General features: G+C 42.0%; 3 protein-coding genes across 12 annotated transcripts; 1 reads left to right on the top strand and 2 right to left on the bottom strand.

The window, feature by feature from the left end:
- Nucleotides 1-21,971: 21,971 nt before the first annotated feature.
- Nucleotides 21,972-24,232, bottom strand: LOC311516264 (uncharacterized protein). 2 transcript variants are annotated; one of them, XM_084620139.1, is made up of 3 exons: nt 23,665-24,232; nt 23,166-23,568; nt 21,972-22,584 (listed from the first exon to the last, which is right to left on the bottom strand). In XM_084620139.1, the coding sequence occupies exons 1-3, from the start codon at nt 23,740-23,742 to the stop codon at nt 22,388-22,390; spliced, it is 678 nt and encodes a 225-aa protein (XP_084476265.1). In that variant the 5' UTR covers nt 23,743-24,232; the 3' UTR covers nt 21,972-22,387. The 2 variants fall into 2 exon arrangements, with proteins under 2 accessions (XP_084476265.1, XP_084476264.1); XM_084620138.1 differs by having other exon boundaries at nt 23,166-24,232.
- A 31,704-nt stretch (nt 24,233-55,936) lies between these two features.
- Nucleotides 55,937-110,925, bottom strand: GDAP1 (ganglioside induced differentiation associated protein 1). Of its 7 annotated transcripts, XM_084620468.1 has the most exons (7): nt 110,322-110,492; nt 74,883-75,185; nt 73,373-73,565; nt 71,847-72,020; nt 65,452-65,546; nt 64,850-64,964; nt 55,937-61,187 (listed from the first exon to the last, which is right to left on the bottom strand). In XM_084620468.1, exons 2-7 carry the CDS (start codon nt 74,991-74,993, stop codon nt 60,805-60,807), a joined length of 1,071 nt encoding a protein of 356 aa, XP_084476594.1. In that variant the 5' UTR covers nt 74,994-75,185; nt 110,322-110,492; the 3' UTR covers nt 55,937-60,804. The 7 variants fall into 7 exon arrangements, with proteins under 7 accessions (XP_084476594.1, XP_084476599.1, XP_084476597.1 ...); XM_084620473.1 differs by lacking the exons at nt 74,883-75,185; nt 110,322-110,492 and adding an exon at nt 110,868-110,925; XM_084620471.1 differs by lacking the exon at nt 74,883-75,185 and having other exon boundaries at nt 73,518-73,565; nt 110,322-110,493.
- JPH1 (junctophilin 1) lies at nt 110,578-228,281 on the top strand. Of its 3 annotated transcripts, XM_084620465.1 has the most exons (6): nt 110,578-111,066; nt 117,538-118,294; nt 182,646-182,764; nt 211,854-212,509; nt 225,751-225,846; nt 226,016-228,281. In XM_084620465.1, the coding sequence occupies exons 1-5, from the start codon at nt 110,688-110,690 to the stop codon at nt 225,829-225,831; spliced, it is 1,992 nt and encodes a 663-aa protein (XP_084476591.1). In that variant the 5' UTR covers nt 110,578-110,687; the 3' UTR covers nt 225,832-225,846; nt 226,016-228,281. The 3 variants fall into 3 exon arrangements, with proteins under 3 accessions (XP_084476591.1, XP_084476592.1, XP_084476593.1); XM_084620466.1 differs by lacking the exons at nt 211,854-212,509; nt 226,016-228,281 and having other exon boundaries at nt 225,751-225,826; XM_084620467.1 differs by lacking the exons at nt 211,854-212,509; nt 225,751-225,846; nt 226,016-228,281 and adding an exon at nt 188,662-188,773.
- The last annotated feature ends 60,077 nt before the right edge of the window (nt 228,282-288,358 follow it).

The raw sequence follows: 288,358 nt of genomic DNA on the forward strand, positions 1-288,358 counted from the left end.
TTACGGTACAGGGGAGTTTAAAATGAGTATTTTATGATTGAATTTCAAGAATCTCCAAAACATAAAGTCATTAATAACATGAGTTATAACATGGCCTATAGTAATTCCATTGTACTCAGGTGGTCATGGAATATCTGCTGAATAGCTCACTCCAACTACAATGAAGTTACAATGAGTTTGGCTTGGGATGCATAATAACTCATGCTGCAGTCAATTATCTCCCAATAGACCATTGCTTATTTTACTTAAGCTTTGTAGGTGGGATCCAAACATCTGGTCAGCACTCAGAAAGCTGACTGTCCACAAAGACAACACACAAATAATTGAAAAGTCAGACCAATACCAAAATGTTGACAGGAGTACCTGGTGGTGCAGGCTGACAGAAGGTTAATAAATTATTAACTGACACGCCAAGAAAATCATGTTTTTTTTAAAAACAGGTTTTACTATTGTTTCCTGGGAATATGAACTGAAAAACATTGCTACTTCAGATTCGTAGATGACAATTAGCTTTGGCAGAAATTATTTGGATTGGCAAGACCTTTTCAGTTATCCAACTTTCATTAATACAGGTAGCAAGCTATACTCTGAACAGATGGACATTTTTTGTGTTAACATTCTTAAGAAACAATAGTAAAACCAACACAGAAAGACTGATTTCCTTGGAATATCAGTTAGAAATGTGGTACTGAGAGAGCCTCAAGAGGTCAGCTAGTCCATACCCCCGACACTGAAGCAGGATTAAGTATATACAGACTATCTCTGACCAGTGTTTATCTAACATGTTCTTTAAAACGTTCATGGATTCCACAGCTTCCCTCAGTAACCTGTTCCAGTGTTTAACTGTCCTTATAGCTAGAAATTTTTTCCTAATATATAATTTGAATCTCCCTTACTGAAAACTTAGCCAATTATTTATTGTCCTACCCTCACTGGACACAGAGAACAATTGATGACTGCCCTTTTTTATAACAACTTTGTACACATTTAAAGACTTATGTACCTTGCTAGACTTCTCTTCTCTAGACTAAACATCCCCAGTTCTTTCAACCTTTCTTCACACATCATGATTTCCAAACTTCTTATTTTTGTTACTCTCCTCTGACGCTCTAATTTGTTCACCTCTATGTGTGGTGCCTAGGGTTGCCAACCCTCTAGCATTGTGCTGGAGTCTCCAGAAATTAAAGACTAATCTTTAATTAAAGATTATGTCATGTGATAAAATCTCCAGGAATTCATCCAACCAAAGTTGGCAACCCCTGGTGCCCCAACTGGACACAGTACTCCAGCTGAGTGCTGGGTACAGTAGAACAGTTACCATCCTATTGATCTGACTCAAGAGATACTAAAAATTTGACCAGAGAGTGTTGTGGGGTAGAAAGTGGGTAAAAATCAAAATTGTTGGATGCCAAATAATTTTATTTTAAAAGTTACTAAAAATATTTAGAGAAAGGGAGTGCAGCTCTTACTAATTTGTTTCGCTTATTGCCAATTCATGGTTGTGACTCCTACTACTTCAGTCCCAGGGGTTCTTTTACATACCCCGGGGACACCATGATTGAGACGAAGCAAAATAATCAATTATTAACCTAGGCTATATTAATTATTAATTATTATTATTATTAAAGGAAGGAAAAGAAAACATTAAACAAAATACAAGTGACAGAACACAAATGATAAACATGTTATTTGTGTTACCAGCTCTTCTACATGTCTCTCTGAAATTAGGAAAGCATACCTCAGGCTTGTTTAGAAATAAAGGCTCCTTGCTGCCATCTTTCCATTGGCTTCATGTCATTAGGGGTTGGCTTAGATGATACCATCAGCTTCCAGATATGCCCTCTGTTTAATGAATATGCAACATTTCTAATTGCATTGTTCTTTTTGGGAAAATTCTAAATAATCTTCTAAAATGAGAGTTTAAACTTCCTTTCTATTCATTTTCTGAGATATTCTTTGAATTTTCTTAGCATGCACCTGAAATAAACTTCTGTTTTTCAAGAATCCAAACACTCCTATTCTTTTATAGGAAGGGTTTTAGTTCTCAAAACAGTCTTTTTTAAATTAAATAACTCTTAGAAAGTCTTTAGTTTAAGTAATTATTATAGCAGTTGAGTCTTTAAATAGTTTTTAGAGGGATGATTCTTGTCTTTCTGACCTGGGCGAGGGAGTTGTTTTAGCACTGACAGAAATTAATTTCCCATTAATAAAAATATTCTCTATTTGAATGCTTCTTACATTAGAAATTAGTTTAGCAAGATCATCAGATTCCATCTGGGTAAATAAAGTATTTTACATTTATATATAAATGAAATTAGGAAATTATATTACGATCTTTGTATTTAGCAAGCGTATTTGCAAATATGCATTTCACCGAGGTGTTTGCCATTACAACATCTAATAAATGAAAGGTTTAACACCTTTCCATTGGCACCAGTTTTTCCCAGAGGCTTTTCTGAATAAAGTGTTTAGAGTAATTCACTTCAACAAGATGTTTCTTTGTGTGGGCTTACTTTGAAGTTTTTCTGGGGAGGTGAAAAAAGCCCACCTTAACTCTAGATTTTTTGCTCTGAGAAATCAACCCTAAAATTCCTTTTCACAGTCAGATCTTTTCCTAAAACACGAATGTTTGACATGGTTTGTTTTCTTGAGATAAGGATTACATTTGTACCAGACTGGTATCTTATACATAGTGGGATGTTCTGGTCTACCTTAAGGCACTCTTAGGGGTTGGCCCCCTGACCCAAGTTCCTTAAGTTATCATTTGTCTGTTATAGCAATTAAACTTTTATTAAGTATTTTGTACAAAGCACAGATTTCAATACCCACTATATGTTTTTAAAATAGCACAAAATAATGTAAAAGTAAAAGCAAGGTAAAGTTTAAAATGCAACTTTTCTGAGTTTGTATACCGCTTTTAGGGCTAAAAAGTATGATTTTATGGTTAAGGAGGGCTTATCTTACGGATATCTGTTAGTCCCTGGGAGACAATTTCTTTAATCAGCCTGAATATTTTATAATGTAACTCAATATACACTGATAGTAATATTTTCAAGCATCCTGGCTGTAACATACTTGCAGCTATACAAAGCTTTTAAACACATTTGTATGACCTAGTTTTTAAAAAGTTTATATTTTTATTAATATTTTGGATTAATATTGAAGTCTGTCCCCTGCATTGTGAAGTTTGCAGTTTGTCATCTTTTTACCTGGCTGTCAGTCTTATTGAATGTCAATAAGTAAGCACTCTTCCAACTCTAACTAGTCAAACTGGATAATTGGTAGGCTTTCATGAGGCTAAAAGCAGGCCACCCAGAGCTCTGTGGAGGACAAGGTCTAAGTCTGTCAGCGAAGCTAAATAATTTGGAACACATGTAGAGTGGAGATGATGGGACACAGAAATCACAGTGATGGCTAACTGCAGATCCATGGACTGCAGAACCAAGCTGCTCGGAAATATAGTGCTAAGCAAAACTGTTTGAATTCTCACAATCACAACAAGGCCATGGGGACCCCAAGTCCTGTGAACTTTATTTGAACCCCATGGCTTCTGGACATTGATATTAAACATTACCCCATTTGCACTGACAATGCTACCAACTTGGAAGCTGCTAGAGAATACAAATAGGAGAGGCAGTGCAGGTTGAAACACCCACTGAATCAGGCCCATAATCCTGGATATAAGGTACACTTAGTTAATAAATGTTCTAGAACACACTGTTATGAGTTGGGCTAACCTTGTGGTGGGATGACTTAAAACCATGCTGAAACCAACTGGTGAATGTGCTCTTTGCTCAAGAGACAGTTAAAAGGTGTGTGTCTAAAAGAAGGCCTAGTAGAGTCAGCTCAGAAACTAGCACCATGTGAGCAGAGGGTTCCACATGGTATTGTTCAGACCAAGTATGTGTCTGTCTGCAGGTGTGAAAAAAAGACAAGCTGGAGTGCAGCAAAGAAAGGGAAAGAGACTGAGGCAGAGCAAAAAAGCCAAGCAGCAGACTGAAAGCACGGTGACTCTGGGAGAACCTTAAAGAGAGACTCTGGTCTGGGGGTGCTGGCTGAAAAAAGCTTGGGACTATAAGTGAAGAAACTGCTCCTTTATTCTTGTTTCCTCCTGTGTCAGAGAAGCAGGGCTTCGCACATTTCCTGTAACTAAACAAGATTGCATCAAAGAAATGCCAGATTCTATCGTCAAATTTTACTCCAAACTGGAACATCCCCATGGCCCCAAACTTTGATTAGCAGGTCAGGTCAAGAAGTGGTAACAGTACGTTACAAACATTCTATATTTCCAGGTATTAGCCCTGCTACCTGAGGTAGAAGGTGGGAATTCACTGCCCTAATCAGGGAAATCGCAGCTGATGGAACAGATATAGTGGTTCTTTACCCAGTAATACTAAGAATCACACCTGGGCAAGAAACAGCAAACTGCCGAACCCATGAGCCTGGATCCTAGCCTCTGTTTGCCAGAAGCTGGGAATGGGCAACAGGAAATGGATCACTTGATGGTTACCTGTTCTGTTCATTCTCTCTGGGGCACCTGGCATTGGCCACTGTCAGAAGACAGGATAGTGGGCTAGATGGACCTTTGGTCTGACCCAGTATGGCCGTTCTTATGACAATGTAGGAAGTAAAGTCACACATGGCTAAGCAAAAGGGAGCTCTTCTCTGTTCTGACCCTAACAATGGAAATAACCTTGGGGAAGATTTAATGCATTTCCTTTGTGAAAAAAAGGAACTATTGCAAATAAAGCTGCAGTCAGTTGTAATCATCACAGGTTTGTGAGATATATAATTATTACCTTTTATTGTTCACTTTCAGTATCATCTTAGACCTATATGAGGTATATGGAGTGTATAGTCACCTGAGTCATCCCCACAATCTGAAAGAACAGCATTACAATTGTTCAGGGAAATGGGTGGCCCTAAATGCGGGGGTTGGAGGGCTATCTGGTACTTTTTTGCAATTATGCATTCAGTAGTATGCTAAAATACTCACATTGTCACCAAAGTTTACTCTTGTCACAGGACAACAAACACACACACAAACTTATTTCTAACTTAGCAACTTTAGATTCAAAATTTTTGTTTTTAAGTTGTTTTTTTCCATTTGAAGTAAAAAAGAAGACATGGGGAATTCCTCTATTTTCTTTATAGAACAGTTTCTTGACTTAATTGTAGAGATAATTTTAAAAAGTTAATACATTTCCATACTATTATCACATTCCAAGGTGTTAATTTTATTAAAATTTCACTTATCTATATTATATTTCAAGAGCATATGTTAGCTCATTTTATCTGAAAAGGACAGTGATGGTATGACAAACAAGATTACATTTTTACAAAAAAAACCCCTACAAATAATTTGCTTAATGGACATGCAAGTCGATGATGTGTGGGAAATTTTGAGAATTATCTGCTTTTACTACTGGATACCCTAAAATTACTCATTTCTTGTGGCTACCCCATCGCACTTTCAAGACTGGTTGCATTAGTGCATTTAGCCATTAGGGAGAGCTCTAAGATAGACTTCCCAGAAATACAGCCCTACCCAGGAAGAGAAGTGTCTCTAGGTTCGGTGTAATGTGATATCTGATGTCAAAAGGCCATGTCAATATTAACCTGCAAAATTTGACATTTCCTGTTGCATCATATAGTTTCACCACTTTACTGCTGTGGAGCTGATAATATTAACTTTGGAATAACATAAGGCTCAAGAAACAAACAAAAAAGTACAACTCTATGCTGCATCTTCTTTTGACCAAGCCAAGACAGAGCTGATACTTCACTTTCCCATTGCTGGGCAGAAGACAAATTAAAGACATTTGGCTTAGGATCAGTTCAGTCAAGGTGCAGATTATTAATATGGGCTATGTGGGGAAACAAAGTCTTTAATTATATGATCACTATAATAATACATATGCACAAAGGGGCCAAATTAAGGTTGCACAGGCAACCTTAATTCTTTGAATGTTAGACTGTGCAATAATATTGTTTAATGTTGTTTTTTGATTCCATATTATATGGTATATCCAGGGAATCTCATTTCATAGACCAAAGATTACATTAAGTGCCCAAAAGCAACACCTGTAAATAAAGAACTTTCTATAAGAGGAATGCAGTTCTAAAATGCACTGACAGCTAAAGAAGCAAGGAGTTCAAAGCACCTACATTTATACATTTATACTGCATCTGATGAAGTGGGTATTCACCCAAGAAAGCTTATGCTCCAGTACGTCTGTTAGTCTATAACAGACTCTTTGCTGCTTTTACAGATCCAGACTAACACGGCTACCCCTCTGATACATTTATACAGTGTACTGGGAATTGTTAGCCAAAAAAAAAAAAAAAAAACGATCAAAAAAACCCTGGACTTTTTCCACTGAATTCATTCTGCTGGAAAGTCCAGGGGAAACCTAAAAGCCTTCAATTCACAGAGTAAAGATCACTTATTTTGTTTGGAAATTAATTAATTTTAAATCATATTTGTGTGTGTTTTTATTGCAAATAGTACATCTAATTTGTGTTATACCTCAGTAGAGCATAGAACCTCAGAATTATGAACTGACCAGTCCACCACACACCTCATTTGGAACTGGAAGTACACAATCAGGCAGCAACAGAGACCCCAGCCAAAATAAAAAGCAAATGCAGTACACTGCTGTGTTAAATGTAAACTATGGGGGGAAAAGGGAAAGCAGAATTTTTCTTCTGAATAGTAAAGTTTCAAAGCTGTATTACATCCATGTTCAGTTGTAAAATTTTGAAAGAACAACCATAACGTTTTGTTCAGAGTTGCAAACATTTCAGAGATACAAACAACTTCCATTCCCAAGTTGTTCATAACTCTGAGATTCTACTGTAATCTATCCAGGTGCAGCAACTAGATCCCACAGTGACATGCTCTACAGAATAAAGAAAACTCACCTGCAGATGTCAATATCTGAGATGGCTACTTCCCTGAGGAACGACTGGATCAGTTGATTTTGTTTTACAGAATAGTGGCAACTAACACATCTTAAAACTAAGGGAATAGCCATTAATAGCACATAATTAAGGGACCAGATTCAGGTTCACTTCTCTAACAGCAGCATCTTACTCCACCAGTAGTCCTCCTGAAGTCCATGAGGCTATTTGCACACAAAGTGCTATTCAATATGAGTAAGGGGATCAGAATGTGACTCCAGGAGAATAGATATGATATATTTGGTAAACTCCCTTTACTGGTACCTGAACCCCATGGAAAGCATGACAGGGAGTTACAGAGCCTTTCCCCATTCCCTCTGGACAACTTCTGCTGCTCCACAGGCCTCAGGCAAGCAACTTGGGGACATAACTGCCAGACCAGGGCAGTGGTCCATTCTAGTCCAGTATCTTTTCTCAGCAGTGACCACGACCAGATACTTCAAAGGAAGATACAAAAAACCCATTGTTGGACATTAATGGAATAACCTGCCAAAGGGGAAGCTTCTTTTTAATTCCATCTGTTAATAGCTCGCTTATGCATGAGGCCTTGTAGCCTAGTATAAATTGTGTAAAAGTGGTAAAGGAACTCAACCCTGGATGGGGATATATGGTTTTGGATGAATGCACTGTAATTTTTCTATGGAGAGGAAGTACCCTCTCCCTCTGAGAAAGTGACAGGCGGGGAGGAGAAGTGACAGTTGGAGGAGAAGAGGGGAGATAATGGAGGGAAAGAGGCAGGCAGACTAAGAGAAAGAGAGAGAGAGAGGAAGAAGGAGTGAGGGCACCAGGGGCAGGGAGTGGAGAGAGACTGGGACTGAGAGAAATGAAGAGTAAGTGGAGAGACTGAGGCTGAGCAAGAGAAACAGACATGCAGAAGAGAGTTCCAGTAGTAAAAGCTAGCTGATCAAATCAACCCATCTTTGATAGTGTGTTCCTGAGCATCCTTTCCTGAGCATTGGTTCCAGTCATGCCCTAACACTGAGTTCGTGGTTCTGAAGATCTAGAACTGAAGTATCAAAGGTTCTTCAGATCCAGTGGGTCTGGTCTAATATGCACCCCCTCAAGCATGCATTACTGGAGTTGAGTCCATCTCTTCAGAAAGCCATGAACTTGAGACTCAAAGACTGACTTGGGCATTAGACAGTACCCAGTAATATATGTGAGAAGAGGGGAACCTTGAACTTAAAAAATAATAATAATAACCAATAAGATAATAGCCTTTGCATACATAGATATATTTCTTTATTTGGAGGATTATATTTAGTTAGTTACACTTAGTAAGTTAGTGTATGTATGTGCGGGGGTCTCTCTCTCATATACATATATGCATATGAATGTTTTTGGAATATATATATATATATATATATATGTGTGTGAACAGTTATATTTGATTTTATATATACATACACACACATACTTCATCTATTTAATGTTATTGTAGGTAGGTGGAATCCAGTTCCATTTATTCTGGTTTAAATAAAATCCTTATTATGTTATTTATTTGACAACTAGTTGTATTATCTTCGCTACCATTAAATAACCTTTTATCACAGTGTAGCATGCCTCTCCTCTCCACCCCCAACTCTCATCTGCCTGGTAAATTATATCACCACTCCGATGGACCTCTGCTAAATCTTGGATGGTAGTTTTGGGATGGTGTGACCTTCGGATGTATTTCAAATTATAACACAAATAACCATACTGTGAGAGATCTGTTGACAGTTGGTTGAATCCCTAGAAGAGTCCAATAGTTTGTTAGAATCCTACTTAACTCTTAGCCTTAATGACTCTGTTATAGTGAGTTCCACTGTGAGGTTATTCATGCTTTTTTTTTAAAAGTTTTTTCATTTCACCAGTTTTAAATGGGTTGTCTTTCAATTTCACTGGATGGCCCCTTGTTGTATATTAGGAAAAAAAGTAAATGCAAACGTTTGATCTACTATCTCTACAGCAATTGCTATTTCATATACTTCTATTATGCCCTTTCTTACTTCTCTCCTCTGTAAGTTGAATAGTTCCAATCTCATCACAGTGAAGTCTCTCCATGCTTCTAATAATTTTTGTTGCCCATCTCTTAGGGTAAACCACACGCCTGATTGCCTCAGAAACCACTTTACGCACAGGTGACTTTCCAACAATAAACTGTTAGTCAATGGACCTGTAGCAGTCTGGGGTAGACAGCTTCCAGAAGTTATAGCAACTCACTTTTGGAAGAGCATGGCCACCCTCATGCATGTCTTTAAGCTGGAGGGTCAGGGCAAGCTGCTTACAAAACTCCAGAAATGTAGCTTTCCTTTATGCAAAAGTTCTGGACCCATTGCTGGTCATCCCAGGTCTGCATGACAATTTGGTCCCACTGGTATGTACTCGTGGCCCTGCTCTGGAAGCACCAGTCTACATAGGGGGCATCAATGGTTATACCAAGCGTCATGAGTATCATCAGCCAGGTCGAGTCTGCTATGTTTGTGTCCTTCTCTTCCTCCTCCATTAGCTGCCAAGTGCCTTTGGTGGGTCAGAAAATGTCACTGAACTACCCACCAGCATCTATGGAAACAGGTGTACATATTTAAAAAAGTTAATTGGTAAGAGGCTAGAACCATTCAAGTTTGTAAAAGTGTTTTGAGTTTTAGTTAATATAACTGTGCACTTCTGTAGCACCTTCCACTGAAAGGGACACCCAGAGCATAATCATATTTCACTCCACTGGCTGTATGTCCCCCTGGGGAGAGGGTGAGAAAACAAACCCATGACAGATGTGCAGTCATATTACTTAATGTCCTACTGGAAGGTTATCAGATACTACTGTGATGAGCTCCACATAAGAATCTATATAGAATCGAAGAGGTTTTTAATGCAGGAAACTTTTACTGAAACAAAAATATGGGTAGGATGACTCAAGAGTAGACGCAATACCTGAAAGTAATAAACTATTTCAAGCTGACACTTCATTTAAATCTTCTAGATACCAGTGGGATTCATGTTTTATACCAAGTTCATGGAAGAAAAATCAAGGCACAAAGTAGTTAAATGATTTGTCAGACTGCAGAACTGAACAGTAAGTATAAAGGAAGATAGCCTGCAGTTAAGGCATCTAATCCTCAGCTCTGACCATTAAACCACACCATTCCTGAGATCATAGTGCTGCATGTGTTTGCTTCTGGGCAGAGACAGAGTCATTTAAAATGATATTGTTGCTTTGCACAGAAAACACTAAAATAAATACAACTGGAAAATGCTTACTTCTCATTTATCACCAACTGCTGACTATATAAAATACCTTCAAAACCCAGGGGCTCCCCAAACCTATATATTCATTATTGGCTAATAAAAGCTTAATAATGGGTTTACTGAACTAAACTCATCTGCCAGGTGCCAAATCAAATCCTAGCCAATGCAGTTTACTGCAGGATAGCCAGCTCTGCTTGACCTCTTGTTTTCCTTGGAGCCAGTGGCAGTTTCCTTCATCTGTATCTGGAATAATTACATTACAAGTAAGGAGCTACAAATCGAAGAAAGCAAAATAAATGAATTGCACAAAAATAAATCATGGTCTTCTTAATATTTAATTAGACATGCATCTTAGCTCATTTTAAGCTAAAGTATCAGAGGGGTAGCCGTGTTAGTCTGGGTCTGTAAAAGCGGCAAAGAGTCCTGTGGCACCTTATCAACAGGACTCTGCCGCTTTTAAGCTAAAGAAGATTCACAGCAATGCAGTGATCAGAGATAGCTCACTGGCAGGTAGTGAAATGTAACAGTCAGATCTTACTAACCTGCAGCCTTACTAACACTAGCATCCCTTAATGTTAACTTTTGTTTCGGAATTATCCAAAAGCCTTTAATGTCTCTCTCAAGAGGCATATAAAAGTTAAAACCAACATTTCCAGAAGTGTCTGATTTTCATAAGTACCAAGCACCTATTGCTCCCAGTAATTTCAGCTGGAGTGTGTTTTGGACAATATGCTCAGCAAGATTTACAAGGAGTGTTTGGTTTGGATTTTATTAATTTATACATTTCACCTTCTTAATTAAAGTAAAGAAGTTCCTGAGCAAGCTAAATGAGGACAAAGAGAAATAAGAGACCATAAAAAACACATGAACACACTGGTCATGTAAAGAGTGCCAATCCCTTTCACAATGAAACAGCTAAGTGATAGCTAAAGCCATCTGCCATTATCAGTACTATGCAAAGACTGAACTGCATCCTTAGGCCCACAGCCAGCCCAACAGAATTAGTGAGGCTTTGTGGAGAGGCAACCAAAGAATGTAACTGTGCCGTGGGGTGGAAAGGGGTCCTGGGGTCTCATGCTCTTCTCTCACACACTCAGTCTCTCCTTTCCAACCCATCATACACTCTGTCCCTCTTCTTTGATCTCTAATGCATGCCCTCTTTCTCCATCACCCACTCACTCTCCTTTTTCCTAAGTTCCAAATATGCTCACACCTCTCATCCCAAAAAACTCCCAGTCAGTCACTCTCTCCCTATACAATGCTCATTCTCCCTCCATTTCTATTCATCATACTATCTCTCCAACCCACAGCTTCAACTGAAATTAATGGAGGGGAACTTGTTCATTTCACTATTTCAGAGCGTGTCCTACAATAGATGGAATATCTGAAAAAGGAAAAAATGCAGCTCCTGTTCCGACTTCTGTGGACCCAGTGAAAATGGCATAGGTGCTCAGGCTCTGCAGTGCTGGGGGTTGTCAATAATAGGCATTTTTAAAATCTGGACTATCAGCAAATATTCTGTTAAAATACTAAAAGTTGATGATCAATATAACACATCACCCAAAAGCAAAGCCTGTTTTTCTAGATACATGTTTCACAAAAACACAAAGAATGTTGGAAGCATTTGAACAGTTTGTAACCGAGTTATACGTACTATAAAAATTCTGGTTACACAGACAGTGATGAAATGATGCATACAGTCTTTAATACAAGTGCTCCCCAAAGAAGCAACACTTTGCTTAGGAAGAGAAAAAGCAACAGAGCATGCCAAATTCTGATGGACTGACTAGCAAAATTCCAGCTAAAAGCAAAGGCTTCTCAAATTCAGGTTCATTCAAAGACAGCGAGGATATGCAAACTCAGAAATGGGGCTGGCTGGAAAACAAGAACTCCATTTCCCTAAAAGAGTGTTGACTCTGACATTTGTTGTTCCACATCAGAAAGAAAACTAGACCTTTCAAAATTTCTCCCAACAAACCATCCCAGAATAGCCAATAATTCAGTAGTTAGGATACTCCCCTGGGATGAGGAAGAGCCAGGTTCAAGTCCCTGCTCTTCCAAATTCAGAGGAGGGATTTGACCTGGGTCTCTTTCACCCCAGGTGAGGGCCCTACCTGTTGAGCTACTGGCTATTCAGGGACCTGGGTCAGTCTCTTTCCTCTGACCAGAAATTCCTTCCAGGACCTGAGAAGCCTTCTTGGCAAAAATGTCATTACCACAAATATATTTCCACAAAAACTTTGTTTTAATTCATTGAAAAATTCCCCATCAGCTCTACTCACAAATAGCCAAAAAGGACTCTGAGAGGCAGCTGAACTCTGCAAAGTGGAACAGTAGCATCAACATCCCACACCAACAGGCATTGAAAGAAATGTAGTGGTTCAACGGAGAAAGACACTAAATATGAAACTGACCAAGCCAAAAGACATCACTGCACTATATATATTAAGAAAGAGAAGAGGAATCATGCAATGGTATCCAACTCAGACCAAACAGTGACAGAACCATGATTCTCACCCCACAGAGTATAGATGCAGTTAGTGCCTAACAATGCTCAAACAAATCATACACTTGCCAGGCATTTGGTGATCACATATAGCCCAGTTGCTCATGTTGGTCACAAATGTCAAGTTTTAATCGAAGTAAATGTTATTTCAGAGCACACCTTTTGAAACTTCAAAATCTGAGTTCCACTGCAGTACACTAACAAGCACTGATGCACCTTTTGTATGTATGGAATTGTGCTATCCATAGAACCATTTGAGAATAAATAAGCCAATATAGGCAAGCATTTTCCAAAGGAGTTGCTATTTCCCAGGGAATGTTCCTTTTACCTTGACCCAGCAGTCACCCTACATTGCTCCTACAGTGCTCTGCCAAGGGCACTACGTATATTCCATGATTGCTACAAACAGGAATGAGATCAAAGAATCATTACTAAACACACAAGTCAACATATAATATACCCAAACCAGAACTCAGACCCTGATGGATCCTTGAGAAGCATAAAACATTCAGTTGACAATTTGCCACCCTTTAAAGGCATTACACTTAAACTCACCAGCCTGCATACAGCACTGTGACATAACGCAGTGAGGTATTGGGTGACTAAGTTCTCAGTTGTCATAACTTTCAGCAGAGATTTTGGTCCATGCAGATTTCTTCACCTGCCTTTTGTCATCATATCAGCACAACTCAAGAGCAGTATGACATATGAAGGACTTAGTGATGTTGTGACAATTCCTCAACACACACTGGTATTTGGTTATTCTAGAAGAAGTATGATGAGCCAGTCTTCTGAGGTTATGTGGAAAAGGTACAGTATGAGCGCTAAGAAGAGCCAGATCTGTGTTCCAGAATTAAGTTTTTAGATATCAATTTATTGTGTACGGGAGAAAATCAGACTCTCCTAAAAATCATTGTGAAAAAAGAGCCACATAATTATGATCCTCAATACTATATCAGCATGGTTATCTGTGCAAGTAGCCACATCTCCATACCTGAACCAAGCTTGCTGAAGTCAGTTCAGCATTCTATTAATAAAGCAAGGCAATTAACTAATTTGAGATAAAGTAATACAATATTGCTTTCCCTGAATAAAGAGGGCTTAACCATAAATTTCATCCTTTAGGTCTCTGGGTTGGATCACTTTCCAAACAGTCAATAGGAACAAGATGGAACCCTTTTTCTTTATCACAAAGGAACAAAATGTCCAATACTTCACTCTTTGATTTCTACTAGAAAGTTGACTCTACAAGCACATGTATCCAAATGCAATTTAATGCAGTAGTGCTTCAGAAAGGCTATCCACTATATCAGCATCACACCAACAAAGGAATGTTATGTACAAGTAGAAAAGGAATTATTTACAGTTGTATTTGGCTGCAAGTACTTTCATAAATATATGCACAATCACAACTTTATGGCTGAGCCTAAAACAACGGATTGCAGGTCCTGTAAAAACCACTCTTTACAGCATCATTCTACTGAATAGCCTACAGAGAATGAGTCTCTAATTCCAGAGACATGCATCATCCAAGAAAATAATTTCTGTTACTGATGATCTGTTGCTGATGGGAATCTGTCATTGCTAGCAGTGATAATGCTATTGAAGGAATGGACATGGAGGGACAAACAGTACTCCAGAATCCTCCATTAAGTGATTAAAAAGTGACAGAAATTAAGGAGGGAACTGAGAAGGGTGAACACATGGAAACTGTAAAACAAACAATACTGGATAACTGCACAGACATTAGGAAGAAATGTCCTTGACTCACCCTCTAATCATATTGAACAGCATAATCTGTCAAGGTCAGAACATCGGCTGGAGAAGCATCTAGGATACACTCACACTCTTTGACTTCACTTGTTAGAGCAGCAATCTGCTTCAATTGTAAGCTCTCTGGGCATGGACTGTGATTTTTGTTTGTCTGTAAAGCACGTAGCACACTTCTGATGCTATATTATAAAAATAAAGTAGGAGCAGAGAGATGAACTAGGGTAAGAAAGGGCAGATAGAAATAGAGGAAGACTCATGTGAACCTAAAAAAAGTTGAGAATTTGTTCAGAGTATGGGCAAAGGTTCAGGCTAGTTACCTGAAGGCATCCCAACAAGCATCCCACTTTGCTTCTAAAATTTCAATATCCAGCACAGCCAGAAACACACAGTTTCATGAAGTGTGGTGGGTTGTTCAAGGCCAGCTTGGGAAGCAGAATTGGTTTTGCCCTGCTGGGTCTTATCAGCATTGTACAGCAACCTGGCCCAATGTAGCTAAAAGTGTATACAATCAAGTCTTCTAAAAGCATGGAGTGTCTTCCAACATTCTTGCATGCAAAGGTATAACAAAAGAGTGATCGGTAACGTCCATTTACGCACTTGAAGTTAAGAATGCCATACCAGCAGCAGTTCCCTTTGCAGTTTATGAGTACAGAACACAGCTGCCCTTTTATTGGCAAATATAGTAATATTTGTGTCTTACTCTCCATACACAGGATAGAGACCAAGCTTTGCTGTAGCCCACCCTCCCATTATAGATCAGACATTACATCTTGTCACAGCTTATTCTCTACATAAAGTCCAAAGTTTACACCCTCCCTCCATTATTTCATTGAGTCAATGAACTCAATCTCATTAGAAGCTCCACTATATCAACCAAACTCATCTTCTCCATGGCTCTGTGATCACATTTTACAGACACAGTCAAGACCTTGTCCATTGCAAAATTATTGGCCACAGATGTTAGAGCACTATCTTCTCTGATACTTGGCCCAACTGTACTGCTTCATCCTGGAGGAGATACGACTATTAACAAATGCGTAGAATACACTATATTTTCATTTGTAGTGAAATATATATAACATTTCCAAAGTCATTTTGTACTTTTTCTGTACTGCTCCCTATTAAGCTCATGGTAGAAAGTGATACCAGCCAAAAGGGGCTGTGGAACCCTAATTCCATGATTTTTAAGTATCCGATGGTGTTTTCTTTTATTAACTACAAAATTTTTGGACGGTTTTCCACCTCAGGTCTAACTTAAAGATTCTGCCAAGGTACATATGACCTTTCTTTCCAAAATCTCACAGGTACTGTCCTACCCATGTTCTGCAACCCGATGTTTACCAGTTACTGCTACAGCTGAGGGGACATTGAAACTGAAAGTGAACAGCCAGCTAGCAGGAGGGAGGGGTGGGCAGTGAAAGAAAGTGGTGGGGAGGATGGGTCAGCCTCCGCACATTTGGAGTTGTTTTGAGAGCCCATGCAAAAGACCCTTCTAACCAAGAGAGAGCAGAAAACGAACATACTTCAGGACACACTATTTAAAGACATACTTGTGGCACTTTAAAGACTAACAAATTTATTTGAGCATAAGCTTTCATGAGCTACAGCTCACTTCATCGGATGCATTCAGTGGAAAATACAGTGGGGAGATTTATATACATAGAGAACATGAAACAATGGGTGTTACACATACACACTGTAACCAGAGTGATCACTTAAGGTGAGCTATTACCAGCAGGAGAAAAACTTCAAAACAGACTCCAATGAGAGACTGCTGAATTGGAATTAATTTGCAAACTGGATACAATTAACTTAGGCTTGAATAGAGACTGGGAGTCGATGGGTCATTACACAAAGTAAAACTATTTCCCCATGTTTATCCCCCCCCCCACCACCACCACTGTTTCTCCGACGTTCTTGTCAACTGCTGGAAATGGCCCACCTTGATTATCACTACAAATGTTCCCCCCGCCCCGCCCCGCTCTCCTGCTGGTAATAGCTCACCTTAAGTGATCACTCTGGTTACAGTGTGTATTGTAACATCCATTGTTTCATGTTCTCTATGTATATAAATCTCCCCACTGTATTTTCTACTGAATGCATCCGATGAAGTGAGCTGATAAAATTTTTATTTTTATTAAACTACCAGGTATATTTGCTCAGTCTTACTTGAGAGCACTTGTGTGCCGGTTTTTTGGCACACAAGACCAAATTGTCTAAAAGGCCTGCTCTTGCAAATTTTGCATGTTCAAGTGTTGCTATTACACATGCAAATAGTTGCTCATGCAAAACATTGCAGGCACAAATGTTGAGGTCTGTTTGAAAATTTGTCCCTTTCTACCCTCGGATTCTGCAGAATAGTCTTTTTGACTTGGCCTTAGTAAGTTTTTTTTTAAATTAAGATTTAAAACTTAGATTTTAAAAATCTAACATGTATAAATATGAAATTTATGGTTACTGGCTTTGTGATGTGTTTTGTGTACAATTAGTTCAGTGTTTCTACATTAAAAACCAGAACACTGAACTTTCATGGCTGCCAAGAAATACAACACAAAATGGAGAATAAAAAGGATAAGGGTTTTCCCTCCCCACCCCCATTGCCCTATTATAAAATTAGAATTACAATAATCATTTTCTACGTTATGAACATGTTTCAAGTGAAAGACAAGGCAGTGCATGTGGAGAACTAAAGTGGATTGAGTATATGAACTCCTGCTAAATAGACACTGGTCCTTCCACAAAGTGAGTGATTTTGAATGATTGACCTCTCCAGGATCATGACTTCTGAGCAGCAAGGCAATGTGTATGAGTCAGCCATTTTGTCCCACAAGCTTTTCTAGCCTCTGTCTTAAGTCACCTTTTCTCCACGGAAGTGTTCTTTACACTGTGAAACTTCTGGGCAGCGTTCCACAGTAGGTCCCACACACGCTCTTCTGCTCCCATCTGCTGTCTTCCTTCCCACTAGACCTTCCCAAAAGGCTTGAAGTCTGCCTGCTCCCAATTGCAGTCCTTGCTTCCTAGCAGACTTCCCAACGCATGTGAGGCGTTGGTGTTAAATTATAGGACAGTCACTCAAATAGTCATGCCCAGAGTTATTTCTACTTAGAGTTGGGTTTCTGGAATCCTGGTGGAAAGATCATCTTGCACCTATGCTCTTCCCAATAAAATTTCAAAGGAAAATATTAATGTCACAGAATAGTGGAATTTCGGCACAGCCCTATTAGGACAATGTGCATAGTTGCCCTACACCCTGAACTACTCCCTCACAAATTCTCCCTGAGGTATCATGGCTCCACATGAACTCCAAGATTGCAGCTTTTAGCCACTGGCCAGTCTGGTCTTTAGTAATATAAGGAAATGAGGAAAAGTCACCACTGTAGTGCATGCAGTATTATTCCAATGTGTTCTTTGTCCAAGTAACATTGAAAAGCAACAATTTCATTGTCTGAAATAAATTAAAATAAAAAAAGTTTCATTTTATTATTATTTGGGTTACAGCAATGCCTAGATATCCTCACAGAGGCTCGGGCCCCACTGTGTTAGGTATTACATAAGCACATTTCTAGAGCGCCCCTACTTTATATAGTTTGTAAGCTAAGTAGAAAATACAAAGGGAGGGCGGAGACACAGAAGTACGAAGAGATAAAAGAGTACAAAGAGACTGCCGAAAGTCAGTCACTAGAGCTGAACATAGACCCCGGGTCCAGTGCTCTGTCCACTAAGTCAGTTACTTTTACACATTTTATAGCTTAGCCTCAAAGCAAGGATGAACTAGAAAGTCACCAAGAAAAACCCTGTTTCTTTTTTCTGTTATCATTGTTTTTCTTATACTTTATGGAATTAGAAAGTTTGCCTGTCTTCAGTTGAAATGAATTTGATTAGAACTCTGGTTTGAAATTGTTTACCTGTATAACAGTCATCTTCCAATTACTCTGTTTAATCCTTACCATGTTAAGCTAACCACAGCTGTTTCTGCTGGCTGACCAGTTATTCCTTCTGAACTTGGCCCTATGGGAGGAGCTGACCCCTTTCTGGAAGGCAATCCAGAATTTTCATTTATCATCTCTCTCTCCCTCTCTCTCTCATTCTCCAAGAAAATGTAGCTGTTGATAAGTATCGGATAATCTGACTCTCTTTCGAACATCATATGTTCCTTCTCTCTGCTCTGGAATGATGTGTTGTGCTAAACTAAACAAACTTTATTTTAGCAAGAATAACTCAGATTCAAACAGCATAACCCAAATTATTATCTGACAAAGATTATACACAGTGCAAAGATATGACTGTGCTCTTCTATAGCACCGGTCATATCATATAAGGATCTCAAAGCATTTTACAAATCTTAATTAATTAAGACTTCTGAGACAGGGAGGCAGTATTTTTCCCATTTTGAAAGATACAGAAATGGAATTTACAACATTAAGGGCAAGATGATTTTTTCCAAATAGCCTCAGGTCTAATCTGCATATGAATTTATATATTTAAATGAAAATGCAGACTCAATTTATGTATTTGTACTTGGCTCTTCCTTGATAAATGAACTGAAATTTATTGTTTGAATTCACCAGCATAAAAATCTGCAGTTAAATCATATATATCCTCATCTGCAGTTGAAGAGATGGAGGTAATCAGCCATAGATTATATTGTGGGCTGCATTTGGCCCTTTACTGCTTGTTGATTTTTTTCAGACACCTTGAAAGTATTTAAGTCAACAGGTCCTGAAAGAATTCATCCTAGAATGCTAAGGAACTAAAATTATAGCATCTTTTTTTTCTCTTTTTCTTTTTAAATAAGATCTACTAAGGAAAGGTCACAGATCAGCAGAAAAGATCAAACAAAGTACAGACCCTATGCTTAAGGAAAAGTAAAAAGCAGACTAAGGGCATGTCTACACTACAAAATTAGGTCGAATTTATAGAAGTCGTTTTTTTAGAAATCGTTTTTATATCGTCGATTGTGTGCGTCCCCACAGAAAATGCTCTAAGTGCATTAAGTGCATTAACTCGGCAGAGTGCTTCCACAGTACCGAAGCTAGCGTCGACTTCCGGAGTGTTGCACTGTGGGTAGCTATCCCACAGTTCCCGCAGTCTCTGCTGCCCATTGGAATTCTGGGTTGAGATCCCAATGCCTGATGGGGCAAAAAACATTGTCGCGGGTGGTTCTGGGTACATGTTGTCAGGCCCTCCCTCCCTCCGTGAAAGCAACGGCAGACAATCGTTTTGCACCTTTTTTCCTGAGTTACGTGTGCAGACGCCATACCACAGCAACATGGAGTCCACGCAGCTCACTGTCACCATATGTCTCCTGGGTGCTGGAAGATACGGTACTGCATTGCTACACAGCAGCAGCAACCCATTGCCTTGTGGCAGCAGATGGTGCAATAGGCCTGAAAACCATTCACATCGTGTCCAAGGTGCTCCTGGCCGCCTCGGTAAGGTTGGTCAGGAGCACCTGGGAAGACATGGGCGCAGGGACTAAATTAGGAGTGACTCAACCGGGTCATTCTCTTTAGTCCTGCAGGCAGTCCTATTGTACCATCTTATGGTGAGCAGGCAGGAGATGAGTATGGCTAGCAGTCCGATTGCACCATCTTCTGCCGAGCAGCCAGGAGATGTGGATGGCTAGCAGTCCTACTGCACCGTCTGCTGCCAGCCAAAGACGTAAAAAGATAGATAGAGTGGATCAAAACAAGAAATTGACCAGATTTGTTTTGTATTCATTTGCTCCCTCCTCCCTCCGTGAAATCAACGGTCGACAATCGTTTTGGTGAAAACTTTAATGGAGATTCAGTCGTGTCTGAAATACCAGAGGGAGGGATAGCTTAGCAGGTTGAGCATTGGCCTGCTAAACCCAGGGTTTTGAGTTCAATCCTTGAGGGGGCCATTCTGTATGACAGTTGTTTTTGTTTCTCCTTGATGTAAAGCCACCCCCTTTGTTGATTTTAATTCCATGTAAGCCAACCCTGTAAGCCATGTCGTCAGTCACCCCTCCCTCCATCAGAGCAACGGCAGACAATCGTTCCGTGCCTTTTTTCTGTGCAGACGCCACACCACGGCAAGCATGGAGCCCGCTCAGATCACTTTGGCAATTAGGAGCACATTAAATACCATGCACATTATCCAGCAGTATATGCAGCACCAGAACCTGACAAAGCGAAACCAGGCGAGTAGGCAACGTCAGCGCGGTGATGAGAGTGATGAGGACATGGACACAGACTTCTCTCAAAGCACGGGCCCTGGCAATGCAGGCACTATGGTGCTAATGGGGCAGGTTCATGTGATGGAACACCGATTCTGGGCCCAGGAAACAAACACAACCTCGTGGGACCGCATAGTGTTCTATGATTCCCAGTGGCTGTGAAACTTTCTCATGCATAAGGGCACTTTCATGGAACTTTATGACTTGCTTTCCCCTGCCCTGAAGCGCATGAATACCAAGATGAGAGCAGCCCTCACAGTTGAAAAGCAAGTGGCAATAGCCCTGTGGAAGCTTGCAACACCAGACAGCTACCAGTCAGTTGGGAATCAACTTGGAGTGGGCAAATCTACTGTGGGGGCTGCTGTGATGCAAGTAACCAACACAATCAAAGATCTGCTGATATCAAGGGTAGTGACCCTGGGAAATGTGCAGGTCATAGTGGATGGCTTTGCTGCAATGGGATTCCCTAACTGTGGTGGGGCCATAGACGGAATCCATATCCCTATCTTGGCACCGGAGCACCAAGCCAGCGAGAACAAAACCACAAGGGGTACTTTTCAATGGTGCTGCAAGCACTGGTGGATCACAAGGAACGTTTCACCAACATCAACATGGGATGGCTGGGAAAGGTACGTGACACTCGCATCTTCAGGAACTCTGGTCTGTTTCAAAAGCTGCAGGAAGGGGCTTTATTCCTAGACCAGACAATAACTGTTGGGGATGTTGAAATGCCTATATGTATCCTTGGGGACCCAGCCTACCCCTTAATGCCATGGCTCATGAAGCCGTACACAGGCAGCCTGGACAATAGTCAGGAGCTGTTCAACTACAGGCTGAGCAAGTGCAGAATGGTGGTAGAATGTGCATTTGGACGTTTAAAGGCACGCTGGCGCAGTTTACTGACTCAGTTAGACCTCAGCGAAACCAATATTCCAACTGTTATTACTGCTTGCTGTGCACTCCACAATATCTGTGAGAGTAAGGGGGAGACGTTTATGATGGGGTGGGAGGTTGAGGCAAATCGCCCGGCCACTGGTTACGCGCAGCCAGACACCAGAGCGGTTAGAAGAACACAGGAGGGCGCGGTGCGCAACAGAGAAGCTTTGAAAACCAGTTTCATGACTGGCTGGCTACAGTGTGAAAGTTCTATTTGTTTCTCCTTGATGAAACCCCCCGCCCCTTGGTTCACTCTACTTCCCTGTAAGCTAATCACCCTCCCCTCCTCCCTTCGATCACTGCTTGCAGAGGCAATAAAGTCATTGTTGCTTCACATTCATGCATTCTTTATTAATTCATCACACAAATAGGGGGATAACTGCCAAGGTAGCCCAGGAGGGGTTGTGGAGGAGAGAAGCACCGGGAGCAATGGTGGAGGAGGAAGGACAAGGCCACACAGCACTTTAAAAGTTTAAAACTTTGAAACTTATTGAATGCCAGCCTTCTGTTGCTTGGGCAACCCTCTGGGGTGGAGTGGCTGGGTGGCCGGAGGCCCCCCCCACCGTGTCCTTGGGCATCTGGGTGAGGAGGCTATGGAACTTGGGGAGGAGGGCAGTTGGTTACACAGGGGCTGTAGCGGCTGCCTTTTCTGCAACTCAACCATATGCTGGAGCATATTAGTTTGATCCTCCAGCAGCCTCAGCATTGAATCCTGCCTCCTCTCATCACGCTGCCGCCACCTTTGAGCTTCAGCCCTGTCTTCAGCCTGCCACTTACTCTCTTCAGCCCCCCCCCCGGTCATTTTGTGCTTTCCTGCACTTTGACATTGTCTGCCTCCACGCATTCATCTGTGCTCTGTCAGTGTGGGAGGACAGCATGAGCTCAGAGAACATTTCATCGCGAGTGCGTTTTTTTCGCCTTCTAATCTTCACTAGCCTCTGGGAAGGAGAAGATCCTGTGATCCTTGAAACACATGCAGCTGGTGGAGAAAAAAAAAAGGACAGTGGTATTTAAGAAGACACATTTTATAGACCAATGGGTACACTCTTTCACGGTAAACCTTGCTGTTAACATTACATACATAACACATTTGCTTTCGTTCCAAGGTCGCATTTTGCCTCCCCCCACCACGTAGCTAGCCCCTGCCCCCCTCCCCATGGTTAACAGGGGGAACATTTCTGTTCAGCCACAGGCAAACAGACCTGCAGGAATGGGCACCTCTGAATGTCCCCTTCAGAAAAGCACCCTATTTCAACCAGGTGACCACGAATAATATCTCACTCTCCTGAGGATAACACAGAGAGATAAAGAACAGATGTTGTTTGAATGCCAGCAAACATACACTGCAATACTTTGTTCTACAATGATTCCCAAGTACGTGCTACCAGCCTGGAGTGGTAAAGTGTCCTACCATGGTGGATGGAATAAGGCTTCCCTCCCCAAAAACCTTTTGCAAAGGCTTTGGGAGTAAATCCAGGAGAGTCCGGAATGCCAGGGCAAATTAATTATTAAACATGATTGCTTTTAAACCATGTATACTATTTTAAAAGGTACACTCACCAGAGGTCCCTTCTCCGCCTGCTGGGTCCAGGAGGCAGCCTTGGGTGGGTTCGGGGGGTACTGGCTCCAGGTCCAGGATGAGAAACAGTTCCTGGCTGTCGGGAAAACCAGTTTCTCTGCTTGCTTGCTGTAAGCTATCTACAACATCATCATCATCTTCCTCGTCCCCAAAACCTGCTTCCGTGTTGCCTCCATCTCCATTGAAGGAGTCAAACAACATGGCTGGGGTAGTGATGGCTGAACCCCCTAAAATGGCATGCAGCTCATCATAGAAGTGGCATGTTTGGGGCTCTGACCTGGAGCGGCCGTTTGCCTCTCTGGTTTTCTGGTAGGCTTGCCTCAGCTCCTTAAGTTTCATGCGGCACTGCTTTGGGTCCCTGTTATGGCCTCTGTCCTTCATGCCCTGGGAGATTTTGACAAATGTTTTGGCATTTCGAAAACTGGAACGGAGTTCTGATAGCACGGATTCCTCTCCCCATACAGCGATCAGATCCCGTACCTCCCGTTCGGTCCATGCTGGAGCTCTTTTGCGATTCTGGGACTCCATCATGGTCACCTCTGCTGATGAGCTCTGCATGGTCACCTCTGCTGATGAGCTCTGCACTCACCTGCAGCTTGCCATGCTGGCCAAACAGGAAATTGAAATTCAAAAGTTTGCGGGCTTTTTCCTGTCTACCTGGCCAGTGCATCTGAGTTGAGAGTGCTGTCCAGAGCGGTCACAATGGAGCACTCTGAGATAGCTCCCGGAGTCCAATACCATCTAATTGCATCCACGGTACCCCAAATTCGACCCGGCAAGGCCAATTTCAGTACTAATCCCCTTGTCGGGGGTGGAGTAAGGAAATCGATTTTAAGAGCCCTTTAAGTAGAAAAAAAGGACTTCATCGTGTGGACAGGTGCAGGGTTAAATCAATTTAACCCTGCTAAATTCAACCTCAACTCCTAGTGTAGACCAAGGCTAAGGAAGTGACACACCCATAAATGTGACTTTAACATATAATCAGATTTGCTACAACAACTAATAAAGTGAGATTTTCAAAAATGCCTGAATAAGCTGTGAGCACAAATCCTTGTGTCTTTCAATGGGACTTGTTTCCCAAAGTTACTTTTGAAACTCCCACCCACAATCAGTATATATGCTCCTAGTGAAAAATAAGGTGAAGGCAACATATGCTCAAAAGAAACAAATTATGCTAAACTAATTGTACTTTTTAGTACATAAAGGAAATTACACTTGATCTAGTACATCTGCCTTAACTAAGGTATTTGATAGGTTCCATGTGACATTCTGATAAGGAAAGATAGAGAAATATGGTTTAGATAGCGCTATTATAAATTGGATGTTAAGTAGAATATGAGTCAATGTCATCACAAAAAATGAAGATGATATCAAGTTGTATTAGGATAGAAATATCACATTTAAGATAAACCAAGTAACTATTCCACTCTACTCAGCATTGGACTCAATAGGCCGCAACTATGTTCAGACACAGACAAAATGGAGAGCTCAGAGACTAGGCCTGATTCTCCAATCTGTTATACAAAGTTTTTCACTGATGTAAATCCATTGAAGTCCATAGATTTACATAATCTTAAAACTGATTAAAAGGCGTCAAGAATCAGGCCCTGTGTCTTCATATGTGTGTGGACAACACCTAGAATATTTGCCTATGCTACACACATATGGATAACCAAACAAATAATAATGCAAGTACAAATGAGAAAAGGCTTGGAAATTAATACCAAAGGGTATAATACCAAGCGGGAATATAATACCAAGGAAGGGTTAAGATAAGTAGGCATGTTCACTCTAGAGAAAGGTATTGTGAAGAGAGATGACTGGCCAAATTCTGCTGTCACCTTTGCCATGGTAAATCTGGACTAACTCCACTGAATTTTGTGAATGTACACTGGTGTAACCAAGAGCCCAATTACTGTCTTACAAATAATTAAGAGATTGTCATAAAGCAATCTATTATTCTTACTAGTCATTGATGACATGAGTCAGGGACCTAGGTTGCAGAAAGGAATTCTTAGGCTGAATATATTCTAATGTTGTTCCTAATAAGAAAAATTAAGAATTGGAACAAGTGATCATTAGAATTCAACTTCATGGGAGATATTTAAGGATAGACTTGACATTTGTCTGTAATTAATAACCCTGTGAGAGTGGATTAAATAACCCACTAGCAGCTTTCTCCAGTCAAGATGATTCTCTCAATCAAATAGTAAGTAAAAAGAAAAGGAGTATTTGTGGCACCTTAGCGACTAACAAATTTATTTGAGCATAAGCTTTCGTGAGCTACAGCTCACTTAAGTGTGACTGTTACAGAGCTATCCATACCTATCCTGGTGTGAGTGCACCCCCTCAGACATCAGGCCTCACACCTCTCCCTATCCTGGGGTGGAATTCCACAATTCTCCCACTCTCAGAGCAGACCCTGGTTTACAGTACCCTCTCTATTAATTGTGCTTACCCAGTAAATCCAACTGGGGTCAGTAGCTGCAGTTCTTCCCTTCCAGAGGCTGAGCAGGGGTGTATATAGTGATCAGACAGCCTTCTTAAAACCAAAGCATTGTTTATTCTCACAGTAGAATCAAAGCATAAGAGAAAAACAGATTTTAAAACAAGTAACCTACACACATCTATCTTACCTAAGGCTTACCATCCCCTTGTGATAACCAGTGCAGGCCTAGCTTCTTCAGACGCCCCAGCAGGTGCATTTGTCACAGCCTGGTTCCTGCCTGAACATCTCCTCAATAACTCTCTCTTCTTTAAAGAGAGAGAAAACAAACCATTCTTAACCTAGTCAGAGTCCATTTGTTCTTGTCAGCTCCTGCGCTTGTGCCCTTTTGAACCAAACCAGTCCAGGGATGTGAGCAGGAGGTCAAGTCAGAACCTTGAAGTGTATGCTAAGGGTTGGTTTATCTTGGCCTATTCTCTCCTTCCTGCTTGTTTTTCCTTTCAGCCCACTATTAAACTGTACCAATATATTCATAGTGCAAACATCCCAGTTACCAGGTCAACATGCAGCATTCATAAGTTATCACACAGCAGCTCCATACACATCACAATGACCATTATAGTGTAACTGGACATAGAGAGCCTGTCTTGAGGGACAAAAAATGTGTGGTTTTTTCCATGATATTAGTTCAGTTGCGTTAGCCTGCATCTTGGCAGGGCTTTACAAGCATGTTAATCTAACACCTTTAAAGTGAGGGGAAATGTGATGAAGTGGGAATGTTCTTAATGTTTTCTCTGAATACTGTGTGGGTGCCTCATTTTCCCCTATGTAATTCTTAAGTCATCTAGGTGGTGGGATAAGGATGTGTGATTGTGGCAGAGCCCTAGGGGGCCAGCGTGATGCACAAAGAATGGCCGACACCCTGTCTCCTGGCAACTGATGGCCTGGGCCCCTCCTCTGCAAAGGTGCCAACTGAAGGGGTTGGAGAACAAATAGATCAGGTGGCCTCCTGGCCCAGGAAAGAGATAAAGGAGAGGAGGGGCTGGAGAGTTTCAGTTGGGAGCTGGCTGGGGAAATGGAGGGAGGCCAGATGGGGCGCTCCTGCCCCCCAAGACAGACCTGACTGTGGCGTCCTGTTCTCTATACCTAAAAGCTCTGTTTTAGACCATGTTCCTGTCATCTACTAAACCTTCTGTTTTACTGGCTGGCTGAAAGTCACGTCTGACTGCAGAACTGGGGTGCAGGGCCCACTGGCTTCCCCAGGAGCCCTGCCTGTGCGGACTCCCTGTGAGAAGCGCACGATGTGAAAGTGGATACTGAATGCTCCGAGGTCAGCCCCAGGAAGGTCAAAGCTATGTAAGCTTCTTGCCCTGGAGACAGTCTGCTCACAAAGAGGAGGCTCCCCCAGAGTTCCTGACTGGCTTCGTAGAGAATAGTTCCAGAGCATCGCCCGGTGACTCCGTGACACGGGAGCCTAAGCGAAAACACAGTTACAAACATGTTGATTCAAATTAGAAATATGGTACAGATTTTTTAACAGAGAGGGTGATTAATCATTGGAACAAGCTACTAAAGGAAATGGTGGATTCTCCACCTCTTGAACGCTTCAGATCAAGACAGGTCTGTCGTTTTGGAAGATATACTTTAGTCAAATAAATTATTGGGCTCAATACAAGGGTAACTAGGTGAAATTCTACGGCCTATGCTATACAGGCAGTCAGATTACATGATCTGATAGCCCCTGCTGGTCTTAAAACTCTATCAGCCAATGAAAGACAGGGTCTCAGTGTCCAAACTCATGTTCTGATTGGTCATTTTGGCCTTTTAGTGATGCAACAATTGTGCACTGGCTCCCAATGCCACACTTCACTGAACAAATGACCAATCTATACCCATAATATATTAGATGAGTATAATGAAAAAAGGAAATAAGGGGAAAAAATTTTACTACCTTCCTCCACATTTCTATTTCAAGTGTGCTTGCCTCCTTTTGGAATCCCTTGTTACATAATCAGATGAAGGAATTTAAAAAATAGTGCGTGGTCCCTATTTTATCAACAACTCCAAATATTTTTCCTTTTAAACTGCCATAATTGTGTTTTAAATTTTTTTCCAGTGCTTTGACCTTTACTTGCCCTGCAGTGCTCTATTTGAACACAGATAGTGTTTAGTGTTTATGCAGGGTCAAGCACCAGCTGTAACCATAGTTCATCTCAGAAGCAATACATCTTAGATCTGTCTACTAAAATGTAAAGACTTATTATAGCTGTATTTTGAACAATGCATTCCTACTTTATTATCTGTCAAGTTTAATAAAATAAAAGCAAAAGCAATACTGTAGATAAAAGCTCTACCCCAGAAGGACTAATTGTTTGTTTATTTTCTTTGCATTTGATAGTTTGTGTAATTGCCATTGTCAAATACAATTGAGACAATGAGCACTGAGAGCCAAATGCTTATTTCCAGCTGCAATTCACTTCACAGGGGCAGTTTTTTCCAAAATTGACCCCCACATTTGTACATCATGATTGACAAATCTGGCTTTCTCCCTCAGCACGCAAAAAAGGACAGAGCAGAACAAGCACAGCTGTGGAGCATAGCAGAGGCAGAGTTTATTCATACCCACTGCATGCCAGAGAAAAAGCTCCACCAGAGTTCCCAAGGCCCAAACACATAGCGAAGGTTTTGGCACTTTGAGTCCAGTGGAGAAGACCCACAAACTTTGAGAAGATTTTGTGTAAGTCACTTTGTAGGAGATAAAGAGCCTTTCTTCTCTCAGTCGCCAACTTCAGGATTTGGCCCTTTCTAGCTCACTTTCTTTACCCAGCTCTTCCCTCTCCATGTTTCAAATTCAGCACAGTTTGGTGTAGTGGACAAAAGCCATACAATTTGACAGCTGCTTGGTGATCTTTGCGATGAATTACTCTCAGACCATTTCCCCATGGATAGATGGCCATACTGCAGAACCTTCTAGTACAGCTGGCTCCAGTTTACAGAGCCAGTAAAGGGTCCAAGGACTGAATGGACGTAATGCCTGAAGTATCTTCTTACCTTTCAGAAAAGGATGAGGCATCTCGCTAAACAGGAAAGTTTGTATCACTGCTAGTCATGCCATAGACTCTCTCTTTCTCCTGTGGACAAATCAAGAACTTCAGTCTCCAGGGCTGTCAGGCCAGAATCTCTCTCAAGCACTAAGTTCACTTTAAAAATAAACAAATGACTCACTTTGCTTCTGCTTGTCCCTTCTCTAGTTCTTGCACCCCCACCAGCCCTTCTTCCACTTTCCTGTGTCTACTAACATCTCCCAACTCCTCCCTCTGAGTTGCTATCTTCTAATACTGAACAAGGAATTTCATCAGCGTAAAGGAAGCAGTATTATCCATAAAACTTGTCTGCTTCCCTGGAAAGTTTCTGACTAAAACCTTCTCCAGTCCCTCCCATCTGGCTTCCTACTATGTCATGATTTAAAGAAATAGTACATACAATGTCACACTGGCTACTGCCGCAGAAGCCTAGCCCTACCTCCACCTGCTCCCCTCTCTGCTTCCACTCAGTCTGGTAACTGCCTCCATCCGCTCTGTCCTACCCAGCTTGGTTCTCAGTGGCTCAAAAAGATAGCGCTGCTCCGTTCCATGACAGGCAGCTCATGTCCTTAGCTCTGTCGGCACCTCTATACCCATGAGAGGAGAGCAGGAATGTGTGTGAAGTCAGGCAGGGGAAGCTGCTGAGCCACTGTACTGCTCATGAAAGCTTATGCTCAAATAAATTGGTTAGTCTCTAAGGTGCCACAAGTACTCCTTTTCTTTTTGCAGATACAGACGAACACGGCTGCTACTCTGAAACCTGTACTGCTCTGGGGGCTCATTATGGAAACCCAACTCCCTGCTGGGCTATTCCGTTTGTGGGGAGCTTATCAGGGTGAATGGGGTGAGCAAGTCTCCTAGTACTGCCACCATAGTGTTCGATCTGGAGAAACATAAACAGTTTGCTCATCCCAGCAGGTGGGGAGGGTGTGTCGAGAGCCTGGGACTGCTCTAACTTACAGGGAGCTAAAATTGATGCCCAAACATCCTCAGGGGAGGTGCAAAGGTCATTTAAAGTCAGCTGTGCCTTCCTTGTTGATGCACTGAGCTTGGGAAAAGAGGAACTCAGAACTGGGAAAGTCATTTAGCCCCTTCCCCCTGAATTGACCAGAAGACATGGCACCCATTTAACCATGTGACCCTCTGTATCTTACCTTCTCCATCTTAAAAATTGGGGTGATGTTTCTTACCTAATTCACATTGCTGTTGTGAGGATTCTTCACTTAATGTTTGCAAACAGCATCAGAGAGGTAAAGAGCCAACTAATGGCTGGTAATTAATTACAATATATTATCTATTAAAGTTGGATGGAAACTATTTCATGGTGTATGACATTATGTTATGAGACAGCCAACGTCACAAAAGTAATTCCAGCTTTCTGGCAAGACAGCGTAGGCTCAGAATTGACAACTGCAGAATACACATTTCTCCTTGCAAATGTTCACCACTGTTTTCTTCACAGTGAGAAATGCTCCTTACCTTTTAAACTACCAGTCTGCTGGGATGAGCAAAATGGATTCAGTTTTTTGTGGGTTTTTTTAAAGCAGCATGGGGTCAGGGTTGTTCTTTTGGAACACAATTTATGTACTCTGCAAGAGGGTTTATGGCAATCCAAATGCATTGTGACTCGCTCTTCATTTAAATTTCTGGCAGGATTTTGCTCTGTATCAACAGGAATTATGATTTCAATACCAGTACTGTTGGAACTGTCCATGTTTATATTATCATTCCAAAATAAATTCTCAATGATGGCAAATAAACAATGTCATAAAAATCACAGTTTATTTATCATTGCTAACCTAGAATTCATTTGCATTAAACTGATCTTTCAACAGTTTAATTTTATTTGCAAGCATTTTGACTTTATTGCCCTGTCACTGAAAATACTTACATTTGCTCTTACCTGCTGTGTCCTTCTGTTAATAACAGCCTTTCAATTAGCAACAATGCTTTATAAATAATGGCTTCCACAAACAGATGCTTATTGAAATCCTACCATGTGGGTAATATTGTTATAGTCCAGTATCTATCTTTTGTCAAGATAAGTGTTTAATCTGTCTCTCTCAGATGTTTTTAAAGCAATTAGTTTACTAGCCTTTAACAGCTTCCAATGCATTTTTGGCTTCTTAACAAATATGTCATGTGGGAATATTTACAACTCAGGCCCCCTTGTCAAACTTTGTCTTATATTTCTTCTCTGGATACACCATTTTAGCAATTTTACTCCCCTAACAACTTATTATAATGATCTTATTAACATTGAAAAAAGACTCACATGTTAATTTGGAAAGTTTATATTTATTTCTTATTAGTCCTGAAATCTGTAACTGGGTCCACTCACCACTAGGTGCACCCTCATGGCTAAGGTTGGCATCATAGCTGTCTCACTTGGTTGCCAACACTCCCGAATTGGCCAGGAGTCTCCCAGAATTGGAACTGATCTCCTGGTGGTTACTGAAACCAATCCGGGAGATTTTAATAGGCTGCTAAAAGTCCGGTTGGCTGCGCAGTGGGGCTAGGGCAGGCTCCCTATTTGCCCTGGCTCCGCACGGCTCCCGGGAAGCGACCAGCATGTCTGGCTAGGTGCAGGGGCGGGCAGCCGGTCTCTGCGCACTGCTCCCACCCCAGCTCCAGCTCTGCAGCTTCCATTGGCTGGGACCCATGGCCAATGGGAGCTGCGGGGGTGGTGCCTGCAGGCAGGGGTATCACACAGAGCCACCTGGCCACCCCTGAGCCATACATGCTAGTTCCTTCTGGGAGCCACCTATGAGGTAAGCACCACCTGGCTGGAACCTGTACCACTCACCTCTTCCTGCACCCCAACTCCCTACCCCAGCCCTGAGTCCCCTCCTGCACCCAAACTCCCTTCCAGAGCCCGCACCCTGAACCCCTTCCATACCCCAACCCCCTGCACCAGGCTCATCCTGGAGCCCCCTCCCACACTCCAAATGTCTCTGCCCCAACCCCGCAGCTCAGAGCCCACACCCCCTCCTGCACCCCAACCCCCTGCCCCAGCCTGGTGAAAGTGAGTGAGGGTGGGGAAGAGCGAGCGATGGAGGGGATGGGGGATGGAGAAAGCAGGGGTGGGGCCTCAGAGAAGGGGCAGGACAGAGGTGCTAGTCCTAGCCAGGCTGGGGAGAGATGGGACTTCCTCTTCCCCTGCATGGACGCTCTTGGAGGGAGTTCAGACATACCTCCAGCTGCAGGAAGGTGGCTATGAGGGTGGCAATCCTGTAACCCCTCTAAAACAGCTTCATGACTCCCCATGGTCCCCTTTTGGGTCAGGACTCCACCATGGTTACAACACTGTGAAATTTCAAATGTAAACATCTGAAAATGTGACATTGACCAAAATGGACCAGGAATTTGGTAGGGCCTACCCATTACCATTAATGGCAATGCCACCAACGAAAGGTCTGTGGATGGAACCTCCACCAGGGGCTAGATTCACAAGAGGGCTTAGTTGCCGAATTGCCACTTTAGGCACCTAAATCCCAGAATCAGGCCCCACTGGGATTCACAAAACCACCTGTTCAGCTGCCACCAAACCCCATAGGTGCTTAAACTCATTTGGTGCTGAACGTAATAGTTCCCAAGGTGCCTATGTTTTTGCCTCGGCATGCTGCAGCCCTATGCCAGGCATCTGGACACCTATAGTCCAGTATAATGCATGAACCAGAGAAAATATGCATACCTCCACCTACCTCTTCTCTGGGTCCAAGCAGGTAAGTGTGCTCAGAGCCTGCTGGATCAGGTCCCTATAGGTGAGCAAACTCAAGGCAGCTGGGGGAATCTCCCTCATAACTTTTAGCCCAGTGATTAGGATACTCACCTAGGAGAGCCCCCTCCCCCACCCCAATTTAAGTCCCCTCTATACCTAAAAGTATTTGAAAAGGGACCAGCCACCTCTCGGGTGAGTGCCCTAATGACTGATCTATGGAATATTCTGATGTGGTGTTCCCTCAATCTCTCCTGTTGAAGTTGTTCCTCCTCCTGATAAAATGGCATAGGCACTTAACACCAAGAGAAGGTTTGCAGCTGAGAATCCCAAGCTGAGAGCGGAATCAAACTTCCTGGGAGGGACAGGGTTTAGGACAGGCCCCTCTCCTTGGCATCTCCCATTGGCTAGCTTAGGTGAGGAGCTGCCTAGTGTGCTGGCTTCTCTCTCCCCAATCATAGTACAGGGAACCTAGGTGCCTAACTCAGGCATTGTGAATCCCAGTGATTTTCTAGGCACCGTAAGTTAGGCTGAGCATTGCAACACCTAAGTTTCTTTGTGAAGCTAGCCCAAAGTTAATGGATATTCTGCATGCAAAGGACTGTTGGATCCAGCTTGCTCTAAGGAGAGGAGTCCAAAACCAAATGCCCAGATTCCAGAAGGGTATGTTACTTCATCATGGTAGATCCAGCTCAACTGATGTCAGTGGGAGTTTTGCCATGGAGAAAGATCAGGCTGCTAGTCACTGGAAAACAGATTTACTCCCTTTAGAGTAAAGAGAGAAAATGTTCAGAAGGAATTCAGTTCAAACCATTATATATAAAGCATTATTCTTATTCAGAGATGTTGTCAAAAAAGACTTTCATTTAACATAGAGCCCTTCACACAATGGGTGGAAAATCACAGATCAACAGGAAATCTACATACATTTAAATGATATAGGAGACCCTAGGACAGGTTCTGTCCCCATTCTACCCTTATAGCATTATTTGGCAACACAAGGCAGAAGAATCTGCAATCCCTCATAGAAGACAAAAGGAGGCAGTCTGGCCAGAGTATGCTGCACTCTAGCTGTCCTCAGGTGGCAGGGAGTCCCTCTAGGCAATTGCCTGCTGATGCAGGTGAGGGCAGCTCTTAGGCAGGACAAAAAATTAGGGAGCTACAACCAACTCCGTGATGGGCCCTCCCTCGTCTGCTGCTCTCCAAAACTCAATGCAGCAAGGAGTCTGGCCTAGCAATGTTATTGGCAGTGGAGAAGAGGTTGTAAGAGTACTCTGTTTCCTGATAGTTTATACGTATATTGCTGATAGAAATGGGCCAGCACGAACACTACTCAACCCCAATCCCCAACTTTTGAAAAGGTGCAGATCCAGAACCAAATTTTACAACTGATTCCTCTCTCTTATTACCTATAGTTAACAAAAATATGTATCACAGAGACTAGTTTTCAAATAGAAGGAGCTTGACTGGAAGACTTGAGGTCTGTTCCCAGATGTGAAATTAACTTGCTTTATAACTTTGGGCAAGTACTTGGCCTCAGTTTCTCTGTATGTAAAAAGTTTCCACTTCTGTAAACCTTTGTAAAGTGTTTTGAGCTCTACAGGTGGAAACATAAAGTAAGTGCTGAGTGTATTAATTATTATAAAATATCCACTCCCTCATTTCAACCTTCAGATTGGCATCTACAGTATACACAAATACTTCTTTTATATGCCTAGTGTATATGCCAACTGCAGCCTCCAAATGCAGAATAATTATCTGTGGAGAGTAGGAAAATAGACTCAAACATACAACTCACACCACAGAAGGCTCAGTTGTGCCATTTGCACAGACTCTGAGGTAGAGAGCAGCGTGCAGACCTACTACTCATTGTGCCCAAGGCTGCCTATTGAGCACCCCACCATGCTGAAGAAAATACAGCTTGCTCTGGCTGATGCATGAGCCTCACTGCTGGCCTTGCGTGGATAGCAGTGTGGGCCATGGCCCTGCCTCCCAGAGAGTAAGGACTGATAGGCCCTGTTCACAGGAACTGCTGTTGTAACGGCCCCCTGGCTCACTCTCACCAGGATAGGTCGTGGTCTATCCCCGAATAGCTCCAAAGCTCTCGCTCGCATGCTCACCACTCAGACAAAGTAGTTCCTGGATCTCAGTGGGACAACTTGGGTTGTACTGCTCACCAGCAAGAGTAAGTGCTCCATAATCTGCCCCTCAGCGAGCATTAGAGTTAGAATCTGAGGCCTGCAATTGTGCACTAAGTAACATCCATGATTTCTCATCTCTTGCTGCCATGGTAACAGCTTTCCCAGCTATATTGTTTTTTGCATACATTGCACAATGTGATTGCTTTATTTTGCCTGCGCAGAGAACTGAGTAGAGCTACCTAGTGTATAGGATGGTTGGGTCTGGCTCCCAATCACATACTGTTTATCATCCCAGCACCTTATAATACTTACTCCCAGACATTCCCTTTTAGGTACACAAAGTATTAAACATCTAGTTGCTCGCCCCTTGTGTGTGCTGAAATATAAAGCAGCAGCTATTCATTTACCTGCCTTTGTTGGTCCCCTTGTTCAGAAAATGATCCAGAGAGCACAACTTCCCAGAAATTACAAGTCTCTCCATTCTCACCAGGCACACGCCACATCAATCAGTCTGGAGACGAAAGTAAAAATAATTCACTGAGAACGAATAAATAAAAAAATACAGCCATTGAGGTTCACGTTCAAACATAAGTAATACCTTTTGGACAACTAACACTGGGCCTCACTATACTATCAAGTGGTCTCTAAAAGCTACTTGCGCAGACAGTGTGGAGACACTGGCATTTGAGAAAACTATGCAAATGCTGTACCCAAACACTACTAACTTTAAGCCATCTACTTCTACTAAGCTCCTCTTGGTGCAGCACAGTGGATACACTTCATCAGCAAAAGTTAAAACGTAAGCATGTAAAACCCATAAATGTTTGGTGTGGCTTGTTTAGAAAGGAAAATTCCACCATCTGCATTCATTTGAAATCTTAGCTTTTTCCCATGTAGCACAGGAATACTAAGACAGTCAGTCACCCAAATAAAACAAGTAAGCATGTACTGGGCATTTCTCTAGCTTGATGAAAGAGGAAATTCACATTCATCAATGACTTGCTAGTTCCTTTCCCGACCTGTCCTATAGTAAGCATTTGTTTGCAAGCACCAAGCGAAGTGAAAATCATAATGCTCTGTTGTACACATAACCTCTGCACTTCTAGAGTGCCTTCCATCTGATGATCGCTAAGAAATCTACACCCATTAAAGGCCAGATTGTACAACCACTACTTCTCTTGTGGAGCACTTGCACCACCAGTCTCACTGAAGTTGGTGGGACTACTTGTGCAAGTAAATGTTCCTCAGGGTGGTAAGAGTTGTACAGTCAGGTTCTAATTAATTAATCTTTACTGACAGGTTTCAGAGTAGCAGCCGTGTTAGTCTGTATCCGCAAAAAGAAAAGGAGGACTTGTGGCACCTTAGAGACTAACAAATGTATTTGAGCATAAGCTTTCGTGAGCTACAGCTCACTTCATCAGATGCAGTGAGCTGTAGCTCACGAAAGCTTATGCTCAAACACATTTGTTAGTCTCTAAGATGCCACAAGTCCTCCTTTTCTTATAATCTTTACTATACCTCTATTCTGTTAGGGCCAGATCCTGAAATCCTTATTCATGTTGATTAGCATGTGAGTGGTCCCCACTGATTTCAGTGGGATTGTTAGTGGAGTAATGCTCTTGTTCTGTGTATCAGAACAGGCACAAAGATAGGTGAATTCTGGACCAGATTGTGTCCTCCTACAGGAAAATGGGTAAGAAATTCCTTAAAGGAATACAGAGCTGGGAATAGAATCCAAATCTAATGACTCCCCATTAGAAACCCTTAGGTGAGCTTGAGTTTCAGGTAAATCTAAGTTAATACATGGTTTTGAGACCTGACATAAGGCAGCGCCAATTGGTGTCAGCTGAGTGTTTGCCCTGAGTTGTTGGTTTCTTTGACACAAATCTAAAATTAAATACAAAGGGTGTTAACCCAAATCAGAAACCATTTCCACAAACTCTTCGGAAGTGAAATTGCCAGTGAATTTGCACAACTACACAGTCCATTAGATCGATCTTTGTGTCACCACGCACTCTCTCTGATAGCAAATACCTGTCACTTGCTGTTGTGGCAATTAGATTATAAAAATGTAAATGCTAGACAGATGTAAATTATGAGCCAAGCCCCAGAAACTGCCTTGACATGAGCTGAATTATGCACATTTACCGTGGGCTTCATTTTCAGAGGCACTGAATACCCACAATTCCTGCTGAAGTCAGTGGGAGCTGCAAGTGCTCAGCAGCTCTGAAAATCAATGTATTCTGCTAAACATTACTCTGTCTGAACATCTGGAAAATACCATTGTTTTGAGGGGGAAGCAATCGAGCTGTTAAATGGAGTCCTTTCTTTTAAAGTAGTGACTTGGTATTCTCATTTGCAGATTACTGCAAGAAACTCACATTGAGTTATATTTATAGGGGATGGAATTTGAGCTCAGACTGGTGGAAATGGATAAAATGAGAAATATGCATATATTCTCCTAATGGAAAAAAGCTAGGAAATACCAAAAGCATCTGTCACATCAATTAAAGCTAATGCCAGGCAGCTATTATTACCGAGACCCTCGCTTTAGATATGGCATAATAAATTCCTTGCTTTCTTATGTGCAAACAATTTTTCTAAACTAAGCCATTCTCTTACAGTCACATGCAGCGCATGCAACTCCAATCACCCTCACACATTACACTGTAAATGCAAATTGTGACAATAAAGATATAAATACCCAACATTCACATTGTTTAATAAAAACATTTAAAGAACAATAAAACCTTTCTAAGCTTTCACACTTGTTTTTACAATACCTAAACTTCCAGGAAATCTGGCAGAGCTCACAGCCCATCCCAGGTACCTACAGGCTCTGGTAAGACCCCTGTGATACTGAATCATTCTGTGCTCAGTTTTCTATCTGTAACATGGGGATAATAATGCCTCTCTACATTATTGTAGTGTTGTGAGAATACAATTCACTATTGTTTATAAACTGCTTTGAGCTGCTCGATATAAGGTACTATCCAAGTACAATGTTTGCTGGCATTGTTTATTGACTTGAAAATGTCACCCAGTGCACTGATAAACAGTTGTGTTTGAGATTACTATACAGCACACAACCATGCAGAGCATGTACCTTGCTGAGCCATGAAGAGGCAATAAAGTAATAAGTAACAATCCAAACAAAAACCATTGCAGTACAGTCAGAAGAAGCCCAAGATGTTTTGCAGGCCAGGCCAGAAAATGTTTTTGGTGCCTCAGCTCCCTGAGCAGCGTAGCAAAGAGAGGGGGGAAAAGCAGAGCAGTTCACTATCTCTGGAAATTGGTGCCATGGACAACTGCCCTGCTTGCTCACCCCTAGAACCAGCCCTGAGTACAGTAAAGCAAAAGTTGAAGGACCATGACATGGCAGAACAAAATAAATTCTGAGGTAAAGTCATTTTGTGGGATTAATTCCACATATAAGCAAAAATACAGCATTTGTTAATGCTCAATACCTGACAAATGATTGCTTTATGAGAGTCAGGGTTCATTAATGGAGAAAAGAACTGGGGAATAAATGATCATTACTTTGGGGAATTATTTAAAATATCACAAAATAACAACTGGAGTACAATCTACTAAGAGTGTATCATTAAACAGAACAGAATGGGTATTCAACAGAAAAATGATTGTCAGTGTGATAAAGTAATTTGCCCCCGTAAGGGTCGTGGTGCCTAGCCATCAGCCCACCCACTCAGTTGGCATAACCCTTCCAGATTTGTGGAGGTTTTGATGTATGCAAAAGCCTAGGAAATAAGAGGTATTAGTGGAGAGGAAGCAGTCCTAGAAATTAGTGTTCAGGAGAAATCTGTTACTGTTTCTTTAAGGGCCTGGGGCCAGGATACTTACAGAGGGGCAGGGCAAGGCACCCCTCTCACCCAACCAGCGGGGAATGAGGTGGAAGAAGAGGAATGCATACATTCTGCCTCTTCCCTCAAAATATAGATGAAAGTGTTAGATCTGACATTTTGGGCTAAAGTAGGGGAAACAGACAAATAAGAATACTGGACAAATATATCAAGAATGTTGGGAACTAAGTGGATGAAATGTAGCCCGACACAATAAACTCGCTCATGCTCACAGGGTTAAAATGTGAGAAAAGAGTTAAGTAAAAAAGAAAAGACTAGAAGAGATTAAAATCTATAGTCATGGAAAGGTACATTATACCTGGAAAACCATCTCTCTGGCTGTGGATTTAGAATCATATAATAAAATAAATGAGAAGAGAGAGACAGATAACATTTGAGTTTATGATAAATGGAGTCACCATTGCCAAATGCATGCCAATGGATCAAAAGATGAAAAAATAGGTAGAGTGGAAGCAGTCTTTTGCATGTCTAAAACTGGAGCTGAGAAATCTAAAAGAACATATAATTTTATAGCCATTATGAGTATGTCTACACAGCAGTGAAACAGCCCCACAAGCCCAAGTCTGCTGGCACAGGCCAATTGCGGGTGTCTAGTTGCTGTGTAGACATACCCAATGAGAGCTGATTTGGTGGGAATAATGCTAGCAACAAACTGGATATGGACATCTGGCCTACCACAGCTGTTCTCTTTTCAGGATTAATTATCAGCTATACTGACAATTCAAAGGGATACCTCAAGAAGCAAGAGTGACCTAATACATGAAATATTGTTTTAGACACCTGAGTTAGTATAGTCAGGTATGGACACAGCACTAGTATGGATTCCAGCACATGCAAGGATACCTGGCAGTGAAACGGCACATAAAGAAGCAAAAAAATGTTTAAAAAACGGCAACATTGATGTAAAGATTCCTTAAAGTAAGCAGGAAATGAAAAGTTTAGTTTAAAGAGGAATGGTGAGAATTGTGGACCAAGTAAAAAGAGAAAGAGTCTATGAAGTATGCCCCAGCGTAGATGATAACGTGCTAGTGCAAAGTTATGAAAGGATCAGTGATGTCCTCATATTTAGACTGTTAACTGGTCACTGTGGTTTGAATAATAATTTACGTTTATTGAATAGACACAAAGATGGGCTTTGTAACATGCGTAAGGTTAAGGAAACAGTTGATCACCTGATATGGGAATGCAGGGAGTGTTCCCCAGAAAGAAAGGCTCTTTATGAAGAATGTAGACAAGGGGCAGGCAAACTATGGCGCATAGGCCAGATCCAGCCTACACACCATTTTAAGCCGGCCTCCGAGCTCCCTAGAGGGAGCGGGGCTAGAGTTTGCCCCGCTCCGGCTCTCCAGCCAGGGCGCTGGATTGGGGGAGACTGCACAACCCGGCTCGGCCCCACTCTGGCACTCCAGCCGGGTCGCCGGGTTGGGGGAGGGCACCATGCAGCTCAGTCCTGCTCCAGCCAGAGTGCTGGGTGTGTGTGTGGGGGGGGACGGTGCACCACGTGGCTCAGTCCCACTCCGGCGCTCCAGCCGGGGCGCTGGGTCAGGGGGACCACACCACATGGCTTGGCCCTGCTCCGGGGCTCCAGCCGAGGTGCGGGGCGGGGGGCTGCATCATGCGGCTTCCGGAAGCTGCCGCATGGCCTCCCTCCAGCTCCTACGTGCTCAAATGGCCCCCTCCTGGGCTCCAATGGGAGCTGCAGGGGTGGTGCCTGCAGATGGAGCAGAGCGTAAAGCCACTTGGCTGTACCTCCATGTAGGAGCTGGAGAAGGGACATGCCACTGCTTCCAGGAAATGCTTGAGGTAAACGTCACTCAAAGCCTGCACTCCTGAGCCTCTCCTCACACCCTAACCCCCTGCCCCAGCCCTGATGCCTCTCCCGCTCTCCAATCCCCGCGGTCCCAGCCCACAGCACCCTCCTACACCCAAAATTTCTCATCCCCAACCCTAAGCCAGAGCCTGCACCCCAAATCCCAACCAGAGCCCTCACCCCCTCCCACACCACAACCACAATTTTGTGAGCATTCGTGGCCTGCCATACAATTTCTATTCTCCAGTGTGGCCCTCAGGCCAAAAAGTTTGCCTACCCCTGATGTAGACACTTAAAGATGATAATATGAAGGGTTTAGTGCAAGTATGGGGAAAGTGGGGTAACATTAAGAAAGCTCTGTTATGCTTTTAAGGCTGTTGAGCAGAGTGAGAGTCTAGTGGCATGAATGCACAAGGAATATAGTAGGTAGTGGTTACAGAGTCAGAGTCAGCTTCCGCATAAAGCATAAGAAGAGGATGAACTAAGACACTAGTGGGAAAAGGCTGCCTGCTGAGCCTGGGGACTAATTGGAGGCATGGAGCAGCTGAAGGGGAAGCTGGTTGATAGTCACAGCTAGCCTGAGGACCAAGCAAAACCCAACAAGACGAGTTGGCCAAGGAGGGAGAAGCTTTGCCAAGGAGGAAGAAGCTTTGGAGGATACCCCCCAGTTTCCTGAAGGACAGCTGGAAAGACCCCTGTACCTGAGGGGAGAATCTATGGGCCAGCAAGGCCAGGACTGAAATGACTGCATAAACTAACTACTTCCTTCTCTCTTGCACAACCCAGTGTAGCTGAACGGTGTCACCACGAGGCAACAGAACTTCAGTAGCTTCATGCAAGATTCTAAACACCTGCTAATGGGGTGAATGGGTGGAAAAACAGAAGAGCTCTGCTGCCCTGTTGCACATCCTCCTCCAGAGCATGCTGCCCCTTTGTTTCCCCTGTGTAATTTACATCTTCTGTTGGAGCTGGAGGAGCCAATCTCTTCTCCGTCTCAGGGTTTCTGGGATAAGGGCCATGAACCTCTGAAGTCCCGAACGTGCTTCTAGTCTCTCCTCAAGACAAACAGCCTAGTAATGAAAGGGACACTCCTACCTCATGTCAGTCCACCAGCCACCCCACCCCTTCACTTAGAGAGAGGTTACAGCTACAGGATTTGTGTATAAGTCCCCATGGATGTAGGTGACCTAAAAGTGTTCTCCTGTCTGCAATACCTCAGCTCTGACTAAGCTCTCCTATACAGTATTGCCAACTGAAACCATTCAAAATCATGATATTAGCTTTAAAGTAATGAGTTTTTAACAAAATCACAAAATTGGGGGAAGGGTTATTAGCCTTCTAGTTTGTCACCCTTTAGGGCTCACATTTTGAAGCTTTTCTCCACAACCTTGAAGGCTAAATGTGTGCCTTTTCTTTCTTTTTCTGGAAAGCCAAGATTCTCCCCTAATCCCATGCCTCCATCATCTGGGGTTTTAGGAAAAACACCAACTGCCATGAGACAGGAAATAAAATCATGAGTTGGCACACTGCCTACATAAACCTGTAGGCACCCACCTTCTAGCTGCACACTACATCCTCTGGACATCCTGAAACCTGAGACTCAACCAGACCACATCAACCACCATACTCACAATCAACACAAGAGCAAGATTTCCTATGTGAAAAAAATGCACAGTAAGAGTAGCCAGTGACTCCTCTCACTGAGTGCGTCTTTTCCGGCTTCCTCACAGTACCTTCCCCTAACTTTCAGGGTACTCCTGAGTCTATGCTGATCTCTCCAAGAGCTCGGCCTCCCTCTGTTCCTCTCTCTGAAGCACAGCCTCAGCCAGTGTGAACAGCTGGTGCCAGCACACCCAAGACTTCATCCTCCCAAGCAGACTTAATGTCAGTACTACTACATCTATTCATTCTCCTGTTGTTCAGCCAAGGAGCTGCCTACTCCATCCAGTGTCAAGCAATGTCCATATTGCTGGAGAAAGGGACTCACTGTCAAAACTGCTGTTAGTATTTTTCCTCTGAACCCTGCCCCCACCCCCAACTAATCTGTAGCCGTTTGCTCATCTAGGGCCTGGTATGACAGTTGTGCATCCCCCAATAGAAAAGGGGAACAAAAAGTCACGTGATTCCTACCACTGAGCTGTAGCATTTACCCTCACCAATGACTAGCAAATCCACTGGGACATCCTGTGATCCCAATTTGAATAGGACTGGGACTAACAGACTACCTGACCTGTTCAACCAGATTAGGGAGCTTCGGAATCAGCTGCTCCTGGAGCTGTTACTGCCAGGCTTGCTGCTCTTCATGGTGAGCTGGATTTGCAGCTCATCCCAAATTGCAGCTAAGTCTGGTGGGTTGCAGTGTGTTCTTCTCACTGTTGTTGGACTGCTGCCTATATTAGTTGCTGCCGCAGCAAGATTGCAGTCTGAGCTACTTGTTACTGCAGTTATTCTGCTAGCCATTTTGGGAAGGTTTCCATTCCCTCCCATTGGTACAAAGGGTTTCTGGGAACTTCTGGTACCAGATATGAATGGACTGACCCCTTATCCATTATATGGTTTGTATTGTCCCTAGGAACATCATCTTGAAGATAATCAAAGAAAAAAAATCACTCACATTATAAATTTGTGATGTCTAGGATCTTGTCTGATTGCTGAAATCTCCCATATTATAATGATTAGGTAACTAAGGAAAACTAAAGTAAACTGAAGCCTTTGGTACTGTCTTAAACACACAGAATATAAAATTTATGCTGCTGTTCTGGAAACAATTCTAACCCTACATGCTCAAACTTGTTTTAAAAGGATTCTTTATTCCAAAAATAACTCCATATTCTAAAAATTGGGTTCTGTACATAATGCCCATATTAAAAGCTTAAACAAACTTAATGCACTTTTGTGCTGTGCTCTCCTGTTTTAAAGGAAGTATTATGTGACTTTTAATATATTTAAAACAAATAGGCTGGTTAAAATGAAGCTTTTTAATGTAAAGTCATGAAATGTGATTTGACGACTTCAGAAATCTTATGCAAGCCTGGTGTAAATGGATGTAACTCCACTGAAGTCATTGTAGCAATGGCTCACAGCAGCTCTCAATCTGGCCCACTGGGTAAACTCAAAGTTTGATTCCTCTAATATTGCCCTGTGTCAGTGTTGTGGTTTCTGCCATTTTTTACTTGCCTCTGCCCAGGGGAATCCAGGGTCATGAGGCACCTTGTTACCACCTGCCCTTAGCATGAAGAAATCTTGTCTGTCTGCCGTGGGTCAGCTCCATCAGCCGCAGGCACTTTCCTCCCACTGTTTCTCTACTGGTTAGCAACAGGCACACCCCATCTCTCAAGTCCTATGAGCATCTCCCTGGAGTGTCCAGCCCCTGGTTCACAGGACACTTGCAGTTTTCGTAGATTCGTTGCTTCCAAAGAAGCACTAAACCCCAGCTTGATAGTTTCACTTTGGATCACCACTCTGCTTATCACACAACACTTAGATATATTTATAGTGAAATCAAGTATAAGTTTATTTAACAAAGCACAGAGATTCAAATATTACCAAGTAGAAGTACTGGGAACAAATGATTACATATAAAATCATAACACATTCTAGAGCCTAGACTGAATTAACAAGATACTCCCATGTCTTGTAGGGTACTGCTCATCCAAAATCCTAGCAGTGCTTTACAGCCAGGCTAGCTGTGATCCTCCTTTCCAAGCATGCCATTAGTTTGCCTCTTATGTAAAGGATTCAGTGTGTCCCTTTGTACTTCAACAATACCAGAATAATCGTAAAATCATAGAATCATAGAACTGGAAGGGACCTCAAGAGGTCATCTAGTCCAGTCCCCTGCACTTGTGGCAGGACTAATTATTTAGACCATTCCTGACAGGTGTTTGTCTAACCTGCTCTTAAAAATCTCCAGTGATGGAGATTCCACAACCTCCCTAGGCAATTTATTCCAGTGCTTAACCACCCTACATTTAGGAAGTTTTTTCTAATGTCCAACCAAAACCTTCCTTCTTGCAATTTAAACCCATTGCTTCTTGTCCTATCCTCAGAGGTTAAGAAAAACAATTTTTCTCCCTCCTCCTTGTAACATGTTATGTACTTGAAAACTGTTATGTCCCTCTCAGTCTTCTCTTTCCCAGACTAAACAAACCCAATTTTTTCAATCTTCCCTCATAAGTCATGTTTTCTAGACCTTTAATCATTTTTGTTGTTCTTCTCTGTACTCTCTCCAATTTGTCCACATCCTTCCCGGATGGTGCCCAGAACTAGACACAATACTCCAGTTGAGGCCTAATCAGAGTGGAGTAGAGCAGAAGAATTACTTCTTGTGTCTTATTTACAATACTCCTGCTAATACATCCCAGAATGCTGTTCGGATTTTTTTGCAACAGCATTACACTGTTGACTTACACTTAGCTTGTGGTCAATTATGACCCCCAGATCCCTTTCAACAGTACTCCTTCCTAGGCAGTCATTTCCCATTTTGTATGTGTGAAACTGATTGTTCCTTCCTAAATGGAGTACTTTGCATTTGTCCTTATTGAATTTCATCCTATTTACTTCAGACCATTTCTCCAGTTTGTCCAGATCATTTTGAATTTTAATCCTATCCTCCAAAGCACTTGCAACCCCTCCCAGCTTGGTATCGTCCTCAAACTTTATAAGTGTACTCTGTATGCCATTATCTAAATCATTGATGAAGATATTGGACAGAACTGGACCCAGAACTGATGTCTGTGGGACCCCATTCATTATGCCCTTCCAGTGTGACTGTGAATCACTGATAACTACTCTCTGGGAACGGCTTTCCAACCAGTTTTGCACGCACCTTATAGTAGCTCCATCTAGTTTGTTTATGAGACAGAATCAAAAACTTTACTAAGGTCAAGATATACCACATCTACCACTTCCCCCCATCCACAAGGATTGTTACCCTGTCAAAGAAAGCTATCAGGTTGGTTTGACACGTGTCATAAATATAAAGAGAAAGACCAGGAATGGAGTCTTAGAACTTTTAGTAAGTAATCTAGCTAGGTATGCGTTAGATTATGATTTCTTTAAATGGCTGAGAAAAGAATTGTGCTGAATAGAATAACTATTTCTGTCTGTGTATCTTTTTTGTAACTTAAGGTTTTGCCTAGAGGGGTTCTCTATGTTTTGAATCTAATTACCCTGTAAGGTATCTACTATCCTGATTTTACAGAGGGGATTTCTTTACTTCTATTTCTATTAAAAGTCTTCTTGTAAGAAAACTGAATGCTTTTTCATTGTTCTCAGATCCAAGGGTTTGGGTCTGTGGTCACCTATGCAAATTGGTGAGGCTTTTTATCCAACATTTCCCAGGAAAGGAGGGGGTACAAGTGTTGGGAGGATTGTTCATTGTTCTTAAGATCCAAGGGTCTGGGTCTGTAGTCACCTAGGCAAATTGGTGAGGCTTTTTACCAAACCTTGTCCAGGAAGTGGGGTGCAAGGTTTTGGGAAGTATTTTGGGGGGAAAGACGTTTCCAAACAGCTCTTCCCCAGTAACCAGTATTTGTTTGGTGGTGGTAGCGGCCAATCCAAGGACAAAGGGTGGAATATTTTGTACTTTGGGAAAGTTTTGACCTAAGCTGGTAAAGATAAGCTTAGAAGGTTTTTCATGCAGATCCCCACATCTGTACCCTAGCGTTCAGAGTGGGGAAGGAACCTTGACATGGTGGCATAGTGGTGGGATTAACCTGAAATCATTTTGAGATCCAGTTGAGATTTTTTGAACTAGAAATACAGATCTTAAAAAGGAATTTTTTTTCCCTTGGGAAAGGAAGTCCAGAAAGCAGCTGAAACTGAAAGCAGTTTGTTTTTTCTCTGCTTTGTGGCCAACCAGAGACAAAAGGGGATTATCTTTGTGAACTGCAGGTTTTCTTTGTCTGGAGGCAGGGTACTTAACTCCTGCAGGGAAATTCACAGTCTTCCAACCCAGAGTTTTTTTTCCCCTAAAAGTAAATAGCGGGGGGGGGGTGTTCTACCCATTTGCCTGGAGACAAAAGTGGCAGGGTTTTTTTTTAGGATTTTGATTTTTTACAAGGAGCACAAGTTTAAAAAGGAATTTTTTTTTCCTTTGGGCTGCTGGGAAGCAGGTTTCCAAGTAGTTGGAGGTTTTTTGCTTTGATTTGGGCCCAGAGCAGAGACAAGGGAATTGTCTTTTTCTGTAGGCTGACAATCACTATCAGAGAATAGGTATTCTAATCCAGCACAGCAAAATTTTACAGCCAAGTTTTGTTTGTTTATTTCTAAACCTTGGGTGTAAAGTTAGTTAAAAACAGAGAGGTTAGAATGACAAAATCCACGGCTCGACAAAAGCTGGAACTAGCCAGATTTCAGGCTGAGGAAAGACAAAGGGAACGTGAAAGACAGATAGAACTCATGCAGCTGAAGGAGGAGGAGAAGGAACAAGAGAGAGAGGCAGCGAAAGAGGCAGAACAACACCAAGCGGCTGCTCACAGGAGAGCTATGGAAGCAGGGGACAAAGAACTGGAGGAGAAGGAAAAAGAGAGGAAGTATGTGGAGGAGATAGAGAAGATAAAGACTCAGCAGAATATCCCAACAAACCCTAGCAATCCTTCTCCAAGTACCACTTCCCATCCCAGAAAGTTCCCCACCTACAAGGCAGGCGATGATACTGAGGCCTTCCTCGAAAACTTCGAAAGGGCCTGCCTTGGGCACAACATCTCTACTGACCAATACATGGTAGAGCTGAGGCCGCAGCTCAGTGGACCCTTAGCTGAGGTGGCAGCTGAAATGCCTCAAGAACACATGAACAAGTATGAACTGTTTAAATCCAAGGCGAGAGTCAGAATGGGGATAACACCCGAGCAGTCTCGTTGGAGGTTCAGAGCCCTAAGGTGGAAACCAGATGTGTCATTTACCCGACATGCCTACCACATTGTGAAACATTGGGATGCCTGGATATCAGGAGCAAGTGTTGAATCTCCAGTAAATTTGCCCTTCCTAATGCAAATGGAACAATTCTTAGAGGGGGTTCCTGAGGAAATAGAAAGATACATCCTAGATAGGAAGCCCAAAACTGTAATCGAGGCATGAGAGATTGGAGCCAGATGGGTGGAGGTGGCAGAGAAGAAGAAAACTGGTCACATTTGGAGCGGAGAGCAGAAGGGACAACCCCAGACCACACCCTATTACCGGGGGCCACCCAAGGCCCCACCTACCTACCAAAGAACCCTCCAGACACCTTATCGTCCCACCACCCCCTTCTCCAGCAACCCACCTCGCCCCAGTGACCCGTCAGCTGGACGATGTTTTAAATGTAACGAGCTGGGGCATGTAAAGGCCAACTGCCCCAAGAACCCCAACAGATTACAGTTCATTGCACCGGAATCACACCAGAGGTCCGCAGGCCCAGATACCTCCCAGATACCCTTGGAGAGGAGGGAAACTGTGAGTGTGGGCGGGAAGAAGGTCACCGCGTGGAGGGACACCGGAGCACAAGTGTCAGCTATCCATGCTTCCTTAGTGGACCCCAATTTAATGAACCCAGAGATCCAAGTGACGATTCAACCCTTCAAGTCCAACTCTTTCAATTTGCCTACAGCCAAGTTGCCTGTCCAGTACAAGGGCTGGTCAGGAAAGTGGAATTTTGCAGTCTATGATGATTATTCCATCCCCATGCTGTTGGGGGAAGACTTGGCCAATCATGTGAAGCAGGCCAAGAGGGTGGGAACGGTCACCCGCAGCCAGGCTAAACAAGCCGTGAGGCCTAGCTCTGTTCCGGAAACTTCTATCACGACCCGGTCAGAGGTGATGGACCCGGACCCCAAGCCAATGTCTGCAACAGCAGTAGTGGATCCAGTCCCAGAGACCCAGACGGAACCAGTCCCAGAACCGGAACCAGCCGAACAACCAACACCAGACCCATTGTCAGCACTGAATCCAGTACTTGCAACCTCAACACCAGAGGGCCCCACCGAACCTGAACTGGTAGCAGCCCATAAACCTACACAAGAGGCTCAGCCGGAGCCTGAATCCCAACATAGTGCACCAGCGGAGAGCGGTTCACAGTCAATGGAAATAGCCCCATCCCCTACATCACTTCCAGAGGGACCAAGCCTAGGTCCACAATCCCATGAGGAACTGATGTCTCCAACATCAAGGGAACAGTTCCAGACCGAACAGGAAGCAGATGAAAGCCTCCAGAGAGCTTGGACGGTGGCACAGAGCAACCCACCGCCTCTCAGCTCTTCTAATCGATCCAGGTTTGTTGTAGAAAGAGGACTTTTATACAAGGAAACTCTTTCTGATGGACACCAAGAAGACTGGCATCCTCAGAGACAGTTGGTAGTTCCAACTAAATATCGGGCCAAGCTCTTGAGCTTAGCCCATAATCACCCTAGTGGCCATGCTGGGGTGAACAGGACCAAAGACCGTTTGTGGGGGTCATTCCACTGGGAGGGAATGGGCAAGGATGTTTCTACCTATGTCCGGTCTTGTGAGGTGTGCCAAAGAGTGGGAAAACCTCAAGACCAGGTCAAAGCCCCTCTCCAGCCACTCCCCATCATTGAAGTTCCATTTCAGCGAGTAGCTGTGGATATTCTGGGTCCTTTTCCGAAAAAGACACCCAGAGGAAAGCAGTACATACTGACTTCCATGGATTTTGCCACCCGATGGCCGGAAGCAGTAGCTCTAAGCAACACCAGGGCTAAAAGTGTGTGCCAGGCAATAGCAGACATTTTTGCCAGGGTAGGTTGGCCCTCCGACATCCTCACGGATGCAGGGACTAATTTCCTGGCAGGAACTATGGAAAACCTTTGGGAAGCTCATGGGGTAAATCACTTGGTTGCCACTCCTTACCACCGTCAAACAAATGGCATGGTAGAGAAGTTTAATGGAACTTTGGGGGCCATGATACGTAAATTCGTAAATGAGCACTCCAATGATTGGGACCTAGTGTTGCAGCAGTTGCTCTTTGCCTACAGAGCTGTACCACACCCCAGTTTAGGGTTTTCCCCATTTAAACTTGTATATGGCCATGAGGTTAAGGGGCCATTGCAGTTGGTGAAGCAGCAATGGGACGGATTTACACCGTCTCCAGGAACTAACATTCTGGACTTTGTAACCAACCTACAAAACACCCTCCGAACCTCTTTAGCCCTTGCTAAAGAAAACTTACAGGATGCTCAAAAAGAGCAAAAAGCCTGGTATGATAAACATGTCAGAGAGCGTTCCTTCAAAGTAGGGGACCAGGTCATGGTCTTAAAGGCGCTCCAGGCCCATAAAATGGAAGCATCGTGGGAAGGGCCATTCACAGTCCAGGAGCGCCTGGGAGCTGTTAATTATCTCATAGCATTCCCCACCTCCAACCGAAAGCCTAAGGTGTACCATATTAATTCTCTAAAGCCCTTTTATTCCAGAGAATTAAAGGTTTGTCAGTTTACAGCCCAGGGAGGAGACGACGCTGAGTGGCCTGAAGGTGTCTACTATGAAGGGAAACGTGCTGGTGGTGTGGAAGAGGTGAACCTCTCCATGACCCTTGGGCGTATGCAGCGACAGCAGATCAAGGAACTGTGCACTAGCTAAGCGCCAACGTTCTCAGCCACCCCAGGACTGACTGAACGGGCATACCACTCCATTGACACAAGTAATGCTCACCCAATTAGGGTCCAACCTTACCGGGTGTCTCCTCAAGCTAAAACGGCTATTGAACGGGAGATCCAGGATATGTTACAGATGGGCGTAATCCGCCCCTCTGGAAGTGCAGGGGCATCTCCAGTGGTTCTAGTTTCCAAACCAGATGGGGAAATACGTTTTTGCGTGGACAACCGTAAGCTAAATGCTGTAACTCGCCCAGACAACTATCCAATGCCACACACAGATGAACTATTAGAGAAACTGGGACGGGCCCAGTTCATCTCTACCTTGGGGTACTGGCAGGTACCGCTAGATGAATCTGCCAAGGAAAGGTCAGCCTTCACCACACATCTCGGGCTGTATGAATTTAATGTACTCCCTTTCGGGCTGCGAAATACACCCGCCACTTTCCAAAGACTTGTACATGGTCTCCTAGCGGGATCAGGAGAATATGCAGTCGCCTACCTTGACGATGTGGCCGTATTTTCGGATTCCTGAGCAGACCACCTGGAACATCTACAAAAAGTCCTTGAGCGCATAAGGGAGGCAGGACTAACTGTTAAGGCTAAGAAGTGTCAAATAGGCCTAAACAGAGTGACTTACCTTGGACACCAGGTGGGTCAAGGAACTATCAGCCCCCTACAGGCCAAAGTGGATGCTATCCAAAAGTGGCCTGTCCCAAAGTCAAAGAAACAGGTTCAATCCTTCTTAGGCTTGGCCGGTTATTACAGACGATTTGTACTGCAATACAGCCAAATCGCCGCCCCACTGACAGACCTAATCAAACAGAAACAGCCAAATGCTGTTCAGTGGACTGAAAAGTGTCAGAAGGCCTTTAACAAGCTTAAAGCAACATTCATGTCTGACCCTGTACTAAGGGCCCCAGACTTTGACAAACCGTTCCTAGTAACCACAGATGCGTCCAATCGTGGTGTGGGAGCAGTTTTAATGCAGAAAGGACCTGATCAAGAATTCCACCCTGTAGTGTTTCTCACCAAAAAACTGTCTGAGAGGTAAAGCAACTGGTCAGTCACTGAAAAAGAATGTTACGCCATTTTCTATGCTCTGGAAAAGCTACGCCCATATGTTTGGGGACGGCGTTTCCACCTGCAAACCAACCATGCTGCACTGAAGTGGCTTCACACTGTCAAAGAAACTAACAAAAAACTTCTTCAGTGGAGTTTAGCTCTCCAAGATTTTAATTTCGACATCCAACACATCTCAGGAGCTTCTAACAAAGTGGCTAATGCACTCTCCCATGAAAGTTTCCCAGAATCAACTGGTTAAAATCGTCCTTGAGATGTAGAAAACATTGTTAGTCTTTATGTACTTGGTAGTATATTTACAGATGCATGTGTCTTATTAACTCTGTTTTTCCTAGAGCTCCAGGGAGAAATCCCAGCCAGTGTTTCACCCTAGCTGAGATTTGGGGGGCGTGTCATAAATATAAAGGGAAGGGTAAACCCCTTTGAAATCCCTCCTGGCTAGGGGAAAGCTCCTCTCACCTGTAAAGGGTTAAGAAGCTAAAGGTAACCTCACTGGCACCTGACCAAAATGACCAATGAGGAGACAAGATACTTTCAAAAGCTGGGAGGAGGGAGAGAAACAAAGGGTTTCCGTCTGTCTATATGCTGTCTTTGCCGGGGATAGACCAGGAATGGAGTCGTAGAACTTTTAGTAAGTAATCTAGCTAGGTATGCGTTAGTTTATAATTTCTTTAAATGGCTGAGAAAAGAATTGTGCTGAATAGAATAACTATTTCTGTCTGTGTATCTTTTTTGTAACTTAAGGTTTTGCCTAGAGGGGTTCTCTATGTTTTGAATCTAATTACCCTGTAAGGTATCTACTATCCTGATTTTACAGAGGGGATTTCTTTACTTCTATTTACTTCTATTTCTATTAAAAGTCTTCTTGTAAGAAAACTGAATTTTTTTTCATTGTTCTCAGATCCAAGGGTTTGGGTCTGTGGTCACCTATGCAAATTGGTGAGGCTTTTTATCCAACATTTCCCAGGAAAGGGGGGGGGTACAAGTGTTGGGAGGATTGTTCATTGTTCTTAAGATCCAAGGGTCTGGGTCTGTAGTCACCTAGGCAAATTGGTGAGGCTTTTTACCAAACCTTGTCCAGGAAGTGGGGTGCAAGGTTTTGGGAAGTATTTTGGGGGGAAAGACGTTTCCAAACAGCTCTTCCCCAGTAACCAGTATTTGTTTGGTGGTGGTAGCGGCCAATCCAAGGACAAAGGGTGGAATATTTTGTACCTTGGGGAAGTTTTGACCTAAGCTGGTAAAGATAAGCTAAGGAGGTTTTTCATGCAGATCCCCACATCTGTACCCTAGCGTCCAGAGTGGGGAAGGAACCTTGACAACATGATTTTTGACAAATCCTTAGTCTTTATTCATAACTAGGACACTGCCCTGCTATTTGTTTTTTCCTGCAGATTTCCTCTTTAGTAGACTTTGCAATCTCTTAATTAACACCTGACCCAGTATGCAAATAGGCATACAAGACAGAAGTGGCCAGACATGTAGCTGTGTGTATTACCTTAGAAACTATTCCTTTCAGGCAGGAGATACGTCACCTCCTGATGACCTGCCTTAACTCAAGACCACAAGAACATTATTTTCAGAATAGATATAGAACTCCTTAAATATTATCCATTCATACGTTTTTCAATTATTATGATCACCAGTGGCTCTTAGTAGCAATCTCGCATGCCATCCTTTGATAAAGTATTATGTATATATATGAGACCAGGGGATCCCTGTAAAACCCTGTGTATGCCGTGCCCTCTGCCAGTTGGCACCAAGAGGTCCCTGGGTCACATGCTAATTTGCAACCTGTGTCAATTTTATTGACACTTTTTTACCTACTTGTGTCTCCAATTTTGGAGCTCCCTTTAGAGAGAAGAAGGGTGCTCAGTGACAAAGGATGGTCTTGTGATTAAGATGCAGGACTAGGGCCCTGAAGATCTGGCTTCAGTTCCACCAGCCTTCCTGAGAGAGCTTAGCCAAGTCCATTTAAATAAAACTCTGTGCCTTAGTTTCCCCTTCTGTAAAAAGAGGGATAATATTCCTTCCTATATCTGCCTTGTATGTTTGGGCCCCGATTCAGCAAAGTATTTAAGCACATGCTTAACTTTAAACACATGAGCATGTGCTTAAGTGCCTTGCTCAATCAGTCTTTTAGATTGTCAACACTTGAGGGGCAAGGATTCATGCTTATTTTGGTTTTGTACAGCAGCTAATATAATGGGGCTTCGATTTCAGATAGGGATTCTAAGCACAGCCCTAATGAGAATAAATAATAATAAAGCACCAAACATGCTACTTTATTTTCCAAGTCCATACTTTTAAGATATTGTTACAGCTCATGCCCAGTTAGTGTGAATTCAGTAAATACCACCAACAGATATGTTCCTTGTAGGGAGGGACTTATAAAATGTATAGGATTCTGCAAGTTGGAGCCATTGGGAAGGCCTTTTTTCATTTGGTCAAAATTGACAAAAAACACATTTTCACAGAACTGTATTTTGTAAATACTGAGTTATGCTACTATCTTTGTAAGCATAAGTTGTGTGTTAATATACAAAATACAGATGTCTGGATATAAAGTTATTCATGGATATTTTAAGCGTTTGCAGGATCAATGCCTAAATGTAAAAATTAACACTGATGCAATGTTAAGGGAGAAAAAACAGGAACTTAGTAGATAAGACTGCTCCCACAATACTCACCTACATCTTATATATTTTATGGTACATACTAAGAACAAACAATCCATACTTTCAGACCGTTGTCACAATTCACGCTCAGTTCACGCATTGACCTGTTTCCCCATTTCTGAAACCAGCGGCACCTCTCTGCCAAGCAGTAGCAGATATCATGCTTCGCAGGTCAGTTTACCAGTGGAGAAGAAAATTAGTGATGTGAAGTTTGGCTATATTTTAAGTATAATTTGCTTTTATACAAACACACACACACAGAGAGTACTGAAATGAGATGGTCAAACAGTATACACAGTATTCTTTCTTTCAGGAATCTCTGCCCAGCACCAATGCCCAGCGAGAATCACTGCCTCTAATCAGAGCCTAAGGCAAGGAGCACACTCTTCTGTCATTCACATAGCTCCCTCTACCCAAAATCTTGCATAAGCAAAAACTATCACCACCATATACATTTCTTTCAAGACTAAAAATTTGCTCAGATGCTATGAAAAAGAACATGAAAGACTGAGTGTAATTGTTGCGTCTGGTGCTGCCTGTCATAACAGACACCATCCCCAGTCAGGATCCCATTCCCTTCCCACTATATGAACAAATAAACAAAGTATTATTGAACCTGACCCATTCTGTAAACTCATAACAATCATATACTGCACTGAAACTACAATGGGTTCATTCTTTAGAATGGGCAGTTAACATATTCCATGCAGTCACTTCTGGTAAAGCTTGCCACAGTTTGCCCCCATTCAGTTGTGAGTCCCAAATTAAAATAATATTCAATTTGCCTGCCCCACTTCTCAAATTATTATTGCGGGAAGCAATAAATACATAAATGAATAAACAAACCCCAGCCTTAACAGAGACATACTGCAGATTGTAATAGATACTCCTGAATGTGTTTAAAAATACTAATTCAGGTACCAGGTGACCTTAAGTGCAGCTTCATACTGAAGCCACTCTTCAAATATGGCATTCTGGGATTCCATTTTCACCAAGCCTTTCCCTCACACACCTTCACATGACACCATCACACCTACCTTATGTTGTCTTTGTTAAGTGCCAACATTGTACTCTATGTTGGCTCCATGTACGAAGGATTGGGGACCTGCTATTGTCTTTAGCAACTTTGGCAGATGGCAGCCTGCTACCCCTTAAAAGTCTTTGTGGCAGTGACCCTCACCCTGAAATGCTCTTTGGCAGTCCTGTGCAGCATCACCCCTTTCAGACCCAGGAGCATTCTTCCTTGAGTTCCCTTTCTGGTGAGCCCCCTCACCAGGTCCCCCTGAGACCCTTCCCTTTGGGAGCTCTGTCTGTCTGGGGGCTGTTCCTCATGCCCAGGTGCTTCCCTGCTTAAACAACTGCCTCCCAGTTACTCAGTGAGTTAATTAGTCCCAACTGAACTTGAGTTGCCGCATTTGCCCTTGTGGAGCCTGTCAGAGGTAGGGTGAGCACGGTACCCATAATCTAATCTAGGACATTAGGACAGTAAGCACCCACCACCACTGCAGTTGGGAACATCACACAGCTCTGGTCTGCTGTTGCCTCTGTCAGTGCCCTGGGGCAGAGACGTGTGCCATCAGCTCTAGTGAGCGGCTGCTAGTGTAAAACTAAGACTCAAGACCCTTAAAAAATAAGGATGAAAATCTGTAACCTTTATTTACATGAACAATCCCTAGTCCCAAATATTTCCACTGATGTCCATAGGATCTATTCATGTGATCACAAATTACTCATGTTAGAGAGACATGGTGTGAGAGGCAGGAGATATGGTTCTGTACTGACTTGCTGTGTGACCTTGGGCAAGTCATGTCACCTTTCAGTGCCTGTTTCCCTTCTTGTCTATTAGTGTATAAGCTCTCCAGGACAGGAACTCTTGTCTCACCATGTGTTTATACAATGTCTAGTGCAAAGGGGCTGTGGTTTTAGTTGGGGCCCTGTAAACACTATTGTAATGCAAATTATGATGTAAGCAAAGATTATCAGACCAGACCCTAAAAGGGAAGTTAGTAATTTTCTCATTCTCTCAGACAGCACACAAAATACAGCCTCTCCTTCTGAAGAAACATATTAAAATGGCTTCTGCTGACCCTCCTCAGTATATCAGATAGGCTCAGCCAATCAGGGAGCAATGTAATTGTAACTATGTTATTTCCACATATGTGCACAAACTCAGTGTACAACTGACTCTTGAATGACAAGTAAATTGTAAATTTATGTGGCTTAATTCCTTGAACAGCCTCAGCCTAAATAATTTAACTTTACAGGAAAACCTTGTGCTTCTCAAACATGCTCAGTTTTGTTAAACCAAAGGAAATGCATTACTCTAGAACATCATTTCACGTCCCATATTTATTTTTCTGAGCCCACATACAAGCATATGATACAAAAAAAATACTAGCATACTGCTGTACATCAGCTGTGTGACATATGGAGAGAAAACGGTATATGAAAATCAAAGGAGGAGAGCATCCAAACTACAAAATGGTCACAGGAAGCAGTACTAATCACTGCTGGAAAGAAATTGGGCTAAAAGACAAGCAACTTTACAAACACAAGGTGAAATTCACCCCTGTGCACAGGGTCCTCACAAGGTCAATGCACACTTAAATCCCACATCAGCCCTATGTTGAGGTCTTAAGTTATGTGATAGGTCTTTTATTGGCCCTCTGTACAGGAGTGGATTTCAGCCATGATGAAGAGCACTTTAGCGCAGTGAGAATGAGTAGCCTATCAAGTAGTTAATCATAAGGCTAACAAAAGCTACTTAGTATTACAGTTTTAGTGACAGACTTATGCTCTACCTAGCAACCTGAACTTTCCTGAATAGTGTTATCCATAAACTGTTCATTCAGGTAGATATATTTCTCTGCTACTCAGTGTTCATGTTAATGTGAAGTGTTGTTTTAACTCTGCCCTCTGGTAGACAATCTCAAATCACATAGGCCACTACATATTTACTATAGAAACTATGTCATTCAATAAATATTCCAGGTTTGAGAACAGTTTGAAATCACATGGCAAATAAATTGTGTCACACCATTTTTAACCACACTAGCTACCCTGAGGAGGATACTCCCTTTGTCTCAGATTGAGAGCAGAAACGTTTAATTTGTGAGAGTTTCAATGACAATTCAACTGGATTCTCAAAGTGCAGCCCTAGCAGAGTACTGACATCTGGTGGTCATTTCAGGTCTTCCCAGCAGTACATGCTGCTGTTGGCAGGCAATGAATGTGTGTAATCTCAAGGGCACTAAAGATCAAGGATAGATAACAGGGAGTGAAACTATACAGCCTGACCAATCATTAGTCTTCATCATAAATATACATACAAATTGGTAGTGTGGGCTGGACACTTGTGCTAACAGAAAACATTTCTCTAGGAAGACAACTTTATGCAGGGAAAGAAGGTGAAATTCATTCTGCATAGGCTATATTTAAATTATGTTAATTTTAGAATGATTTGAACAGATATTTTAATGTTATACTTTCAAACTCCTCAGAAATATGGCATGCTACTGAAGCACCCAGTGATGCATATTGTTTTGTGGAATTTGCCAGATACAAAGTAAATAGAGATATGCTGCAATATACAAACAACAAAGCAAGAGTCATTTAAAGCTCACAAAACATTAACAGTGTTACTGGATTAAATTTACTCTAGCAATACTAAGTTTTTGTAAACAGAGCACATTCAATTTATCAAGATGTCCAAAACAATTGGGTCATTAAATGGAATTATATGAAACTGTCTTTTACCATCAACAGACAAACAAACAAGTGTTGTTTCCTATGTATGAATGTTTCTTACTAATGAAAAGAAGCAGTAAGATTTGGGCCATCTTCTGTTAAACACTTAACACTCTGTTAAATTATAACCAGCAATGTTCAATGAACAAATTATCCCTTTCAACATCTGCTTGACACCAAAACTATCCAGCTAAAATCCATATCTGCTCATTTCAAATGACGATTAGAATTCAACCAGACATTACTAGAGATAGACCACAGCAAACAACTAAAGTTTGTGGGCATTGGGATATAGGAGTTTGATTCAGGCCCATTACTAGATATTACAGTAACGTTTTGTCTACTAAAACAACAATGAGTCTGGTGGCACATTAAAGACTAACAGATTTACTTGGGCATAAGCTTCCATGGGCTAGAACCCACTCATCAGATGCATGGAGTGAAAATTACAGATGCAGGCATTATTATATTGACACATGAAGAGAAGGGAGTTACCTCACAAGTGGAGAACGAATGCTGACAGGGCCAATTCGATCAGGGTGGATGTAGTCCACTCCTAATAATAGATGAGGAGGTGTCAATTCTAGGAGAGGCAAAGCTGCTTTTTTAATGAGCCAGCCACTCCCAGTCCCTATTCAGGCCCAAATTAATGGTGTTAAATTTGCAAATGAATTTTAGTTCTGCTGTTTCTCTTTGAAGTCTGTTTCTGAAGTTTTTTTTGTTCAAGTATAGCTACTTTTAAATCTGTTAGAGAATATCCAGGAAGATTGAAGTGTTCTCCTACTGGCTTTTGTATGTTACCATTCCTGATGTCCGATTTGTGTCCATCTATTCTTTTGCGTAGGGACTGTCCGGTTTGGCCAATGTACATGGCAGAGGGGCATTGCTGGCACACGATGTCATATATAACATTAGTAGATGTGCAGGTGAATGAGCCTCTGATGGTGTGGTGATGTGGTTGGGTCCTCTGATGGTGTCGCTAGAGTAGATATGGGGACAGAGTAGGCAATGAGGTTTGCTACAGGGATTGGTTCCTGGGTTAGTGTTTCTGTGGTGTGTAGTTGCTGGTGAGTATTTGCTTCAAGTTGGGGGGCTTTCTGTAAGTGAGGTCTGGCCTGCCTCCCAAGATCTGTGAGAGTGAGGGATCGTTTTCCAGGGTAGGTTGTAGATCGTTGATAATGTGCTGGAGAGGTTTTAGCTGGGGGCTGTACGTGATGGCCAGTGGTGTTCTGTTATTTTCTTTGTTGGGCCTGTCCTGTAGTAGGTGATTTCTGGGTACCTGTCTCGCTCTGTCAATCTCTTTCCTCACTTCCCCAGGTGGGTACTGTAGTTTTAAGAATGCCTGATAGAGATCTTGTAGGTGTTTGTCTCTGTCTGAGGGATTGGAGCAAATGCGGTTGTGTCTTAGGGCTTGGCTGTAAACAATGGATCGTGTGATGTGTCCTGGATGGAAGCTGGAGGCATGTAGATAAGTATAGTGGTCAGTAGGTTTCTGATATAGGGTGGTGTTTATGTGACCATCACTTATTTGCACTGTAGTGTCCAGGAATTGGGTCTCTTGTGTGGACTGGTCCAGGCTGAGGTTGATGGTGGGGTGGAAGTTGTTGAAATCCAGGTGGAATTCTTCAAGGGCCTCCTTCCCATGGGTCCATATGGTGAAGATGTCATCAATGTAGTGCAAGTTGAGGAGGGGCACTACAGGACAAGGGCTGAGGAAGCATTGTTCTAAGTCAGCCATAAAAATGGTGGCATACTGTGAGGCCATGCAGGTACCCAGAGCAGTGCCACTGACTTGACGGTATAAGATGTCCCCAAATCTGAAATGGTTGTGGGTGAGAACAAAGTCACAAAGCTCAGCCACCAGGCATACTGTGGCCTCATCAGGGATACTGTTCTTGACAGCTTATAGTCCATCCTCATGTGGAATATTGGTGTAAAGAGCTTCTACATCCATGGTGGCCAAGATGGTGTTTTCAGGAAGATCATCAATGCACTGTAGTTTCCTCAAGAAGTTGGTGGTGTCTCGAAGACTGCTAGGAGAGCTGGTAGCATAGGGTCTGAGAAGAGGGTCCAAATAGCCAAATAATCCTGCTGTAAGAGTACTCATGCCTGAGATGATGGGGCATCCAGGGTTTCCAGGTTTATGGATCTTGGGTAGCAGATAGAATACTGACTGACACACAAACAAAATCTGGCCTCAGATAGGTGCACAACTGCCACAGGGATGACAGGGAGTTGGGTCAGGTTGAACAATGCATCCATCAGTAGCCATTGACTGGTGGATTGCATTAAAGCATCTGTGTTATTTAAATTGTTTCTTCAAATCCAAACTGTAGCTTTATGAAGAAACTGCAATACAAATTTGCTATTCCCAGGTTGTACAAACAATTTTCACCAAGTTGTAACCTCTCAGTAAATAAGTAGACCAGGCTGGAAAATTACCCACTTTGAATCTTTTTGTTAGCTAAAAAACTTGACAGATGGCTGACTCTTTTCCACTAATAAAAAACAAACAAAAATGAAGCTATCCTCAAAAAATCTTACTCATATAAAAAGCTATTTTTAGTGAATAAGATATTTTCCGATAGGTTGTGGCACTTATGGGCAATATTTTCACACATGTAATTACTTACATACAATTACACCCACCTAATTTGTAGGCAAAAATATCCAAGGTATGTAGGCAAATTGGTTATTTGAGTGCACACAGCCCATGCAGGGGATTTTCAAAGAGACAAGTGGAAGTTAGGTGCCTGAATCTCAATGGGAGTTGAGAGCCTACCTGCTAGTTATGTCTTTAAAAAAATCTCCTCTTATGTCTTCCCAAATTAGCTGATTTTCACACACCCACTTCAGGTATCTTCCCAAATAAATGAAACTCATGCTACTATTTGAACCTCCATATGAGAACCTGGCCCTATAGGGCTATTTCCTAAGACAGTCATAATGGCCCCATTGCAAATCAATGGCAGTTGATCTTGGTGAAATTCTCTCCCATGCAAAGGACAGGCACAAGGACTATGGACCACTTAAGTCCCACTTAAATCCTGTTTTCAGGGCTCAAGCGGAGCCCTGGTGCTGGTCTTCTGCACACTGAAGAATTTCACCCACAATGAGCACCTGTCGCATTGCTGCATGAATACCAATTCAATAGAAGTTCTAAAATTACATCAGTCATTTGGTAAAAGAGACAGAAACAAGGATTCTTCTAAGAAAACATTGCCACAGGATCTACAGCTCCTCATCTGAAAAGAACATATTTTATTTTCTTTATTGTCCCCACAACATTTATTATCTACAAGTATTTCAGCTTTTCCAATACATGTATGTCATTGTAGGAGACTATTATTCTGTGACAATGTTCTGCTCCATGAATCTTTCATATATGTTTATCTTGGAGATTTTCCTGGGGGTTAGAGGTGTTCCCCACCCACAACCAGGCAAATTAGAGTTTAAAAATAAGGTTGTCTTGTTCTAATTGACAACATCAGGTTGACAAATCTCTTCCGAAGACACGTGAAAGCAAAATAACCCATTCCCGCTAGCAAGCCAACCAACATGGTCGTACCAAGAACTCTTGGTGCCCTTTTCTTGGCCACCCGGAACGCAGTTGGCAGAACTGCTGAGATTAATATGTTGTTGACATGTCCTAAAACTTTGTTAAATGTTTTTCTCTTCAAGACACGTTCATAATAGGCTTCCAAGTTGGGTCGTTTTCCATTTCCCCAGTTTCTTCTTGCAAACCCCAGAAACTTCAGGCGATGTAATGTAACAGCAAGCGATACATCTGCCAAACTAAAGAATTCGCCACACAGCCAAGGCTGCTGTCCATCTTCTAATCAGAGATAAACACACAAAGAATTAGGAGCTAACGAAGTACAAGGTATGTGGAAGGTTGCCTGGTCTATTACATGTATGTTTACTGCTAGTACATAAACAGATTCATAAACAACAATAGTACTTTTAAAAATCTGATTTAATAGCTAACTTCCTTCTCCAACCCCTTCCATAGTCTATACAATGCTGCAAAGTCTACCTCCCAGTTGCCCAGTAAGATCCACACTTCAGTTTGGTACTTTGAGACTCATTTTTTTGCTCCCAATTAAATTTTCTCAGGACTAAATTAACTCAATAGAGGTGAAGGGAAACAAGGGAACTACAAGGGCTGCAGGTCCCGCTGGCAAAGGCGTGATAGAATGACACAAACAGGATGACACTATTTAAAAAAACTCAAATAGGAGCTGCTTACATCTGATGAAAATTTTCCAAGCAAAAGAAAATTAACCTGTTGATCTGGCCATTAAAGGAGCTCTGCATTGACCCATGGCCTACCCAGAACTTTTAAGATCTGACAGTAATTTTTTCAGGATTGCCAATTTAACTACAAGTCCCCTAATTGCCCTCCTAGGACCCAGTCAGCAAGTTACATTCTGCTTAGATCTCAAGTGGAAATGCTCAAGTGAAATACAGTGCTCTCTGCCGTATTTTTTAAATCAAAATAAGTATATGCTCTCTGAGCCAGGGAGATCTGTGGTTATATCTAGAAGGCTGGGGAGAGAGACCTGTGCTGGGAGGGATCAGTTCTGTGCAGCTGAAGAGAAATGTGGAAGTTAATCCTTACAAAAGGAGAATAAAAGGGAAGATCTAAGCAGCTAACTGTGTGAGCAGGAGACTTGTGTGAGGAAGAAGACTAGGAGGGAGGGAGAGATTGGAGTAGTAAAAGGAAGGAATAGAAGGTCAGAGACAGATTGAGAGGTGACTTCATTGTGGTATACAAGTACATTCAGAGGGAGAAAATACCCAGTTCTACAGGGCTCTTTAATCTAGTAGTAAAAGGAATAACAAGAACCAGTGACTAGAAGTTAAAGACAGACAAATTCAAAATAGAAATAAGGCACTCTTTTTTTTTTTAAAGCAGTGAGGATGATTAACTATTGGAACTACCAAAGGAAGTGGTGATTCTCTGTCTCTTGAAGTCTTCCGATCAAAACTGGATGCCTGTCTGGAAGATATGCTTTATTTAAACACAAGTTCATTGGGCTCCATACAGGGTAACTGCATGAAATTCTATAGCTTGTGTTACACAGGAATTCTGACTAGCTGATCTAATGGTCCCTTCTGGCCTTAAAATCTACGAATCTGTAGCTGGAAAGTCAGAGAGATAGAATAAACAGGTAGAAAAGGAGATCAAAAATATTAAAGGGATTAGAACAGGAAGAAAAACGAAAAACAATACAGTCAAAGCTGTGTTATCTGGCACTTTCCCAACTGGAAAGCTCTAAAAACCATCAATTCTGATAGGGTTGCAGCCAGGTGTCCAGATCCGGGTGGTGCTCACCTCAGGCAGCTCCCCATAAGCGGCGACATGTCCCTGTTACTCCTAGGCAGAGGTGCAGTCAGACAGCTCTGTGCACTGCCCCTACCCGAGTGCTGGCTCCACAACTCGCATTGGTAAGTATAACTCTTAGTTGACCGGAATATTTGACTAGCCAGAACCCTCATTCCCCCAACACGCCAGATAACAAAGCTTTTACTGTATATTAAAAATGGGCTTTACAATTCTGCACATTAATCTTTATTTTTGTTTAGGATTCTGACCAACAGTGAGAAGTGAAATCCGAACTGTCTGGAGGTTTGGTTCAGATGAGCACCCACCCATTTAAGCTTATTCTTATCTTGCTGAAAGTAACATACATTGTGAAATGGAAATGAACTAATTACTTCAGTAAAGACGACTCATAAAACTGCACTGGAAGTCTCATGAGAACACACTTTCCCATGTGTGCTGTGGTTTTACCTGCTTGAGGTTTGGACTGGGAAATACTTAGAACCAGCCTTCTAACTCAATTTCCGAATGACCCCTTCCAATCCCAGCTGGAGCCAGGGTGTGAGAAAGAGCATGAAAATGAAAGAACTGTGAGAATTGAGAAAACATGTTTTTATGGTATCTATGGCCTAACCAAAGCAAGAACCAGACATCTCACAAGAAAGCCTGTAATCATGAGATTTTTCTGGTCTATTTGCAGACTCAAGAGGTTTAGATAGCTTAGATGAAGTTCAGAGAAGCATCTGATTTGTCAGAAGTCTGACATGCAGCCAAATGCCACCTCCCTTCCCCTGCTATACTCTTGTCAAATCTCAAGCTAAGTGATGTCATGCCAGGTCACTGTTTGGATGAAAGATCTCTATGAGAAAACAAAGTACCTCACGAAGTAGTGTTGGTACATCTCATTTGTTCACTGGAATGTTATCATCTGATCACTAGAGCTGCTCTTCATGATGTGGGGGGTGGGGGGAGTTTGGAGACAGAGGAAATTGGAAGTGAATCTCAAGAAAGAAAAACCACGAGAAACCGTCATAAAAATGTTTGTATTTGGTTAAACAGCTCATTCTCAGCACTAGAATGATATTAAGATTTCTGAATTCAGTTTTTTAATCAATTTGGGTAACTCTTCAACAAGGAGTCCAGAAAGTTCTAGGCTTGATTATGGTTTACAAATGCAAGAAACTCTAGAGCATCTGGATGAAATTCCAGAGGGTATAGATGAATCCTCAAGGGTTTGGTAATGGAATGAAATTCTTTGCTCGTGTAACTCCACTGGCATTGTGGCAGTACAGAATTTGGCCAAAAGATTTATTCACTATTGTACCATTCATTGGTTTTAATCCGGCCTGTATTGATAGAGACTAAAAGCTGTTACCATCTGACTTCTGATTTGCTGTCTATGTGAAGTGAGCTAGTTGTCTGAGTTCTGTTCTCAGTGAGTAGGAGTTCACTTACATAACACAGTTAATACCAACTAGCATCCTTATTGGTAGTCTCAGTAGAAGGGTGAAGGATTGAGAGCTTGATCCAGCTCCCAGTAAAGTGAGAGGAGAGGCTCCCATTGATTTCTGTGGGAGCTGGATCAGAATCTGGATTACCACAAAGAATGAGCTTTCTTTAAAAAGGATCGGCTAAGGTTAGGACATAGTGGCACAAAAGCGTGAGGGAACTTGCACTGCCGCTGTTCTGCAGTGTTTTTGTTCTGTGACTAGAGGCCTTTAATCTCCAGGACTGTCAGTTATGTACCTATCTCCATCACAACGGTTTAAATTCAGCATGGTATTTAAGCATATGCCTAACTTTAAGCACATGAGGCCTACTGACGTGTTTAAAGTTAGGCACGAACTTGTTATGTTGAATTGGGACCTCAAGCAATTTATGAAATGTTTTTTTAAAAGCAGTATGGAATGTTGTGGCTAATCATGCTGAAAATGTGTGATCAAGGTCTCAAAAGCACACTTAGAAGTGCTCATATATGCTCCTAATGACAGTAGCTTGCATTAGACTAAATTAGTATTGAAAGCCATATTTGACAGGCTCAGTGCAGTTAGATGGCTATAAATTAAAACGGATACATCAAGAAGTATCATACAGAACAAATGCTGCTATCTGGATGAATCAATTGTGTTAAACATAACTGTCAATAGAATTAAATAGGAATAATCCCTTACCTGGTGTTTCTTCATTTCTCCTTTGTAACTCAGTCTCCACCTGATCCAAAACTTTTTCCAATTCATCAAGTATTTTCTTCAAGTACTTTATATTATCATGGTCCAGCAGCTTAGACTGCAAATATACATAAGTTATAGTTTTAAACAATCATACATATATATTATAGTTAGCGTTTTCGGAAGAAGATTCATTTTGGGATTATAGTACATATTCATAAAATGTGCACATTTTCCCATCACAGTTAAAAGCCAAGTGGAAGCTATTGGCAATACACATATTAGTAACGACTCTAAGAACAGAAAAAAATTATTTCCAGCATGGAGATACTCTGAGTGCTTAATCTTGCAATGGGGTGAGTGCTCTCACTTCAGTCCAGCAAAGCACTCACGTACAGGCTTAACTTTGAAGTCAGTGGCATATTAAGGTTCTTTAAATTAAGCATGTATTGAAGTGTTCTGCTGGATGGGAGACGAAGTGCTAAACGTTTTGCAGGGCTGTCTCCCTGAATGAGCACACTGATAATGACAGGTGAATCATTCCAGGAGAAGTCCAATATTACCAACCAATTAGTTTAGCGGTGGGATACCATTAATTTACTCACCTTAAGGCGCTTCTGTTTTGCTATATAAGCATCTTGGAGGTCTGGATTTTCTTTAGCAAGCTTCTTTAGTTCCGATTCTGTGTTACCTATCTGGCCTAATAAAACACAAACAGGAATTATATAAAATCACCCACTATATTCACGTTTTCATCCACAAAAATTAATGAGTAAGTAGAGTTAAAAATTGCTACAAAACATATGTCATTTTAAATGAGAAGTGGTTTCTGAATGAAGTTTCCATGTCAAGTGGCTCAGAGATATCACAGTTTGGAGTAGTGGTATGATGAATTAACAAGCGGCCCCAAAACATTTTCTACTCCCTATTTTGTGATTAATTCTATAAACCAGGCACTTGCTTCCAGGGAGAAAGAATGAAGGACTGGGGAAGCTATTCATTTGTTCTTTCAGTAAACCCAACTTCTTTGTTACTCATTACCAAAGAGGGAAGGAAAATGGCACATGGCAACAAATGTAGTAAACAGCTGTATCTTCGCAGCAAATGCTTATACTTTGTTCCTGAAAAATATTTGCCACCAAGTTTTCAAAGGTGGTCTCTAATTTTGTGTGAGCAGTTTCTGGGTGCCCAAGTTTGGACACCTGGGACTGGAGCACCCACAGCTCCCTTTAAGTTTGATTGGTGTTCTGAGTACTGAGCAGTTCTTAAAAAAATCAAGGCACAAAGGGCCAAATTTTTACAGGTATTTATGCATCTAAAGATCTTTGTCTATCTGCACCTTTTGAAAATCTGGCCCAAAGTGTTCCGAGTTGGTCAAAATTTGAGACACCTAAAATCAGCAGCCCCTTTTGAAAATGTTGGGCAGGGTGTATATTTGCTATAGGCTAGCAAAAGGTTCTGCTTGTGTAATGCGAAGAAGAAGTGTGAGTGAAGACCCTATAGTGACATTATCATTATTTATTTGTATTACAGAGGGGATAACTTTTTCATTTTTAAACAAGTGTGTAGTTTGTTTGGACCTTGGAAGAGACTCCACCAGCTCACAAACCCATAATGTCAAAAGTTAGGCTCAGAGTAAGCAAGTTTTTATTAAACACATATCTCCAGTAATAAAAAACTGAACACAGAAGAATACTTATAGGGCCTGAGCCTCCTCTCAAATTCACTAGTGGAAATTAGGTGTAACTCTTTTAGAGGCCTTGTCTACAATCCAAATGTTTTGCTGGTAGAGCTGTGCCAACAGAGTCCCCTAGTGGAGATGTAGTATAACCCAGCAGAAGGAGTTCTGCCAACACAGCTAAGCCACCTCTCTGAACAACATTAGATATGCTAACATAGTCAGCTTAGCTGCATCTATACCAGGAATTTTGCTGCACAGCTGTATCAACTAGGAGGTGTGATTCTCTCACACTGCTAGCCAACAGCTATGCCATCAAAACTTTGTAGAGTAGATGAAGCCTAAATCTGTGGAGTTAAATTGAAGTAAAATTGCTGTAAGAGAAGAATAAGGCCCATTATTTTATATGTTCTTTGTTTCAACTTTGAATAGCCGTGAAAGTCTTATTTCAACAAGTTACCTACTTGGCCTGATAAAACAGAAACAGGAATTATATAAAATCACCCACTACATTCATGTTTTAGTCCACAAAAATTAAGTAAGTGGTGTGCAAAATTGCAAAGAAACATGTCATTTTAACCAGCCTGAAGAAATGAGAAGTGGTTTCTGAATGAGAACATGGCACACATTAAATGTCTTAAAAACTGGCTAATTGTAGGTCTCCAAATTTAATTTAGAGGAGGAATTATCATTACGTGTCTGTGTTACTAGTGAGGTCCCAAGATCTGCTTCTTGGCCCTATGCAATTTATATTTGTATCAATGACCGGGAAGAAAACAGAAGCATTACTGATAAAGTTTGCACATGACACAAAGATTGGAAGAATTGTAAATAACGAAGAAGTGATATACAGTGATCTGAGTCATTTGCTAAACTGGGGGCAAGCAATGAAGCAAACAATATGCATTTCAATATGGCCAAATGTAAAGTCCAACATCTAGAAACAAAGACTGGAGGCCCTACTTACTGGATGAGGGATTCTATCCTGGGAAGCACTGACGCTGAAAAAGAGTCGGTGGTTATGGTGGATAATCAACTGACCATGAGCTCACAGTGCAATGCTGTAGCTATAAGAGCTAATGCAATCCTTGAATGTATAAATGGGGAACTCTTGAGTAGAAAGTCTATATTACATCTTATACACAGAGACCATGAAACAATACCTCCTCCCACCCCACTCTCCTGCTGGTAATAGCTTATCTAAAGTGATCACTCTCCTTACAATGTGTATGATAATCAAGTTGGGCCATTTCCAGCACAAATCCAGGTTTTCTCACCCTCCGCCCCCCCCCCCCCGTCCACAAACTCACTCTCCTGCTGGTAATAGCCCATCCAAAGTGACCACTCTCTTTACAATGTGTATGATAATCAAGTTGTGTCATTTCCAGCACAAATCCAGGTTTTCCCACCATCAACCTCAGCCTGGTCCAGTCCACACAAGAGATCCACTTCCTGGACACTACAGTGCTAATAAACAATGGTCACATAAACACCACCCTATACCGGAAACCTACTGACCACTATTCCTACCTATATGCCTCCAGCTTTCACCCTGACCACACCACATGTTCCATCGTCTACAGCCAAGCTCTGCGATACAACCGCATTTGCTCCAACCCCTCAGACAGAGACAAACACCTACAAGATCTCTATCAAGCATTCTTACAACTACAATACCCACCTGCGGAAATGAAGAAACAGATTGATAGAGCCAGAAGAGTTCCCAGAAGTCACCTACTACAGGACAGGCCTAACAAAGAAAATAACAGAATGCCACTAGCCGTCACCTTCAGCCCCCAACTAAAACCCCTCCAACGCATTATTAAGGATCTACAACCTATCCTGAAGGATGACCCAACACTCTCACAAATCTTAGGAGACAGGCCAGTCCTTGCCTACAGACAGCCCCCCAACCTGAAGCAAATCATAGAATCATAGAATATCAGGGTTGGAAGGGACCCCAGAAGGTCATCTAGTCCAACCCCCTGCTCAAAGCAGGACCAATTCCCAGTTAAATCATCCCAGCCAGGGCTTTGTCAAGCCTGACCTTAAAAACCTCTAAGGAAGGAGATTCTACCACCTCCCTAGGTAACGCATTCCAGTGTTTCACCACCCTCTTAGTGAAAAAGTTTTTCCTAATATCCAATCTAAACCTCCCCCACTGCAACTTGAATACTCACCAACAACCACATACCACACAACAGAACCACTAACCCAGGAACCTATCCTTGCAACAAAGCCCGTTGCCAACTGAGCCCACATATCTATTCAGGGGACACCATCACAGGGCCTAATAACATCAGCCACACTATCAGAGGCTCGTTCACCTGCACATCCACCAATGTGATATATGCCATCATGTGCCAGCAATGCCCCTCTGCCATGTACATTGGTCAAACTGGACAGTCTCTACGTAAAAGAATAAATGGACACAAATCAGATGTCAAGAATTATAACATTCATAAACCCGTCGGAAAACACTTCAATCTCTCTGGTCACGCAATTACAGACATGAAGGTCGCTATCTTACAACAAAAAAACTTCAAATCCAGACTCCAGCGAGAAACTGCTGAATTGGAATTCATTTGCAAATTGGATACTATTAATTTAGGCTTAAATAGAGACTGGGAGTGGCTAAATCATTATGCAAGGTAGCCTATTCCCCCTTGTTTTTTCCTACCCCGCCCCCTTCAGACATTCTGGTTAAACTAGGATTTATGCTGGAAATGGCCCACCTTGATTATCATACACATTGTAAGGAGAGTGGTCAGTTTGGATGAGCTATTACCAGCAGGAGAGTGACTTTGTGTGTGTGGGTTATTTTTTTTTGGGGGGGGGGTGAGAAAACCTGGATTTGTGCTGGAAATGGCCCACCTTGATTTTCATGCACATTGTAGGGAGAGTGGTCACTTTGGATAAGCTATTACAGCAGGAGAGTGAGTTTGTGTGTGTGGTTTTTGGAAAAAAAAGGGGGGGGGTGAGAAAACCTGGATTTGTGCTAGAAATGGCCCAACTTGATTATCATACACATTGTAAGGAGAGTGATCACTTTAGATAAGCTATTACCAGGAGAGTGGAGTGGGAGGAGGTATTGTTTCATGGTCTCTGTGTATATAATGTCTTCTGCAGTTTCCACAGTATGCATCTGATGAAGTGAGCTGTAGCTCACGGAAGCTTATGCTCAAATAAATTGGTTAGTCTCTAAGGTGCCACAAGTACTCCTTTTCTTTTTGCGAATACAGACTAACCTATATTACATCTGTATTTGGCACTTGTGAGATTGCCATTGGAATACTGTGTCCAGTTCTGGTGTCCATATTTCAAGATGGATGTTGAAAAATTGAAGAGGGTTCAGAAAAGAGCCACAGGAATGATTAAAGGATTAGAAAACATGCTTTGTTGTGAAGGACACAATGAGCTCAATCTATTTGGCTTATCAAAGAAGAAAATGGGGTGATTTCATCACAGTCTACAAGCACCCTACATGGGAAACACAAATTTGATAACAAAAGGCTCTTTAATCTAGCAGGCAAAGTTATAACAAAATTCAGAGGCTGGAACTTGAAGCTTGACATATTCAAACCAGAAATAAGGTGCAATTTTTAACAGAGAGTGTAATTAACCACTGGAATAATCAAGGACTGTGGTAGATTCTCCAATCACTGGAATTTTTTAAATCAACATTATATGTTTTTCTGGTAGATATGCTCTAGTCCAACCACAGTATTGGACTCGAAGCAGAATTTAAGTCAATGAAGTCCTATGGCCTGTGTTATGCAGAAGTCAGACTAAATGACTACTATGGTTCCCTCTACCCTTACAATCTACATGTTAGGAGTCAGAAATTGGTCTAAATGGAAAAATCAATAGGTGAAATCCAGGCCCCACTGAAGACAATAAGAGTTTTGCCATTGACTTCAATGGGGCCAGGATTTCATCCCATATCCTGCTTTGAAGATTCCCAAAATGTGGGATTGTGCAGATTCAGGATTTTGGGACAAATTGATCTTTAAAAATTAATTTAATTTGTCAGATGAACCCATGCTGCTTATCCTTTTTTGCCCCCAGGTGTGAATATAAAGGTATTTCTCCTACAAAAAATGGGGCCAAATTCTCCTCTCATGCAAGTTTTAGATCAGTGAAACTCCACTCTTTGTAAGGCTACTCTTCATTACACTAGTTTCAGAAAGAGGACAGTCGGGTTCATTATTTTAATAGAAGTTCTGCTGCCATTGTACATTTCTACATTTACAAAGAATATATTTTCTTCACTGCAATGGTTTGGTGCAGGCACTATTCGTGCAGCCTACAGGAAAATATGTACATTGTTTTATAACCTAAAACAGCGAGATAAAAAAATTAAAATTTTGCAAATGCCATTACTGTCTGTGCATTTTAAGCACAAATCGAATTGCTATCCTTTCCTGTTGTTAGCAGAATTAACTCCACAGATATTCCCAAAAGGAGTATTTTTCCACATTTTCAAATCTTTCAAAATTTTAAGCAAAATATCTTTTAAAATTATCAAGATTTTAAAGTTAAAATGACACAAATAGGGCTAGATTCTTCCCTCAGTAGTATGCTCATAGCTCTACTGATGTCCAATGGGGCTGTGATCACAAGAGATACTAGCTATGGCTCAGATATTTTATCTGGTTGGCAGTTGAAGCTGAACAAATTCAGACTAGAAAGAAAGTGCACTTTGTGGGTGTGGGGGCGAGGAAGGGTTGTTACCAGCCTAATATGGAAAAGGACATGTTCATTCTAAAACAAAGACCTTGATGAATGTACTCGTCTTTCAGCCCACAAAACTATTTTAGATAGCAGTATTTCCTGTCATTATGACTGAATGCTCAACATTGGGAGAATTGAACTGAAGTTTCCTAAATCCCTGGTTTTGAGTTACTGGATAAAATTTTCAGACGTGCCTACATTACTTAGAAGCCTAGGCCCTCATAAGCAACTTACATATTTTTGAAAATTTTACTGTTCATTTAAAAAGGCCAATATTTTAAAAAAATGAGTGCCTAAAACTAGGCCAATAAATCCATATCATGTTACTTTATTAAGTGAGCTGATTTTCAAAACTGCTGAGCACCCAGTTGCTCCCAGTTATTTAAGTGCCTAACTGTAGGGCATCAGTTTATCAAACGTATTTGCCATCAACAATGTCTGAGTATGAGTTGTTTATGTGTTAAGCAAATTTTAAAACTACATTCTTATTCAGGTCTCAGGGATCTTTAAATATAAAATATATTTAGAACCAAGTAAGAAAGATCTGTTAAATGGCAATATTTTGGGGTTTATGTTCAGGCTACATACTGCGAATTCTAGTTGTCGCATAAGCTGGAATCATGGAATCCACTGTTAATTCTGGGTGTAAAATGCAGCCATGAGTGTAGGCATCCATAGGCAAGGAGTCCAAGAGCTCTCTATAGTGTTGCACCCTTGGGTAATACATGCTTCCTTCTTCTGGCATTAATCTTGGTGTCCTCTCTGAAATACATTTATTTAGGAGATTTTTAAAAATAAATCAGAAGAGCTATATAATATATATAATGATATTATGATAAAAGTAGTGTTCTTAATGGTACTTCAGTTGTCCCTGTGTAGCACAGATGACATGGTTATCAAGTGAAATCCTCACTACTGGATGATTCCCGCCCCCTCCTCCCCAACCATGAGCCCAGTTCAACAAAACACTTAACCGTGTGCTTAGTTTTCAGCATGTAATCCCATCCTTCTTCAGCAATGTACTTAACCACGTGATTAAAGAGACCTTAGCAGAGCAGAGAATCTGCTCCATAGCATATTATAGTCAAGCAGTTTCAGCAGAATCAATTTTTTACATTTCAAGCAATGTCACTACATAGTGAAGTACAATAGACAGCTCTTATGGCCCATTAAAAAGAAAATATTGCAGTGATTCAAGAACTCTATTATAAAATGATACTTTAATTATTTTAAATATGTTTTTAAAGAGTTTTACAGCAGCATTAACAGTTCATTTATAACTGTATTCATAGATTGTAGCCACCCTCAGCTTTACCCAGCTCTCTATTTCCTCCAATTATTATCTGACCAAAAGGCAAGCAGCTAGCAATTAATTCAGCAGGTGTTGAACTGCTAATAGTGACATGTTCTTACTGCTATGGGAATCTCTAAAGTCCACTGCAGAATTTTATCCTTGAAATTACATTTGCCAGTTAGGGACATAGCGTATCAGAACCCTAACTAGAGAGCACCAATACAAAAGGTTGCGTCTTCTCCTCACTCCAAGAAATACAGTTTCTGTGTATAAGCCAAAAAAAAAAAAAGTTTTCTTTAAAAATTGATCCTGCCTATTTCCTAGTAATGACAAGTGTTGTGAAATGTCAAGGTATGCCACTATTCCTTTCTTATTACCATAGATTTACTCTTCCCACTTCTATTTCCTTATTCCATTTATTCGTGTGCACACATGCACGCACACACACTCACTATTCTCTCTCCTTTACAGGGTATAATTAAAAAAAAGATTATTCTGGAATTATCCAGGAAACTACACCATTTTTGTGTGAGAGGTTTTTTCCAAAAATTGAAAATGTTTTGCATCCCTCTGTGAGACTATTATATTAGTCCTTGCTACACAATTAGTACAGCAAAGTATTATCATATTTCTGACCTGTATGGGCTAGCAGGATAAGTGATCAGATATCCATTATCTTGCCAAATAGATGTTAAAGTATTTTCAATGCAATCCGTTTGCTTGGAGAATGCGAAACTTTTTATGGAAATGAACAAAACTCTATACAGCGACACATAAGTATTGCATTAAAAATCACATAATCTAAAAAAAATTTCATTACCATCCACGAATGTCTCTTCAAGATAATCAATAATCTGTGTGGCCTCACAAATAATGTTTTCCCCATGGATAAGGACAGGCACTTCTCCAGATGAGTTTAAACGCATAAACCAAGGTTCATTGTGTTCACTCAGGGGTAAACTTACATCATGTTCTTCACACTTCAGTGCTTTTTCAGCAATCACTAAGCGCACCTGAAAAATATTGCAAGTATTACTTGATTAAGCTATTTGCCAGGGATAAACTGATACACTGTTCAATTAGAGGGGCAATGTGTTTCAGTGGGAGTCAGGAGTACTGGGGTCTATTCCCAGCTGTGCCACTGATCTGCTGTGTGACCTTAGCAAATCTCTTCACCTCTCTGTCTTCTTTCACATCCTTTGTCTATTTAAATTGTATTCTCTGTAGGTATGGACTATGTACAGTTCCTAATGCAACTGAGTCCTAATCTCAGTTGGGATCCTTAAGTGCTACTGTAATACAAATAAATAAACAAACAACAAAGAATAATTGTAATTGCCTAAAACTCTTCTTTCAACACATTTATCATTAGCATAAAATAGTTGGTGGCTATTACCTGAATGACAGGTATTCCTAGAAACAGTTGATAAAATGTAAGTGAATTAACAACACAAATTTTTTTTTAAAATATCTTAAAACCTGGTGCTATAGTTTTGGTGATGTCTAAATTCCTTTCCCATATACTCTCGAATATGTTCTGTATACATAACTGGAACTGAGGCATACTTTTTTGGAATTTTTTATTAAGACAAAGTTACAATAAAATATTAACATACTACATTGGACATGACTTATTAAGGATCAGGTTAATATTCAAAAAACCTGGCTAAAGATCTGCTGGCTGGAGAGCTCTCCCCCTTTGAATAAATGTAAAAAGGGTGGCCACATTTCTAAATACCTGTCCTCTTTTTGGTGCTTCTCTTGTGTATGTACTTGGTGTGAAAGCTTCTCCATTACAAGAATAATCCATATTTTATTATACCATAATTGTTTGCTTTGGCAACTGAACCATTTGCAATAAAGGTGAGAAACAGCCCTTTGCTAAAAAGTATCAAAACGTCTGCTGAATTAGAACACAAAATAGATGTATATGCTCATGTCGTCTTGTTATATTTACAGACTATGGAAGTGCCATTCAAAATTATCTGTTACATTTTAACAACTCAAGGAGTGTTATATTTCCGTTTTAAAGCCCCTAGTCATCCTTCCTCCTAGGCCTCCTCCTCGCTGCCTCCAGTGCTGGATTTGGGGATTCTGCATTTCGAAATGATCACAGTCCCCTGGAGGCCTTGCAAGCCTTTCAGGGCCTAAAAAGAAAGCTTTGTGGCCTTGCCCCTCACCATCCCTTCCTCCTCCCTCTCCAGATTTAGGCAACAGCGCTACTTCCCTCTGCCCACGCCTAACCATCCAGATTGGGACCAGCAAAGACGCGAGGGATCTGTCCAGGTGCTGATCCCTGCTGGCACCCCCGAAAGCAACCAGGCACTCACCTTTTGGGAGCAGAACGAGTGGGTCCAGTGGTACAGTATTAACTTAGCCTCTGCCTTGCAGTCAGCCAGCAGCGCGCTGCCCGCTGCCGCGCCATCCTCCTGCCGCGCCATCGCTCCCAGGGGCTGAGCGGACTCAGAACCGGCTCCCCAGCGGACCGGGCTCCCCGGCTGCTACGGAGCGTGCGCCGGCGCTCGGAGCATGCTCCGTGACAGCCGCTGCCCTCGCACGGCATCGGTACCTGCGCCCTGGCCGCACCGGGGAGGAAACGCAGGGGCGGGCGGGGGAGGGGCAGAGATGCAGGACTAGGAAGAGAAGGGGTGGAGGGGGGCAAAAAAAAAAAAAGTGGGATCAGATTGTGGGGGCTTGTGCTGCACCCATGGACAGTGCATCTGCCACCCCCTACACAGGGCTCTGGCGTGAAAGCCCCAATCTAGCCCAATGCCTAGGTAACCTCTGCGTGGAAAACCCAAAGCAGCTGCCGCCTAGAGAGCTGATGCACTGACTGCCCCCCCCCAATATTGGCAGACATGATTTGGGTGTTTAAAATAATACATTGGTAAGAAACTGTAATTCTGGTAAGGTACAAACTGCAGGGCAGAATCTGGCATAAAGAACATAAAGTCCCTCCATAACCAACAACCATGGCTGTGTGTGTCTGTGTCCCATCTTTACATGTGTTTATAGCCCTCAGCCAAGAATGGCCAATTTGCTAAGGTTAGCCCAAAACATTGAGGACCCAGCCCTTCAATGTGTATCCCATGTCCAGCATGTTGAGCTAAATTAAACAGAATGTTCCTTATACAGGCATAAATATATATACATGGAAAAAGTCCACACTTCAAGAAAGTTCATTTATGCTTGATGAATAAATGGATGTTTTAACAATCACATGATTACACAATGACGCTCAAGGAAAATACGTTTTGCTGCAGAGAAAAACCATGATGGACGTCATCATCCAGCAAAAACATTAATCAGACTGTGTTACATTACCTTACCCACCCGTGTTTCTTGTATTGTTATTATTACATCTTCATATTTGCTTTCCTTCAGCCAGGGAGTCAATGCTCTTGAATTTTTAAGGGTGACATACAGAGGAAATAAAAAGATTTTGCCTTCTTTTTGTTATCTACGAGGAATAAAAACATATGATGGTAGGATTCAGCCATACATATCAGAAATTTCTCCCTCCATTCCAGGATATGAGGAAAAGTGAGGGGAAGCAATTTCTGACAGTGTCACCACCATGTATCAGAAATTATGTCCCCTAGGCCAGGAAAATGCAGAAAGCATTTTTTGTGGATGAGTAAAGATGGTACATAGCTTAGATCTTGCAGCTAGTAGGAAATCGGATAGGAAAGCCTTTTCTAGGACTACCCTGTTTCACACTAAATACTCCCCACAGCTAGGGCAGGGCAAGCCAAACCAGAATCTAGGATGTTGTGAGTTCTAGGCCCTGTTGATACTAAGTGTGTTTCATTTCATTTTAAACATAGTGGGTAAAATCCTCATTCTACTGAAGTCAATGGAAGTTGAGCCATTGGTGTCAACAGAGCCAGGATTTCACCCACTATTCATAGCCACTTACCTCTGTAATGTAATTGTGACCAAGGCATTTAAATAAGGAGGGAAAGGGGGAACAAAGAGTCAGCTCCCACCCCTGTAATACTCACAAGAGTGAGGCACAATTACAGTCTTTGGATTCCCCTGAACCTAAGGACTGTGGCAAGGCCAGCATCACAAACAGCACAAACTTCCTCAGAGGAGGTAAGCAGTATTTCAGGGGAGTGACCCTACACAGCCCCTCCCCTTTGGGTACTGCTCAATACAGTTCTGGGGGTACATTTTGTGCCCTGCAACAAAGTGATCAAGGGGAAGTTATGATTCTTCTGCAAACTCCAGGCACAATGCCTCCCAAAGCTCACATTGGGAAGTGTGGACATGACAGAGGCATACAAAATAATGAAGGGTATAGAGAAGTTAGAATGGGTGTTCCTATATACACTCTCATAACACAAGTACAAAGGGACATTTGATGAAACTGAAAGACAATACATTTTAAACTGATAAAAGGAAATTCTTCTTTATACAATCCAAATTAAACTGCGGCATTCATTGCTACAAGACATAATTGAGATCAAGAGTTAATTGGGGTTATATAAATATCTATCTATATAGCTAAATGTCCTCATAGTTACATCAGATAGTACAAAATATAGAAAGGATATAAACTTTCATAGTTTAGGATACTATCTTAGAAAATCAGGCTTATGTTATATTGCTCATGGATTTGAATTCTAATTAGAGCTAGTACAAGACAATTATAATCAATGCTACCATCTGTGACCTTGCTTTAAAAGCCTGGAAAAGCCACTGCAGAAAAGAAATTAGTCCTCCTGTTAGGAGGGCATCATCTCAGACTTGAACTCTGCAGAACAGGAGAGTGTAATTGGCATGGCTCAGGAAAGCTTTCCTAGATGAGAATATTTGAATGTCTGCTCTGCAGTTTGTGAGGAGCTAAGAGAATAAGAAGACACACTGGGGCACTTAAGAACATTTCTCTTTCTAAACTACAATGGTGTCTTTCTGTTGACTTCACTGAGAGTTGGATCAGCCCCCAGAACTACTACTCAGACAAGTCATATAAATGTATAGTAGTGCCTAAGAATTATGAACATTCCTTCAGATTTTGTACATTAAAATATGGGGAATCCAATATTAAATTTTCCATAGTATGTTGTCTGAGAGAAGTGAAAGTAATTATTTGTACATGATAACAAATCTTCATAGCCCAGTAGTTCTTTGACTTAGTATTTATAGCAGTGTTTAAGTAGCCTTAATTGTTTCTGATGCCTTCACTGTTATAAATTTTCCCTTTAACATGAAAAATAAGAAGCATATCAGCTCACTGAGAAATTCATTGTCTGCAGTACTCGGTCTGTTGTCCAGTTAATTCTGGAATTTATGGGGAAATGAGGGATCATTTGTTTATTCAAATACAAAATATCAGAGATTTTTTGATCTATTGAAGATCATCCCAAACAGATGGCCCTGTTCTCTATTGTTTGTATACCTCAAACTCCCATTAAACAACCATTCACTCTAATGATAATTTTGAGTGTGCAAAGAATGGAGATCAGGCCCTGCCTAAACACTGTGGCTTATATATTTTATTCAGTGTTTTGTTACAATGTCTGGCTGTGCAAATGTCTAGTGCTTGAATCTGTAAATACGTATGCCTATGATTAACTTTAATCACGAGTACTCTCATTGACTTGAAGCAAACACTGTGTAATTAAGTGCAGATTATTTATTATTAACTAATAAAAATGAATTTTTGTTGTATTTCGGGTGAGCTGTTACCTTGGGAAACAGAAAATTCTTCCTTCCTCCCTTGATGTATTTTTCTCACATCCCTGAGTGCAGCTCTGGAGGAATAATATAACTAAAGGATGTACCATCCAAACAACAAGCATTTACTAATTTGAATACATTAATGTTTAGAAATTAATGAATAATATTAATTCTAGTAAAGCACAAAAATTGTTTCCTTACATGAATAGCATTTCAAACAAAGAAATGCCGATGAAATTATAAGAAACATGTTTAGAAAAGCAAAGGTTTTTTATCTGGATATGTCTAACATGTCTTCCACTGTAGTAATGGTTTGAATGATCATGAGTTAATTCAGTTTCAGGTAAATGGCAGGATAAACTAAAATAGGTCTGCAGCTACGGTTTGTGATTTCAAAAGGGCAAACCTGAAAAAAAAAATGAAGGGACTTCCTTGAGTTCCACTGTCCACTCCACTTCCCTAAGTATCTGAATGTGGAGAAGGCTTGGAATTACTTTAAGTCAAAGTTGCAGAAACTATCTGAAGCATGCATCTCAAGCAAGGGGAAAAATTGTAGGGAAGAGTGTCAGACCAAATTGGATGAATAAGTATCTCAAACAGGTTATTAAGAGATAGGAGAGAGCCTACAAGGAATGGACCAAGGGATGAATCGGCAAGGAAAGCTACCTCTTGGAGGTCAGAAAGTGTAGGGTAAAAGTGAGAACTGCCAAAAGCCAAGCAAAGCTGGACCTTGCAAAAGAAATTAAAACCAACAGTAAAAGGTTCTTTAGCCATATAAATAAAAAGAAAACCAGGAAAGAAGTGGGAATGCTAAACACTGAGGATGGAGTGGAGATTAAAGATAATCTAGTTATGGCCCAATGCCTAAATGAATACTTTGCCTTGGTTTTTAATAATGGTAATGAGGAGCTTGGGGGTAGTGGCAGGGTGGATAATGGAAACAAGGATATGGAAGTAGAAATTACCACATCAGAGGTGGAAGCCAATCTTAAACAGTTTAATGGGACCAAATCAGAAGGCCTGGATAGTCTCCATCCAAAAATATTAAAGGAACTGGCATATAAAATTGCAAGCCCAATAGCAAGGATTTTTATTGAATCCATAAAATCAGGGGTGGTACGCTATGACTGGAGAACTGCAAATTCAATACCTATGTTTAAGAAAGGGGAAAAAATTCTGTGAAACTACAGGCCTGTTACTTTGACCTCAACTGTATGCAAGGTCTTAGAATACATTTTAAAAGAGAGAGTTGTTAAAGACAGAGGTAAAACGTAATTGCGATAACACATAAAATGGTTTTACAAAAGGTAGATCATGCCAGACCAACATGGTCTCTTTCTTTGAGAAGATAACCAATTTTCCAGACAAAGGAAATGCAGTAGATCTAATCTACCTGGATTTCAGTAAAGCATTTGATACAAGTCCTCATGGGAAATTATTAGTTAAATTGGAGAAGGTGGGCATTAATATGAGAATTGAAAGGTGAGTAAGGAACTGGTTAAAGGATAGACTACAACATATCATGTTGAAAGTGAACTGTCAAGCTGGAGGGAGGTTACTAGTGGAATTCCTCAAGAACTGGTCTTGGATCCAATTGCATTTAACATTTTCATTAATGACCTTGGTACATAAAGTGGAGTAAAATTTGCAGATGACACAAATGTGGGAGGTGTTGTCAGTGTAGAGGAGGACCAGAGTATCATAAAAGAATATTTGGAGGACCTTGAAAACAAGTAATAGCAATGGGACTAAATTTAACAGTGTGAAATGCAAGGTCATATGCTTAAGGACTAACAACAAGAACCTTTGCTACAAGATGGGGACATATCAGTTGGCAGTGACAGAGGAGGAGAAAGATCTGGGTATACTGGTTGATCACAATTGGTTAATCCACATCAACTTGGGTGTATTAGTTGATGCAGCTGTGAAAAAGACTAATGCAATCCTAGGATGAATCAAATGAGGGATTTCCAGTAGAGATAGGGAAGTGTTATGACCATTGTCCAAGGCACTGGTAAGACCTCACCTGGAATACTCTGTGCAATCCTGGTCTCCCATGTTCAAAAAAGATGAATTCAAACTGGCACAGGTGCAGAGAAGGGCTACTAGGATGACCAGAGCAACGGAGACTCCCTTATGAGAAGAGACTTAAGGAGCTTGGCTTGTTTAACCTAACAAAACGACAGCTGACGGAAGAGGTGTTTGCTCTCTATAAATATATTAGAGCAGTGGTTCCCAAATTTGTTCCGCCACTTATGCGGGAAAAGCCCCTGCCGGGCCAGGCCGGTTTGTTTACCTGCCGCATCCGCAGGTTCAGCCGATCGCGGCTCCCAGTAGCCGCGATTCACTGCTCCAGGCCAATGGGAGCTGCTGGAAGCAGTGGCCAGTACGTCCCTCGGCCCGCGCCACTTCCAGCAGCTTCCATTGACCTGGAGCAGTGAACCGCGGCCACTGGGAGCCGCGACTGGCCAAACCTGTGGATGTGGCAGGTAAACAAACTGGTCCGCGTGGGGCTTTCCCTGCACAAGCGGCAGGGCAAGTTTGGGAACCACTGTATTAGAGGGATAAACACCAGAGAGGGAGAGAAGTTGTTTAAATTAAGGGAAAAATGCTGGCACAAGAAAAAATGGATATAAACTAGCCATCAGTAAGTTTACGCTTGAAATTAAAGTAAGGTCTAGACTTCAGAGAAGTGAAGTCATGAACAGCCTTCCAAGGGAAGTAGTGGAGGCAAAAAACTTAACTTGTTTTAAGACTGAGCTTGATCAGTTTATGGAGTGGATGGGATTGCTGCAGTGGCATATGGCCACGACTGCCATTAGTAAATATGTCCAATGGCCGGAGATGGGACACTAGAGAAAGAGGGCTCTGAGTTACTACAGAGAATTCTTTTCCTGGTGTCTGGCTGGTGGCCCATGTGCTCAGAGTGCCATATTTGGGATCGGGAAAAAATTCTTTCCAAGTCAGATTGGGAGGATCTGGAGGGGTTTCACCTTCCTCTGCATCATGAGGCCTGGTCACTTGCTGGTTTGAACTAGAGTAAATTGGGGATTCTCTGTAACTTGGTGTCTTTAAATCAAGATTTTAGTATTTCAGTAACACAAAAAGAGGTTATGGGAGTGGGTGGATGATGTTCTGTGATCTGCAATGTGTAGGAGGTCAGACTAAATGATCATGATAGTCTCTTCTGGCCTTAAAGTCGATGAGTAATAGATATTCCTGTGTTAAGAGAATTAAAGATATGCATGACATGTATGATGATCTTGCATGATCTTAGGGCTAACACACAAACCTCGGAGTCTAGTAATCTTGGTTCTATTCCTAACTTTGCCATAAACTTTTTGTGTGTCCTTGAGTAACATACTTAATTTGTCTGTGCCTCCATTTCCCCATCTGTAAAAGGGTGGTGATAATACTTTCCTACCTAAACCTAATTCACTTATGTTTATGAAGTGATTTTAGATCTTCTTACAGAAACTATTATATTATTATCTGAAAAATCCAATCTGTTTGCCATTTTTATATGTTTGGGCAGCAGAAATGTATTCTAGGAAATTCCTGTTTCATCCTATAGTCACACGCCCACACCCAAGTACAATAAAAGACAGGAGGCAAAGTGAGGAAATTAATCCCCACCACTTCTGGCTTTCTTAACTATCTCAATGTATCCACAAGCACATCCAAACCTTTCAATTTTTTTCTAGATTTAAGACACCAGCCACAGGTGCCAACTTTCCCCAGGGCGTGCTCCATCCCCGCTCCACCCTGAGGCCCCGCCCAGACTCCATTCCTTACCCCAAGGCCCCACCCTCTCTCCGCCTCTTCCCGCACCCACTACGCCCCCTCCCTAAGGCTCCCCACCCCACTTTTTCCAACCCCTGCTCCTCCCCCTCCTCCAAGCGTGCCCCACTCTCACTCTGCCTCTTCCCACCCCTGTTCCTCCCCACCCCCAGTGCCTCCTGCCCACTGCCGAACAGCTGATCAGCCGTGGGCAGGAGGCACTGGGGGGTTGAGGGAGGAGCTGATCGGTGGGGCCTGCAGAATAGCTGATCAGCGAGGCCACCAAACAGCTGATTGGCTGGTGAACACCCACAATTTTTTTTTTCTGACAGCAACTTAGGACCAACATATCTGTATTTCCACACTTGGCCTGCATAAACAGTACTCAAGTTCAAAAGTTTTTTTTATGGTGGAACACAAGAGATAGGGATTCTAAAACTTGGTGGGGTGGTTGGTCTGCTGATTTGCATATCAATAACCAGGACAGTTTTCCAACTCAAAACTATTGCACAGGAATACTGAGCTCAGAACCCTGGGAACATACCCAGGTTAGGTGAGCTGTGGTTGTACTGAAATTATTTTCCATGAGCTTTGTATAAAGATGTTTCTCTGAATAACCACAAGAGGTCCCCTTTTATCTAAAAATGTGACAAAATGCTGGACTTATTTATTTCTTCAGAAAAGTGCAAAAAGAATGAGGTATTATTCATGTGTGCTTTTTCCTCTCCAGCTTTTCTTAAAAATTCTTCAAATGCACAAGCATGTTCCATCAAGAGAACCAAAAGCAGAAAGACATTCAGAACATCTTGGAAAGCCCTCTTCTCTAAGACAGGCATCCTGCTACAGCCCCTTTAATCCAAGTTTATTTGCCAAGAGACATCTTCAGAAAGCTCACATGGTTGATCAGAAAATTATTATTCATAATTCATTGCAGATACTTTTGTATACACTGGATATGTACCTAAGTACATAAAGGAGGAGCTGGGCACATATCCAGATCATGAAACAAACAACAGCAAACTGAGTTGCCACCCAGCCACTTTTCAGATAAGAGATAGGTGGCCACTTTATCATTAAATCTTGCCTCTTAACTAATTATTTTTCTTATTTCTCTAGCATTTTTGCCTTTTCTTTCTATATGGCCTCACTTAAAGAACCTTGATGTGGTGTGTTTTGATCTTCCTGTGTTGTACAGAAATATCTTGTTTTTCATTCTGAAAACAAAATATATTGGTTTTACTGCATAAACTTTTACATCATGAAGGTGCCCTACTGGCTCCACAATTGAATTGTTTGTGAGAATTATAAAAATTAATGTCTAAACAAAATTCTTTATTAGTAGTTTTTACATAAAATCTGTAGTGAAAATAATATTAATTTTTATACATATACTGTGACAAAGTTCCTCCTCTGCCCTGGTGGGTCCTGCGCTTATTGGCAGATTTGCTCGCTCAGAGGTTCACGGCAGCCCTCAGTTTGGCCACTTTCATGGCTCAAACCTGCCGTTCACTCAGTTAGCCTCATCACTGGCCAGCATGGGGAAAAGAAAGAAGAACAATCCTTGCAGTCTCTGCTGATCCACCTAGTGGATCGGGGAACAGGCCAGAGACGTTCCTCTCTGGTGGAACCTACAGTCCAGGTCAACTCCTCCGGTATCAAGTAGGGAGTTGAGGGGATGGAGGGATGGGAGGAACCCAGGACCGCCCTCTACTCCGGGTTCCAGCCCAGGGCCCTGTGGATTGCAGCTGTCTACAGTGGCTCCTGTAACAGCTGCGTGACAGCTACAACTCCCTGGGCTACTTCCCCATGGACTCCTCCCAACACCTTCTTTATTCTCACCACAGGACCTTCCTCCTGATGTCTGATAATGCGTGTACTTCCCAGTCTTCCAGTAGTACGCCTTCTCACTCTCGGCTCCTCACGCCTCTTGCTCCCAGCTCCTCACATGCACCACAAACTGAAGTGAGCTCCTTTTTAAACCCAGGTGCCCTGATTAGCCTGCCTTAATTGAGTCTAGCAGCTTCTTGATTGGCTGCAGGTGTTCTAATCAGCATGTCTGCCTTAATTGTTTCCAGAAAGTTCCTGATTGTTCTGGAACCTTCCCTGTTACCTTACCCAGAGAAAAGGGACCTACTTAACCTGGGGCTAATATATCTGCCTTCTATCAGTCTCCTGTAGCCATCTGGCCTGACCCTGTCACAATACATACACAGTATAAGCAGTGTAAGTAAAGTCAAAACTAAATTAACAAGGGAGTAATATTCTGTAGAAATTAAGATCAGAGGCTGGAAATCAATACCCCCCCCCCCTCCAATTCTGCCACTTGCTTTGTGATTTGGCCAGAATACGTATAGTCAGAAGAGTGATCACTCTATGTAAAAATAGCAATTTCTTACTCAGCAGATCAGTTCCCATGTGTATTCAGAGTCAGATATGATTATTTTACAGATAAAAATAAGCTTTAGCTACTTTTTCACACCAGACAGAACTGCCGAGCCAATACAGGTACAGGAAAATTAGCTGGATTCTATTCTGACTCATACATCATTAGCTGAATTGTTGATTCAGTTCCAGTTGCAGAATCTGAATTACTAATGATGCAGTAGCTAATACAGCTATAGGAAAACAAGCTGGATTCTATTCTGGATCACTCATCATCAACACCTATTGACTAAGTTCCAGTTGCAGAGTCTGTATTACTGGTGATGACGCATGAGCCAGAGAGAACACAGCATGACTTTCAGATCCCAGGGAGAGATTGCAGTGTTGACAGAATAGATATCCTTTGACTGTAAACTTAACGAATTCATACTGAAAACTAGTGAGAGACAAGAAACATGGACCCTTACATTACCAATATGGGTATAACAACACTGCATATAACATTTTAACAGTCACACATCAAAGTATAACTACAATTCAGCCTATCTGTGCTTCAGTTTACCCATGTGTAAAACAGTGTAGGCAGGCTAAACTACATGACCCTTGTATAGCCTTTGGAAAATACTTGGAAGAAATCTTGTATAAAAGTGTAGAGTACTGAATTACTATTTTGCACCCAACCCAATACATACATGCATGTGTTTCACTAAACTGAACTATCTCTCTTACTTGCTGAGTTACTTACAGTATCATATTCAATTCCCCTCAGACAGTTACTGTTCAGAACTCTGTCCTACATTCTCCAAATGCACAATCCCTCCCCTTTCCTACACAAAGGAATTTCTAATGTCAATATTTTCAACAATTCTTTAAAAATTGAATTTCTCCTCTGCGACTATGAAGATACTACTAATAAAAATCTAAACAACATTTTATTTAAAAAATTACTAGGAGCCCCAAACTTCCCTACTTTTCTGATGCTTATTAAAAATGAAACATTCAACTGTCCTAATGTTATCAATCAAATTTCAGATTTCAAATCACATGTAAAATAGATCAGCTGACTGAGGTCTAAGGGCTCTACTACAAATCTTAAAATTCAGGCGTTATTATTCAGACTTTATGTGATCTACCACTCTTATCTCCGCAAATAATCTTTTATCCCAACTATGCCTCCAGACTGTTGCAACCAACACATGCGATCAAACCCAAAGCTAACTAGTTGGAATCTTAATCCATGTCTCACTTCAGAACATAACGATTTTCGTTTGTTTGTTTTTAAAAATGCACCTATCACATTGCTTCAGTGTGCATATGTAATACACTAGCTAGGGGGCTTGATCCTTCTTTTAGTGAAGAACAAGAAGGAAAAAAAATGTTCTGAGACCTAAGGCTCAGTTTTGCAAACACTGATGCCCCTATTTAAATTTACTCACATTAATTTCAATGGGACAACTCACATGAGGAAAACTAAATGTGTGCTTAAGTGTTTTCAGGTGAATTTCAAGTGAATTTGACTATTGCTTATTATACTTATTATACAATCATCTTAGTTACTCTGTGCTCCCCACATTTTTTTTTTGTTGTATCTACCTGTTGCCTCTCATCTTATACTTCATGTGTAAGCTCTTTGGGATAAGGAATGTCTTATTACATTTGCACACTGCCTGGCCCCACTAGGGCACTGCCATAGTAAAAATAACAGTAAGTGTGCAAGGGACCATGTTTCCTTCTTGGCTTGCAGTTGGAATAAGAGCTTGCTACTGAGTACTAATAGAGAAACTCCTTTAGTGTTTGACCCAAAGCCCACTGAAGTCAGTGGGAGGACTCCGATTTAGATGAGATCCTTAAGGCCTGTCTTAATTCCAGTTGAAGTCAGTGGGAAAAAACCCATTGATTTCACTAAAAAGTGAATCTGGCACTTGTTAAAAATAGCATTTAAAAATGTAGTAGATCAATGTCAAATAAAACTGAGAAACTCAGATGTCATGACTAGCTAGAAACAAAAATAGTTCTGAAGAGTTTATCCTTCCCTATTATTCCTGAATTACATGATGTCAAATCAACTCCTCATTAGACAGCCTTTTCTATCCTTATGACAGGATGAATTTTTCCCAACTCTTAATTTCTTCTGTCCCTACTCCCTGTCTTGTGTTCTTCCTGTTTTTTAATCTGGTCTCTTATTATTATGAACATTAAAATAGCACTACAGGCCCCATTGTGTTATGCACGGTACAAACACATAATGAGAGCTCATTTACAATCGAAATAGATGAGACAAACAAAAGTTTGCCCAAAGTTATGCCGCACACAAGTGGCAGAACTGGGATTAAAATCCAGGTCTCTTGAATCGTGGTCTAATGCAGACTCTCCACCACGCCACACTACCTCGCTTTTTGGGGCAACTCTTTTATTCCCACTAACCTCCTCATCTCATCTTTTCCACACACTCCCCATGCTTTCTTCTCATCTCAATCATGTTCTCCACCTCTGTCCTCTCTTATGCCTCCATTGTTTGTTCCATCCCTTAGCTTTGTCCCTCTCCCTTTGCTGTGCCTTCCCCCTCCCTCTTCTCCTTTCTGGTTCTCTTATCACATATAGGACCATAATATCCCTTCTTTTTGTGCGACTGGAGGGGGCAAGGTGCAGAAGAAAAAGTTACCAGGAGGTTTCTGCCTCCCACCACACAAGGGCTAGGTACAAACACAAACCAAGCATTTGAGGAACAACCAGAGGAGCAAGGAGAGATGCAAAAGGATTGGTGCCTCATGAAGATGTGGAAAAGTAGCAGTGCTCACCCTTGGGAGAGACGGTGTACCCCACTCACTCAGCCCTGGTCTACACTATGAGTTTAGGTCGAATTTAGCAGCGTTAGATCGATTTAACCCTACACCTGCCCACACGACAAAGCCATTTTTGTCGACTTAAAGGGCTCTTAAAATCGATTTCTGTACTCCTCCCCGACGAAGGGATTAGTGCTGAAATCAACATCGCAGGGTTGAATTTTGGGGTAGTGTAGATGCAATTCGACGGTATTCGCCTCAGGAAGCTATCCCAGAATGCTCCATTGTGACCGCTCTGGACAGCGCCTTCAATTCAGATGCACTAGCAAGGTACACAGGAAAAGCACCAGGAACTTTTGAATTTCATTTCCTGTTTGGCCAGCGTGGTGAGCTCATCAGCACAGGTGACTATGCAGTTCCAGAATCGCAAAAGAGCTCCAGCATGGACTGAACAGGAGGTACTGGATCTGATCGCTGTATGGGGAGACGAATCCATCGCAAAAGAGCTCCAGCATGGACTGAAAGGGAGGTACTGGATCTGATCGCTGTATGGGGAGACGAATCCATGCTATCAGAACTCTGTTCCAAAAGATGAAATGCCAAAATATTTGCAAAAATCTCCAAGGGCACGATGGACAGAGGCTACAACAGGGACCTACAGCAGTGCCACGTGAAAATTAAGGAGCTCAGGCAAGCCTACCAAAAAACCAAAGAGGCAAACGGCCACTCCTGATCAGAGCCCCAGACATGCCGCTTCTATCATGAGCTGCATGCAATTCTAGGGGGGGCCCTTACCACTACCCCACCCCTGTCCATGAACACCTGCAAGGGGGGAGTCTCATGCAACAGAGGTGAGGATTTGGGGGATGAGGAAGAGGATAGCGAACAGCAGGCAAGCAGAGAAACCGTTCTCCCCGACAGCCAGGAACTGTTTATCACCCTGGAGCCGATACCCTCACAACCCTCCCAAGGTGGGCTCCTGGACCATGAAGCTGGAGAAGGCACCTCTGGTGAGTGTACCTTTGTAAATATAATACATGGTTTAAAAGCAAGCATGTTTAATGATTAATTTGCACTGAAGACTTGGGATGCATTCGCGGCCAGTACAGCTACCAGAAAAGTCTGTTAATGTGTTTGGGGATGGAGCAGAACTCCTCCAGGGACATCTCCATGAAGTTCTCCTGGAAGTACTCCCAAAGCCTTTGCAAAAGGTTTCTGGGGAGGGCAGCCTTATTCCGTCCTCTAAGGTAGGACACTTCACCACGCCAGGCCAGTAGCACATAGTCTGGAATCATTGCATAACAAAGCATGGCAGTGTATGGTCCTGGTGTTTGCTGGCATTCAAGCAATATCTGTTCTTTATCTCTCTGTTTCATCCTCAGGAAAGTGATCATCCCAGAGAATTGCGGGTGGGGGGGGGGGGGTGTTAGTTGGGTTTGTGCTGCACATTAACCCAAAAACTGCAGCCCCTCCTTTTAAATGGCCAACCCAATGGGTGCTTGGTATGGGAAAGGAGGGTGCTGCTGTTTGAAACCATTCCCACATGTTACGACGGTTGAAGAAGCCGAAAGACTGTGGCTTACCATGGCTGCCTGCAAGCTGAATTCTGTTGCCCAGCCCTGCATGTGTGATCTCTCACACCAAACCAGCAGGCCCTCAATATAAGAGGCAAAATGCGATCTTGTACCGAAAGTACATGTGCTATGTAATGTTAACAGCTTGGTTCACCATGAAAGACTCTACCCATTGTTCTCTAAAATGTGTCTTTTTAAATACTACTCTCCTTCTTTTTCCCTCCCGCAGCTGCAAATGTTTCACCGCTCCCCCTATCATCTCCGTCCCAGAGGCTAGCGCAGATAAGAAGGCGAAAAAAACCGCACTCACGACGAAATGTTCTCTCAGTGCGGGAGGACTGTATGAGCTCAAAGACCTCAGCAGAATGTGTGGAGGCAAACAATGTCAGAGTACAGGAAAGCAGAAAGTGAACGCTCTGGCATGAAGTCACTCCCCTTGATAACAGAACGTCAGTGATTGCATTGGCTACTTGGATCATAGCAGTCCCCACAGTAGACTTGCCCACTCCAAATTGATTCCCGACTGACCGGTAGCAATCAGGCGTTGCAAGCTTCCACAGGGCTATTGCCACTCACTTCTCATCTTGGTATTCCTGCGCTTCAGGGCAGGGGAAAGCAACTCACAAAGTTCAAGAAAAGTGGCCTTACACATGTGAAAGTTTCGCAGCCACTGTGAATCATCCTATACCTGCAACACTATGCGGTCTCACCAGTCTGTGCTTGTTTGCCGGGCCCAGAATTGGTGTTCCACTGTATCAACCAGCCCCAGTGCCGCCATGATGTTCCAATTGCCACAGCCCGTGCTTTCAGGAACGTCTGTATCCATGTCCTCATCACAATCGTCCTTGTGCTGGTGTCTCTTAGCCCGGTTCTGCACATACTCCAGGACAATGTGCGAGGTGTTTACAATGCTCACAACAGCAGCGGTGAGCTGAGCGGGCTCCGTGCTTGCTGTGTTACGGCGTCTGCATGAGTAACCCAAGAAAAAAGGCGCGAAAAGATTGTCTGCCTTTGATTTCACAGAGGGAGGGAGTGGCGACTGACGACATGTATCCAAAACCACCCTCGACAATGCTTTTGCCCCATCAGGCACTGGGAGCTTAACCCAGAATACCAATGGGCAGCAGAGACTGTGAGAACTGTTGGATAGCTACCCACAGTGCACCGCTTCGTAAGTCGATCCTAGCCATGGTACTGAGGACGCACTCCGCCGACTTAATGCACTTAGTGGGGACATACACAATCAACTGTATAAAATCGACTTCTAAAAATCATCTTCTATAAAATCGACCTAATTTCGTAGTGTAGACATATCCTCAGTGTGGTCCCTTATTCAAAATGATTCTATTGTATATTAATCTTTTTTGAGTATATTTATTGATCATAAGTAGTTCTCTGCAAGCATTTAGGAGTCAACATTTGAAATTTGAGCTGTGTTGCTTAGTCCTGATTGGATGAGTGCACACGTACTTCCAGCAGAAGTCAATTCACATCTGAATTTAAAATGTGTTTTCTGCGAATAAACACAATAGGAACATAGTCAACGCTGGAGCAAATTTGTTTGTTTTAAAAATGCAAATACAATATTCACCCAGCTCTTAAACAAGATCTCAGTTGTGAAAGTATAAATAGGACAAGATAAGGTTTTGGGCAGCAGTGGATACTGGGCACTGAATAGTTGTCTATGTTCTTTTGGCACGAACTGCAACATGATGGCATGATTTTTTCTTAACTAAATAGCGTCATTGGACTGCTACTCTGAAAACACAGTTCCTTTATCATGTGTGTCTCAGCAAGGTTTCCATAAGGAGAGAAATATATTGATTCCACCAAAACAAATTGAAAATTATAGTGAAAAAGCAAACAGAATTACTATTTAGTATATATTGAGTTATCATCTGACAGAAAATATTAGGCTATATAGAGGAAGGGATGAATTTAGATCCTATGTGTGTAACTGATACAAATGAAAGTATGAAGTTGACTCTGTGCCCTGTGCAAGACTGTAGGGGAGAAATGAGTGCAGCAGGCGTTGGTATGTGTCTGAAATAACAAACCTACTCCAGTAACACTCCAAGTGACATAGTGGGTGGGAAGAAGAAACCAACAAAGCAGAGATGCTGCAAAAGAACTGAAACCAGCTTTTCAAATTGTGAAGACAGGCATAGAGCTACAGGGCAAAAAATGCCCAGATTTACTACGTGCAATAGTCTACAGTTCAGAGGAGCTAGATAGTGTGTAAATGAGGGCAGAATTTGACTTACACATTATAGTCTCAGGTAAGCAAAGCATGGAAATTAGTTAACAGCAGAGTCAGTTTGGGGGAATCACATGAAAATGATGAGCAGAGTTTTGTATACAGAAGTAAGACGTCACTTTTGGATCCTTGAAAAAGATCCCCTTTTTTCTAAATCTGAGAAGTAAACAGGGTTTTCCCAGCCAGTTGGACTAGCATGAGCACCCCTTCTCAGACAGCGTGTGTGCCACTGATAATGCAGAATATTATGTCTTCTGTCATGAGATATTTTTAAATATATGAGAGAACAGTGGAAAAAAAAAAACCTTTTCAGTCTGGGCTTTTCTGCTCCTTCATTATGTGAGGCACTTTGATACCACTGTGATAGGCATTATATAAAACATAAGACAGTCACAGGGAGAATCATTTTGCAGTCCACCTTTCCCATTATGCAAAACCTGTGTGCTTCAGTGGCCATGAGTCAGCTACAAATAACAGCAAGTTCCTATGTAGATGTGAGTGGAACAAGAACACAATTAATATCCTGAAGCATTGAACCAGCTGGTGATTTAATTTTTTTCTCCCCATAGACTGTATGATGCCTGCACACTGTGGCCCATTATCACGTCTCCTCCTTTTGGTTGATGTCAGCTTGTTTGATGCTGGAATAAGGTCTTCTTAACTGCAGTTACATTTGTAAACGTTTCATCAAAGCTCCTGAATGTCTGGTAGCCAATGGACCCAATGGGTGCTGTAAATGTGATCTGGGTCTATCTGAGTGGAGGAACAGCATGACCATATTTACTGCTGTTGCTATTCTGGGGGCTGTATGACGCTCTTCTCCCTCTGGCTGACCACTGCTTGGCCGCTCATCTTTCACCACTCACTCTAAGCACGATAGGATGAAATAAAAATAAAAAAATAAAAAAATTTACTGGTGGGAAAGTTACTTGCAAGTCTAAACTTATTTTTAAATATCTTTCTATAAAGTATTTCCCTCAGTAATAGACACTAAACTAATCTGATTGGACAGTGTTTTAGAATGTTTTTGGATCCACCTGGGTTACATCAAACACTATTGACCTAATCTTTCTAGAAAACCACAACTAAATTGTTCAACAGATTGGTAACAGGCTGCTTTGCTCCTCTGTTTTATGAGTTCAAATCTAAGACAGATTGGCAACAATTTGTTGCTACCACCATCACCCGACGGCTCTCAAAGCCTGCTCTCCTCTGTGAAGTGAGTCTCTGTCTAGTTGCCAATAGACATAACGCAAGATCCATCTCTCTGCAATAATTTTGCTAGTATAATAAGGATTTTTTTAAAAATCCGCTCCTCATGGGAAGAGATGAGAGAAGGCAGTCACACTTTACTATTAAGTTCCATTTATAAACAGTTTATAAAAGGTTTATAAATGATTAATAGCTATTATAAGCATGAGAGAGACATGATTAGTAAGCGTTATAGATGGTTATAAGCAAACCAGGACAGGATGTCACAGATGGTTATAAGCTACCTATGGACCTATTGGAGTCTAACAGTTGACTAACCATTTATTAAAATTTATAATTTATTTATTAACCCCTTTATAAGCTATTTATAAATGGAAGCTTAATAATTCAGTGGGATCAAGACAAAGAAGAATTCTGGGTCCAGGGGTAGAGTGTTGGAATTTATGTTAATTTCTAAGGAACTCAAATATTAAGGTAATATGGCAAGACAGACAAATGAAAAACATTGAAATAAAACCCCCACAACTATAACTGGCACCCTTATATAACAGAATTCAGAGGCCAGATGATGAATCTAAAATACCCTCTCTCCCTTAGAGGCCAGGTCACATCTGTAGAAAGATTTGAGAAAATTCACACTATAACTGCTAGCTCTGAATCTTTTCTGTGCTTAAATTGAGGATTTCATCCTCCAGAGCTTTCAAGCAATCACAGCTTTTATATGTGCTAACGTCTCTAAAATAAAAGCAATCATGAAAACACAGCTGCCTTCATCAAATAGGAATGAAAGGGTAACTTCTGAAACCAGTATGAAGGCACACCTCCATCTTTAAAGGCCCAGTGAAGTTATACCCCAATTTATTTATACCACCAACACCTAATGACAAAATATAAATCCTAATTCTCTTCAGTTTCACTCATTCATAAGCACTAACTACATTACTCCTAACAGAAGGATATATAAATCAACCTCAACTATATAATTTGGGAGGCAGCAAAAACCAGTAAAAAAATCATCTCTTATTTCATAATCCCAAAAAGTTTTAGATGAAATGTCACAAGTAAGTTTTTCACACATTAATGTTACTGCTTTTACATTTGTAATATGTTTTAACACTAAACATACAGCTACAGCCACATGGAACATTATATTCAGGAATGATTGTTTGTTTTAGGCCTATCAAAATATCATTTTAAGCAGGAATTTGGAAAGGCAAATTTATGTAAGGTCTAATTGTATCCTCATACTGCAGATTAAGAGAATTTGGAATAGGGTATATTATTAGGGACTGTCAACATTTTCTAAAGTGGCTAGTATTTTAGGTGCCCAACCAGAGACACTTTATAGGTACCCGATCTTCAAGAAGTGTTGAACTCCCACACTTTGAAAATCAGGCCCTATTCAAGTCTTTCAAGTTAAACAGCCAAAAATTGAAGCATCCAAAATCACTACTTTAGCCTCTATATTTAACTGTTGGTACCCTTCTGACATTCTGTGGAAAATGTCAGCCTCTCAGATCTGCCAGTCTTTCTGGTTTGGATGGAGCATCGCCTGCCAAATAAAAATCATATTGCTTGGTCAAAATTGGGCAGATTAAGCAAAATATTTCTAATGCTATCATATAAAACAAGTGACTATGGAACCAAACTGCCAATCAAAATTTACTGCTGACTTTCAGTGAAATAACTGACAGTTGAGCGTCCTTATATGAGGCTTTACACATCTTTCATCTAAATGAGGGCTCCCAACATCAAAGCTAGTATACAGAGACATCATGTGGCTTAATGACAGTGGAAAATTTGAAGTTCATAAACCAAAGACTAGATAAAACTGATCCTTATTCTATATGTAACAGATTTCTCTCTTTTACAGCAACTTCTAAAGATATGTTTATTATCATATCTACTGGGGGCCCAACCACTCTCACCTGTGAGTCCTGATGTGGTTGTCAGGCTTCAAGAGAGGAGCTTAAAAAACAAGTGCCTATCTCAGTTGCCAGGGAAGAAGAGCAGACTTTGAGTTTTCATTCTAGGAGAGAAGACAGGCTGGGACTAAGAAGTGGGGATGACTGCTGCTTATTGGGGCCTTCCTGAAAGAAGGATTACATTTCTGTGTGTTTATTCTGGACTTTTCATGCCCTGGAAGGGCAAAGTTACCTCACTGTGGAAAATGCTGGAGGCTGAGCAGTGGAAGACCAGGAGTGAAACAGGCAGGTCTGTGCTGCACTGTGCCCTACCATAAGGGGGCACAAGGGGAGGATGTGTGGCCACATGTCTAATTTAAAGCAAGTTACTCATATAAATTACATATTACTCACATTGTTAGATATTTCAAAACATAACAGAATGAAGCCTCTTTATGCAACAAGTGATGCAGTTTATACATATTTTGTGATTGTAACAATCATCAGTAGGACAAGAACATTTATTATGGATGCAGCATGTATTATATTTCTTGGTTATGTATTGAATAAGATAGTTGGACTATGATATTTCAGAAAAAGACTGTCTATTTCTCACAAGGGGCCCAATCCTGCAAGATGCAGAAATCCTCATTACCAGCTGAGGTTAATAAGACTTGGCCTAATTCAATATTTCACTCATGGCAGGACTAGGTCCATAATGCCAACCACACTCACTACAGGATGATTTGTAGGGCTGTCAAACGATTTTAAAAAAATGAATCATGATTAATCACGGGATTTAAAAAATCATGATTAATGGCAGTTTAGATCACACTGTTAATATTAGAAAACCCATTTAAATTTATTATAAGTATTTTTGGATGATTTTCTACATTTTCAAATATATTGATTTCAATTACCACACAGAATACAAAGTGTAAAGTGCTCACTTTATATTATTATTTTTATTACAAATATTTGCACTGTAAAAAACAAAAGAAATAGTACAATACAATACAATTCACCTCGTAATAATACAATTCACCTCGTACAAGTACTGTAGTGCAATCTCTTTATCGTGAAAGTGCAATTTACAAATGTAGAATTATAGTTTACATAACTGCACACAAAAACAAAACAAGTAAAACTTTAGAGCCTACAAGTCCACTCAGTCCTACTTCTTGTTCAGCCAATTGCTAAGACAAACAAGTTAGTTTGCATTTACGGGAGATAATGCTGCCCACTAGTTACTTACAATGTCACTTGGAAGTGAGAACAGGAGTTCACTTGGCACTTCTGTAGCCAGCATTGCAAGGTATTTACATGCTATATATGCTAAACATTTGTATGCCCCTTAATGCTTCAGTCACCATTCCAGAGATCTGCTTCAATGCTGATTACGCTCATTAAAAATATAATGCATTAATTAAGTTTGTGACTGAACACCCTGGGGCCAAATTGTATGTCTCCTGCTCAGAATCTGAAATGCCTTCCAAAATCTGAGAGTGATGAGATATTGAACATGCTATCAGAAGTCTTAAAAGAGCAACACTCCAATTCGGAAACCACAGAACCCGAACCACCAAAAAAGAAAATCAACCTTCTGTTAGTGGCATCTGACTCAGATGATGAAAATGAACATGCATCAGACTGCACTGCTTTGGATAGTTATTGGGCAGAACCTGTCATCATCATGGAAGCATGTCCTCTGGAATGGTAGTTGAAGCATGAAGAGGCATGTGAATGTTTAGCATATCTGGCACGAAAATTCCTTGCAACGCCGGCTACAACAGTGCCATGTGAACACCTGCTCTCCCTTTCAGGTGACATTATAAATAAGTAGTGGGCAGCATTATCTCCCATAAATATAAACCAACTTCTTTGTCTGAGATGACCATAATGGTCCCTTCTGACCTTAATATCTATGAATTGGCTGAACAAGAAGCAGGACTGAGTGGACTTGTAGGCTGTAAAGTTTTACATTGTTTTGTTTTTCAGTACAGTCACATAACAAACAAATCTACATTTGTAAGTTACTTTCACAATAAAGAGATTGTACTACAGTACTTGCATGAGGTGAACTGGAAAATACTATTTCTTTTGTGTATCTTTTTTATAGTGCAAATATTTGTAATAAAAAATAATAAAGTGAGCCCTGTACACTTTGTATTCTGTGTGGTAACTGAAATCAATATATTTGAAAATGTAGAAAAACAACAAAAAATATTATAATAAATTTAAATTGGTATTCTATTATTTAACAGTGCAATTAAAACTGGCATTAATTGCAATTAATTTATCAAGTTAATTTGTTTTGAGTTAATCGCTTGAGTTAACGGCAATTAATTGACAGCCCTAATGATTTGATAAATAAATTATTAGGAATCATGTTGTGGATTGGACAGCCTGAACAAGGCACATTGTACAGACAAAAATGCAAATAGCATATGCTAGAAGCACAGATGATAGCCTGTTCACAGTTAGAGCATGAAACACAGATTCAAAGTCTCTCTGTTAAGTCATACAATCTAAATTCCATTGCTCTTAAAGCACAGAGAGTTCTACCAACATTCGGCTTCAGTGCTTTTTTTCTTGAAAAGGGCAGAATCTAAGACTTAACCTGAAATTTCAAAGGATACATACAAAACTGTTGCACAGCTCTACAAAATTGTTTAATTGTATTATCTGTGAATGACAGTTTATATATTTGTAAAAGGGGTTGGTGGTTCCAAGCCACTGCCTAGTGAATACATGTCCTCATCACACAAACTATCAACACAGACAGTAACTGCTAATCTTAAGAGAACAGCCAAGGACAGAGGCAAAATAGATACAGAACTACCCTCCCATCCAAAACAGAGTTTTGGTTTTTATTGGTGAAGCAATGTAGAGAAGCATGTAATATGGCAGTGCTTGCTAGAAATTTTCTGTTTAATTTACAGGCTTCAGTTTCTAGGGCTAACAATCTAGTACATCTTTGGAGCACATATTTCATTTTAAAAAAGGAATTACCAACAATTTCTGTTTCTAAATGAGCATAGAAAGCAAAACAGCAGTGCGCAATTGCAAAGTCAAATATAGCAAACAGTCAAGATGGATCAGATAACAAAATGCAGTTAAGAGAGTGCCACAAAGGGATTTCATCTACCTGCTTCTATTTAGACTGTCTGAAAAGATAGCAATGGCTTTCTGGTAAGAGAATCTATAATAGGGGCTGAGCTGTCCTGAGATAGGAACCCCAGCAGCTCCTGAGCTGACTATTACTATCTGATTGATCATTTCTTTATTAGTAGTACCAAACTCCAGGAAAGAGGTAACTACATATATGTGGAGATCTTTTTTTCTAAATTCCTGTTATACCTACCATTAAAATTCTACCAATATTAGCACTTTGTAGTGATATTGTGATAACCCTAATTCACCTGTACTTCACTCACTCACTCTCTTGTTGTGGATAATCTGTTCGTGCTCTTTTTCTAAAATCAGTGATAAACAGGGATGGATTTACACCTTGCACGCTCCTAGGCACAGCACCTTCAGCACTGCCCTGCCCCCCGCCTACAGCTGACCTTTATATTTTCTTTTCATTTTTTATGGAAAATATGAACAATAATTTAAAAATTTAACACAACAACAAAAATACATGTAATTAAAACAATCACATATGTAGCAGGTAAGGTCCCCTGCCACCTGTGGCTCGGAGCTGCGGGGGCCCCCCAGGAGCTGCAGGGCCCCCTCCCGCCATCCGTGGCAGCACAGAACTGTGGAGCCCTTCACCTCCCAGCAGTGGCCAGTAGCTGTGGGGTGCCCCACTGCCCGTGGTGGCTTGGAGCTCTGGGGACTCTCGCTGCCCAGCGGCAGCCGGGAGCTGCAGAGTACCCTCACTGCCCACAGGAGCTCGGAGCTCCGAACTGCCACGGTGGCTGGGGTACCCCGCCACTAAACTTTTAGGCGTCCAGCCCCACCACCACAACTGCCAAGTGCCCCACACAGACCCCTCACTGCCTAGCGCCCCAACACACACAGACCTCCCTCACTGCCCAGTGCCGCCTACCCCCTCTCTGCCCAGAACCCCTCCCCAAGCCCACCCAGAGACCCACTCTCCTGCACCCTGCCCCCCACCTGCACTTACCAGCCCCTCTAGGAAGTGACTGTGTCTGCCGGGCTAAGCGAGCAAGCAGTATGACAACACTGTTCCCTGCTGGCAGGTTCCAGCAGAGCTGCATGGGGCAGTCTCCCCTCAGCCAGCCACGCCCCCTGCCAAAACCCAGGAGCGGTAAACTGTGAGATTTTAGGCGCCCCTAGAACGCTGGCATCCCAAGGAATTACCTACTGTGCCTAATTGGAAATCTGTCCCAGGTCACAAAGGGTTAGCTAATTTCCAATCACTCAGTTTCCATAAGTAGACACATTCACAGGCAAAGGATTGTGTTTTATATGAAGACAAAAATACAGATACAGGACATACTTCATGGTTGAAAACAGCTAATTTGATGATGCAAGACAGCTGTAAATACAGTTTGATTGGCTAGAATGCAACGGCTGCTTTGCATTGCTCCAGCGTGGCTTGAAAGCAGCCAGTGCATACTGGTAAATATGGCCATAAAAGAAATTTTAAAAAAATATTTAAGTGATACCTCATATTTTCAAATCTTTAGAAATATCATATGGTAACATTCTCTTTTGGTTTCTTGTTTACTGTTCATGCATGAAATAGTTTTTAATCTAGGAATTTTTAATTAACAGTGTTAAGGTTGAGTGCATATATTAATAAGTTAGAGTAAAATACAGTGCAGAGATGTTACAATTATCCCAATACCAAGCATTATAAGCCAAAGAAATTCAGAGTTAAGGTTAAATTTACCAGAAATCCACGTTAAGGTATGGAAAGGTGTGGTGTTAAGATGTCGCTTGTAATTATTAGAATTGGGAACACTGGCTGTTGGGACTCTGAAAGGACAGGAAACAGGAAGGAGGGGGAGGAGTTGAAGATGCTGAGGGAGAGCTACTGAGGGTGCAACACCAACTTGGAAAAGAGGTTTCCACTTTAAAAATAAAGTCCTGTTGAAGTTTGTTAGTACCTTGCCTGGCTACAACAACATTTTGGGGACGAGGATGTATCTTCTGCCTCTGAACCCACCTGCACCCTTTCTACAAAGTCCAGGTGAGTCTCCAATTGCTTTTACTGCCTGGATCCATATGTTTGAGACTTATCTGCTTGCAATCAGTGCTACAGAGATTTCTGAAGTAAGAAAGCGTGCTCTGCTAATCCACTGCCTTAGAGCAGAAGGGCAGCGTATATTTTACACTTTTCCCCTTGCAGACGATAAATATGAGACTGCACTCAGTGCATTAAAGAACTTTTTTGTACCAAAAGTGAATGTAGTAGCTAATCGCTACAGATTTCACCAGCGTGAGCAGAAACCAGGGGAGACTATAATGCAGTATATTGCTTCCCTGAGGAGTCTGATTGTAACTTGTGCCTTTGGGAATATGGCAGATGAGATGATTAGAGACCAGTTCATTGAGAAAACCACCATGCTTCTTGTAAGACAACGTTTACTTCTAGAACCACAACTTACACTAGAAAAAGCAATAACCATTGCTACCCAGATTGCATCAGCTACAGCTGAAGCCAAAATAATGAGCATGGATACAGAAGGCACAGTCCAAGCTGTGACTTCTTTGCAGAAAAATTCACTATCGCTGCAGACAAACAATTACAAGAGGAAAACTAATGAAAAACCACCAAATCAGCAAATTCAAAATACAGTAAAAGCATGCTTTCACTGTGGATCCCCACAAAACCTCCCAAGCTACACAGGATGTCCGGCAAAAGTAGATCAGTGCAATCACTGTAAAAAGATTGGGCATTTTGCTGAAGTATGTCGCAGCATCCAGTTCAGTCAACAGGTGCATGCAGTTACAATACCAGATGTTACTGTGCTGAGCGTGGACAAAATCACTACTGCACATATTCCAGAACAGATAAAGTGCACGGTAAATGTTTCCACCATACCGTCAGGCTCTCTATTCAGCTAATGTTGGACACTGGCTCAGCAGTATCTATACTACCTGATTCCATCTATTTGCATTACTTTAAAGATGTGCCTCTTACTGAACCCAAGCTTCACTTGGTGTGCTATTTGAAAAAAACACATTCCAGTACGTGGCTGCCTGCTAGCAATAGTTACTTTTGGTGATTGTTGTGTAACTGCAGAGTTCTACATTGTCCACAAAGGTGCACTCCTATCCTTGGCAGAGATTTACTGGCTGCTTTAAATCTCAGGGTAGTTAATGGATGAATTGATCTTCCTCAGCAAAGCACTCTTGCGGTACACACACCAGTTTCAGCTGAGACCCAACACCAGGTTGAGCAGAAACTCGGCTGTACTTATGGGTTTCCGCATAAAGTTAAAATGCGGAATAATGTGATGCCTGTACGACAAAAATTACGGTGCTTACCATTTTCAGTCAGGGAAGCTGTTTCAGAGGAACTTAGAAAACTTGTTCAAGAAGACATTATTGAAGAGGTTAACTCCTCAGAATGGGTTTCATCTATAGTAGTGATGCAGAAGAAGGGTAGAGGCATTCATCTTGTGTAGACTTAAGGGAGCCAAATAAAGCTATTGTGATTGACAGCCATCCTCTTCCTCACACAGAAGTAGTATTTGCAGAACTCCATGGAGAAAAGATATTTTCTACTCTTGAGCTGCAGAGCGCATACCACCAGATTATATTGCATGAAGATAGCAGAGACCTCACAGCATTTTTATTACACATGAGGGACTATTCCATTTTAAACGTGTTCCATACAGTCTCGCATCAGACCCAAGTGCCTTCCAAACAATGACGTCATTGATTTTGAAGAATCAACATGGAGTTCAGTGCTATTTGGATAATATTATCGTGTTTGGAAATACTTCGGAGGAGCATGACAATAACCTGCAGTCTGTACTAAACTGCATCAGCAAAGCAGGCCTCAAGCTCAATAGGTCCAACTGCAAATTTAGACAAACTGAACTCTCCTTTCTGGGGCATACAATTTCACAGGCTGGACTAAAACCTGATCCGGCTCATATCCTGGCAATTGCAAATGCTCCTCCTCCAACAGATTTGCAAACGTTACGTTCCTTCTCGGGTCTTACCTCCTGGTATGCAAAATTCATTCCCAATTATGTATCTGTCATTGAACTGTTACAAGAATTACTACAGCGAAGTTCAATCTTAGTGTGGACAACGGATGCACAAGCTAGTTTAGAAACGGTGAAAGACTTGATTGTACATAGTCCAGTACTTGCACTATTCAGTCCTGCATTGCCCACAATTGTAACTACTGATGCTTCTGATTATGGACTTGGGGCTGTCCTCACACAACTTCATGAGGACAACACAGAGAGGACTATTGCATTTGCTTCAAGGACACTAAGTAATGCTGAGAGAAAATATTCTACAGTCAAAAAAGAAGCACTTGCTTGTGTCTGGGCTACTGAAAAATGGAGAACTTACCTGTGGGGCCGCACGTTCAAGTTGCGCACAGACCACAGCCCTTTGATGACATTGCTCACCATGAAAGAACTGGGAAGAGCAGGATATCGTATTGCTAGATGGTCTGCACGACTACTCTCTTTCAATTATGAACTGGAATATAAGCCTGGAAACCAAAATGTGGTAGCTGATTGCCTTTCTCATCAGCCTTTGCCTTCACCAGATGGTCCACCGAAGGATGAGGATGTAGTAGTTGTGCTTATTACAAGCACTCTCACTGCAGTTACAAGAGACAATTTCAAGCTGCTTGTTCAGCGTGTCCAATTCAACAAAAACTATGGGAATTTCTGATAAAGAGATGGCCCAGTAACCCTAAAAACCTTGACCCAGTTTTGCTGCTTTATTTTAGAGTTCGGGATGAACTTTCTTTGCTGGATGGCTGTGTGCTACGAGGTACACACCGGCTACTTGTGCCAGAAGAATTACAGTCAAAACTCATATACCTGGCACACGATACTCATCAAGGAATTGTCAGAACCAAACGACGACTACAGGATCTGTATTGGTGGCCAGCAGTGGACTCTCAAACTGAAGCACTCATAAAATCCTGTGTCATTTCCCAAATGCATGATAAGACAGCAGTGACATGTACCCCTCCATTACAGCCTGTTCCTCTTTCTGAATCTGCATGGGAAAAAGTGGCGATTGACGTTGTAGGACCCTTTGATACTGCTCCAATTGACTGCCGTTATGCCATCACCTTAATAGACTATTTCAGTAAATGGCCTGAGGTAGCGTTTACATTGCAAATCTCTTCTGCTACAGTAATCAAGTTCCTCTCTTCAGTTTTTAGGAGGGAAGGTAACCCCAAAGAACTGGTTTCAGATAATGGTAGTCAATCTACTTCCCTGGAGTTTGAAACTTTTCTAGCAGAGAGGAACATTTTACACAGAAGGTTATCCCTATACTACCCTCAAGCCAATGGGGAAATCGAATGATTTAACGGAAGTTTGAAAGAGTTTGCAAACAGCTAAACTGGATGGGCGATTGTGGATAACCTTCACTACTGATTTCGTGCAAGCATGCCGGGCTACATCACATGCCACAATGCAACGATCACCCGCAGAGTTACTGCATGGGAAACAGATGAATACTAAACTGAACATTACTGGATTTTTAAAGGCACGACCTGAGGCCCCAACCGAGGATGATGTGAGAAAAACAGTTGAACAGAACCAAGCAAAGTATAAGGCTTTCACAGACAGGCGGCGGGGTGCTAAGGAACCAAAGTTTCAGTGTGTTTCCTTCGTAAGAATACGAAAACCTGGAATTTTACACAAAGGGGACCATAAATTCACAGCTCCTCTTAAAATCATAGAGAAGAAGGGACCTTACAGCTACTTTCTGATGGGCGGGTATGGAATGCTTCTTATCCTGCACCTGCCTATGCACCAAGAGGAGATTATGCCAACACCCAGTCTGCATTGGATGATTTCACCGTAGTATCAACACAACAAGACATTGCACTGGAACCGGGGCTTGAGAGACGGCCTGTCAGACCCAGACGACCACCTGTCTGGACTAAAGACTATGTTATGTATTATCTATAGTGTTTTTAGTGTAATATTTCTGTCAACAGTGCAGTGCCTTGTTTCCTATTTGTTCCTGTGGTTAGAACAATGTTTATTGTAATTGGGAGAGTTTCTTAAGAGAGGAGGGAATGTGGTGTTTAGATGTTGCCTGTAATTATTAGAATTGGGAGCACTGGCTGTTGGGAGTCTGAAAGGACAGGAAACAGGAAGGAGGGGGGAGGAGTTGAAGAGGCTGAGGGAGTGCTACTGAGGATGCAACAGCAGCTTGGAAAAGGGGTTTCCACTTTAAAAAATAAAATCCTGTTGAAGTTTGTTAGTACCTTGCCTGGCCTCAAAAGGCACTTACAAACAACCTTAAATCTGCCCTGCAGTGGCAGCATGAAGAAGGAAAAACTAAACAAAATCTAATGTGTCTTTAAAAATCAGTTTAATCTAACCTAGGACCACAAACAATAATATGCCTTAATCAAAATGAAAAGATTATTGCATGATGTCACTGCAGGGAAACCTAATTTCTTTTAATGTAGCCCAGACACAAGAATCCAATGCTTTTTATTTACATGGAAAGTTAGAAAAGTCTGTGTTACTACACTATTAAGATCATTCAGGACAAAGAAGGGACTGACATATTTAAATTTTTTTTATTAAAGCTAATGTTAATATTATTTAATACATAGGTTAAGGAAAGAGTATCTATATATCTGGGTATAATGCTTAAATTATCTCAAAGTTTTCTTTTAAAAGTCAAAAAATACATATAGTATATTATTTGCAATATCCCATATTTATACTAATAAATGTAATGATAGTTACAAATATTAGTATCCAAATATTTGAGTACATCACTCATAAAAAGTTATGCTAACAGTGGCTTATGGAAAGCAAATATAGCAATGAGTGTAGATTTTCCCTCAGTAATTGAGAATTTAGGATAGGTTGTCCCTCAGTAAATACAATCCAACAGAGAAGTAATTTAGTTACTTTCCCGACTTTGATTCTCAATGACACTCCAGCTCCTCTCTCCTGGTATTGCTGATGTGCTCCAAATCACAGAATCATAGGACTGGAAGGGCACTCATGGCAGGACTAAGTATTATCTAGACAAAGGGTGGGCAAACTTTTTGGCCCAATGGCCACATCTGGGTGGGGAAATTACAAGCAGAGCCGTGCATGTAGGGCTGGGGCAGGGGTATGGGAGGGAGTGCAGTGTGCAGGAAGGGGCTCAGGGCAAGGGGTAGGGGTGCAGGGCATATGAGGGTGCTCAGGGCAGGGGGTTGGGGTGCAAGAGGGGGTGCAAAGTGCGGGGGGGCTCAGGATAGGGAGTGGGGTGCAGGGCGGGGTGCAACGTGTGGGAGGGGGCTCAGGGCAAGGGGTTGGGAAGCAGGAAGAGTGCAGGGTGCAGCAGGGGGATCAAGGCAGGGGGTTGGGGTGCTGGGTTCAGGAGGGGTTTGGAGTGCAGGCTCTGGCCTGGCGCCACTTACCTGGAACAGCTCCAGGGTGGCTGTGGTGCGCAACAGGGCTAAGGCAGGCTCCCTGCCTGCCCTAGCCCCGTGCCACTCCCAGCACCACGTCCCTGCCGTGGTTCCCTGTTCCTGGCCAATGGGAACTGCAGGGGGCAGTGCCTGCAGGTGAGGGCAACGCACAGAGCCCTCTGCCTTCCCCCCCCCCCCGCCTTAACCCCGGGACACCACAGGGGTGACAATCCCGCAGGCCAGATCCAAAGCCCTGAAGGGTTTGACCACTCCTGATCTAGACCACGCCTGCTCTTAAAAATCTCTAATGATGGAGATTCCACAACCTCCCTAGGCAATTTATTCCAGTGCTTAACCACCCTGACAGGAAATTTTTCCTAATGTGCAACCTAAACCTCCCTTGCTGCAATTTAAGCCCATTGCTTCTTGTCCTATCCTCAGCGGTTAAGAAGAACAATTTTTCTCCCTCTTCCTTGTAACAACTTTTTATGAACTTGAAAACTGTTATTGTGTCCCCTCTCAGTCTTCTCTTTTCCAGATTAAACAAACCCAATTTTTTCAATTTTCCCTCATAGGCCATGTTTTCTAGACCTTTAATCATTTTTGTTGTTCTTCTCTGGACTTTCTCCAATTTGTCCACATCTTTCCTGAAATCTGGCGCCCAGAACTGGACACAATAATCCAGTTGAGGCTGAATTACCATGGAGTAGAGCGGAAGAATTACTTCTTGTGCCTTGCTTACAACATTCCTGTTAATATGTCCCAGAATGATGTTCACTTTTTTCCCCCACCAGTGTTACATGGTTGACTCATATTTAGCTTGTGGTCCACTATGATCCCCTGTCAAGGTTCCTTCCCCGTTCTGAACGCTAGGGTACAGATGTGGGGACCTGCACGAAAACCTCCAAAGCTTACTTTTATCAGCTTAGGTTAAAACTTCCCCAAGGTACAAACTATTTTACCTTTTGCCCTTGGACTTTCGCTGCCACCACCAAATGTCTAACACCGGTTACTGAGAAAGAGTTAGTTTGGAAACATCTTTCTCCCCAGAATCCTCCCAAATCTCCCCCCCCCCCTTTTTTTTTCTGGGGAAGGTTTGATAAAAATCCTCACTAATTTGCATAGGTGACCAGAGACCCAAACCTTTGGATCTTAAGAACAATGAAAAAACATTCAGTTTCTTAAAAGAAGAATTTTAATAGAAGAAAAAGTAAAAAGAATCACCTCTGTAAAATCAGGATGGTAAATACCTTACAGGGTGATTAGATTCAAAACATAGAGAATCCCTCTAGGCAAAACCTTAAGTTACAAAAAGACACAAAAACAGGAATATCCATTCCATTCAGCACAGCTTATTTTCTCAGCCATTTAAAGAAAACAGAGTCTAACGCATATCTAGCTAGATTACTAACTAAGTTCTAAGACTCCATTCCTGTTCTGTCCCCGGCCAAAGCATCACACAGAGAGACACAGACCCTTTGTTTCTCCCCCACCCTCCAGCTTTGAAAGTATCTTGTCTCCTCATTGGTCATTCTGGTCAGGTGCCAGTGAGGTTATCCTAGCTTCTTAACCCTTTACAGGTGAAAGGGTTTTTCTTAAGCCAGGAGGGATTTCAAAGGTGTTTACCCTTCCCTTTATATTTATGACACCCCCAGATCCCTTTCCGCAGTACTCCTTCATAGGCAGTCATTTCCCATGTTGTCTGTGTGCAACTGATTGTTCCTTCCTAAATGGAGTACTTTGCATTTGTCCTTATTGAATTTCATCTGGTTTATTTCAGACCATTTCTCCAGTTTGCCCAGATCATTTTGAACTATAATTCTATCCTTCAAAGCACTTGCAACCCCTCCCAGCTTGGTATCATCTGCAAACATTATAAGTGTACACTCTATGCCATTATTTAAATCATTAATGAAGATATTGAACACAACTGGACCCAGAACTGACCCCTGTGGGACCTCACTCATTATGCCCTTCCAGCATGACTGTGAACCACGGATAACTACTCTCTGGGCACAGTTTTCCAACTAGTTATGCACCCACCATATAGTAGCTCCATCTAGATTGCATTTCCCTAGTTTGTTTATGAGAAGGTCATGCAAGACAGTACCAAAAGCTTTACTAAAGTCAAGATATACCACATCTACCACTTCCCCACTATCCACAAGGCTTGTTAACCTGTCAAAGAAAGCTACCAGATTGGTTTGACACAATTTGTTCTTGACAAATCCATGCTGACTGTTATTTATCACCTTATTATCTTCTAGCTGTTTGCAAATTGATTGCTTAATTATTTGCTCCATTATCTTTCCGAGTACAGAAGTTAAGCTGACTGGTCTGTAATTCTCCATGTTGTCTTTATTTTCTTTTTGTAGATGGGCACTATACTTGCCCTTTTCCAGTCTTCTGGAATCTCTCCCATCTTCCATGACTTTTTAAAGATAATGGCTCAGACATCTCCTCAGTCAGCTACTTGAGTATTTTAGGATGAATTTCATCAGGCCCTGGTGACCTGAAGACTTGTCTAAGTAATTTTTACCTTGTTCTGTCCCTATTTTAGCCTCTGATCCTACCTTATTTTCACCAGCATTCACTATGTTAGATGTCTAATCACCCCCAATCTTCTTGGTGAAAACTGAAACAAATAAATCATTAAGCACCTCTGCCATTTCCACATTTTCTGTTATTGTTTTTTCCCTTTCATTGAGTAATGGGCCTACCTTGTCCTTGGTCTTCCTCTTGCTTCTAATGTATATGTAGAATGTTTTCTTGTTACCCTTTATGTCTCTAGCTGGTTTCATCTCGTTTTGTGCCTCAACCTTTCTAATTTTGTCCCCATATAATTGTGTTTGTTTATATTCATACTTTGTCATTTGACCCAGTTTCCACTTTTTGTAGCACTCTTGATTTTTAGATCATTGAAAATCTCCTGGTTAAACCAGTGTGGTCTCTTGCCATACTTCCTATCTTTCCTACGCAGTGGGATAGTTTGCTCTTGTGCCCTTAATAATGTCTCTCTGAAAAACTGCCAACTGTTTTCCCCTTCGACTTGCTTCCCATGGGATCTGACCTACCAACTTTCTGAGTTTGCTAAAGTCTGCCTTCTTGAAATCTATTGTCTTTATTTTGCTGTTCTCCTTCCTACCATTCTTTAGAATCATGAACTCTACCATTTCATGATCACTTTCACCCAAGCTGCCTTCCACTTTCAAATTCTCAACCAGTTCCTCCTTATTTGTCAAAATCAAATCTAGAACAGCCTCTCCCCTAGTAGCTTTCTCTGCCTTCTGAAATAAAAAAATATTTCCACTACATTCCAAGAACTTCTTGGATAATCTGTGCCCTGCTGTGTTATTTTCCAAACAGATATCTGAGTAGTTGAAGTCCCCCATCACCACCAAGTCCTGTGCTTTGGATGATTTTGTTAGTTGTTTTAAAAAAGCCTCATCCACCTCTTCTTCCTGGTTAGGTGGTCTGTAGTAGGCCCCTGTCATGACATCACCTTTGTTTTTTACCTCTTTTATCCTTATCCAGAGACTTTCAACAAGTCTGTCTCCTATTTCCATGTCAATCTCAGTCCAGGAGTATACATTTTTAATATATAAGGCAACACCTCCTCTTTTTCCCCTGCCTGTCCTTCCTGAGGAAGCTGTACCCTTCTATACCAATATTCCAGTAATGCGTATTACCCCACCAAGTCTCTGTGATGCCAACTATATCATAGTTGTATTTATTTACTAGCATTTCAATCAGACTATTGTCGCTTGTAAATTGGTCACCACTGTTCTCCAGATTCCATAGTTTAAGGTCTTTACTTACTATATTATCACTCTATAGTAGTCTGTAATCTCCTTGCAAAAGGGACCTTTTCTTCTGTGACTCAAGAGCCAAGTGTACTCTTATGGTACTATGTAATAATTATAGTCCCCAGTACATGAATGACAAAAAAAAACCCACCACTTTTTGTTGTTCACAATTAAAACCATAGCTGAATTTCACAGCTTGAAATGTCACAGGTATCTAGTCCTCAGTAAGAAACAGACCTCTGATAACTTAGACAAAAATATTTAATATAGTTAGAAACAATTATATTAATTCATAATTACTTGTGAAATTCATTACAGTCATGCAACTCAATACAACCATAAGGTTTTAAATTTGTGAAAGAAAGCCTGAACAGTAGTGTTAACTCAGCAACATTATATAGGTGCAATATTTTCAGTTAGTGTAGATTTAAGAAAATGGAGCTACACTGGCTTACTCTTGGGCTTAATTTAGCTTAATGGGTGTGTCCTGGCTGTTACTCTTTCAGTTCCTGATTTTTTTTTTTCAATTTTTTCACCTGGCATTAAGGTTTTTGCTTATAATAATCTGTAGTTTCTATTAATAATTTATTTTAGACATTGCTTAACCAAAACACTCTTCTTAGAGTATGTGCAACATGCCTCAGGTGGCATGTGACCAGGACTCATCACCAAATTTGGTCTGCTGGTTGGATCATTAGCTTCCCCAGCATGGGCCGGGTACTGATGGGAGGGGACTGTGACGTGAACACTGATCCAAGCCCCCCAATCAAACCACTCTTTTTTTTTCTTTAATTCTGCTCTATCAGAATAGGAGGTCACATATCACAGGAGATGAAACTGGGACGTGGAAGTATACATATACATCTCATAACTTCCTCAAACACCCTTTGCAGTGAAAAGTTTGCTTTAAAATGTTCTTTCAACCTGTCTGTAACTTTAAAAGAATGTGAAACTAAGGTTTCAGGAAACATCAATCCCCACAGTTCTGAGATATGACCAACCACAATTTCCAGTTCCTTCTCCACTAAATCTTGTCCAGTGCTTTTGTGCCACCTCCTGTCACTTCCCTTATATTTTTATCTGATTACCAAATGTCTGGTGAAGAGTGCTTGGCAGTACTTGAAGCTAACCAGTCATCCAAAGGCCATCAAATTAAAGGCATAATGTGAGACTTTTTAAAAGGTGACATCATTATGTCTTTGAAAAATCAAAAATACAACTACAGTATCCTGTGCCCCATACTCCTAGACCTCACTTCCTGAAACTATTGTCAGTTTGGCACAGTATTTCTTAGCACTGCAGTGAGGGTGGGTCTTCCATGCTGTTTAAGATGAGATAAAGTACCACAACTCAGCTCAGCTTTACTCAGAAAACATTAGCTCCTGGGACCAAACCTAAAGCTCTGAGAAGTGCAAAGAAGAATTATAAACTTGGAATATGTTTGAGCATGTTGGTAAAGTTAAACCATCCTCTAACGGGAGGCATTGCTACCACCTTCAAGGCAGAGAGGCTGCCCCCAGAATCCTCTTAGTACATTATCTATAAAAACACACATGTATAAATATTTACGGTCACATATGCACCCGCCTCCTCCCCCCCACACACACACACTTTCCAACATTGTGTCCTTTCCGCAGGCAGCTACAGACACTATAAAAGTAACTACCAAGCTAGATTAACAGGTACCTACAAATCTTCGCAGAGCCAGAGCTGTATTCTCCCACATCCGGTACATGCTTGCAGCCAGCACACACCCCTGCATAGCCCGATGCTCGCGCACAGACACTCACCCACCAGCACCCGTCCCGCACCGCGAGCGCTGCCCCCAGCGCACCTGCACACGGGAACGCTGGCACCGAAGCAGAGCTCACCCTACACGCGCCTCCGGCGCCCACACGCTCGGCTCACCCCGGCACCCGCGGCGGGCAGAAGCGGGCGCGCCGACCCCTCTGGTGGGGGTGCCGGGCTCCGGCCGCCGCCGCCGCCGCCTCCGGGTGTGCGAGCCGGGGGAGGGGCGGGCTGCGGGGGAGGGGCGGGGGGCGGCGCTGGCGCCGAGCTCCGGGGCGCCGGCGGAGGAGCCCTGGCAGTCCTGCCGCGCGGGGCGCTGGAAGCGGAGGGGCCGCGGGGAGCGCAGCGCAGCGCCCGGAGCCCGGCGGCGGCGGCGGACCGAAGGAGCCGAGCTCGCCCCGCGCTCCCCTGAATGACGGGCGGCAGGTTCGACTTCGACGATGGCGGCACCTACTGCGGCGGCTGGGAGGAGGGCAAAGCCCACGGGCACGGCATCTGCACCGGGCCCAAGGGGCAGGGCGAGTACGCGGGCTCCTGGTCCCACGGCTTCGAGGTGGTGGGCGGCTACACCTGGCCCAGCGGCAACACCTACCAGGGCTACTGGGCGCAGGGCAAGCGCCACGGGCTGGGCGTGGAGACCAAGGGCAGGTGGATGTACCGGGGCGAGTGGTCGCACGGCTTCAAGGGGCGCTACGGGGTGCGGCAGAGCCTCAGCACCCCGGCCCGCTACGAGGGCACCTGGAGCAACGGGCTGCAGGACGGCTACGGCGTGGAGACCTACGGGGATGGAGGTGAGCGCCCCGCCGGAGGGAGGGAGGGGAGCGCGCGGGGCTGGGTGCAACACGCCTGGCGGGCCGCGCGCGCGCGCGCACACACACACACACGTGTGCCGCTGCCACCTGGCGCGCCCCACGCGCGCAGCCCCGGGCGCCTTGGCTCTCGCAGGAGCTGCTCAGCCCCCGCCCAGGCCCCCCGCTGCCAGGAGTCCGGGTCAGGGGAAGGAGGAGGAGTCTCGACTCAACTCTTGACAAAGTTTCGCGCCAACTGACCGAGAGTTCGGTGAGGCCTCGATCCTGGAGCTGGACCGCTAGTACTAATGTGACGCGGAGCGGAATGGAGGAAGGTTCACAGAGGAAGCTACCGTTGCTTTACACTCAGGGCAATGAAAACAAAAAGTGTCGGTTACACTGTTGCAAGGTGACCTAAGGTTAATATTAATTATCCTGTTAGAAACGCTGCATTTGAGTAATATATGCTGAGGAGATGAAACTTATGAGCTGTTTCACGGTTTCCCTTTTAAAAGCCCACATTCCCAGGGCTATCGTTTTTCCTTCCCCAGCGGGTAGAAATGTGTGCAGATTCCTAAACTTCAGAAAGAAATTGCGATTGCTTGCAAACATTGGTTTTTGCCTGTTCTTTGTACAACTGCTGGAGGTTTCACAGGTGGTGTTAGTTGATTTAGCAACACTTACATATTCTGTCATAAAGAAAACGGTCCAACAAATCCAATCACTTGCTTTTGAGAGTTTGTGCAGGGAAACAATATTGATAAATTCAGGAGAAAGCTAAACAGTGGCCAAATAGATTACACATTATTAGAATTAATGAATCTTAGCCCCACCCACATTTTTATTAAATGAGGTTATTTAATTAATATAGAAATATTGTAACTTAAAAAAACCCCACATGTGATTCTAAATACAAATAAATCATGTTTTGAAATAAGCAGGCCAGCTGCTGTTTCTCTCCCTTACAACCCCCTGCCCCTCCCCCCTAAAAAACCAACCCTCCTAAAACTCTCCCATATTTTGGGATGAGTATGTCTTAGTGACTTCTGACATCATATTTAATGTATCAAGGGGTGTCAAGTTGAGGTTCAGCAAGATGACGCATGAGTAAAGCTTACGCAGTTGCACAGTTTCATTTAATCATAATGTACATGTGTCGTTTCAAGTGCCACGCAAAAGACAGATGGGCCTGTTTCTGCTCTCACGCTGATTTTACATGGCTGTAGCTTTTGGCGTTACAGCAGTGTAAAATCAGTGTAAGTGAGAGCAGTGACTAATGGAATTACTTGATCTATCCCAATGTAAGGGGAGAATCTGGCCTAATTTTTTAGAGCTGAAATCTTTTAGAAATGTTACTTAGTTTAACATTTGTCATGTACATTTTGCAAGTTTAAATTTGTGTGAAAGTGTGTGAGTGCTGTACAAGAAGTGTAATTTAGCAAAACGATAATATATAAAATCTGCCTTCCTTGTGACTTAAAAACAAATCTTTGGTTCAGGCCTCTTAAGTAATGCTGTGTATCAGTTTCTACATGAAGTTTGATTAGCGACTTGTGGTCAGACCCGGAAGAGATGCAGCAAAGAATGGATGCCCATGTGCTAAGGGGAAGTAGAGCTGCATGCTTCCAAAGGAAGCTTTTTATTCCAAAATTTAGAGAGACCATACAATTAATTGTATAATAAAGTTAAAATACATTAATTTTATAGTTAATTTTGTATTGGGATTTTTTTTAAAGTGTTTTCACATGCTCATAGTGATCTCTTGGGGCTGAAAGTTTTTATGCTTGGTCTCTGCCTAGAGGATACATGCAGGTTTTTTATTTATTTCATTCTAAAACATGGTCAGAGTTTTAGTTTACTTTCACTACACTGTTGGATTTTTTTTTTCTGGTGGATGAGAAGCTTAAGAAGGGCAGACGACAAGTATAATTAGTTTACCATATTTTTAAAGTAAATTAGCATGTTCATTATTGTTAGAAATAGGTTTCTTAATTAACATACCCTAAAAAAGAACAGTGTAATTGTGGGAATCCGTGGTTTTTAGGTTTTTTTCCTCTTCTCAATGAAGCAGAATGTAATTCAGAGGTCAATGTCTTCATAGATAGTTTGGAAGTCAGTAGCTTTATAAAAAATTCACACTATCCTATCTTAAGAATTTTTGTTCTCGTAAATCTAAATCTATTACTAAGGCCCCAATTCTGCAAACACTTAAGAGCATGTCAGTATATTTGAGCATGTGCATTCCCATTGATTTTAATGGAACTACTCATGTGAATTAAGTTACACGTAGGTTTAGGTGTCTACAGAGTCAGGTCCTTAGTTTTGAGGCACTGCAAACAATACAGCAGCAAATGGGAAACTGCAGTATTTTTACCTGTAGAAAAATATCTGAATTGTTACTGCAAACAAATTGAGCATATACCAAAGGTGCTCAAAATAAGCAGAAATTGGGCTTGTTTTATGCTGAGTCGGCTAGTGCGTTGCGTGTTGGCTAGTTTTTCGTGCTTGTTTCATTTTTAAAGTAGCTTGTAATTACAGGCCATTGTTTTTTGTCCTGGAGAACACTAGCATAATGAAATAACTTTATTTATGTACTGAGACTTAGATTTTAATGATTTAAAAAAAGAATCTAAACAGAAAGTTTCCACAATAGTTTTCTCTAAAGTGTGTTAGTGTGGGAGGGATGTACATATAAGTGTAGAAATAACAAACACTGGCAACAAGCAAACTTCTGCTTTCTGTCTGCATACAAAATTTCCTTTGATTTTCATCTGCAACACCAGAGTAATACAGTCCATTGTGTGTATGTGCTTTTGAAACTGACGTTCAACTAAATCTACATGGAAAAGGTTATAAATTTAGGTCTTAATTAGAGCTAGGTAAACTTTTTAGATCAATAGTTATTTGCTGACAAACGCAATTTTGGGCCATCCAAAACGATTAGCGAATTTAACTGTACTGAATTCAACTATTTCGCTGTGTGGCCCTGTTGTAGCTCGTTTCTTTGAGGAGCACATGGAGTTTTTAAATCACTTGGTAATGACAGTGGTAGCCTTAAAGCCACTATCAATGGCACTAATTAGAACTATCAGTTATAGTTAAAATGAACGTGAAAAAAAGCATGTTGTTTCTTGCATGAATGAGTATGCGTTGCACAGGAACCACAAGCTTTCCATTAGATTTTTTTGTAGATCATGTTGTCTATTGAATATGTAAGCCTTTCATTATATTACAGTATTATTTTGGATAATCATATCCCTATAACAACTTCTTAAATGTTCACTTTGGAAATAATAGATGCAACTATAATTTATGTAAAACTATTGTTTCCACATTTATGTATATGTATGCTTTCAGCATACTTTTTAAAGGGAAAATATTTTGAATGTAACTGGAAAACTTAATGCAAGAGTGGACACTTTTCACCATGATACCGCCTAGTAGTAATAAAGAGAGGGATACCTTTTTGATTAATGCCTAATTACAACCAAATGTGTGAGTTCTTGAGAATTGTTGCACTGCAGAACTTCACACACATCAGATGAAATATCCATGGCATGGTATTTGTTTGTTTCCCTCTCCCCCACCCCCCATATGTTTGATTTATAGAATATTCCACTTCCTCGTTAGCTAATTTTTCTTTTCTTTTTTTTTAAAAAGGAGCTGGCCTTGATTTCATTGTCCCAGTAGAAAGAAGAGTCTGATAAGCACATAAGTGTAAATTAATTGTCCTGGTTTTAATGCTCTCCAGGGAAAATCATAACCATTTCCATTTTCTCCTAGAAAACAGTGAAAAACATACATCATAATTGGCTTATATATTTTTGATCTTATGTGTTCACTTTTCAAAATAAAAAATTGATGATCAAGAAAAATTGAAGACCATCCTAGCTTTGATATTTATGATAACTTTTTTTATTTAAATAGAGTGGACCTAATCCAGATCTATACTGTTCTGGCAATGTAAAGAGGCCATGGGGTGGGATGCCAACATGGTGTAATAGGGCTTAGTCTAAATGAGAGTCAAGTAACAGAACAGTTATTACTGGCATAACAAATTAGACAGTTGATATATGTAGCAGCAAAACATGTGTAGCCGGATTCTCACCTCAGTATACCTTTTGTAATCACATGGATGGAAGTGGGGGCAAAATATAGCTTCAGCTATGCTAGAATATTTATACATTTATTTCCAGGAAAATATTTATTAAAGTAACCAATGTCAAGAAAAAGACTGTACTTTTAAAACTATTTACAGACCACATCCATGTATTATGCTTACGTTTTTTATTTGCTCTGCTCCATCTGTTGAGTATTTCTAAATAACCACATTTCTAGATTCAGCAGCCTTAAACACCAGTGCTTCAGCAGGTATCTAGGATACAGAGAGGGAGAGAGAATCTAAGAAAGTTGCTTACTGTTGATGTCAGCCGCCATCTGTTAGAAAGGAAAACCTTCCACTTGCTAGAATATTTTAACACTAAATAGTTACATTGTTGAGCTTATTTAACATTATATGAAGTATAAATTGGTTAAAAAAAATCTTTGTGACAAAGCTTATAAACTGATGCTTTTAAATTAGTATGTTCAGACAGATATGATAAGTGGTAAATGGTGATAATATTGTATATTGATTAATTGTCACACAGATGCATAAACAAGCTGGGCTATGTACATAAAACTGAGATTTAATTTCAAACAAATTACTCAAATTAAGCTTTAAATGATGATAAAATTTGAAGCTTTTGACAAATGCAAACATTTACAGAAAATCACTGACTTCAAAATGTCAAATATATTTCTCTAAAGAGCAATTTAATGTGTTATGCAGCTAACAGAGTAAAACCAAACAAGGATATTTTAAAAATTGCTTATTAGTACTTTTCTAAGAATATTCAGAGTTATGTGTGTTAGTGTTTTGGGCAGTGGGTTGTGGGGAGGAGAGAGGGAGATTAAATCAATTTCTAACTTTTAAGGATTAGGACAAGAACTTCTCAGGGGACAAATCTGCCTATTGTAGGGTTTCTCGCACTTTCCTCTAACACATCTGGTATTGGGTATCATCAGATGCAGGATATTGAACTAGGTGAACCACTGATCCAGTATGGTAGTTCCTATGTTCTTAAGGAGACAACCATGTACCAGGGCGTAACCTGAATTCACTTTTTTAAACCCAGAAAATACAACTTCAATCACACAGATATCTGTAAAAAGAAAAGGAGTACTTGTGGCACCTTAGAGACTAACAAATTTATTTGAGCATAAGCTTTTGCAAAAGCTTATGCTCAAATAAATTTGTTAGTCCCTCAGGTGCCACAAGTACTCCTTTTCTTTTTACAGATACAGACTAACACGGCTGCTACTCTGAAACAGATATCTGTGATTGCCTCTTTTCAAATGTTATGCAACTCCCTCCCTCCCTCTTCTGTTTCCATTTTAAAAAAACAATTCAGTGTTAAGACTGTGACATAACATATTTAGGTACAGCTAAAATGGTATCCCTTAATTCTCTGTTATTCTGCCATTGGCTTGTCCTAACTACATACAAATGAGCACAAATGAAAGCTTACTTCAAATTCTTATCATATTTAAGTGAATAGTGAGAGAAACTTGAAGTTTCTGCCTTAGTTCTGATTTAGTTATTTAATTAAATATAAAAACAAAATTTACAAGCAAAACTATTTTCCATGTCTCAGTCATCATTGTTCTAAATTTCATTATGGCTGATCAAGGCCTTGAACATGTTGTCTTTGGACCTGAACTCATTTGTTTCTTAAGCAGATCTCCCACTGATTTCAGTGGGACTTTTGCTTATGATCAGACTGCAGGATAAGATGTATACTATTTTCCTGGGTTCTTTGTCTCATAAGACTGTATTTCTGTTGCTACAAATAGAATGAAAGTCTGAAATGAAATACAACCTACAGGGAAGTTATTGATTTTATAGAGAACACAGCTATTCATTATTCATGATAGCGAAATATCTGTTGGCAGCAAAAAATGTAAATGCCAAAATTTCACAAGGAGTAAGAAGAGGCAAAGGTAATATACTACCATTTCATTCCTGGCATCTCAGAAAAATTAGATTTTTTTTTTCTTTGTTAAAATATATTTTGAAACTAGTGTGCAAGGAATCATTGTGCAATAAACCATTAGGAGTGCCTTTTTGTTGAGAGACCCAGATTAAAACCAGACTGGACACAAATGGATTTTTAGCTGTCTGAGTACTGGGTTCATTTGAAATGTTAAGTTTTTATTAAACGGCAGAATAATTTTTAAAAAGTTAGAAAAATATTTTTCTATTCTAGTTTTCTTTTTATCATGTAAAATGTGTTGCCTTTTCTGATGAAATTTTGCCAAAAATATGGTTGATAAAATAGTTGACAGTAGGTATACTATTATAGTGATGGCATCAGTTCCTCTGTAACTGAATTGCTTCTTAAATGTTGTTTCCATTGGTTATTCTTTTAAAAGGTACATACCAGGGACAGTGGACAGGAGGGATGCGGCACGGATATGGCGTACGTCAAAGTGTACCTTATGGCATGGCAACTGTGATCCGGTCACCCCTCCGAACATCTCTAGCCTCACTTCGTAGTGAGCAGAGCAATGGCACTGTTCTGCATGACATTACTTCAGACAGCCCAGCTGGAACAAGAGGTGGGTTTGTTTTGAATTTTCACAGTGACCCGGAAGCCATGAGTAGTAAGAAAAGAGGCGGCTTGTTCAGAAGAGGATCCCTTCTTGGTAGTATAAAACTTAGAAAATCTGAATCTAAATCATCAATATCTAGCAAACGTAGCTCTGTCAGGAGTGATGCTGCTATGAGCAGAATTAGTTCTAGTGATGCCAATTCTACGATTAGTTTTGGAGATGGTGACTGTGATTATTGCCCTATGGAAGACCATGTTGATGCCACCACAACAGAAACATACATGGGAGAGTGGAAGAATGACAAGCGCAATGGTTTTGGTATTAGTGAGCGTTCAAATGGTATGAAATATGAAGGAGAATGGCTAAATAATAAAAGGCATGGATATGGATGCACCGTATTTCCAGATGGCACAAAGGAAGAGGGAAAATATAAAAACAATGTTTTGGTCCGTGGAATAAGGAAGCAACTTATACCAATAAGAAACACCAAAACTAAAGAAAAAGTGGACAGAGCCCTAGAGGGTGCACAAAGGGCAGCTGCTATGGCAAGAACCAAAGTGGAAATCGCATCTTCAAGGTATGTAATTGCAAAATGCATACTTTTGCCACTTGGTGTAGCAACAAAAAATGTATTGTCTACAGTAAGTTATATTGACAGAGACTCTTAAAAGTTTGAGTACAAATTGTTGTCTTCAATGGGCAATATTCAGCTCTGTTTCATATGTGCATTTTAACTGACTTTAATGAAGTTGTATACGTGAACCTGAGAGTAGAAGTTGCCCCCATAACTTGAGAGAAGTATTACTTGCATACTTCAGAAATATACTGTCAGTCTTGCACACTTGCACCTAAAATATAGAACTACTACTAAATTAGATCATTCCATTGTACACATGGGGTTTCACCTTTATACGCCATCTTGAAAATTAAACTGGTGAAGAATGTGGTGGCTTGCTTATAAAGTGGAATATCTTGCCATAAGCATGTTACACTTTTGCTTAGTGATTTGTTCTTCTTTACTGTAGGTTTCCAAATAAAATGTAAGGTGTTCGTTTTGACTTGTAACACCCTAAAGACTCGATTCACAAAAGAACTTAAGTGCCTAACTAGCACTTTAGGTGCGTTAATCCCAGAATCATGCCCCACTGGGATTCACAGAACCCCTGCTCAGTTGCCCCTGAACCCTGCAGGCGCCTAAAATAGATTGGCTTCTAAATTTTTGCAATAAAAGCTCCCTGAGTGCCTATGTGTCTGCCTCTGAGCATGCATGCTGCAGTCCCATGCCAGGCATCTGGAGGCCTGAGCCCCGGAGAATGCATGAACCTGGGGAGGACAGGCTTTCCATTGCCAAACTCCCCTGCAGGACCCGATCTGGTAAGCATGCTCAGAGCTCACCTACCAGATTGAGCCTTTCTGGGGAAGCTTACACAAAATTCCAGGGTGAGGAGGAGGAGCTCCTTCATAACTTTCAGGCCAGTCGTTAGAGAACTCATCTGGAATGCAGAAGACACATTTGCACAGTTGTGCTCAAAACATCTATCTATTAGCAACACCCCTCCCACACAGTTCAAGTCTCCCTAATGCCAGGAGAGGGTTTGCAGCTGAGAATCCCATGCAGAGGGAGGAGCCTCCCTGCAGCCCAGGCTTAGGCACCTATCCAAAAGAGAGGGGCAGGTCTTAGCATACCTCTGAGCTTGGCACCTCCCATTGGCTAGTTTACGTGAGGCACCGTCTAGAATGCTGGCTTTCATGAATCCTGTTTTGGAGGCACCTATCTCTCTGTATAGGGATCTAGGTGCCCAACTCAAGTTTGGGGAATCAAAGTGATTTTTTAAGTACCTAAAAGTTATACATGGTGATGTTGAGTGTCACCATACCTAAATTTCTTTGTGAATCATGACCTACCTACTTATTTGAGAGAGAGCCTCTTTTCACTCATTTCAGCTGGAATCCCCTTACTCTAGATGGGGATAGGGACCCACTTGGCAGGGTGTTCTCTGAGGGGACTCAGTTTTGGAACTTGCTTCCCCCATTGGATCTGAAATAACCAGAACCTGATGACATTCAGGGCATGTTGCAAACTTTTTTCCCCAAGTGTTTGAAAATGAGAGAGAATTATGAGGGTGGTTAACAGAGAAAGAAGGAAGGCTGTTTCAACTTCTAATTTTCTTGTTTTGTTGGTTGGGGACTATCCGAGATGGAATTGCTGCAGTTTAAATTATATGGTAATATAGGCAGTTTATGATAATTTTTAAGTGTTTTGTCAAGGGCGCTTAAAGCAAATGCATAGGCACTCTTTTTATTGTTTATAAATGTAAATAAATAAAATAAAGCTTTCTAGCAACTTTCCACATTTCAAATTACTTTTCTCAATCAGACTCTACTTGCAATTTACTGTCACCATAAAAACAGCTTTTAAAAAAAAGATGCTGTGAGGAAATATTGACTGGAGTGTTAGAAAGAGAATATGCCATATTACACTTGTTAAAGATGACCTTCCACTGCTGACACCAACTTTTGCTTGAACTGTACAGCCACTAGTGCATAGAATTAAAAAGGTATATTCGCTGCACATAAGTAATACTAATAAATAATTCAAAGAGCGAGCCCCAAATACATGGAAGAAGTTGAATTTTTGGATGATTTGTACTGAAAAGCAGTTAAGTGGCAAACACATAAAGAAGTTATTAGGCTACTAACGAACCCTGAGGAGCACTATCCAATTAGACGTAAATCTGCTTGGTAACACAGTTTGCCCTCAATGAGTGTTGGTAATTGGATTTTGCAAAGAAGTCAGGGAGGCCTTTGGCAGCATAACCATTTAGCAAAGAGTTGAAGCAATAACTAATTTTAAAACAACAACATAAAAAATCCAGAATGAGAATTTAAGTTTTATCAGAAGATTTAAAAGTAGGTTGAGTAAAGAAATGCATCATACTGTACACATTTTGATAATAAAGCAGATCATAGTATATTATGAAGTTAAAAAAAATGGATCTAAAGAAAAATAAAGATTTATTTTTTAACCAGTGTACTGCTTCCTAATAAAAATAATTAGAGTAATATTTTAAAGAATCTTTAAGAGTTTGTAAATGATGTTGTAACGGGGTGCAGACTCACCACAGCGGTGCCTCCTGCTGGTTGGTTTGGGAATTAACTCTTTCAGCAGTGCACCTTCGTTAGTGGTGTCTCGCTCTCCATTACTTTCTCGGTCTCCACCGTCCTTACAGTTGGACCCATGTCTCTCCCGGACAGCAGCATCCGCTTCTGGACACTGTCCTCCAGCTGTGCCTGCTCCACTGGCTCTCCCCCACCCCCTTTCCAGGGGACCAGCAGTTTCTGGTTCTATCACTTGCCTCAGTGGCTCACTGCAGTCCTCAGTCTTGCGCCTTCCTCCAAGGGCAAACTGCAGTCTGGGCTTAGTCACTCTCATCACTAGCAAGTGGGGGGGAAAGAAAGGACCCTCTACCTGCAGCCACTTACTGCCCTCTTCCAACTCTCCTCTACTGCCTGTTTCCTGTGGCCACTTCACCCTAGCCCCAGCACCTTCTCTGCCCCTTTGTGTCAGGGCCCCAGTCTGGCAATCATCAGCCTAGAGCTCTCCCAGCCTCTGCTGACCCTGCCCAGCCCTGTCTTAGGTGCTTTTTTCCCCCCTCCCTCTCCCAGCCAGTTCTTCTCCCTTTGCCTTCCAGGGAGAGACTCCACTCCTCTCTGCCCTGCAGCCTTCTTATATTGCCCAGCACGGCCCTGAGAGGCTACTTTCAAGCCTCCACTTGATTGGCTCCCAATAAGCCCTCCCAGGATTGTCTGGGCTCTGCGCAGCCTCTCTGGCTTGCTTTAACCCCTTCCATGCAAGAGTGGGGCAGCTGCCCCACTACAGATGTACATAAGGTCTTCAAAAGATGTAAATTAGTAAAGGCTGGATATGCAGAAACACCATTTTAAGGAGGTGGAGGTAAGGGTCCCCCCAAGTATGACTACGGAAACTATTTGTAATAGTGTATTCATTTCTGAACACCTTCTTCCTAAAAATGTAGACAAATAAGGTAGAATGTAAAGGAGCGCAATAAATAAAGGGTAGATAAAAGGGTAGAAGAATTGGTTGTTACAAGGAATTTAAAGAATAAAATTATCTATAGTTTTGCTGAGCAATAGCCGAGCCCTGGTCTACACTACAAACTTATGTCAGTATAAGTATGTCATTCGGGGTAGGGGAAAATCTGCACCCAGGGCGACACAGTTATACTCACCAAACTCCTGGTGTAGGCAGCACTATGTTGATGGGAGAGCTGCTCCCATCATCATAGCTACCACCTCTCAGGAAGGTGGAGTACCTAGGCCGATGGGAGAAGCTCTCCTGTCGGCATAGGTAGCGTTTTCACTAAGCACCGCAGTTTCACCATTGCAGCACTGTAAGTGTAGACAAACCCTAAATGTGATTTGAGAAAGATTATTGAGGCTGGTACCATGTGTAATTGAAGTTACAGGATGAAATTAAGAAAAATAAATTGGTAATGAGAGCTGGATATGTACCTAGATTGATATACAAGTACTCCTTGGTAGCCCTTGAAATGTATTCTCCACCTCTGGTTTTTGTAATCAGCTTTTGTCATCCTGAAGCAATCAAGTGCATACAAGAGCAAACACATAGCAGAGCATCAGAACATACTTGAGTGTCAATCGTAACTAAACAACAACGAAGTTCTAAGGTAGGATTAAAGACCAGTAGAGACTTGTCTTGAAGGACATTCATATAGGGAAGGCACACATTATATTGACCCTCTGCTGTCCTAATTGTTTAGGACAGTGGAGATAGGATGGAGAGATGATTATAAAGGATTAAAAGGCTTGAGGATGTGGTTGATAAACATTTTGAGAGGTAGGGTAGAGTGAATCCATGATATGTACGGGCATATAGTTTTATAAATTAATGTTTACGGGAATATCAGGGAATGTTCCATGTCAGAAAAATATAATCCTTTAACAAAAAAGAGAGGCAGTCTGGCTTAGCAAGACCACCCATTTTGGGTTGATCTCCATTCAACTTTCCTTTTTATTCACCATCACCTTGCCTCAGTCTCCTCCATAAGTCAACCAAATTCTATTCTATAACTTTTGCTTAAATTACCTTTAGTCATTTTGGAAACTTGTTCTGTGTTTATTAGTATCCTCAGCTTTAAATACTGGTAGCATAAGAATAATTCCCTTTTTAATCCTAGCTCTTGGGCTGTATCCTAATTTTTGATGCTGTTCAATAGTGTGAATAGTTTCTCTTGTCTTTTCAAATGGAAATCATTCAAACTCATTAAGCCTTTCCATAACTGATTTTCTTGAGACTGTGATAAGAGAGATGCTCTGACTTAACAAGATTGGAGTTTTATGCAGGAATTAGTAGGTGAAATTCTGTGGCTTGTATTATGAACGATACCAGACTAAATTATAATAATGGTACCTTCTGGCATTAAAAGAATCTGTGATGCACCCTCTCAAAAGAACAATTTGTATGAAACCGTAAACAATTATATACACACAGTTCTATTTGGGGGTCTAACAAGGGTTTATCCAATAAAACAGGAACCATTCTTTTTCTTATTGATCATTCTTCAGGTAATACAATAAGTTTCTGCTTGCCTTCTTTTATTGCAGCTGTATTCCTGGCTGAGAGTTTCAGCAATTTTTCTTTAGTAACTCTGAAATTCATTTCCTGATCCATTCATCTCCAGATGTTTTTCAAAAAGATATGCTCTAGTTCCAAAAGAAATTAGTTCCGAGAAGTTCTATGGCCTGTGTTATACAGGAGGTCAAGCCGGATCATCACAATGGTCCCTTCTGGCTTTATAATCTATGACTCTATGAATGAATGTGCAGAATGGCTGTTCTATTTAGCACAGATTCCCTAGCTTCTTCATTCGTTGTTCCCAAACTAATTACTTTACCGTTTTCACCATTTTCACTTAATGACTCAGATGATGCCTTTCCCTTTTATTCTAGTTGTATTGCAAATTATTTTTTACTCCGATTCTAATTTCAGTATTCTCTACAGATTTGGAAATTTTTATTTTCAGTATATTGGCCAAATAATTTAGTTGTTTAATAACTGTTACTGAAATTTTAAGACTGAGCCTGGATTCATGACCCTTTTTCAACTTGTAAAACTTCCATTTGTAGCTATCTTTTTGTTTCCTTTTATCTAGTGCACTGTTTTGCTTCCTGTTCTCAGACTCTTTGTTGCCATTAATCTCTTGCTATATGGAAGATGTCAAAAGCTTTCTGAAAATCTGTTTTATGTGTTCTGCTTTTCTTTTATCATGAATGTAGGATCTATAAAGTAATCGAGCAAGTTAGTTAAGCATGACCTCCATCAACCTAAATTCTATCCTGACTCAGAATGTGCTTTCCTATTTATTTTTATTGGTGTCTTTTTGACATAATTACTGTCATAGCAATTAATCAAAAAATAAATGGACAGCATTACAAAATCATCATATACATACAAAGCTGCTCAACAGTTAAGAATTGTAAACCAATCCCTGCTACAACAAAAGTCACAGAAAGACAAGATACACATCTAAAAAGTGAATATTCATTATCAATTAATAATAATTAATAATATTGTTTTAACAAACACCGGTATAACTTGGGGATCGTGGCATATTACAGTAAAAGCAAAAATCTCTCAGAACATATTAAACAAAGAGAAAACACTGGAGCGCATGTATTAAAATTTCAGAAATATAGGGGTGCTTCCCCCATTTTATCACTTTAATAGTCTCTGTGGAGAAAATCTTAAAACTATTTTAAAGTCATTGAGACAAATCCATTCATTTATTGCCTACAAAAATGTTATACTGGGGATAAATCTAGCCTACTTCTCCAGCTTCCTGTATTTGGAAGGAAAAATGGCTACTTGCCAGTCCTCAAGAATATTGATCGGGGGAATTTCTCCTGTGTGTGTATTCTAAGGACATACAAAGTATGGGTCCAATCCTGGTGAATGCTGATTGCCTACTCTGATATCCTAAGGATGCTTCAACACCTGTTGAAGCAGTAGTCAATCAGAAGGTTGCACCAGGAGACTCCAAAGACTTCATTTTTTCATTGTAAGTATTTTAAACTTTTTTTTTAAAGGAAGTTATACATTTCTAGTGTTGTAACGTCCAAGTATTTCTAGTGTAAAGGTTTTATTCTGGCTAACTAGGGTTATATGAGATAAGAATACTGCCCCCTCACATCTTGATGGTGTTAGAAAAGAAGGAGATGGAGGAAATAAATAAGATTAGTTTATTTTTCTTTACAAAAACTTTTTATTGTGATGGAGTCGCTTAAAACAATTTGAACATATAGTAGTTCAGTTTTTTGCCATTAGCTAAGATTTTGTCCAGATTTTAAACTCCTGTTTTCAGGAGTGTACACCTCATCTGAAATATTTACTGTGGGCACATAGGCAGTTTCACTATTACAGTTAAGCATGTTTGTGAGACTCTGCAGGATCAGGTCTAAGTCTGCAGTGTGGGCTGTCATCTTAGAAGTGAAATAGTATGGAGATGAATGTTAATAATTTAGTCTTTGATCTTGTTAACATTTACACATGTGCTTATCTTCATTACTCTGAGTTTGTCACAGTTAAAATGTCAATGGTCATAATTTTGAAACAGAAATTGCATTAAGTCATTGAGCACTATATTTCAGTAAAACTATATTTTTAATCACAAATTTGTTACAGTACTTTGAGGTGATAAAGGCCCCAGTCCTAAAAACACTTAAGTGTTATCCTTTGCTGAAGTGAATAATTTAGGTTTATTAAGTTTTTGCAAAATTAGGAACAGATTCAGTCATACTTCACAAGTTTGTAAAGTTAAGAAAATTCACACAACTCTAGGGGCCAGATACTTAGCTGGTAATAAGAAGGGACCTTTAGATCATCTAACCTGATTTCCTCTATATCACAGACAAAGTATGATTTGCTTTTGGTTTTGATTTTATTTAAAATTTCATGGGAATTTCAATGTTTGTTATAATTTTTTTAAGGATGAAAATCAGTGTAAAAAATGAACTTCTCAGGATTCTGGGTAAATATCAGGGTTTAAAGCATCAACTAAAGAAAAGTAAGAATACTGGAAGTAAAAGTAGTTTAATGCTGTGGTTTATTTCATCAGCTGTATATTACCCACATTACATACATATTATTATCTTCTACTACATTACCTTACTTTAACAGACAGCCTCGTATTTGCAATTAGACTAATTTATTATGAACAAATACATCTACCTAATGTAATGCATTGGATTTTCTTAACATAATCAGTATTTTCATGTACTTTAGGGGTCCAAAAGTCAAATGAACATTGGTAAAACCTGAATAATAAATATTGTAAAAACCCAGGAATTTTTCTGTAAAAACTGAAAATGAAAGGCATTAATCACAGGTCATTACATTTCACTCAGCTACCTCTGTATTGAGCCCAGTACCTTGCATTAGCTTACTCACGCTAAACATCTGGGCCTGAAATATTAAAAAAAAAAAAAAAACACCAGCTACTGTTTGTTTCAAAAGCATGTTGTGACTGTCTAAATTACATGGTTTTAGAGATCTCTTGTGTCCTCTAAGCATCTTTCCTGAACTCTACACTTGGCCCCATGCTGACTCTTCTCCTCCCCCCATTTAGAAATAGGTGGAAGTCACAGGTTCTGTCATAGCCTTAATTAATTAAACCAGAATTGGTAACATGAATAATCAGGACAGCAATGTGTCCAGGAAACAGCTCACAATTAAGACAACCTATCTCTAGGTCTTACATAGAGGATGCGATCCATGCAGTTTGCCACTCTATATATGACTGTTTTCAAGTAATATAAGTATAAACCAATCAATGCTTACTCATTTCACATATTCAAGAAATCAGAGCTTTGTTATAGGATCACCAAACTAAGCTTTGTCAGCTTTTTGTCCTTACTGTGTGCTAAATATTGTCCATAGTAACCATTTATTATTATGAAAAGTTCTCTGCATGCGTATCATAACATTCTGACAACCATTTTGGTCATAAAATTTGATTTTCTTGACATAATTGCAGTACTATGTGTTTTTTTTCAAGAAGTAGATGAGTAGAGAAGGGGAGTTGGATAAGAGTTTCGACTATATTCTTCTTTATACAACCTTATTAACATCCATAGGGTGCATGTTATGGGTAAATATAGGATCCCAGCAGATTCAAAATAAATACAACTAGTCTTGAAAAAACCACTTGCATTCCCACCAGTGGTGAATGGGAAGCTTTCCCTGTCCGTGATAGAGAGGGGTATAAAGGGTCTCTGGAATATATCCTTCTCTCTTCCCCCCCACTCTCACCCTCCAGTAAATGTATGCACTGGGAGCCAAGATACTTGTCTTTGGTTTGGAATTCCCTTCTTTCCTTGGTGTGTGTTTTTGTAACTACTATATGGATGAGATATAATTCTAAAAGGATACAGTTTATTCTTAAGAATAATAATAAGCACGTGCCCTATACTTTCTGATACTCTATATTACTGAGTTCTTCAGATTTTCTTACTAAGATAAACACTTCTAGTAGTTTTCTAGCTCTAGGTGTGACTATACAATGTTAGAAACAAGCATAATGATACTTATCACTTACATCACTCTTTTCATCTTCAGAATCTTTGCATTCATTACTCCTCACATCTGTGTTGTAGGTAGGTATTTTACAAATAGGGGGATCAAGGCAGGGAGATTAATTTCTACCCTGCAATACAACTTCTGCCACCAGCCCGTGTCAGCTGACTTGGGCTCTGGCTGCAGGCAGGGTGGATTTGATTTAAATTACTAGTCAAGGAGACTTGATTTAATCATGGATTTCTACATAAAAGTGCATTCTTGTTGGCAGTTATAATAATCTTAACACGTATTTTTCACAGCTCAAAGATAGATGTAGGTTTTATTTTTAGAAGGTATACACTATAAATTTTTAAACAGTGGTTTATTTTGAAAATGTTTCAGATTAGTTTTACAGCTATATCAGAAAACAATGATTGTTTGGTTATTTCATTTCCCAAAGGTAATTGAAGCAGATATTTATGAAGTCATTGGAAGGTGAACTATCTCCAATTCAACAGGTTAATCATTAATATTTGGAGGATTTTCTTGCCGTGCTGTATTAGGAGGAGGACATCACCAGACAGACATTTAAATTGTTTTATTTAACTAAAACAGCAACATTAAGTATTCTGGATTTTTTTCTTCAACAGCAAACATAGTATTTTAACAAAACAAGCATATGTCCCTCGCTTCTCACATTTATCTCCAGACTTCTTCTCCTTGTCCAGATCTATTCTGCCCCCAATAATCTTCTATTCACTGAACTTTTTGAAACTTTGCACGTTTAGAGAGCGGTAAGGAATTGACTGTGTACACAAATTTGCAGAGGGGCAATAGAGTTGAGGTCTGTTATTTCTCACCTCTCTATATTATTTACTTATTTAAAAACGTTTTTGCTCTTAACAAGCATGTTACCTCTGGAGACACAAATCCACAGTTTGAGAACTGCAAAACTAAGCATCTCTGATGGTATCTTCTAGAGTGAGCACTGAGTCCCATTGGGTAGATAGAAAGGTTAGCCTAAATATTCTATACAGAAGTCTGTGGAACCCCATAAAATTGGGTCCCTAATCCATGAACTATTGGAAATTTACAAAAATTTTCTTAAACATTACATGAATATATTGTCTCATACTACAGAATTAGAATTTATAATCCCTATTGCATGATGAGATATCTTTGAGCTATAATAGTTTTAATTAAGATACATCTTTAGATAAGTTTTTTCCTCAAAAAGCATTTTATCAAAAAAATCCAATTTAAATAAAGATGATTTTTTAATTTAAAAAAAAATCATTGATTTTTATCCACACTGGCTGCAGGGCTATAAAATTGCAGTGTAGACAATCAGGCTCTAGCTGGAGCCCAGGCTCTGGGACCCTCCCCCATCGTGGGGTTGAAGAGCCTGGGCTCAAGCTTAAGCACCAACATCTACACCGCAATTTTATAGCCCTGAAAGCCTTAGTCAGCTGACATCGGCCAGCCGGGGGTGTTTTATTCCACTGTAGACATACCCCTAGTGACTACCCTGAGGCCAGAAAGAGAGTTTGTATCAGGAGCTGTGGCATGAGTTCCTGGAGCTCAGTCATTTGCTCAAATTATGAAATTGTGCTTTCCCCTCTCTCTCCAAGTTAATCACAAGAAATGCTACTTTTAGCATTGGGTTGACATTGCAAGAGAGAGAGTAAACTTTGAAAACGCATAGGGGGAGAAAGTGGGAATGGCAATGAATGAGAGAGAGGATTAGTAGGAGAGAGGAGAGATGGAATGGAAGAGAAGGGATGGGGAGAAGAAATCAAAGGAAATGGAGGGCTTCCCTGCTTATCCTTTCCTGTCCTCATACCCCACAAAATATTTTTTACCAAATCCATACTACCACCTAAATCAGACTTACACCACACTCAAAATGCTGAGTCTAACAAGCTTTAATATGTATAATTATGTAACATTCACTGATCTTTGAGGTGGATAAAACAGAATATAAATAGATGTTGCTCATTAACCTTTTTATTCGCTATAGCAGCTGTACAACTGCCACAGAGTCCAGATCTCTGCAGTAAAGCACTTTAAAAACTCAGGACAATATTTTGCCTCAATTTAAGTGTTTCAACACAATTTAAACTGGATGCTGTGAACATATATTAGGATGCTGTGAACAGAACAAACAGGAATTAAAACTGAAGCCTCCTGTAGATAATTACAGTGCAGTGTCCCTTACCCCCTCTCACTCATGTCCTCAGTTTTGACCTGGAAAAAACTGATTTCAAGGGGGAGAGAGAATTTAGTGTGTATTGCATATGTATAGTTTGTGTCCCCACTGAACAGCAACTGCCAATCATGCCAAACTGTGTTGAAATATGTGCAGCGCACAAACTTTCCACTGTGGATTAAGCTGACTCTACCAATCTCACTTTACTCGAGGCACTAAACTGGACACTTGCAAAACTAGTGCCTTGCAAATCTTTGAGATGCTTTACTTATTATAGATGAAATATGAACATTGTGTTTAGAAATAGGATCCAACTAATACCAAAGGTATTTATATGAGTCTGCTTGCATTAGTACAAAGATAATTTGGGTTTAGAACAAAATCAGTTATATTCATTTTACTGTTCAGTCCGATTCATGATCAAAAATAAAATTTTGCCATGGTAAAATTTAAGTCAAGTTCTATGGATAAAATCAAGCTGCTGTATAATGCGTCATGTGGATAGTCTTAAACTAACTCTACATTCTGTGTGTGAAAGCCTGGCTCTGTTGAAGTCAGTGAGGCCAGGATTTTACTCATTATACAATTATTTCACTGGAAAAAGGAATGCAAGTTTGGACGTTGAAAAGTCTGATTTGTAACAGTCCCTGTAGTGTGTGTTGGTGTGTGTATATATAATATATCTGTTTCAAGTGTAGAAATTACAAAACTGTCACTGGCTACTTCACTGATTTGACTTTTGACCAAAAGCGTTAATAGCTGAATGAGTTAACAGCTGAAAAGGGCCAAAGTACTTCTATGTTAGCTTTCAATTAAGCTGTAAAATAAAAAAAATCCCAAGTATTTAATTTTTCAATCAAATCATAGAATAATAGAAGATTAGGGTTGGAAGAAACCTCAGGAGGTCATCTAGTCCAACCCCCTACTCAAAGCAGGACCAACCCCAACTAAATCATCCCAGCCAGGGCTTTGTCAAACCGGGCCTTAAAAACCTCTAAGGATAGAGATTCCACCACTTCCCTAGGTAAAGCATTCCAGTGCTTCAGTTTTTCCTAATATCCAACCTAGACCTCCCCCATTGCAGCGTGAGACCATTGCTCCTTGTTCTGTCATCTGCCACCATTGAGAACAGCCAAGCTCCATCCTCTTTGGAACCCCACTTCAGGTAGTTGAAGGCTGCTGTCAAATCCCCCCTCACTCTTCTCTTCTGCAGACTAAATAATCCCAGGTCCCTCAGCCTCTCCTCATAAGTCATGTGCCCCAGCCCCCTAATCATTTTCGTTGCCCTCAGCTGCACTCCCTTCAATTTGTCCACATCCTTACTGTAGTGGGGGCCCCAAAACTGGACACAATACTCCAGATTTGGCATCACAACTGCTGAATAGAGGGGAATAATCACTTCCCTTGATCTGCTGGCAATGGTGCTACTAATGCAGCCCAATATGCCATTAGCCTTCTTGGCGACAAGGGCACACTGTTGACACACATCCAGCTTCTCGTCCACTGTAATCCCAAGGTCCTTTTCTGCAGAACTGCTGCTTAGCCAGACGGTCCCCAGCCTGTAGCCGTGCATGGGATGCTTCTGTCCTAAATTCAGGACTCTGCACTTGTCCTTGTTGAACCTCCTCAGATTTCTTTCTCATCAGCTATAGATTCTTAAGATTTAGAGAAGGGGATCTGAAAATAGACAACGGGCCCTCCAGAATATTATTGTGGACTAACTCTTGACTGTAGGTATTAATGCTAGATCGCTTTCACAAGCAGCCCCAAACTAAAAACATTATGATACAGAAATAAAAATAATTGTGCCGTCAAGTTTACTTGTGGAGCTCCTACTGATTTCAGCATATTAGATCCAGAAATTGGTACAACAGAGTTGTTCTCTTAAACTGGGGAGATTAAAAATTCTCTTAAAAATTGAGAGATTTGAGAACGTAGATGTATAGGAAATTTCTGACTTAAGATAAAATGTAAATTCTGCTGACTATATATATGTTTTAGTTAAACAGAAGCTCTGTGCACCAGGCCTTTCGAAAGACCTATATAAGGAAAACCTTTCCAATAAGCAAGACTTTTGGAATGTTTCTCTGTACAGGACAGATTATTACATAGATATTTTTGATGGTTGATTTGCAGACTAATTAATTTAGGAGCTGAAAGAACCTTTAAAAAGGCAGCCCAGTAGGTATATTGTTTTAAAAAACAACAACATTTTTTGTGGGTCTTAGATCATATAAGTGTAGGACCAACATCTCTTGTTAGGGCCAGATTGTGAGAGAAGACGTTATGCACACTTCCCCTTTAGCTATTCCAATACATCTCACTTCTGATGTATAATACCCCAATCATTCCAAAAGCTAAGGCTTTGGGCAGTGTCTGCCAATTCTTCCTACTTGGAGTAGAGTTTTTGTGATGGAGAAATGTCTGTTTAGAATGAAGAGATCACCAGATGCATTTTCACTTGTAATCTGAGGTACAGCTTTGAACCAAGGTGAAAGTAAAAGGTTAATGAATTAACCTACTGTTTCCTATCAAAATGTTCTGTGGTAACTGTCATGCTGTCTGGAGTGGCTCACAACTGAGTGCCTACCTCAGGGCAGACTGTCAGAAAACAGGGCAGACACCCCACGCTGGTCATGTGTTCTGTAATTAGATTTCACCAAGCCAATAACAAATGTGAACTCCTGGATCATTTTATCAGTCTTACCATGGAGTCACAGACAGTCCCCTTGGACCAGTGGTGGGCAACCTGTGGCCCGTCAGGGTAATCCGCTGGTGGGCCACAAGACAGTTTGTTTACATTGACCGTCCGCAGGCACGGCCGCACCCACAGCGCCCAGTGGCCGCAGTTTGCCATTCCCAGCCAATGGGAGCTGCGGGAAGCAGCAACCAGCACATCCCTGTGGCCTGCACCCATTCCTACAGCTCGCATTGGCTGGGAACGGAGAACTGCGACCACTGGGAGCTGTGAGCAGCCGTGCCTGTGGACGGTCAATGTAAACAAACTGTCTCGTGGCCTGCCGCCAGTGGATTACCATGACGGGCCTGATGGGCCGCAGGTTGCCCGCCACTGCCATAGACTCTCCAGTCTATCTTTCCACCCAAACAAAGTGGACTTTGTGATAAAAGGTCATTTAAACCAAAAAAATCACATCACATCAGGTTGCTCCCTGTCCCAAGAGACCAGTCACTTGCCTCAGATCAATTGGCACTCTAGATCTTACACCAAAGATAACACTGGTAGCAAATTCTATAGTAAACTAACTAAATGTTCATTAGATAAAAAAAGGAAATGATTTATTGAGAGGTTAAAGCAGGTAAAATATATGTAAAGGTGAGTCGGAGTTTGTAATTCAAATTGGTGGCAGTGATGTACTAAACTGACACTTTCCCAAAAGTCTTTTCAGGGTACGCAGATTGTCTCTGGGGCTCTCCACTTTGCATCTGGTACACTTCTCTTTAAGAGTCCAAACAGTCCAGAGATGAAGGATCTTTCCCTGAATCCATTCTTATAGTTTCTTCTCAGTTTCTTCTGACAGGGTCACTACCCGCTTGGGCTTTTCCTTTGATGACTGAGAATGAGGAATGTATTTGGAGTCTTTGACCTCCGATCATCAAGTGACCACTTGCTTTGAAATTAGCACTTTTCTGTTAAAGTTCTTCATTTGCATTTCACAAAGCTTCTTTCTCATTTGGTTATTTATTTACACAATGTAAATGTTTGCTACTACATTTAAACAGGATACTGATAAGTGAAGACAATGTAAGTAATATCTATTAGTTTTCATGAAGTTTAAACACCAAATACACTCTTTTATACATTTAATAATCACTTTGATCTATACTAATACACAAGTGAATTGGCCTGGGGCTTCAGCATGAGCTGGCACCTGGTCTGCCAGCATCACAGTAACATCATCTTCAGTGTTTGCTAACTATGAATATTTTACTAGTAATCAGAACTTGAGAAATGTACATGGCACTGACTAGTTTGAAAACTAAGCCTGTTAGTAAGAAAAATACCTCTGCCTGTACAACCCTTCCCTTCCCCCAAGCTTCTTCCCTTACAGGAATAAAAGTCATGTGTTGTTTATTTGTAGTGTATTTAAGTGCAATGTTTTCAATTTTCTATTTAATTTTTTTAAATGTAACTTACTATACCAATTCATTTAACTTATTTGATTAATTCCTTCTGTATTAAACTAATATATTTGCGGAATAGTTTTGAGCTGTGCATATACCACAAAAAGTATTAATTGAATTATTTATTCCACAAATGCTGTAAAATTAACTGAATAATATATTTTCTGAATACTATTTGAGCAACCCTACTTAGTTACTACTTTTATTTTTGTTAGATTTTTTTCCTTTCTTGTGTTTACTCACTTTTCCTATTTTATTCCTATCTTTTTCTGAGTTGACGTCCGTGTCTGTTTCCGCTCTGTTTCTCTTTGTTCTCCCCCATATTGTGGTGTTCTACTATTGTATGTTTTCTGTCTTTTCTTCTCAAACTCCCTTCCCCTGCTCCCCCTCCCAGAATTCTCTGTAGTCTAGGGTATTTTTCTCTCTCTTCCCCCACCCCAGTTTATCTAATCAGTTTCTCCTGTTGCTTCATGTACTGCATGCTTGGTAATAACAAGAGAGGACTCCATATTTCTAAAATGAAACTGGCTCTTTATCAAGAGAACCATTTACAGAGATGTTGCAGCTAACATTGAAGCCATGTTCAAACAGACTGATTTCCTTGTGCCTCCTCCAAGCTCTTCCCTCTTGCCATCTGGGCTCTTTCTTCCAAATTCCATGCAGGTTGTTAAACGTTCACTGCCCTCAGAGGACTTGGAATTTTACCAGATACCCAATAGCCAGGTGACTAAACCTACAGCTACAATGGTTATGAAAGATGGGGTGCAGGAGGTCCAAAGTGCAGGAACAAAGGCTAAGTAAGAAGCCAATCCCTGCTCTCCTCTAGCTGCTATGAAAGAGAAGGCACTAAGTTTCCTATCAGTGTGCTACCCTGGACACTGCTCAGGGAGCCATATTTTTTTATATTAGTTTCTGGCTAGTATGCATCTGATGAATTTGAAGCCATCCCACACTTCTCCCTTCCAGCGCTCAGAAAGGGCGGGATTATTTTCTCTCTTCTCTCTTCCCATTCCAGAGCCTCCAGGTTGCTACTTTAACTTTCCCTAGTTTTCTTGTTATGATGATGTGTCTCCTCCACTGTACCCACCTACCCCCAGTTTACTGGCTGCTGCAGAGAGATGAGGAAGGCACATTTCTGCTGCTCTACTCTTCTCCAGCCTTCATTTTTGGAGTTCCTCTTCCCAGTAAATAGCTTTAGGACATGCATCTGTTGTTGCTCAGAATTTTCCAGACCCCATCTGAATGAAATTAAACAGTTGTGTGTGGTGTGGGGTTTTTTTTGTTTTGTTTTTGTTTGTTTGTTTGTTTGGTCATTTTCCACTGCTACTCAAACAGATCTGAAAAATAGCAATGAAAATAGACTGCCTCATCTGATTCTTGTCAGTCTTCAGATTTGGGTAAACATCATTGCATTCATTCATCCTTGGATCACATTTGGAAAGCTGTTTCCACAACTATAATGGCTAGAAACTTAATTTTTGATTAACTTAATGAAAGCTAGTTTCTACGGAAGGTAAAGGCATATGCCCAGGAAATATTCCTACTTACCTAGCAGCACAAGTGGAATTTTCAAGTCCTGTTAATAATAGTTCATTGTGTCAGTTTCAGAAACATCTTCAAAAGAGCTCAAAGGTGGTGTTGAATGTTTTGTAATTGCAAGCTGTAAAACAAGGAATAGTAAGGTGAGTAAAATGTAAGATAATGTGCGATGAGTCCAAGTTAATGTTATAGCACATGTCAGTTAAAATCCTTTGCCTAAACAAAATGAGGGGCTTTGTGCTAAACATGTATCTGAAATCATATCCTTACTTCTGTGGGGCAGTTTCACTATTGGGATTAATTCCAGATGTACGCAAAATCTAGACTAAAGTACACATTTTATCCATACATCTAATGCCTTTCTAACTATTATTTTATGAATCAAAAGCAAATTATTTCTGGAAGCATTGGACTAGAAAATAATGTCTGACACTCACCAAATCATATATTTAGAAATATTGATTGAAGAATGCCATGGTGGCTTTTTTGCGCTCCTATAATGTTCGGTAATATTTTAAGTTGTACTAATCTGTTCAAGTAGTGGGAGGTTGCTTTGGGATAAAGAAGCACATTCATTTATTTATTGATGGCTAGATTCATGTAAATTTAATTACTCTATATATGTGTTAAGTTTCCAGATACTTGGTGAGTTACTGAAAAGTGAAGTGTACAAATATAAATTAATTCTTCCTGTTTATATCCTCCAGTTACAATTGCACTATTAGAAAAAATCATATTGGCTATCTGTTATTTAAGTACATATTCATAGGTATATATCACTCCCCTGTAGTTGGGCTTCTTTTTTTCTAATGTTGTTTTCATCATCAGTTTCAGCAAGGAGTCTTGCAGCAGAATATTTGGATATGAGGAGTATATCAGAGCTGTCGTTAGAATTACTTCTGTGTCTTGGAAGTGAGATTCTATCTTTAATAATTATATAGATGTTTATAATTTAATAAAAAATAGAAGAAGATTAAGATAATTTATTAAGAAAAATTGCTCAGCAACCTTTGGTAGAAACCTGAATCTCTGATATGCACCAATGTTCTCTGTAATAATATACAGCATTTCAAATGAACAACTGCTGAGTGGCACTCCTGGGAACAACCTTTGGTAGCAGACAGATTAGAAAAATTGACAGCATTGTGCTTCCAGCATTGAGTACAGTATCCTGACAATGGAATATGTGGTTTGGTTATTCAGAATGACAGCTCTGTAAAAATTTACTGGGTCTTTCCTAAAGTTCCAAAAAACTTGAATATGAAAAACAGTTTTAGTTAATGCATAAACTCCTCCACATTGTTTTTGCAAGATTCTATTTAAGGAAACATAGAGATGGCAGAAGCAAAATTGTAATGGCTTTTCAACTTTGATATTAAGCCGCTTATGAACCATTTACTGTTGAATTATGGTTTTGAGACATGGTATTTGATGTTAGTTCATTTGCATTCTGCAGTCTCATGTTCATTAAAATGCTGTAAAGTGATCTTGAATTTAACATGATAGTTATTTTGTGGCTGTGTAACAGCTGTGAAATATAGCCGCCTGATGATGGCATAATAAATTAGATGACTTTTTTTAGAGGATTTGCCTTGGACCTTTCCTGTGAGCAGTGTGCACACTTGGTCCTGTATATAGCATATGCATCCTGCCTCAGCAGTTCATAATACAATACAGATGGGATTTTAAAAAGTGCTGGGCATTGATCTAACCTTTTGCTGCTGTTGAAGGTCAATAGTAAAACTTCCACTGATTTCATTGGGAGCAGCGTCAGGCCAAAATTCACCGTACAATTCAGAGGTGCAAAATGTACCATCTGGCAGTACAAGATCGTAACCATGGATATATCTGAAAGGTAACTTCTGAGATCCATTTTAGTCAGAGTCCTTTTTATTCTTTTACTGGGACAATACCGGAATTTCATCTTCCAGGAAATCTCCCCATCTCTTCTAAATCTTCAGAGACAAATCTTCTTCTAATCATCACATGGCCATAGCAAGACCATTACTTAAAGTAGTTTGAAAAGAGGGTAGGGTAAAGTTCTAACCATGCCAGCTAAAGGGGAATGGGAGCACTGCTTACCAAGCCAGAGAGATGAGGAGCAGCGCCCTTGTGTGTTTAGCAGAGGAAAGGGAGCTGGTTTTCTTCCTTACTTTAACTCCTGAGCAAGATATTTTCTTACTAGATATATACTCCCAAACCCTCAGTCCAGCTCTGGGGATACAGCAACTGCTTTTCGGGAAGGCATTCCTGAATTCCAAACTTGTCTACTAGTTCTAGGTATATTCTGTCTTCAACTGTTCTCCAATCCACTGAAGTCATCTCTACAGTCACAGATGTCAGATTTGTTTGTGATCAGGCTAGAATTATTTTGCCCAGAAAAGGATCTTTTGATATGCCTATTGTTTCACTATTCCAAAATGGGCAAAGAGAGTCCAGCCTATAGTACACTTAAAATGGTTAAACCTATGCTAGGGTTGTATTTTTGTTTATTTTCAAAAACTAGACCTATTTAAAATTACATTTGAATATGACAATTTGTTTAAAGCCTGAACTTACTTTTCTAAGAAAATAATTTAAATTAAATACAAAGAATAACGTTAAGTGGTACATTTATTGCCAAAATTTTAAAGAAAGTCTGGCTATGCACCTGCTACCACAGTTTGCTGAAATGCTAAACCAGCTTTTTCTGCTGATGTAGAGAAGAGAATATTTTCTTCATTTGCTCTCTTTTTTTTCCAGTTGTTTCTTAAGCTAGTTCAGTTCAATGACTTGTTTGTTCAAAGTTAAGAAACCAATTGAGAGTAGAAAAAGCAGGAAAGCTTGTTTTGCTTTTCCAATCTGTGAATAAAAGCTAGGTGTGACAGGGTGTAATCTACTAGTTATATAATCTTGAAGGATATGGTGACCAGAAACAATTAGTTCAGTTCACTAACTACAGTGAATACTTCTGTGATCGGTTGTGTAGATCCTACAAGGCAACAGACACCAAAGGGTTTAAAAAAGGGAGCAGTTATCTCCCCAGTAGTAGTCTATGGGAAGGCTAACAGCCGGGATAAAAGGCTGCAGCCCAGCCAAATGGGCAGCTGCTGGAGTCAGAGCCGCAGTGAAGGGACTCTATGAGGTCAGACTGGAGGAAGCTGCCCAGAGATACCAGTTCTGCCAGAAGGGATCAGAGAAGATTGCCAGGTAGGAAGTTCCATTCAAGGCCCTGAGGTGGGAATCAGCCCAGGGGAGCAGTAAGAGAGTTAAACACCAACCAGGGTCCCTGGGCCTGAGTCCCCTTACCATCTGTGCACAGATGCGGTAGAGACTGCCAAGAACCCTGACCAGGGGTGGCAGCAATAACAGAATATGGGACTGTGTCTTTGTGTTCCTGCTTAACTTACTTTATAGATTTCTTCCCTTCTTTCTTCAGAGCAGAAATAAAGGGGGCTGTGCCGGAAAATGGATTAAGAGAGAGCTTGTGACAAAGATCCACTGAAGTGGCCCATAGAACTTTGGGTGGAGCCTGACTCCTTTCAGTCCCAAAAGAGGAGAGACAAGTAATCCAACCAGAAGGCTGGAGTTACAGACAAAGACAGGCAAACATATAGGTGACATCACTGAACCAACTAATGGAAACTGAGGCAGAGATAGCTGCACTTCTGTGATAGACTGCTAGGGGTTACTACAGTGCTCAGGTCTCTCAGTCACAGCTTCCTTTGTTAATAAATCATACTTCCTTTGTTTAACATATTCATTTTAAATGTAAAGCATGTTTTGATCAACCTTTATGTATCCAGCACGTTGAAATTGGTAGTGTTTAATAAAATTAAAATTGTGTATTTTGAATTTTCATCCAAATAGAAATAATATTCGCCCAAATAACAAGTAAAAAATTAATAATCTAATATATAAGAAATGGATCATTCAACATTTTCCAACTTTATAAGAAATGTAGAAACTAAGATTCTGAATACATGTATGTTAAGCTACATAATTGCTTAAATAAATGTGTATAGTTACAGTATTCTGGCTAGTAAAAATCACCAAATTTAGTGCAAAAGCTATATTTAGTTGCAAATCATTGTGCTATAATAATTACCGATGAGAATTAACCTTTCTTTAAGAAAACTAAAAGGTACAAATTCAAAACAATTAAAATCTGTGATTTAAATCAAGGTTTTCTGCTTGCTGATTTAAAACATGATTAAAATCAATCCACCCTGGCTTATGTATCACCAAATATAACTTCACTATATGAGTACTTTTATTTTATCTCTATGACTATAAACCTCAAAGACTTGGTAGTGTCTAACTCTGCTGGATATATTTCTAAATTTTCTAGAATTAATGGTAGAAAAAAGACCCAATTTGCAACTAAAATTTTTCTCTAATGTGATTTGTGGTTCTGTGGTTCATACAATTAGTGACATTGTGGTTGAGAAGAATGACCTAGGGATATCAAAGCATGAAAGTCTTATTTCAGACCCAGCTCTGCTAAGGATTTAAAATATATATTTACAAAACAGACTCCAATCATTCCTATTAGAACCACTGTTGAGTAGAATGCAAATCTGAAATAAAATGGGGGTTTCGTTTTTCAAAGAAGCTTTCCATATACCAGGGGCATTTGGGTCACAATGACCCGTTTCTGGAACTAAGACTCCTTTCCCCTCCAGTTGCTCATTTAAATAGATGATTGGTTTTAAGGAACTATTTCCAGAAACTTAAGCTAATAGGGATCCTTTGCTAATTTATACTAGTCATTTTCAGTCATAGTCAGTCATACTAGTCATAAACTCTGTGTCCAGGGTTTCCCAAAGTGACCAGCGTTTCCCAACTTGAGACACTGTAAAGGGGGCTGATTTTTCAGAGGTTGAGTACTCACTGCTCTCTGAAAAATCAGGGCTCTTTAGCGCATACTCAGTCACTAGTCACTTTTGAAAATCTTGGCTTTTCTGCATAGTACAGATCTTTTCACAACATGGGGGTGGGTTTTTTTTACTTTGTTTTTTTCAAGTGGCAAATATATTTTTATGTATTAAACAATGAGTTATTAAGTTAGATTAAATTTTGTGTGCTATATATGTAAATTGGCATGAGTATTTATCTACATGTTTGCAGGTTTGAGCTCTTAGACTCTAAGCTCTTCTAAAACATGATGCACTATGTAAATAGTACTAGCGTTAAGTTGATGCTGTAACTCAAAAGCATCTTTTTTGCACTGAAGAAAGAGAGAGAGAAAAGAGAAGAAGAAGGGCTGCTATTCTTTTCTTGGATTCTAGCCATTATATATGAGCGCTGTAGCGGGACACAGCCCTGTCCATGGCTTGCCCTCTGCCAGGCAGGAGCACATCCTGCTCCATGGGGAGGAGGGGCAGCCTATGGCCCCCTGACATCTGCCTTTCAAGCAGTCTCTCTCTATCTATGTGGGTTTCCTGTTATGCCAGTTACCTTGTTCCTGTCTGAACCACAAACATTAGCAGAAGTCCTCGCTGATGTGAGAGGCTTGCTTAAAGCTATATTACCAATTGTATGCATGCTTATGAATATGTAATCAATATGTAAGGAATGAGTGAGATAGTATGAGTGTAACAAACCAAACACAAGGCTTGAACTGAAATATTACCATGTAAGGATAATCAAGGTGTATATGGGACTATATATAAACCCACGGCAGTAGCGGCCAGTGAGAGATGTAACCTGCAACAGCAAGAACTCAGGACTGGACCAGAGTAGTAGAGCCCTCCTGCAGACCCAAAGGGACTTCGGGGACTCTCATTGCCTAGAGGTTCGATCTCTGGGAAGCTGGAACCTGGCCAGTCTCAGTCACTTAGGCTGTAGACGCGGGTGTTGCTTTCAATCTTATCACCTGTATGAATGGAATGTGTGTGAGAGTATAACACAAAGAAGGGAAGCAAGCAATACATCAATCATCAGGAATACTTTAGTTCAATCTTTGTTTGTGCTTATTTCTTGGCTTGATTCCAGGGAACAGGCAACAACTTCCACCAAACAAGTTAATAGGTTATTCCACTGTATTTCAACAAGAGGTGCCTGATATCTTTCAGGGTTTTTTCCATGCCCTTTGGCCAGCTGTCCGTAGGTAGTCTTTCCTTTTGGTTGTAAAGGTATTGTCCTGAGGCTGTTACTTCCTTTTTCTCATTTTTGGGCTGCTGCAGATCGTAAAAGTCTCAAAAAATGCAAACGGGAACTGGTGTTTTACAGGTCATCATTATCAGCTTTGAAGAACAAGGAAGGAGAATCAGTAACCAAACAGAGATGGAGGCAATCTGCAGGGATTTCTATACCCAGCTGTTTGCGTCCCATATAGTCATCCCAATGCCATCACTTCAACAAACTGATGAACACATACTCCCGCTTCTCATCAGCGAAGTCCGTCATGCAGTCCATCAAATGAAAGAGGGGAAGGCTCTAGGCAAGGATGGTCTGACAGCAGAAGTGCTTAAGGCAGGCGGTCAGGAACTTTGGAGAGCTCTCGCCCAAAGTTTCAGCCGCTACCTGGAAATCCAGAAGATACCGTCCAGTTGGAAAGAGTCCAATACCATCTTGCTGCATAAGAAAGGTGATCAAGAAAATCTAAAGAACTATCGCCCGATATACCTGCTTTCACATATCTATAAGTTGTTCACTAAAATAATAACAAATAGACTGTCGCCAAACCTGGATGAACAGCAACCTAGAGAGCAGGCCGGCTTTCGAAGGAATTACAGCACAATAGACCACATCTTCACTCTGAACGCTCTAGTAGTTGGTTTAAGGGAATACAAGCTCCCTTTGTGCATTGCCTTCATGGACTACGAGAAGGCGTTCGACAGCATAGAGACTAACGCTGCTCTTGAAGCTCTTTCAGAACAGGACATCAGCGTGAAATGTATCACATTACTAAAGGAAGTAAACTCTGGCTGCAGCATGGACATATCGCTGTTCGATACTCCCCTCCGAATCCCCATCAAGAAAGGTGTGAAACAAGGAGACACAGTTTCACCAAAATTATTCACAGCCTGTTTTGAATTGGTTTTTCGACTAGCAGACTTGAAAGGCGGGATTAATATCAACAGCAAGCGGCTAAACCATCTCAGGGTCGCAGATGATATAGTGCTGGTAGCTGAAAATACAGCACAGCTTGAGAGAATGCTTAAAGGACTGAACATGAAAAGTAGTCAAGTCGGATTAAAAATGAACCGGTTGAAAACGAAATACATGAGATCAGATGTTCTGCCAAGAACACAAATAACTCTTGGAGGAGAGCAGATCCAAGAGGTTGATAAATAGGTTTATTTGTGCCAGGAAGTCAACATGCGCCACGATCAGAAAGGCAAACTGTCATGCAGAAAAAAAGCTGGATGGTGCGCATTCAGTGACATCAAGGACATTCTCCAAAAAAAGATCAGCGAAATAACTCATGCGAATGTTTTTAACTCGACCGTGCTTCCAGCAATGTTATATGGCAGCGAAACATGCTCGCTGACAAAGATTGAAGAACATCAACTGTCTGTCACATAGAGGGCAATGGAACAAACATTTTTGGGCATTTCACTCCGCGATCACATCCCCAATGAAATAATTAGGCAGCAGTCTGGAGTGTGAGACGTTGTTGTTAAAAGCAGGCTCAGCAAAATGCAGTCGGCGGGACATGTGGCCCAACTCAGTGACAACAGATGGACTGCAGCTATATCCGAGTGGTATCCGCGAGAACAAAAACAGCCATGTGGTCGGCCTCCAAGGAGGTGGGATGATTTCCTAACAAGAAGATACGGACAAGCATGGCGAAGGATGGCCAGAGCGAGAGAAGATTGGAAGAGGTGTTGCGATCGGCTCAGTCTCAACTGATGAAGGACTGACAGTCTATGCAGTCTACGCATTCGAGCTACACAATGGAAAAGTAAAGAGCAGGAATGGATGTAACTACAGTTGGAAGTGACACTATGTCCTTAGGGAACAGGCTCACTTGTCTTGTTAAATTCACATAGAACCCAATCTCGCAATCCTTACTTAAGCAACCATTTTGATACAGTTGCACGGTCTTCTTAGTAGTTCTTCAGAGCCCTATCATGGAATCCCTGAACAAAACCCTTCAAATTCATGGGCCTGTTATCTCCCTATAGACATTTCTTGACTTCAGCTGGACATTAATTTGTTTAATGTTAAAGAAAAGTCCAGGGAAATAGTGACAAGCCACTGCCCTTAGAGATATTTAGAAGCTGAGTAAAAGTTAATAGCTCTTACCTAGATTTAGCTGCTGATCTTTCAGGCCTTGCTTGAAGAAAGCCCTTTCTCCATTAGTTGGTTCTTCAAGAAATTTCTGCTAATTCCCACTATTCCCTTTAGGACCCTGACATTGCGAATACAGGTGTTCTCAAAAAGATGGTAACATTCACTTCAGCAGATTAGACTCATTTCTCCTGATCCTCAATCTCCTTAATAGAATTCCCTTTTTACTTAGTGGAAAGAAAGAGCGATTCATCTAAAATGTGCTACAGGGTAGTGGTGAAGAGTCTATTAGAGGGATCAGCATACTAACATTTGTTTTGAAAACAGTCTAAGATGTGTAAACTAACTGCTGGGGAGAGAGTATGGCGGAGGGTCAAAAACCTCTCAGTAGATTTTTACTGTGGGAGCCAGCATTTATATTTCCACCAGACACTTCACAAGGTTGAAACTGGTATGAGAATATACTTTGTGTCCTTGTACCCATTTAGATATTTGTTTTTTCCCCACAAATGAAACCACTGTTCTTATATTTCTAGATGCTGTTTTCTCTACATTACTGCCTTTAAATTTACCTGTGATTCCCACCTGATGAGTAGCTTCTGTGCTCTGTGGAAGTGCTTTGTGGCCTTCAGGAGTCCTAGACTTAAAAGATTTAGAGCAAGTTATTGAAGATTCTTGGAATAGGGACTGTGTCTGCCTGTCTCTCTCTGCTATAGTTCATAGCTGAAACAATTGGTGGAATGGTAAATAACCGTAAGTACAGGGCTTTTATACAGAGTAATCTGGATTGCTTTGTAAACTGGTTTCAGAGTAGCAGCCATGTTAGTCTGTATCTGCAAAAAGAAAAGGAGGACTTGTGGCACCTTAGAGACTAACAAATTTATTTGAGCATCAGCTTTCATGAGCTACAGCTCACTTCATCGGATGCATGCAGTGGAAAATACAGTAGGGGGATTTTATATACACAGAGAACATGAAACAGTGGGTGTTACCATACACGAGTGGTGCAATTGGCTCAGTCTCAACTGATGAAGGACTGACAGTCTATGCAGTCTACGCATTTGAGCTACACAATGGAAAAGTAAAGAGCAGGAATGGATGCAACTACAGTTGGAAGTGACACTATGTCCTTAGGGAACAGGCTCACTTGTCTTGTTAAATTCACATAGAACCCAATCTCGCAATCCTTACTTAAGCAACCATTTTGATACAGCTGCACGATCTTCTCAGTAGTTCTTCAGAGCCCTATCATGGAATCCCTGAACAAAATCCATTGTTTCATGTTCTCTGTGTATATAAAATCCCCCTACTGTATTTTCCACTGCATGCATCCGATGAAGTGAGCTGTAGCTCACGAAAGCTCATGCTCAAATAAATTTGTTAGTCTCTAAGGTACCACAAGTTCTCCTTTTTGTTTTTGCAGATACAGACTAACACGGCTGCTACTCTGAAACCTATCCACATCTTGTGAGCAATGGGCAAGGGTTTAAAAGAAAACTGTGCCCTACCACTTCCACAAATCCCCCCGATACACATTTGCAGAATGGCTGCCAACTGCATGAGAGAATGTGAGCAGGCCTATGCAAGGTGGCCATCCCTCTCTCTACTTTTGGGCTCTATTGTAGTTATAGATGGGACCTTTCAATTATATCCTTATACAGAGGGATGTGATCATGAATTCTTGCTATTTTAATAAATATATAGGGGGCAAGAGGGTATATTGGACCACATGGCTAAAGTAACAACTTCAAGCAGAGTATTTTAAAAACTGGTACTGGGTTTTCACTTTATAGCAGAGGACCTGGAAGATTGCAGTAGCTAGCAGGAATGTCTACATGTGAAAACATGAGACTTCTTTTAGTGGAAGTAGGCCTTTGTCCTTACAGGAGAAAAGGAAGTGTATTAATGTTCTAAAGAGTGGGTGTTTTACTTTCTGATTGAATCAGTTATGTAGAATAAAAAAAGAAACACGCTTCCTACAAAGAGCTCTTTGTTCTGAAAATGTATGTGAAAAAACCCATGTGCTTGAAGTGTCCTCGTCTTCTAATTCAAGTCCATGTCCTGTTTGATTAGCTAAATTGAAATGTGCCCCTCCTTTAACAGCACGTCACATTTGAGATGACTGACTACGTGAAACTGCTGCAGTTGTCTTTACTATTGCTTTCAGCACAACATGCTAGGTGGGCTGTAATGATATCAGCTAATTGTTTTACTCCTGTATACTGTGCCTTTCATTCTGAAGGATCCCAAAAAACTTCACAAACTCTGTACAGCAGTCATATCCATTGTTATTCAGCTATATCTGGGGTGGAGATCAACAGCCAACCAATGAATGCTGCCCAACAGTAGATGAGGGGGAAATTTGGCCAAGAACACTAAGAAAATTGGCTACTCTTAGAAATGCCTGGGATATTAGTATCCATATACAGCAGACAAAACTTCTGTTTTTAAGGTCTTCACCAAAAGGAGCACCCCATCCACATAGTGAACTATTCTCCATTTATCCATGCCGGATGAGAGGCTGACCAAACCTGTCTAGTTTGAATCTATTCACTGTAAAGTCCAACACTCGTGCAATTGAAATTCTGGTCCCACACATGTCAGTGGCAAAACTCCCATTGACTTCAGTGGTGTCAGGATTTCATCCAAGGAAAAGTATTTCAATAATTTACATACTTTGGGGGTGGGAGGCGGGGATTTAAAAAAGGCTAAAACAAGACATCTGTAGGTCTCAGATGGACCATAACGATTAACTAAGTAGAGACAGTTCAGCTGCTCATGGGAGGAAAACTTCCTCAGATTCTCAGCTTGCTGCATTAAGTGTCAACTTATCATCCTTTCCGATGAACCTCTTAAATTCTAGACCTGACTTGTGAGTGAAAATTAAAAGGAGATTAAGAAAGCCAGACAAATGTATGCATTTTACTAAAACCCAGAGAGCCTTTTTGCCAATATTTATTGCAAATCTTGAGCCACTTCTTGTTGTTGGAAGGAGGGCCAGACTCCTCTCGCTTCCCTTGCTATTCAAAACAGCCTAAAGTACTTACAGAAAGGTCTTGAGCTGAGTTCTCTTAGTACTCAAAGGGAGCAGCATACAGGTTTATCCTCTGGTTTAATAGCCCCCAAGATACAGTAATATGCATATTACAGCATCTTAATTTAATTCTTTTTATTCCCCATCTCAGTCTATGGACTCCATAGTTTCTGATGCATCTGTCTCTGAACATGGTTTTTCTTGTGGTATTTATTTTCCTATGTCAAATGAGGAGGGGAGGGAAATTGCATTCCTCACTTTCTTTTTTCGGAAGGCCATAATGATGTTTAAAATAGCATGACGTTCTGACTTCCATCAAGGAAATTCTCTTGCCAGTTTTTGTCATTCCCCTTCCATAAAAAGAAACTTCTCTTAAAACCCAAACATACCGGTTCATATTTTGCCACCCTTACTGAAGCCGAGTGTTATCTTACTCGGCAAGTAGTCCCATGGAATCACTACAGAGTAAGGTACAATAGAACCTCAGAGTTATGAATGCTTTGGGAATGGAGGTTGTTCGTAACTCTGAACAAAACATTATGGTTGTTCTTGTAAAAGTTTACAACTGAACATTGATTCAGCTTTGAAACTTTACTATGCAGTAATAAAATGATGCTTTTAGCCATCTTCATTTAAATGAAACAAGCACAGAAACAGTTTTCTTACCTTCTCAAATCTTTTTTTAAACTTTCCTTTTATGTTTTCAGTAGTTTAACACAGCACTGTATCGTATTTGGCCCCATCCCTTTTTTTGTGTGTCTCTCTGCTGCCGCTGCCTGATTGCGTGCTTCCAGCTCCAAATGTGGTGTGTGGTTGACGGGTCAGTTCGTAACTCTCGTGTATGTAAGTCTGAGGTTCTACTTTATTACTCAGCATCGGTAAGGGTGACAGAATGTATACCATAAAGAAAATTCAGTTTGGTCTCTTAGAGTTATATTTCTGGAAATCTGATTCTCTTTGCTTTATTTGATGAGCATAATTAAGAACACTGTTTCATACTTTGACAAGTAGATTGGATCTCTTCACTAGAGAATCTTCATTTAGGTGTAATTGAGACTAGACAATTAATAGGTAATATACCTTTACAGTAGAAATAACTGGTTATATAGACTGCTGCAGTTTAATTTTTAGCACTAACAAGCAGCTTTTGAATCTGAGGCCCAGAAAATACAAGAAAATCTGAAAAGACATCTATTAAACATGATTATTAACTTAGTTTTGCCAGTTAACTTGAAACCTAAAGTGAAATTTGAGTTAAGCGTGGATTTATGGTTATGAAGGATGGACTAAAAGGTTGGGCAATTACTCAAATCTGGGTTTAATTTCCAGCTCTGCCACAGACATCCTGTGTGACCTTGGGCAAGTCACTTAATCTACCCTGTCCAGGTCCATGTTTCAGAACTGTGCAGGGAACGCAAACACTGGGTCAGACATTGCTATTGTTAAGACCCTAAATTCATATAGTCACACCAGATCAAGCCAGTCAAATACTCTGCTATTGACTTGCTTAAATGCTGCATCCATGGGCCAACTGATAAAGAGTCAATGAGCTATAGTTGATTTTACTTGGACACAAAAGCCCATTGAGAGTCAAGCTTGTTTTACATTGGAAGGTGTTAGAGTGAGCTGAAAGGGAAAAATATGTGACAGTGAACTCTTAGTGGCTCTCTCTTAACAACACTAAGGCTTTGTCTACACTACACAGCTTTTAGTAACATGCCTGTGTCGCCACAGCCATGCCACTAAAAGTTATGCAGTGTAGCTACTGTTTGTCAGCTCTCCCGCAGACAAAAACTTCCACCTCCAAAGAACAGCGTTTGCGTTGTCAGCAGGAGGGTGCTCCTACTGACAACCTGCTGTTCACACTGGCACTTGTCATGGCAAAACTTTTGTCTTTCAGGGTTTGTTTTTTTTAACACCTCTAAAAGACAAAAGTTTTTTTTGTTCAGTTGCCAGTGTAGACAAAGCCTAACTCACAGCTTAACAATTATGCAGCCATAATGTGTCTGGTTCTTAGGGGCCCTATTTAAAATGGGCAAGTCCTTCATGTTTAAAAAACAGCTAGTATTCAATAGATTAATCCTCATTCACGATGTGCCAATTTGTAATGTGACATATTAAACAAATAACAGAATATATCATAATAGTTCCAAAGGTGCCTAAATATGTGATTCTCAATGGATCTTTTCTCAAAAGTTCTGCATTTGGCGATAGATGTGAAATATAATACAGCAGAATCTCACCAATTCTTGCTAATGACTGGCAGATCCAATGTGGATTACTGTATTTTACCAATTAGCAAGTAAGAGAAACATGACGACAAAACTTTAGGGATACTGCGTCACAGAATGTACTTTGCTAATTTACCTTGACAAGTACAGTTTTGTTTTAAGTATTTATACTTCATAATATGTTGGTAAATGCACTGGAGCGTAGTTGATAAAAATAATGGAGCTTTACAGAGGAACCTTAGTACAGCAGTCTGCTATGAAATCGTCTCTAAGAAGTGGGGTGAGTACATTGTGTGAGTTATCAGATTAGCAAAGTGAGAATTGGCAAAGTGGTTCTTTAGATGGAAAACATCATATTTCAAAATTATTCTCTTTTGTCATATAACGTCAAAGAAAAGAACTATTCTGACTGGTTTAGGAATATTCTGAGGGAATGTAAACAGTTGAAAATGATACATTATATCTATTTAGAGAACTAAATTCCTAACCTTTGTCCAATGTTTAAAAAACAAAACATATAATTCAGAGGCACTACATACATGTTTATTTGAATGTCTTCTCATTGTCTTCCAGACTAAAAGACTTATTTGAAGTATAGGGTAAAAATCCCCTTTATAGAAATAGCTGTAATGTTTTTATGATTAGTTTTCTTTCTTAACATAGGTGCACACTTTAGACAGTTGTTAGTGGGACAGATAAATAACTGGTAGTATATTTAAAAAAACAAGCTAATAAAGATCTTTCCATAAACCTAAATAAAAAGTTTTAAGCATCTTAATATTTGTCATAGTATTACTAAAAGGAGGAGCAAGAGCCTGTCCAGACTGGAAACAGCATATGCATTTGTTACTGTGTTTAAGTGTGTCAGCAGAGAAGTCTGACTAAATAAGGCAATGCCGGAGTTGAACTTATCAGCATTTGACAGGAATATAGCCCGCTAACAGCTGAAACTGTAGCCCATCTTTTCTGTGCTATCATCAGCTCTCTGCGTTGCACACAGATGTATGTTTATCATCTGTTGTGTTGCTGACTGTGCTCAAAATTTATTCATCTGCATTATTTTAACTTAATCCCAGAAGTTATGAATGATCTGTAGCTCCCAGAAAACTTCAGGGTCTGAATTCCCCAGGGAAAACTAGATTGAAAGACAGATCTAGTGTCCAGAAATACAAATCTAATTTGAATGTTTCTTTTCCAACAAATGCACAGGTGTTCTGCCAAAGATCGCTGGACATTTCAGAGCTCACTGAAGAAATGTATTTCTTTTTTTAAATGTTTTAAAGAAAAAAGGGTGGGAGGATATTAAGTGTGATTAATATGAATTAATAGTGTGTATTTCAGTGCCGATGGGTGTCACCTGGCTAATACACTGTGCTGAAAAATTATCATGGATATGTTTTATGAATACTCCAAAAACAAGTCCTAGTTGGTCTGATAGCCTGACCTCACATCAGGGTGTGATTTTTATGTCCATTGACATCAGTGGCAAAATTGCCATTGATTTCTATAGGAACATAATCAGGCCCTTAATGGGTTGATTTTTAAAAAATAATATACGCATTAAAATACCCTTAATGTTATTTTCATATTGGGTTTCATATTTAAATTACACTTTTGGATCCCAATTATGTGTTGAGCTAAGTGTACAGGGGTAGGAATTTTAACCCAGTTTGGAAATGTTACCCAACAGCTACTAAACTGAGGACTAAACATCCTAGTCAGGTTATAAAACACCTGTGGTGCCACACAACCTAAGGCCATGTCTCCTGAAATTCAAAGGTGACGTGTGTGTGTGTGTGTGTGTGTTTTGTTTATGCTGCTTAAAGGAGGCCTGAAAGGTTTTCTACTTAAGTTTTTTGTACCTTAAAAATATCAGGAGTGGCAAGTCTCTAGTAATCCTGGGTTATGCAGGGGGACCTCTTGCGAGAGCTCACAGCCTGTTTATTTTGAGCTATAACATCCAATTGAAGGAACAGAGGTGATGAATCTTTAAGAAAATATGCCTTTATCCAAAGTGTTCATTAGTCTTTGAAGTTAAATATGCATTAGAAGAAACTAAAGTTTAGGGCAGTGAATAGAAATCCCATCCCCATCTCACTTGTTCATCTTTCACTTTGTGTCTTTTTGATTGATCTTTTTCTCTCTTGCTTCATTCCACTTTTCTTCTCATTTCTTTCCTGTATTTAATAATGGTGTATCTTTTCATTTGTTGTTTTTTCTTTTCACATTCTAGCTTCTCACATCTTTCTTTCCCTTTACTGGGTCTGATTCTCCACTGCCTTGCACCTTGTTTTATCATTTACATCTGTGCAAAGTAGGTGAAAAATTATGTGGATGAGCAGAGAGTTCTGGCTTGGTAGTGAGTTATACCTGCTTTGCATTGACTTTCATCAGGTGTAAATTGCTATGCAAAATAATGAAAAATGAGGTCCACTGTGCTCTTTACCTCTTCCCCTATTTTATGTACTTCCTTCCCCCTCACAAAAAATTCCTCTTGCCCTTTCACTACCCCCACTTTTCTCTTCTGTAACCCATCAATATCTTCCTCCGCCTCCTCCTGCTCCCATATCCATGTACCCATTCATTCACCCATTCACTCACCCTTGTCCAAAGGATTTGAAATAGTTGCCAGAGGACTAAACTATTATGCAAAGACCCAGTGGTCTAACAACAGTGGTCAACATCCAAGTGAAAAGCTAAATTCTCTGTCAGCAGATGATTAGGAGCTTGGAGTCCTACCAGGATGATCCAGGTCACTATGTAAGAACCCCAGATCTTGTAAAAGTAGTTTAATGTATAATGTCTAAAATGGGTAGTGTCAAGGTTCCTCCCCCACTCTGAACTCTAGGGTACAGATGTGGGGACCTGCATGAAAAACCTCCTAAGCTTATCTTTACCAGCTTAGGTCAAAACTTCCCCAAGGTACAAAATATTCCACCCGTTGTCCTTGGATTGGCCGCTACCACCACCAAACTAATACTGGTTACTGGGGAAGAGCTGTTTGGACACGTCTTTCCCCCCAAAATACTTCCCAAAACCTTGCACCCCACTTCCTGGGAAATGTTGGATAAAAAGCCTCACCAATTTGCATAGGTGACCACAGACCCAAACCCTTGGATCTGAGAACAATGAAAAAGCATTCAGTTTTCTTCCAAGAAGACTTTTAATAAAAATAGGAGTAATAGAAATAAAGAAATCCCCCCTGTAAAATCAGGATGGTAGATATCTTACAGGGTAATTAGATTCAAAAACATAGAGAACCCCTCTAGGCAAAACCTTAAGTTACAAAAAAGATACACAGACAGAAATAGTTATTCTATTCAGCACAATTCTTTTCTCAGCCATTTAAAGAAATCATAATCTAACACATACCTAGCTAGATTACTTACTAAAAGTTCTAAGACTCCATTCCTGGTCTATCCCCGGTAAAGACCAGCATATAGACAGACACACAGACCCTTTGTTTCTCTCCCTCCTCCCAGCTTTTGAAAGTATCTTGTCTCCTCATTGGTCATTTTGGTCAGGTGCCAGCGAGGTTACCTTTAGCTTCTTAACCCTTACAGGTGAGAGGAGCTTTCCCCTGGCCAGGAGGGATTTCAAAGGGGTTTACCCTTCCCTTTATATTTATGACAGGTAGGATGAAGCAGACAAAGAGAGGCCTGAAATTCCATAATCCACATTCCTGAGGGAAAGGTCTTTACACACAATAACTTAAAATCATTCTAGACCTGAGAAAAGAGGACAAATTCATTTCAAAGTTTTAGTCCAGAATGACATTCTTCGCCTCTATTATCCCTTCCCTAGGTCCATAAGAAAGTGTACTATCACCTAATGATCAGGCGCCTGTGTTTCTGTATTGGGGAGGGTTATTACCAGTACAAGCCCTAGCAGGGAATTTTGCAGGAGGGGGGAGATTTTCCTCCCTGTGCACCACCTGAGGAGTGCAAAGGGAACAAAAAGGAGCCAAAATCTGATGCAGAGCCAGTTTGTGTGATCCGAAGCCCAGACTCACTGATAGGGCATTGTTTGCCTTTTCCTAAAGCTGCTAGCTTTCATGGTGTCATACATCTTTCATCAGACCCATTGCAAGACTCAGAATAAAACCGCTGCAGTTTCAGCTGAAAAATTTATTTTCCTCAGTTTACTGACCTGGAAACAAAGGTGTCTGTACTTCAGGGACTTTGTCATTCAGTAGCCTAGTGTTGAGAATATACATGAAAAGAGTAACTTTCTGACCTCTGAATCCGGCTGGTAACAGAATTCGATATCACTGAGTGGGGAGCTCACTGGAGTCAGCTCACTGTACAGATTCTATAGAGGGCTCACAATACAGAGTCATGGTTGTGCAAATTATTGCAAAGTGCGCAATATCTCTCACCCATGGGAGAGGGTTTTGTGTTTGTTTTTTTTAATCTAACTCCTTTCATAATAAAGGGATATACTAAAGCACCTTTACCATAATGAATGGTAGTCCAGTGGCTGTGAAGGCATGTAGGCAGAGATGTTATCTATTCTGCAATACTTCAAATAGCCCTGAATATTAGAAATATTTTTAAGGTGGGAATATCAGCCAGGACACCAAGTTTATCCCCTCCGAAGGATGTCAGATAATGTTTAATTTGCATGTGGAAGACCATTAAAGAAAGGCAACAGAGACCTTTGTTTAACAGATTTATAGATTTTAAGGCCAGAGGGACTGTTATGATCATCTGTCTGAGCTCCTGCATAACACAAACCATAGATACTCACCCAATATTTCCTGCATTGAGTCCATAACCACTGGTTGAGCTAGACTTTATCTTTTAGAAAGACATCCATTTTTTATTTAAAGACTTCAACGATGAATAATCCACCACATCTTGCAAAGGATATGGAAAAATGCACAGAAAAAAGATAAAAGATTGACAAATGGAAATTATGATAGTGGATAACAGGTGAAATAAAGATATTGGTGGATGAAGTGGTGATGAGAGAAAATCTGTGGCATCTCAAAAGGAGAGGAGGTTAGTAGAAAACATAGAGAAGAACAGGCGAGAGGGGTCAATTGTTTAATGTTAGGCCCCGAGCCTGCTTGCAGATCCATGTAGGTGGACTCTTTTATGTCCATACCGAACCAAAGGAACTCTGCACTGCTGCAGGGGTCTGCCCATGTGGCAACAATTGCAAGATCGGAGCCTTACTGTACAGTCTTAATTTTAGAGGTCTTTCAGCTATCAGTTTAATTAATGCCCATTAATTAGATAAATCTTACAAATAGTCTCCCCTAAATCACCTCTTCCAGACTGAAAGGGTCAGGGGAGATTCTCTGAGATAAAAATTGAATTGATTATACTGAAGCAGTTTTAAAAAGAAAAGCCCATATATAATGGAATTCTTATATCATTGTTTCCAAATACGTAGTCTTATATGAGAATTTCTTTGAAAAAATTAACCTCAAATATCAGTTAACGTATAGTCAGCATGCATCCATATTACAGATTTGTTTTAAACTAGACTAACGCTTCCTTTCTACAATTAGGAATGACAAAATCCTTCTTTTCTTTTCTTTTCTTTTTAAAGGATATTTACATGTTTCAGTATCTTGTCTGTTTGAATATAGCTCTCTTTAAATGGAAAAATCATGTGAGCATGCAATCTGTTCTGTAATCGTAGTACATTGTATATCAAACCTAAAATCACAAACAATTTGCACTAGTGTCTTGAGTATCTTTTTTTAATGTCCAGTCCACTGTTGTGTATCAAGATGGTTGCAGATTAAAGAATAGATTTACATTTTAAAATATCCTTTTATTGTAATTGTTGAATTATATTAACATTTTATCAAGGTTTCAGAGTAGCAGCCGTGTTAGTCTGTATCCACAAAAGAAAAGGAGGACTTGTGGTACCTTAGAGACTAACAAATTTATTTGAGCTCAGATAAATTTGTTAGTCTCTAAGGTGCCACAAGTCCTCCTTTTCATTTTATCAAGGCTGGTTCTAACTCTATATAAAATATCAATAAGTGGAAAAGCTAGGTACTGTTAGAAATTAGCAATCTAATTTAAACATTTAGTATTTGAACTTTAAAGGTGAGTGATTCTGTTCATCAGATTTTTACTATTGACAGAAGTTTCATAAAGCAAGGGATTAATGACTGCAGTTTGGCAGTGAGATTGGTTTTTTTGAAAGTTCAATTTATTATACTGAAACTATCCTGAAACATCAGTGCATTGGTTCTCAAACTTTTGTATGTATATTCTTAGTGAGTCAATCTTGCATAATAATCTCTTTCATCTTCACAGTGAACTAATTATTTAGTTCTTATCATTTTCTATCTCACAGAAATCTCATGTTTCCCTGAGTAACTAAATTACAAGATTTTCATCATGTGTGTCAGGTTTTAGCTTGGAATACTTTTTTAGCAGATTTCCAATTAGGAAGCAGTCAAGATAGATATAGAGCTCCTATCTTTGGACACCAATGTATTTTAAGGACATAATCACTATAGTTTTATACTAAAATGTACTTAGAAAAAATACTTGACCACCAATTTTTGTTTTAAGTGGATGTGTCTGACCTGATTTTTTTCTAAACTATTCTTTCTACCGTGCTTTCTTTGTAATAATCATTTTCTAATATATAAAAGGAAGAATTTGGGCTGAACATTTCCTTTGACTATTAAAAAAATACGTTTTGAACTTATTTTTAATTTTTTTTAAAACCCTTCATTTCCTCTGCTAAGAATAGATAGGGTTAGAACTGGGCAGTTACAAGCAGAAGTATGATCCCAGCCCAGCAAAAAAAAAAAAAAAAAAAATGGGCACCTACTAATCAAGATATTTTTCTGCCAAGATTGAAGCACATAATTTTGCCACAATCAAAACTATATTTTCACTGGCTCATTAGACTACATACAATACTTGTGAATTGTAAATGTTCCTTGCCACCTCTGACTTCAAGCCCTGCTTGATTAATGAATAGAGACATTATCATCTATAATTTCTCTTTTGTACCATACTGTATACTAATATCTTAAAGTATATTATGTATTGGGCAGTTTATTCATCATCTGTATACCAACAAAGCACACATATATCTTCTCTGTCATGGCTTATGTTAAAGGCATTTTTTCTCAGTTGTGAATACTGCATCTCCGGCAGTAAAAAGTACTGTGTTTGTCATGCTCATGTTTGCTTTCATGTTCTTAAAATTATCAGATTTTAATGATTTTCCTTCTATCATCTATGAAAATAAATTGAGTATGTTAGGATTTTCTACTTTTGGTTTTCCAAAACTGCTATATCAATTCTGTTCTCTCCCTGCACAGTACTTAAATTATTGAATGAGATCCAACAGAGAAATATCCATTTTGTCATTTTATTTATTTAATCTATTCAAGATTCTGTGCAAGATCCAATCTTGTACAGTGGGCATATGCACTTTTAAACATCTGGAACACAATTTTCTGACTTTGCCTGATATATAGTGTACAGATCCTGCCTATTTTAGGCACACACGTGCCAGTTTGCTTTAGCACAGGTAACTAAACTCGAAAACTGAACTCTGTTAAACTGGAATATCCTGTTCTATACGCTGCACATTGTTAGTCTGCCATAGTAAATACAAAGGGACATTGTCTGAGAGTTTAGGCTTAACATTTAAATATCATAAGTTATTCCATTTACATATTTCATATGCAAAACAAAAGGCAAATTCTGTTCTTTTTTCACAGATATAAATCTGGAGGTACCTTACAAAGGACAATGGAATTATTCCAAATGTAACAGTGTAAATCAGAATATACTTTGATTTTCCTCCTTTTTATTCATTTGAAATTTTTTTTTCTTTCTTGTTGTTTCGGGTGAGGAAAGTGTGGCAAGAAAAATTATTGCTGGTATTTATAGTATAGACCATCATCCTGCATATGTAAATTACTGGCCAGTGCCGCCTTGAAGTGGTTAGCACCATAAGGCCCGCCCTACAGGTTTTTTCCCATCAGTGGGTTATAAGGGAGGGTTGTCAGGCAATATGGGCAGTTACCTGAAATATTTGTGGGGAGAACTGTTCTCTATGAAGAATGTACTGCAGTAAGAAGCCCCACTCCTTCTTTCCCTTCTCTCCTCCCTTCCCCACAGGAGAACGAGTAATGGCTTCCCCTCTACCCATGAAGGTCTAAGGAGAGGAATCTGTTCTCCTGGTGTTTGTTTGGAATAAGAAAATAAATTGGGCTGGAGTGGAGGTTGTTCTGTGATGGGGATTGATTCAAGTGTTAGGTTTTGTTGCTGGTGGAGGGGATTTGATCTGGACATTTAGTTCATTGGAGATGGCAAAGAGAAATTGCTAGCTGATGGGTGGATGTTGCTGCAAAGGAAAATTTGGATAAGGCGTTTTGATGCAGTGGCAGAGAATTGCAGAAGGGCACTATATGGGAAATATCTTGGGATAAACAGTGTGTCAGGACATGTATGAGATGAAAGAATGGAAATTGCTCAGGAATCGTAGGTCCCAATTCTGACCATAGTAGCATGATTTTCTTCATTGAAAATTGCAGAGGGCAGAATTGAGCTCTGATATTTGAATGGTAGGAAGTATGTGACTACAGGATAGGAACTGAGGAAAAGTGATCTTGTTGTTAAGGCACAGAACTAAGTTGGGATATCTGGGTCCATCCCCATCTCTGCCACTTCGCGTTTTGATATTTGCCACGTTATTTAGGCCAAAATTTTCAAACATGAGTGCCAAAAGTTAGGCCTTTAAATATGTGGTCTGATTTTTCAGAAGTGCTGAGCACCTATATCTCCCACTGAAGGCAGGGTGAGTTTTCCCATTGACTTCAAAGTACCTTGGATTAGGCATTTAGAGAGTGATTGGAGATGAGCACAATAGGCTTCTGAGCAATGCATGAATATGATGGCGTCAGCATGCTGATGCACCTGAATAACACTTACAGAACAAAGAAAGACCAATTAGATTTAAAACAATTTAGGTTTAAGGTTTCCAAGATGTTACGGGTGAGGGGAGGGAAACTAGTATAAAAACAGTAAATGTTTAAGATACAAACTAACTTGCAAGAGTTTAGAGAAAATCAGTTTCCTAATCAGAACTTCTAAAAGTAATCAGGGTAATGTCAGACAATTACTGTTGTGAGGGCGTATACATATCTGTCACTAGAAAAAAAAGGAATCTATATTCCTTTTGTTTTAAAGATTTTAAAATAACTTTGTGTACAACAAAAGCTGTGTGATATAAGCTGGAACTTCTTAACCATACAGTTTTCAATAGCAATAAACACATATATTAGACCAGCTGTTCTCAAACGGGATCGTGACCCTTCTGGGGGTTCACAAGATTATTATGTGGGGGGTTGCAAGCTGTTAGCCTCCACCCCAAACCCCACTTCACCTCCAGCATTTATAATGGCGTTAAATTAAAAACGCTTTTTTATATATTTATAAGGGGGGGGTCTCACTCAGATACTTGCTGTGTGAAAGGGGTTAGCAGTACAAAAGTTTGAGAGCCACTGTATTAGAAACTTGAAAATGAATAAGTTGTACATTGTTAATTAAACCTGCAGGGCTTTTTCTACCTGACCAGAGCAATTTTTTCTCTCTCTCAGGCCTGGCCTACACTAGGGCTATGGCTACACTGCTATGCTGGTAAAAGACATGCAATGTAGCTGCTGTTTGTTGGCAGGAGAGAGTTTTCCTGACGAGAAAAAACTTCCACCCCTCACGAGCGACAGCGGCTTTGTCGGCAGAAGAGTGCTCTTGCTGACAAAGCGCTGTTCACACCGGCACTCTTCGTTGCTAAAACTTTTGTCATTCAGAGGGGTGTTTTTTTAACACCCCTGAACGACAGAAGTTTTGCTGACGAAGTGCCAGTACAGACAAAGCCTAGGAAATTAGGTCGATATAACTATGTCCCACTGGGGTGTGAAAAAAGCACACCCCTGAGCGATGCAGTTAAACTGACTTATCCTCAGTGTAGACAGCACGGGATATTTCTCCCATCCACCTAGCCACCACCTCTCGAGGCGGTGGATTACCTATAGCGATGGGAGAACCCCAGCCGTTGGCGTGTGTAGAGTGTTCACTACACTGCTGCAACTGCACCGCTGCAGCGTTTTAAGTGTGGAGGAGCCCTAAGTCAGACTAGCATTCCTGGGGGGAAAGTTCAACTATTCAAAAATACAAGTGTGTGTGTTTAATGAAAATTATAATTTTTCTCTAAGTACTGGATCTGTTGCCATGAAATGGGTTCCATTGTGGATAAGATCAACATATGTCCTCTTAGTATTAGGAGTACCATGTGCATTTTTCATTAAATGTCTTCCTCAGGTGAAAGAGTATTAAATAAAGAAGTTAACACTTGAGGATTTTGAACTAAGTTGTTTACATGGGCAATTAGGAAAGGATGATCTGCCCTTCCCCCTTCATTGTTAAGTGGTAGATTGTTGCTATGGTGATCACTCTTTCCATCTCATCAGCCATAACCTGGTTTTCCACATCATCTGAATAGCTGCAAGCAAAGCATGATATTTATTATATTTTTCTAAAATGGGTTAATATTGTTTTACTACTTAGTTATTGAATGGGACTTATAACACCGAGATGAAGTGAATGTATACAAGATGGTCCTAATTCTGTTGTATATAAATTGGTATTTGTGCACTCATTAAAATAAATTTAATTTTAAATCCTTTAACTGTTAAGTGGAAATTTTTTGAGATAGTTTATTCTTGTTTGGGTACAGGAGATTGATTTGATCATCTGTTGTCTTTTAGAAGAATGTAAGATAAGAACCAGTGATATATACGTGAAAAAGTTAGCAATCCCTTGATTAATTTATCAATTAAGTGATTTGTTGTTTGTTAGCTAATACAGTGAAAACAGGATTTTTATATTAGTAATAGTAACACCCCACTTCAACAGTTTCATTCCCTTTTAATGCAACCATATTCTGTTAGGACAGCACAGTTAAGAATATGATATAATTATTTTTTTTTTAAATTCTCAAACTTCAATAATACTTATAGGGTTTAGGGTTGAAAAGTTCTGAAATTCCTGTTTAAACTATAGACCACTATCCTCAGTCAGCATTTCTGTTTCCCTGTGCTGTAAATTACTCTTAGGCCATGTCTACAACATAACTACAGCGCCGTATCTATCTCAGTATAACCCCATAGTGTAGACACAACCTATAGCAAAGGAAGGGTTTTTCTCTTGGGAGAGTGGTCACTTTGGATGAGCTATTACCAGCAGGAGAGTGAGTTTGTGTGTGTATGGGGGTAGGGAGGTGAGAAAACCTGGATCTATGCTGGAAATGGCCCACCTTGATTATCATGCACATTGTAGGGAGAGTGGTCACTTTGGATAAGCTATTACCAGCAGGAGATTGAGTTTGTGTGTGTGGTTTTTGGAAGGGGGTGAGGGGGTGAGAGAACCTGGATTTGTGCAGGAAATGGCCCACCTTGATTATCATACACATTGTGAAGAGAGTGGTCACTTTGGATGGGCTATTACCAGCAAGGGGGGGGGGGGGCGGAGCATGAGAAAACCTGGATTTGTGCTGGAAATGGCCCAACTTAATGATCACTTTAGATAAGCTATTACCAGCAGGACAGTGGGAGGGGGTATTGTTTCCTGGTCTCTGTGTGTATATAATGTCTACTGCAGTTTCCACGGTATGCATCCGCTGAAGTGAGCTGTAGCTCACGAAAGCTCATCCTCAAATAAATTGGTTAGTCTCTAAGGTGCCAAAGTACTCCTTTTCTTTTTGCAAAGACAGACTAACACGGCTGTTACTCTGAAACCTCTCTTGTTGTAGAGTCTTTCAGTGGTTCGGTGAACCATTGAAAGATTTGCCAGAACAGACAGGAGTGGAGGAGCTGCGTCGTTGCCCTAAACGCCAGAGCCATAATGGGAACATCATGATGATGATGTAGGAACACAACAGTAGGTAGTTCAACAGAAGCATTCTTCTGTTGACCTAGCTGTGTCTACAGTGAGGTATAGGTCAGCATAGCATCAGGGGTGTGGCTCTTTGAGACTTCTGCGCACCGTAGCTATGTCAACCTACATTTTAAGTGTGGACCAAGCCCTACTTTACCATTGTTGTTATATCACATTATACTAGAAGCATCCCAAAATGGGGACTATGTAGTTTATCATGGGATGTACTTCTTCTAGGTATGTTGTAGAGATTTCTACAGAAGGTGAAACTTTATGTGGAGTTTGTGATACACAAGGCCTTACAAAGGCCACCAGCGCATACCATAAGGTCACAATATTGCAACACAACCTATGTGATTACAGCCATAAAGCATGTGTATAACAGACTCTTCATTTTATTGACCTGCGTTACACATACCACAGAATGCTAACACCCATAGTGCACAAGGATGCAATAAAAACTGTTTAAAGCTGTATTGCTAGATGACAGATTAATGGCTTTATCTATTTCCTATTTTATGCAAGCATCAATGTATATGGGGGAAGGTTTTTGAAAATTTTCTTTGAAGAGTTTCTTTTCCCATTTTTTCTGAAGAATCTGGATACTCTTCATTTACACATCAGGAACAATATTAGAGCAAGATCATATCTGCCACAGAATAACTTTTGTCAGCATGTAGTCCATTATCTGCTTTATAGACTGCAAGTCCACTGGAGAGTATTACAAAGCTCCAGTGTTCCTCAAGGCCTCCTACAGCATTTAGATCTGTAATTCACGAACAAGATCAGCTCCCAGACTACTGCACTGGGCAGCACAGCATGGGGAGGAAGTGACCAGCCCTCTGTGGAAAAATAAGTGATTCATGACTATTTAGAAAAGCTGGATGAGCACAAGCCTATGGGGCCGGATGCGCTGCATCTGAGGGTGCTAAAGGAGTTGTGATTGCAGAGCCATTGGCCATTATCTTTGAAAACTCATGGCGATCGGGCGAGGTCCTGGATGACTGGAAAAAGGCTAATGTGTTGTGCCCATCTTTTAAAAAAAAAAGGGAAGGAGGAGGATCCGGGGAACTACAGGCCAGTCAGCCTCACCTCAGTCCCTGGAAAAATCATGGAGCAGGTCCTCAAGGAATCCATTTTGAAGCACTTCAAGGAGAGGAAAGTAATCCGGAACAGTCAGCATGGATTCACCAAGAGGAAGGCATGCCTGACTAACCTAATTGCCTTCTATGATGAGATAACTTGCTCTCTGGATGAGGGGAAAGCAGTGGATGTGTTGTTCCTTGACTTTAGCAAAGCTTTTGATATGGTCTCCCACAGTATTTTTGCCAGCAAGTTAAAGTAGTATGGTCTGGATGAATGGACTATAAGGTGGATAGAAAGCTGGCTAGGTCGTTGGGCTCAACGGGTGGTGATCAGTGGCTCCATGTCTAGTTGGCAGCCGGTATCAAGCGGAGTGCCCCAAGGGTCGGTCCTGGGGTCGGTTTTGTTCAATATCTTCATTAATGATCTGGAGGATGGCGTGGATTGCACCCTCAGCAAGTTTGCAGATGACACTAAAGTGGGAGGAGTGGTAGATTCACTGGAGGGTAGGGATAGGATACAGAGGGACCTAGACAAATTGGAGGATTGGGCCAAAAGAAGTCTGATGAGGTTCAACAAGGACAAGTGCAGAGTCCTGCACTTAGGAAGGAAGAATCCCATGCACTGCTACAGATGAGGGACCAAGTGGCTAGGCAGCAGTTCTGCAGAAAAAGACCTAGGGGTTACGGTGGATGAGAAGTTGGATATGAGTCAACACTGTGCCCTTGTTGCCAAGAAGGCTAATGGCATTTTGGGCTGTATAAGTAGGAGCATTGCCAGCAGATCAAGGGACGTGATCATTCCCCTCTCTTCAGCATCGGTGAGGCCTCATGTATATCTACACTACGAAATCAGGTCGATTTTTTAAAAGTCGATTTTTAGAAATCTGTTTTATACAGTCGATTGCGTATGTCCCCACTAAGCGCATTAAGTCGGTGGAGTGTGTCCTCAATACCGTGGCTAGCATAGACTTTCAGAGCGGTGCACTGTGGGTAGCTATCCCACAGTTCCCGCAGTCTCCACTGTCCATTGGAATTCTGGGTTAAGCTCCCAATGCCTGATGGGTCAAAAACATTGTCGAGGGTGGTTTTGGGTACATGTCATCAGTCTCCCCTCCCTCCCTCCACGAAAGCAATAGCAGACAATTGTTTCGCGCCTTTTTTTCTGGGTTACCTGTGCAGACACCATATGATGGCAAGCATGGAGCCCACTCATCTCATCGCTGCTGTTGTGAGCATTGTGAACACCTCACACATTATCCTGAAGTATGTGCAGGACTGGGCTAAGAGACGTCAGCACAAAGACGAATGTGATGAGGACATGGACACAGACGTTCCTGAAAGCACGGGCTGTGGCAATTGGGACATCATGGTGGCAGTGGGACTGGTTGATATAGTGGAATGCCAATTCTGGGCCCGGCAAACAAGCACAGACTGGTGGGACCGCTTAGTGTTGCAGATATGGGATGATTCACAGTGGCTGCAAAACTTTTGCATGCATAAGGCCACTTTCCTTGAACTTTGTGAGTTGCTTTCCCCTGCCCTGAAGCACAGGAATACCAAGATGAGAGCTGCCCTGGCTGTTGAGAAGCAAGTGGCGATAGCCTTGTAGAAGCTTGTAACACCTGACTGCTACCGGTCAGTCGGAAATCAATTTGGAGTGGGCAAGTCTACTGTGGGGACTCCTGTGATCCAAGTAGCCAATGCTACTTGGCTATCAAGAGTAGTGACTGACGTTCTGCTATCAAGGGTAGTGACTCTGGGAAATGTGCAGGTCCTACTGGGTGGCTTTGCTGCAATGGGGTTCCCTAAGTGTGGTGGGGCGATAGATGGAACACATATCCCTATCTTGGCACTGGACCACTTTGACAACGAGTATATAAACCACAAGGGGTACTTCTCAATGGTGCTGCAAGCACTGGTGGATCACAAGAGACGTTTCACCGACATCAACGTGGGATGGCCGGGAAAGGTGCATGACGTTCGCATCTTTAGGAACTCAGGGCTGTTCGAACAGTTGCAAGAAGGGGCTTACTTCCCAGACCAGAAAATTACCGTTGGGGATGTTGAAATGCCAATAGTTATCCTTGGGGACCCAGGCTACCCCCTTGCTCCCATGGCTCATGAAGCCGTACACAGGCAGCCTGGACAATAGTAAGGAGCAGTTCAACTATAGGCTGAGCAAGTGCAGAATGGTGGTAGAATGTGCCTTTGGACATTTAAAAGCTCACATCCGCTGTTTGCTGACTAGGTTAGACCTCAGCGCAACCAACATTCCCATTGTTATTGCTGCTTGCTGTGTGCTCCATAATATCTGTGAGAGTAAGGGGGAGACATTTATGGCGGGGTGGGAGGTTGAGGCAATCGCCTGGTGGCTGATTTTGAGCAGCCAGACACCAGGGTGATTAGAAGAGCACAGCTAGGTGTGCTGCACATCAGAGAAGCTTTGAAAACCAGTTTCATGACTGGCCAGGCTACGGTCTGACAGCTGTGTGTGTTTCTCCTTGATGCAAACCCTCCCCCTTTGTTGATTTTAATTCCCTGTAAGCCAACCACCCTCCCCCCTTTGAAATAAAGTAACTATTGTTTTGAAAACATGCATTCTTTCTTTATTAATTAAAAAAATGAAATAACGGACAAGGTAGCCTGGGTGGGGTGGGGTGCGGGAGGAGTGAAGAACAAGGCCACATTGCTTATTGTTGCCACACTACAAATCAAAACTGTTTGAATGACAGCCTTCTGTTGCTTGGGCCATCCTTTGGAATGGAGTGGCTGGGTGCCCGGAGCCTCCCGCCTCCGTGTTCTTGGGCATCTGAGTGAGGAGGATATAGAACTTGAGGAGGAAGGCAGGCGGTTATACAATGGATGCAGCGGAGGTCTGTGCTCTTGTTGGCTTTCCTACAGCTTCAACAGACGCTTCATCATGTCTGTTTGCTCCCCCATTAGGCTCAGCATTGCCTCCTGCCTCTGCTCTTCGTGCTCACTTAATGCTTTCCTGGCCTCTGCCACTGAATGCCTCCATGCATTAAGCTGTTCCCTATCAGTGCGGGAGGACTGCATGAACTCGGAAAACATGTCGTCGCGAGTGCGTTTTTTTTTTTCACCTTCCAATCTGCAATAACCTCAGGGATGGAGATGATAGGGGGAGCATAGAAACATTTGCACCTGGGGGGAGATGAAAAGGGAGAGTGAAATTTAAGTTGATACATTTCTGAGAACAAAAGGGAGACTCTTTCACAGTGAATCAAGCAATTCACAGCAGACAGCACACGTGCTTTAGGTACAAGGTTGCATTTTGCCTTTTATATTGAGCGCCTGCCGGTATGTGACATCACGCAAGGCTGGGCAACAGAATTCAGTTTCCAGGCAGCCATGGTAAGCCTTTTGGTACGCGAGGTTGGCTTCTTCCGTCTTCATAACATGTGGGAATGGTTTCAAACTGCAGCGCCATCCTTTCCCATAGCAAGCAATGCCGGTTGGGTTTCACATTTAAAAGGGGGGGCTGCGGTTTTCGGGTGGATGTGCAGCACACATCTCTTCTCACCTCACCGCCTGGCTCTTCTCTGGGATGATCCCTTCACCCCTCCCCCCGCCGCGTAGCTATTCTCTGGAATGATCCCTTTTAGCCAAGCGCAAACAACCCAGCATGAATGGGGTCCTTTTACTGTTCCCTTACAAAAATTCCCCTATTTCAACCAGGTGACCTTGAATGATATCACTCTCCTGAGGCTAACACAGAAAGATAAAGACCAAATGTTGCTTGAATGTGACCAAAACCCAGGACCATTCGCTGCCATGCTTTGTACTGCAATGATTCCAGACTACTTGCTACTGGCTTGGCGTGGTAAAGTGTTTCTGGGGAGGATGAAATAAGGCAGCCCTCCCCAGAAACCTTCTGCAAAGGCTTTCAGAGTACCTCCAGGAGAGCTTCATGGAGATGTCCCTGGAGGATTCCTGCTCCATCCCCAGACATGTTGACAGATTTTTCCAGTAGTTGTACTGTCCGCGAATGCATCCCAAGTCTTCAGGGCAAATCAAACATTAAACGCTATTGCTTTTAAACCCTGTACTGTAGTTACAAATGTGCACTCATCAGAGCTGCCTTCTCTGCCTTCAGGGTCGGGGATCCTGCCTTGGGAGGGTATTGTCTACAGGGTGATGAAAAGGTCCTGGCTGCCAAGGAGAACGGATTCACCGCTTGCCTGCTGCACATTCTCCTCCTGCTCCTTCTCCTCTTCCTCATCCACAAAATCCTCCTCCCGGTTGCGTGAGACTCCCCCCTTGCAGGTGTCCAAGGACAGTGGTGGGGTAGTGGAAGGGCCCACCCCTAGAATGCCATGCATCTGATCATAGAAGCAGCATGTATGCGGCTCTGACCCTTGAGCAACCATTTGCCTCCTTTGCCTTTTGGTAGGCTTGCCTGAGCTCCTTAACTGTCACGCAGCACTGCTGTGTGTCCCTGTTGCAGCCTCTCTCCACCATGCCCTGTGCAATTTTGGCATTGTGATAAAGCTCTGTCCTTGCCTCCGTGGGTCCCGCGTTTCCTGGCAGATTTCGCTAGCCTCCGGGGCTCACTGTGACCCTGCACGTAGAAGGCCCTGCACCTCCTCCTCTCTCTGGAGACAAGGGTCACAGTCTACTGAGCCATTTTCATTATAAGCCAGCGAGGGAGGTGAGGAAAAGTTATCCTTCCTTGCATAGTCTCTGTTGTCTCCCAGTCTCAGTGGTTAATCAGGGGGCAAAGGTGGGGGGCAGGGGAGTCCGGGCCCACCCTCTACTCCGGGCTCCAGCCCAGGGACCCTAATAGTATCAGCTATGGTAGCTGACCTTTTAAAAACATCACATGTACAATTTCCTGGGCTACTTCCCCCACAGCAGTCCTCACTTCCTCAAGCTCCACTTCACCCTTACCTCAGGGCCTCCTTCCTTGTGCCTGATATGGTGTGTACTACTCAGCCTCTCCCACAGCGCAGCTTCCTCCCACAGCTCCTGACATGCACACCCACCTGACTAACTGGGAGGCTTTTAACTAGTTTCAGCCAGCCCCTGATTGGCTTCAGGTGTCCCAATCAACCTAGCCTTCTCCCTGCCTTCTGGAAAGTTCTTAATTAGCCTCAGGTGTCTTAATTGACCTGGAGCAGCTGCCATTTCACTTATCCTGGTACTAGGGATTTGTTTAGCCTGGAGCTAATATATCTATTTCCCACTACTTTTCTATAGCCATCTGGCCTTGCCCCGTCACAGCATATATATTAGCATTTCTTCTTTTTGATCGGAGTTCAGCCTGCACAGATTCTTCTCCCCATACAGCAATTAGATCCAGTATCTCCCTTTCACTCCATGCTGGAGCTCGTTTGCAATTCTGGAGGGACTGCATGGTCACCTGTGCTGCTGAGCTCATTCAAACAGGAAATGAAATTCAAAATTTCCCAGGGCTTTTCCTGTGTACCTGGCTAGTGCATCGGAGTTAAGTGCTGTCCAGAGGAGTCACGGTGCAGCACTCCAGGATAGCTCCCGGAGGCCAATACCGTCAAATTGCATCTGCACTACCCCAAATTTGACCCAGCAAGGTCGATTTTAGCGCTAGTCCACTCACTGGGGAGGAGTATAGAAGTCGATTTTAAGAGCCCTTTAGGTCGACGGAACAGGGTTGGTTGTGTAGATGCATTCATTTTAAAATCGACCTAACGCGGCTAAATTTGACCTAACCCTGTAATGTAAACCAGGGCTTAGTGGTACCAGATGATAGAACAAGGAGTAATGGTCTCAAGTTGCAGTGGGGGAGGTTTAGGTTGGATAGTGGAAAAAACTTTTTCACTAGGAGGGTGGTGAAGCACTGGAATGTGTTACCTATGGAGGTGGTGGAATCTCCTTCCTTAGAGGTTTTTAAGCTCAGACTTGACAAGCCCTGACTGGGATGATGTAGTTGGGGATTGGTCCTGCTTTAAGCAGGGGGTTGGACCTGATGACCTCCTGAGGTCCCTTCCAACCCTGATATTCTGTGATTCAACATTTGGAAGCATTCAAAATTATCTGCTGTGAAAATATTGAGGGAGATCTTGACTACTGTCTAGTAGCATACTAAACTTTTTCAACCCTGTATACATACAACATTGTGATGTCTCTAATATTATGCTGCCATAGGCACTCTTCCCATTACGTGTTCTTGACCCATATTTGTGATACGACATTTTGCTAAATACCGTCAAAGGTAATCTCTCAAGTAACAATATTTCAGATGATATATTAAGACATTCATCTTTTAGCACAAATACAAATGTATTTCAGATAGAGCCAATTTTAGAATTATTACTGGTGTTCTTTCAAGTAAGAAGGGGATCTCTGTGTGCTGTGAGGTTAGAATAAGTCACCTTGAATTACTAAAATGCTTAAATCTTTTGGGGCTAGCTATTGGCTGCAGAGCACATGAAGGAATTTCCTGACAAAGTGTGTGGCATAGCTCCACAGCCAAAAGAGCTGACAAAGAACTGTCAGAGTGTCTGTGAACTCTGCCACATCTCTGCTCAATGCCCATCATAAACAACCTGTATGGTGGAGAATAATGAACCCCTGCAGAAACATGCACCAAAGCTCATAAGGCACACAACCTTCCCATGGAGCCTTTCTGTGACTTGTTCACCTGTACAGCAGATACCTATTGTGTCCTACATGCCTGCAAGTGGCAGGTCAGGATCTGACCCTATCCATGTGTTTTTGAAGTGTGAATCTTCAAAGAATTTCAACTTCCAGATCCACAGACTGAAACCCTGTGTTTGCAGTCTTGGAATCTGGGCTATGTTTTGCTGCTCTATAGCTACCATGGTTTGGAATGGTGAAGGTCAGTCTGTCCCCTTTACTCCTGTTTTCCTGCTCTTTGGGTGATTTCCAGTATTTGCTATGCCTGCACAAGAGCCGGATAGGCAACTAGTTACTCTTGCTCAGTAAGGAAATATTGTCAAAAGTCTCAAGTTGTTTAATGCCAATAGACAACAGTGTCAAAGAAAAAATCAGTGCAAAAGTCTTTCCACAGAGCTTGAAAACAGTGTTTTGACTCAGCCTCATCATTACCTCTCTTCCCTTATCTGAAAAATGCTAACATCAGGATAGTTAACTCCTGGTCTTCTTCCCCACATACTCGATGAAGAGCTGAATACCTGGTCCAGCAACAAGATGAAATACTGGAGCAGGAAGTCCTATGAATCCTTCATGTTCTAGAAAAGGTAAAGGACACTGAATGTACTACTCTGGAATTGTAGGAATATCCAGCCTTAGAAAGGCACATATGTTCCTTAACTGGGCCTTGCTGACTTACTTGCCTTCAACTCCAGGTCTGGGATATTTTTTTACTGTTCAGCCCTTTGGAAGGGATAAAATGTACTCCGTTGGTGTATGGATATAGTTGGGAACTTGAAGACCTGGGTGGAGGGGAGGAAATCACTCAAGCAGAATGGCAGCCAGAGAAGAAAATAAGTTAAACAGTTAAGCTGCCCACATGTGACATAGTATTTGTATCTGGAGGGTTCTTATGTTGTGTAAAGACTTTCTAATTTATTTTTTTAACAATGCCCATTTCTGTTGCCTCTGGGGACCAGGTACAAATTTATCCCTTACAAGATTGATGTAACTAAAAACTGTAAAAAGATGATTTCCCCACATAGGATCAGAATATAAACGTTACCTCTCTCAAGCTGCTCATGCAAAAGTTTGTCTTGGCCATTACACACACACGCGCACACACACAAACGGGAGGACACTATCAAGTAATATTTCAGGTTTTTTTTAAATGAGTAAAGGGGTAAAGGGGAGACAAATAGATTTTGTGACTTGGCTGATATAATTTTTCCTGACAGTTTTCAGATCTGGCTCAATTCCTCAGGAGTGTTAAAGCAGACAAGTTTGATATTAAAAGAAATACATTCAGAGCAATTTAACGTCTTTCATGTCTGTGGGTGTTCTTTATTGCTTACATAAGAAAATACTGTAACTTTGAAATGCAGTTTTGTTTGTCATCCAATATATATTAACCTGCTGCCATGAAGCTTTACTACTACTTTGTTGGCCAATCATATAGAAAGAAACAGACAAACAAACCATTGGTGCCTGCTAGTAGAATGGCTGCTCTCCCAAATTTAAATGTGCAGTTTCAAATATAGTTTTAATCTAGTAGTGGTAAGCTTATCTTGATGAAAACAAGTTCTCCTGCTCCTCTGGCTTCCAACTGGACCTGTGTACATCTCTGGCCCACCATCAGGAACAGTCATATGCACAGACTTTGCACTCCCTGAACATTACGACAGCCCTAGGCTGGAATCACTGCCAACGCCAGACACCTTAAACAGAGAGGAGCATACACTGAACATTGTCAGGCAGGGCAAATTGGATATCAACTTCCTGGAGTGAAGCCATGGACCTCATCATTTCTACAAAAGGCATAGGGTGGGCTGGACAAATGAGGATGGAGGAAAGGTGCTTTCACTGGAGTCAGTAGGGCAAGGAGCAGTAGCAGAGCCAGTGAGAAATCTTTCTTTGCTCACTCAATATGGCCAGGATGGGGAACAGACCTAAAATGGTTAAATGAGGTTGTGTCCTAGAGATGGTTCCCATTCAGAATTTGATGGTTCACAATTTCCATCAATTAAGGACCTTCCTCAATAGATTTGTATACTTACCTCTACACTGCCATCAGAGGTATTTGTAGTTCAAGACTGTGCTCCATGGTCAACACAAAATCCCCTCATTTAGATGTGCAGTGGTCTTTAGGGTCTTCAAAGTTTTGACAGTGTATCTGTGAAGAGTCTCAGTAAGTACTACACCTGGGTGACTTCCTAGATGAGTCAACACTTTGAGACAAAGCATCTTAACCTGTTAAGAGTTCACCCTTTTTACACCTTGTTATTCATAGAAGAATGCTCAAATTCCCTCATAAGAATGCTATCCTCTTTGAGTTCTCTTCTGAGGTGGAAATACTCTCCACCTTTTTAGAAATACACAAAAAAGGTGATCTTCTACCTAGAAATTTTGATCGAAAATGTCTACAACATTCACTGATGGAAGAACCTAGTTGTCACTTTGCATTTTGCTAGAAATTAGTTCTAGGAACTATCTCCTGTGTAAGACCACATTATACCTTCCTCTACTTTGCAATTCATAAGTGAAAAGACTTAGACAACTTCTAGTTACATTCCTTCTTTCCTGCCTGGTGAAATCAGGGGTTCTGGAACAATCTGAATAATGGGGGTGCTGAGAGTAATTGAACCAAACTGCAAACCCTATATATAATGGGAACCACTTCAAGCCAGGTGATGCAGCATCACACACACACACCCGCCCACACCTAGTTCCAGCACCTGTGGCTGAAACTGTAAGAAAAGAGTTATTTTTCCCCACTCGTAATTTTAATTTTCTTTATTTTGGCTACACCACTTCATAGACATTCCCAGTTTGGTTATACTTGCCTTATTTTCTATGCCTTTTCATGTTGTAGACTAGCTGCTTTTGTATCTTAATTGCTGAAAGCATATAATATTTCCTATTAACCTGTTTGGCTCCTTGCCCCTTAAAACTTCTGTTCTCTGACATAAGCCTACCACTGTTAAGAGGCAATACCATTGTTCTGGAAACTTGCTTAAACAACATGTGCTTTGTTCCACTTGCACACATACTATGGAAATGTCATATAAGGAATCAGAGAGAAAAAGTGGTAGGCCTTTCATGGATATTTTCTGCTGTGATTAGTAGCACTGCTTGTCTGACCTGTAACCTTTCATCCTGGAAAGTACAGAAACCAAAATTACAGCTAGGAAACATAATGCCTTTCTTCCAAAAGGTATTGTAACAACAGAGAGCAAGCAAGCAAGCGGGGGGATTGATCAAAACAACATCTTTTGGTGAGTAGTACATAAATTAATATGCATCATTGGAGTAAAGGATGTGGAGAGAGTGGAATAGTCCTATTGCGGCTTATTACAATAAATTACAAACCCAGTCACTTAATATATAACTAGAATCATTCATTAGAGCTGAAATGACCAGAAATAGCTGTAGAGAGTAAAGAGATAGCATTAGCTCTGAACATTACCAAGTGATACAGACAAGTGTCCTTTGTAGAGTTATTGGGTCAATTTCATCCAAAGACCATCAGGAGAAAGTGGGTGTAACTTCAACAGAAGTCTTCAGGATAAATTCTTAAACTGAGAATGACCGGCATGCCAGTGTAAGGAGCAAAGTAGGGCAACATGTACTGTGTTAGCATTAAAAGGGCCAGATTATTCAAACCTGGGTGCTTAAAATTGAGCACCATATTCCATATTAAGGCACCCAATAATATTCCATATTGAGACACCCAAATAAGCAGTCTGATTTTCATACTTACTCAAAAGAATCATAGAATCATAGAATATCAGGGTTGGAAGGGACCCCTGAAGGTCATCTAGTCCAACCCCCTGCTCGAAGCAGGACCAATTCCCAGTTAAATCATCCCAGCCAGGGCTTTGTCAAGCCAAACCTTAAAAACCTCTAAGGAAGGAGATTCTACCACCTCCCTAGGTAACGCATTCCAGTGTTTCACCACCCTCTTAGTGAAAAAGTTTTTCCTAATATCCAATCTAAACCTCCCCCACTGCAACTTGAGACCATTACTCCTCGTTCTGTCATCTGCTACCATTGAGAACAGTCTAGAGCCATCCTCTTTGGAACCCCCTTTCAGGTAGTTGAAAGCAGCTATCAAATCCCCCCTCATTCTTCTCTTCTGCAGACTAAACAATCCCAGCTCCCTCAGCCTCTCCTCATAAGTCATGTGTTCTAGACCCCTAATCATTTTTGTTGCCCTTCGCTGGACTCTCTCCAATTTATCCACATCCTTCTTGTAGTGTGGGGCCCAAAACTGGACACAGTACTCCAGATGAGGCCTCACCAATGTCGAATAGAGGAGAACGATCACGTCCCTCGATCTGCTCGCTATGCCCCTACTTATACATCCCAAAATGCCATTGGCCTTCTTGGCAACAAGGGCACACTGCTGACTCATATCCAGCTTCTCGTCCACTGTCACCCCTAGGTCCTTTTCCGCAGAACTGCTGCCTAGCCATTCGGTCCCTAGTCTGTAGCGGTGCATTGGATTCTTCCATCCTAAGTGCATGACACTGCACTTATCCTTATTGAACCTCATCAGATTTCTTTTGGCCCAATCCTCCAATTTGTCTAGGTCCTTCTGTATCCTATCCCTCCCCTCCAGCGTATCTACCACTCCTCCCAGTTTAGTATCATCCGCAAATTTGCTGAGAGTGCATCCCATCCTCCAGATCATTTATGAAGATATTGAACAAAACCTGTGTGAAGAAAGAAAGCTGTGGATGCTCAGCACTTCTGAAAATCAGACCACTTATTGAAGTGGCTAACTGCGAGTTCTTGATAGATGCATAAAGTGATGTATAATTCACATGTGATGTGGCAGAAGAGGAAAAGAAATTATCAGGAGGATATTAGATAAAGATGGCCCTACCTAATTTAATTACCCTGTGTTGGCTCCAACAGGGCTAAATTCAGCCCTGGTGTACACAAGCACAGATCGCCTTTCCTCCGGTGCTTTATTTCCTTGCAGGAGGAGCTGAATTTGGTCCTTGCAAAATGCCAAACTACAATAAATTATACTCTTTTTGCACCACCAGTGAATGCCAAATAGGTGCCAGTTCTTCATTGCATATGCAGCATTGTGGATCCCACTGAAGGTGTGCACATGAGGCACACCTGAGGTGGTGTTATTTTTTAATATCAGTATGCCCTGTGCTGCGTCCTACTCTCACATGAGGACATAAAGGGCAGGGCAACTCTTCCTCAGTTCCCTTTTACAGTCTGTGGCAGTCAGACAGAACCTGACAAGCATCCAACACACTAGTTCTTAGCTCTTAGTTTCAGGCTGAACTTCAAAACCTTCCAAAGTCTCTAGAACTACTTTTGATCTCCTACATTCAACCACTGTTAACTAATCTGTCATCTCTGGACTGAACTCTTCTGGTCAGACCTCCCCTTACAGGGCTCTTTAGTATGGCAGACTTGAAACCTGGGAGCTTCAAGCCCTGATTATCCAGCAATGGACTAATCCCCCCTAAAGGTGGCACACAGTAGGTATTACTTCTGGGGAAATCACATATTCCAAGCAACTTGTTGTTCTCTGCTAGAAGCATTCACGTCACAAGGCTGAAATTGTCAGAGGTTGTGTCAGACCCCAAGGACACGAGTTTCAGAATCCTGCTAGTGGACAAGCCAGCGCCCTATCAAGCAGACAGGTGATGCCTAAGACTAGTGGAGAAGATGGTGCCAAGGAAAGATCCAACGCTGATGTCTTCACTAGCACCAATGCCAAATACATTGCAAAAATAATAAAATACAGTGCAATCTGCAATAAATGAAACTCCTACTAATTTAGCAGTGATTGTATTACAGCATAGACAGGGACAGCACCATTTTCCCATTGGGGCGGGTTTGCATCACTAGCAAAACAAAGCCCCCTTAAAGCTGGCTTAAACAAAACAAGCTTTCAAACTTCACACCTTCACAACTGATCTGAGGAAAACCTCTGTGCCTCTCTCACTAACATAAGATGGTCCAATAAAAGATATTACTTCAGCCGCCTTGTTTCTCTCATATCCTGTGACCATCAGGGCTACAACAACACTGCATACCACAATGTAGGTTCAATTTAGAACAGCCAACTGAATTTCGTCACAAATCCAATTTTTGCATTTGTTTCATGTTAGCTAGTTTTTGGTGTAGTTAACTTCACCTGCTTTGTGTCTGAAACACTCTGGCATTATACCCAAATGCCAGTTTCCTGTATTCTATCAGGGTAAATTAGATATTTGCAAATGAAAGCGCCATCAAAGCCTATTATTTTTGCTTGTTTCCAGTGTTCAGTCTCATGATCTTTAACATATCATAATGTGAGCAGCTTGATTCATCTGTGCCTGGGTATATGCCATGTGCATTCTGTCACCCCTGCACCTGAGGACCTACCCCCATGGGAGAGCTTAGACCCTTTGCTACCTTTGAGAGACTCAAACCTCAGCTGTTCAAATACTACTAGTATCTAACTTACCAAATTGACTTGCACATTTCAAGCATTGCTCTCACTAGATGTATTGAGTAAGATACATTTGAACTAAAAAAAACTGATATGGTAACTGTAAAGTACAGAAAAACAAATGGGGGGTGGTGTTTTATTAACCTCTTTCTAGGCATTTTGTACCTGACTAAGGAACATGAATGAGTGCAGAAAAGGAAAGGGTAAATTAAGAGTAATTCACAATCAAATTAGTGTGGAATTTAAGACAACTCAATAAGGGACATGAACTGCAAAAAGATGATTTCTTTAAAAAAAAAATCTATTGAAGTCCTTAAGATTTTAAACAGAGAGATACTGAAGAACTTTTGAAAAGACTTCAGCGGTACTAAGATCTCTATAGATTTTAGCCTTTTGAATAATATGAATTCATAATGTCAATGTGTCCATTATTTAAACAAATGTTAGCTACTCTTTCCTTTCCAGGGCTCTGAACATCCATATTAGTCCTATAAATTCTCTAATTATGTCTCCCAATGGGTTGTTTTGGGTCTCACAATCGGTCTGCCTCTATTGTACACTCTATTCCTTAACGTCCACCCCACAACTATCTCAGCTCATGTGCTGTGTTGTTTTGCAGTGTGTCCTATCTATCAACATTTGCTATTAGGATTTCACTGCATGCTATTTTTATTCTGAGCAACAACCAGTGCTGGAATATATTTACGTTCTATAGCTATGTGAAGCGAAAGGTGGCAAATGAGCATGATGCCTCCATGTAATCCAACTGTAGTTTTTTCTTTAAAGTAAGCCTTTGTATATTGATATTTTTGCTTACATCATGTACATCTATGGAATTCAGACTATTCAATTATATCAGAAGTGTAATCAAATGAGACCATGATGAGTATCAAAGTCTCCTGTTAAAAATCCACGACATACTCTTAACAGTATTTTTGAATACTGCATTTAGACATCTCATACTGCAAAACTAATAAAAATAGCAAAATATTTCTGATATATTTCAGGTGGATAAAAATCAATTTAAAAAAAATTAGTTTTTTTAAAATCCGATTATTTTGATTTAAATTAAATACAGGTTTTTGGTTTTTTTAATAAACAGTTACAATTTTTAAAGAAGACGTTTTCTTCTTTAAATCATTACCAAAATTGGTGATTAAATCAATCCACCCTTGTATATTTGCACATTACACAAATAATGCAGATTTATTTTTCACACAATTGGCCTAAATCCTTGGCATCTGAAATGTGCTCTAACTGGTCAAGTTATTAGTGTAAAATTTAATTAGTTCTAATAATCAGCCTCAGGTGAAGGGAGCACAAATATACAACATGTACACTGTCTATTTGACTGTAACATCATATGAGAATAGTTCACTTCACAGGCATGTGTAACACTGCAGACTTTTATGCCCTAAAAGTTAAATGGATTATTCTAGTGGACCAGATTCCACCATAGAGGAGATGGGAGGTATGGACCCTTCTTAGGTACTTTTCTTAAGTGATTTGTCTGAATGAATCCATCCATGGGCAGATCTAGTTGAAGGTTTTCTAACTAAAAGCTGGGGGAAGGGAGTATTCCCCCTTCCCCTTCCCCCCCTGGAATTGCCATTTTTTTGTTTTACAATTGTTTTTTGAAATACAAAAACAAGTTCTCAAATTATACATTTCAATGATCATTTTGATAACATTTTGAAAAAATATTGAACTTCCTCACTGATGCAAAGCTCTTACATATCAGACTCCATGAGTGATACTTTCTTTCATTTCCAGTTGCTTAGGAGAGTCTCTCTCATCTTGGCAGACAGTGTTCGGTCATCAGTTATACACACCTTTGTCGCTTCCTGTCTGGATTAAAGTTATTCGGTCTACCTGGGCATGGAGCCATCAACCCTTTGGTAACTCCATATAGCAGAATATGCATTTTTTTTTAAAAAAAAAAAAAAAATCCTACCATAACAAAACACTGCTCTGCCTGCACTTTTTTCCCATTGGGGAGAGAACAAATCATGCATGATAGATGTTAATCACGTCACTTAATGCTCTATTGGAAGGTACTCAGATACTGTGGTAATGAGGTTAGTATGACAACCTGTGTAGAATAGCTTAAGTTTACAAGAAGCTTACAAGAAGTGGAAGGTTGGACATATGACCAGGGAAGAGTATAAAAATATTGCTCGGGCATGTAGGAATGTTATCAGGAGGGCCAAATCGCACCTGGAGCTGCAGCTAGCCAGAGATGTCAAGAGTAACAAGAAGGGTTTCTTCAGGTATGTTGGCAACAAGAAGAAAGCCAAGGAATGTGTGGGCCCCTTACTGAATGAGGGAGGCAACCTAGTGACAGAGGATGTGGAAAAAGCTAATGTACTCAATGCTTTTTTTGCCTCTGTTTTCTCTAACAAGGTCAGCTCCCAGACTGCTGCGCTGGGCATCACAAAATGGGGAAGAGATGGCCAGCCCTATGTGGAGATAGAGGTGGTTAGGGACTATTTAGAAAAGCTGGACGTGCACAAGTCCATGGGGCCGGACGAGTTGCACCCAAGAGTGCGGAAGGAATTGGCGGCTGTGATTGCAGAGCCATTGGCCATTATCTTTGACAACTCGTGGCGAACCGGGGAAGTCCCGGATGACTGGAAAAAGGCTAATGTAGCGCCAATCTTTAAAAAAGGGAAGAAGGAGGATCCTGGGAACTACAGGCCAGTCAGCCTCACTTCAGTCCCTGGAAAAATCATGGAGCAGGTCCTCAAAGAATCAATCCTGAAGCACTTGCATGAGAGGAAAGTGATCAGGAACAGCCAGCATGGATTCACCAAGGGAAGGTCATGCCTGACTAATCTAATCGCCTTTTATGATGAGATTACTGGTTCTGTGGATGAAGGGAAAGCAGTGGATGTATTGTTTCTTGACTTTAGCAAAGCTTTTGACACGGTCTCCCACAGTATTCTTGTCAGCAAGTTAAGGAAGTATGGGCTGGATGAATGCACTACAAGGTGGGTAGAAAGCTGGCTAGATTGTCGGGCTCAACGGGTAGTGATCAATGGCTCCATGTCTAGTTGGCAGCCGGTATCAAGTGGAGTACCCCAAGGGTCGGTCCTGGGGCCAGTTTTGTTCAATATCTTCATAAATGATCTGGAGGATGGTGTGGATTGCACTCTCAGCAAATTTGCGGATGATACTAAACTGGGAGGAGTGGTAGATACGCTGGAGGGGAGGGATAGGATACAGAAAGACCTAGACAAATTGGAGGATTGGGCCAAAAGAAATCTGATGAGGTTCAATAAGGATAAGTGCAGGGTCCTGCACTTAGGACGGAAGAACCCAATGCACAGCTACAGACTAGGGACCGAATGGCTAGGCAGCAGTTCTGCGGAAAAGGACCTAGGGGTGACAGTGGACGAGAAGCTGGATATGAGTCAGCAGTGTGCCCTTGTTGCCAAGAAGGCCAATGGCATTTTGGGATGTATAAGTAGGGGCATAGCGAGCAGATCAAGGGACGTGATCGTTCCCCTCTATTCGACATTGGTGAGGCCTCATCTGGAGTACTGTGTCCAGTTTTGGGCCCCACACTTCAAGAAGGATGTGGATAAATTGGAGAGAGTCCAGCGAAGGGCAACAAAAATGATTAGGGGACTGGAACACATGAGTTATGAGGAGAGGCTGAGGGAGCTGGGATTGTTTAGCCTGCAGAAGAGAAGAATGAGGGGGGATTTGATAGCTGCTTTCAACTACCTGAAAGAGGGTTCCAAAGAGGATGGCTCTAGACTGTTCTCAATAGTAGCAGATGACAGAACGAGGAGTAATGGTCTCAAGTTGCAGTGGGGGAGGTTTAGATTGGATATTAGGAAAAACTTTTTCACTATGAGGGTGGTGAAACACTGGAATGCGTTACCTAGGGAGGTGGTAGAATCTCCTTCCTTAAAGGTTTTTAAGGTCAGGCTTGACAAAGCCCTGGCTGGGATGATTTAACTGGGAATTGGTCCTGCTTGGAGCAGGGGGTTGGACTAGATGACCTTCAGGGGTCCCTTCCAACCCTGATATTCTATGATTCTATAAGTGTGTTGTAACGTCAGAAAAAAATATGTAAAATAAAATGTAAGTGATTGATTCCCTTAACATTTCATTTCATCATTCATCATGACCCTCACACCTTGCAATTTGTGGATGTACTGTTGCTTTCTACGGGAGTTTTGTTTACACAGAGCTTTGCAGCATTCGGCACTAAATGGGTAAAAGGAAAAAAGCAAATGTTAAAAAGGTTCTTCCATGAAAAGAGGAAATTAGTGAGAGCAGGACCTACTGTTATTGACGACACAGAACTCTGAGCTCTAAGCTTGGCATTTGTTTTTCCAAAGATTGTAATTAGAAAGAGAATAATAACCTTCAAGAAAGTGATGTTACTCATTATTTAGGAGAATCAAGAAACAGCTTGAAAGCAATTAGGAGGAGCCACATGATTGATAAAGAGCACAGGTTCATTAAGAACTGATTAAGTCAGACATACGAGATCAGAGGTGGCAAACTACAGTCCCTGGGCCACATCCGGCGCACGGGACCATCCTGCCCGGCCCTTGAGCTCCTGGCTGGGGAGGCTAGCCCCTGCCCCCCTCCCCCGCAGCCTCAGCTCGCCATGTCACCAGCACTCTGGGCGGCGGGGCTGTGAGCTCCTGCCGGGCAGCAGCCCTCCATACAGGTTCGGAACCCCAATGTGGCTCTTAAGCCAAAAATGTTGCCCACCCCTGTGCTATCTGGTTACTAAGAATATTATAGTGTTTATTCAAAAATTTCTGATAGATGGAAAACAGAATAATTAATGGTTTGTCTTATACTGGGGAGAAAGCTGATTACTAGAAAGGTTTGTTTTGAGATTAGTATCTTTAATAATGTGCTGGAGAAGTACAGTAAATTGTACATTGATCACATTTATAGATGACCCTCAACTGGCAGGTATTGTAAACATACAGGAGGATATTGTGGAGAAATAAAATAATGGAGAGTTTTAAATGGAATTTAAATTGAGATAAATGTTATACAGTATGCTTTGGATCCCTAATAGCTGGTGCATGGAAGACATATGGCACTACATGTAAAGCACATTTAGGATTAGTGCAGAATGCCAATTAATTTTGCTTAAGCTTTTCAGCCCACAGTACACCTCGTTTAAGTCACTTTTCAGGTATAAGCAGATGGACATCTGTAGGATTGTATCAATGGAACTGATTTTGAAAAGCCTCTGATTTTGTGCCCACAGTTCTGTGGGTGTAACTGATGTCATTTAGATATTTAACTACCCTAGTGAATCAAAAAAGCAAGAATACATCTAATGGCATTAGTTGCACCCACAGTTTAGAAAGCCAAGGCTTCTTTCAAACTGAAACCCTTTGATTTAAATCCAAATATAATTTGTAATAAAAGCAAATACAGTAAAACTGAACTATTGATATTATAAAGAGAATGATGATCAGTCGTTCTCCATGTCAACTGCAGCAACAGAGATTTACTTTATATATTAGGAAAACCTTTCTAACTATAAGGATAGTTAAACACTGGAATAGGCTTCCAAGGGAGGTTGTAGAATCTCTATCATTGTGGGGTTTTAAGAACAGGTTAGACAAACACCTGTCAGGGATTCTCAGGTCCTGCCTCAGTGCAGGGGGCTAGACTAGATGGCCTTTGAAGTTCCTTCCAGCCCTACATTTCTGTGATTTCCTTGACTTCCCCAATATGCAAACTGTAGATATTTAGGGGGCCTCAGGTCTAGGAACAGTCACAGAGTATATAATATATGCTCATTTCTATAGATCTATATTTATTGTACAAGAGGACTGTAGTTCGACTGCCACTGGAATAGCTTAATTGATCGTCTTTAATTATTGTGTTTTAGGAAACATTTTGGCCTCAGATGTTTAAAAGAACAGCTTTCTGATAGACAAAAGAGCCCTGTACTAATAGGCAAAGGCATGAGCAAGATCCAGCATCTGGAAACCAGACTATATATAAGCCACACATTTTTAACAGTGAGGATAATTAACAATTAGAACAATTTACCTAGGGATGTGTTAGATATTCCATCACTTCAAGTGTTTAAATCAAATGTGGGTGCCTTTCTAAAGAGTACACTCTAGCTGATCCAGAAATAACAGGCTTGATACAGGAATTGCCAAGTGAATGTCTATGAATGGCGTTACACAGAAGGTCAAAGTAGATGATCATAATGGTCACCGTGGTCTTAAAATCGATGCCACTAGTTTCTATGAACTTCCATACCAACAGTGGTAGTGTCTTTAATTCTTTTCAGAAGGTATTTTTATTCATACATATTGCCATATTAGACACAAAAATACCATGGTTACTCATTTATCTAGCTTGTTTATATATTTATACTATAATTACATTTTTGTAGTAAATAAGCAACATTTTTTTTTATCATGGGCACTACTAAACTCTTCTGTTACCTGCGGGGGGCGGGAGGGGGGAGGTTGAGTTCAGGATGTTGTCTTCATTTGCCTACATCAGGGGTGACCAACCTGAGCCTGAGAAGGTGCCAGAATTTACCAAAGTACATTGCCAAAGAGCCACAGTAACTCGTCAACAGCCCCCCATTAGCTCCCCTACCCTGCTCCCAGCGCCTCCCCCTCCCTCCCCGCACCTCCCAATCAGCTGTTTTGTGGCATGCAGGAGTCTGGGGGGGCGGGGAGGGAGAAGCAAGGGCGTGGCAGGCTCAGGGGAGGGCGTGAGAAGGGGTGGAGTTGGGGCAGGGCCTGTGGCAGAGCTAGGGGTTGAGAAGGGAGCACCCCCCAGCACATTGAAAAGTTGGTGCCTGTAGCTCGAGCCCCGGAGTCGCTGCATGTTAACTTCTGAAGAGCTGCATGTGGCCACCCCAGCCTACATAGTGATTACACTAGCTGAATATAATTCATTATTTTGCAAAGCACTTCAAGATATCTTAAATGTAAAAGGAGTTACATAAAAGAAAATTACATTCTGTACAATTATAGTTGGTATAATCTGGATGACATCCCATGTACTTGGAGGTGGATATTTTTCTAGTTCTAATAATTTTGGTTTGTAAAGCTGTTTGTGGTGGCTGAAATGTTGGGGGAAGTTTTATCAGGATTCTCTGACTGCATTAATGATTTTTTCTCGATCTCTTTTCCATTATGGTACTTTTGTACCTGTATGATCAGTTATGTCCTCTGTCAAAGCCAGTTACATTTTTTTTATTTTTTCAAAGTGAAGAATGTGGGTGTACTGTAAAAAGCCCTTTAGCATCTATTAGGAACAGTTTATTTTAGATCTCTAAACTTTGCAACACCAAGGCTTAAACTGGCATCTATTTATAAATTTGCATGATATTTTCATCAAAAGTAAATGTATGCAATCATTATATTGTATTTGCTTGTATTGCCATCTTTCTTAATAAATGAATACAAATTTGCTTGTTTGAGTTCACTGGCAAGAAAACCCTGCAACTGATCAGCTTTGTCTTCGCATGATGCCACCTTTTAAGGCTGGGCCATATTTCCTACTGACTGTACTTCATTAAAACCACCTTTATACAAATTTCAGCTCAGCAGACTGAAGAAAAATCCCCCAAAGCATCAAACAAAGATATTTTCCATTCACTTCCAAACTAGACTGATTATAGCAGACCAATAATTGTCCCAATATTATTTTGTGTAGACTTCATGGGTCATGGTAACTTGTATGAAGGTTTGCTGTTTTGCAGTTATTCACAATCAACAGGCATAATTTTCTGGCTATGCTTCATCATTTCTTTTCCAAAGACAATAATACTTTGCTCTCGGGTGTATTAATGTAACTAATGAAACGGCATCTGTGCATATAAACCCTTTTCTGCTCTGTATAGAACTGCACATGCAAGAGCTAAAGCTGATGCTGCGGATCAGGCTGCTCAGGCTGCTCGCCAGGAAAGTGATATTGCAAGAGCAGTTGCCAGAGAACTTTCACCAAGTTTCTACCAACCAGGTAAAATTTTGATTGGTTTTGTTTTGTTTTATTTTGTTTGGGGGATATTTTCCTTGTTATATTTTTTTAAAGAAAAGAGTTCTTTGTTAAATTAAAAAGTTCATCCCATTTTTAATTTAATCACTTACTCAGAAACCATAGTTGTGTGTAGGCAATGAAGAGCACTTATTGTTCAAGAGGGTTTTGTTTTTATTGTATTATCATTTGGTAACAAATAGTGCTTCCTATAAAACCTTTCATTATTGAAGTGTCAGTGTCAAGATTTTATAGGAGTATGCTGTGTCTGAGCATCTCCCTTAAGTTTGAAGTTAGAGTAAGTCTTACTCTGTCTTTAGAGAACATAATACAACTGAATTTTCAGAGTTATTTCTATGCCATGTTCATTACAGGCCAAATCCTGAAATCATTACTGAATCTTGGGACGTCAATGACAGCTTTGCCTGAACTAAGAACTAAGTAAAAACAGAGGGCTAGATTGTGCCTGACCCTTACACAAATGTGTTAGTCCCTGTACTCAAAGTATCACAGAAATTGCTCCACCTCAATTTCCCACCTGTAGATCTGCCCGTTCACAGCACATATTCATTGGCCATTTGGTGGAGAGGGGATAACAAGAAGCACTGGAATGTTTACCATATATTAGGTGTCCTTCAACGGTTATTTAAAAAGTAATTGATGAAAATAAAAACAATTCAAAAACATGTAGACCAAAAAGAACTTCAGTTCTTCTTCGAGTGCTCGTTCATGTCAATTCCATGTGCACAGTCATTGGAGATTTTTGCCGTAGCGGTATCCGTAGGGTCAGCTGTGGCACCCCCCCCTTGAGTGCTGCGCTCATGCGTCGAAGTATCAGGCGCCACGCCCTCTCAGTTCCTTCTTACCGCCGTGGTGGTTAATTGGAACACCTTTGCTTGTATAGCAAGGGCTAGCAGTTTCATCTCTTCTGACACCGAGCCTTAGGGCCGTGTAAATAGTTGTTCATAGTAGTTAGTGGTAAGTAGTTGTTAAGTGTAGTTAGAAGTCAGAGTCCCATTGGGGACTTCACCCCAGACTGGGCATGCCCCGGTCTCTGGGGTTTAAGCCCTGCACAGACTGTAACAGGCCTATGCCTGTGAGTGCTCCCCACGGCAGCTGCCTCAAGTGCTTGAGGGAATCACATGTGAATCACAAGTGTTGTGTTTGTAAAACCTTTCGACTCAGGACTCAGAAAGAGCATGCTATTTGTTTGTGGGCTCTCTTCATAGAGGCTGCCCTCCGACTGGCTTCTGAGCCATCCCAGCCAGACTCGATCCCTGGTACCTCAGCCTCAGTGCACAGCACACCCTCGGTGCACAGCACACCCCCAGCACCACTCCCCGTTGCCGGTGCCCAAAAAGAAAACTAAGAAGCACGGCTCCCCAGCGCCAGGCAAAAAAGGCCATGCAGCATGGGGCAAAAGACCCAGTTCAGGCAGCCTGGCCACTCTGGAGCCATGTGGACGTGCCTCCCCAGTCAGGGCCCTTAGCTCCTTAAAGGATCCACCACCGACTCCCAGGAGTAGTAGGGGACCCAAATTTGTGGCAACATCGACACCTTCCCAAGCTCCCCCTGGCGCCAAGAGAGCAGAGGCCTCTGCCCATGCTGTCGGCACCGCGTGTGCCACAGGACGCAGCAAAGGCTCCCTACGAGGGCAAGCCAGCCTCCAAGACGCCCCAGAGGACAATGGAGGGCCGCTGATCCCCCTGAGCCAAGATAGCACTCTCCATCTCTGAGCCGCAGATCTCCAGTGTCGCAGCCCAGATCCTCTGGGGCTCACCCTTGGTCACCGGCAGTGCGTTCACGGTCCCCGCCATCTTGACACGGATCACCTAGGGGGAGGCGCCAGTCACCATACTACAGGCACCGTTTGCCCTGCCGCCAGTGTCCTCCTGGTGCAGATCTCTGTAGCCTGCCCCATGGGAGCACTGCGATACCAGTTCCCCCGGCACTGGCGAGACTCCACTGGCACAACTGGGCACCAGAGGCCACTCCACCTTGGCAGCACGGCCAGTGGCCGTATTGGAGTGCATGGGGCATGCCGGTGATGCCGATGCCCGCTTCGCAGTGCTTATCTGCCACCACCTCAGAGCAACAGTTGACAGCACCAGTATCAGTGCATGAAATGCACTCGGAGGTTGGGGTAGCGGAGACAGTACCCACCCCAAAACCCCACGGGGGATAATGTCCCGTGGCCTCCCCAGCTGTACAATCATCGTCTTTGTCCCCGGACAAGGTGGACAGGGGATCCTCAAGGGCCAGCCTGCTGGACGATTTTAAGGAACACCAGGCCCTGCTTCGACAGGTGGCCAAGAACTTGGGCCTAGAGGTGGAGGAGATGGCTGAGCAAGCAGACACCTTGTTCAGTGTGCTCTCGGTCTCTACCCCTGCCGGTGTGACACTACCAGTGCATGACAGAGTCCTGAAAATTGCCCTCTGGCAAACCCCATCGTCCATCCCTCCCACCTCCAAAAGGGCCAAAAAGAAGTACTTAATCCTGGCCCAAGGATTTGAGTACCTATATACGCACCCACCTCCGGGCTTACTGGTCATCTCTGCTGCCAACAAAAAGGACAAGCAGGGACACACCAGTTCAGTTCCCAGAAATAAAGAGGTCAAAAGACTGGACCTTTTCAAGAGGAAAATTTATTCAACAGCCAGCCTGCAATTCCAGGTAGTGAACCACCAGGCCTCTTGGGCAGGTACAGTTTTAACTTATGGGACTCCTGGCTTCAGACCACTGGCCTGTCCCAAGAAATGCAGACCTCAATCCAGGATCTCCCATTCGATGGGAAAGGTCTCTGCGGAGTAAACAGATGCGAGGCTGCATGTGTTAAAGCAGTGGTCTCCAAACTGGGGTGCGCAAGATGATCCCAGGGGGTGCACAGCAGCAGGAGCACCACTGGACGGCACTCCACTGCTTTTTTCTTTGGTAGCAGCTTTGCACGTCCACAGCTGGTGTTCCCCTCTGGTGGCGCGTCTGCGGCAGGTCTTCCGGTCCTGTTCCGTTGGCGGCACGTCTGCGGCAGGTCTTCCGGTCTTTTTCTGTCAGCAGCGCATCTGCGGCAGGTCTTCCGGTCTTTGCCCTGGGGGTGCGCAAGCCAAAAAGTTTGGAGACCACTGTGTTAAAGGACATTTGGGCCACCCTTCACTCGCTGGGTATGCATATGCCACAGTCTGCAAGGAAACAGTTCCAGCGCCCCCACCACCAAGGCCTTGGCAGTCTTATCAGGGGTCTGCAAAGAGAAAGGATAGAGACATGAACTTGAGTTGTTGCCACCCTTTCTCCTCCCACTCACCCGCACAGCCCAGCCCGGCAAAGTATCCTGGGGGCCAGAAGTGCTCATTTTAAAGGTGTGCTCCAGAGCAACGCCCCAGTCAGCTCCCCAGATCCACCTTGTTCTTTCTTCAAACATCTTTGTCCCTACCATTTGGCCAGGTTGCAGGTCACCTCAGACCGCTGAGTGCTGGACATAGCATCTCGGGGCTATACCCTGAAATTCTTGGCTGCACCTCCCTCCCACCCCCATCCCTCTTCAGGGACCCTTCTCACAAGGAATTCCTCGTTCAAGAGGTCAGAAACTTCCTGCGTTTTGGGGGGGGGGGTGGAGGAGGAGGTCCCTCGGGACATGAAAGGAAAGGGGTTCTATTCCCAGTACTTCCTAATCCCAAAAGCAAAAGGGGGCCTCAGACCCATTCTGTACCTGCATCACCTCAACAAGTCTCTCAGGAAGTTGAAGTTTCACGTGGTCTCCCTGGCCTCCATCATGCCTTCCCTGGATCGGAGAGACTAGTACACCGCCCTCAACTTGAAGGACACTTATTTCCATATTCCAAGGTCACAGACGTTTCCTCTGTTTCATAGTGGACAGATGCCATTTTCAATTCATGGCACGGCCCTTTGGCCTCTCATTGGCCCAAAGGGTGTTCACAAAATGTATGGCGCTAGTGGCTGCTTACCTGAGATGGCAAGGGGTCCAGGTCTTCCCATATCTCAACAACTGGCTTATCAAGGGCAGATCTCAGGAACAAGTGCAGAGGAGCCTCGATCTGGTGCATTCCACCTGCTGCAACCTTGGCCTGTTAATAAACAAGAAAAAATCCACCTGAAGGCCAATGCAACGAATACAGCTCATTGGGGCAGTTCCTTCCAGTAGCGCGTTTTCAAGTCATGTCGGACCTGATCTCCCATGTGAAGAACCACCCGCTCACCACCGCTCTCATCTGCTGCAGTTGTTGGGCCACGTGGCTGCACCCAAACTTGGCGGCACTGCACATGACCGCATGGCTAGTGCATGGCTGAATGCGGACGAATGGGAATACTCGGCCTGGGTTCAGCAGGTCTTGTTGGGTAGTGGAACACCCCTCCACCAGCACGACTTGCCTCGCCAAGTGGAAAAGATTCATGGCTGGGCCTCGGAACGGCATGTCCGGGCCTCGCTGCAGGAGATCCTAGACTATCTGCAGCATCTCAAACTCCAAGGTTTGTCCCTGACATTGATCAAGGTCCACCTAGACACTATCTCAGCTTTCCACTTTCTGTTCCAAGTCAGGTCGATCTTTGCTCATGACATTATGGGCCAGTTTTTGAAAGGTCTGGAACATCTGTACCCACGCGTCCGGGATCCCGTCCTTCCCTGGGACCTGAATCTTGTGCTGTCGAGGCTCCTGGGGCCTCCCTTTGAGCTTTTGGCTTTCTCCTCTCTCCTGGAAGGTTTTATTCCTGGTTGCAATAACGTTGGCCCACAGGGTGTCTGAGATCAGGGTGGTTCAGAATCACCCTATATGGTCTTCTACAAGGATAAGATCCAGGTGCGACCGCACCCGGTGTTTCTGCCTAAAATAGTTTCCCTGTTTCATACGACACAGGACAGGACATATACTTACTCATCCGCTTTCCAAAGCCTCATATGTCAGATGAGGAACGCAGGCTGCACTCCCTGAACGTCAGAAGTAGGCCTTCTACATAGATAGAACGAAGCCGTTCCGTAAGTCAAAGCAGTTGTTTGTGGCAGACAAAATGAAAAGTCGCCCAATGTCTGCTCAAAGGATTTCGTCCTGGATCACGGCCTGCATCTGCTGTGAGCTGGCAAAAGTCCCTCCGCCAGCAATCATGACGGCACACTCGACTAGGGCACAAGTGTTGTCAGCGGCCTTGCTGGGCCAGTTGCCAATCCAAGAGATCTGTAGGACCACTAGCTGGTCGTCTGTCCACACGTTCATGTCTCATTATGCACTTACCCAGCAAACTCAAGACAACACTGGCTTTGACAGAGCAGTGCTGCAAGCTGCCTGACGATGAACTCTGAGCTCACCTCCATGGACACTGCTTGTGAGTCACCTAGAACGGAATCGACATGAGCAAGCACTCAAAGAAGAAAAACCACTTACCTACCTTTTCGTAACTGTTCTTTAAGATGTGTTGCTCATGTCCATTCCATTACCCGCTCCCTTGCCCTCTATTGGAGTTACCGGCAAGAAGGAACTGAGAGGTCGTAGGGCCAGCAGCGCCAGATATACTGACACGTGAGCCTAGGATGTAAAAGTTTAACCGGATAACCGATAAGCATTAAGCTTTTCTGTTAACGATTAAATTCTGCCGGGATCCTGGCTGCCAACCCCGTGCACCTGGTTGTCTGCTGCTGCCTGTGCCATGCATCCTGGTGCACCAGAGGTCCTGGCAGCCAGGACCTTGGGCGCGGGTCGGCAGCCAAGATCCCGGGTGTGGGGCCAGCAGCGGAGCTCCGTGTAAAACGTTGAAGTGCTGCAACACCTCCGCTGCCCCACATTCCTACTTCCCGGGTTAAACGTTTAACCGTGTAACCGATAGAATTTTAATCAGATACACGGTTATTGTTTTTACACATTATTTATGTCCCTAGCATGAGCGCGGCACTCAAGGGGGCATCACAGCCGATCCTATGGATACCGCTAAGGCAAAAATCTCCGACAACCACGCACGTGGGCACATGCACACCTAGAATGGAATGAACATGAGCAGCACATCGTGAAGAACAACAGATACGAAAAGGTGGGTAACAGATTTTTATCTAGTGTTAATATGTAATTTCAGAATATTATCTGGTCTCTTACCTGTCCAATAAGAACATTACAGCCATACTCAGTCAGATCAGTGGTCCATCTAGCCCAGTATCCTGTCTCTGACAGCAGCCAGTGCCAGATGATTCAGAGGGAATGTACAGAACAAAGCAATTTCATGTGATCCGCCCCCTGTCTTTCAATCCCAGTTTCTGGCAGTTCATAGATTCATAGATACTAAGGTCAGAAGGGACCATTATGATCATCTAGTCTGACCTCCTGCACAACGCAGGCCACAGAATCTCATCCACCCACTCCTGCAAAAAAAACCTCTCACCTATGTCTGAGCTATTGAAGTCCTCAAATCATGGTTTAAAGACTTCAGTTGGAGGTTTAGGGACACTTGGAGCATGGGGTCATGTCCCTGCCCATCTAGGCTAAAAGTCATTGATGTACCTATCCTCCATGAACTTATTCTTTGTGAATCCAGTCATACATTTGGCCTTCACAACGTCCCCCTGACACAGGTTCCGTAGGTTGACTGTGTGTTGTGTGAAGTACTTCCTTTTGTTTGTTTTAAACCTGCTGCCTGTTAATTTCATCGGGTGACCCCCTAATTCTTGTGTTATGTGAAGTGGTAAATAATACTTCCCTATTCACTTTCTCCTTACTATTAATGATTTTATAGACCTCTATCATATTCCCCCTTAGTCAAGAGTTACAGCTCTTCGATTATCTTTCTAGGGCAGAAGTCCCAAAAATTTTAACCTCATGCCCCACCTTACTCCTGTCCGCCCTTCCCCTCCCCCTTGCTTCCCTCCTGGCAGAGCCGGGAGCAGAGCCTCGGCTCCGGAAGGCTGTGACACAGACAGGGGTAAAGAGGCTGAGGCTGGGGCCACGGCAGGCACGAGGCCAAGCCTCAGCCGCGCCCCCCCCGAATGTTCCTCCATGCCCCACAGTTTGGGGACCTCTGTTCTAGGGCTTGTCTTCACTCGCAGGTTAACACAAATTATAGCTCAATTTTCCTACTAACTTGTCCTGCTATCAAGACAAAAAACCCTCCTCTCTCATTTATGGGATATGGTTGAAATCACATGAGTTAGCTAACATGGTTCAGGGAGTAAGGCAGACCTCAAGTGAGCTTCCCATTCAAGGTATCATTTAGTGTGTTGTAACCCTGCAGTTGAAAGCCACGAGTTCTTCAGTGCCTTCCCACAATCTCCCAGCGCCCTCACCCTGTGACCTTTTCTTACCATCAACCTATTCCCTCTTTCCTTACCAAAAGTCACCAACCACTGGAAATAAGGCAGCTTAGCATCCTGGCTCCATAGTTGTGTGTGCCTTCCAGTACCTGCAACTACACTCATTTCCAGACCATAAGCTCAGAACAATTTCTGGGATATATGTGCTGAGACAATACATGGGAAACCACACATTTCATGATCTTCTGAAATTTTATTTTAAAATGAGTTTATTTTTTTGTCTCAGCATGCTTTATTCTTATAGTCTTGGAACGTAACTTTTTTTTTTTTTTGCAGCCTGAGCCAAAGCAAAGAAATTCATTATTACATCTCAAACTACAGTACATCCTCATGATTATAATGAGCAGTTTTGTTTTGACAAAACTGTTCTAGTTTACGTTTATATATAATATAAATACAGGATGCACTATCCCTATTTCTACCCTACTTGTGTGTGTATTTTCCCAAGATCGGTATATGGTCACATCCTGGAAGTGCTCCCAATGATTTCAAATGTTGCAGTAAAGGCGTGTATCTAGGACAGTGGTCTCCAACCTTTTTATGTCTAAGATCACTTTTTGAATTTAAGGGCAACCCAGGATCTACCCCACCCTTTCCCCAAAGCCTTGCCCCGCTCATTCCATCCCCCCTCTCTCCATCCCTTACTCTTTCCCACCCTCACTCACTTTCACTGGGCTGTGATGGGGTTGGGGTTCGGGAAGGGGTGCGGCTCTGGGATGGGGCCAAGGGGTTTGCAATGTGGGAGGAGGCTCTGGGCTGAGCCTGGGGCAGGGGATTGGGGTGCAGGGAGGGGCAGGATGCTGGCTCTGGGAGGGGGGTCAGAGCTGGGGCAGGGGTTTGTGGTGCAGGAGCAGGTACAGGGTGCTGACTCTGAGGGGGGGGTCAGGGCTTTGGCAGGGGCTTGGGGTGCAGGAGGGGGTATGGGGTGCTGTCTCTGGGAGGAGGGTCAGGGCTGGGGCAGGGGGATTGGGGTGCTGGCTTGGGGGGAGGGTCAGGGCTGGGGCAGAGGGTTTGGGGTGCTGGCTCGAGAGGAGGGTCAGGGCTGGGGTAGGGGCTTGGTGCAGGAGGGGGTCAGGGGTGCAAGCTCTGGGAGGGTGTTCGGGTGCAGGAGAAGGCTGCAGCGCCGCCTGGGAGCTGCCCGTGGTAAGTGCCACCCAGCGGGAGGCCGCACCCCAACCCCTAGCCCTGAGCCCCCTCCTGGAGCCAGCACCCCATACCCCGCACCCCAACTGCCTACCCCAGCCCTGACCCCCCCTCCCAGAGCCAGCACCCTGCACTCTCTCCTGTACCACAACATCCCTGCCTACCCCGGCCCCGCACCACTCCCAGAAAGGGCCAACATGCCTCTGCAGCCCCTGAGAGGGGGCGTGGGGCACATGGATCTGCACGCTTGCCCCTCTCTGCAGGCACGGCCCCAAAGCTCCCATTGGCCACAGTTCCCCATTCCTAGCCAATGGGAGCTCCAGGGGCAGTGCTTGCAGGCAGGAGCAGCATGCAGAGACCCCTCCTCACCCCACGGCCACAGGGATGTGCTGGCCGCTTCTAGAAGTGGCGTGGGGCTGCAGCAGGCAGGGAGCTGGCCTTAGCAGCAGCCCCGCTACACCACCGGAGATTGCAATCAACTGGGAGAGTCCCCAGGATCAAGCAGTCGATCGCGGTCAGTGGGTTGCTGACCACTGATCTAGGAGAATCACTGATTTAAACACAGTACAGTCTTTCACATGAACAATTTAGGTAAGCAGTTTTGTCTCTTTAAAGTACAAAGTGACATTAATTTAACTGTTATGTAACTATTTATTAGCTTTCGGACTTCAAAATCAATGAAAGGTCAAATAATGATTTAAATTTGATTTTCTAAGTTTCTTTTATAATTGTTAATTTTGGATTATATACTGGTATATGTAAAGCAAAAAAGTGTAGAAAGGCGTATGGACAGAGAAAAAGTAATCTAAATTTTGAACACAATCACACATCATGGGTTCAGAATAAAGTCAGAGAACCAAATCTCTTGAAAGGACTGCATTTCTTTGAATATATATACGTGCTTTAAATTTTTAGTAGGCTTTCATTTGCTCAAGCTGTTTGGTCACATCCAATAATCATAACAGTAATATTTTTGAATAGGCCCAGTTAATACCTCTCCATGAGTGAGTAAGGTAAGAACTTGGAAACAGGGACTTTGTCAAAATTAAATAGGTTAGAGGAGGATAATAGGGAGTATGGAAGCCTACAGAAAGAGCAGTGCTAGAAGCTCCCAAGATTGGGAGACAGAAGGGGCCCTCATAGACAAACAGTAAATGCTAACGTGTGTCAGTGTGAATCCTGGTCCCCTGGACAAGGATTCTATCAGCCTGAGATCATAGAATCATAGAATATCAGGTTTGAAAGGGACCTCAGGAGGTCATCTAGTCCAACCCCCTGCTCAAAGCAAGACCAATCTCCCACTAAATTATCTCAGCCAGGGCTTTGTCAAGCCTGACCTTAAAAGCTTCTAAGGAAGGAGATTCCACCACCTCCCTAAATAACGCATTCCAGTGTTTCACCACCCTCCTAGTGAAAAAGTTTTTCCTAATATCCAACCTAAACCTCCCCCACTGCAACTTGAGACCATTACTCCCCATTCTGTTCTTTTTCATTGCATACCTGGAGATCAAAAGTAATGTTATTTAACATGGCTTGATTTTGGTGTAAAGGGGGTGTAAAAGGATCCATTTCTCATCAAGAAGAATTTCCATTTTACAACTGTTTTGTTCCAGTTGTGTGGGGCAAATCTTGACCCCCTACTCCACAGGTGTAGAGACCCTCTGCAAAAGAACTCTTTCACCTTACTGTATAAGAGAAGGAAGGACAGTGTGACACTAAACTGGGAGGAGTGGTAGATATGCTGGAGGGTAGGGATAGGATACAGAGGGACCTAGACAAATTGGAGGATTGGGCCAAAAGAAATCTGATGAGGTTCAACAAGGACAAGTGCAGAGTCCTGCACTTAGGACGGAAGAATCCAATGCACAGCTACAGACTAGGGACCGAATGGCTCGGCAGCAGTTGTGCAGAAAAGGACCTAGGGGTTACAGTGGACAAGAAGTTGGATATGAGTCAACAGTGTGCCCTTGTTGCCAAGAAGGCCAATGGCATTTTGGGATGTATAAGTAGGGGCATAGCGAGCAGATCAAGGGACGTGATCGTCCCCCTCTATTCGACATTGGTGAGGCCTCATCTGGAGTACTGTGTCCAGTTTTGGGCCCCACACTACAAGAAGGATGTGGAAAAATTGGAAAGAGTCCAGCGGAGGGCAACAAAAATGAGTAGGGGACTGGAACACATGAGTTATGAGGAGAGGCTGAGGGAACTGGGGATGTTTAGTCTTCAGAGGAGAAGAATGAGGGAGGATTTGATAGCTGCTTTCAACTACCTGAAAGGGGGTTCCAAAGAGGATGGCTCTAGACTGTTCTCAGTGGTAGCAGATGACAGAACAAGGAGTAATGGTCTCAAGTTGCAGTGGGGGAGATTTAGGTTGGGTATTAGGAAAAACTTTTTCACTAGGAGGGTGGTGAAACACTGGAATGCGTTACCTAAGGAGGTGATGGAATCTCCTTCCCTAGAAGTTTTTAAGGTCAGGCTTGACAAAGCCCTGGCTGGGATGATTTAGTCAGGGATCGGTCCTGCTTTGAGCAGGGGGTTGGACTAGATGACCTCCTGAGGTCCCTTCCAACCCTGATATTCTATGATTGAGTCTGCAGGGGGTGCATGCCCCTTGTACATCTTAGCACTCAGTTCTTCAGGGGATCTCAACTATATGTATCCTTCTGTCAAACCTCCTACAAAGGTGTGTTTGCCAGAATATGGTGGCTACTTCAGTCATTTGGATGAAGTGCAACAGTAGAGCAGTTTACTGCCCATCTATGATCTTGGTGGAAGGATTCCTCCCCTAGTCCTTGTGACATTCGTGATGCAAGGCTATGTCATTCATGCTCAATTCTGCAGGCAGGATTACAGCCAGCAAGAGAACAGAAGAGGAAAGTTCATAGGCAGGTAGGTCACATAATAGTTTTTAGAAAGTTTTTGCTGAGTCAGTCTCTTGTGTGGGAACATTTACAACCTGTGTAGTTAGAGATAGAAAGAGCAGGTTTTATGAATCTTGATTTTAAGTTTCCTAATCCATTATAAACATTTCCAGACATGTGAGATGTATATTTTAATTTCTGTTCCTTTTCTTAAAAAGCTTTGTTTTAAGGGACTGTAATATTCAAAGATTTTGACCAAATTTTAAGTATCCCACATCAGCCGCAATACAGCATAGGATCTGCAGAGGGTATTATGTTGAATTGTGCACCCGTGAATCTCCTCAAAGGTGCATGAATTTTAACATATCCAGTTTCAGGCTGAAAGTTCTGAATGTTGCTCAAATAGATCACTTCTGTCTGGTATCATCCAGTTCTGAACCTCACAGTATGCGGCAGTGTTACATTTAAATATTTCCAGTATATCATAGCTATGACTGATAGAGCACCATTTCTTATTATCATGTGTCATTAACAGTAATAAACAAGGCATGCCCATAATAATATTTATATATCCCTCTCCAAGAGCCATTATTCAAAATAATACTGGGTTTATGCCTGTTTAAAAGAAAACAAACTCAACATTGTTGTCTCCATTATAGCAATTTCTCAGTTGCCCAAGCCTATTCGGTTTCCAGCATCTCCATAGAGTCCTATTAGGTATTACTGAAAGATAATGAAGCATGAGATAGTTTCAATCTCCATGACTCTAGTTAAGACACAGCCTTTCATTGCATTGAATTGTCTTGGGGAAAAGAAGATATTGTGGGAAAATGTAATTTTACCCTCTTCTTGGCTAGAACTGTATGTGTGATAAGCAAGCAGTCTGTCAGCAAGATATGCATGACTGCACTTGGGATATCAACAATTTTCTTTAAGAAAGAGAAACAGAGTGAAGGCTAAAGTCTCCCGTCTGAAATGTTTCTCCTTAAACAACTGATCATTGTGTCTTTTCTCGTTTAGCCAGATCCTATCTGATTCTCCTGAGGCCTAAGCCCATTGAAATCTCTGTGAGTCTTTGAATCAGGCTCTTAAATTTTTAGTCCTCAAACTCTTGCCTCCTACTCAGTACATACCGGGACAATGTGGGGTGCAATTTACAATTATGAAATGAAACAATTTTAACTTGCCCCCTAGCATGATGCCTCTTACATTCCAACTGAACATTAGATGTACCTATTTTCACATTTAAATATTGCACTCATTTTACACAGACACCAGCAGGTGTCAAAACATTCTAGCTGTTATACTGTAGTTTAGAGGGAGAATGAAAAGGGAGTAAAGCAATAAAACAAACTAGCATATTGTAAAAGTGAGATGTCAGTCTGAAACGTGAATACTGAAATACCATTAAAGTCCTGACATTTACCTTTTCTGTAATTAGTTACCGTAGTATTTGCATATTGGAAATACAGCACCACAAGTGTGATTGCAAAGATAAATAATGTGGTGTGGTGAACAAGAAGGTACAGGGAGCCCTGCATCTTAGCCTACTCATGCTAGGACCCTGCATAATCTGATTTCTAGCACTGCAGACAGCAAAGGGGTACGGCTAGGGGTCTAGGGGGTGGTGGCTCTGTGAGGGTTAGAAATTTACTTTTTGGAAAATGAAAACTGAGAGTCTCACATAATCACATGATTTGGGGAGAAACAATGCATCTTTTAATGGAAAGGGGGCATGAATTCTGTTATACTGTAGTCGGAGATGATTGTGTGATTCTGATCTTACACTAGTGAGAACCAGGAGTTGTTATTGAAGTCAGGGAGTTGTTATTGAAGTTACACTTATAGAAAACTGATGTAACTGAGATCAGCATCTGGCATAATGAGTCTAAAACAGTGACTATTTTGCCCATAAAACCACTCATATCTGAACTATATTGTGTGCCTCCATGGTGACACAGCAGAATCTTGAGGGAACAACACTTTATCTTCTTTGTTTTGAATTTCAAGCTGATATTGCTCACTGAAGTTCTAAAGGCATAAGGAGTGCTCTGAGCTACAACCTATGATTTAGATCAGTGTCCTGGATCTGCTTCAGATTATCAGAGGTTTCCCTTTCGGGGAGTGGGTTGCCATCTGTCTTTAAGGAAGCTGTTTTGATGCCTAGGGGGAAAAAAGGCTACTATTACAATCTTGTTAAACATCCTATCTCCAACCTTCCTATAGTCCATGAGGGGAGTATCCCTTATCTTCTGGGAACACTAAACCTCAGTGGGGGTGGGGAGGGATTGTTTTGATGCTACTCAACTTGAATGCTTCCCCAGGTTAGAATTTTAAGAGCCAGAACTTATCAGGCTTTCCCCATGAGCGATTCCACCCAGCCATCAGCACTAGAAGCACAACGATGCAGTGAGAGCTGGGCTGAGAGACGAGAGCATCCCACAGCAGTGAAAGATATCATTTCTCTCCCACCCCGACACTGCATATTTTGTTCTTGTTTAACATTTCTTACGCACAGTTGATTGTAGTTTTGGCCTAAGATTGGTCAGTCTATATACCTGGAGTATTACTAAGGTTGCAATAATTGCTGTTGGCTGTGTTAGGTGGATGGATGGACCTGAGATGCCCAAGGCTTGGTTTGTGTATTTACAGATCTCAACTCCCAGCATACAGCTCTAAATCTCATTGTGCTGGAGATTTTTATTTTCTTTGGCGCTTCTGGTTCATGTTCATATTTCCTCTAACTTGGTCAGACTGCTATGGAGCCTACATGGCCTGGTAGAGATTGTGAGGGCTGAACAGCTGCTCTTATTTTGTAGAGAACTACTCCATTTAATTTACTCAATAATCTCTGCTTTGAGTAGTAAATATTAATCCCCAGTAGCAATCCAGAAGTCCAGGTTTCGTTCAGTGCATGTTAACTAAACAACCCCTCTCCCCTCCCCCTACCCCCAAGTCCAAATATGTGTGGGGGGAAACTTGCTACTTGGCTTATAATTATAAATTTTCTACATGCATTCAGATGCAGTGAGGCAAATTCTTCTCCCTCCTTTGTGGTGACTTCTGGCCCAACAGGCAGTGGAGCCAGGACAGCTATGCAAATCCATTAGCTCAACATCACAATGGAATGGGGGGAACACACAAAAATCTCTGGTAGAGTTTGTGACAGTTTGGGGGATCTGTCTATGCAAATTATGAATTCTGGTCCATATTATGAAGTTGTTCCTATGAAACACCTGAATGACAGGTTGGCTGATGAGGCTGGAAAAAGCTACTTCCTCCAACTTGTCTGCAGGGAGGAAGAAATGGAACAAGTGGAAAATCCTCCAACTGGACAAAGGGACAGATGTAACAAAGCAAGAGTTTTTAAAAGGACTCTTAAGGGGAAGGCCTTGGAGAGAGACATGGGAAGTTGGGCAGGAGATGTGAAGAGATAGGCATGCTTTCAAAGCAGGAGGACTAGATTTCGCTGCAGAACCAACCAAGCTCAGAGAACACAAGCTGACCTAAGGAAAGAGGCTCCATGGTTCAGAAGTCAAGACATGAGCTTCAACAGAAGGATCCTGGACACAGCAGAGAATGTTCTAGAGTGATGAGGAAACTAAGGCAGGGAAATGTGTGTAAGGGTTATTATTTTTGTATTGAGTTGCATGTGTTTCTCATGAGATTAAGTCAAGAGCATGGGGGTCTCAGCTCGCGGGGGAGGGTGCTAGACAAAGAATTTGCACTTCGAGTGTGCCTACCTGAAGCCAGGGCAGTGCCTGGATTTTGTTCACACTCCAGAGGCTTAAAGATCAGTGTGTGAATCCCCTCACAGCAGTCTGGAGTGCCCAAGTTCAACTAGATCTTTGATGGAGTTATGCACATGTTAAGGGAGGGAGGGGGGAACTTCTCTAGGTTAACAGAACCATGAGCAATAAACAGCTTGGCTTTTTTAAGAACAAGACATACCAGACCAATTCTATTGAAATTTTCAAATATAACTTCACGAGAGACTACTGTAAAACCATTAAAACCATTGTGGGAGAAAAACATCTACTTCCACACCATGCTTTGCTAAAACAAAACATTACAGTTACTGCATTTCCTTGCCTACTAATTTTGTAAACCTCTTTTTTAAAAATAGCATTCAAATTGGTGTAGACATGAGCATTGGCACATGGACAGAAAACTGTGTCTCATTTTACCATCACCCTTTTTTTTGTCCTCAGAGAGCTCAGGGAGGAGGCATCTAATGAGATGACGTAGGAAGTAGTGGTAGATCCATGTCCATTAATTAAATGTAGAAGAGGCACACAGTATATTTAAATCAGCCGGTGATGGTGAAATGAGGTGATGCAAGAGCAAGTGATGACAGAGAAAAACAAAGTAGTTAGTTGAAGTTACAAATATGGACTGGAAATAATTACTGGGGGACAGAAATCAGTGTTGCCACTCTCATATGAGTAACTGCTCACCAGTGCAAGTAAGGGATTCACAATTTGACTCTAAATAATCTGTATCTGAGACAAAGCCAAGCTGACACACAGGGCTGAAATCATCAACCTAAATGTTTAAAATGAAAGGAAGAAACTTGACCACCAGTAATAATATCAAAGAAACATAGGAGTGATAGGAGTCAGCATATTAGATATAAGACGTGATGGTACGCCCACTGAAGTCAGTTGCCAAACTCTCCTGGGAGCAGAATCAGACCCATGCACTTGAAATGTGATATGGCAGCAAAATAGCTAATGCTATTTTAAGCTGTATACGCAAAGGCAGCATGTCATGGAGAAGGAAGGTATTAGTCCCTTCTCCACGTGACTGGTGACACTGCACCTGGAATACTAAGGTTATTTGGGGGCACTTCAATACTAGAAAGATGTGGACAAGCTGGAAGATATTCAAAGAAATGTTACAAAAATCAGTGTGTCATTCTACTGTGACAACTGACTGTAAAAACATCTGTTTATGCCACATATCTGCATATATTCAGTCATATCTGCTTATTTTAGTGACAAATACATATTTAATTATTTTCACTAATGTCAGTCCTGCAGAATCAGCACATCATGGAGAGCATGCATTAGATTTTCTGTTTGATACAAAACCATTTTTAGAACAGAATACCATTTGGCTGCTTTAGTTAATATTGGTTAAAACTTTTTGATGTATTTATTCAGATTTTACAAAATATGATCAAGGGTTACTCTTCAGAGCAATTGTAAAATGAATAAATGACCAGAGGTTCTAATAACTGCACTGTACTTCCAAGAAGCCCAATGAAATTAAATATTTTGAAAAGGATTGCTCTTATATTTGCAAAGCCTAAAACTTTATTTATCTTGGCAGTTGTACCATATCAAGGTGTCTGCCTACGGGGGAGCAGCTCAGTGGCTAAGTGAGCCTTTAAAAGTCAGTGGCACTCATGTAGATTACAGCATATGTAAGTTATTCAGCCAGGAAAAATTAAGCCTGTCCTGCCCTGGCAGCCATATCTCATTGGAATATGATCTTGTCAAATATAAACTAAGTACAATCAGTCCTGGTTAGTAAAGGGATACTTAGGAAAACAAAGTGCCTTCAGGAAGCAGTGTTGGTGATTCAATAAGTTCCATTCTTTCCTCTGAGACAATGAACTCATGTCCCAGCGTGGTGTTGTAGAGAAATGTACTATTCGCAGTGCTATCCTTCATATCAGATCCAAATCCAGGTACAGTATTTCCAGATGGGGCTCATTAGATGTGTAGGGGCCTACCATTGAAGGATTAGGCCCTAATTTACAGTGCAGATACTCAAATGAGTTCAAAATGTGCTGTTTACACAAACATTCCTCCTCCTCTCCTCTAGACGTTTGCTAGGATATTCAGAGAGGGTATGGCTGCATGCCAGTTATAAACCTGTGGCTGGCCCATGCCCGCTGACTTGGGCTAAGGGGCTGTTTAATTGCAGTGTAGACTGGAGCCCGGGCTCTAGGAACCCAAAAACAGGAGGGTCCCCAAGGTCAGGTTCCATCCCGAGCCTGAATGTCTACACTGCAGTTAAGCAGCTCCTTAGCCTAAGCCCTGTGAGCCTGAGTCAGCTGGCACGGTCCAGCTGCAGGTGTCTAATTACAGTGTAGACGTACCCAAAAAGAACACAGAAGGGGCACAAACACTATTGTCACTTAAGTGTTTACTGATAGCCATTTGAGAGATTCACTATTCTACTATTTACACTATCCGATCAAGTCCCTTTATACATATTGTCCATCTTGTAAATTTGTATTTGGAAATTTTTTGAAAATGTTGCTTTTAAGGTTTATTTTGAATAATGAGAAATTGGTGTCTTTTTTTTTACTAATTTGAAAACAGCTATGGATATTACATGCAAAAATCCTGCCTAAATACTGTACTCAATTAAGTGAATGATAGTGCTTAACGTAGCTTTGCAGGAATTGATGGGAGGATTTGATATTGCATTGAACGATTGAGACGTGTTACCTTTCAAAGTTTTCCCTGTTAGATAAACTTGTTTACCATGCTGTTTGAGTTGCAAGTTCATGATGTTGTACACAACCTGGACCATTTTGCAAGTTCGCCTACATTTCTGACACTCTTATACTTTCTCTAGCAAGTCGGGTAATGTTTGGGTGGAGTTTTAGCCTTTGTAATACGTTCTTATGGTTTGTGAGTTAAGGATCACGTTATGTTATGCTAACAAAGTCACTTCAGTTTTATAATGCATTTATCTCTAAAAGGCAGGAGGTTTAGAAGTACAGCAACCAATCTCCAAGCCATGTCAATAGTTTATCCCCAGCATGTCAACAGCAGAGCAGAATAAATGACAGACTTGGGAACTGACCTTGGCCAGGCCTGTACATGGCCTGTAACTTAAGTGACTAAGCACTTTTGGAGTTTGGCTAGAAGCAGGTCAAAGTGTGTGTTTGATTGTAGGCTTGGAAGAGGCCCTATCTTGTTCATGGGTGTAACAGGAGAGTTAAGCACCAGTAGAGGTTTTGAAAGAATGAGGCATTGTAGCAAAATTACTTGGAAGTTGTTTGTGGTGCACTATGATATTGGTCTCTGAAAAGAAATAAAGCAAGCATTTCAGAAGGCAAACTTGATGTACAATATTTTGTAAGCCTAATGAATACATGGGTTTCTACACATGGGGTACACAGTAAACTGAAGGCCTGCAGCAGTTAAAAATTAAAGTAGCCTCTCTTACTTTATGAGAGAGGGAGAGGTGAATTTGAGACTACTTTAGAGCCAAATGGGGATTTTGGGATGCCACCTTTTAAAGTTTGTCCTCAGACATATTTGTGCATCATGACATTTACATCACAGCATGATGACATGGCATTGTTGGATTATAGCACAATCTGCCGTGGCACAACATCATGTTATGTCATACTGACCTCAAAAGATATTTTGGCTCACCTCTGAAGTTGCATGCCAAGGGGCTGCCCTGTCCAGTCACAACAATTCCACATACAAAAATCAGATCTGGAGGATACCCTAAAGAATGTTCAAAGGCAAGAGCAGAGCTATTGGCAGGCACTGGCATCACTGTTGCCTCCGATGTGGAAGGGGGAGGAAGAGTAATGATAAAAGAAGCAGCACAATTACCCAGAGACTTTGAATCCCAAATCAAGGGGGAAAGTAGTTTCAGGCTGGAGAAGTTGTGTTCTGTGGGGGCGCGGGGGTGGTTGGTGGAGAATCTGAGAAGGTTGGGAAGGATCCCAGATAATTTCTGAAATTTAGATATTATCTGGGCATTTTTATATTATACAAAATTTGCCATATCCTGTCTTTTCTTTGGCCTGGTGTGCAATACAAATTTAGATTGATCTACATAGACTTGCGTCAACCTAGTTGTGCATTTGTTTACACCAAAATTTGTATCCCTCCAATGTAAGCACCACATTACTGATGCAATAAGAGCACCTCCCCAAGTAACACAAAGCCATGACTTACCTACTTAGGTCTACACAGTGCGAGTGTACACACTGATTACTTGCACTGATCCAAACAGTCCTGCGGCAGCCATCCCACATTACCCCTGTCCTTGCAACAGTGGCCGCTCCAGTCACAATTTTGAACTCCGCTGCCCAGCGGTCACAAAAAACAGCCACTCCAACCCCTCCCCTGTTTTAAAATCACACACATGGTTTTGAAATGCCTTTTCCTGATTGCCCACCTGGGTAAGCACACCTACCTGCTCACCTTTGTTATGTACCTAAAACCATGCCAACTCCATGCACACTGAGCGCTATTAGATGTGCTTCTGCCTGGAGCAGGCAAGAAGTCTTTGATCTACTTGGACTGTGGGGAGAAGAGGCTGGGCAAGCACAGCTATGCGGCAGCCACAGAAATATCAACATCGACCTGCAGATTGCAGAGGGGACGCTTCAATGGGGGCACGATAGGCATGAGCAGCCGTGCTATGTGAAAACAAAGGAACTTCACCAGGGATACCAAAAGATGAGGGAGGGCAACAAGAAATCTGGTGCTGCCCCACAGACATGTTTTTACAACAAACTGCTTGCCATACTTGGCAGTGACCACACCAGCACCCTGCATTCAACGTGGACACTTCGCAGGAGCCCAAGGCAGAGACCCTTCCTGGGAAAGGCAAGGAGGAGGGCAACACGGCAGGAAACTCAAATCCTACTGTGAGCCAGGAGCTGTTTGTAACTCCACTGGAGTCAAGCCAGTCCCAACAGGCAAGCACAAATGACCCCACTGATGAAGGAGAAGGGAGCTTGGGTAAGTGTGCATATGTATTATTCCTTATCAGTTTTTTGCTTTACATTGTCCAAAATCTCGTCTCCTTCCCTCCCTTTTTCTCCTCCCTCTCCACTATTCTTCCCCATTTAAAAATGGTGCCCATCCCATCTGCAAGTTTAGCAAACAGTCATTGACTTTTGATTGCTTACTTTACCTGTATAATATTAAAAAATAGAATGTTAGGGAATAAATTCAAAAAGATTAGTATGGAAGTCCAATTACACAATCCATATCAGATCAGTGTCCTTTCCTCAGGTAGACAAATAGAGGTAGACTCAGCATCTGCTTTTCAATTCTTTGGCTTGTTGGGCTAAGCAGAGGGGGCCTTGCAGAGTACTTTGCTTATATGGATAGAAATGTTCCTTTTATCCTCTTGAGAGATCTTGACAAAATTTTCATGGAGATACTCTGCAGTCCTCTCCTGAAGATTCTAGGGACGACAGCCTTGTTTCTTCCACCACAACTGGGGACTTTCCTACGGGACTATTCTGCCATGAGTTCAGCAGGCACCATTGTAATAAACAAGCTAGTAGCATATGAGCCTGGGCAGCTTCAGGACGCCAGTAAGAGCTGCGTTTTCTATTCCTTTGTCTCTCTTGGGAGTGAGATATCAGCCAAAATCACTACTGCTTGTGAAAATATTGCCAGTATTCATTGTCCTTTCCCTAAACCCGGGGCAGGGCCTCCAGTATTTAAAGCTTCAGGAACAGAACACCTTCCCACCCTCCCCACTAAGCTAGGACGTGCTCACTAGCGTTTGAGCTGCAGAGCAGTGCTGTAACAAGGTGCTCCAAAGTTAAAGTGACAGTTAACATTTCTCATTAAAGGTGGGTATGGGAGTAATTGAAGGGAGTTTGAGACTTCTCTTTCGCTTTCCCTCGTGACTGTAAATCTAGTGGTGTGGCTGTCTATTTCAATGAACAACTTCTGGCATGGTGGCCTTGAGAGGTGCCCTCTGTATGTTGTTTGAATGTCTGACCCTGATCAGGAGAAGAAAGAAGAGGACTAGAGAGGATATGTTCTCCGAGATCCTCCAATCCTGTACAGCCTCAGGTCATGAACTCGGGTCTTGGAGGGGACATATGGCCATGACCATGGACAAGGACCAAGAATGGAGAGAGTGGTTGCTGCAGGAGAGAGAAAAGGACCCAGAGGCACATCAGGAAGTGCACGGGGGTATAATGGGTTTGCTCAGGCAATAAACTCAGATGCTGCAAAGCATTACTGACCTACATCCCCAGAGATCCAGGATTCAGCAGCCTTTCCAATCATTGGAGAACTCCGTGGTTGGTCCTCCCTAGGCTGTCCTGTTGACAGCCATCTCTGCCTTGTTGCGGTCTGTCCCCTTCTTTGACTCCGCCTCATACACAAGAGAGACCCTATTTCATAAAAGCATCAAACAACATTACCGTGACTGACTGTTAAAGGTTCTTTTAAGGCCTCCCTCACCCACACAGCTCCACAGTTGTCTTCTAATAGCCTTGGGTTTTGGCTGTTGAAATTCAGCAAACAGCCTGACCACCTCACCCCTTCACTGTGGCAGTAGCTTTTCCCCCTTCACCTCACAGATATTCTGCAGTACACAATGTGCAGCTATAACAAGGGGCATGTTTGCCTTATTAAGTACTAAGTAAACAGCACTGGTATCTCTTCAATGTATCAAAAGTACATTCAACTGTCATTCTGTACCTGCTGAGCCAGTAGTTGAAACTTTCTTTGGTGCTGGGCAAGTGACCACTGTAAACCTTCATGAGCCATGGGAGCAAGAGGTAGTCTGGGCCCCTCAGAATAGCTGTTGCTATTTCAGTATCATCAGTGTCCCTGCTTTCAGCTTTTTGAAAAGTCCTGTGTTCTTAAAGAAGAAAGCATCATGCACCTTCCCCTGACCAGCCCACATTGATATTAATGAAGCACCCACAGTGATCCACTAGCACTTGGGTATTGAAGTTGATGTATTCAGTGGCAAAGTAGACTGGTGCCAGAATAGTGATATGGGTGCATCTACCAACCCACCGCAATTCAGGAACCACAGTGTTGTCAATCCATCCATATGTCCTTCGCATTACCCAGGGTCACAGTCCTGTGTAGCAGGAGATGCTTAATGGCCTTACGCACAAGAATGACAACAGCCCTCATTGTGGATTTTCCAACTCTAAGCTAATTGCCCAGTCCAGCGTTGCAAGCTTCGCATGATTGCCACTTGCTTCTCACTGACAATGCAGCTGTCATTTTGGTGTTCCTACTGGAGGTCTGGGTGAGCTTAGCACACAGATCCAGAAATGTGATATTTTACAACCAAAAGTTCTGCAGCCACTACTCATCATCCCAAATGTACCTTATGCTGCAATTCTACCAATCGGTGCTCATTTCTTGAGACCAGAAGCAGAAATCCACTGTGTGGAGCTGCTCCTTGAACACCAGCAACAGCCTGGCATTTTTTCCCATTGAGTCTGTCAGCCTCCAGTTTCTGCACTTGAACATCTCCACGTCTTCCTCTTTACAATCCCAGTTATAATAGTATTTGCTCAGGTTCTTCTAATACCGGAGACTTGTGCATGCTGTATTAGCAATGTTCATGAGAATTGTGCTGAGCTGTTCAGAGTCCATGCTTCTGCCAAAGAGACTGAAAAGCGGCATGGAGGACTGTGGGAGTTTTGCAACCAGCATGAAAGTTGTGAGCTGTGGAAAACATTATGGAATGGAGAAAGTGGCATGGTAGGAATTTGACCCCAGCTCCCAGAAATCTTTGGGTGAATCACTGGTATTTCACAAAGCACGGCAAAAATGTCCCACAAGGCATTGTGTCAGATGGCAGCACAGGACGAGCTCGGATACTTACCCGGGGTGCACCACATTTTACATGGATACAAGCACTTGTGATGAGTAATGCAGCGCCAAAGCACGCACCTAGGTATGCATGGACTCAAGCAATATACAAAGGTCATTGGCTGTACACCAAGGTAACTTGCCTTGACCAAACTTTGTAGCATAACGTGGCTTTTTGTCTTGTAATTTGCCTATCTGGGCAAATCTATTGACCCTGAGACATCTCAATGCTAGAGCTAGCAAGTAGGAAAAATATATTCTTGCCAGGCAGGCCAGGACAATTTTAAAATCCAATCCAGAGAAGTAAAGTTTAATGACTTCCTGAGCACACTGCTGACTGGCACTTAAAAATCCTGGGTATACTGACTAACCAGTCAGAGGCTGAAAATGCAAATCAGCTTCTGACCTCAAGTTCCTTGTAAACAGCACTGAATGCTGTCATCAACTATCCCTTTCCTTTCAAATCCCAGCTGAAATTGTATTCTAAGCCTTTGCCTAGACCATGCATTTCTCCCTCCTTCTGCTATTATTCATTTTTAAACTACACAATTGTATGAACCGTGTTCTCAGGTTCAGTTATTATGAAAGATGCTGTACAAGTGAAGTACTGTTTCTGTAACCCCTGATTTGACTGTGTTACTCAAAACTTGCTCAGAGCTTGTGCAAACTTAGTCTGTTTGTTTATATTATATGAACAAGATGGAACATGCTACTGAGTATGTTGTGTTACTTTGCCAATAATTTTTTGGTACAATTGAGTTCACCGAAAGGTGCTAGATCAACAGTGTTCCCCACCAAAACCCCTCAGATATGCCCAGGAATGGGAAACCATCTTTAGGAGTGAGAAGAATACTTGAGTGCTGGATCCTGCAAGGTGTATACTACTTGAAGGAGATCAGCACCTTGAGGGATTGAGTCATTAGTCTCCAGTTCCATTCAGTCCTTGGTCCCTGTACAGATACTGCTAGCAAATCTCACCAAACATAAATAAATCCACAACCATAGGAGGTGGTAATGTGGACAAAACTGTCCACTGACCCCAGCAACTCATTTTACATGTACCTCTAAACAGCCATCCATTGACATGTGCTGCCTAGCAGTGAAAAAGCTCTTTTTTCGTGTAATTTAACCTTTAGAAATATTAAAATAAAACATTAATTATAGCTCTTCCTCCCGCCACATACTCACATCCACAATGAAGTAATAATAAAAAATCCTGTCTTTCTAAAGTTTACTGAATACAGTTATTTTCACCCTAGTGCTGACTCACTGAAATACTTAGTTTAAGAGACTGATGAAGGATTATTTTTATTTCCTTCCCCCACAGTTGTCATCCTGACTTCTGAGAACTGCTTACCTATAAAGGTCCTACCCTGCAAGTCTCTAACGTGAGAAAGTCTTGCTGAAGTCTGTGAGCATTCTCCATGTTCGGGACCTGCAGGATAGGGACCTTCTAATAATACAATTTTGAGCTCAGGTTTAAGTCAGACTTAAGTCATAAATATTCAGTAGCGTAAAAAATAATTCTCACTGACAGCACAGATATTGTTGGCAGCTGTAGTGTTACAGAAAAACATTGATCCCCACACAGGATAACAAAGTCACAGGATTTTCACTAATTTATTCCTCAAAACTGTGAACATCAATCAATAGTTGTAATACACTGTTCAAAAAAGATCATTCAGTTGTTTAAACAACTAGAGCTTCAGCTTTCGCTACAACCAGTGTGCTCTTGCTTTGTTCCAGGTTACAACACAGTAAAGACCTGTGTATTTACCTAATAATTATTTTGTATTTCTGTCTTCCAGATCAGAATGAATATAGTAATTACTTTTTAATTACTAAATGTAATTCTCAACTAATCCACAGTGGTATGACGTATCAATGTATCTATGTGTTGTTTCTGAGGGCCAAGTTGGAGAATGGGCTTGCAATTATTCAGACATTGGACTGGGATTCAGGAGATGCGAGTTCAATTCCTGTTCTGCCCAAGACACTCTTTGTGACCTTGGGCTATCACTTATCCCATGATACAACAAAGCTCTTAAGCACATGCACAGTTCAACTGACAACTAACTATTGAGTTCCGTGGGACTATTCAGTTCAGCATGTGCTTAAGTGCTTTGCTAAACTGGGGCCACAATCTCTTTGTGCCTCAGTTCCTCATTTGTAAAATGGGGATTTGATATTTCCTTTTGCTGCCCTTTTTCTGTCTTATCTAATAGGATTGTAAGCTCTTCAGTCTCTCTCTTACTATGGATACGTCCACTGCTTAGCACAGTGGGGCACCAATCTTGGTTGTGCACTTAAAACATGGATGTAATACAAATATTAGCAATAAATCTTTCACTTAGGCACTGCACTGACTTCAGTGAGCAGTGGATCTGATAATGTCATCATTACACCTCTGGCAGTTTGGGGTGAGGATTGGAACCAAATTCTGGGAGCATTGCGTAGAAATCTCAGGGAAGAATTTAGCCTTAACACAATATAACTACACTTACTATCATTAAAATGAACAGAAATGTCATTCATTACCTAGGAATTAAATCTACTGAGTCCAAAAGCAACTATCATTATTAGTAGTAAATCAGTTATATGGAAATAAAATAGGTTAGGGGATGTTACATAATTATGCACTCCAGTTTAAAAGAAAGGAATACGTGTATGCTTGATAATTACCACTGAAATACTCTGAAATCGAATTATGTACTGTCATCGTGTACTATACTTTGAATGACATTAGATTCTGTATAGAGAGTTGCCATCTTTTCTTTGTCTACAAAACCCTGCTTACATAAAATTGCACCATTTTAATTTTTCCACGCTAGGTTTCTCCAGGTTTTAAAGTGGTGCCTTTTTTCTAGAAAATTATTTGTAAAGTGCTTCTCTTTTAACAAGACCTTTAAATATTTTTTAAATTTAATATAAGTCTTTACAGAAGGAAAGACTGAACAATGTTTACTGTACATACAGGTGTGTTTTGTTTGCCATGCTTTAGATTCCCTTCTCTACCGAAGAGCAAACACAGTTCAAAACTAGTCTCTAGAGTAAACTGTACATGGATCTTTATATTTTAATCACCATTATTCCAATTATTATTATTATCCAATTAGTCACTTAGGTAATGCCAGATGACTCTCAAACCAGCATTTCTGCATACAGTATGTAATGATAATACTATTTCGTAGTTTTGTAGACCTCCCACCCAAACCACTTACAAAATATTAAGGATTGTGGCTGGGCCTGCGTAGGAATGCAAGTAGAGAAGAAGGACACAAGGAGCCTATCTTGTGCAGGGAGCCAGCCACGTTAGGAGTAGAGGGTTCGTTAGCCCTGTCGGTATGGCTAGCTTCCAGAGGGGAGCTAAAAGGGGTGGGCTGAGAGCAGAGCCCCAGACCCACTTCCTTCAACACCAGCAAGTGGAGTTGGTCTAATAGGGGAGGATGCACATTTCACCCTTCAAAAAGTTGGTAGAGCTTCTTATACAGCATGTTGTTACCTACAGACCTAATAGGCATCTGACTTAGTCATCTGGACTCCAAATGCTGCATGACCCAGCTCAACTGTCACTGTTTGGCCTGGGGCTCTCAACATTTTGCATGCTGGGATACCCACCTCTCCATTTAATCATATAGAAAAACCCTCTTTTCTGGAAACCTGTTCATATTCACCAGATTGAGAACCCATGATCCCTAGCCCTAATGAGTTAAGCTTCAGGCAGTAACTCCTAAGAGGGAGCACATTCATAGACGTATTTAAGGGTGCCCAGTTGGAAAGATTTTACTGGTGCTAACAGGATTTCCCATTTTAAAACAGGGAATAGCTCCAGAACAAGAGAGATGTTTTCAAGCAGGTGAGTCAGTTGCGCCCACTAAATTATCTCTTTTGACAGGCGAACAAACTGAGGCAAAGAAAAGTTGTGACTTACCCAAGGTCACACAGGAATAGAAGTAAAAATCCCAAGAGATCAGGATGTAGTGTATTCAATTTTAAGAGCAACTGAAAGTGTACTATTACACTAGCGGAATAAGTAATTTAAAAATAATATATTGTCATGCCATTTTAATTATTAAACCATCAAACTGTTACTTGGTTTATGTGTTAGCATGCACAGCTGGACCAGAAGATGAACTGGTTCACAGTGAAAACACTGTATCATAATAAACACTCCTTTTTTCCAAGTGAGAGAGACAGGCAGAGACTTGATTAGGCCAGGATTTTTCTATCATCCAGAATGAGTCATTTGTACTAATTACCTTTTTTGAAGAGAGGAATTGCCTTTATAGCTGGCAAAAAAAAATAGGATTAATTTTTCATTATACCTCTGAAGATATAGAAATAAATATAAAAAAATACAACACATGCTTATTAAATTACACTAATGAGATTGGGAGAGTCACTGCCAGATGGTGAATTTTGGATATGTAGTGATAAGGGTTCAGATCCTGTCTGTGAAGCATAAAAGCCCTGAACTGAGGAGACATGCTGCTCCTAGGAAACAGCAGGAGGAATCATGCTTCAGGGAGACTAAATTCATCCCTATCCACCCTAATGCACAAAGACAGGCTACATATCTGTATGGGGTGCACCCTGCCCTCCTGCTCCAGCTTTAGCCCCTCTTCCAGGCTGATGAGGAGGCAGGAGCAGGGCCGTGGCCTTGGCCCCATCTTCTCTCTGCCTCCTTAGGGTTCTCTGTATCCCAAGGGAATAGGGATGGAGAAGTCCCTGTGCTCCCTGGAGTTCAGAGACTACAATTTTGCCAGTCCCTCCTTTTTAAGCCCCTTACACTCTCCCCTTTTACTTCAAAGCTGTGTAAAAGACGAAGCAGAATGTTGCTCTTAGTGAACAAAGGCAATAAAAAGAAACCAAGCTCCAGCATTACAGAGTGTACTTTATTAGTTTTTCAATTACATTTCAGCTTTAACTAGCTGTGAATAATACATCATAGAATATTGCTAAATGAAATACTGCCAACTCTTGTGATTTTTGTGATAGTTGGTGTTTCCTTAAAGTCAGCTTCTGGAATCAAGCAATTATGTGACAATCTCTGCTCTTTTTTTGTTGTTTTGTTTGTTTTTTAAAGTATATTTCTAGACTTCGTGGTTGTGGAGAAAAGCTTGGAAATGTGACTAGAGTATGTCCTAAGGGCTAACAAGAGGGCAAAGAAAACAATTAGCTTTTTTTAAAAAAATCTCATTACTATTAAAACATTGTCATGATTTTTGAACCCTTGAAGACGATATTGTAAATGTAATGAAATATATTTTGTACAAATAATGACAAACTAATAAGACCTTACTACAGATCAGTATTAAAACTTTAAGAGGAAGAGAGACCATCAATTTGTATTTGTGTGTTAGGAAGTCCTTCCTTCACTGAGTTTCTGTTGCACAGGGACACAGCCTTTTAGTGGCAAACTAATTCTCAGATTCCAGCAGCAACAAGTTACAATATTCTTTACAAGATGTTATTATTGTAAAGGATTAGAAAGCACCACTAAACTCAGATAAGGGGAGGGAGGGAATGCAAGGGGAGCTAGGTGAAATTTCTGAATAAGAGCCAAGGTCTACTCTGCCATGAAGACATACCCAAAGACAGAGACAGTGCAATCCGTCACACAAATACCCACTCATAAATTCAAACCAGAAAACTTATAAAAGATTCAAGCTCAGTCTTCTACAGGCTATTAAGGCATAAGGAGAGAGATTGCCTCCTAAGTATGTAACAACCAAAATAACAATCAGGTATCATTGTGATGAGGACCATGTATGGTAGACAGACAAAAATCAGCTATTAGAGGAGAAAATGGTAGGTGTATGCATGAGACAAATAAAAAGTTAGCCACTTGGGGGTGAGATTCAGAAAGGTATTTAGGCACTTAATTCCCATTGATTTCAATGGTCTCATTTGGAGACAATCTACTGTATTTTCTATGTCCCTTTGCAAGGTTGAAGGCAACGTGATCAAACCAATAGTGAAAAGCCCAAATTATTGCCAAGCACAGAGGAAAAGGTGCCGCAACTTTAATTAGCAAATGCATTATAATATGAAGTCCAAAACTGAATGAGTTTTTATTTTCCCTCTTTATTTCAGCTTCAGCCCAGCTCCATACCCACAGCGTGGCAGATTTGCCACCAGGCCCTATTCTTGTTTTAATGAGATAAGATTTTGTTATACTATTTTTCAGGCCCTGATTATATCAAACAAAGATTTCAAGAAAACGTGGAGGTAAAAGAAAACCCTGAAGAAAAGGTTCAAGAAAAAACACCTTCCCCCAAAGAGTCTCCTCATTTTTATCGAAAAGGCACTACACCCCCTGGGACACCTGAAGCAAGCCCAAAGCACAGTTCTCCTCTTCCATCTGAGCCCTCCCCTACCAAACAACTGAAAAGGCAAAACTCCAGCTCAAAGGCAAGACTCACTCAAGAAAAAAAGAGTTTAGCTAGTGAGACTGTAACAGCTGTGGTCAACAAGCCTCTGTATTCAAAAGTACCCGCAAAGGAGGAGATAGCGGTGAAACATCAGCCAAAGTTTTCAGCCCACCACAATCCCATCAGCACAGAGAATGGGGAGCTGCATGGTCATTACCATGGCTACTACGTAAAAATGAATCCAACGCTGCTTCCACATGAGCTCAGGGAGGAGGATGAAGATGTCAACCCATCACCTTCAGCACTCACACGGATACCAACTCCACAGAAGCCAAGTCCTGCCAGATCTGTGACTAATCCAGATGCCAAAGAAAGCAAATCTGATACAAAAGTAAAGAAACCTGAACTTGCTGCACCAAAGAATCCCGCTAATAATGAGTCCCATTCTTCAGCAGAAGTGGAAATCCATTCGGTAAGTACTACTGGCAGCCCCTTCCCCTTCAGTGCTGCTCTGCCTGCTGCATTTCAGCTTTGCAGTCTAAGTCCAGGCAAAACTCACTGACTTCCATAGCAGTTTCATCTCTGTATGGACTGCTGGATAACACCCAATGAGTAAAACTGGAGTAAGGAACTGAAGTTCTTTACCTCACTGTTGCCTTTCTTAAAAATATGGAAGGGACAGATAGTAGCCAGAATACCGATAGTGGCAGTTCATAGAATAAATTCTTGTGTATTTATGTAACAGCAAGATCCTTACACACACAAATGTTTTGGTGTTTTTTCGTGTGTTCACCTCAAACCAATATGTTTCCCTTATTGGATATTTTGGTTACACTGCTAGATTGATCCCAGAATCTAACAATTTCTAAATGTTTACCCAAAAAAATATGCAGGATCTTCCAAAAATCCAATTTTATGAGTGTAACAAACATTTTTTCCCCATTAATTGTTAAAGTGCCAGTGGGATTTACTGAAGACTGTCATTGAAAAGTTTATAACTTCCATGTAGCTTTGCTGTAAACCTGCATATAAACATTATCAGCACAGGGATGATTATTTGCTTGCCCTGAGAAAGGTAATTTCCAAATTCAGATGGCTGCTGCTGAATAGTTAACAATTAATTACTGCGCAACCATTAAAAAAAATTATATATAGTATCACATCAGGCACGTGTGTGTTTATCATTTCTGCTTCAGAATCAGCATAACAGATCATCTTCATCACCCATGTAACTCCCTAGAGCTAAGGGTTACCCTTTAGATTGATATGAATGTTTGGGGCTAAAATGTCAGTGTATCAAACAGGCCTTAAATACCCAGTGATGCAATAAGACTCTAATAAAGTCCTGATTACAGATTCTCATTAAATATCAGCTACAAAGGTGATATTTCAGCCTCTTAGGGTACGTCTACACTGCAAAGAAAAACCTGCAGCTGGTCCATGCCAGCCGACTCGGGCTTATGGGGCTCACGTTGCGGGGCTGTTTCTTTGTTGTGTAGACTTCTGAGCTCAGTCTGGAGCCTGGAATCTGGGACCCTTCCACTCCATGGAGTTCCAGAGCCTGGGCTCTAGCCCGAGCCCAGAGATCTACACAGCAATGAAACAGTCCCGCAACCCAAGCCCCATGAGTTAGTCGGCTAGCACAGGCCAGCCACAGGTGACTAGTTGCTGTGCAGATATACTTTTAGTTATCATCATCATGTTCCTATTACACCTCTGGCGTTTAGGGCACTGACGAAGCTACTCCGCTCATGTCTGTTTCTGGCAAGTCTTTCAATGGTTCCCCAGCTGTCCCTCAGGTTTTTCAGCTCGGTAAATACAGAAAATTCTAAAATTTCATATATAAATATATTAAAAACCTGATCCAAAGTCAGTGAGGGATCTTAAAGTCCACTAAACGATCTAAATAAACTCCCAAAACAAGTACTTTAAAGTTTTATAATGCTCAGTTCTTACACTGCTATGGAAAATTTAATTTTCTTCTTTATTTTTTAACAGAAATTCTAGTTGGATTAATTTCATAAAATTGAAAGTGAAGACTGAAATTGTGGTTTTAGACCATTGTGCCTAGATATTCCATTACTAGACAGTTGAAAGGTACAACTGTCAATAATAATGCCAAAAAAGAAAAAGCATTCAATAAACATTTGTTTTGTATTTGAAAAAAGCCAGATGATTAGGGCTGTCAATTAATCACAGTTAACTCATGCAATTAACTCAAAATAAATTAATCGTGATTAATCGCACTGTTAAACAATAGAATACAATTGAAATGTATTAAATATTTTTGGATGTTTTTCTACATTTTAAAATATATCTTTCAGTTACGACACAGAATACAAAGTGTACAGTGCTCACTTTATATTATCTTACATTGCAAATATTTGCTCTGTAAAAATGATAAAAGAAATAGTATTTTTCAATTCACCTCATGCAAGTACCATAGTGCAATCTCTTTATCATGAAAGTGCAACTTACAAATGTAGGGTTTTTTTACATAACTGCACTCAAAAACAAAACAATGTAAAACTTTAGAGCCTACAAGTCCACTCAGTCCTTCTTGTTCAGCCAATCGCTAAGAGAAACAAGTTTGTTTACATTTACAGAGATAATGCTACGCACTTCTTAATTACAGTGTCACCTGATGTTCGCATGCCATTGTTGTAGCCGGCATCATTTACATGCCAAATGAACGAAAGATTCATATGCCTCTTCATGATTCAGCCATCGTTCCAGAGGACATGCTTCCATGCTGATGACGCTCGTTAAAACAGTGTGTTAATTAAATTTGTGATTGAACTCCTTTGGGGAGAATTGTATGTCTCCTGCTCTGTTTTACCCGTATTCTGCCATATATTTCATGTTATAGCAGTCTCGGATGATGACCCAGCACATGTTCGTTTTAAGACACTTTCACTGCAAATCTGACAAAATGCAAAGAAGATACCAGTGTGAAATTTCTAAAGATAGCAACAGCACTCGAACCAAGATTTAAGAATCTGAAGATCCTCCCAAAATCTGAGAGGGATGAGGTGTGGAGCATGCTTTCTGGAGTCTTAAAAGAGCAATACTCTGATGCGGAAACTACAGAACCTGAACCACCAAAAATGGAAATCAACCTTCTGCTAGGTTTCAGAGTAACAGCCGTGTTAATCTGTATTCGCAAAAAGAAAAGGAGTACTTGTGGCACCTTAGAGACTAACCAATTTATTTGAGCATGAGCTTCACCGATGAAGTGAGCTGTAGCTCACGAAAGCTCATGCTCAAATAAATTGGTTAGTCTCTAAGGTGCCACAAGTAAACCTGCTAGTTACATCTGACTCAGATGATGAAAATGAACATGCGTCAGTCTGCACTGCTTTGGATCATTATCGAGCAGAACCCATCATCGGCATGGACGCCATGTTCTTTGGAATGGTGGTTGAAGAATCAAGGGACATATGAATCTTTAGCACATCTGGTATGTAAATATCTTGCGACGCCGGCTACAATAGTGCCATGCAAACGCCTGTTCTCACTGTCAGGTGACATTGTAAACAAGAAGCAAGCATCATCATCTTCTGCAAATGTAAATAAACTTGTTTGTCTGAGCAATTGGCTGAAGAAGAAGTAGGACTGACTGGACTTAGGCTCTAAAGTGTTACATTGTTTTATTTTTGAATGCAGGGGTTTTTTGTACATAATTCTACACTTGTAAGTTCAACTTTCATGATAAAGAGATTGCACTACAGTACTTGTATTAGATGAGTTGAAAAATACTATTTATTTTGTTTATCATGCAAATATTTGTAATCAAAAATAAATATAAAATGAGCACTGTACACTTTGTATCCTGTGTTGTAATTGAAATCAATATATTTGAAAATGTAGAAAACATCCAGAAATATTTAAATAAGTGGTATTCTATTATTGTTTAACAGCGCGATTAATTGCGTGATTAATGGCGATAAACTTTTTTAATCGCACGATTAACCACAATTATTTTTTTTTATTGCTTGACAGCCCTACACATATATTCATATTATATCATGATAAAATAATTTCCATTCCAACGGAATGTCAGGAGGATTTTAAACAGCAGCTAGTAAAGTATACTTTTTAAAATCGGCAGACACAGATAACTGGCATCCAAGTTTTAAAAGAGCTGGCCAAAGAGCTCTCTGATCTATTAATATTGATTTTCAGTAAGGCTTGGAACACTGGGGAAGTTCCAGAGGCCTAGAAGAAAGCGAATGTTGTGCCAGTATTTTGAAAGGGTGAACAGAATGACCTGGATAATTATATGCCCATCATCTTAATATCAATCTGAGGCAAAATAATGGTCTGGCTGATATAGTACTCGATTAATAAAGAATTAAAAGAGGGTAATATAATAAATGCCAATCAACATAGGTGGATGGAAAACAGATCCTGTCAAACTAACTAGATATTTTTTTTGAGGGGATTACAGATGTGATTGATAAAGGTAATAGTGATGATGCAATTAATATACTTAGAGTTCTGTAAGGCATTTGACTTGGTATTGCATAACATTTTGACTAAAAGTAGAATGATAGAAAATAAACATGGCACACGTTAAATGGATTAAAACCTGGTTAATTTATTGGTCTCAAAAATGTAATGATGAACAAGGAATCATCAAGTGGGTGTGTTTCTACTAGGGTCCCACAAGAATTGATTCTTGGCCCTATACTTATTTACTGTTGTCATCAGTGACGTGACAGAAAACATAAAATCATAAAGTTTGGTGGATTGGTAGATAATGAAGAGGACACGTCATTGAGAAATTAATCTGGGTTGCTGGGTAAGCTAGACTGAAGCAAACAATGCGTGTGTCAATGCAGCCAAACGTCAAGCCCTACATCTGGGGGAAAAGGTAGTCCATCCATACTTACCAGATGAGGGACTCTGTCCTGGGAAGCGGCAACTCTGAAAGAGATTTGTCCATCATAGTGGATAATCAGCTGAACATGCGCTCCAAGAGCAATGCTGTGACCAAGAGGCAAATGCAATCCTTGAATATATAAATAGGGCACTGATGCAACCGCCACTGGAATGCTATGTCTAGTTCTGGTGTCCACGCTCTAAGAAGGATGTTAAAAACTTGGAGAGGGCTCAGAGAAGAGCCATGAGAAAACATGCATTATAGAGAGAGACTCAAGGAGCTAAATCTACTTAGCTTAACAGAGAGAAGGCTAAGGGGTGATTTGATTAAGTACCTACACAGGGGACAGAAATACAGGGTTCTTCAGTTTAGCAGACAAAAGTATAACATGATCCAATGGCTGAAATTTGAAACTAGACAAATTCAGACTAGAAGTAAGGCAAAAAAAATTAACAGTGATGGCAATTAACTATTGGAACAACATTACTGTGGGATGTAATGGATTCTCCATCACTGGAAATTTTTAATCAAGATTAGATATTTTTCTGAAGGATATGATCTAGTTCAAACAGGAATTAATTCAGAGAAGTCCTGTGGCATGTGTTATGTAGGAGGTCAGACTACAGTATCACAATGTTTCCTTCTGGCCTTTTAATCTATTTTGCAGCTGATATTGGCCTTTGACCCTGGGAGCCTGACATATGTGGATGGGTCAGACGTACACTACCATGAAGTTGTCAGGCCTGGGAAGGGGAAAGGGGGTCCAAAGATGAAGGGACAGAATCTCAGCCTGAAATTTGAGTTTTCTGTTCAGCCCTGATATAAGCAAGTGAAGTTGCACCTGCTTAGGCAGCATCTATCAGGCCAATTTTTTCTCATCTTTTCCACCATTCCTTCCAAACCAAATCATTATTGGGACCTGAGGGAGCTCCTAACTTTACTGACTAGCTGGAGTCTCTCTAGATCAGAAATGTATCCCTCCACCTTCTCTGACAATCAGGCCAGGGCACAGACACAAACACACCACTAGCCAATGATCAGGAAGGCTATGTCTTCACTACACGCAACTGGCAGTGGCATGCAGTGTACGTGTAGCTACATGCTGCAGTGAAAAGCATACACACTGCCGGTTCTAAGTACACATGTCAGCAAAAGGTGAGGAAAGGCTCCAGCAGCAGGGACCCTACACTGCTGTTTTTAGCAGTGTCGAGAGAGAGGCATGACTTGGAAAAGTACGCACATACATACCCACACCCTTCAGGCATGTTTTTACTAACCTAAGCTATGCCTCACAGTCTATTGCTATTAATACCTGTGTTGTGGGGGCTCCATATGTACCTACACGACACACTACTGAAAAAAGCATGCAGTGTAGCCATGCCCAAAAGGTGGAGAGGGTAATAAGAGAATATCACACAGCAGACATTTATTTATTGATGTGATAGCCTGGGATCTGTCCCTCTGCCTCTACTGGGGTAGCTTAATTGCATTAGTCTTGATAACCTCGGTGTGGTGAGTGTATGAGAGAAAGGAAATTAGGGTGTGGGAGTTTATTCCCCATGTGAAGGCATTTTGCTGTATGTCTTTAAAACTATATTTTCTACAAGTGTGTGTGTATGTGTAGCTGACTTTTCCAAGATATCCGCAAAAAGAAAAGGAGGACTTGTGGCACCTTAGAGACTAACCAATTTATTTGAGCATGAGCTTTCGTGAGCTACAGCTCACTTCATCGGATGCATACCGTGGAAAAGTTTGATAAGCTATTACCAGCAGGACAGTGGGGTGGGAGGAGGTATTGTTTCATGATCTCTGTGTGTATACAATGTCTGCTGCAGTTTCCACGGTATGCATCCGATGAAGTGAGCTGTAGCTCACGAAAGCTCATGCTCAAATAAATTGGTTAGTCTCTAAGGTGCCACAAGTACTCCTTTTCTTTTTGCGAATACAGACTAACACGGCTGCTACTCTGAAACTTTTCCAAGATATGTGGTGATGTGTGTCAGAGACAGGGTAAATTCTCTACCGATTTGCATTTTTTAAAACTTTAACAGGAGTAAAGCAACAAGAGGTACTCCAACAGTCTACCAGAACAAGGGTGTGTGTTGGTACAGAATTGTTTTTAATGCTGCTTGTGCATTTTTCTCCAAAGTTTTCACCATCCCCATTTCAACCTCAGATGTGATTTTCCCTGATTCCCTCTGCTCTGAGTCTTTCCTGAACAGAGATTTGTCAGCAAGTCACAGTTACCCATCCACTGAACTAAACCTGAAAAATCACTGGAGATAAATCAGATGAGATTTGAATTGTGATCAAAAAGATGAGCAGATGGTGTTTTATCCTATGCACTCATGTTCTTCTGCCAAATTGTTTGCATATTGGCTTAAATAAGGTAGTATTGGAAGAAGGGGCATGGCTCTATTATACCGTAAAAGACTATTTTGAGAGTAACTGGTATTAAACCACAATACTTAGTTCCGTTTTACCTAAATCTAAGGGCATCACAATGTGCAGAATATCAAGTGATATGGGGTATAGTCTCCTCTTAATGTGCACTTGACATCCATCAATCATACAATCTAATGTCCCTGTTGAAAATACAGAGCTCTGGCACTGATCCTGTAAACTTCTATGCCTAGAATTCCCAGCAAAGTCAATGGCCATTCCTAATGCAAATGGATTGCAGGACTAGTCTTTATATCTCTTAGTTATTTCCCTGAACAGTCGTGCCATCTTCTACCTCAAAATTAATTACATAGGGTTCTCTTACCTAAGGGAAAAGATGTTCTCTTTCCTGCTACTGAAAAGATGAAAGGACAGTTTGATGCAGGACTAAAACTTTGCTGTTGCAGCTTCTTTATTGCACCTGTTCTAGTCAATCCTGCACAGCACAGACTAATTTTGCCTTTTGCTATTTTAAGCTCCTGCAGGGTATTAAGGACTTATCTTTGGTGCTTTACCTTAAAGCATTTAACACTCATAGCATGTGTCTAAAAACTGGGGTCATGCTTTGCATACAACAAAACTCTAAGACTGAACATTTTTGGAACATCAAAAAACTCCACTTTCACAATTCTTGTTATCAAAAGAGAAAACAAAATATATTCACTGCTGTGAATGGGGTGAGTCCCTGTTTGTGTCAACTCAGCATGGGTTGGTGCCCCAACATCACCATCTCTTCATTCTTTACTCAGTATTAGTAAACCTAATCCTTAACCTCCGCTTCCTCATCAGCTGCTTCTTTCTAGGAAGGATGCCTTGTCTCATATCCTACCCCTCTCTTACTTTAGAGGTTCTCTACCTTTTATTCTCCTTAGTAGGAGCTAATGATACCCACTTCATCTGGGTGATAGATGCATCAATAGAATAGCCCTCCATCTCCAGGCAGGGTTCTGGAACCTGATATCTTATTCTGTTGCTGTTTGAACTACAGCCCCAACTTGCTATTCAACCAAAAACTGTCGGTCTTGGAGCTCTCATACCATGTAGAATGCAGTTCAGGATGTATGATAGGTAATGAAGGAAATCCTGGCTCCACTGAAATTAGTGACAAAGCTCTCATTGATTTAACAAGGCCAGGCTTTCACTAGTCCACATAAACCAATATTATTATTTATGGCTAGAATTTTCAAAGGAGTTGGCACCCAGCTCCAACTGAATTTCAATCCTTTGAAAATCCAGGCCCATATTACTGAAGCATCTACAAGCTCCAGCATGCTAGAGACCCAATGAACATGTAGTAAGAGCTAGTCTGAAACCCAAAGAGCTTACAGCCCAAATAGACAAAGGGAATAGAGGTATTGTTCACATTTTACAGATGGGGAACTGAAACACAGAGAGACTGAGTGATGTGGCCAAGGTCACACAGGAAGTCTGCAGTAAAGCCAGGAAGTGAACCCACCTCTCCTGAGTCCAAGTCAGTGCCTTAACCATAACCATCCTTCCTTGCTGGAGGAATGTATCCTAACAGTTAAGTGTATCGTATGGTTCTCTGTCCTTCTCCAAACAGAAAAGTGCATTAGTAGGAAGGGTCTCATAAGTGTATGAACCTTGGCCTTTTTGAGTTTGCAAGTCGTATTTGTTTCAAACAAGTTTGCCGTAGAAAGGGATCCCCGTAGGGCTGTGGTGCACTGAACCATGCAGATGTAAGCATCCAGAGTAGTTATAATAGCAGCCTCTCCTATGATAATCTAAAGGCCAGTTTGTGGCAGGAGGGATGAGTCCCCATCTCTGTGAAGTGGAATGAAAGTGAATCTGATTCAAAAACATCCATGGGACCCATTGTTTCCTGTGGGGAATTTTCAGTAGGCAATATCGCAAACCCTTAGTCATTTTTAACACACACTCTGCTACAGAAGGATATATCTTCACTTCAGAGTTAACTTGGATGATTGGCACCCACGTAAATCTAGTCTGGGTGTGAGGAGCCACACTGCAAAGACCTACCTGAGTTACCAGCTGCTGCACTCACCCATGCATGGCACTAGGACTTCTGGGGGTATCTCCTATGGTTCCTTATGCTGCAGTAAGCTGGGCCACTCTGATTCTTTGCCAGCAAATGGTGAGATAATGATTTAGTAATTTAGCCCTGTTGGTACTCCTTGTGGGGACTTGAATTGTAGGAAGGCACTGGAGACTATCAGCAATTCAGTGGTTTAGCCTGCATCCTCACTGCAAAGCAGCCAGGTTACCGACCTGAGCGTCAGGCTTTATCATACAGCCTCAGATGGGTCAAAGATTTGTGTATGTGGACGGGGGCTAGAAGTGGGGGTTAGGGGCAACACCGAGGTAGGGGTTAACTGCCATGAAGACATACTCCACCAGACACTTGTGAAAATTCAGCAAAGGCTCTAGGGTGTGGCCCTCTAGCTCAGTGATTCTCCATCTTTCCATACTGTACCCCATTTAGGAGTCTGATTATCTTGCGTAGCCCAAGTTTCACCTCAGTTAAAAGCTGTTTGTTTACAAAATCAGACATAAAAATACAGAAGTGTCACAGCACACTATTACTGAATAGGTGCTTACTTTCTCATTTTTACCATATAATTACAAAATAAATAGATTGGAATATCAATATTGTACTTACATTTCAGTGTACAGTAAATAGAGCAGAATAAACAAATCATTTGTCTGTATGAAATTTTAGTTTGTACTGACTTCGCTAATGTTTTATATGTAGCCTGTTGTAAAACTAGGCAAATACCTAGATGAGTTGATTACCAGCTGGAAGACCTCTGAGTACCCCCACAGATACACGTACCTTGGGTTGAGAACCACTGTTCTAACAATTTGTTGTCATGCAGAGCACTGTACTTATGCAGGTTGCATTTAACTGGCAAAACTACATAAATGGGGGCATCTCCCAGAGACCAGATTTAGCCCCGTTGGTACTACTTAACGGAAATACTGCTAGTTAATGGGATCATAAAAAGGCAGTAATTCTGCTTAAGCAGGAAGACTCTAGCTCATTTAGGGTACATCTGCACTGCAGTTGAATGTGTAACACAGGCAGCCAGACCCACACTAGCTTTTGATAGTAGTGAAGACACAGCAGCACGTACCCCAGCACAGAACAGAAACACAAGTATGTATCTAGGGTCCCCAGGGGACTTATACAGGGGCTCCTAGCCCAGGCTGAAGCCCATGCCACCATATCTGTACTGTAGTGGTTAAACCTAGCATGGGAATGCTTATATAAGCTGCAATGTCGCCTTAAATTGCAGTGTAGACATACTTAGTGACATGATTTTTAGAAGTTGCTAGTGATAGTGTGCACCAATTTGAGACATGTTAAAGCAGTGGTGGGTAACCTGTGGCCCATCAGGGAATCTGCCTGCAGGCCGTGAGACAGTTTGTTTACATTGACCATCTGCAGGCATGGGCGCCTGCAGCTCCCGGTTCACCATTCCTGGCCCATGGGAGCTGCAGGCAGCTGTGCCTGCAGACAGTGAATGTAAACAAACTGTCTCACGGCCTGCAGGCAGATTACCCTGATGGGCTGCATGCGGCCTGAGGACCACAGATTGCCCGCCACTGCCTTAACGGGTCTAATTTTCAGAAAGTTCTAGGTAACCACTCCCTCAAACTTAGGTCATTAAGAAGTGTCAAAACTGAGGCACTCAAAATCATTAGTCGCTTCTGAAAATCTTGCCTCCGGATATTAACTTTAAAGTTTCAATCTTACGCTAGTTTTGTCTCTTTTCTCCTGGTCTTATTTGTTTGTTAGCTGTGATTTGTGCAGAAAGTCCTTCACTTGTTCCTGGCCGTGAGCTCACTTTTCAAAAGCTAACTATACAAGCTGGGCCATCACACCAGGTCTCTCACATCTGTCAGTGCCATTGTGCAGATAGGCCCAGTACAGGTGATGCGCCTCCTCCCCTCTCCAAGGGCCTCTCCATTCGTTTGACAGCCTCTTTGCGTCTCAGCAAGCAGTGGCACTATCGATATGGGAGTGTCTCCATATTGACAACTTCAAGAGATCAAAAATCATGAGACACAAAAAGATTGTATTGCGTTTTTTTAGGTCAGTCCCTTGATTTTTCAATTTCCCATCCCCAGGGTGTGTGCATGTGACAATTAGTGTTGCCCACTCTCCCACATGTATTGGATAAGGTGATTTTGGCCCCTGCTGCAGGAGCTCTCACCCCCACATCTGCCCCTCTCCTGCCAGTAATTAATCCTGTCCTCCAGGCCTCTATCAGTTCTCTCCCCACCCAACCCTCCCTCCCTCCCTCATCGACCCCACTGCCCTCAGTTTTCTCCCCACTCAACCCCCTTAGTTCAGCCCCCCTACCCCATCGACCCCCAGCGGTCTCAGTTCACCCTCCTAGCTCTCACACCATCTGCTCCAAACCCATCATCAATACAGCCCACCTACCCCATCAGCCCTGCTCTGCAGCCCCCACGCCATAATTCAGCTCTCCCAGCCTCACCTGTGCTCTTCTTCGGGTTCTTCACCCTCCCCAGGCCTAGGAGGCCTGCAGTGGGGTCACCTCTCCCTCTTCCCAAGCTGGCAGGGAAGCAGCCACCCAGGATTGACAGCCGGAGTGCTGCCACCTGGGACTGAAAAAAAAAAAATCCTGAGCTTTGAGAGTTCTGTCATGAGTGAGGCTTAATTTTACTTAGAAATCATGTCTCTCACAATAAATTCACGGCAGTTGGCAAGCCTGGTGTCTGTTAATTGTTAACTCCATTTCTCCAAGACTAAAGTCCCCTGCAGCTACCATCTGTAGTGGATTCTATTGTGAGAGTACTATGAGCCCAGTCCTTGAAAACACTCATTACCAGGCCTACTGCTCATCACTGTACACACTGTTTTCATTGTCTTGAATGAAACTACTCACAGTAGTAAGCTCGAGGCCTGGTAGTAAGTGTTTGCCTGTAATCATCTCTAAACCATTTTTAATACTATTTGATGTGATATTAGCACAAATACTGTTCATTTAAGACAGGCTTTGCCATTATGGTATTCTAGCAAACAGTTCTCAACCTGTATCATTCCAGGGATTGTATGGCTGATGTCAATCATAGCCATTAAATCTAGCGGAATTTTACAATAGATGACGTTTGCAGTAAGTCAATAAATTCTTGTTTAATATTTAATTAAATCTGGTTATCCCTCTTGTGATCTTAAAAGTGATAGTCCCATCAACAGGTCCAACAATCTTGCCCTGCTCAGATCTTGCCTTTTCGCATGGATCATTTGTGTTTTCCATAGGAATGAATTTTATAAGGGGTGTGGTTTTCTTTGTTTTTTTACTAGCAGTGGAGTATGCATTTTTTTAAAAGTTAATCACATGTAAGTCTGAGTAAATATGTCAAAAATTTTAAAAGGCGAACCCAAGAACAGAGGCATCTCATCTGTTAAATATATATTCCAAACTATTCATAAGTGAGAATCTGTACAAATGATATCTTTCTGGGCACTGTTAAAAAGCAGCAGTATACATCAGAAGGCTAATCAGAATCTTTGGTCATCTATTTCATGTAAAAATGAAGAAATTATACAAAGATTAAGAGTCAGCTGTTTAACAAAATTTAGATTTCGCTTGGGAGGCAGGGGTTGTTTTGACTTTTACATTTCTTTATGAAATTGACTATCTCCATTTATAAAGTAAGGGAATTTTGCCATCAGTGTCTACAGGAGCAGGAACAGGCCTGTAATTCTGCAACTGTTAAAATTACAGTTTAAATATTTATAAAAGATTTCTGGGGGATCTCTATCATCTCTTTTGTATTAGCCAAACTACCTGCAGAGGGAAGGGAAAGAGGAAATTCCAGTGAGAGTACTGCCAGGGCCAGGGTGTATTATTTTACATAACACAGTTATATTTTCTACTTTAAAAGAGGTTGGAGTCTATGAAGAGGCCTGAAGTAGGGAAGAGGTGCTGTACTATCATCTTTTTTTTACTACTACTGAAGTTCAAGTTTTGTTTTAAAAAACTGGCATCGATTTTGTCTTGCACTATTTTGTTTTCTTTGGACAATCACAGTTCCCAGAAAAACAACTTAATCCCAACTTGATTAAACCAATATGATACCACATTTAATTTCACCTGCATTTACAGCATCCATTGCATTTCTCACACACATGATATTTAGCACAGCTGAATGCCAGAAATAATGAGTTTAAATGTTTTGTTTATCAGGAGTAGAGTCTGTACCTTTAGGGGTGATTAATCTTTCAGAGGCAGGTTTTAAAAGGTCAAGACAAGGTCATGATATATATTTCCTGTTGTGACTTCATTTAGAAACATGCATTATGTTCAGGCTTGCATGATTTTTTCCATTTTAAAAAAATGTAATCGAAACCCATTTTATTGTATTTTCAGGGTCCTAACTCAGTCATGATTGCCCTGGTAATGCTGTTGAATATTGGTTTAGCCATTCTTTTTGTCCATTTTCTAACTTGACTGGAATTAGAGAAGGTAAGAAAGGTCTTGTTTCTATAGAAGAACACCATATCCAAATCAGTTTGATTCCCCAGTTCAAATTATAAAGATTTACAAACTTTTAATGTTCCCTACTTTAATTTTAGCTATGCCTGAATGTGATTCAACATAGTTACTTAATGATATAATTGTTTTGACCCTTCAGTGAAGTCATGACAACTAGTGGTGTTAGCCCACAATTCTCTGCAGTTGTCTCATCAGCCTTTTAAATGGCACCAGTCGTACTCAGACACAGGGAAGGAGGCTTGGAATTAGGATGGGACGCAAGAGAGATGACACTTGGAAAATTCAGCCAGGGGCCTGATCAGTTTCTCTACTGATGATTTGTGGCTTTGGGGTCCTCTGGAAGCTGAAGCAAGCAGCCATGTTGGAAAACAACAACAAAAATCTGCTGAAGCAGCCCAACCAGTGAAGTGCATTGGCTACTCCATCTGTTCCAGCAGTGTGTGACTAAACTGGAAATGTACGGAGCTGCACTTTTTGTTGATGGAAGCTAACAGCTGCCTTATTATTTTACCATCTGATGTTTTTAGTAGGGAGATCGGAAAACGACTGCCAGAGGAATGTGGTCAGAGGATTCAGTTGCTGTGGAAGTGATTCCAGCGTTCACTCCTATCTCATTAGAAGAAATAGTTAGCAGCATCACTCACCAGTCTTATTCCATTACCTGCTGCTTTTAACATCTCCTGCAATGGTCGGGGAGATTGAATTTCATTTGCTAGTGCATGATTCTGTTTTCGCTGTTGTTTAAACCTGATGTATAGCCATAATATAGTATGTAGAGCAACCTGGAGAAATGTACTAGTTGCATCTAGCAGCAGAGAAGCTAAACTCTGTTATACATACAGTATATATATTTTTTTATCTGAAGGTACAATTCTTGAAACTTGTTTTCCTAAATTATTAAGGTTTAGCAGGTAATATACAGTAATGGCGAAGTTTTAAGCTGTCCTTTATAGCTTCCAAAAAATGCTCAAATGCTTGTGTCAATAGCAAGCCAATTTATAATACCATGAGAGTCTTCAGGGAGTACCAGTACGTTAGAAAAAGGAGGCAGAATATTTTGAGAAATAGGATTGAAGTTTTGTGTGGTTTTTCTCCGGCACCAGTTTTGTGGTAATTGGTTATTTGAATGATTATATTTTAATATTGGGATTTTTGCCAGCAGTTAAAGTCAAGTCTTGTCCAAGTGGACATTAATGCCAATGAAACTAAGCTAGTTACTACATACAAAAATATTATTAATTTTAAAATACTAGCTTTGTGTTGAATACATTCAGGTAGAGCGTTTAGATCCATTGAAATAATTGTTTAATCAATTTGATGGCTTTAATGTCTTTAAAGTCCGTAGATAATTTTACCTCAACAAAACAAAACAAGAAAGAGTCACAGAAATTTTGATTTGGAACATTTGTCTTAAGTTGTTTTATAGTCCTATGTTATGCTGATGTGATCAGTGCTTTTTCATGTGCCATTACACTGTAATTACTGTACCCTGTATTACTCAAAAGCATGCTTCTTTACTTACAGAAGTTTATGTGGTGTGATCATTTTAAATTAAAATATTTACCTTCAAATCAAAAATAGAAAAGGGCTTGGAATATGGTTTATTTTATCTCTATTAGAAAAGATTTCATAATTTTTAGTTTTTGAACATGTTTGTAAACTTTGTAATTGTTTGCATGATTTAATGGAGAAGTTTCTTAAAAGCTACATTAGGTATCTTTTGATGCAGCACATAAAGTAACATAGGTATGGAATGAATATTGTGTAGCCTGATACAGCTCAGTGCAGAACAATAACACTGTTTTATGCAAAAGTATGTTGAGAATCCTGTGGTTTGACCAGTGTGGAAGAAAGCAGAAAGAGAGCAAATGAAAATAACTGGTATATTTATTTATTTTTAAAAAGAAGTAAAATCATGTTTTACTTTTAAATTTAAGAAAGTAATTTTTAAATGAGAACACATTTTAAAGTTACTATAAACCTTGATGTAAGGGATAAATGCTCCTGCCCACCCCATGTCTCCTTACAAAGAGAACTAATTTTGTAACTGACATTTAATTCTTATTCAATGTTTATTTAAAATACTTTATGCTCTGCAAATAATGGGGTAACAATCAGCTTCTGAAAATGTTTATAAATTTAAGCATGTTACTACAATTTATAAATATGTATGATTTATAAGCTTTTCTAAAACAAAGCTCAAAAATTGTTGGTATTTTTCTAAAATGTGCACAGCTGTATTTTACATGAAAGGCTATTTATAATTGGTTGTTATACTGTACACTACATTTCGGACAGCACATGAAGCCTGCCAATGTACTTAATAATGTCACTTTGTCTATTTAAAGTTTCTTGCTGTGAAAAAAAATGAACTCTTTATGTAGGAGTTTCTCTATTTATAAAAGTCTTGAACCCAAAAAATGTACAGTTTCCACAACTGTATTTGCTCTAATAAAAAGTTGGTTATTAAGAGTTGCAGGTGGGTTTTTCTGTTCATGCGAACAGTATACTGCAGATATTTTTCCTGGAAAAATGTCTTCTATCATCTGCCAAGAGAATGGGCAGAAGCCTGGCTCCTTGGAAGTCCAAGGGAATTTGGCCCTTGTTTTCAATAGAGTCAGGATTTTACCCAAGGAATGTATCACTTCAAAGTGAAAGAAAGTTAAAACTGGTGGATAGCTTCCTGATATAGGTGTTCTTCCTTTCTCTTCACAAATAGGATTTTTATGTATTTCTACACAGACTAAACACAGCATATAAAACTCCATTAAAGCCAGCAGGGTTGTCTAATGAGTAGGTCACTACAGAGTTTTACTCCCTCTTAGTTGTTACCAATTGGTGCTGAGTTTTCAGGAGCTTCCCTTTAATAGAAATATATATTTTAGGAGCAGTTGCTCCAGTCTATGTTTTGAATTAACTCTACCTTTATAAAGCTGCAAGAATGTCTCTTGTCTACACAATAAGCCCTTCTCTAAAAAGTTTAACAATGAAAAAATAAGTTTCTGGGTATAATGAACAGAGATACATATTGTCAAACATTTTTGAAACTGATAGATCTCTAAACCACCTTTTATTCCCCTACCACTTTTTGACCACACAATACTCTTCATATCTTCAAAACTGAGATTAAAGTGACATGAAGTATTTCTACAGTACTGTGAATGTGAAGTTCTAACAATTCATATGTAAATCCCCCCAGTAACAAGTGAAGGATTTAGGCAGCAACAGAGGAGAACGTGTTTGCTTGATCACATTTAAACTACAGTAGCTTTCCCTGCCTAATTCTCAAAATTCAAGACACCCTTTGAATCTGGGGATGAAGAGGAACTTTTTCTACAACTATGGGAACAGAATGACATTGTTACAGTGACATCTTTTCCAGCTATGCGCACTTTCTTATTTGTGTAATTACATTATATGAATTTATCTGATTACACAATATATTCAATGTCCACAATACAGAGATACTATCAAATGGACAGTTTTGAGTCACCAAAGATTGTCAAAGTCTCAGTTATCAGGTCTTCCTAGCACATAGACAAAGGAGCAGAGAATGATAAAGAACTCTATCTTCCCATCAGATAAAAAGAAACTAAAGAGACTTCCACTTTAGTGGTGGGACATCGAAAGAAAAAGTGGATTCAATGTGAACACTGGCCTGTGGGCTTACATTATCAAAACCATGCTCTCAGATACAGAGCATAAGCCATTTCCATAACAAGCCTAGAAATATTTTATTTACACAAACATTGACATGTATGTAATGATACTACACAGTAGCTAAGAACTATAGTAAAGTAGGCTGTACAACAAATTATTCTGATAAGAGTAACAAGCCTGCAGGTATACACTCTGCTTTCAAGTCATATTAACATTCTTAGTTACTGTATATTAATAAGATATGGTTATGAAGGATATAAAAATGATTCTTCAGTAGCTCAGTGAGTCAGAGAAGATGGCACAGTACATTGTCCTCCTATCGAAGGTCAGCTACTAAACAAGGAGCAAATGAAAGGAGATTAACTAAGCCTTTAAGAAATAACATTTTCAAATCCTCTGGTTTAGTATTCACAGAAACAGTGAAGAGGTTGAAGAACAGAGAGTGTGAAACAGAATAAGGGATTGGTGTGCTAACCTACTGTAGTTGAAACATCTGCAGCATCTCTCTCAAATTCTGCAATGCACAAATCCTGGTGTTTTTCTGTGCAGAAAACTAGCAAGTGCCATCTGCAAACAATACAGACATATTAGCACTTTATGGGTGCCTCTCGAGGAAGTGAATGGAAAGCAGGTCTATTCTCCCGAATACTAGACTTTTAATGGGGACAGCCCAAGGAACAGATGGGATTGGGGGAGGAATAAAAAACTTTACTTCTATCTGCCTTAAGGACTTCATACTGCTGCCCGTAGTACCTAAGCATCTTCAATGTAAAAATCAACAACCTAGTCCCTAGGGGAGTTCATAGAGTCTCTGCCACTTTTCCCTTTTTTTGGTTCTGACCATTTAGATTTCATTGATTTACTTTTTGTTTAGGTTCATGTGTTTCAGGCTAATGGGGGGAGGGTTGGGTGCAGGGGAAATTACTGTTGTGTTATTCTGATGGTGGAAAGGGCTTTTTGAAGAGGAAGGTGTTCCTAAAGAGGCTAATCTCCTATGAAAGCTTGCTCCGTGCTTGTTCATTTTTCTTTCCTTATGACTAATCTCTACTCTCTCAAATTGAACTGAGAGCCCAATAATTCTGTTCTCCGCACCCTCCCCCCATCATTCTCCAAGAAGTCAGATTCATCGCATGCTACTTAGCCATGCTGGGCCAAATTCACTGGTGACATGACAACATGGAACTTATGTTACTGCACTGGAAATGCAAGTGTTTGTGTCCGTGGCCCAGTCTCCCATTTGGCTCATTTTCACACTCTAAGGCTGTTGCTCTGTATGACTGTATACTAATTTTCAAACCTATACTTAATTCATTCAGTCCCCCAGTAAGGGGACTCAGCCCTCTGAGGGGTGATGGGGCACCACACCACCTCGCTACACACACTCTGCTGGGTTGGCCAGTCGATGGCCCAGACCTTCAGACAGGGACTGTGCAAAATAGTTCTAGGTAAGCCCAGGCCCTGGGTCAGAGCAGGGCAGCAAACAAACCGTCAGAAGCTCAGGCCTGCAGGCAGGGGCTGAGCTAATAGTTCAGTAGCAAACCCCAGGCTCCTGGCTTTGAGCGACTAGGGAGAGTGGGTGGCAGGGGGCGACGCAGGCCCACCCATTCCACTGCGTCCCAGCCTGGGGCCCTAGCAGCAGCAAAAGACCCGCTGCTGCGTCAGTGTGGATCCTGGCCGCCACTCACTGACATGGGTTCTGGCAGTGCTGCAGCCAGACTAGGGTCAGCTGCCCCCAGGCTACTTCCTGACTCCCCCTCGTAGGGTACCTGGGTCAGGGTGGTGTCCTCAGAGGGCTCCAGCACCATGGATTCCTCCAGGTAGCTGGCGAGGGGTAGGCTTGGCATCTCCTCCATGCACCGGTCAGCATTGGCCGGTCCAGCCAGTCCTGGGGTGGGCCATGGATTGCCGGGGTCACCCAGGCTGGAGCCAGGCCACAGGCGTCTGGCCTCTCCGGCAGCTGCAGACCAAGTGAGCTCTGGGATTGGGCTTTTATACTCCCTGTCCTGCGTCTTGACCTCTGGGGGACGGGCGCAGGATCCACTGGCTCCGCCCACTTTGGTGTCTGGGGAGGTTCCTCCCTCTGCGGGGTGGTGGGGAACCACACAGCCTTGCTACACTCCCATATATGATTAGTGATTTGAATAGCTACTGTAGTCTTTCTTTTGTGATAGTATACATGACTGAAACCTCTGTGTATAGAGGCTGCAAAAGGCAGATAACTATTCCCAGTGAAACCCTGTCACCTTTATGAAAAATCTGATATTTGAATTGTGAGATCCACTACAAATGTCCTTGATAAGATCATGAGGAAGAATGGACAGATTGCTGCAGCTAACTCCAACAGGGAAGACTAAAGAGTCCTCTGGGGATTCTTGATTTACGTTGGTTTGTGTGCTGTGATTATTATTTTTGGACTTGAGAAATGAACACATGAGCTCCTGGGAAAAAAGTACCCTGTACTGCACATTCATTCTTGCTCATTAGAGTGGGCTTCCACAACTCTATCCTTCCTCCATCCCTTGCACCCGATTTACCAGACTACACTAGGAAAGGTAGAGAACCATATCGTGTTTACATTTTACATTTGTAGCTTGTGAGTTTAATATAAATTAAAAAGGAGCAACAAATAGAGGAAAAACAATTTACTGTTTTTAAGCTGCCTCTGGGAGACTGGCCTCTGATTTTGTTGTAATTTAAATCAAAGTTGGGGAAGGGGCGATGATGCTCTTTTTATGCAGAAGATAATTAGAGCTGAATTCCAGATTTATAAAATACACTGCATGGTATTTCCATGACCTGGTCTCCCCTCTGATACAAACCAGTAAATTCAGGAGAAGATATGTCCCCTTTTCTAATCATAGAATATCAGGGTTGGAAGGGACCTCAGGAGGTCATCTAGTCCAACCCCCTGCTCAAAGCAGGACCAATCCCCAACTAAATCATGTGCAAGCTGTATTAGTTTCACTGAAAAACACCATGTAAAGGGTATTTAAAACTGCAAAAATATAACTCACTTTCACTGAGATTTCCTTTATCAACCTCTTCATGACCCTAAATTAGATAAATTATATAGGGGCCTAAGCCACGAAAGGCAGATTGGGAACAAGGTTTTCAAAACTAGGTGCCTCAGTCCTCAATTAGGCCCCTAAGTAGCCTGAGGTAATAGGTCCCACTGAAGCAATTTTGAAAATCAGAATCCTAACTTCAGACACCTGTTCTTGAAAATTTTTGCCCTGAATTTCAAACACTCCAAAGTTTGCAGGTGTTTGGCTCTGGATGCAGGGAGGGGGGTTAGTTTCAGCCATAATAGCAATAGGGTCCAAGTGCAAAGTTTTGACCCAGAGCTAGATTTAGATTCTAATTCAAAACATACACAGAACAAACCCTTCAGAGGATCTGGAGTCCTGAGACCATACACAGCAAACTATTTTTATTAAATTCAGTTCAGTAATCAAATTTGTTTGCAATAATCCTGGGATAATTACACCACTGTGCTCTGTAGTTGGGGCCCTTTATTTAACTTTGCTGCTATGGTATATTTGGGGGGCATTTTCCAGAGGATTAGAATAACTCTGAAAGTATCTGGTATTTTAATTTACTATACCTAGCTCTTATAGAACATTTTATCCCAGAGCTCTCAGAGCACTTTACAAAGGGAGATCAGGATCATTGTCCCCATTTTACAGATTCTAAAACACAGGAAGGTGAAGTGACTTTTCCAAGTCCCCAATGTCTTACCAGTCACCAATGGTAGAGTCCCAATCCAGACCTCTATCCACTAGGAAAAGATGCTTATATAGTCACATTTAGCTGAGAAATTGTGTACCACACAACAGCCTGCATAAATTGTGTTGTGTACCACACAACAGCCTGCATAAATAGTGGTCAGTGCCTTCCGTTTTACTTGTGACCACAGTAACTGATTCTGCTTAGACTAGTGTTTGTGAAGCCTTGACAGTGCAGGGTCTACTGCTGTAGGAAGAGCAACATGAGATGAGTAGCAATACCATTTCACAGGGGCGAGACTTCAGTGCTCCTAGCGATTTAAGTCCTGTAAAAAGCAACACAATTGCTTTGATTTACATTTACAGTAGATGGTTTCAGTGCTTTGCTATCGTACTGAAGGGACAAATTCGCAACACCATTTCCACAGGCCTCCTCCGCATGCCCCCAGTTGTCTATGAGATCAAATATGGTGGTTATACATCTGAAGGGAGCAAAGCAGTTGGCTCACCACTAGCTCCTTCTTATGGCCATGCACGAAGTAGCAGCTCTCCTCCCGACGGTGGCTCTGGGCCTGTGGTGGTCTGTTTCTTCCTGTGACTTGGCTCTCCGGCCAGGTCACTTTAAAGTCTGTCCCCTTCCAGAGTTGGCCTTGAACAAAAAATAAGGGGAATTAATGCAAATAAACTGAGTTCACTGGAAACAGAGAATGATTCAATGTGCATCAGCAGCTGGCCCTCCCTTTCGTCAGGGAGGGACTGTCGGGCACCGGTCAGCGGAGGAGCTCCTATCTTCATCCAGCCCCTCTCTTCAGGAGATGATCACTGAAGATCTATTCTTTTCTGTAGGCTGCAATCAACTAAGCTGGGGCTCTCCCTCTTACGCTCATCCCTCCAATCCTGACACCTGAGCCCACATTAGATAATTAACCCCATGTTGTCTAGTGGGGGGAGTTGTATACCCCATCACACACCCTCCCCATTGAGATGGCAGCCAGAGAACTGGGCCAGCAGACTGTGCCCCCCCACACACACACACTTCCTAGGGATGGCAGGGGAAAAAAAAATCACCATATGTTGAATTTGGGAGGTGTAGAGCTGGAGAGACAGATATCAGCGCATAAGCTGGGGGTTCATTTTTTTCGTGTCGTTTAACCACCTCAAGGGGGCATGATCAGTGACAAGGTTGAATGGATTTTTCTAAGAGGTGATATCAGAGAGAGAGAGAGAGTCCACAGTCCATTTCACAGCCAACCCTTCCTTTTCCAACACTGACTATGCCCCCCCACCCACCCAGGAACCATTCACAGCTCAGGAAGAGTGCTAGATGGCATTGCCCCTAGTCCCACTTCTGAGGCATTGGTTTGCAAAATGACGTCTTTTGAGAAGTCAGACGTGAACAGGACAGGTTCTTTGCATAGGGAGGTCTTTCAATGTCTGAAAGGCCTTTTTGCAGGCATCAGACCAGTGAACTTTCTTGGGGCTAGCCTTAACTAGGCTCTTGGGGGGTAGGGAGGGCACTATCCCCAAAAACACTGGCATGAATCCACAGCATTAAACCACAAGCCCCAGAAACCTTTTGATGTGTTTCTTCTTGGTTGGGGTAGGTCATATTTTGAGGGGATGGGCTTGGTTCACGAGGGACTGGACCTGGCCTTTCCCCAAAGGATATCCCAGGTACGTGGTCTCTTCTCTTCCAGCCTTACACTTTGTAGGGTTTGCAGCTAGCCCAGTGTCTTATAGGGACCAAACTATGGCAACGACTTCTGCTAGGTGTTCCTCCCAACTTTGGCTGTAGATGCCTATATCTAAATCTGCTGCTATAGATGAGCCATGTGGTTGAAGACTAGATCTATGAGCTGCTGGAACATTGCTGGGTTACCACAGAGGTCAAAGTCATAGTCCTACAACGATACAGGCCAAAGGACAGGCAAAGGCTGTTTTCTCTGGTGATTCCAGTGTGAGTGGGATCTGCCAGTATACCTTGGTTAGAGCGAACACTGTGATATACTGGGCCGCACCCGGACAGTCTAATAATTCATCCACTTGGGGCAGGGGTACAAATATAATTGGACTTTTCCAGCCACCGCAGGATTCTTCAGTGACCCCTCATTCCAACATGACCTGGATTCTTTTGCTTCACAGCATCCCACATTTTCGATGGGAGCAGCCAGGGGTTTTCCGCAACAAGTTGCCCCAGCTCTTTGGGTATGGTGTTGCATGAGAGGTGTCCATCTGGACTAGAAGACAAATGTTGTTGGGAAGGCTTTCACTAGGCTTCTCACTTGGGCCCTCTGCTCCAGATGGCGGTTTCCCCTGATCTGTATATGATCTGGGTCCAGAGAAGGGAATACTTGGAGCCCCAACTTGGCTCAAGGAGATAAGGAGTAAAACATACACTCTCACACTCCTTCCATGGCGTCAGTTTAATATGGTAAATCTGAGCAACTTCCTCTCAGAAGGCTGCCGGATCTCATAGTTAACTGGCCCAACTTAGGGGACTACTTCAAATGGCTATGTAACAAATAGCTTGGACTCTAGAAGTACCACCCAATCACCTGACTTAAATATGCACATACGTGCTCCTTTGTTATAGGCTTGCTCCTGGGCCTGTTGGCCACTGAAGAGGTATCCTTTGGTGCAGGTCCCTAGGGTTTTAAGCCCCTCACAGAGCTTTGGTACATATTATACAACTGTCTCTGTCCTCAGAATTTTTTTTCTTCCCACTTCTCACAGACCATGTCAAGAATCCCTGGGGTTGTCTCCCATATAAAAGTTCAAAAAGAAATAATCCATTTGATATGGGGGTCTCAAATGGGGTCAGGACCCCTCAGGTTATTACATGGGGGGTCACGAGCAGTCAGCCTCCACCCCTAACCCCGCTTTGCCTCCAGCATTTATAATAGTGTTAAATATATTTAAAAGTATTTATAATTTATAAGGGGGGGTCACACTCAGAGGCTTGCTATGTGGGTCACCAGAAAAAAGTTTGAGCGCCACTGCACTAAATGATTGGGGAACCTCTCAAAAAGCAAATAAAAGCAAAGGGATGAGCTGATATCAGTGACAGGGTTCCTTAGCATTTATCCTTTTCAGGATCTGGTTGAACGATTGAACTAGACCATCCATTTACGGATGACAGACAGATGTATGTAGAGTTGTCATTTTTAGCAAATCACACACCTCTTTCAACAGCCAAGATGTAAAGTCGGTGCCTTGATCCATGAGGCTCTCCTGAGGTACCCAGACTCTGGCAAAGACTTCTAGCAGCTCTTTGCGTTGGTGGGAACACAGTGGGATTGCCTCAGGATATCAGGTGATGTAATCAACTATAAAAAAGGTGCAGCTGAGTATAAAAACATTAAAGGGTCCAACAAGTTTCATCCCTGTCCTTTCAAATGGGATGCCTACTACAGGAAGTGGGACTAGAGCAGTGGTGGGAAATCTGCGGCCTGTCAGGGTAATCCACTAGTGGGCCGCCAGACCAGTTGTTTACATTTGCACAGCCACCCACAGCTCCCAATGGCTGCAGTTCACCGTTCAGGGGCAATGGGAGCTGTGGGAAGCGGATTACCCTGATGGACCGCGTGCAGCCTGCAGGTTCCCCACCACTGGACTAGAGGGAATTATTTCACCCCTTTATGTCCTATGAGTTTGCATTTGGGACAGGAGCTGCAGAAGTCTTTAAGTTTTGATTAATCTGAGGCCAAGAAAAATCAGTCCAGAATCCGGGTCAGGGTCTTCTCATCGGAGAGTTGGCCCGCAGAGGGGATAGAAAGAGCCAATCACATGTTCTCACACCTCTGAGGCCAGTGAACACGGAGTTCCAACCAAACAGATTCATTAGTTGGTCTTTCTCCAGTCGCTCCATGCGAAGCTCAAATCGGGTGTACTGCTCTGCTCACTCTGGGACTCCCAGAAGGTAGCAGGTCTTAGGCTCAAGATTTCATCCTCCCTCTGATCCTTGATGAAGTTGGTGCCTCTAGTTAGGATGCCCTCTCCTCTGGGGGAAAAAGGGGGCAAACAGTTTCATTGTTAGGTGGCCCTTCTGGGAGAGCTTCCTCTCAGCCAGACCCCCATCCTTCTCCATGGTCCAGCTCCTCACCTACACCTGTGTGTCCAACATCCCAGGGTTTTGAGACTCCCTTCTCCCAGGATCACCTCATTTAACCCCTCTGGGCCTGTCTGAAGTCCTCTCAGTACCTCTGAGAAATGCTCCTAATCCCACCCCAAGATAATGAAGTAGGTTAGTGTTGAGGCCAGCCCACCTACAAGGGAATTCCTATATCCCCAACAGTCAATTGCATGCATCCACTGGGATAGGATTTAACATCTCCATGAATATACTGTAGAAAGAGTCCCAAACCTAGAAGCACATTCAATATAGAGGCACTTGTGAGGCTAGTGGCCTGCGCACCCCCATGAAAAACAAACCCCACTGCTGTCCAAGTAGGCCTTGAACCCGAGCCTGATGTTCAAGGTGGCCCTTCCTTATGTGACTCATCTGCTTCCAACCCCTACCTTCCTGTGGAGGAGACTGCAGGGACGATTCTCCAGGCTGGGTCCTAAGATGCCAGAGTTTCCCACCAGAGGCCAGTCTAGGACCCTGCAATCTGCTGGGCCTTTTAGAGGCTGGCATTTCCAAAACCATGCCATAAGACCACCAATTCCTCTGAATAGGTTCTCCCTTAAGTCAAGGGGCCCCTTGGCCTCAAGCAGTCACTCATGTGATGCAGCCAAAGCCATGTCAATAGCCAGACAGGAGTTCGAGTAAATACAGCTGTATATTCTACTTAGGTGTATGAGTGCCCTGCACACCAGAGCTGGAGAATTTTGCCTAGCAGTAGGGCAGTGCTCATGCCTCGTGGCCATAGCCCCTCCCCTGGCTATATAAGAGAAATCTTCAGTAAGCTTAAACACAAAAAAGAAGCTTATAAGAAGTGAAAACTTGGACAGATGACTAGGGAGGAGTATAAAAAAAAACTGCTCGAACATGCAGGGATGTAATCAGGAAGGCCAAAGCACAATTGGAGTTGCAGCTAGCAAGGGATGTGAAGGGTAACAAGAAGGGTTTCTATGGGTATGTTAGCAACAAGAAGGTGGTCTGGGAAAGTGTGGGACCCTTATTGTATGGGGGAAGCAACCTAGTGACAGATGATGTGGAAAAAGCTGAAGTATTCAATGCTTTTTTTGCCTTGGTCTTCAAAGACAAGGTCAGCCCCCAGACAGCTGCAATGGGCAGCGCAGTATGGGGAGGAGGTGAGCAACCCTCAGTGGTGAAAGAACAGGTTAAAGACTATTTAGAAAAGCTGGACATGCACAAGTCCATAGGGCTGGATGAGATGCACCCGAGGGTGCTGAGGGAGTTGGTTGTTGTGATTGCAGAACCATTGGCCATTATCTTTGAAAACTCATAGTGATCAGGGGAGATCCCGGATGATTGAAAAAAGGCAAATATAGTGCCCATCTTTAAAAAAAGGGAATAAGGAGAATCTGGGGAACTACAGACCAGTCAGCCTCACTTCAGTCTGAAAAAATCATGGTGCAGGTACTCAAGGAATCCATTTTGAAGCACTTGGAGGAGAGGAAGGTGATCAGGAACAGTCAACATGGATTCACCAAGGGCAGGTCATGTCTGACCAACCTGATTGCCTTCTGTGGTGAGATAACTGGCTCTGTGGATATGGGGAAAGTGGTGGACGTGATATATCTTGACTTTAGCAAAGCTTCTCCCACAGTATTCTTGCCAACAAGTTAAAGAAGTATGGTTTGGATGAATGGACTATAAGGTGGATAGAAAGCTGGCTAGATTGTCAGGCTCAGCGGGTAGTGATCAACGGCTCAATGTCTAGTTGGCAGCTGGTATCATGCAGAGTGCCCCAGGGATCGGTCCTGGGGCCAATTTTGTTTAACATCTTCATTAATGATCTGGATGATGGGATGGATTGCACCCTAAGCAAGCTCGCTGATGACACTAAGCTGGTGGGAGAGGTAGATACGCTGGAGGGTAAGGATAGGGTCAAGAGTGACCTAGACAAATTGGAGGATTGGGCCAAAAGAAATCTGATTAGGTTCAACGAGGACAAATGCAGAGTCCTGCACTTAGGACAGAAGAATCCCATGCACCGCTACAGGCTGGGGACTGACTGGCTAAGCAGCAGTTCTGCAGAAAAGGACCTGGGGATTACAGTGGACGAGAAGCTGGATATGAGTCAACAGTTTGCCCTTGTTGCCAAGAAGGCTAGTGGCATATTGGGCTGCATTTAGAATCATAGAATATCAAGGTTGGAAGGGACCTCAGGAGGTCATCTAGTCCAACCAACCCCCTGCTCAAAGCAGGACCAATCCCCAATTGGTAGAAGCATTGCCAGCAGATCAAGGGAAGTGATTATTTCCCTCTATTCAGCATGCGTGAGGCCACATCTGGAGTACTGCATCCGGTTTTGGGCCTCCCACTACAGAAAGGATGTGGACAAATTGGAGAGAGTCCAGGGGAGAGCAACAAAAATTATTAGGGGACTGAGACATATGATTTAGGAGGAGAGGCTGAGGGAACAAGGTTTATTTAGTCTGCGGAAGAGAAGAGTAAAGGAGGATTTGATAGCAGCCTCCAACTACCTGAAGCGGGGTTCCAAAGAGGATGGAGCTAGGCTGTTTTCAGTGGTGGCTGATGACATAACAAGAAGCAATGGTCTCAAGTGCAGTCAGGAAGGTCTAGGCTTGATATTAGGAAAAACTATTTCCATGGAGGGTGGTGAAGCACTGGAATGGGTTACCTAGGGAGATGGTGGAATCTCCATCCTTAGAGGTTTTTAAGGCCCGACTTGACAAAGCCCTGGCTAGGATGATTTAGTTGGGGTTGGTCCTGCTTTGAGCTGGGGCTAGATGAGCTCCTGAGGTCCCTTCCAACCTAATCTTCTATGAGTCTATGATTCTATAAGGCAGTGCAATCCCGACCCGCCTCAGTTCCTTCTTACAGCCCTTGGCTGGAGTCAGAGCTCTGTGTGGTTTTAACCTCAACCTCTCACTATTTTAGTGTTTTTTCTAGTTGCATATAGTTAGTAGTACCCTTAGTGTTAGTTACATCAGTGTTAGTTGTATTTAGTTAAATATTCCCATGCCCCTTCCAGCTCCACCAGTCCAGGAAAGGGAGCCTTGGCACAGTTAACAGCCCCTTCTTCATCCCAGGACGATGTAGCAGTGCCTGGCTATTCCTCTGCTCTAAAGCCAGAGGATTTTAAGGCCTACCAGGACCTTTTGTGGTACATGGCTGCTTCCCTGGGCATTCAGGCGTAATTCATGCAGGAGAAAACCCATACGTTAGTGGATATCCTTCAGCCATCTGCTCCTGGGAGAGTAGACCTCCCTATCAGCGATGCACTCCTAGAGCCTGAAAAGGCCCTCTGGAGCATGCCAGCTTTGGTATTGCCTACTGCAAAGCACACAGAGAAATGCTACTTTGTCCCAATGCAGGGATTTGAGGGTTTGTACTTCTATCTGGCCCCAAACTCCCCAGTCATAGCCACAACAAACGATAGGGCCCAGAGAGCATATTTAAGTCCACTCCTTAGGGCAAAGACTCCAACAGGATGGATTTAATGGGCAGGAAGATTTATACCTCCTCATCCCTGCAAATGTGGATTGAAAACCAGCAGGCATCATTGTCTAAGTATGACTTTGTAAATTGGACGGCCATGTCTAAGTTTGCAGACCAGCTGCCTGAAACCTCCAGAGAGGAATTTCAGGCATTTGTCAACGAAGGCTGTGTAGTGGCCAAGACATTGTTGCAGTCTGTGCTGGATGCTGCAGACACTTCTGCCACAGTATGGTTTCTGCCGTGACCATGAGAAGGTGTGACGAAGTGGGAATGTTCTTAAGAAAGGCATGGGGGAAACTGAGGCACCCACACAGTATTTGGAGAAAACCTTAAGTATCTAGGTAGTGGGATGGGGTGTGTGATTGTTGCAGAGCCCTAGAGGGCCAGTGTGATGCTGTCTACACAGAAAATAGCCAACACCCTGTCTCCTGGCAACTGATGGCCTGGGCCCCTCCTCCTCTGCAAAGTGCCAACTGAAGGTGTTGGAGGACAAAGATCAGGTGGCCTCCTGGCCCTGGAAAGAGACAAAGGAGAGGAGGGGCTGGAGAGTTTCAGTTTTTGAGCTGGCTGGGGAAATGGAGGGAGGCTCAGATGGGCTCTGGCCTCCCTAAGCTCCCTGTCCCCCAGATGGACCTGACCGAGGGATCCTGTTGTCTGTACCTACAAGCTCTGATTTGGACTGTGTTCCTGTCATCTAATAAACCTTCTGTTCTACTGGCTGGCTGAGAGTCACGGTGAATTGCAGGAAGTGGGGGGTGCAGGGCCCTGTCTCCCCCAAACTTCGTGACAGAAGGGCATCCTGGCTGCAGAATTTAGGCATTGCTCGAGATGTGCTGCAGGCCATAGAGAAGTGGTTCTCAAACTTTTTTTTCGCAGACCACTTGAAAATTACGGAGGGTCTTGGCAGACAACTTAATGATCTTTCCAAATGTTGTTTGTTCCGTTAGCTAACTATTGCAAAACACTTTGGATAAAAGCGCTATATAAAAAAAGTAATAATAATAAATGTTTTTTGTTCTACAAATAAAAGCACACAACTCATATTTTAATATCAGTAGTCTTACATTTCTAATGTGATGGATGTGCCCTCTCTCTCCCCGGCCACAGCAGCCACCTAGCTGGGGCTGGGAAGGAGTGGGGGAGTCTCTCCCTCACCACAGCAGCCACAGAGCTGAGGTTCAGAGGAAGGGTGGTCTCTCCTCAGCAGCTACAGCCCTGGAGCTGGGGAAAGTCACGTCTTTCTCTGGCCGCCGCAGCCCTACACATCCCAAATTCCCTCCTCCCTCTCTTCTTACCCCACTGCCCTCCCACCTACCCCTTAATTCCCCCCAAGGCCATCACCTCACCTTACATGTGTGTCTGCTCCAGGGTCCAGGCACCTAATTAGTGCAGCCACGCCTGCACGACTCCACTAAGTAGGTGGGTGGCCCTTCATTCTCTCGTGTGCAGCCACCCAGGCGTGCACCTTAGAGGGAACTATCCGCAGACCACCTGAATGGAGCTCCTGGACCACTGGTGGTCCACAGGTCACAATTTTCCCTTTGACAGCAGGGGGTTGTTTTCAGACAAGACCCTGCACTCTTTTAAGGACTATTGGGCCACTCAATATTCCTTGGGGGTGTATACACTAGCAATGTAGAGGCACCACTTTGGTGGCCAGCAGCAGCAAAATACTATCCACAATGCACCTTTGGGAAGCCTTTTCCTCCCTCGAGACAGCAGGATTACCCCAGAAAGGGGCATAGTTCCCTGAGAAGGCAGTTGGGTCTAGGGTTCAGCCAGTCATCACACCCATCCCCATCGCCCCTCACGTGTCCATTTTGACTTCTTGGTCCAGAGCATTAGTCCCGTTGTCACTTCCTTTACCTGACCTCTGTTCAGGGACTGGTTGGCTTGCTCATGCAATGTTTGGCACTCTGTTACAACTGACAGCTGCGTCCTAAGCACCATCAGGTTGGGCTATGCTATCCAATTCCTCTCCATCCCTCCCCAGGGAGGACCCCTCTCACAAGATACTGCTTCTTGAGCTGGTCTACTCTTTACTGGCCTTGGGAACAGTGAAGGAAGTTCTTCTAGAACACCGGGGTCAGGGCTTCTATTCCCAGTGCTTCCTGGTTCCCAAATCCAAGAGAGGAGTAATACTTATTCTTGACTTCTGCAACCTCAACAAATATATCAGATACATGAGGTTCCATATGGTCACCCCATCAACTAGCCTTGCCATGTTGTCTCAGAATGACTGCTCTGGATCTTCAGGACGCTTAATTCCATGAGGACATTCTCCCAAAGCACAGAAGATTTCTCCTGTTCATTGTGGCAAACTGCCATTTTTAGTATGTGGTCCTTCCCTTCAGTCTGTCTTTTGCCCCCAGGTTTTTACCAAATGTGTGATCATGCTGATGGCATACTTCCGGAGCTGGGGAATCCACGTCTTCCCATTTCTGGGCAAATGGCTACTTAGATGCAGGTCCAGGGAAAAAGTCCTCTCTCATGTACACATTACACTGCATTTACTCAACTCTGGGTCTCATCCTAAACACTGGAAAGTCAATGCTGGTCCCCACCCAGAAAAATTGAGTTCATTGTGGTCCTAATAGACTCTACAAATTCAAGATGTTTTCTGCTTACTGACCATTTCCAGACAATTTGCTGCCTTTGTCTCAGTCTGCAGTTTCAACCTTCCTCCATTGATTCTGGATTCCTTGCAGCGGTGGATGGTTGAGGGGAAGTATGTCAAGGCATTCCCTTTGCCCAGTCCTTAACCAGAACTGGTGTCATTGACACCTCCCTGATACATTGGGGAGTGCATCTGGGGTTGCTGAAGGTTCAGGGCCTGTGGTCAGAGCAGGCAGCTTCACTGCATATCAATGGTCTGGAGCTTGGGCCCATCTATAATGCCTGTCTCACTTTCGTAGATTGCATCAAGTGTTCACATACTTACCAACAATACCACTGTGATGTATTACGTGAACAAGCAAGGGTGCTCTGCCAAGAGGTGATTAGGTTGTGGCAGTTCTGCATTAACAAGAGTATCACTTCTATAAGCTGATCACTTGCCTGGGGCCCAGAATCATCTCACGGACCATTTCAGCAATATTTTTTTCTCTGAAGCCCAGTGCTCTGAGAGTCATCTTTGCAGAGTGGGGCATCCCAACAATCAAACTGTTCTCTACAAGGAACAGGAAATGCCATTTGTTCTGCTCTCAAGGGGGTCTCCCTGACCAACGCCTTCCACCTCAGCTTGCAGTCAACTCTCCTGTACACTTTTCCTCTGACCTCTATCATTGCACAGGTCATCCTCATGCTGAAAGTGGATTGGGACAACCTCATTCTCATTGCCCTGGCATGGCCAAGGCACTGCTAGTTTTCTAACTTTCTTGCACTGTCAGTTCAGACCCCATATCCCTTCCCCCATTATGACTTTCTCATACAGAATCATGGTCGCACTTTACATCCTGCACTCAGCTCCCTGCATCTTATGGCATGGCTGCTCTATGGTTGAATTAGGAGGAAGAGCAATGTTTGGCAGCTGTTCAACAGGTCCTACTCAGTAGTAGAAAACCCTCTACCGGGATGGCCTATTCGGCAAAGTGGAAGCCTTTTTCAACGTGGTCATTGGCCCACGGAGTTCAGCCAACACTGGCTAGTATCCAAGACATCTTCAGTTGTCCGGTCTTATGCTTAGTTCATTGAGGATGCATCTAGTGGCAATCACAATCTTTTAACCATCCATTCATGGAAGATCAATGTTTTCCAATGGTATGGTGGCGAGATTCTTGAAAGGAATCCTTTGTCTTATTTTCTTATGTCTCCATCTTCCAGTGTGGGAACCAATTCCCTTGTGGGACCTTAACACAGTCTTAGCAGCTCTCATGGGACCTCCATTCAAGTCTTTGACATCCTGGCCCTTTCCTCTCCTATGTCAAAAAACTGCATTTCACAACAGCTGCAAGGAGAGCGAGAGAGTTGCAAGCTTTGATTGCAAGTGCTGCCCCTCTACGGCACTGCTAGGCAAAATTCTCCGGCTCCAGTGCCCTGGGCGCACACACAGCTAAGTGGAATACACCTCTGCATCACATCTCAAAGACCCACAGTTACAGAATTGGCTAGGTTCTTTGGTGTTTGAGCGCCCACTCCCTACCTCCAGCTGGGAGTATATGGGCAAAAGGCTCCACCACAATGAGCTCAGCCACCTTGACAAGTGTCCAACTTTAACCACCGCTAGCATAGGTCTCTTAAATTTCTTGGCCACCATGTGGGGCCTGGCCCCATTAGGTAAGGAGCCAACAAGGTGGCCCACTGGTAAGGTGGCCACTGGATTGCCATAGTCACTTACTCAAAGATTACCAGGAAAGACTCTGGGTCGCCTTCAGGGCCCATCTTTGTGAATTTCACTGGCATGGCACTGGGCCCAGGCCTACAGCTCCTGGAGGGGAACCCCAGGGAGTCCCTGTGGCTGCACTGGGGCCATTACCTGTTGGACCAGCATTTGTTGCTGTTCCTGCTGTTGTTCCCTAAAGTCCGAGACCATGTGTTGATGCTGGGCAGCCATTTGAGATTTGGTCAGCCATTTGAGAAGACCGTCTAGGTCCATATTGCCACCATCCTATCAACCCACATCCCTAGGTCTAGGGTGTTTGACCATCTAGGTCCGTCACTCCTCCCCCCTCCTCTTCAGACATAGGAAGGATGACCATAGTCTCTGCCAGTTATAAAGCGGTTGTCTAGCCACTAGCGCATCTTGTGGCCATCTGTGGAATAGCAGCTCACTCTCTGGTCGAAAATCACTCCAGGCTTACAGAGGTCTGCCTCTTCCTGTGACTTGGCCCTCCAGCCAGCTGATTTTAAAGTCTCTCCCTTTCTGGGGTAATCAACAAACAAAAAACAAGGAGAATTAACATAAATATACTGAGTTCACAGGTGATAGAGGAGAATGGTTCTCTCAAGGTGAGTCAGCATTTGGCCCTCCCTGTCTTCAGACAGGGGCCATAGGGCAGAGGTCAGCTGGGGGAACTCCTACCTTCAGTCAGGCCTCTCCAGGAGTAAAGTGCAACTCTCCCTTCTGGTCATCCATCAACTGAGCTGGGACTCTCTCTCCAATCCTGACATTTCTCCCAGATGTGACAGGGCAGAGCCACCTAAGCCCACATTAGCTCATTAACCCCAAGGTCTAGTGTGGTGTTTGTATACCCCATCACAAGGGACATTGTTAGCAGGGGGAGAAGAGAAGTATTTGGAGGGAGAAAGAACAAAGGGAGAGGAATGAAGGAGATTTGGGGTGAGAAAGAAAAAAGTGAGGGATGTGGGGAAGGGAGAACGGTGATTTGAGGAGCTAAAAATATGGAGGAGGGAGGAGAATCTGGGATATGGAAGGGTAGGTAAAAGACTGGGGAAATGAGGGAGAGGAGAAGCATTTGAGGAGGAGGAGGAGGTAAGATATCAGAGTGATGGGTGCCTGTATATAAATATAAATAGATTGAAAAGACTGTAGGATTGGAAGGGAAAAGAGAAGAGAGACTTAGGACCTGGGAAAAGAAAGAAAGTTTAGGAGGATTTGAGGGCAAGGCAGAAGTCAGGGGAGAAAAAGTTTGCTCGACAGAGGAATGAGTTTGGGGGAACTGAGGGGGAATGAAGGAGGGGGGCATGTTGAGGGAGAAGACGAAACACAACTGTTTGAGATTAAGAGGATTTGGGTGAAAAGAAGAATGACAACTGAAGAGGGAATAAAGTGTAGAGAACAGAATGATGAGAAGTGGGTCCTGAAGACACTGCTTCGAGGAGCCCCGCAGGAACACAGCCAGGGAGCTCAGATATGGCCAGGAAAACAGGAGGAGACCAAATCAAGATGAGCAGCACCAAAGTAAGTGCTGGGGCCTCACAGGGAAGGCGGGGGATAGAATGACCTTGTGTCCGTCTCCTCCAATTTGTGTGCCAAGAGCTACGTAAGTGAAAAAAATATGATTTCAAATGGTGCTAAACCACTTCAGCAGGATAAATGACTGAAAAGCTTAATACATGTGTTTCATTTTTAAATGTACATGAAAACATCCAGCTCTGGAGCTTGGCAGAGGATGAACACACACCGAACAGGGAGCGTCTTTAGAGCCAGCTCATTGTTCTGCAAGTTTGTCTTAAACCTACCAAACTCCCAGGGCAAAATGTAATAGAACTGGGACTATTTGGGGATTATTAAGTAGCCTACACACACTGTGTAATCGCACTCAAATGTTTGAATTTGTGACTTGCGCACATAGATGCTGATCTCTGATCTCTTGTCCTAGGGTGAATTCCAACCCCTTTGAAGTCAATGGGAAACATTCCATTAGCTTCTGTACGGTCTGAGGTCACTCCTAATTATTCAAAAACAAAAAAATCCACTTTGCTGTACTTGGAACTGAAGTATTAATAAACCAGCTATTGCTATGACATGCCATTGTTCTGCTAACCAGAGTGACACACACACCAGGGTGCACATAAGCTGTCTTTTGGCCTTTATTTGTACAGTGCCTAGCACAATGGGATCCTGGCCCAGAGCTGGGGCTCCTACATGCTATAGTAAAACACATAAGATTTCTGACCACACGCTGAATCTGCTATTCGAGACTAGAATATTTCTAAACATAATTCCACCTGGAAGGGATCACCGTGTATTGGAACTTTATAGTGTTCCGCTCAAAACAAAACCTCTTAATGATTGCTAGATAAAGGAGAAAGAATATCTAGGGCTGTAACTCCAGCTAGAAGAACGGAGGTTGTTACTACAGCAAAGTGGAGTCTGGCTTAACTAAAAACATTTGTGCCCTTCCAAAACTACATGTACTTTACAGCTGTTGATTAACATTAGTGTTCTTATGCTGAAAATGTTAGAGCCCATGGGCCAACTCCTGGTAGTTTTGCATTTTTCCATGTTGTTTCCCCCTTATCTGGGGTGACGGAGAACAGATAAGTGTAATTCACATGTCACGCTGAGGGTCGCTGAGGGGAAATACAGCTTCATGGTACATCCCAGCTTCATGTCACGCTGAGGGTCCCTGAGGGGAAATACAGCTTCATGGTACATCCCAGATCACCATGGTACCACTGCCAACCCTCCTGCCCATACACATATGCCTATACAAAAGTGGGGGAGTAGCCAAGGAATGACTTTTCATGCAGGACAGTCCCCTTATAAAACTGTAAGAGATGCTGGAAATTGCTGTGGAAATTAATGCTGAGGCATTTTTTCCAAGGAACCTGTACGGGGCCAGAAGAGGTGGGGGGAAGAGATGAAGAATATCCTTCACATTCTTGCCCCTGACTGGCATTCATCTTCCAGCCCACCTCCACAAAGTTCTGTCTCGGAATCCACAATAGCATGGGGATGATGCCATGGAGGTAACAAAGCTCCTTTTTCCATGCAGCAGTGTGAGATCTGTGTGCATAGGGTCCCCCACCAGGGACAGAACTGGGGAGAGCCATTCAGGGCCCATTATATTACTAAGTTTTTACAGTTAGTAAGCTAGGCGTTGCTTACTTTTCTGTGTTCGGTCAGCATGTTGTTAAAAGCTACCCCATGAATTGAGTGCCACTGAAAACAGTCAATAATGCAAACACAGTGGTAATAGCTTATATTGACTGGTTGCATAAAACAGCTCTGAGGAAAAAAGATTTTAACCAACAGGGTTTTCCCTGCTATTAATAAGTTGTGATAAAACACATGAGAAGAAGAAAATAAAAACCAACCAGATAAGCATGCAGCCCTAAATTAAAGAACTTAAAACACAAAACTATAGATTTCCTCCTTTGTGAACAACTCCTGAGATTGCAAAAATGTTCTTTGCATTTATGGCTATTCCCTTTTGTACTAAATGTTACATACACATTGTTGTGAGTCACACAGATTATGTAACAGGTGAAAAAGCATTCTAGCATCTGCTTGCTACAAAAAGTATTGCTAACAGATTCTCTTTTTATCTATTTCTCCTTTTCTAATATCCTAGTTATTTTCACTATTTACTCGGGTGAAGATGACTCATAGCTGGAGAGCAGACTGTAATGTTTGAAAGGAATCTAATGGCCAGATCTGTTGGCGATCAGACATTGTCATCTTCCAGCTATGACAAAAGAGGATTTATAAACAATCTTTTCCAGATCATATTTTAAAAATATGAAGTGTCATATTGCTGAAAGTTCTATTTCATTTTTTAGATCTATTTAATGTTGATAAATGCAAAGTGATGCACATTGGAAAGCATAATCCCAACTATACATATAAAATGATGGGGTCTAAATTAGCTGTTACCACTCAGGAAAGAGATCTCGGAGTCATTATGGATAGTTCTCTGAAAACATCCACTCAATGTGCAGCAGCAGTCAAAAAAGCAAACAGAATGCTGGGAATAATTAAGAAAGGGACAGATAATAGGACAGAAAATATCATGTTGCCTCTATATAAATCCATGGTACACCCACATCTTGAATACTGTGTGCAGATGTGGTCACCCCATCTCAAAAAAGATATATTGGAATTGGAAAAGGTTCAGAAAAGGGCAACAAAAATTATTAGGTTGTGTAGGCTTCCATATGAGGAGAGATTAATAAGACTGGGACTTTTCACCTTGGAAAAGAGTCGGCTAAGGGGAGATATGACTGAGGTCTATAAAACCATGACTGGTGTAGAGAAAGCAGATAAGGAAGTGTTGTTTACTACTTCTCATAACACAAGAATTAGGGGTCACCAAATGAAATGAATAGGCAGCAGGTTTAAAACAAATAAAGGGAAGTATTTCTTCACACAGTGCACAGTCAACCTGTGGAACTCTTTGCCGGAGGATGTTGTGAAGGCCAAGACCATAACAGGGTTCAAAAAAGAACTAGATAAATTCATGGAGGATAGATCCATCAATGGCTATTAGCCAGGATGGGCAGGAATGCTGTCCCTAACCTCTGTTTGCCAGAAGCTGGGAATGAACGACAGGGGATGGATCACTTGATGATTACCTGTTCTGTTCATTCCTGCTGGGGCACCTGGCACTGGCCACTGTCGGAAGACAGGATACTGGGCTAGATGGACCTTTGGTCTGACCCAGTAGGGCCATTCATATGTTCTTATTTCAGGAGCACTAGTCCAGGCTCTGTATAGTTGCACAAATATTAAAATATACAAGAGTAAATATCCACGTGTGCATGCACGTGTGGGTGTGGGTGTGTGTATATATGTATGTGTGTGTGGCAAATTACCGGCACTACTTTGATGGGTCTCGCGCTCTCTCTTCTTGGGGAGGGTTCAGGGCACCATTTCTTACCGCTGAACTGGAGTATTAACTGCCCCACTAGTGTCCTAGAGGAGGGGAGTGGAGAGGGAGGGACCCGGGCCCACCCTCTACTCCAGGTCCCAGCCCAGGGGCCCTAGGAATAGCAGTAAACCACTTGAACTAGCAGTTCCTTCCCCTGGGCTACTTTCCTCTCCTGCCCTTCAGTTTGTGGGGCTTCCTGCCCTCCCTCTGCACAAATCAGGTGTCCCTTTACCTAGGGTCTTGGTCTTCTTAGCCCACCACAGCACTTCTCCAAACTCTCCTCCGCTTCAACTCCTTCCCTTGTCTGGTTGAATCGGGGGGGGGGGGTTTATCAGGTGACCAGCTTTAGGTGCTCTAATTGGCTTCAGGTGCTTTAATTAATCTTTTGCAAACTTTCTTCCCTCTACAGGGAATAAGGCTCCCTTCTGACACTCTCCTGCTGCCCTCTGGCCATACTGTATCACATATCCTTTCCTCCTGCCCCCGCTCAACACCATGGGACTACTTGGGATAAGAGGCAGTGCTGTCGTGATAGGCGATCAGCATTGCCATGTTGGCTTCCAGCCCTATGCTGTACCCGGAAATGGAAGGGCTGCAGGGATAAGAACCACCTAGTCACTGTTGCATTCTTCTCCTTGTTTCTGTGCATCCACTGGAGTGGGGCGTGGTCTGTCACGCCGCCCCAGTAGGTAGTAGTGGAGAGTCTCCATAGCCCATTTTACCGCCAGACATTCTTTTTCAATGACGACGTACTTTTGTTCCTTGGGGAGGAGTTTCCGGCTGAGGTACAAGATTGGGTGTTCCTCCTCCCCTACCATCTGCGAAAGGACAGCTCCTAGCCCTACCTCCAAGGCATCTGTTTGTAGGATGAATTCCTTCTCTAAGTCTGGGGCTATGAGTACTGGATGGCAGCAAAGGGCTGTCCTTAAATCTGCAAATGCTCCTTCTGCCACATCAGTCCACTTTACTATCTCAGGGCCTCAAGCCTTTATCAAATCAGTCAATGGCCCTGCTCTTGTGGCAAAATGAGGGATGAATCTCCGATAGTATCCTACTATCCCTAGAAATGCTCTGACCTGCTTTTTGTGGACTGGTCAAGGCCAACTTTGTATTGCCTCTACTTTGTTGCATTGGGGTTTCACCAAACCTCTCCCTACTACATACCCGAGGTATCTGGCCTCAGGTAGTCCTATCACACATTTGAGAGGGTTGGCAGTGAGGCCAGCCTTCTGCAGGGCGTCTAATACAGCTTCTACTTTTCTGAGGTGCGTTTCCCTGTCAGGGCTATGGATGACTATGTCGTCTAGATAGGCATGGGGTCACAGCAATTTGTCCATAAGTCGTTGGAATGTTGCATGGGCCCCATGGAGTCTGAAAGGAAGGACAGTGTTTTGGAACAGGCCATCGGGTGTAGAGAAGGCACTCTGTTCCTTGGCATTCTCAGCCAGGGGAATTTGCCAACATCCTTTGGTCAGGTCCAGAGTGGTTAGGTGTTGGGCCTTGCCTAACTGATCAACTAGCTCGTCAATGCATGGGTATCTGATAGGCATTGAATTGGGATACATCATTCAACTTCCAGAAGTCGTTGCAAAACCTCAGGGTGCCATCAGGCTTGGGGACTAGGACGATAGGGCTGGACCACTGGCTGTGGGATTCTTCAATAACCCCAAGTTCCAGCATCTTCTTCACTTCTGTCCTAATTTCTTCCCTTTTAGCTTCCGATATTCGGTATGGTCTTATCGTCACCATTACTCCGGGACCAGTAGCAATATGATGTTGGACCACTGTTGTACGGCCCAGCTGTGTACAGAACACGTCCTGGTTCCATTGGATCATACTAATGACCTCTGTTCGTTGTTCTGGAGTTAACTCGGAAGATATTTTCACCTGCCCCTGTGGGTCGTCAGTCTGGGGTGGAGCTCTCCGAATGATCAGGCATGTCTCTCGGTCACGCCAGGACTTCAGTAAGTTGATGTGGTAGATTTGCTCTGGCCTTCGGCGGTCTAGTTGTCTGACCTTATAGTCCACCTCCTCAATGGCTTCCACTATCTCATATGGTCCATGCCAGCTGGCTAGGAGTTTGCTTTCTGCTGTTGGTACTAGCACCATTATCCGTTCCCCCGGCTGAAATCTCCGTACTTTCGCCTGACGGTTGTAATATGTCTGCGAGGCCTCTTGTGCTTTTTCCAAATGTTCTCGTACTATAGGGGTTACTCAAGTTATTCGCTCTCTCATCTGTGTCACATGCTCAATGACATGCTTTCCTGGATTGGGTTATTCTTCCCAATCTTCCTTGGCAATATCTAATATTCCGCGTGGGTGGCGTCCGTATAGTAGTTCAAAGGGAGAGAAACCAGTGGATGCCTGGGGGATTTCCCCATATAGCAAACATTAGATACGGTAGAAGGGTATCCCAGTCTTTTCCATCCTGTGCTACCACCTCCAGATCATACTTTTAAGGGTACGGTTAAACCGCTCGACCAGTCCATCTGTTTGTGGATGGTAGACTGAGGTCTGTATGGCCTGGATGCAGAGTAGGGTACATAAGTCTTTCATTAATTTTGACATAAACAGGGTTCCTTGGTCTGTCAGGATCTCCTTAGGGATGCCCACTCTGGCAAAAACCTGGAGTAGTTCTTTTGCTATTGCCTTGGATGTGGGGTTTCTTAAAGGAATGACTTCTGGATACTATGTGGAATAGTCAAGGATGACTAGTACGTTTCAGTAGCCCCGTGCCAATCTTTCCAGCGGGCCCACTTATGTCCATTGCTATCCTCTCAAAAGGGACTTCAATAATAGGTAAAGGTACTAATGGGGCCCGCAAGTGAGGTCGGGGGCTATGCAACTGGCATTCAGGGCAGGAGGCACAATAGCGCTGGACCGCTGCACATATTCTTGGCCAATAAACCTTCTTAGGACTCCATCCAGTGTCTTGTCTACTCCTAGATGTCCCCCAAATAGATGACTATGAGCTAACTCTAGTACTGCCCTTGTGTGTTTCTGTGGAACTAAGAGTTGCTCTACTTCTTCCCCTCGTATTTGCGCTATCCTGTACAACAGATCACGTTTGAGCACAGAATATGGCCTTGGGCCTTTGGTCTTTCCTTCCACGGGTACGCCATTTACTTCCATTACCTCACATTCGCATATAGCGGGTCATTGGTTTGGTCCTGCTCGAAATTCTCACGTGTGGTACCAATCTGACCTAATTCCAGGGGGCCTGTTTCTACTTTGCCCCCTGGATTGCTCCTACTTGAGCTAGGAACTGCCTCCGAGTCCTCACTGGCCTGAATTATCTCCTGGTCTCCTGAACGGGTTCGCCTACCAACAAGGGAGGTTTTCTGGTGCTCTGCTAGAATCCTGGTCCCTAATCTTTTATCTGCCCTCCTTTCCCACCTAGACTTTCAGGGTTTTCCGGGGGATGAGAATAACTCTGGGGCAAATTCGGCAAATATTGGGGTGAGGCTATCTGTAGGTGCCTCCATCTCAGCCTGGGGGTTGCTACCCTCCCCTGGCTCTATTGGGGTGGGAGTAAGCTCTCAAACCCAGGGAAGTCCCTACCAATTAAGACAGGGTAGGGGAGGCTGGGGACCACCCCTGTGGTCACCCTGGTAGTATTCCCCTGGATCTCAATCCGTACCAGGATTGTGGGGTAGAAATTTATAGTGCCATGAACGCACGTTACCCCTGTGTTTTTGGCCCAGGTTAGTTGGTCTTGCACCACCAACTTCCCCAAAACCAGCGTGACAGCAATCCCAGAATCTACTAATGCTATGGTTTTGATTCCATTCATTTTTACTGATCTTGTATACCCATGTGAGGTCATTGCAACCCTTACCAGGCTGATTAGGCCACATTGCTCCCCATGATCCCCCAGATTACATTGCATAGGCTCTTCCCTGTTGGGGCATTGGGCTGCTATATGCCCCAATTCCCCACACTCATAACACCACCCCCTTATTCTGGTTGCTGCCTTCTGCCTGGGGCTATTTGGCCGGTCCCCCCAGCCCTCTCGTCCCAAACCTCCAGGTCCCTTCTTGGCCTTGGGCCATTCCTCAGTGTCTTTCCTCCCAGTTATGGTTCTCCTGGAGTTCTCAACAATCCGGGGCCTTGGATTTGGGACTGGCTTCCTGGTTTGCCATGTCTCACCCCCTGGGGTCTGGAACAGTTCGCGGGCTGCCAGCTGTCTTTCCACGAGGGAGACCAACTCATCATAGGTGAAAGGGTCATTCTGGCCAACCCAAGCCCGGAGGCCTGGTGGTAGCCCCCTCATATACCGGTCCAGTACCAGGAGCTCCATCATCTTCTCAAAGCTGAGGGCCTCAGGGCGCAGCCATTTCCGGGTCAGGTGGATCAGGTCAAACAATTGCGATCGGAGTGTCTTGTCCTACATATACTGCCACTCATGGAACCTCTAGGGTCGCAATGCCTTCATTACTCCGGATCTGGCCAGGATCTCTGCCTTCAGCTGGGGGTAATCTGCTGCAGTTTCCACGGCCATATCGTAGTAGCCCTTCTGGGCCTCCCCACACAGGAACGGGGTGAGGATACCAGGCCACTGATCTTGGGGCCAGGCCTCCCACAGGGCTGCTCTTTCAAAAGCCAGGAGGTATACGTCCACATCATCCTCCCGTGTCATTTTCTGTAGGCAGTGGATGGCCCATATGGTCCGGGTCCCGTCTCAGTTCAGCTCCGTAAGGGCCTTCATCTTGTTCATCAGCTCTTGCAGCAGGGTTCGGTCCTGGGCAGCCTGACTCATCAACAGACTATTAGTCTCCTGCTGCATCCGAGTTGCCTCCTGTTGGGCGGTTGCTTGGACCTGGGTAGCCTCCTGCTGGGATGCGGTGGCTTGTATTAGGGCCTTGACCACGTCATCCATCTTAGGGACGGGAGGGTTTTGGCTAACCCTGGTTTAAGTCCCCAGCGCGTAGATCCCACTTCTCACACCACGTGTGGCAAATTGCTGCCACAACTTTGATGGGTCTCGTGCTCTCTCTTCTTGGGGAGGGTTCAGGGCACTGTTTCTCACCCCTGAACTGGGGTATTAACTGCCCCACTAGTGTACTAGAGGAGGAGAGTAGAGCGGGAGGGACCCGGGCCCGCCCTCTACTCCAGGTCCCAGCCCAGGGGCCCTAGGGATAGCAGTAAACCGCTTGAACTAGCGTTTCTTTCCTCCGGGCTACTTCCCTCTCCTGCCCTTCAGTTTGTGGGGCTTCCTGCCCTCCCTTTGCACAAACCAGGTGTCCCTTTACCTAGGGTCTTGGTCTTCTTAGCCCACCACAGCACTTTTCCAAACTCTCCTCTGCTTCCCTCCAAACTGCTCTCTGCTCCAACACCAATCCGCTCTGCTTCAACTCCTTCCCTTGTCTGATTGAAGCAGGGGGGTTTTATCAGGTGACTGGCTTCAGATGCTTTAATTAATCTATAACAAACTTTCTTCCCTCTACAAGGAATAAGGCTCCCTTCTAACACTCTCCTGCTGCCGTCTGACCATGCTGTATCACAATATATAAAAATGTGGCCACAAGCAGTACTCTTTCTAAGCATGTCATGCCATCAGATAACAACTTCCCACATGGGACCATTCATCTCTCAACCCATCTCCTCCTGAAAGGCTGAGAGAAGAGATGAGCCTTGCAATAGGCACGAAGGATAAGCAACCCTAGAACCAAGGGGAAGGAATGAGCTGCAGAGTCAAGAAATCCTTCCAGAAAACAGCATTCAACCAGTCCCCTCAGATTTATCTGAGCTGAGCTTTAATCAATTAGTCCTCAACCAAGGCCTAGTCTCAGAGTCAGGATAAGTCACTCATCTGCACTAACTAGGTTAAGTGATTAGAGATGGAGACAGGTGTAAAAGCATATTTAATAGGTATACATAATCCTGCCTCGCATAGGGGGATGGACTAGATGACCTCTTGAGGTGCCTTCCAGTCCTACATGTGATTTTATAGGTTTCAGAGTAGCAGCTGTGTTAGTCTGTATTCGCAAAAAGAAAAGGAGTACTTGTGGCACCTTAGAGACTAACAAATTTATCTGAGCATAAGCTTTCATGAGCTACAGCTCACTTCATCGGATGTATTCAGTGGAAAATACAGTGGGGAGATTTATATACATAGAGAACATGAAACAATGGGTGTTACCACACACACTGTAAGGAGAGTGATCACTTAAGATGAGCTATTACCAGCAGGAGAGCCGGGGAGAAAACCTTTTGTAGTTATAATTAAGGTGGGCCATTTCCAGCAGTTGACAAGAACGTCTGAGGAACAGTGGGGGGTGGCGGGGGGGAATAAACATGGGGAAATAGTTTTACTTTGTGTAATGACCCATCCACTCCCAGTCTTTATTCAAGCCTAAGTTAATTGTATCCAGTTTGCAAATTAATTCCAATTCAGCAGTCTCTCATGGGAGTCTGTTTTTGAGGTTTTTTTGTTGAAGAACTGCCACCTTTAGGTCCATAATCGAGAGACCAGAGAGATTGAAGTGTTCTCCAACTGGTTTTTGAATGTTCTAATTCTTGACGTCTGATTTGTGTCCATTTATTCTTTTACATAGAGACTGTCCAGTTTGACAAATGTACATGGCAGAGGGGCATTGCTGGCACATGATGGCATATATCACATTGGTAGATGTGCAGGTGAACAAACCTCCGATAGTGTGGCTGATGTGATTAGGCCCTATGATGGGGTCTCCTGAATAGATATGTGGACACAGTTGGCAACGGGTTTTGTTGCAAGGATAGGTTCCTTGGTTAGTGGTTCTGTTGTGTGGCGTATGGTTGCTGGTGAGTATTTGCTTCAGGTTGGAGGGCTGTCTGTAAGCAAGGAGTGGCCTGTCTCCCAAGATCTGTGAGAGTGATGGGTCATCCTTCAGGATAGGTTGTAGATCCTTGATGATGCGTTGGAGAGGTTTTAGTTGGGGGCTGAAGGTGATGGCTAGTGGCGTTCTGTTATTTTCTTTGTTGGGCCTGTTCTGTAGTAGTGACTTCTAGGTACTCTTCTGTCTCTGTCAATCTGTTTCTTCACTTCAGCAGGTGGGTATTGTAATTGTAAGAATGCTTGATAGAGATCTTGTAGGTGTTTGTCTCTGTCTGAGGGGTTGGAGCAAATGCGGTTGTATCATAGAGCTTGGCTGTAGACAATGGATCATGTGGTGTGGTCTGGATGAAAGCTGGAGGCATGTAGATAAGTATAGTGGTCAGTAGGTTTCCGGTTTAGGGTGGTGTTTATGTGACCATCGCTTATTAGCACCATAGTGTCCAGGAAGTGGATCTCTTGTGTGGACTGGTCCAGGCTGAGGTTGATGGTGGGATGGAAATTGTTGAAATTGTGGTGGAATTCCTCAAGGGCTTCTTTTCCATGGGTCCAGATGATGAAGATGTCATCAATATAGCACAAGTAGAGTAGGGGCATTAGGGGACGAGAGCTGAGGAAGCGTTGTTCTAAGTCAGCCATAAAAATGTTGGTGTATTGTGGGGCCATGCGGGGACCCATAGCAGTGCTGCTGATTTGAAGGTATACATTGTCCCCAAATGTGCAATAGTTGTGAGTGAGGACAAAGTCACAAAGTTCAGCCACCAGGTTTGCCGTGACATTATCGGGGATACTGTTCCTGACGGCTTGTAGTCCATCTTTGTGTGGAATGTTGGTGTAGACGACTTCTACATCCATAGTGGCCAGGATGGTGTTTTCAGGAAGATCACCGATGGATTGTCGTTTCCTCAGGAAGTCAGTGGTGTCTCGAAGATAGCTGGTAGTGTAGGGCCTGAGGAGGGAGTCTATATAGCCAGACAATCCTGCTGTCAGGGTGCCAATGCCTGAGATAATGGGGAGTCCAGGATTTCCAGGTTTATGGACCTTGGGTAGCAGATAGAATACTCCAGGTCGGGGTTCCAGGGGTATATCTGTGCGGGTTCGTTCTTGTGCTTTTTCAGGGAGTTTCTTGAGTAAATGCCCATGTTTATTCCCCTCCCCACAGTTCCTCAGACATTCTTGTCAACTGCTGGAAATGGCCCACCTTGATTATCACTACAAAAGGTTCCCCCCGCACCCCGCTCTCCTGCTGGTAATAGCTCACCTTAAGTGATCACTCTCCTTACAGTGTGTATGGTAACACCCATTGTTTCATGTTCTCTATGTATATAAATCTCCCCACTGTATTTTCCACTGAATGCATCCGATGAAGTGAGCTGTAGCTCACGAAAGCTTATGCTCAAATAAATTTGTTAGTCTCTAAGGTGCCACAAGTACTCCTTTTCTTTTTGTGATTTTATACTACAGGCATCATGATCCATACAGGCAAGGTGACCAGATAAAACCATGTGCTACCTTGCATGAGAGTGACTTTGAGGCAGACAAATAATTGCCTAATACTACTTTTTTGGGGCCTCTCAAGCAGCAAGAGCACTTAAAAAAATTCTACTTACCCCTGCTAGGGACAATGGGTGGATCTTACAAACTAACAGCATTGAAGGCAACTAAGGGATCACAGAGGATGAGCATGTGCACTTCTTCATCTGTTAGCAGGAGATCAGGCACTCACATCATACAGTGATGATAGATGGGTAGGTAGGTAGATTAATAAGATAGATACATAAGCATAATATACAGACAACCACCATTTTTTATGTATCAGTCATGTTTGCCTTACAGCTATTTGCTCCTCATTGGTCTTGGAGCAGCTTTAATAATTATGCAAACTGAAAATCTGGAGTGACCCATATAAATGAAAATGGACTGGCTGTGGTTTCCATATTATGGATTGTAATTGCATGTACAAATATGTGAACAAAAACACTTTGTAATAATTAGGGAAAATAGCTTTCAGTGTCCCTCATAAGCAGTACCTGATTGATTCACTCAGTTATAAAAAGGAGTTCAGCCCTATCTCCTCATCCCAAATGACAGCCATAGTTACTGAAAGAAAAGCAAATGTAGAATAAATGTATTTTAAGCCATAGACAGTTGCATTGTTTGAATTTATTTTTAATAGCAAGCAATCAAAGTTTTTAGGTTTCATATATGGAACCAAAGAAATTCAAATACTGTTTGTACATGAAGTAATATTCTAAACATTGAAGATACACTTTCAACTCAAAAACTGGCTGGAGAAGTTATATATGGGTAACCTACTGAAAAACATTATAGCTTGTATATCATATATACAGCTGTCTTCTCTACGGGACATGACAGAATAGTCGATTGAGATCCTGAACCGATGGACCAATCTTTGATTGCTTGCTATTAAAAATAAATTCAAACAATGCGACTTTCTATGGCTTAAAATACATTTATTCTACATTTGCTTTTCTTTCAGTAACTATGGCTGTCATTTGGGATGAACAGATTGGGCTGAACTCCTTTTTATAACTGAGTGAATCTGAAATAAAGCAACAGACAATGCACCTGTGTACTTCTCTGCATCCTACTAACTTAAAGCATAAGTCAGGAGTGAGAGCATCCACCAGTTATGCAATGGTTTCTAAGTTACAACTAATTCCAAAATTTACTGGCAATCAAAGCAAAAATTATACAACTGGGGGTGAAAATTATACAACTGGGGTGCAGAACTTCAGCTGTCTTTTTCTGCAACACTGCTTCAAAATCTTCAGTTTATGTAGCCACAGCCTCCTACTATACACAGAAAGAAGCCACAGCGCATATGTGATGTCTGGAATGGATTTCATGACCTTTACCTCAAAAGCACAAATCTCTAACCCTCTGCCTAGTGAGCTAGAAGAGCAACTCCCATTAGGTCAGCCAGTAACAAACATGGAGGTCTGCTGCATTCTAAAGTCACTCCAGAGAGCAGGTTTGAAACATTAATGTGTTTCCCATATTGCCCTCTGCATTGGCGTACTCTAGACACGACACATTCCCAATCCATTGCAGCTGTGTGTGCTTTCACTCTCCTTAAAAGCTAGGTGACTACAGCATACCACTAATATTTTGCATACTGTACCAGGAGCCAGTTGTTGTGTCTAGGCACCTAAAAGATATTTTCAATATTCCAAATATGCTTCTATCAAAGCTCTGTTGACACGCTGTGTTACATTAATGGGAAAGTAAAAAACATCAAGGATATCATCAAAGAGTTACCACCTGCAAGACAAAAACAGAATCACACTGTAGTTCTGTCCTTAGTTTGCACGCATGGCAGCAGAACAAGGCTGGAGGCCAAATTCTGACATTGTACCTATCAACTATCCCTGTGTTAGGAGGGAATGTCCTGAGGAACTGACTAGCCAGTGACATTTGGAAAATGAATGACTTGTGCTTGCCAGGTGCTTGGGAAGAGTATTTGTTATGAAGTACTTGGCATGTAATATATGCTTTCATGCTGTGTTATTATTTCCTGTTCTTCTAGTCCTCCTTCTTGTGCAAAGGGACAAACTCAAGTCTGACCCCAAGTACATTAAGTAGTCAGTCAGTCTAGGTTGCATATGCATGTACATGTACATGTTCTTTCCTGTGCCATTTTGGATTGAACAAATGCTTTACTACGGTAGGATCCCATATAGTATATGATCTATAATTTCATAACAGTCATGGAGACATGAAGTTTGTTCAGATAACCAGAAGCTCATGTAAGTGGGAGTCAATGCCAGGGGAGACAAGAAACAGGAAATCACTTGCAGTTTTAAGATAAATGGATTTAAATAAATTTGCATTCTACTGTCTATATCCCCATGTGAAGCATCTTGATATTATGTCCTGACTGTGACCAATGTTTGTATCATCCCACCCCATTCCACCACCATTCTATGAACTAACTAGTTCCTAAGAAGCATAATAAATACCTACTTATTACATAACGTTTTGATCATTTTTGAGAAATGGAATAGCTTGGACTTAATTGATGTAGTGATGTCGCTTCCATGCAGCAGTTCAAATAGAAGATTTTTTTATTGTATAAATGATTGCTGTGATACTAACTAAGCAGCTTCTAGTCTCCAAATGGGGATTTACATCAAATAAAGATGGTTCTGAACTCCCCTCCCCTTTTGCATCCCTGGGGACTGAGATTATTCAGAACCATCCCAGATCTATATTTCATGGCTCACCATTTACTATAGTAGGTCAATCAAAAATCTCTGATCTTAACATCCCAAACTGTGGAGATACTTGAAATACATGATCAGTTTTAGGCATGTTACTCTGAAAGATTCATATAAACTGAAATCCTCAGTAGTCCATGTACTTTAAAAACACAGTGTTTACTGAAAAGGGGGTTTCCTTATGGAGTAACCATCTACAGTATATCATCCTCGTGATGTATACATAGCATAGAACCCATTTGTATATTCTTTTGTTGTATTGGGCAAATCACCTTTTTATTGTTCAGAATAATTACTCTTATTCAATAGCACGTATAAATCATAGAAAATACAGTTATTGTCAAAGTACATCATTTATATTGTCAGACAGTAACTGTTACTAGTGAATACATGACAAGGAAAAAGGTCTAACTCTGGCAAAATTTTGTAGGGTGAGTTTGGACAAGCAACGAATATGAGCTCAGAATCACCAATTGTCTGTTTCCCTAGAAAATGGATATAAAACTTACTTGCCTCATGGGGGTCTTATGAAATTTAATAAAAAATATAAGCAAATTAGTTCACTTAATTCAGTCACATTTGGATTTTAGGTCCTCAGAATAGAGAAATGTAGAATATAATATTATTAGTGTACATTTTCAAGCAATTCTACAACTATTCTTCCTTTTTGAAGCTGAAGAATAAAGTTTATTTAGTACTTCAGATGTACTGGCACTGCTCAAAAGAAAAGCAGCAGAAGGAATAGGTAGGAAATATTCAAACCACTCAGTCTGAGAGACTTCAAAGGACTTACAGTGGACGAGAAGCTGGATATGAGTCAACAGTGTGCCCTTGTTGCCAAGAAGGCCAATGGCATTTTGGAATGTATAAGTAGGGGCATTGCCAGCAGATCAAGGGACGTGATCGTTCCCCTCTATTCGACACTGGTGAGGCCTCATCTGGAGTACTGTGTCCAGTTTTGGGCCCCACACTACAAGAAGGATGTGGAAAAATTGGAAAGAGTCCAGCAGAGGGCAACAAAAATGAGTAGGGGACTGGAACACATTAATTTTGAGGAGAGGCTGAGGGAACTGGGGATGTTTAGTCTGCAGAAGAGAAGAATGAGGGGGGACCTGATAGCTGTTTTCAACTACCTGAAAGAGGGTTCCAAAGAGGATGGCTCTAGCCTGTTCTCAGTGGTAGCTGATGACAGAACAAGGAGTAATGGTCTCAAGTTGCAGTGGGGGAGATTTAGGTTGGATATTAGGAAAAACTTTCACTAGGAGGGTGGTGAAACACTGGAATGCGTTACCTAGGGAGGTGGTGGAATCTCCTTCCTTAGAAGTTTTTAAGGTCAGGCTTGACAAATCCCTGGCTGGGATGATTTAGTTGGTGTTGGTCCTGCTTTGAGCAGGGGGTTGGACTAGATGACCTCCTGAGGTCCCTTCCAACCCTGATATTCTATGATTTCCATCCTGCTCATTAGTGATTTGAAAGATACAAATGATATCCCCAGCCTTTCCTTCATCTCTCTCTCCAGTAAATCTCGGTGATATTTTCTGAAACATACAGGTTGTTTAAGGACACTGAAATGCTACGCATTATTTCTCCTTGACTTCACAGGCACTATTCTTGTCAGTATCATGACACTCCAAATTGAATACCCATCCATCTGATAAAGTTCACATTGACCAAACTTTAGGTGGCTTAGACCATCCCATTGATAAACTTACAGGCTTCAACCGAAAGAGCAGGAAACTTCAATTTCTAATAAAAAAACCTCAGAATGGTTGGAGCATAAACAAACACTTGCAAATTTATAAAGATAATTATTTATTACATTAATTCAATCACAGTATTAAGGATATAATTAATGCCCCATCAACAGTGTCACAATGATGAATGAATAAATAAGTAATACTGGGTGATTTGCCCCTTAATGGGAGATGACTCCAAAGCCACCTGTGACAAGCTTAACTCACCTACCCAGGTAAGGAGGATGAAGGTTGTGTGACTGGTTGGTTAAGTGCAGGATGGATAACAGATTTTTAAAAATATTAAAAATTGGATTTAAATTAAGTACAGATTTTCTTTTTAAAAATAAAACTAATTAAATGTGAAATCGACAACCTACATTAAGCCCTAAACTTTCCACAATTTATTAAAATCATTTAAATTAAGCACAAAAATATTAAGCAGTACATGTCTGACGCTCAGTATTAAAGAAAATCAAACCATTGAACTGGTGGAAGTCACTGATTAGGTACCTGCAACTAGAGTTTGTTGAAAGTGCTGAACCAGCTCTTGACAGCAGTAGCCTTTTCTGCAGTATAGAGAGAATATTTTCTTCATTTCAGTTTATTCAACTCATTCAGCTAAATGATTATTTCATTTGAAGTTAAGAAACCAATTGAAAGCTGGAAAAGTAGGAAAGCTTGTTTCTTTCTTCCAATCTATGAACAAAAACTAGGTTTGAAATGTTTCAGAGTAACAGCCGTGTTAGTCTGTATTTGCAAACAGAAAAGGAGTACTTGTGGCACCTTAGAGACTAACCAATTTATTTGAGCAATTTCTCAGATAAATTGGTTAGTCTCTAAGGTGCCACAAGTACTCCTTTTCTTTTAGGTTTGAAATGTGGCCTTCCATACTGGCTTATGCAAGGCTGGTGCTGAGACCTTTTCCCTCAATGCATAGGAGGTACACAAACACCCATGTGTGGTCACTGAGACAGCAGCCCTCCTGCCACCATCATGAAGCCTCTATGCAGTATTTAAAGATTTGGGGATAGATTCACAAAGGAATCTATTGCCACACTTAAACACTCAGCACCTTGAAAAGTCACTGGGATCCACAAAACCTAAGTTAGGCAACTAGGCTCCCTATAGACAATAATTGGGGAGAGATAGGTGCCTCAGAATGGGATTCACAAAAACCAGCACATGAGTTGGCTCCTATCCTAAGTTAGGCAATGGGAAATGCCAAGCCCCTCTCTTGGGGATAGGTATTGGCAACAAAAGGGAAGCCCCTCCCTCTGCTCGGGATTCTCAGCGGCAAAAGGATCTCTTGGGGTTCAGCCATTTTAGCATAAAGGTCGACCACCTCCTCATAATTTTTAGCCCAGTGGCTAGAGTACTCCCCTGGGATGTTGGAGACCTTGGGTTCAAGTCCCCCATCCACCTGACAATCTGCACCTTTGGATATTTTAAATTGGGAGGTGGAGAGGGCTCCCTAAATTTCTCCTGTTCCACTTTGGATTAAATAATGAAAGAATCGGAGAGAGAGAGAGGGAGAGAGATACACACACCTGCTGGTGAGAGCACTCACCCGGTAGATGGGAGACCCAGGATCCAGTCCCTGCTCCAATATCCACAGTGGACAGCTTCTAACAGGAGACACCGTGGGAGCCCCACACCAGAATATTCCATAGCCAGTGGTTAGGGCACTCACCTGAGAGGTGGTACTTCCCAGTTTAAATCTCTTCTCTCCATCAGGCAGATGGGGGACCTGAATTAGGGGGCTCCCACATCTCAGCTGAGTACCTTAAGCACTGGACTAAAAGTTATGAAGGAGGTCCTCCGCTTCCCAGTTGTTTTGGGTAAGCTCATCTATAGTGACCCAGTCCAGTAGGTGAGATCTGAACAGGTTTACTGGCTAAGGTCCCACAGATGAGGTGGGCAGAGGAATACCCAATTTTCCCAGGTCATGAATAGCTCTGGGGCTTAGGCACACAGACCCCTGGAATGGGGCTACAGTGCATATGCTCAAGGTAGAAACATAAGTGCTTAAGGAACTTTCACTGCAAAAACATAGGCATGAAGCAAATTTAGGTGCCTACAGGTTTGTGAATCCCAGTGTGGCCCAATTCTGGGATTTAGGTGCCTAAAGTGGATATTCAGCAGCTAAGTCCTTTTGTGGATCTAGCCCTTTGTGCCTAGGTGATTTTTGCCCCTTGTGAGTAAATCATAGGATGAATTTGCATCACCCTACGGATAGCTATACATACAATCAGTGTAATCACTGTAATTTCAAATGAATCAGTGAAACAAAGAGGAGTTACATATACAAACTGCACATAGCGAGCATTAGAAATGCAAATATACCATCACTAGAAGAGTAAAATAGACTAACAAAGAACATACAAGACGAATTGCGATAGAACACATAATTCTAACAACAAAGCTAAGAAGTTTTATGTCACCTACTTGGCCAACATAAAACTGACAAACAAAAGCAACAATTATATAGTATCAAAACATTGGCTTATAATTGTAGTAATCACTGCACCTGCACAAACAAACACCAAGATTAGAAAAAGTGTTCCCCCAAAAGGCAGCTTGTTGCAGGGTTCTACTCCTTGCTCGGGTGCCCTCTTGTGGCTGTGTCTGGCCAGGGCTGGATTTAGGTTTTTGTTGTTAGTGACAAAAGGGAAAATAGAATGTTTGAAGTAACATGTTTCGGGTACTCTAGATGTGGATTTATTTTTCCACTAACCTCCTAGAATGTTCTGGACCTTTGTAGAATCTTGTGGAACCTTCCAGACTTTCTGAGAACTACATTTTCCTCGAACTTCCTAGAATGTTGTCAGCCATGCCCTCATGGCTATATAAGAGACAGTCAAGAACAAACTGAAGTGAGAGCCCAGCTATGATATTGTGAGCCTTGCTTTGTTGTGTAACTGTGAAAGTGTACTTGCCTTTTAAGACTTGAAGAGTGTAAGTAGCAACTAATAAACAACTTATTTAATGTCACTGAACATAACGATAATTTCCTCGGTTTGGTAGAGCTTGCTGGGCAATACAATGATGACATGCTTGAGCACCTACATCAAGTAGTTTGTAAAGAAGCTATGGACCATTACTGCAGCAAAACAATTCAAAACGAATTGATTGACCTTATGCCAAGGAAGGTGCTTGATAACGTATTGAGGCTGCTTGGCAAAGTGAAGTATTATGCCGTAATAATTGACTGCACTCCCGTCAGTCACAGTGACAGTATATCATTTACAGTAAGATTTGTTGACGAAGAGGATGGCAGTATCCAGGTAAAGGAACACTTTATCGGTTTCCAACCTGTGAATGACTCTACTGGGAAAGGTCAAATAGAACTATGTATGAACGTTTTGAATGAGAATAAAATAAAGCTTCAGCACTGCCACAACCAAGGCTACAACAATGGCGTGAACATGAAGGGAAGAAACAGTGGCATCCAGGCAAGAATCCTTGTGCTGAATCCAAGAGCTTTCGTCATGCCTTGTGGCTGCTATTTCCTCAGCCTGGTTCTGTCAGACACAGCATCATCTTCTTTAGATTCAGTATCTCTCTTTGTAGTACAGCAAAGGATATACATCCTGTTTTCAGCATCAACTATCAGGTGGAACATCTGGACAATGTTACAAATCTGACCATAAAGCCACTAAGTGACACTCGCTGGGCGAGTCGCATTGACAGCGTAAGGCCAGTGAGGTACCAAGTGACTGAGGATTACAATGCCCTGATGGAACTGGTGCAGTTGAGTAAAGTCGAGGCTGGAATCCAACACGACGCTCAAAGCCTGGCAAACCAGATCACTGATTTCAAATTTCTGGTCTCAACTGTGGTTTGGCACTATACCCTGTGCAAGTAAATGTTGTAAGCAAGGCATTACAAACTCAGTCGATGGACATTGTGACCGCTACTGCTTGATTTCGTTGTGGCCTACAGAGACAACAGATTTGAAGATGCCATCACTGCTGCCAAAGAAATGGCAGAAAACTTAGGAGTTGAGCCTGTCTTCAAGGAAACTTGTGTTCATCAGAAGAAGAAACAGTTTGGTTCTGAGGGCAGAGATGACGAGATGGGAATCTCGGAGGAAAAATTCAAGAGGGAGTGGTTTTGCTCGCTCATTGACACTGTTCGTGCATCCATCAAAGAAGAGTTTGGACAAATGAAGCACCATGAAAAGACCTGAGGTTTTTTGTATGACCTTAATAAGCTGCCAGCGGATAGGAAAACATTCTTGAACAATTGTACAGACCTTCACCAGACGCTGACACATGGGGAATGGTTCGGACATCAATCATAAAGACCTCTATATCAAATTGGACAACATCCATCACATTTTACCACCTGGGAAGCACTCTCCACTCCAACTTCTCCAATTTATTCCTGATGCAGAGCTGAAGGACACTTTTCCTAATGTGTGGATAGCTTGGAAGATTCTGATCAAGCTGCCAATCATAGTCGGGAGCAGTGAGCACAGCTTTTCAGAGTTCAGGCTCATTAAAACATATCTTTGATCAACAATGGCCAATGAGAGACTGACATCACTTTCTATTTTATCGTTTGAAAATGCCATTGGCCAGTCTTTGGATCTCTCTGACGCTGTGCTTCAGCTTATGAGGGCAAAGACGAGAGAAGTGACATTCTGAATTAAAGGACGAGAGTTAACATTCTAAGGCTGTCACCTACTGTAACGCTATTTAATACTAGTCCACCCAATGTTGATACACAGTTCAATATCTTGATGTTAGTACATTTCAGTTATTCTTAAAATTAAAAAGTTTCTATAAGCTTAGAGGAAATGAATTTTTTATTTGCTTACATATGATGTGGCCTGAATAAATACAGATTTACAGATCTTTGCATGCAAATTTATCATCCTATATGACAGAGATAAATCATGCATGCAAATCATGCATCAAAGTCACGAAATGGGCGACAAATGCAATGAAAAATAAGTTATTTAAAAGTTTAACAAAGACAGGGGCAAAGATGCTCCTCATCTGGGGTGCCATTTGGTCTGTGGCTAGTCCTGTGTCTGGGAGTTAGCTCTACCCCCTCTGATGCCACCTTCCTTCACTCATTTGTACTGCAGCCCTTCTTAAGCTCTAAAAGTCACAGTGCTTCCTCTTTTGTGGCCTGGTCCTTCAGCCAGGTCTCTATATAATTTTCCCCTTCTGGGGTAACAAAGTCTCACTGGAGCAGCTGTCCGAGTGCCATTCCAGGCAGTCTTCTCATTCCAGACTGTACCACTTTCTCAGGGGCTGGTAGGGGAACCCAGGCCTGCCTGCCTGCTGCTCCAGATTCCAGTCCAAGGACCCCCCAATCAACAGCCAAGATCTGCACTGTCTCAACCCTCACTGCCATTTCCCTGGGCTTCCTCCTCTGCAGACTTTCTTCTCCATCACCTCTCTGGATAAACTCTTCCCCCAGGGTCAGGATCCCAGGGCTTTTGCTTTCCCTGCAGTTTTCCTCCTTCTCTCCTCGCTGAGCCCAGAAAGTGACTACAGACTTCCACACTGCAGTCCCCTTCTGCTGTCACTTCCTGCTTTACACAACCCCCTACTTATTCCTGCACAGATGGGCTCCATTTTCAATTAGTGCTTGTCACTCAAGACTAAATCTCCTCCCTGGTGCAGCCTACAAAGTTAGTTAGCCCTGTGCTGAGTCACCTTAACCCCTTCATGGGTGGTGTGGGGAGAATACCCTATCACATAGCTCAACAAGAGAATGAAAAACAAACCAAAGTTTTCATCATAGAAAATATCTTCACACCCCAACTGATTACAAGCATAATTAATACAGCAGTCAAGAGACATCCACATTGAGTGAATCGCCTAAGCAATCCACTGACATACACACTGCAAGAAATGGTCAAACTAGGAATGGTCTGAGGAAAAGGTACTGGAATAGAAAGAGGAGGAATTAAATACTAGTGTTCCCATGTTATCTGGAGCACATTTTCCTCCAACTTTGAGTGTCCTTGCATTTTTTTTTAATGTCGTATTAGACCCCTGTTCAGACAGGTACTTAACTCGGACTTCAGTAGATCTACTCACACGCTTAAAGTTATACACATACTTAAGTACGTTGCTGAATCTCAGCCTTATTAATTCTCCATTGTATATTTTCCAATATTGTGCAACAACTTGTTTCATTTTGTTTAGAGCTGCCTGCCAGCAGCTTAGACAGCTGGAACATTCCCTTGCTCTTTGTCCCCTTGCTCTTGTATTATGTCAGAGGGTAAACTGGTGTGCCCAATTTACCTTTCCCTCCATTCATTATTTGGATACCTCTGACACATTCCCCTCTTACTCCTCTGCTCTCTATGCAAAACTGTCTTAGTACTTTTAGTCTCTTCATGTGATTTTCCATGCCTCTAATCATTTCCATTCTCTAACTCCCTCTACTTCTCCAATATCCATTTTTGAGATGGGGGCTCCCTTCTGAACTCCATTTCTTTATATAATACCTTTGTAATATTTTCACTATTCCTCTTCTTCATCTCATTCCTTATGCATTCTATTGTTTTCTTTACTTTTTTGACCACTGCTGAACATTGCATAGGAGCACTTCTATTTTTTTCTCCGATTGTGCATTACCTCATACTTTCAATATTGAAGTTCACCTCACATTGGGCTACCCATTTACTTAGCTTTGTTAGGGTCCTCTGTGAGTTCCCCAGACTTTAGTCTTGAGTAACCATATAATTGTACTATCTGCAAGTTTTGTCACCTTGCTGGTTCAACCCTTTATCATATCACTAGTGAATCTATTAATCAACACGGGTCCAAGTATAAAACATTGGGGCACCCAGTTCTTAACCTTTTGTCATGATGAGAACTGATAATTTATTCCTAATCTTTGTTTGGCTCTTAGCCAGTTTCTGATGTGTGAAGACTGTGAGAACTTTGTCAAAGGCTTTTTGAAAGTGAAAATAAATTATGCTTTCTGATTCTTACTCATCTGTTTATAAGCATCCCCAATATAGATGAATGATTTGCAGAACCTAAGTAAAGTAAAATGCATAGGGACCTAAGTGGAGACTTCCCCCAACAGATGATGTTCCAGTTAAAACTTTGCAGCTGGTTACATTTGATAATAAGGTTCTAGAATGTAGAAGTACAGCCATTGGTCTACTTGTTCCTGTTCCTCCCACAGAAACCAACAAGGGATTCTAAGGAGTTTCTACTACCAAGGGAAAATTGCAGCAATTGGTATTGTTATGTATGGGGGACATCAAGTGAGCTTGTTCTGAAAGGGGGGAAACAATGCTCATTACTGGGGATCCAGAAAGATTTGGTTCATGTAACTGAGCTCAGAAAAGTTAGTTGGAATTGGGAGTTGCAGCAAAGGCAAGGAGGGTTGTAGGTGTGTGTTGGGAAAAAGTTATTGACTGAGTGGGACCCTCACTGATGCATAGTCTTCTAAAGCTGCATACCTAGAGTTCTATGGTTTTTCATTGTCCATGTACAATCAGTATTGCTCTCAGCCTGCAGCTTTAGCCATCATATAATAATTCTTGGCACTTCTCGAGCACCAATCCCCTCAACTTGCTTTACAACTTGTAATTCATTAAGCTTCACATCACTCTTGAAAAGTACAATGTTATCTCCCTTTCTAAGCTGTATCTCAGTTTCACCAAAGTGGTCATATGACTTTCATAAAGTTCATTGGCAAAGCTGTGAACAGAACTGAGAACTATTAATCATTGGCTCCTGGCCCAGTGCTTTAACCACTATGCTCCCTCCCAATTGGGAATAGCTAAAAGTCAACCTCGTGGTTTTTAAGATACACTTCACTTCTGCTCAGACTGTCTCATAACCTCACTGTCCAATCATGCTGGGGAAAAGATAGAAAGCAATAGATGTGGTTTAATTAGGCTGCAACTTTATTCACTTAAAATATCTGGGTGTGCTCAGCAGGTCATCATCCTTTCTTTAATCATTTTCACATAATCCCCAAACTGGTCTCAGCGATCCTGTCTCTGGGACTTCACAACTTTCCCCTCGTAGTAGGACAGTGAAGGGTGCCGTAAAAGGAGGGCAACTGGCTCCCTGCTGTACTAGACTCAGGGTCTCCATGTCCCCCCAACTCAGCTCCTTTAAGGGATGCTTTCCTCTAAATCTTTCTCCAGTCCATTTTATCCAAATACCCTTCCCTAACAAGTACCTGCACCACCACAGGTTTTATGTAATCCATTTTGACATTATAACCTAACTACCCTATCTACCTCACTGGGTCACAAACCTCCTGTGGGGAAGGGGAAAAAGCCCACCCCTGCCAACTGTGAGGGGGAAATTATTTTTCAGTCCCAACGACAAAGGGGTTACTAGCATGATGCCCAGTATGGATCATGAAGGAACTTTTTCAGATTTCATGGGTGTGAAGGCGAGAGGGCTGCATGGGACTCCACAGGGTATAAATTCCACTCCAACCAACCTGATCCATCCACTTGCAGCAACTATCCACTCCCTCTGCGCAAACTTCCTTTTCCTCTAGTTGCATAGTAATGCCCTTAAAGGGCAAAAGCCCCTTTTCTTCTGGCCAGCTGGACAAGGATGCAGCACATACTGTTGTGTTGAAAACCTCTGAGTTAACAAAAACACACCACTGACTTTTGATCCCTGTCTTGTTAGTATATGGGAACCATGAGCTTTTGAACTGTGCTCCGTGGACATGCATACTCATTTCAACACAGCCAGTGCTCTCCTATTTTCCGTAGTATTTTAAACCTGTGCCTGACATCAAAATTTTTACTATTTATAGCTTTGCATGCAACATAATATTTACTTCAACCTCCAATATGGATACTTACTGTAAATGTCAGGGGATTATTTACTATGGTAAACTAATTAGTTATGTAAATGGCTCTCTTTTCAGGGCAAGGGGACTGTTAATGCTTGTTGGATTACTTGGGCATTACGATCCTTTGAAGTTCTTTAACATTTTTGAGTATTTACTTTGGGACTGTACAACTTTGAGGCAAATGATACAGCTAATATCCCACAGCAAAGACACACAGAGAATCACTTTGTTTAACCCAGGTATTAACAGTACTTTGTCTCAAATGAATGCATCAATTTTGCTGAATTACAAGAAAATTCCAGGAAAAGAATGTAAGATGGGAGCCCCAGATGAATTTATTTTGATCAGGGTTATTATAGTAACTAATATATTAATAATGATGGGACACCTAAAATAAAGTTTGACCAGCTGTTACCAACCACCATTAAAACGTATGCCAATTTTTATCCTTGAGTTGCCATAAAGGGAATTTTTTAAAAGTGGGAGGGTGAACACAGAGGAGTATAAATTTCCCCTCGTTTTGTGTTTAACTCCCATTTATAATAAGAACTATGTTTTGAAATATAGTTACCTAAATTTCACTTGCAAAATATGCATTTATGTGCAGGCAGGTAACTGTGGAAAATGGATAACTGCCAGCACGAAAGCATCCTTTTGCTTGTGTAATGAGTCAGTGGCTACACACACACACGCAGACATCCTATTGGGTAAGAAAAAAGAGCATAGAACTTCCAAAACACAGAATCTATTTTAGGTGCAGTGAAATCTGGATCTCTCTCATCTTCAGGTCACCAGCAAATAGGTAATGTATTGCTCACACAGGCTTGAGCAGATCTAACATGCTATGTACTAGAGGACCGTGGCGCACGCACAGTTAGCCAGCAGCTGGCACATGCAACAGGTGCAAATTGAAGTTTTACACATGGTAATATTGGACTAGATTCTGCCACTCTTACTCCCATGGAGACCCATTCTTAGTAGTCATATAAGCTAAGCAGTAACAGAGTCTTAGTTCTCTGGTATGGAACAGTCTTGATACTTTTATTTGGTACCGTACAAATCACTCTGTTGGCACTTAGTAAGCAAATAATATTTAGTTACTTGTGGACAAAGGTTAGCAGTCTATTTGAAAATACTTCTATGCTCCTTTTTCCTTTCAGATTTAATATTAATTTTTCCCCCATTATCACATGTACATTGCACTGATCTGTCAGTTCTCTCCCTCCTGCCTTCAAAATTAAAAAGCTATCCTGGGCCAACCCTTGAAATACAAATTCTCAAGACCAGAAACAACATTTTTTATCAAATTGTAAAAAGACGACAAAAGGCAAATTACAGAACAGCAACAAGGCAAAAACAACCAAGTGAAGGTGGGCCAAAATCTGCTCTTGGTTACACAGGTGAAAATCCAGAGTAACTCAACTGACTTAAATGGTCTTACTCACAATTTACACTAGTGTAATTGAGAACAAAGTCTTGTCCAGTAAGCAGGTCTTTGAGCTAGGATACCCTCCAAATTCTCCCAGATATATTTTCAAAGGTATCGAGAGTCAGCATGGTCAAAGGGCCCCAGATTGGGGCTGAACAGACTTGGTTTTATACCCACTTTTACCACTGGCCTGATGTGTGACCTTGGTCACCCCAACTCTCTGTTCTTCTCCCACCCCATCTATTTAGACTATAAAGCTCTTTGGGGCATGTATGACGTTTGGGGCTTCACCTAGGTCAGTAAGGGGTTCAGTCAATGGCTGCCTTGTAACCCTGGATGTCTCGTGGCTATACAGCTTTGGTTCAAAGCTCTGACTCCAACAGCCTGCCAGCAGCCCACAAGCTTCACCCTGGCTTTGCCCAACTTGGTTACTCCTTGAAGACTGACCTTAGTACCCTGCCAGCCCCAAATTCACCCTAAAATCATCCTGCTGCAAGGACTAGGTCCTCTCACTGCACCCTCACAGAAAGGGCGTTAGTGTCACTGCCTCTAGACACTCAGTGTAACATGTCAACCTGTCAGCTTCCTAGAAGCACACACTATTGAACTCACTCAGCACTGATGATTTATAATGAAAGCAAAACAAGTGTATTAGCAAAAGAGCATGGCTTAGGGGATACCAGGTAAAAGAGAAATATAGAGATGGTTACAAGCAAATAAAAGTGAAAAGATGCATCTAAAAGTCTAAAACTTAATCTAGCAAGGCCCAGTCTTTGTTCAAGATGGTTTCTCTCAGCCACAGTCTCCTTTCTAGCCTTTACTGGCCAGCACCCATCACAGAGACCAAAACACTTGGTTTCTTTGTCTCCTTAAGATGAAGGGTCACTTAAGGGTTCACTCCTGCTCTTTCTATAGTTCAGTGAACTTTTGAAATGTATTCATCTGGAGAGTTCCCCCGGATAGCGTTCATTAGTGCATGCTGAGTAAAGGAGCCATGAGAATTAGAGGATAAGGCTCCATTCTGGCTCCTCCCCCGCCGGTGGTTGCTACTATACAAAGTATCTCTTCCTGCTGAAACATCGGATACAAATGAATTGCCCATTGAATTTGGCCACATGGTCTGAGGTGTCTGCCTCTTTCCTTTGTCTGGAGAAATTCCTTTAATCAACTCCCCTGACATGCCTAGTTTAAAACACCTTTTAGTCATGGACTTTAAAAGCATAATATCAGTGAGTATCCAAAATTTCACATAAAACATTGTTATATATATTTTACAATGAAATTGTTGACCAGTATGTTATTAGTTTTCAAATGATACCTCACAAGACATATTTTGTACAAAAGAAAGCATAGCATTAGTGTGTAGGGTATAAATATAGGGGTGTCTAGGGTCACAACAGGGTCTGATTGATTCTTTGTCTGAACATGACCCACACAATGCAGTTCAGCTGGGGCCTCTAGGTACTACTGCAAAACAAACAAGACTCAGAATCCTGGCACAGTTGAAGATTTCAGCCAGAAAACTAACTCTCCACACCTCTGAAGGACCAATGTAAAGTATATTTTCTCTTTTGTAAAGGACTAAACGGAAGTAAGAATTGCTCATCTGTTGGGTATCAGCCATCAAGAAGGTACATTTTCTTAACATGACTAGAAAAGAGAACTAAATTTAAGCTAAGAACTAACGTACGTCAAGCAAACCAGACTGGCAGTTCCTGGCTGAGAAAAGGATCCAGTAGCAAAGATGTCAGAAAACTCTTCTGAAATCTGCAATGCTACAAAGCTATGCCAGGGAAAGAAAGCAACGCTTAAGTCTAGAAAACACATCTCAGGAAGCTTTCTCCAAGTAGCATCATGGGAACAAGTCTAGTAATCTGCAAGGGAGAGAAATTAAGGAAACAGATATAATCATAAAACAATGACAGAGGAGCAGTTTGGAGTTTGTAAACTTGGCAAACATGCTTTGCTGTTTTCAAACCCTTTCATAAACTATTTCTTTTAGCATGAATACAGTAGTAAATATCTGAACTCCTTGGTATTAAAGAAATCTCACACTTGTTTACTGAGAGAGATCTCACCTGTTGGCTGTGGTAATAAACCTGCTGCCTCAGTTTCTCTTGTTAGTATATTAATTAGAGCTGGTGGAAAATTTTCTGACAGGACATTTTTCCCATCAGAATATCTTGATTCATCAAAATCAAGTGTTCTGCAGGAACTTTCAACTGAAACCAAGTTCCCTGCCAACTGACATGCCTATTTGTCTCCTTCCTTAGCAGCCCTCCTGACAGGCTGCAGCAGAGCCAGGACACACAGGGTTTCCAGGCTCCTGGGAAGCAGATTTCATTTCAGAAGCACTAAAATTATCCTCCTGTTTATTTAGCTCTTCAGCTAAACTCAAACTCCACCTACTGTAGCCAAGCATAAGTCAAGGCCAAGCTTTCCCCAGTCTTGCCTTGGGTGCAGGCAAGTTGCTGGGAGTCTGCATTCAGCTCCCATTTTGGGCATGGAGGGGAGATTCCACCTTGTGCCCCTAAAATTTGAACAGATGTCCACTTTGGACTTTACAGCCCCATTGTCCTTTTACCTCAGATCACTGTCATAATCTTATTTCAAGCCTCTCTCCTACTCTGGGCTCCTAACACAAAATCTTAACAATCAACAAAAGTTACACTACTAGTAAATGTTAAAAGCTTCTTTCCCCAGGTCCATAAGCCCACTAACTGTCTCTAGATCAGTGGAGTTATTTATCCTGTTTCAAGTGACTGACTGATTCCTGCAGGGAACTGCTTATATAGCCTACTCCACCCTTATCAGCATGCTGTGCTGCAGAGACCCAGGAACTGCAACTCCTAGCCTGGGCTATAACTAGGGCCCTACCAAATTCACAGCCATGAAAAATGCATCACGGACTTGAAATCTGTTTTCCACCACAAAATCTGGTCTTGTGTGTACTTCTGCCCTATACTATACTGATTTCACAGGGGTCAGGGACACTAGCATTTCTCAAACTGGGGGTCCCAACCCAAAAGAGGGCTGTGGCGGGATTGCAAGGTTATTGTAGGAGGGTTGTGGTATTGCCCCCTTATTTCTGTGCTGCTTTCAAAGCTGGGTGTCTGGAAAGCAGCGGCTGCTCGCAGGTGCTCAGTTCTGAAGGCAGCACCACCAGCAGAAGCAAGGGTGGCAATGAGCAGCTAGAGAGTGGCGGCTGCTGGCTGAGGGGCCAAGGGTCCAGTTCTGAAGGCATCAGCACAGAAGTAAGGGTGGGAATACCATACCATGCCACCCGTACTTGTGCTGCTGCTGGTGATGGCGCTGCCTTCAGAGCTGGGCTCTTGGCCAGCAGCTGCCGCTCTCCGGCTGCCCAGCTCTGAAAGCATCACTGCCACCAGAAGCAGCACAGAAGAAAGGGTGGCAATACCACAACCCCCCTACAATAATTTTGCAATGCCCCCACTACCCCGTTTCGGGTCAGGACCCTTACAGTTACAATACCATGAAATTTCAGATTTAAATATCTGAAATCATGAAAATTATTATTTTAAAATCCTATAACTGTGAAATTGACCAAAATGGACCATGAATTTGGTAGGGCCCTAGCCATAACCAAGAAACAAGCAGGCTAGACGTGGAGTTTGTAAAAGGCCCTTATACTACTGTATTATTATTGTAATAGCAATTCAACATAAATATGTATTATGTATGCCTGAATTGTTGCACAAGGAAATTGTTAATTACTAAGAGCATATTTGATTTTGTTGTTTGATCTGTCCATTTTTAGGACAATTTGATATGTGTAGTATCCTGATATGATTAACAGTAGAATAAACAGAGCAACTGAGACTTCACAAGTCTCTGTACAGTTACCTGAATTGACAACTGAAGGCAAAAAAAAGTCACATTCGCTTGTATTTAATGGGAGTGATTAGTCAAGACTTTTAGAAGTAATAATGCAGGGAATCAGAAGAGATTTTATTATCACAAGTTATGCTTAGATAAGTGATTTTATAAAAATAGTAGCTTTTTACTCAACGATATACTCGTTATGTATATTCAGCCATTTCTGCTTTCTTTAGCAACAGTGAATTTTTACTATTTTTACTCATGTTAGAGCCAATACAGCTGTGGCAGAAAAAGAAAAAAAGACAGAGACACACATAGATTCTACTCTGTTGCATACCCTCAAACAGAAATGTTATCTATAATTGAAAGTTATCTGTGAATCAGCTTGACTTTCAGATCCCAGGGTGAGATTGCAAGACTCAAGGTTATAAACACAAGGATTTGGGTTGTTTTGATTAAAATAAATAAAATAAATAAAAACATTGTATGGCTCCTGAATTTTATTTGTTTTAGAGACAAGAAATGCAGAACTGGGCAATGCCATTTTTAAAGAATAAATCACACTTTTAAATAGAATCTGTAGGCAATGAGGCTCTCTCCTAAAGAGGAAAAATGGAAACATAATACAAAGAATACAAGCACGGAGCTACAACCAATGGGCATTGTAAGTAGTCAGCACCTACCACTCGAGATCAGACCCCTAATTGGGATAATTGTTTGGCTCAGAGTTTTAGATCCACTCTTCATGATTTTGTCAGTCATTAATTGGTGGTTCTTCCTGAAACCAAAAAGTGCATCAGTGCACAGTAAGATTCTGGCCACTTGTTCAGGCCTTTTTGTCTTTGTGGTAGGCTGCTACTACAACAGTAACTTTGATTTGATGACCAAGTGTATGCATAAAAATCCCAGGAAGCCTGGAAAGGTTAAAATTGCAATATGAGTTAAAATCACTATTACAATCAATGTAAAATCAACATTAACATATTAATATATCTGCTGACCATAAGCTGCCCTCAGATCCTAGTTTATATGGAAAACTGTCTATACAAAAATGGTGGTGGCTTTGTCGTCATGTGGGCCAAAGTCTCATTTCAAGGTAAGACCACGGACTTCAGAGAAGTTGCCTCAGTGTCGCTGAGATGAGAAACTGGATCATCAGCTGTTATCACGGTCCCTTCTTTCTAGAATCCTGGTATGAAGGAATCAAAAGTCTCCTAACATGTCCCCAACTATCTATGGTAAGTCCTATGTTAGGTATTTACAAAATAGACTGTAAGAACTCCAAAAACTCACAAGCCCCTAAAAAGACCAATAGCTTTTAAGGGCTAGGATAATTGTTCAAAGGCCAAATATTCTATTACAGGTCATGTTTTAAAAACATTTCCTGAACAGGTAATGCATATTTCGAAAAGTCCCTAACCCAGCAATAATAATTCCAAAAGGCTGCATAGTAAGTCCCATTTTCTGCTGTCCGTCGTGTTATATGGATCTGAAATATCAGCATAATTTCATGAGAAATGCATAAACAACCTCGCATATAAATTAAGCAGAGCTGATTTCCCCAGTCAGAAAATAAGTATACCTCTCACTCTGAGTTGCTAGTAGGGGAGATGAGGGAAGAGATAAAATTGATCGAAATGAGTCATATTTAGCAGATTACACTAGAAAAAATAAGGATTACAAAGAATAGCTATATAACAACTATTGGGCAACATAGCTTTGCTCCTCTTCAAGACTTATTACAATTTGTGTCTAATCCATGTGCTCACAATGATTCATCAGATGGAAGCAAAGTATATTTAAATAATTCATAAATGTAAGAAGTCTCATCATTCTGATGGTGACAGTTTCATCATATATATGCTAATATTCATCCATAGCAGTCTTCAGTGCTCTCTTCTTGACCAGATCTAGTTATATGATCCGAATGTAATTTGGAGTGAAGTGCTCTTTCAGTCTTTGCTCAAAAAACACCTGACACACTATACATTACAGCTATTCAATAAGAAAGGATTTGAAGTTACCTGTGATGAACACATTGGATATACAGATCAAAGCAGAAAAAATGCCAGGTGTACAGATGACCAGCTCTTCATGAGCTCTTCTTTTCATTCTAATTTCCCTTGGAACAGTGGAGCAGCAGCACCTGCTGATTTGCATGTGTTTCATCATGCCCATTCTAGCGCATCCCAAAATGGGATTAACCTTGAAGGACTGTGGATTTTGTAGTTTTCACTCTGCCATAGAGTAGACTCTGTGGTGTACTAAGGACTGTATTGGAATTGCAAGGAATCAGTTCAACAGTGTGGGGATGGAGGGAGATGGGGGGCAATTGCCTGTTTTTGCTTGCACGCTAGGGGACTCCGGAGTGAAGTATGTGATCAGAGGAGCCTGGAAAGAACCAGACTAAACCAAGGTGGGGTGAGTTGTGCCTCTGTGCCTTATGGAGCAGCCTACTTTGTCTCTCCCTGTTTTGAGTTACTATGTATTAGTCTGGATTCTAAAAATAAAAATAGTGTTGCAATGCAACCTTCAGCAAGAGTATCTAACTTATCTGTGCTTACTCCATGAACAGAACAGAATTATAAATAAAAAATTTCAATCCAAGTTTTCTTTTTTCACTCATATCCTTCCTACAGACTCAAAATGAAAGTTCCTTCCAGAACACCCTGCCATGGATGCTCATCTGAGCACCGAGCATCCACTTGAAAATTTCAAAATCATGCTGTCAAACCCAAGTGATGCTGTCATTCCATAGCATTCTGTAGTGATCTGCATAACTGTCAGATCACTTTCAAAGCGATTACTTTAAATTCATGCTTCCCAAAAATCAGTGTTCAATTAATTCACATACTTTAAAAACGGTGTATATTCATACAGACACCAAACCAACATGAAATCAAAGATTAGATGCATCCTTATTAAGGAGACCTCTAATAAAACAGGTTGAGTGGACATTGCTTGGGAGGATATATTTTTCCCCATGGATTGCATTATGCCTACTTTTACTGTAAATCTCTCAGAGAATACTCACATTGTATGTTGTGAGTGACACCGAGTACACTTTTGACATATCAGCTACCTTTGAAAGAACTGATAATATGCAGCTTCAGAGTCTCTTTTGGGATTGTCCTTTGAAAAGTTAACTCTCTCTCTGAAGAACTGAACAAAGGTATGTTTTAAATGTTATTAATCCTTAATAAGTACTCGTACAAAATAAAATTCAAATGCTCAATATTTAAAACATTTGTATCTGATTCAAAATGAAAAATAGGACAAAAACAGATAAAGGTTCAGCCCTTGCATCCAGGATCAGTTCTAACTGAAATCTGACCAACTGTGGTCAATAAAGATCCTATGACACTGTTCAAAAGAGTAAGTGTGGTAATTCCAGTGTTTTAGCCAAATTCCTCTGTGGGTAATATTAATTATATTCCCACTGCAGTTTCACATCAATATGGTATTCTCTACTTCCTGGCATAAACTGTTCTGTAGGCTGTTGAAAGCTTTCAAACTGTTGCTGCGTTTCATTCTAAAGGTGGGCATACTTAAATGGTATGAAGAAAGGATAGACAGAAAATGAGAAATTCCAACAATGGATTGCCCAAGATGAATTGTTCTTTATATTTCCAACTGACGATATGGGATTCACATTCTACTGTAGCTTTCTTTATAATTGACCTGTATCAAAATACATGGCCCCAAATGTTCTGGGGGCCAAGGTGCATAAATAGTTAAACAAATAAAGAAAGTGGAATCAAAACCTCAGTATTGTAAATCTGGTGCTTTGATGTTCAAAATAGCACCAGAGAAACTGATCTAATATCAGCATTGCTAACTGGCCTCAGGAAAGTAGCTTCTAGTGCGCTCTCTGTTGGCAGACTTATGTTCTGTGTTTACACTGAATCTTTTTTCCTAAATCTCTCTTTGGTAGTATTATTTGTTTAAATAATAGGGCATTAATATACCTCTCTCTGATAACTTACAGCAGCCCATCTCCCCAAATAAGGCAGCTCATGTGGACCATTCATTTTTACATTTCATTCTGAGCTGCATGTCTTTAGCTAGAAATTTAACATGAAACCTGTACAAAGATCTCTCTTATTAAAACAGCCTGTTTTAAGAGACTACCCAAAAATGGCCCAAGAGTTTCATCCATTTTTATTAGAAGACCACATCTATTAAGCAACCCATTTTTCAGAGCACCCTCAGTGGTCACTGAGAGAAATTTTCATCATGTAATGAAACTGGAAACCAGAGTGGGTTGCTTTTTAAAAACACTACTGTATTATAACACTGATCAGACATGTAGCTCCTCTTCATGGTACAGCGCCAAATGCTCAGTTGGCGTAAGTCAGTGTGACTCTACTGACTTCCTTGGAGCTAGTCAGATTTACATCAGCTGAGGATCTGGCTGTAGTGTTATTTGAAGGCATCATTTAAGAGAGATGCTCCAAATATAGTGTTCTCCCAAGGACAGACATAGAAGCAAATTCGGTTTAATTATACTAGGAAAAAGCATTCTGGTGTCAAGATGATTTCTAGCTACACAATGTCAATTTTCTACAGAGATATTTAGATATTTACAGTTCTTTGATAAGAGTGACCTTATCAAAGAACTGTGATTAAGATTTATGATGGCCAGTTCAAGCAGCAAAAGTTCAATTTTGTAATTACTTTTAAAATCCAAAAAGTGTTTCTCCTACTTCCTTCTTTCTGGTTTCCAAATCATGACTGAAGGTCTGCTCAATATGAAAGAGATCAAGTACCAGTGATGCTCAGTTGACGGCCTTCCAGAAAGCAATGAGATAGACATTTCAGTAGGAACCTAAGCACGCGCTCAAGCTAATTCCAAGAGCAGGACCATCATGATAGTAATACAATGTGCATCTTCTAGCACATTTGGACCTGGAACCCAAGAAACTGCCCAGGTGGAGAGTAGGTATAATTGGGACAACAGTAACTGAACATTTTTTCCAAGTTTGTACCCTCACTGCATATCCTTTATCTATATGTGTTGTAGCTTTCCAATTTAGAGTGTAAGCTCTGCAGAGCAGAACCCTTGTCGTCCTATTTAGGGTACTTAGGGCACCTATCACTGTAATACCTGAGCAAAAAAATACAGTGATTATGGTTTGCACAGAATGGACCACAATGAACTCTGCCTGTTGCCTCTTATCTGAGCATTTAAGAGTATTTTCAAACTTTGTATTAATAGCAGCCATCCCAATCCTATTCATTATTTGTGAAATTCACACAGCAGCATATGGGCCTTGAAATGGCTACAACTCAGTGTGACCACTGGGCTTGTTCTGCGCACAAGTGGGAGGCTGGGGAGAATGTGCTCACATCACAGTAAGTGTGTCCAGCTCTTACAGACAAGTGTGACAGGTCTCTGCCTCAATGGGCTTCTAATTAGGAATATACACGGGGAGCCTTGCAATATTTCATGTTTTTCCTTAAAGCCCCAGCTCCTACAGTCCCATGATTATGTTAAGAATCAAAGAGCGTCTAGCCATTATGGTTGCAGAGAAATCCTTGAACACATGACATATCAAGGCTCAAAAGAACAAATAAGAACTCAACTGTTGGTAATTTTTTTTGTAAATCATGATTTTTGGGGAAGGACTCATGATTTTTGAATGCTTGGGAATGGCAATTCTATCTTCCAAATCTAGACTCAGACCAGTAGTGTGTACATCTGAGAGAAAACCATGATCAGTCCATTAAAAAGCACATATCATGCAATTTTTTTAAAATGGTAACATTTCACCAGCACAGCTCTCATATAGACAATGGGGATTGCAACCCAGAGCTAAATTTGATTATCAGTGGGCAAAATGCTGAAGCCCTTACTCACTTTTAGTCAATTCTTTACTTAGACAAAACTCCCACTGGTCTGAGTTTTTAGTTCTGAAGCATAATTTCCACTGACATCAGCAGAAGCTTCCCAAGTAAAGTCTGAGAAAAGGCTTCAAGTTTTGGTCCAATAGTCAAATATTGTTTCAAGATTGTCAAAAATTCAGAGCAAAGTTTAGTTTCTCTTTTAACATACAAAAAGATACTCAAATTCCATTTTTTTTTTTTTTTAAAAAAAGCACATTTTCTCCAGACGTTAAATACAGATTTACTTCAATCTGGAAATGGCCAAAGTTAACCAATCTTTGTTCCTAACTTTCTTCCAGATCCAAAAACTTATCCCATTTATGTTACTAGAAACACTTAAGGACAAACAAAATAAAATTACACTTGAGTCATATGATTTGAATAACTCCTGGGAAATTGAAGATACAATTGACTTAAAGTTGACTAGCATGCCATGAGATAAAAAAATTGGAGTTATGCTACCCAATAAGAGTAACACCTACATAATGAGAACGAGCCTGCCTTCCTGAGTAGAGTCTGACTCTGGCAATGGGACTGATTCAAACACACAGTCTGTTGCTTTCTCTGGAGGAAATCTCAAGTGGGAGGTGAGAAAATTGGGTAGTATTTTATAAAGAATAAAGCCCCGATCTGCTCTGCCCCTGAAACATTCCCAGCCCAAGTCTTCATTTTTAAAACTCCTGGGGCTTGACAAAGGGATGCTGCATCACACCCTCTCTCACAGTTCACAAGCAGATAGCATTACACAGCATGCCAGCATACCAGGGCAGAATATCTCTGCATGCCCAGACTCTCTAAAGATTTATGCCTCTTTTTTTAATTTTCAAGCACCATACAGTATCTTTGCTCCCTTTAAGTAGAGAGCAAAAAAGTAATTTATTAAAGGGGCACACCTTAGAATAACCAAATCAAAACTGGGCCTTCCCTATAAATCATATCTTTAAAGTTTAATCCTGGAAAAACTATTAGCCATGTTTCTGCCCAAGTAATGAAAAACCAATATCCCATTGCTTATCTACCCAGACCATATCTAGGTATTGACTTATTTGCTATAGCCGGTGCACATATGAAAGTCACGTGGCCCCTTGGATCTGTCTGCCTACTCTCTTCTTTTTTGTGCATTGGTAAAGTATCAAAACTTACAAGAATCTTACTATAGAAGAGCAGATTTTTGTCAATGTTGATACTCTTCCCGCTCACAAAAACAGAAGAGGCAAGCAGAACAGAAGGCCAGAGTGAGGCAGGCCTGCAAAGCAATAGTGCTATTCTTCTGGTTAATTATTAACTTAAATATGTATGCTCACATTGGGAATTTTGAACAGGTGGGGTGCAGGGATATGACAATCCTCCCTATCTTTATGGAGAGATGAGAAAGGTACTTTGAAATTTTTCATTTGTAACATGGGATCACACTATGAAAGAGGCTGAGAACCCCTGCAGAAGAGGTTAAATGTTAGACCTTCCAGCCTTGAAAACTGTTCCTCTATTTCTCAGCACTTTACAGATATCAAGCATGAGCTCACAACTGCATAGAGAATGCTGTGGCTTTTTATGAGGTACTTGAAGTCATTGGTTGTTCAAATGAAGCGATAAGAGCTGTTGGAGGTCATTTACGTAGCTCAAACTAGCGTGCAACTGGGAGGAAGGTGACTGAGAAAAGGGGTGTAGCTTTATATTCACCTTTAGGAATTTATGCTATGCTCACCACCATATTACCTGAGCGCCTTAAACATCTCATATTCCACATCCAGCTGAATCTGCAAAACATCCTTATGTCTCTTTACACTCACTATTTCAACTGAGCTTATAAAAATATCATCATCATGTGTGAAACTGCAGTTCACTACGTACTTGGGGCTTGATCCAGCTCCTATTAAAGTCAGCAGAAATCCTTCCATTAGTTACAATGAGAGTTGAATTGAATGAAATATATTCTTTGAAAATTGAGCCCTAAATTTATGCATCCTGCAAGTTTCCTCAGGCCAGGCTCTACATGGCCCAAAAGAATACACTTAAGTAATGAATCAAAAGGATTCCCCACCCCGTTAGCTGAACTAGTAGAAACTCATACTTTGTTTCAGCTGGTGGATATTCCTTACACCCAAGACATGCTACAGTCTAGAGGACATTAGTTTTGGCTAGTTATAGAAGAGAATAGGTGGAAAGTCTGATGAAGCTTCTGGGAGAGAGAAACAAATGTTGTTCCCGGTGGGAAAAAAAAACAAAACACAAAATCGATGTGGCTGACAATTGAACTCCCAAGTAGCATCTAGAGGCACCAACAGAGATGGGTCCCATTGTGCTAGTCACTGTACAAACACATTGTGAGAGACAGTCTTCCCACACCAAAGAGCTTACAGTTTAAATAGACAAGACAGACAAAGGTTAGGATCCCCTCCTACCAAAGGCACAGGGAAGAGAAGTGAAGTGACTTGCCCAAGTTCACACAGCAGGTCAGTGAAAGAATTGCTTCAAGTCTCTTAAGACCCAGCTCAGTGCCCTCTCTACTCCTATTTCTTCTTCTGTGCATAGGCTTTGATTCTTGTTTCCAGGTAAAGCACAAGACGCCTAGAGACATCTCTCGTGTAGCCATTCCTACACTGCTTCGTGTTCACTTGGTAGGAGACCTTATATCTAGCCTGTTCATTGGCAACCTGCATACAAGCCACAACACAGATCATCAAACAACAAATATGTTAAAATAGTTACTGGGCGGGGGAGGGAAAGAGAAAAGAGATTAAAATTAAGAGTGTAGTTTGGCTGATCTGAGACCGAGCCAATTTTCTAAGTTGCTCTTTGTAGCATATGGGAAATATAAGGTGAAATGTAAGATGCAAAGAACAATTTTAAATCTATGCTATGAGAAATACGATTAATTCCAGTTGACACAGCATAAATTAGTGTCCTTCCCTGAGCTGTGAAGGCAACAAAACCCAACCCCTAATTGCTATGTGCTGTTGCTGCTACAAGAAATACCATGTGTTTTTTCAAAAAAAATAATTGATAGTTTTGTCATTCACGTAACATAAATTGTTCAATTAAGTTGTCTCTTGGCCTCTCAGCTGAACTGTGATATGCTTGACTTCCTCCCCTCTCACCGTGGGGCTCACCCTTAGAATTGTTTCACCATCAGCTACCTCAGCATATTTCTATGGCCTGGAGATAGGATGCGCTTTCCAGTTTGCTTATTCCAGGGGAATTGGATTCCTTCATATGACTCACAGGATTGGAAATTGAGGAAATGAATATAAATTAGGATTCTAACAAACATGTCTGTATCTGAAAAAAGGAAGCCACTGCCCTTTATGCTTCAAGTTTAGGAGAAAAATAGTTTCCTGAAGGTCTAAATCTGTACATTCAAGAAAAGCAGGCTTGATTTACCCAAAGAACTCAACTCAGTGCTTTCAAAACTTTATCCATGATAATCAGCATTTCACTCATCCTTGAGTGTTAAAACAGTTGTCCATGGAGAACTCTCCAACCCAGGAGTTATAATTTTGCAAAATTGTGTCTTTTACACATATATAACTACAGTGTGATTGCTAACCTGCCCTGCACAACAAGCAAGATGAGAATGCAGCATGACATGCCAGGACCAGGGCTGCTATTCTGCTCCTTGAACTGGTAGAGAGCCCTGTTATATGAGCAAGTCCATTACATTCCATCCACCCCCACACACAAGTCAACCAGAGCTAATTCTGAGCTCCCAAACAAGCAGCTTTCAGACAGATGAGCATCTGTGACCAATAAGGGTTCAAATCAACTCAGTCACCCATATTTGGTGCTCCTTAATTTGCATGAATATGACACCATGATCACAAGCCTCATAGCATGAATGGTACATTCAGTCTCCAGAGTCTTTATTTCAAAAGGCAGTTTTCCACTCCGTAAGGTAAAATGGCCCAATCCTATAAGGTGCTGAGCACCCAGAATTTTATGACAAAGATGATGATGAATGTTATGATCATGTAATGAGACAATTTTATTTAGAATATATGAAACAGGATTAAACAGAGGACTGGAGGTTAAATCATCAGCTGATTTAAATCAGTATAGCTCCATTAAAGTCAATGGAGTGATGTTGACTTACATCAGCTGAGGAGCCAATCTTCAACTGGTGTAAGTCAGAATAGCTCCAGTGAAGTCCAGCAACTGACAAGCTGGCCAGCAGAGCCTTGTCCAAAATTTGCTGCCACTCAGCAAAGAGGGAGTTTTGGGTACTCAGCACGTCACTACCCAGCACTGCGTGTTACTTGGGCCAGTCTATTTCCAAAGTGCTAGTGTGCTCTGGAACGTGGAAATGATAATACAAGAGAGACAAGGTGGGTGAGGTAATATCTTTTATTGGACCAACTTTTACTGGTGAAAGAGAGAAGCTTTTGAGCCACGCAGAGCTCTTCCTCAAGTGTCACCATTAAATGCCAAGTGGAACAGATAACTACTTATGCTAATCTGTTCCACTTTTCATTTAGCTGGGCTCAGACTACCTTTCGCCTACCTGAAGAAGAGCTCTGTGTAAGCTTAAAAGGGGTCTCTATCACCAACAAAAGTTGGCCCAATAGAAGATATTACCTCACCCACCTCTCTAATATCCTGGGACCAACACAGCTACAACTACACTGCATAATACAAGAGATGGCAGACGAGGAAAATTCACAGCAAGTGGTGTTATATAGCTTTTTTCATTTCCAAGTACTCAGTCGTGGCTCTGCCACAAGCCTAGAGTAAGAAGTAGCTTGTTCTTCTGCCCCAGAGGGAGACTGATTCTTGGAGCCACAATTTCCCTCCCAGTTTTTCTGCTGCTCTAAGAAGGGAAAAAATTATACTAGGTCTGTACCTGGTACAGTTCACATCACCCAGTGTGCTGGTACAATTATGCTGCCTAGCACACTGAGGGAGAGAGGAGCAAAGACTCTGTCCTTTCCCTGCCTCTTTCCATCCACCTAGCCTATGGGAGAAGTTTAGTAGTAAATGAAGCCTACTCTCCCTCCTGCACTGAAGCAGCAGAAGTAACCAGTGCAAAGATCTTGCCTTAAACAATACTCAGTAAGATAGATGTTAAGATCACCATTTTACAGACATGAATACTGACGAAGAGAGAGGTTAAGCAACTTCCTCAAGGCTCCAAAAAAGTCAGTGTCAGAGCAGATACTTGAATTGAAGTGTTCCTGGCTCCCAGTCCTCAGACCATGTGTAATACAAGTTAGGAATAGGAGATGATGATCTACAAATTCATTCAGATTCAAATTTTGCCCTTCAAAGACAGCTTTATCTTAACTTTCTTCAATCCTCCCAAAATGCATACAGCACAAAAACACTAAAGATGGGATAGAAACTTGAGACTCAGAGTCACTGCATAAAATGATGGTAACAGTTTAGAAACAGATGTCTATGGCTCATTAAGTTAACATCATTCTGTCATAGTGACATTTATAGGATGTTAGCATGGTAGCTCATACTGCTTTACATAT

Source organism: Lepidochelys olivacea (genome assembly GCF_965140295.1).
Source record: "Lepidochelys olivacea isolate rLepOli2 genome assembly, chromosome: 2".
Lineage (NCBI taxonomy): Eukaryota > Metazoa > Chordata > Testudines > Cheloniidae > Lepidochelys > Lepidochelys olivacea.

Coding starts and splice junctions, on each gene's coding strand:
- LOC311516264 (XM_084620138.1), bottom strand. CDS start 23,742: ATGCAGAGCTCATCAGCAGAGGTGACCATGATGGAGTCCCAGAATCGC. Junction 22,585..23,165: donor AGGCGGAGAAGGGACCTCTG/GTGAGTGTACCT, acceptor TTTCTCCACCAG/CTGCATGTGTTTCAAGGATC.
- GDAP1 (XM_084620468.1), bottom strand. CDS start 74,993: ATGGCGCGGCAGGAGGATGGCGCGGCAGCGGGCAGCGCGCTGCTGGCT. Junction 72,021..73,372: donor TGAAGAGACATTCGTGGATG/GTAATGAAATTT, acceptor AATGTATTTCAG/AGAGGACACCAAGATTAATG. Junction 61,188..64,849: donor GAGAAATGAAGAAACACCAG/GTAAGGGATTAT, acceptor ATCTCTGATTAG/AAGATGGACAGCAGCCTTGG.
- JPH1 (XM_084620465.1), top strand. CDS start 110,688: ATGACGGGCGGCAGGTTCGACTTCGACGATGGCGGCACCTACTGCGGC. Junction 182,765..211,853: donor ACCAAGTTTCTACCAACCAG/GTAAAATTTTGA, acceptor ACTATTTTTCAG/GCCCTGATTATATCAAACAA. Junction 212,510..225,750: donor CAGAAGTGGAAATCCATTCG/GTAAGTACTACT, acceptor TTGTATTTTCAG/GGTCCTAACTCAGTCATGAT.